The sequence below is a fragment of the Eumetopias jubatus genome, unplaced genomic scaffold (assembly GCF_037043125.1).
Source record: "Eumetopias jubatus isolate StellerSeaLion01/CBP00866 unplaced genomic scaffold, mEumJub1_p1.0 scaffold_9, whole genome shotgun sequence".
In the NCBI taxonomy this organism is placed as follows: Eukaryota; Metazoa; Chordata; class Mammalia; order Carnivora; family Otariidae; genus Eumetopias; species Eumetopias jubatus.
In genome coordinates, this window is record NW_028274815.1 from 35,197,589 (window position 1) to 35,482,708 (window position 285,120).

Consider the following 285,120-nt stretch of genomic DNA (forward strand, 5'->3'; position numbering starts at 1 on the left):
TACTCCTGGACAGAGTCATCGTGTTGTCCCCACCACAGCCCCGATCTGAGGGACCATGTGGGGGTGCAAGGGTGTGTGTGTTGATGGGGAGAGTGGGAGGAGCAGGAAGAGGCAGGAACACTTAGGGCCCAGAGTCTTCCCACTCCACCTTCGAGGTTGCTCCGACCTGGTGGAGAGACTTCAGGGCCACTTAGAACAGGTCCGACCTAGATTCCGTGTGAATGCCAAGCAGAGGATTGGGACACCAAGTATAAGGAGGCAGCTGAGTTCCAGGACAGAGGAAGATGGAGACTCCACAAAATGCTGGAACCTTCTATTCCCCCTCTAGAATTCTGGCTCGTAACATGGGCTCCACCTTCTCATCCAAGAACGCAGTCCAAATTTCACCCCATTACGCCAGAAGCCTGGGGATGAAAGTCAGGGCTTCCGAGGGATGCACACTTTGTCTCCTCTCAAAGAAAGGAACCCATGATGGGATTTGGCTGGACAAGTCCTGGGTATCCTTTGCCAAAATCTCAAAAAGATTAAACTGCCCCAGGTGCCCTATTTTTGGAGCTAGCCCCTCAGCGCTCTGATCTGTGCAATTAGATGGGAAGCATCGTGTTAGTCGCCATTAATGACAGGGTCCTGGCCCGACTTCGTTTTCGTAGAAGGTCCTCGAGGCAGCTCTGTAACACTAATGCTTTTTTCCTCCAAAACTCTGCAGAGATAAAAGGAAACATAAACAACGATTTATTTATCCAGAAGTTCAAAGTATAGCTTTGAGCCCTTCAACATCTTCTGTGCTTTTTTGAAATCAAGAGTGCAAATAAACTTCCCTCGGTCTCTTTTAGAAAGGGCAGCGGCTATAAACCTGCAGATAATGATAAAAGGAGCTGATGAAAAGAACAAACTCTAGCCTCCATCTCGCAGTCTGAGGGGTTCATAAGCCCCCCTCTCCGCCCTTGGAGTCATCCCCTCTGTAGAATATCTAGGGCCAGAATTCTGCTAATTCATTTGGAGCTACCTAAATATTTGGAGAGTCAGGAGCCACCAAAGGAAAGATGGCCTGGGTGGCTCAGTAGTTAAGTGTCCGCCTTCGGCTCAGGTCATGATCCCAGGGTCCTGGGATCATGGGACCCTGGGATCCCCAGGGTCCAGGGGAGTTGGTCCTTGATGGCAGGCACCTTGTCAAATCCAGTGGTCCTCTCTGGCTGTGGTTTGTCACAGTGGAACCCCTCCCTTATTCACTTGGTTTCTGGGACCTGTGGCCTCTGGTTTTTCTCCTACCTCCCTCACTGCTCCCTCAGGTCCCCTCTGTGCCTCTCCTCTTCCTGGTTTACTCCATGAGGAAGTTCTCAGTCTTGACTATATAGTAAAATAACCAAAGGTTTTGTTTTTTTTTTTAACTGGAAATCAGGATCCACTCTGCACTAATTAAATCTGGATTTCTAGGGTGGGGCTCGGTATTGTAGTAGTTCTTCTGGTGCAGCCTGGATATAGAACCTGCTAGCAATGCTGCCTTGCCCCAGGGCTCAGGCTTCTGCCGGCTTCTCCATCTACACTGTCTCTCAGCTGATCTGACCAGTCCCCAGCTTCATGGACTGCCTACACAGATTTGCATTTTTGGCCTGGGTCTCTGTGCTGAGTTCCAGGGCCCATATCCACTTGTCTATTTGACACTTCCAAACAGATAACTACACGCATTTGGAAGTACTAATGTCCATTGGTTTTGTCCTCTTTTTTTTTTTTTAAAGATTTTATTTATTTATTTGAGAGAGAGAGAATGAGAGATAGAGAGCACGAGAGGGAAGAGGGTCAGAGGGAGAAGCAGACTCCCTGCTGAGCAGGGAGCCCGATGTGGGACTCGATCCAGGGACTCCAGGATCATGACCTGAGCCGAAGGCAGTCGCTTAACCAACTGAGCCACCCAGGCGCCCCCAAGTAATCTTTTTAAAAAACATAAATCAGATCTCCATCACGCCTGTGTTTAAAATCATCCAGGAAAAAAAAGAGGGGGGGCGCCTGGGTAGCTCAGTCATTAAGCATCTGCCTTTGGCTCAGGTCATGATCCCGGGGTCCTGGGATTGAGCCCCGCATCGGGCCCTCTGCTTGGCAGGAAGCCTGCTTCTCCCTCTCCCACTCCCCCTGCTTTTGTTCCCTCTCTCGCTAAGTCTCTCTCTGTCAAATAAATAAATAAAATCTTTAAATAAATAAAACAAAATAAAATAAAATAAATTCAAATCAAATCATCCAAGGTCTTTCCATTATATTTAGAATAAAATCCCAACTCTTTACCATGGTCTACCATGCCTTATGTGATCTGGACCCTGCTCACTTCCCTGATCTCATCTACTCACACTGTCCTTCCTGGGTCATGATCAGGTCAAGCTGAGTCTTGATTTGGGGAATTTGTGCTTGCTATTCCCTTTACCTGGAATGTTCTCCACAGATGTCCCATTGGTTCATTCCATTCCATTATTTAGGTCTCTTTTCAGTTCTTACTACATCTGAGAGGTCCTCGCTGATTACCACCATCACTTTTTCTTCCCTTATCCCGATTTACTTTCTCTAGAACATTTATCATTGTATATTAGCATATCTATTGATTTCTTTACTTGCTCATTGTCTGTCTTGTCTGTAGAATACAAGCTCCAGGGGGACAAGTGTTTTGTCTATCTTAGTCTCTGGTATATCTTCAATGTCTTCAACAGTGCTTGATACGTATTGGTTGAATGAAAAGTGCACTTCTGTAGACAAGCCTTATATTTTTGGTAGGCTCCACCACACTACCCACCATAGAAGTATGGATTGGGATCTCAGGGGCCAGAGTGCTTTCTGACAAAGGAACCCAATTAAGAGGTTAATTGGTGCACCACCATGTCGGTAATCGATTACTGCTACTGGGAATGTGTGACATCCTTCAGGTGTGCTGGTGAATAAAAAATGTTGGGATGCCTCCACTGGTTCTTAGCTGGGGGTTATAGCATCCGGATGTTCTTTTCTGTTAGTACTAAGCCAACCATGACAGCTAGGAGGAGAGACAGACAAAGATGGGATAAGCCAAGCTTTGTCTCAAGGGCTTGGACAGGACTTAGATGAAGTGGTATTGGATCCCCTTCTTTCTCTGTGTGTCTCTCTTTTCTTCTCTTATTCTATGTCCCCTAATCTCTGCATATAGTGTTCAGTGTTTTCTGGCTGAATCTATGTTTACTTAAAATTGAGTTGTGGATACCATCTGTATTAGTTTCCTAGGACTGCGGTAACAAATTACCACAAATTGCGTGGCTTCAAACAACAGAAACAGATTTCCACACAGTTCTGGAGGCCAGAACCCAGAAATTAAGGTGTCAGCAGGGTTGGTTCCTTCCGAGTGCTCTAAGGGAGAATCCATTCCGTGCCTCCTCCCCAGTATCTGGCGGTTGCTGGCAATCTGGCATTCCTTGGCTGATGACCGAGTAAATCCAGTCTCTGCCTCTGCCGTCACATGGCCTTTTCCTCTACATGCTGTGTCTTCTGTCTCTCATAAGAACATTTGTCATTGGACTTAGAGCCCATTCTAATCCAGGATGATCTCATCTCTAGATCCTTAACTTAATTTCATCTGAAAATACCCTTTATCTAAATAAGATCCCATTCACAAGTTCTAGGTCATCATATCTTTTGGGAGACCACCATTCAACCCACTACACCATCTTAGAGGCAAGAAGGTAAGGCAGGAAATAGTCAGGTTTGCTTTTTCAGACTGTATCCCTTCCCTTTTCCTGTTCTTTCTGGCTTTCCTCTTTCCTTCTTTCCAACCCTGGCTGCTTTTCCAGAGCTGCGAGCTGAACTCTATCTCAGAATTTTGCTCACTGACCCTTATGAGATGGTCAGCCCTGGGCATTCTTATTTGTCTTCACTGTCTGTCTTGGTCAGTGACTTGTGTGGCTCTCTGCCCATGCCCTGCCTATTTGCACATTTGGACCTGGACTCTGATCTCCTGAACCTGGACCTGTTAAACCTGTTTTTACCGAAGCTGAAGGACTCAGGGAACCTGCTTCTTCCCCTGGGGCCAGGGTTGGGTTTATTTCTTAGACAAGGCAGGCTGGGCTCTGTGCAGATGGTGACACAGAAGAGGGTATTTCCAGCCTGGATCTCTCTCCTAAGCTCCAGGCCTACTCATCCATCTCTGTCTAAAGAGGAAACATCTATCTGGATGTTTCCAAAAGCACCTTGAACGTAATCCATTTAACACTGAACCTGCCAACTATCCTTCCTCCCCCAAAGTGCTTCCCCTACAGTATTTTATTTTATTTTTTTGAAGATTTTATTTTCTTTTTTAAAGTAATCTCTATACCCAATGTGGGGCTTGAGCTCACAACCCCGAGATCAAACATCGCACACTCCTTCAACTGAGCCAGCTGGGCGCCCCAGTATTTTTTTTAATTAATTAATTTATATTTTAAAGTTTATTTATTTTTTAGTAATCTCTACACCCAATGGGGCTTGAACTCACGACTCTCAGATCAAGAGTCTTATGCTCTTCCTACTGAGCCAGCCAGGTACTCCCTCCTCTGTAGTATTTTAAACTCGCTGCATCATACTTCTTCCCACCCAGTTACTTATAACGTGGTGCTACCTTTTCACTCCCCGCCTCCCCAAAGTCACCAGATCCCATAGCCCCTACCTCCAAAGTCTTTCTCAAACCCTCTACTTTCTCACATCCCACTGCCTCTACCCTAGGTCACGCCATCATCCCTTCTTACCAACCTGCCAACTGATCTCCTGTCTAGACTCTCTGCCTTGTCTAATCCTCTTTACTACAGCCTGAGTCATTCCTATAAACACTCCCTGTTATATCCCTTAGACCTTCCCAGGGTCCCTTAGAATTCTTTTGCCTAACTCCACAGCCTGTACTGTCCAGCCATCGAATTAATAGCACTAGGCAGGCTCAAAAAGGGAAGCTCTAAGATCAATTAGTGCAACCTTCCAGGGGTTCATGCTTGTCTCCACTGTGACTTCTGGTCCTTTTTCTGCTACCTGGAAGCAGTGTTGTCACCAGAGTAGATGCCACCCAATAGCTGTGGATGCCACACAATGGCTGAGCCAGTTCCCCCTTGTGGGCATGAGAGAACCATGGAATCCTAAAATGCACACTTCCAAAACCAAGACCTTCTGGGATTGGCCCTGAGTTTCCTGTTTTCAGCACAGGGATGGATGGAAGAAACTCCCTGACTAGAGAACTCCTGACTCTGGTTTTCTTTCCGTTAGGGGCTCCGTTGCTTTGATTTTTGCTGTTACATGCTTACCTTCCTTCTAGGATATACTCATCCACCTTTAAAACCCAGAACCTCCTTAGAATATCTGAGACAAGCTGGCCTTTTTCCAAAAGAATTTTACTACATAAGTTAATGAAAGAAAAGGAAAAAGAGAGAGAGAGAGAAAGACTCATAGAAAACACAAACAGGGATGTCTGGGTGGCTCAGTTGGTTGGGTGTCTGCCTTTAGCTCAAGTCAGGCTCCCAGAGTCCTGGGATTGAGTCTCGTGTTGGGCTCACTGCTCAGCGGGAAGCCTGCTTTTCCCTCTCCCTCTGCCACTCCCCCTGCTTATGTTCACTCTCTCTCTCTCAAATAAATAAAATCTTAAAAAAAGAAAAGAAAGAAAGAAAGAAAGAGAGAGAAAGAAAGAAAGAAGAAAAGAAAGAAAGAAAAAGAAGAAAGAAAGAAAGAAAGAAAAAGAAAGAAAAGAAGAAAGAAAGAAAGAAAGAAAGAAAGAAAGAAAGAAAGAAAGAAAGAAAAGAAGAAAAGAAAAGAAAAGAAAAGAAAAAGAAAGAAAAAGAAAGAAAAAGAAAGAAAAAGAAAGAAAAAGAAAGAAAAAGAAAGAAAGAGAAAGAAAGAACACGAGCAATAAGATACAGTCCTTTATCCAAAGCCAGGGGTCTACTTTCAGATTAATTACATTCTACACCCCACCCCACCCCCCACCCAAGTTCCTTTCCTGAGTTCAATTATTAGGAAGCTTCCAGACTCTGGCCAGGTCCACAGAGCCTGTATGAAAACTCCATCCTTAGGTTGTGACAAAAACCAACTCTGTCTCACCCACTGCTTTCTTGAACATCCATTTCTCTTCAGCTAAGTGGTGAGATGCTAGAAACTGACAAAGGAACGACCTGGGTTTTAGGTAATCCTTTATCATGATTCTTTAATCACAACAGCCATGCCAGGAAATTTTACCCACAGGAGGCTGGATTTGCCCTGGGATTTCTGGCAAGGTCTGAGAGACACCTCTTCCTTAGTAGTGAGGATGAGTGGAATAGAGAGAGGGACCTAATATGTAGGAAGTTCTTGACATGTGCCAAACACTTTATATATTTAAATTTTTAGCATAAGCCTTGGTTATAGGTGTCAATCCCTAATCATATTTTGAAGAATTTGAGGCTCAGAGGGGTTAAGTGTCTTGTTCAAGGTCTTAAAGTTAAACAGTCAAACTAGGAGTGAAGTTTGGGCTGGTTGATGACATGGTTATGATCTGAACCATGCAGCCTATGGAGGGAGAGGTAACTTTGCTGTCTTTGAAGGTTAAGACTTTTCCACCCTTTTTCTGGTTCTAGGGTTTCTTTTAATCTCCAGACATTTGCCAAACTCCCACATAGCAGTATCTCTTTGATATTAGGAGGGATATAAGTTTCATAGACAAAGTACCTTGCATTCAACTCAGTACCTTGTTCTCTAACTATATCGAGCTCGTCATTTGTTGGTATTTACACTTGCAGATACTGAGCATGTACTATGTAGAAGTCACTGGTCCAGGAGCTAGAGGTAGGAGAGGTTGAATATACAGAATCTGGAGGAATGAAAGGCCCTGGGTTCTGGTGCCATCATTACTTCCTGTTCTCCTCCCAAGTCTCTGAGGCCTTTCATGGGGGGCTTCTGGATAAGGCGGTTCCTAAGGGGAGGAGGTGGGTATGGATGGAGGGAGTTTTCTTGGCACAGTCACCACAAACACCTGGTAAGGTGCACAAAGCTGGGGAAATGAGACAGAAATACAGAACTAATAGAAATACAGAAATATTTTGAAGGGGAGAAATTGCTCATTTACTTAAAAATAATGGACAAACCCTTTAAAGCTTGTGATGCATTCCTTTGTATTTTATGGTTGTCAGGAGGCCTTTTCATTTGGAGAGTCTTCCTGGTTTAGAGAATTCTGTGCCAGAGGAAAGGGCAGGATTATAATCCTAATACTGCTACCAGTTTGCTGGATGACTCCAGGTGAGTTATTCAACCTATTTATGTGTCAGCACAGAAATGGAATGAGGTCAGATATGTCACAATATGTTTTCTGTGGGATCGCCAGTAAAAGGATTGTGATAAACAACAGCTATTCAGCGTGCATAACAGAACACTTCTGCTTTTTGTCTCTGGGTCAGAAGAGCTGACACAGGCTCACATTTGTACACATGGCATAAAACCCTTGGGAGTCTGAAACTTTATGGAGTTAATAAAAAGCAACAGACACCTGTTATTTGCATAGTGCTCTATGCTGAATGGTTTATAAAGCATTTTCATATATCATCACAACTGATCCTCACCCCACCTGTGAAACGGAATTAATGTCCCCATTTCATACCTGAAGAAACTTGGGTCACGCAGATCACCAAGGTAATTCAGGCAAAGGTGATTTATTTTAATTTTATTTTTACTTTGCCTCAGCTATGTAGAAAATTATTTTTGTCACCTTAATAATTTGTGATAATGGACCATCACAAATGCCATCACCACACAAACAAAACACAGTCTTCTTTTCTAGGGACACTGCCCATCCCTGCACAGACCCCACACCTAGAGTCACCAACATGTAGCTGTAAACCACCAGAAACTCCAAACAACCCACAACAGTGAGGGATCATCTTCACGTTGATTATACAACAATGCCTGGGAGTATTTTGGAATGGATTGGCTTTTTATTTTTTTATTAAAACAAAAAAAATTTAAAGATTTATTTATTTATTTGAGAGAGAGAGAGCAGGCACATAAGAGCATGCAGGGGGTGGGGGGGGGCAGGGGCTCTCCACTGAGCCTGGAGAGCACCAGGGGGCTGGATCCCAGCCCCCTGAGATCATGACCTGAGCCAAAATCAAGAGTCAGATGCTCAACTGACTGAGCCACCCAGGCGCCTTGGGTTGGCTTTTTAAAAAAGTTGTTTGCGTTCATTTGGGGGATTGCCAGCTAAGATTCAACTCAATTTGGTTGTTTGTTTGCTTCTGTGAGGGAATCCAGGCTGAGAACACAGGGATTGCCTAGAGAATTAGCATGGGAAAATGATGTAAAAGCTTTAGGCACATTAACTACTTAGCAGTCCATCAACAGCAAGGTGACTGAAACTATCTCCCCCTTTGTGTGTGTGTGTGGGGGGGTGGTAATGGTGAACAGGTAGGGTCCTGTTCCCCTATAGGCAAAAAGGGCCTCTTGTCTTGGCAGGGCAGCACTGTATATAGGGCCTGTCCAGAGGCAAGACCTCCACGTGTGGGGGAATGTGTTCTGTTCAGCCCAGTTTTGGGGTGAACGCTGATAGACCTGTCAATGCCGTTGGGGTGAACTTGGGAGGGGGTCAGTTTTTCTAGACTTATCCCCCAGCTGGGACTCTCCCTGGTGAAGCTGGTAGCACCTGGGGTCCTCCTGGCCCTAGGGTATGCAGGTTCCAGGTCCTCTTCATTACCACCACAAGGAAGGTGCTCTGCTGCGTGCAATTATTTGTTTCCAAGTGTTCGCCCCGAGGCAGTCACCCACGTGCTGAAGGTCTCGCATACAAGGGCTCCCCAGGGACAGGGCAGGATGGAAGACCTGTCTGGGGGTGGCCAGGTGACAAGGTTCGCTGGCTGGGGTGGTATGGAAAGCCTGAGCCCCTGCCCCCACCCCAATTCTCCAATAGCTACTGGTCCGCATTTTCCAGTACAGGCCTTCGCTTTGGCCACGACCCTTACCCTAGGGTCCTCCACTTCCAGCAAGGGCCCCCAAGCCGCCACCTTCCCCAGGTCCCTGCGGGCCCCGCAGCGACCTCCCCCGGCCCGGCCCGGCCCACTCGGCCTTGCAGGCCCGTCGCTGGGGGCGGGAACCTGCCCCCACCCCGCGGCGTCCCCTCCCCTTCACTTCCCCCTCCCCTCGGTCCCTCCCTCCCCTCCCCCCCGTGGCGAGGCGGCGGCGGCGGCGGCGGCGGCCGAGGCTGAGGCGGCGGTGGCTGCGGCGGCGGCGGCGGCGGCGGCGGCGGGCGGGGCTCGGCTCGGGCCCCGCGGGCGGGCGGGCGGACATGGCGGCCAACATGTACCGGGTCGGAGGTAGGAAGGCTCGGCCCGACCCGGCCCGTCTGGGAGCGGGCTCCGGGAGTGGGGGATCGGGGCGAGTTCACCCTAACCGCCGGGAGCTGTGGGCGCCCGGGCCGAGGGCGCAGGGGGCGGGGGGCGCCGGGGCCCGCAGAGGGGGCCGGGGCTCCCCACCCCCGCCACCCACCCCTCCCCCGACCGTGGCCCACTGGGGGCCGGCGCCCACCCTCCCCCTCTGCTCCCACCCCCGCTCAGTTTTCTAGGGCCAGGCCTGTACTTGGGGGTGTGAATTCCCAGACGCCCCCCTCCAGGACGCCCCCATTGAGTATCGGCCGTCGAGCCCCTTAATAGGGGGATTTCTCCCCGCGTGGCTTCCAGGCAGTGGGGGTTGGAGAGGATGGGGGGGACATCCCCCCGACTCTATTCCTCCCCTTCAGTGGGAGTGTGGGGTGAGGGGCGTGGGGGCGATGGGGGCAAAGCCAGGGGCACAGCTGGACAGGCCTGTTTGCGGGGACCAGGCCCTGCACCTCGGCTTCCTCAGTCCCCCTCCTGTTTCTTGCCCAGCCCCCCAAGATGGGGCATAGTGGGGCCGGGGCACCGCAGCCAGAGGTGGGGAGTTGAGCTCTGCCTGGACGTTTGCTCTGGTGACTGCCTCCTTCCCAGCCTTGTGCAGAAGAGAGAAATAAGGTCAAACAAACTTTCTCCCTACTCACGACGCCCTCCTCCCTCTTTCTTGGTAAAATAATAATTCAGATAAGTGGCGTGTTTGTGTGTGAGACTTGCTCTTCTCTGCTCATTAGCTGAGCTCCTGATGGATGGTGTTGGGAATGGCCTGGCCAAATGAGGCCACTTTGCAGAAGAGAGACGGGAAAGAGCCACTAAGATAGACAATAACAATGCAGCCCAGCCTTTCAAATAAACACACAGTGGGAAGTTTCCAGTGAGCCTATTACATGAGAGGAAAAGTCACTTGAAAATTTTTATCTTTTTTATTGAAAGCCTGCAGGGATTTCTATTTAACAAGACCCGAAATGGATCTGGATTAAATATGGCAAAGAGCATATCAAAATCCTGATATCTCCAGAGAGCTCTTTCATGCCCTGCCCCCCCATCATCCCAGATAGAGCTGTGGAAAAGTTTGTCAGTGTGTTTCCTCTTACCTACTCTGCTCACCTGATTTTTTTTTTTTTTTAAGTTGGTGATTGAAATGTACTTTGGGCTGCTAAGCTTTTCAAGATGCTCTGAATTTGTCTTAGGTCAGTAGTTTTATGTGAGAAGCATACTCCAGGGTAAATTGGATTGGAGGGAAAGATGTGGAAGCAGTTATAGCTTGAAAGACACATGTTTAGTCAGCCCTGACTACTCGGTAATGAGAAGAGTCTTTTTGTTTATTAGTAAAGAAGTGATGTGTGGCCCGAAAGCCTAGGAGAACTTGATAAAACATTAATTGAAATGAAAATGCCAGGAAAATAAGGGTCTGTGAATAGTAGGCATATGAGAAAATTTATTAAGGTTGTATTGCTAAATATATTAAGGTTGTATTGCTTTTACCCAGGAATGAATTATGTGCTTCATTTTCAATGTGCCTTGCCTAATATAGAAGTCATAGATTGACAAATGTGAAGTTGCTGTTGAAAAGATTAAGCTCTTTACTTCCTTTAATTACAGATTACGTCTACTTTGAGAACTCCTCCAGTAACCCGTACCTAATCAGAAGGATAGAAGAACTCAACAAGGTATAAATACAGAGTGTTCTTGATTTTAATATTAAAAAATAATTGTTTTCCATTGAAGGGTAATTAGGTAAAAGGCATAAGAGGTGATTTTACTTTTATTCCTAGACTTTTTGAAAGTAGAGATTGCAGATTAGAGTTATGCAGGATTCTGAATGTTCTTTTGCTTTGTATAATTACCTGTGATATTAAATGTTACTGAAGTATTTAACATCTGCAGATTTCTTCAGATTGCTCAGAGCTTCTCAGGGCAGGGCACTCCTGTAACTCAATCCTTTTTTATGTTTAGAGTCATAATTGTATTTCTCCCTTTTCAGTGAATTATTATTTTTTTATTTTTTTATTTTTTATTTATTTATTTATTTATTTATTTATTTAAAGATTTTATTTGTTTATTTGAGAGAGAGAGAATGAGAGACAGAGAGCACGAGAGGGAAGAGAGTCAGAGGGAGAAGCAGACTCCCTGCTGAGCAGGGAGCCTGATGCGGGACTCGATCCCCGGACTCCAGGATCATGACCTGAGCCGAAGGCAGTCGCTTAACCAACTGAGCCACCCAGGCGCCCTCAGTGAATTATTTTTTTCCTCTTCCAGCTTTAGAAGGAGGATGCTAGGAAATAAAGTATTGAAGGGAATTTGTAAAATTTTGGACTAGACTGACTAATAAGAATATAGTTTTGGTATAATGTAGATTAATTTACTACTTTAGGCCTTAAGTAAAGAAAACTTTTATATTAAGGTTTGGTCTCTGATCGCTTGTGTCCAGGACATCAGAAGCATTGTGACTGTTTGCAGTAAGTGAGCTTTTATAATGGTGACATATGAAAAGTCATGAACTATATGAACCATGGATTACTAATGGTGCTCTAGTTTCCTCCAAACCACATTTGAAGGTTATTTATATAGCTTATGAGAATTCATAGCATTAAAATTTTGGGGGGCTGTCTAGCTAATGCCTTTCCCCTCAAAGTACCATCTAGAGACTGGGCCAGTTCTGGGTCCCAGGAAGCAAAGTCTGGTTTAGGGCATTTCTGGTTTATGAACCCTGATCTCTTGGTTTGCTTCTGGAGATATCCCCATGGACCTTGCATTTATAAAAATTCTGTTATATTTGAGACCACTGCCACCAAATGAAGAGAATGGCCTCAGGATTAGATCAATCTGTGGGTGGGAACTGTCGGGCGTCATGTTCATCTCTTTTATGTTATTGATGTATAAGAGTGTAGGCGACGTGAAACTGTTTATCAGTTTATTTAGAAAATTAATTAGGATACAAAGAGAAATGTTGACCTATATGAGACATATTCTCTGGCTGCTCCCTGTCCCTCTGAGCTCCACTCTTTTTTATTTATTTATTTTTTAAAGATTTTATTTATTTATTTGAGAGAGAGAATGAGACAGAGAGCACATGAGAGGAGGGAGGGTCAGAGGGAGAAGCAGACTCCCTGCTGAGCAGGGAGCCCGATGTGGGACTCGATCCTGGGACACCAGGATCATAACCTGAGCTGAAGGCAGTCGCTCAACCAACTGAGCCACCCAGGCGCCCTCTCTTAGCTCCACTCTTAACTGCTCTCTGCCTTGCTCCTTTGGCTCCAAGCACAGTAGACTCTTGGCTGTTTTCACATCCATGTACCTTAGGACTACCAGTTGTTTCTAATCCCCTGTACCTTGCTCGGCCTTGCTCTTTTCTTCATATCATTTATCACCTTCCAATATACTTCATTATTGTGTTTATTTTCATTGTCTCTTTTCCCAGACTAGAATGTAAGCTCTGTGTGTAGTGATCTTTTCTGTTCACTAATTCATCCCAAGTGCGTTAGAATAAGTGACTGGCACATAGTTAAGGCATTCAGTAAATATTTATTGAATTAATGAATTTCTCAAATGTCTGACTTTAATGCTTGCACATAGCTTTACTGTTTACAAAGTATTTTGATTCATTCATTTTACAGATACTTCTGAGGACCTGCTACCTGCCAGGCATTTTTAGATATGTGCTTTTAGGGATTCAGGGGTGAACAAAAATAGGTCCAGTAGTGGAGACAAGCATCAGCCAAATAATCCCACAAGTAGAAGGAAAATCGCAGCTGTGCTAAATTTGCAAACATCAGAGCATGGTGTTCTGGAAGCATATGATCTGGGGATTCACATTTTTACTTTGTTGAGCCTCAAAATAACCTTAAAGCTTTAAGGCGGATGCATCATGGAGTTGTTGTGAGGGACACAGTGGTTATGTGACTGGGTTGCACATCTAGCTTGAATCTGGCTCATTTCGTACTCCTTTATCATTATATTACTGTTCACTCCAAAAGTATCCCTTGCTCTTCATCCTTACCTTCCTGGCCCTCTGCTTTCAGCAGAGGGTCCTTAATATAATAATGGTTTTTTTCATTCTGGGGATGACTGAATTGTGAGAGATGAGTCTGTAATTTCAGACAGTGGCAGTTTGAATGGATGGATTATTTTTAAATAAGATTGGCTAAATAGTAAATATATAGGGCCTTTTTCTTTTTTGAAAATATTTAATTTATTTATTCGAGAGCAAGAGAGTGAGAGAGAGAACATGAGGGGGAGGGGAGGGGCAGAGGGAGAAGCAGACTCCCTGCCAAGAAGGGAGCCTGATGCAGGGCTGGATCCCAGGACTCTGGGATCATGACCTGAGCCGGAGGCAGACGTTCAACTGACTGAGCCACCCAGGTGTCTAATAGGGCCTTTATCTCTGAAAGGATGTGGAAAAGATACCTCATTTTATATTTATTTATTTATTTAAAGATTTTTATTTATTTGACAGAGAGAGACACAGTGAGAAAGGGAACACAAGCAGGGGGAGTGGGAGAGGGAGAAGCAGGCTCCCCGCTGAGCAGGGAGCCCGATGCCAGGCTCGATCCCAGCACCTTGGGATCATGACCTGAGCGGAAGGCAGACGCTTAACTGACTAAGCCACCCAGGTGTCCCAAGATACCTCATTTTAAATAATTCATTAAACAAATATTTTTTTTTAGTACCTGTTATGAACCAGGCACTAGGCTAGGCTCAGATATACAACAGTGAACAATATGGATGTGTTTTCTGCCCACACAGGGTCTACATTCTCTTGAGGGGGGCACATGAAAAGGCAAGTTAGTAGGCATAAAGAAAATAGCAAAAATGGTAACTTTTTTTTAAGATTTATTTACTTATTTGAGAGAGAGAGAAAAAATATGAGTGGGGGAGGGGCAGAAGGAGAGGGAGAGAGAAACTCAAGCAGATGCTGCACTGAGCAGGGAGCCTGATGTGGGCTTGATCTCTTGACCTGAACCAAAACCAAGAGTCAGAGGCTTAACAGGCGTCCTGATGTTACCTGTTAAGAAGGAAATAAACAGCCTTGACCTAGGGGGTAACAGAGGTTACTTCTTTTGGTTAGAAAGGGAAAGGATTTTAAGGACATTGAAGTTGAGGCCTAAAGGTTGAGAAAGAGGTAGCCAGGGGAGAGAGGCCACGTGAGTGTTCCAGATAAAAGGCCCTGAGGGGATCAGAGGTCACTTTGGCAAAGTGGGGAAAGTTAACATGATGGAAAATCCAAATAATGAATTTAAGAGCACTTGATATATTCTAATTGATAAGCCAGGATGGGAAAGGTCATTAACCTAGAGGCTCCTGGCTGGGTCAGTCGGTAGAGTATGTGACTCTTGATCTTGAGGTCATGAGTTTGAGTCCTACCTTGGGTATAGGGATTACTTAAATAAAAAAAATTGGGGGGCCCCTGGATGGCTCAGTCGTTAAGCGTCTGCCTTCGGCTCAGGTCATGATCCCAGGGTCCTGGGATCGAGCCCCACATCGGGCTCCCTGTTCCGTGGGAGGCCTGCTTCTCCCTCTCCCACTCCCCCTGCTTGTGTTCCCTCTCTCACTGTGTCTCTCTCTCTCTGTCAAATAAATTAAAAAAAAATTTTTTTTTAAAGAAAGGATATTTTTTTTGAAGATTTTATTTATTTATTTGACACAGAGAGAGACAGCAAGAGAGGGAACACAAACAGGGGGAGTGGGAGAGGGAGAAGCAGGCTTCCCGCCAAGCAGGGAGCCCGATGTGGGGCTCGATACCAGGACCCTGGGATCATGACCTGAGCCGAAGGCAGATGCTTTTTTTTTTTAAAGATTTTATTTATTTATTTGAGAGAGAGAGAGAGAATGAGAGACAGAGAGCATGAGAGGGAAGAGGGTTAGAGGGAGAAGCAGACCCCCTGCTGATCAGGGAGCCCGACGTGGGACTTGATCCCGGGACTCCAGGATCATGACCTGAGCCGAAGGCAGTCGCTTAACCAACTGAGCCACCCAGGCGCCCCCGAAGGCAGATGCTTAACGACTGAGCCACCCAGGCGCCCCGACATTAACCTATTTTATTATCTTCTTGAAGTTTGTTTATTTATTTATTTTTAGAAGTCTCTACACCCAAAGTGGGGCTCCAGCTCACTACTATGATATCAAAAGTCAGGGGGCCACCTGGCTCTGCTTACTGAGCCAGCCAGGAGCCAGGTGGCCCCTATTAATTATATTCTGAATAGAATGTGTTTTTGTATTAAAATTCCTAGGATAAGCTGTCAGTCACCATTGTTATAGACAATTCACTTTTTTTTTAAGATTTTATTTATTCATTTGACAGAGAGAGAACACAAGCAGGGGGAAAGGCAGGCAGAGGGAGAGGGAGAAGCAGGCTCTCCGCTTATCAGGGAACCTGATGATGCACGGGGTTCCGGGGCTCGGGGGCTCCAGGGCTTGATCCCAGGACCCTGGGGACATGACTTACGCTGAAGGCAGACAGTCAACTGACTGAGGCACCCCAAAAATTCACTCTTATAGAATGGATTCTGGTTTTTATTTTTATTTTTTTATTTTTTATTTTTTTTAAAGATTTATTTATTTGAGAGAGAGAGAATGAGAGATAGAGAGCACAAGAGGGAATAGGGTCAGAGGGAGAAGCCGACTCCCTGCTGAGCAGGGAGCCCGATGTGGGACTCGATCCCAGGACTCCAGGATCATGACCTGAGCCGAAGGCAGTCGCTTAACCAACTGAGCCACCCAGGCGCCCTGGATTCTGGTTTTTAAAAATATCCTATTTGAAATGTTACTTGTTTAGTTTGAAAGCTGGACTACAGTATTTCATTTTTTTTAAGTTACAGTAATAGATTTTTTTTTAAAGATACTATTTTTAAGTAATCTCTGCACCCAATACGGGGCTCAGACTCAAAACCCCGAGATCAAGAGTCGCACGCTCCACCAATTGAGTCAGCTAGACGTCCTTGGTAATAGAATTTTGTCTCAATTTTTTTCCCTAAAAGTTTTGGAAACTTTTAGGTGCAAAAGTAATTATCAGTTGATAAACACAGTTCAACATTGATTATCTTATATTCCCTTTTTCCCCTCTCTCCTAATTTGTACTCAGATATCATGAAGATGATCTTTTGGAGGACGAATATAAGATTAAAATTATGAAAACAACTTTTGGTAAATTTTATTTAGTCACTATCTAGGTTGGGTGGTGGTCTAAAGATTGTGTCTGCATGCATGTCAAGAGAAAGCTATGTGCACATAGTAATGGTATAGTCTCAGGAAGTTTTGGAAGTTAAACTTGTGGAAAGATTAGCATGTTACTTGCTATTTTTGTTTTGTTTTTGGTGTGTATGTTGTATAATTTGTGTGTACCTGCATATTCTGTATAATTTATTAGCCATCTGACTTGTTCTGAGATTCATTTTACTGTTTTGTGTCTTCCATCTTTTTGGTGGGGAGAGGGGAGTCACTAATTTCTTTGAGTGCCTGATGATACCCTCTGCCTCCATCTACATTTGCACGTATAGGAATTTGCACATAGTTTCAGGAGATTCCCTCATGAAACCCAAGGTAAGACCCCCTTACTATTTGGGATCTCTTGGGAATAAGGACAGAAATTGGGAAAGGAAAGTGGATTTTCACTTGTTCTTTACTTTAGGCAAACCACAGACTTTCTGAAATGGAAAGTGTGTGTGTGGTGGGTTTTTTTGTTTTGTTTTTGTTTTAATTATGTACTTCCTGGGGCCCCTGGGTGGCTCAGTCGTTGGGCGTCTGCCTTCAGCTCAGGTCATGGTCTCAGGGTCCTGGGATCGAGCCCCGCATTGGGCTCCCTGCTCCTCGGGAAGCCTGCTTTTCCCTCTCCCCCTCCCCCTGCTTGTGTTCCCTCTCTCACTGTCTCTCTCTCTTCAAATAAATAAAAATTAAATAATGTACTTCCCAAGTCTGGGACAGAAACAGACATGAGTATGAGGTTGACTAAAATGATTTTAGAGCTTATGAAAAGCCCCTTATCGTTAGAGGACATTTTAGTAAATGTGCTTGACAGAATAGGGATTTAAGAGGCTGCAACCTAAATGGAGAAAAGAACACAGCAAAGAAATTGATGTCCATTGTGGCTTCTTCTTTTTTAATTTTTTTAAGGATTTATTTATTTATTTGACAGAGAAAGAGCACGCGCCTCCAGTCAGTGGTGGGGAGGGACAAAGGGAGAGGAAAAGAGAATCTCTAGCAGACTCCCCGCTGAGTATGGAGCTTGACACTGGAGCTTGATCTCCCCACCAACCAACCAGCAGATCTCCCCGTCAACGGACCAGCCACTTAACCAACTGCCCCACGCAGGCACTGCTTTAAAAATTTCATTTTTAAGTAATCTTTCCATCCAATGTGGGGCTCGAATTCACAACCCTGAGATGAAGAGTCACATGCTGTACCGATGGAGCCAGCCAGGAAGGAACTCCTAACCTAGGTCTTGAGAGCAGTGCTTGGTAAACTATTTGTGGTGTAAGATTTTTAAGAAGGTTCACTATCTCAGACTGCTTTTGTAACATTGAAGAAAAATAGTAGAAAAATGAAGTTTAAAATAGGCTTATAAAAACACAAGCCTTCGTTTTTCTTTTCTTTTCTTTTTTTTTAATTTTATTTTATTATGGTAGTCACCATACAGTGCATCATTAGTTTTTGATGTGGTGATCCACGATTCATTGTTTTCACATAACACCCAGTGCTCCATGCAGTACGTGCCCTCCTTAATACCTGTCACTGGGCTAACCCATCCCCCCACCCTTCATTTTTCATTATTAGGTTCAATAGATTAAAATTAACTACCAAATGCTCTAACACACACACTCAGTCTCTGTTCTCATTTCATTACACCGCAGGAGTTGTAGACCAGGCCTTGGGCCACAGTTTGAGTAGCTTAACTTTAGAGGCAGGCTTGAAAGTGTGTGTGTGTGTGTCTGTCTGTGTGTATTTGTAGAGGGGAAGAGGAATACTGTAGTTATAAAATACCTAATAGCCAAGTGTGTGCATCATTCAGAAGAAACTGCTTCTTTTGAACTATGTCCCTCTACCCTAATTAAATAAGAATTTAATTAGTTTTGTAGAGTATTCCTAGTTGAGGAACTCACTAGAGAGGCAGAAAAAAATATGCCTTTAAATGCTTGCTTTGGGTTTTGAACATGCTTTTTTCTTAAAACTGATAAAGAGCTTATAATTGTAGTCATTGATAGATTTTATTTACAAGAAATATTGGCCTGTTCATTTATTAGATTGCTGGATCTTTACTTCTGGAGGATGTATTTGATCACAATATTGTGAAATATAGAAGCACTTTAGTTAGGATTTAATATGATTTCTTTTTTTTTTTTTTAAGATTTTATTTATTTATTTGACAGAGAGACACAGTGAGAGAGGGAACACAAGCAGGGGGAGTGGGAGAGGGAGAATTAGGCTTCCCGCTGAACAGGGAACCCGATGCGGGGCTGGATCCCAGGACCCTGGGATCATGACCTAAGCCGAAGGCAGACGCTTAACGACTGAGCCCCACCCAGGTGCCCCAGGATTTAATATGATTTCAATTCAAAGGGTCAAAGTTTTCCACGACTATTTCTCACTCTAAAATACTGCTGCTGAACTTCATCAAATCGACACATTTCCTGCAGCATATAATTCTTATTTCTTTATGTCTGAATATATCTGTAAGCCCAGAGAAATTCTGAAAATTTGTTCTCAAATTTTTTTGAAATTAGAAATCACAGGATTTTACTATAATCTATGTGTTTTTACAAGGAACTTTGTAATGAATGCCTGACCTTGAAAGTTCTCAGAGTTCATAAGGTATAGGAGAGTAGGAGCCTGGGCCCCAGCTGCAGTAAATTACAACCTAAGTGAATATTGGTTATATTCTAGACTGTAGTCAAAAATAAATAAGAGCTTCAGTGTTCATAACTTAGAGTTTTTAATACTTTCATATGTGAAAGTAAACGAAGTACTACTGAGAATATTGACTATTACGGATTCATAGATTTACCTGGGCTTAGAGAATGCTTTTCCAGGTCATCTGCCTCATTTTGAGTGATGGCTGCCCACACTCAGAGAGCTTCACCATCAGTCAAACATGGGTGTTTAGGAGAGGGCTGCATGATTTTACTCTTAGCCTATGCTTCTGGGAGTGGGTTTGGAGGAGGTATGTTTAACTGTCTTAAATAAGTTACGTTGTGGCTTTTAAAATTTGGGGGATTAGTTTCTCAAGACTAATCAGATTTCACTCTCTGGCTCATTAAAGCGATCTGATCACTTTAGTTTAACTGATGCCCCTAAGTTATTGTATGTTTGACATTTCAGTTTCACTTGGAACCTTTGCAAATGCTGCTCATCCTCGTTTGAGTTTTTTAGCTGATTATCCCACAGTTGCGGTTGGCACAGTATAAATGAGAGTGTTCTTATAATTGTATTGTATTTAGTTTTGTTTTATAAACTATTTGAGTCTACTATTCAGTACAGATAACTTTTATTTTTCTTATTTCTTAGACTGCAACTGGCAACGTGGAAGCAAAAGTAGTGTGCTTTTATAGACGACGAGATATTTCCAACACGCTTATAATGCTTGCAGACAAGCATGCTAGTAAGTTGTCTTTTTTTTTAATTAAAAAATGTTTTAAGGTTTTGGTTTCCGTGATAGGAAAAGGAAAAACACTTTTTTTGTTACCTGTAGCTTTTTGCTTTCCCATTTGTGTTCCTCTTAGTTTAGATGGGAGTAATTTTTTGGGTGGTGCTTGGTTTTAGTATATATTTTCTTAGGTTGCATCACATGTATATTAGTCAATACATTGAAATAGAATTCTATGCTTCCGCAGACAAACAGGGTAGTGTTTTACCATCTGCAGTTTTCAGTGGTGGTTTTGAAAGGCTTAAATATGAGGACATTTGTACTTTATTGGTATTTTGGAGGACATTTTTTTCCCTTATAAAGCAACTGGGTAATATTTACATTTTAAAAAATTCTGATTATTTATTATATGTATATAGAATTAAGTATATATGAAAAAAAGTTTCGCCAGGAAAAGAAGTGCAAAGTGATATTTATATATGGTGAACTCCTGTAGATAGCAACTCAGCCCTTCTTTGTAGATTAACCTTTATTGTATGTTCCCCCCAATCAACAGCTTTGACATATTTTAGCTCCTTTTATAATTTTTTATTTTAAAATTTTTTAAATTTATTTTTCATTTTATCTTTTAAAACATTTTATTTTATTTTTTATTTTTTATTTTTTTGTTTTTTATTTTTTTTTAAGACTTTTTATTTATTTATTTGACAGAGAAAGAGAGAGACAGACACAGCAAGAGAGGGAACACAAGCAGGGGGAGTGGGAGAGGGAGAAGCAGGCTTCCCACTGAGCAGGGAGCCCGATGCGGGGCTCGATCCCAGGACCCTGGGATCATGACCTGAACCAAAGGCAGACGCTTAACGCATGAGCCACCCAGGTGCCCCACCCCTTTGATTTTTAAAACAACAAACACAATCACAAAAAAAAGTGATTTAAATTTTTTTTTGCCTACTTTTAAAAAAAATATTTATTTATTTGACAGAGAGAGACCCAGAAAAGTGATTTAAATTTTAAGAAAGAAGAAATATGTGGAATATAATTACTTTATTTTGAAGCCATTTTCATCCTACAAAATAAATAAGACTAGGACCATATGTATGTGTGTTTTTTATTATTTATTTATTTAAAGATTTTTATTTATTTATTTGAGAGAGACAATGAGATAGAGAGAGAGCATGAGAGGGGAGAGGGTCAGAGGGAGAAGCAGACTCCCCGCCGAGCAGGGAGCCCGATGCGGGACTCGATCCCAGGACTCCAGGATCATGACCTGAGCCGAAGGCAGTCGCTTAACCAACTGAGCCACCCAGGCGCCCGTATGTGTGTTTTTTAGTTTGACACTGATCTGTGATGCTCTGGTCTTGGGGATCCTGAAGCTTTTTGAAGTGTTTTGGTAAGGGAGGCTATTGTGTGCACAGGTTTGTTCTGTGTCTCTTTGATAATCATTTCCCCACTGGGTCACTGGTTTGATCAGGCAGATTGGTTGTTGCATAAGTTAAATTCCTACTGTATTTTCTGCTGTGGTTCATAGTGGTTTTGTATGTTTTTTTAAAGATTTTTTTTGTTTATTTTAGAGAGAGATAGTTCGGGGGTGGGGCGGGGGCAGAGGGAGAGAGAGAGAATCCCAAGCCCACTCCGAGCTGAGTGAGGAGTTTGATCCCAGAACCTTGAGATCATGACCTGAGCTGAAATCACGAGTCGGACGCTTAACCGACAACCACACAGGCACCCCTGTAGTTCATAGTATTTTTAAATTTCTTTCTATTTTTTTCTATAGAAAGAATGATATGAGTTCTATAATATTTATAAATTATATATTGACAGATTTAGGGCATTCATATTTGTCCTTCCTGTATGACACCAAAATACTACTTTTTACTTTTTATTTTTTTAAAAGATTTTATTTATTTATTTGACAGAGAGAGAGACAGCTAGAGAGGGAACCCAAGCAGGGGGAGTGGGAGAGGGAGAAGAAGGCTCCCTGCTGAGCAGGGAGCCCGATGTGGGGCTCGATCCCAGGACTCCAGGATCATGACCTGAGCTGAAGGCAGATGTTTAATGACTGAGCCACACAGGCGCCCCCAAAATACTACTTTTTAAAATGACATACTAATCAGTCATTTTAGCTGTAGCTAAAATCTATGAATTCAGTGTGTTATTAGAGTGGCTCTGCAAAATTATTTGGATTTTATTTACCATTTACAATATAAGCTTAAGAAAGGTGAAATGTCTCTAATATTCATATACTTCTGGATTTAATTTAGCTTCTAATGTAGCTTCTAAAGTTGCTGCAGCAAAGGTAGTGTGGTATAAAGATTGTTAGGGGGTCTGCTGACTGTTCACGGAGGATCTCAGCATGGCTGCATTTTGGTGCTGTTGTAGGCTTGTAGATGTAAGAAAATCAGAATTGATTAGGCTCTTGGTTATTAAGTCTTTGAGACCAAATTTAAGAGATTTAAAAGTCAATCAAATTATATAATGGCAATCATGTAGTTTAGAGAAAGACCTGGGTTCATATTCTGCTTTGCTAGTTGCTGCGTGTCTTGGGAAAATTTCTCAATTTCTTATTTCCATTTTCCTCATGTGTAAAATGAGATTGAAAAAAAATCACCTCATTTTGTGTATTATATATATTTTACCACAATTAGAAAAAGGTAAGGGAAAAAATTATGCCAGCATTGATGTGAGGATTAAATGACCTAAGGTCATAAATAAGTGCTTAATAAATGTCAGTTGGTTTTTCTACCTCCTCAGCAATTTGTAGATCACCTCTTTGGGTGGATTACTTTTTTTTTTTTTTAGATTTTATTTATTTGCCTGAGAGAGAGAGAGAGAATGAGAGAGAGCACAAGTGGGGAGGAGGGGGAGAGGTAGGCTCCCTGCAGAGCAAGGACCCCGATGCGGGACTTGATCCCAGGACCCTGGGATCATGACCCGAGCCGAAGGCAGACGCTTAACAACTGAGCCACTCACGCGCACTGGGTAGATTACTTCTATCTACATTTGCCAGTTTCTTCCATCATTTATTGAGTTTACTCTCAAAGGTGGCGTCAGAAGTATCTTACTGTATTTGTTTGGTATTGACCAAAATTTCAGGTGGGGAGAATAAAATTGCCTGGATAGTTCTTGCTATATAAAAAGGTTTTAAAGGAGGATTATTGGAGAAAGAATCATACATTGGAAAGGTTTCAAAACTGGATTCCTGGGTGTGGTTGCCACTTAATTTTCCTGAGCCTGTTTCTCCACTTAAAAACCTTTCCATTATGGACTCCTTTAACCTTTTTTATTATAGAAAATTTCAAACATTCAAAAGTACAGAGAATAGTATAATCCACCTGATGTTTCCATTACTTTGCATTAACAGTTACCAATAAATGACCAATCAATTCATCTGTACCCCTCCTCATCCCCTTATATGGAAGCTCATCAGAGAAATCTTACCATTTCATCTGTAAATATTGCAGTGTGTATTTCTAAAAGATATGGCCTCATTCAAATTTAAAGAAAGTGCCAAGAATATACAGGGAACTCCCATATAAGCTTTACCCAGATTCAGCAATTAACATTTTGTTCTCTTGACTTTATCATTCTTTTTATATGTATAAATTGAGTCATTTGAGAGTAAGTTGGAGACATCGGTCTGTTTTTCTAAATGCAAGGAAATTGTTTTCAATAATCACAGAGTAAACAAGTCAGGAAACCTAATATTCACACAAAACCATTATTCATAGTCCTTAATCAAATTTCATGCACCAGTGGTGTTCGTTATAGCAATATATACTTTCTTAGTTTCGAATAAAATTCAGATTCATTGTATTTTTTTGTCCCTTCTCCTTGTTTTGGAACCAGTTCCTCAGTCTTTGTGTTTTCTGACCTTAACATTTTTGAAGAAAACAGGCCATTTATTTTGTAGAATGTGGCTCAATTTGTGTTCGTGTGATGTTTCCTCATGATTAGAGTCACGATATGTTATGGTTTTTTTTGCAGGTTATTTTTTTTTTGGTAGGGATGCCATGGAAGTCCTATTGTGTTCCTCTCAGTGCATTGTATTAAGAGGCACATAATTGGTTTTGTCCTAATATTGGTTATATTAGGTTTGGTGATTTGGTCAAGGTAGTGTCCCTTTGTATTTAGTAAGTTATTTTGGGGGAGATACTTGGCAACTATGTGAATAGTTTGTTCTTGGCAATCTTTAACCTCATTTTAGCATTCTTTGATCATTTAGGATCTGTAAACAGTATTATCAAATAGCTACTTAGTTTTCATGTTTTTTCTTTTATGAATTTTTTCTTTTTTATAGTTTGTTTAAATCAAGATCCAAATAAGGTTAATAGATTATGATTGGTTGATAGTACTCTTAAGTCTCTTTTTTTTCCTTGTCCGTCCACTTTTTTTTAATTGATATATCATCCAAATAGCATAAAATCTGTTCCTTTGAAGTGCACAGTTGAGTGGTTTTTAGTATACTTACAAAGTTGTATAAGTATTACCACTATCTAATTTCAAAATGTTTTCACCACCCAAAAGGAAACCACTTACTTCTCATTCCCCCTTCCTCTCCGCCTCTGGAAGCCACCAATACACTTTCTGTCTCTATAGATTGGCCTTTTCTGGACATTCACATCAAGGAATCATATAATATGTGTGTGGGGTTTTTTCTTACTGTTTTTTTTTTTTTAATTTTTTTATTGTTATGTTAATCACCATATATTACATCATTAGTTTTTGGTGCAGTGTTCCATGATTCATTGTTTGTTCATAACACCCAGTGCTCCATGCAGAACGTGCCCTCCTCAATACCCATCACCAGGCTAACCCATCCCCCTACCCCCCTCCCCTCTAGAACCCTCAGTTTGTTTTTCAGAGTCCATCATCTCTCATGGTTCGTCTCCCCCTCTGACATACTCCCCTTTTCTTCCTCTCCTGTTATCTTCTTCTTTTTCCTTAAAATATGTTGCGTTATTTGTTTCAGAAGTACAGAACTGTGATTCAACAGTCTTGCACAATTCACAGCGCTCACCATAGCACATACCCTCCCCAATGTCTATCACCCAGCCACCCCATCCCTCCCACCCCCAACCACTCCAGTAACACTCAGTTTCTTTCCTGAGATTAAGAATTCCTCATATCAGTGAGGTCATGTGATACATGTCTTTCTCTGATTGACTTATTTCACTCAGCATAACACCCTCCAGTTCCATCCACGTCGTTGCAAATGGCAAGATCTCATTCCTTTTGATGGCTGCATAATATTCCATTGTGTATATATACCACATCTTCTTTATCCATTCATCTGTCGATGGGCATCTTGGCTCTTTCCACAGTTTGGCTATGGTGGACATTGCTGCTATAAACATTGGGGTACACGTACCCCTTCGGGTCCCTACATTTGTATCTTTGTGGTAAATACCCAGTAGTGCAATTGCTGGATCGAACGGTAGCTCTAATTTCAACTGTTTGAGGAACCTCCATACTGTTTTCCAGAGGGGTTGCACCAGCTTGCATTCCCACCAACAGTGTAGGAGGGTTCCCCTTTCTCCACATCCCCGCCAACATCTGTCATTCCCTGACTTGTTAATTTTAGCCATTCTGACGGGTGTGAGGTGGTATCTCATTGAGGTTTTGATTTGGATTTCCCTGATGCCGAGCGATGTTGAGCACTTTTTCATGTGCCTGTTGGCCATTTGGATGTCTTCTTTGGAGAAATGTCTGTTCATGTCTTCTGCCCATTTCTTGATTGGATTATTTGTTCTTTGGGTGTTGAGTTTGATAAGTTCTTTATAGATTTTGGATACTAGCCCTTTATCTGATATGTCATTTGCAAATATTTTCTCCCATTCTGTCGGTTGTCTTTTGGTTTTGTGGACTGTTTCTTTTGCTGTGCAAAAGCTTTTTATCTTGATGAAATCCCAATAGTTCATTTTTGCCCTGGCTTCCCGTGCCTTTGGCGATGTTTCTAGGAAGAAGTTGCTGCGGCTAAGGTCGAAAAGGTTGCTACCTGTGTTCTCCTTTAGGATTTTGATGGACTCCTGTCTCACGTTTAGGTCTTTCAACCATTTGGAGTCTATTTTTGTGTGTGTTGTAAGGAAATGGTCCAGTTTCATTCTTCTGCACGTGGCTGTCCAATTTTCCCAACACCATTTGTTGAAGAGACTGTCTTTTTTCCATTGGACATTCTTTCCTGCTTTGTCAAAGATAAGTTGACCATAGAGTTGAGGGTCCATTTCTGGGCTCTCGATTCTGTTCCATTGATCTATGTGTCTGTTTTTGTGCCAGTACCATACTGTCTTGATGATGACAGCTTTGTAATAGAGCTGGAAGTCCGGAATTGTGATGCCGCCAGCTTTGCTTTTCTTTTTCAGTATTCCTCTGGCTATTCTGGGTCTCTTCTGGTTCCATACAAATTTTAGGATTATTTGTTCCATTTCTTTGAAAAAAGTGGATGGTATTTTGATGGGGATTGCATTGAATGTGTAGATTGCTCTAGGTAGCATTGACATCTTCACAATGTTGATTCTCCCAATCCATGAGCATGGAACGTTTTTCCATTTCTTTGTGTCTTTTTCAATTTCTTTCATGAGTATTTTATAGTTTTCTGAGTACAGATCCTTTCCTCTTTGGTTAGATTTATTCCTAGGTATCTAATGGTTTTGGGTGCAATTGTAAATGGGATCGACTCCTTGATTTGTCTCTCTTCTGTCTTGTTGTTGGTGTATAGGAATGCCACTGATTTCTGTGCATTGATTTTATATCCTGCTACTTGACTGAATTCCTGTATGAGTTCTAGCAGTTTTGGGGTGGAGTCTTTTGGGTTTTCCACATACAGTATCATATCATCTGCAAAGAGTGAGAGTTTGACTTCCTCTTTGCCGATTTGGATGCCTTTGATTTCTTTTTGTTGTCTGATTGCTGTGGCTAGGACTTCTAATACTATGTTGAATAGCAGTGGTGAGAGTGGACATCCCTGCCGCATTCCTGACCTTAGGGGAAAAGCTCTCAGCCTTTCCCCATTGAGAATGATATTCGCTGTAGGTTTTTCATAGATGGCTTTTATGATATTGAGGTATGTACCCTCTATCCCTATACTCTGAAGAGTTTTGATCAAGAAAGGATGTTGTACTTTGTCAAATGCTTTTTCTGCATCTATTGAGAGGATCATATGATTCTTGCTCTTTCTTTTGTTAATGTATTGTATCACGTTGATTTTTCTTACTGTTTTTTTAAGTAAGTTCTACGCCCTACCGGGGCTTGAACTCAGGAGATCAAGACTTGCATGCTCTACCAACAGAACCAGCCAGGTGCCGCTAATAATAATAATTTGTGTCTGGATTTTTAAAATTTAGCATAATGTTTTCAAGTTTTTTCCATGTTATTATCTGAATTCCTTCATTAGTTTTTATAGCTGAATGATGTTCCATTGGATGGATAAACGTTTATTCTTCAATTGATGGACAATTTGGGTTGTTTCACTTTTTTAGTTATTTTGAAAAACTAGCTATTGTGAACATTCATGTACAAACTTTTGTGTGGATATTGATTCCTGTTCTCTCTCTGTATCCCTAAATATTTTGTTGAAGATAACTGGTTGTTCATCTTATAGTTTCCTTTGGTCTTGAGTTGTTTATTGCATCTCTTGTGTCCTTTACCATGTGTTTTCTGTAGATGGATAGTGAGGTTCAGATTCTAGAGGATTGAAAGCCACATGCTTTTTTGGGGGGAGGTGAGATAGTGGGTGCAAGACTGTTCTGAGGTAGTGTCGTGCACTTCTCCCATGAGGTCCATAAGGTATTGTTGCCTGTCGCTCTCTTTTTTTTTCTTGACATTTAACGTCAAAATAATTCTTATTTTATTTTTATTTATTTATTTTTTAAAGATTTTATTTATTTATTTGAGAGAGAGAGAGAGCACGCGCATGGGGGGAGTGGGAGAGGGAGAAGCAGACTCCCCGCTGAGCAGGGAGCCCGAGGCGGGGCTCGATCCCAGGACCCTGGGACCCTGACCTGAGCCGAAGGCAGACGCTTAACGACTGAGCCACCCAGGCATCCCAGTGTTTATCTTTTTTAAAAAAGCAGTTTCTTATCTAACCAAGGATGATGGTACACTAATCTATAGATTTAGTTAGATTTTGCAAAATTTCCTACTAATGCCTTTAATAGCAAAGAATAAAAACAAGTTTTTTTTTAAAGATTTTATTTTTTAGTAATCTCTACACCCAATGTGGGGCTTGACCTTAGAACACTGAGATCCAGAGTCACATGCTCTACTGACTGTGCCAGGCAGGTGCTCCTAAAAACAGAATTTTTAAGCTATCTTTTTGTAATGTTATTGTTGATTGATGGTTGTCTCGATTAATTCATTAAAGTTGTGAAAATTATGCTTTTAGTTCTCTCATCCCCTCATTTACTGGGTAGACTATCTGTGAAGAGAATATTCCCTATGTCAGCTGTCAGGTTAATCTTCAGGTTCAGGCAGGTTAAATTAAAGGCTTGGACGTGGGGCGCCTGGGCGGCTCAGTTGTTAAGCGTCTGCCTTCGGCTCGGGTCATGGTCCCAGGGTCCTGGGATCGAGCCCCACATCGGGCTCCCTGCTCCTCGGGAAGCCTGCTTCTCCCTCTCCCACTCCCCCTGCTGTGTTCCCTTTCTCACTGTGTCTCTCTCTGTCAAAAAAAAAAAGGCTTGGACATGATTTTTCATTTTTTTAGTCATTACCATTTTTGTTTTTATTTATTTTTTATTTTTTTAAAGATTTTATTTATTTGACAGAGAGAGACACAGCGAGAGAGGGAACACAAGCAGGGGGAGTGGGAGAGGGAGAAGCAGGCTTCCCGCAGAGCAGGACCCTGGGATCGTGACTTGAGCAGAAGGCAGACACTTAACTGAGCCACCCAGGAGCCTCTCGTGGTATATTTTTAAAAATTAAGAAAATCTGATTTTAGTAAGGTAATTTCATGAAAGGCTAGAGTACATACTTTGTTTTTATTTTTTTATTTTATTTATTTATTTTTAAAGATTTTATTTATTTTTTGACAGAGATAGAGACAGAGAGAGACGGAACCAAGCAGGGGGAGTGGGAGAGGGAGAACCAGGCTTCCCGCGGAGCAGGGAGCCCGATGCGGGGCTCGATCCCAGGACCCTGGGATCATGACCTGAGCCGAAGGCAGACGCTTAACGACTGAGCCACCCAGGCGCCCCCATACTTTGTTTTTAAAAGCATCTTGATTCTCTTAATCTATTAGAAATGGAATTTTGGTTTAAAGAAAAGATGGCATGTTCAAATGGACATGGTTCTCAGAGTGATGGAGTTTTAAAAATTAATTTCATCAGTATTCTTTATGGCCTGCTTCACATGTTTTAGATGTTTTTTGACATATTGTATACTTTTATATTGTGATTCCTAAAATGTAAAGCTTTATTTTTAATTTTTAATTTTTAAAAAGATTTCTTAATAAAAGTTTATTGAGGGCACCTGGGTGGCTCAGTCGGTTAAGCATCTGCTTTCAGCTTGGGTCATGGTCCCAGGGTCCTGGGATTGAGTTCTGAATCGGGCTCCCTGCTCTGCGTGGAGTCTGCTTCTCCCTCTTCCTCTGTCTGCTGCTCCCCCTGCTCGTGCTCTCTCTCTGTAAAATAAATAATTAAAATCTTCTAAAAAAGAAAGATTTATTGATTTATATGAGGGAGAGAGAGAACGAGAGAGCCCATGCACACTGAGGGAGAGGGAGAAGCGGACTCCCCACTGACCAAGGAGCTGAATGCCGGGCTCGATGCCAGGACCCCCGGATTATGACCTGAGCTGAAGATAGACGCTCAACTGACTGAGCCACCCAGGCCCCCCAAGTTCTTATTTTTAAGGGGCACCTGGGTGGCTCAGTCATTTAAGCACCCAACTCTTGATTTCAGCTCAGGTCATGATCTCAGGGTCTTGCAATCAAGCCCTGATGAAGCTCAGCATGGAGCTTGCTTAAGATTCTCTCTCTCCCTCTCTCTCTGCCCCTCCTTCCCCACTAGCATGCACATGCTCTCTCTCTTTTTCTCTCTCTCTCACAAAAAAACAAAAAAAGATTTTGGGGCACCTGGGTAACTCAGATGGGTTAAGCGTCTGCTTTTGGCTCAGGTCATGATCCCAGGTCCTAGGGCTCCCTGCTCAGAGGGAGTCTGCCTCTCCCTCTTCCTCTGCCTCTCCCCACTGCTCCTGCTCTCTCTCTCTCTCTCTCTCTCTCTGTCTCGAATGAATAAATAAAAAATTCTTAAAAAAAAAAAGATTTTATTTTTAAGTAGTCTCTGTACCCAGTGTGGGGCTTGAGCTCACAACACCGAGATCAAGAATTGAATGCTTTTTGGACTGAGCCAGGCGCCCCCTGCCTTTTTTCTTTTTTAAGATTTTATTTTATTTATTACTATTTTTTTTAAAGATTTTTTATTTATTTATTTGACAGAGAGAGACACGGCGAGAGAGGGAACACAAGCAGGGGGAGTGGGAGAGGGAGAAGCAGGCTTCCCGTGGAGCAGGGAGCCCGATGCGGGGCTCGATCCCAGGACCCTGGGATCATGACCTGAGCCGAAGGCAGACGCTTAATGACTGAGCCACCCAGGTGCCCCTAAGATTTTATTTTTAAGTAAAACATATAGAGCTTTAGAAAATTAAATTTTGTGTCACCTTCCGCTGTATTTAACCAGTCAGGCAAAAATAAAGTTACATCACTTACTGGGGGCTGAAGCTGGGATGTAGGGAAAATGAGATGAGTAAGAATAGTTATTTTCTGATGAATGTTCATTCTGTTTGCCCCTGTGTTTCCACTATAACATGCACACACTTGGAGTTTTGTTGAAGAAGAAAGGGAAAGAAGATGGGAAGATTTATTTATTCCTATTCAGAATTATAAAACCAGAATTAGCTCTTGGAGAGAATTGGGGAGAGACTGATCTTGACTACCTTAAGTCCTGTTCATATTGTTTATTGATGATTCTGGCATTTTTTTTTTTTAAGATTTATTTATTTATTTATTTGACAGAGACACAGCGAGAGAGGGAACACAAGCAGGGGGAATGGGAGAGAGAGAAGCAGGCCTCCTACAGAGCAGGGTCCCGATGCAGTGCCTGATCCCAGGACCCCGGGATCATGACCTGAGCCGAAGGCAGACGCTTAATGACTGAGCCACCCAGGTGCCCCTGATTCTGGCATTTTTGTGTTATTATTTTAAGTAGAATCAGAAAATACTGTTGACATCTTTTTTAAAAATTAATTAATTAATTAATTATGGTTTTTAGTAATTTCTACACCCAGTGTGGGGCTTGAACTCACACCCTTGACACCAAGAGTCACATGCTCTTCTGACAGAGGCAGCCAGACGTACTTGATCTTAAAATTTTAAATAAGACATTTCAGGATGTGGTCATATTATGAATCAATAAGGTTATGATTTGTTACAGGTAAAAGGTGAAGTGACTTCTATACCCAGTTCTTACCACATCCTGGTCTGAGTCATTATGTTCTTATAAAATGTCTTGGTATGAAAGGGCATATGGGGAACTTTTTTTTTTTAATATTCAGGTAGTACATGATTTATAATTATTAAGAAGATACAGAAAGTTTATTGTATTTTATAGGATTTTTGGACTTAAATGGATTTTAGAAAATAATTCACACCTTTATTTATTTATTTATTTATTTTAAATATTTTATTTATTTGAGGGAGACAGAGAGCACGGGGTGGGGAGGGGCAGAGGGAGAAGCAGCTTGGAGCTCGATCCCAGGACCCTGAGGTGATGACCTGAACCAAAGGCAGAGGCTTAAGCAACTGAGCCATCCAGGTGCCCCTTTTATTTATTTATTTTTAAAGATTGATTTATTTAATTTGGAGAGAGAGCGTGGCAGGGATGGGCAGAGGGAGAGGCAGAGAGGGAATCTGGAGCACATTCCCCACTGAGCATGGAGCCCGATTCCGGGCTCGATCCCATGGCTCAAAGATCATGACCAGAGCTGAAATCAAGAGTAGAAGGCTCAACTGACTGAGCCACCCACATGCCCCTTGGCACCTCTTTTTAAAAAATTCGTAACCAGTAATCACAATTATTACTTTAAAGTACTGAAATAGACTTTTTTTTTTAAAGATTTTATTTATTTTTTTGAGAGAGAGAATGAGAGATAGGAAGCACGAGAGGGAAGAGGGTCAGAGGGAGAAGCAGGCTCCCTGCTGAGCAGGAAGTCCGATGCGGGACTCGATCCCGGGACTCCAGGATCATGACCTGAGCCGAAGGCAGTCGCTTAACCAACTGAGCCACCCAGGCGCCCCAAACTGGTGGTTTTAAAATAAGGTCCCCAAATTCTTTGCCATGCCTTCCATTGTTAGATGGGGTCCATGTTGTTGTGACCAGTACAATATAGTGGAAGGAATGCAATGTGACTCCCAAGGCTAGGTCATAAAGAGCCATGTAGCTACTGCCTGGTTCTCTTGGAATGTTTGCTGTCAGGATGTTCCTGCTGGGAATTTAGCCACCTTACTGTGAGAAGGCCAAGCCACATGGGGAGACCATGTATAGGTGCCATGGTTGACTGCCCTAGCTGAGAGCCCAGGTGCCAGACACGTGGCTGAAGGAACCACCAGCTGATCCAGTCTCAGCCATTTGAGTTCCAGTTCAAGCCCTGTTCATTGTGAAACAAAGGCAGGATTGTTGTGCTGTGTCTGAATTCCTTACCCACTGAACCTGTGAACAAAGTATAATAGTTGTTGTTTGTGCCATTAAGTTTTGGGATGATTCCTAACTCAGCAATAGTTAACTGGAACAGGATCATAATAGATTTTCTGGTTTTGTGTAATTTCAGTGATATTTTAAGATCAATATCAAAGCTTATCGCTGCCTACTAAAAGTATTTAATGAACTCTTCTTTATTTTTTATTTTATTTTTTATGTTTTTAAGATTTTATTTATTTATTTGACACAGAGAGACACAGCGAGAGAGAGAACACAAGCAGGGGGAGTGGGAGAGGGAGAAGAAGCAGGCTTCCTGCTGAGCAGGGAGCCCGATGCGGGGCTCGATCCCAGGACCCTGGGATCATGACCTGAGCTGAAGGCAGATGCTTAACGACTGAGCCACCCAGGCGCCCCTTGAACTCTTCTTTAAATAAACCTCGTTTTCTTTTCTTTTTTTTTAAAGCTTTTAATTTTTTTTAAAGATTTTACTTATTTATTAGAGTGAGAGAGAGTACTAGACGGGGGAGGGTCAGGGAGAAGCAGATTCACCGCCAAGCAGGGAGCCAGACACGGGACTCAGATCCTGGGATTCCAGGATCATGATCTGAGCTGAAGGCAGACGCTTAACCGACTCAGCCACTCAGGTGCCGCTAAACCTCATTTTCTTTTGATAGATTGACTAAATGATCTTGCACTGATGCCTTATGCTGAATATTTTCCTCATACTTAATTTTTGGCCACAGTGAGAACAAGTCAGGAAAAATGCCTTCTTTATTATTCTGAAGTGATATTCATCGATAGTGTAATTTATGTAAAAAACAAAACTAAAACTCGGTATTATGTTCTAACTGAAATATAACATAAAACCATTTATAATAGACTATATACAATACATAATATAATCATATGTACTGTATTTCAATATGTGTAAATTTTGGGGCATGACTATAGTGGAAGACTTAATGAAGTTGTGAAATGTCAACGTGGTTCTGCCTGGGTGGCTCAGTCAGTTAAGCATCTGCCTGTGTCTGAGGTCATGATCTCAGGGTCCTGGGATCGAGCCCCACGTTGGGTTCCCTGATTAGTGGCGAGTCTGCTTCTCCCTCTGCCCCTCCCCCACTCGTGCTTGCTTGCTCTCTGTCAAATAAATAAATAAAATCTTAAAAAAAAAAGATGTCTGTGCGTACGCATGGAATTGCTAGCAATGCATCAGTTACAGATTAGACTGAAATGTTATATTAGGAACACTAATATTTGTCATGACTTTTTGGAGTGGTGCTCTTGGTAAGCTCTGAACAAAACAAAATAATCTTTTCTCTTTTTATATGATGGCTGCATTCTTGGAAAAGTCAGTTATATTAAAACCACATCCAAAGTATTTCTGTTCTCCTACATAAAATGGAATTAATTCTAGTTTCAAGTAACAAAGTCATGTTTTTCACCTATATAAATGTTCAGAGGGACATTGAAAAATCATGTGAATCAAATTTTTCTGGTACCGGACTACCTTCTACTATATATTGTATATCTATACTTTGTCTAGCATTCTTTTTTTTTTTTTAGTTTCTGATGTACAACATAGTGATTTGATTATTCTATACATTATGTAATGCTACCACGATAAGTGTAGTTACCATCTCTCACCATACAGTGTTATTACAGTATTATTGACTATGCTGTACTTTTCAGCTCTGTGGCTTATTTTATTTATTTTTAAAGATTTTATTTATTTGAGAGAGAGAGAGAGAGCATGAGAGGGGGGAGGGTCAGAGGGAGAAGCAGACTCCCCGCTGAGCAGGGAGCCTGATGTGGGACCCGATCCCGGGACTCCAGGATCATGACCTGAGCCGAAGGCAGTCACTTAACCAGCTGAGCCGCCCCGACTTACTTATTTTATAACTGTAAGTTTGCACCTCTTAATCCCCATCACCTGTTTTGCCCATCGTCCTATACTGGCAACCACTAGTTCTCTGTATTTGTGAGTCTGTTTTTTGTCTGTTTGTTCATTCATTTTGTTTTTTAGATTCTACATGAGTGAAATCATATGGTATTTGTCATTTCATTCGTCATTTCACTTAGCAAAATGCCCTCTAGTCTACCCATGTCACAAATGGAAAGATTTCATTCTTTGTTACGGCTTTGTAATATTCCAGTGTGTGTGTGGCGGGGGGGGGGGGGCACGCGCGCACGCGTTGCTGCATCTTTATCCTTTCATCTATCAGTGGGTACTTGGGCTGTTTGCATAATTTTGCTATTATAAATAATGCTGCAGTAAACATAGGGGTGCATATGTCTCTTTAAGGTAGTGCTTTTCTTTTTTGGGGTAGGAAATGCCCAGGAGTGGAATTATTGGATCATATATATTTCTATTTTTAATTTTTTGAAGCGCCTCCGTACTGTTTTCCACAGTGGCTGCACCAATTTACATCCCCACCAATGGTGCACAAGGCTTCCCTTTTCTCCACATCCTTGCCAACACGTGTAATTTGTCTTTTTGATACTAGCTATTCTGACAGGTGTGAGGTGATAAATCATTGTAGTTTTGAATTGTAGTCCCCTGATGATGAGTGATATTGAGCATATTTTCATGTGTCTTGTATGTCTTGTTTGGAAAAATGTGTGTTCAAGTCCTCTGCTCATTTTTTTTTAAAGATTTTATTTATTTGAGAGAGAGAGAATGAGAGATAGCACGAGAGGGAAGAGGATCAGAAGGAGAAGCAGACTCCCCGCTGAGCAAGGGAGCCCGATGTGGGACTCGATCCTGGGACTCCGGGATCATGACCTGAGCCGAAGGCAGTCGCTTAACCAACTACCCAGGCACCCAAGTCCTCTGCTCATTTTTAATTGGATTTTATTTATTTATACATAAGAGAGAGAGAGAGAGGCAGAGGGAGAAGCAGGCTCCCCGCTGAGCAGGGAGCCCAGTGCAGGACTCGATCCCAGGACCCTGGGATCATACCTAAGCCAAAGGCAGACGCTTAACCATCTGAGCCACCCAGGCGCCCGGATTATTTGTTTTTTTGGTGTTGAATTTGATGTCTAACATTCTTTTATATATGAAATAGTAGTACCATTCCCATTGTGGTACCTCCCCCTCACCCCCACAGACCCACTGTTTCAAAGGACTCCTTAGGTTGTAGACTAGAATCCATTGAAAAACCACTGCACTAAACTCAGTATCATAGAACAACAAAAACTGTTTTTCTTGTTGACTTAATGTATGTGCTAACATTCACCATAATGCTGGGAACATGGAAGTTACTTTGTATGTACAAATAAAAATATTCTTGGAGCCTTGCTGGCTTAGTGGGTAGGGCATGTGATTCTTGATATCAGAGTTGTGAGTTCAGGCCTCATGTTGGGCATAGAGCTTACTGAAAAAAATTATTTTTTTTTTAAGATTTTATTTGCAAGAAAGAGAGCAAGCATGAACAAGGGGGAGGAGGGGCAGAGGGAGAAGGAGAAGCTTATTCCCCACTGAGCAGGTACCCCGATGCAGGGCTTGATCCCAGGACCCTGAGATCATGACCTGAGCTGAAGGCAGATGCTTAACCAACTGAGTCACCCAGGTGCCCCTCCTCTAAAAATATACATATATACATATGTATATTTTTAAAAGATTCTATTTATTTATTTGACAGAGAGAGACACAGCAAGAGAGGGAACACAGCAGGGGGAGTGGGAGAGGGAGAAGCAGGCTTCCTGCTGAGCAGGGAGCCCGATGTGGGGCTCGATCCCAGGACCTGGGATCATGACCCGAGCCAAAGGCAGATGCTTAACGACTGGGCCACCCAGGTGTCCCTAAAAAAAAATTCTTAATATTTCCTTAAGTCCCCAAAAATTAGAGATTAAAGTTTCAAGTAATAAAAAAGTTAAAATTATTTATATTCAGCTAAGTTTGATACTGTCTTGACCTGGAGTTTAAAGGAGAATTTTTGAATACCTAGAAAAACTGAGGATGCTTTAAAGTTTTTACAAAGTTACCAATAAAAGAATGAGGATCATATTTCTTATATAGTAGAAGAGCAAATTATTCTAAGTTGAGAGTTCAGTAACTGTGAGCAGTCAAATAAAGGTATTTTTCAATATACAAAGGTCTGATACAAATAATTTAGGAATAAAAGTTCATATTATCAGGGACGCCTGGGTGGCTCAGTCAGCTGAGTGTCTGACTCTTGGTTTTGGGTCAGGTCATGATCTCATGGGTCATGGGATCGAGCCCTGTGTAGGGCTCTGCGCTCAGCAGGTCATCTGCTTGAAGATTCTCTCCATCTGCCCCTCCCCCCACTTGCTCACACTCTCTAAAATAAATAAATCTTTAAAAAAAGTTCATATTATCAGAGCATTAGAAATAGGGCAGGTAAGGGGCGCCTGGGTGGCTCAGATGGTTAAGCATCTGCCTTCAGCTCAGGTCATGATCCTGGGGTCCTGGGATCGAGTCCCATATCGGGCTCCCTGCTCCTTGGGAGCCTTCTTCTCCCTCTGCCTCTCTCTCTCTCTCTGTCTGTCTCTCATGAATAAATAAAATCTTTAAAAAAAAAAAGGGCAGGTAAGTATAAGTCTTAAAAGTCTGATATTTGAGGGAAGGGAAAGGTTATAGGTATTGTTCAATTATGTTTGATAGTTCACCATATTAACTATATCTCAATTTAGGGATAACCAATGGAAGGATACAGATAAATTACTTGATTTTACTTCATTGTGTTATTATATTAATAGATAAATTAAAAATGGTCCCAAATAGACCCCAACTCAAGAGAAGAGGGAAAAAGAACAATAAGGTAAATATAAGATGGCCAGAATGAGGCCAAACATATCAAATGATAAAAAATGTGAGTGGGATAAATTCTCCTTTTAAAGGACAGACTGTTATTCATAACATTCATTTATAAATGAGACACAAAGAAAACCTTTAACAAGTACCAAAAGCAGGAATGCACAAGTAACATTCTGTCTACAAGGCAACAGAGTAAGTAATTAACAATAAAAGAGTAACAAGCCATGTTAGTATCCAATTTAGAAATTTTAAAAATGCTTATAAGCAACTTTTGTGCTAAAAGAGAAGTAAAGTCTTCAGTTGCAGGGTGCCTGGATGGCTCAGTCAGTTAAGTGTCTGACTGTTGATTTTGGCTCAAGTCATGATCTTAGGGTCCTGGGATCGAGTCCCACGTCTGGCTCTGCCCTCAGCAGGGAGTCATCTTGAGATTTTTCTCTCTCCCTCTCTGTCTGCCCCTCTCCCCACTTGCATACTCTTTCACTCTCTCTCTAAAATAAAGAAATCTTAAAATATAATCTTCAATTGCAAATGATTGAAAAATGAATGATGGTGAAAGTTATACGTCTGAAAAACCTGTAGGCTGAGGCCACAGTGACACTCAAAAGAAAATTTAAAGACTTCAAAGCAAACCTTGAAAAAATGACTTCAAGTAATTATTAAAGCCGGGCATTCAAGATAGAAGAGAAAAATAAAATCCAAAAGAAGGAAGGAATTAAAAATGAAAGCAACAGGTACTGAAATAGGGGAAATTGTAAATGAAAGGTAAATGAAATCCCAGTCTAAATCGTAATAAAGTTTTATTTGGACCTTGGCAAAGTGATTCTGATAGATATTCATGTCATAGGAAGAAAAAGAACGAGGAGAAAAAAAGTCGAGTTCATTTGTTTCCTAGTTTCTAGTAAATCCTTTTTTGTTTAAATTGAGATATATACATATATATATTTTAATATTTTATTTATTTGACAGAGAGAGACACAGCGAGAGAGGGAACACAAGCAGGGGGAGTGGGAGAGGGAGAAGCAGGCTTCCCACGGAGCAGGGAGCCCAATGCGGGGCTCGATCCCAGGACCCTGGGATCATGACCTGAGCCGAAGGCAGACGCCTAATGACTGAGCCACCCAGGTGTCCCGAGTTATATAATTTTTTTAAAGTAAACTCTGCCAGGTGTGGGGCTCGAACTCAAGACCCTGAGATCAAGAGTTGCAAACTCTACTGACTGAGCCAGCCAGGTGCCCCTCTAGTAAATGCTCTTAAGGTTACATAGGTTTTGTTTGTTTGTTTGTTTGTTTTAAGATTTTATTTATTTATTTGACAGAGAGATAGCGAGAGCAGGAACATAAGCAGGGGGAGTGGGAGAGGGAGAAGCAGGCTTCCCGCAGAGCAGGGAGCCCGATGCCGGGCTTGATCCCAGGACCCTGGGATCATGACCCAAGCCGAAGGCAGCCGCTTAACGACTGAGCCGCCCAGGCACCCCAAGGTTACATAGTTTTCGTTGAGAACCTGTGATCGTCTCCCACAGGTTTTGCTGTGTATGTGTCATTTCATTTCTGAATAGTCTTGTTTTCGAATAACAGGAATGTAGACGAGCACAGTGACCCCCATTTAACCTTCACCTAGCTTCAACAATTAATCAGCGTAGTCTTACTTCCTTTACACTTGCTTCTTCTTCCCCCACCTCAGACCCTAACTGAAATTTCAGTTCGCACAAACTTTCCTCTGTAAATACATCCTTTTTGTAACCTAATATTTATTTACATGAATAGATTTTGTTTGATCTATCCATTACTAATCTGATTACTTCTGTTAAGTATATCAGTCCATTTTTCCCTTACATTTTAATAGTTTTTGGTTTTAAGTTTGTTTATTTATTTATTTAAAAGTAATCTCTAGGGTGCCTGGGTGGCTCAGTTGTTAAGCATCTGCCTTTGGCTCAGGTTATGATCCCAGGGTCCTGGGATCGAGTCCCGCATTGGGCTCCCTGCTCGGCGGGGGGCCTGCTTCTCCCTCTCCCACTCCCCCTGCTTGTGTTCCCTCTCTCGCTGTGTCTCTCTCTGTCAAATAAATAAAATATTTAAAAAAAAAGAGTCTCATGCTTCACCAGCCAGCTGCCCCCAGATGGATTCTTTTTAAAAATAATAGAAAAGATCTTTCTCTGATGGCTTTTAACTTTGAATTCTTTTTTTTTCCTGATGCTGTTGCTTGGTATTTCCATTTTTGTGGTTAACGTTTGTCTAGTTTATACATTTTTAAAATCATTTTATCTTTAGTCTTTTAGGTTATTTTCTAGAGTACCCTATCTTTAAACTACCCGTATAGCTGGAAATTTTTTTGTTTCTGTTGTTTGGCCTTTTTAAACCCATTTTGAGGATCTTTAACTTCAATAAGAATATTTAATTCTTTTATATTTAATCCTATTTTGTTTTAAGTCCTGGGTGTGTATTTCCTATTTCCTTCCTTTCTTTTTGTTGGTTTTATCAGATTTTCTATTTTTCAGTTAAGTCATTCATCCTATTTGTAGTCTCATAATAGTTATCTTCACATTTTTTGTATATTTTAGTTAATTCTTAAAAATTTTTGGTGTTTGAAAGGTAATTATTTGGGGCGCTTGGGTGGCTTAGTCGTTAAGTGTCTGCCTTCGGCTCAGGTCATGATCCCAGGGTCCTGGGATCGAGCCCCGCATCGGGCTCCCTGCTCCGCGGGAAGCCTGCTTCTCCCTCTCCCACTCCCCCTGCTTGTGTTCCCTCTCTCGCTGTGTCTCTCTGTGTCAAATAAATAAATAAAATCTTAAAAAAAAATAATTATTTGAATATGGGTCAACATTTAAAAGGTACAAAAGTATACTCAGTGTATAAGCTCCCCACATCAGGTCTCTAAAAACCCACTTCTCTCCCACAGATCACCATTGTTACTAGTATCTGGTGTCTTTTCTAGAGAAAAGCAATGTATATAGATCAAATCATACACATGTGTTTACGTGCATTTCCCCAGCTCTTTTTTTTTTTTAACAAAAATGATGGCATAGTATAGTGATTTTTATATTTTGTGCTCTTGAAATTCCCTTAATAATTTAAAAAACATTTACTCTCTTATACATTTAAAGTTGACATCTAACCATGGTACACTGTTGGTGGGAATATAAATTGGTGCAGCCACTGTGGAAAACATTATGGAGGTTCCTCAAAAATTAAAAATAGAAATACCATATTATTTGATAATTGTACTATTGCCTATTTACCCAAACAAAACAAAAACACTAATTGAAAGAGATATATGCACCCCTATGTTTCTTGCAACATTATTTACAGTAGCCAAGATACAGAAGCAACTCAGTGTGCATCAATAAATGAATGGATAAGGAAGATGTAGTATACACACATGCACTGGAATGTTATGCAGCCATTAAAAAGGATGAGGTCATGCAATTTGTGATGACATGGATGGAGCTAGAGAGTAATATGCTAAGTGAAATATCAGAGAAAGACAAATACCATATGTGACTTCACTCATACGGAATCTAAAGAACAAATGAATAAACAAACAAAAGCAGAATCAGACCTATAAATACAGAGAACAAACTGATGGGTGCCAAAAGCAGGTTGGGTGGAGGGATGGGTAAAATGGAGGAGAGTGGGAGATACAGTTATCTAGGTATGGAATGAATATGTCATAGGAATGGATAAGGAATATAGTCAGTGATACTGTAATAGATTATATGGGGATGGATGATAACTACACTTGTGTTGAGCACATCATAATGTATAAACTTGTTGAATCACTCAGTTGTCAACCTGAAACTAATGTATCATTGTGTGTCAACTATACTCAAAAAAGTTTTAAAAAAAGATAAAGTTGACATCTAAAGTTTTTCATCAAAAATTAAAATAGTTGTGGGGGCGCCTGGCTGGCTTAGTCGGTAGAGCATGCAACTCTTGATCTCGACTCTTGATCTCTGGGTTTTGAGTTCAAGCCCCACATTGGGCGTAGAGCTTACTTAACAAAAATTAAAATAGTTGCAAAGATGTAATATCTGGTATGTTGTAAATAGTGACATTTAAAAATAAATTGTTATATCACACTTTAAAGTATTCTGGTAGAAAAGAAATATTGTCACAATTTGCCCACCATCACAGGTTAAAAAAAGGAAGAACAAGTTCTACTCTACAATTTGAAATTTTATAGGATTTTTTTTTCTCCTTGAGCTGCTTTCCATTTTTTCTCCACAGAATTCCAGCCTAATGTATTTTATGCCTGAAAATTTTGTTTTGTTTTGTTTTCTAGAGAGAACATGAATGGCAGAGGGGGCGGCGGGAGGGAAGGTGAAAGAGAGAGTCTTAAGCTGGCTCCATGCCCATCATGGAGCCCAACGCAAGGCTCAGTCTTAGAACCTTGAGATCATGACCTGAGCTGAAATCAAGAGTCGGGCACTTAACTGAGCCACCCAGGTGCCCCATGTCTGCAAGTTTTATTCATCATCATATCATTCTCTGCAAGAAAAATGTATAAATACATTAAAATAAAAACATTTTGTATTTTCTGAGCCCAAAAAGCTCAGTCTTTTTTTTTTTTTTTTTTAAGATTTTATTTATTTAGGGCGCCTGGGTGGCTCAGTTGGTTAAGCGACTGCCTTCAGCTCAGGTCATGGTCCTGGAGTCCTGGGATCGAGTCCCACATCGGGCTCCCTGCTCGGCAGGGGGTCTGCTTCTCCCTCTGACCCTCTTCCCTCTCGTGCTCTCTATCTCTCATTCTCTCTCTCTCAAATAAATAAATAAAATCTTTAAAAAAAAAGATTTTATTTATTTATTTATTTGAGAGAGAGTGCACAAGCAGAGGAAAGGGACAGAGGGAGAATCAGACTCCCTACTGAGCAGGGAGCCCAACTCTGTGCTTGATCCCAGGACCCTGGGATCATGACCTGAGCCGAAGGCAGATGCTTAAGCAACTGAGCCACCCAGGTGCCCCTGAGAGGCTCAGAGTCTTATTACAGTTCAAGTATTATAAAAAAATGGGATAATTATTGGGGCGCCTGAGTGGCTTAGTCGGTTAAGCATTTGACTCTTTTTTTTTTTTTTAAGATTTTATGTATTTATTTGACAGAGAGACACAGCGAGAGAGGGAACACAAGCAGGGGGAGTGGGAGAGGGAGAAGCAGGCTTCCCGCGGAGCAGGGAGCCCGATGCGGGGCTCGATCCCAGGACCCCGGGATCATGACCTGAGCCGAAGGCAGACGCTTAACGACTGAGCCACCCAGGCGCCCCAGCATTTGACTCTTGATTTCGGCTCAGGTCATGCTCTCAGGGTTGTGGGATCCAGCCCCACATTGGGCTCTGCTCAGCAGGGAGTCTGCTTGGGATGCTCTGTTTCCTTCTCCCTCTGCCCCTTCCCACCATGCTTTCTCTCAAATAAATAAATAAATCTTTAAAAATACGGTAATTAGTAAACATAAAAATACATTTTTACTGGAAATCATCTCTTAGATACAGATGAGGCTTCCTCTTACTCCTGATTAGTTAATGAATCCTTGTGTTAGTGTAACTCATTGTAGAATGAGGCAGGGTTTGGCATCTTCTTTTTCTGATTTTTGGGTTTATAGATGAAACTTCTGACAAAATATTTTCATCCATTTAAGTAAATAGATGAGAATGGTGGAGGTTTGCTCATTCATTTATCAAATGTATTTTGATCTCCTACTATGTTCCAGACAATCTTCTAATCTCTGGTGATAAGCAGTGAACAAAGCAACAGAAATCACTGCCCTCAGAACTTACAAGTGTCTCTTTGTTCTTCTGAGTTGTATGTGAAAAATTATATCTTTAAAAAATAATCTTTAAAAAATATTTTTAATATTTTATTTATTAAATTAATTAATTAATAAAATATTAATTTAAATATTTAATATTTAAAATATTAAATATTTTAAAATTTAATAATTAAAAAAATCTTTAAAAAATAAAATAAAGTCCTTCATGGTCTCATTTTTGAGAAGCACAGTTAAAAAGCTTTACTGACACCTAACAAGTGACTGTTAATTATACTTCTTACTCTTTTATTTTATTTTTTAAAGATTTTATTTATTTATTTGACAGAGAGAGACACAGTGAGAGAGGGAACACAAGCAGGGTGAGTGGGAGAGGGAGAAGCAGGCTTCCTGCTGAGCAGGGAGCCTGATGTGGGGCTCGATCCCAGGACCCTGGGATCATGACCTGAGCCGAAGGCAGATGCTTAACAACTGAGCCACCTAGGCGCCCCTACTTCTTACTCTTTTAGCTATGGGGATTGTATCATTTAGTGTTCTACCAGAGAAACAGAAGCAGTTGGGGATTTTAAATATATACATTCATATATATACATAAATATATGCATACATATAGTCTCCTATGTACATGCTCACACATATATAATCCAACTGGTTTATAGAAAAATGTGAAGAGATTTATTGCAGGTAATTGGTTTATATGATTGTGCGGGCTGGTCAGGCAAGCCTGAAATCCTCACTGGTAGGCTGGTTGGTGGAATCTCTTCCTCAGAGCATTACAATTATGTTCATGAGGGCTTTCAACTGATTAGATGAGGCCCACCCAGGTTATTGAGGATAATCTCCTTTACTTAGAGTCAGCTGATGTTAATCACATCTACACAATACTTTCATAGCACCACCTAGATTAGATTTGGAGTAAGAGGAACTGTAGTCTTGCCAACTTGAGACACAAAACTAACCCATCAGAGGGACCTTATTTAACCTGATATACTCAGAAATGTTTGGGGAAGTTGAGATAATGTTCATTTAAATACACCTTTGCATTTTAAATTTATGTTTGAGAAAATGTTTGAATTTTATACTATGTATGTACTTAAAATGTATTTAAATATATGTTATGTAAATATGAACTATATTTAAGTATATTTTCATCAGATTGTTGGAACAACAGATTTCATTTATTCAGTCATGGAAAATGATCACCAGTAAACGTTAATGGTGAAGCCAGTCTTTATTGACAAACCAGGTAGCTAAATCACAGTGACTTTGTTGGAAAGTCTCTTTTTTTCAATTTTAGTAGGTGAGGGGCGCCTGGGTGGCTCAGTTTGTTAAAGGCCTTCCGCTCAGGTCAGGATCCCCGTGTCCTGGGATCGAGCCCCTCATCAGGCTCCGTTCTCAGCAGGGAGCCTGCTTCTCCCTCTCCCTCTGCCTGCCTTTCTGCCTACTTGAGATCTCTCTCTGAAATAAATAAAATCTTTTTTTTTTTGAAGATTTTATTTATTTATTTGACAGAGAGAGACACAGCGAGAGAGGGAACACAAGCAGGGGGAGTGGCAGAGGGAGAAGCAAGCCTCCCGCTGAGCAGGGAGCCCCATGCAGGGCTCGATCCCAGGACTCTGGGATCATGACCTAAGCGGAAGGCAGACGCTTAATGACTGAGCCACCCAGGTGCCCCTGAAATAAATAAAATCTTTAAAAAATTTTTTTTATTAAGTGAGTACTATGCATCCCCAAGGCAACCATCTCCTTCTGAATTTTTTTTTTTTAAGATTTTATTTATTTTCGAGAGAGAGAGAGAGAGCACAAGTTGGGGGAAGGGCAGAGGGGGAGGAAGAAAGATAATTCCCAGCAGACTCCGGGCTGAGCAAGGACCCAGACGCAGGGCTTGATCTCACAACCCTGAGACCATGACCTGAGCTGAAACCAAGAGCGGGACGCTTAACTGACTGAGCCACCCAGGTGCCCCTCCTTCTGAGTTCTGAGACTCGTGGATAATGCTTGGAGCCTTGCTGTAATGGACTAAGGCCTTCAGTAGTTTTTACAGATTCTGCTTTTTTTTCTTTCTTTCTTTCTTTCTTTCTTTCTTTCTTTCTTTCTTTCTTTCTTTCTTTCTTTCTTTCTTTCTTTCTTTTTCTTTCTTTCTTTCTTTCTTTCTTTCTGTCTTTGTAGTTTTTTTGTTTGTTTTGTTTTCTTGGAACTTTTCTCAGGAGTGATTTTTTTAAAAAAATTGTTTAAATTTTTTATTTTTTATTTTTATTAGAGAGGGAGAGAGAGACTCTTAAGCAGGCTCCATGCCCAGCATGGCTTGATCTCACATTACTCAGATCACGATCTGAGCTGAAATCAAGAGTTGGGTGCTTAATCAACTGAGCCACCCAGGCCACCTAAAAAAATTCTTTTTGACGTATAGTGAACATATAATGTTATAAGGAGTGATGGTATTTTTTTGGTCACCATTCACGGGTTGGAAAAAGTGAAATCTTTAAGTGAAAATTGTTCATTATCTGTCAATTTGATAGGTAGACAGCCATCTGATGCCATAGTCTCAAATCTTTTTGAATTCATAACATCCTAATACTGACCAAACACCCCAATTTTAATACCATACTTCTTTGTAGCTGAAGTATATATAAGACACAAAACCCTACTGTGTATGTTTCTAATATTTTGGTTAAACACTCTTCTTAGAGATTATATTGTGCTTCTGTTTTGTCACCAGTGGTCTCTTTGTTTTGTGCCCTGGAGGTTTTTACTCCCCTGGGTTGTGCTTCACTATAAGACTTAGGGGGGTGGAGGGATAAGAAAGGAAGGGTTAGCCAGATACCTCTACCCTGTGCTAGTTCCCAGATGGGTCAGAAACTAGTGTCTGAGGAAGTTCATCTAGACATTGATCTCCTTTGGGGCACCTGGCTGGCTCAGTCGGTAGAGCGTGTGACTCCTGATCTTGGGGTTGTGAGTTCAAGCCCCATGTTGGGTGTAGAGCTTACTAGACAGATCAGTCCATCTCCTTGAACCTGTGTTTCTGTATTCCCTTTGGGTATCTTCATGTACTCACAGAGGGGTTCAAGTTCACCTTTTGAAGACTTCTGATAACTAGGTCACTTTTTCTGGCCCTTGCTTTTTTCTTTTTGTGTTGGAGATCCTTCCATGTTAGTGCTTTCTTTTACTGACTGCATTGTATTCCACAGTTTGATATATTATTATTTAACCGCTCTGTACTGGTGGAGGCCTGGGTTTTTCATCCTTTCCTCTCACACAGTTCTACAGAGTGCATATCATTCTTTTTAAAGGTTTTATTTATTTATTTGAAAGAGCAAGAATGAGAGAGATCACAGAGGGAGAGGGACAAGCAGACTCCTTGCTGGGCAGAGAGCCTGATACGGAGCTCCATCCCAGGACCCTGAGATCATGACCTCAGCCGAAGGGAGACGCTTAACTGACTGAGCCACCCAGGCGCCCCTGCCTGTTTTATATTGAGTTTAACTTTTGCTAAAATAATTTGTAGGGGGAAAATCTTTAGTTAATTCAGTAAAGGGGGAAAAAAGCAGATACCCTTCCATTTAAACAGACATGTTTAACCTTATGTTTTCCCACTATTCTCCCCTTATAATAAGGAAATACATTTAGCTCACATTTTCTTCCTTCCTTGTCCTCTACCTTCCAATGTTGAAACTATACAGCATTTAGTTCTAGAATTTACTAAATAGTAGTGATGGTTTAATAAAATCAAAAGCACATCACAGCAGATGCTGTTCTCAGTATTCTCTGCATGCAAGTCCATCTTACATAGGTGCTTCTTAAAGTTCGTATCTCAGGTGTACTCATTCGATTTGTTCCCTCACTACTGTTTCTTGTATCCAAGTCATCTTTATTGTTGAATTACATTTGTGTTTTGCTTTGCTGAAATATGTCGCTATCAAAGTTTTTTTCAGAAAGCGTCTGTGGGTGGTGAACTTTCTAAATCTTTGCCTGCCTTAAAATATCTCTACCATCACACTTGAGTGCTAGTTTGGCTTTTTATAGACTTCTAGGTTCAAAATAGTTTTCTCTCATAACTTTGGAGCAATTGCCTCTCTGTCTTCTGGAATCCAGTGTTGTTGATAAGAAGTCTGATGTCAGTCTGATTCTTACTCTTTTGTAGTTAACATGTTTTGTCCTTTGGAAGCTTTTCTCTTTTAGAATTGGTGTTCTGAAATTTTACCAGAATATGTCTACATGTTGGACTTACTTCAGTAACCATTTTTTAATAAAGTTTTATTTATTTGAGCAGAGAGTGAGCGAGAAAGAGAGAACGAGTGGGGGAGGAAGAGGGAGAAGCAGACTTCCCAATGATCAGGGAGCCCGACATGGGGCTCAATCCTAGGACCCTGGGATCAGGACCTGAGCTGAAGGCAGACGCTTAACCGACTGAGCCACCCAGGTGCTCCTTAAGATTTTGTTTTTAAGTAATCTCTACATAAAACCTGGGGCTCGAACTCAACAACCCTCAGATCAGGAGTCGCTTGCTCTTCCGACTGAGCCAGCCAGGTGCCCCCCCGCCTCTCCCCCGCACCCTCAGTGTATAACTTTTGACTCTCCAAAAAGTTAACTACTAATAGCCTACTGTTGGCTGGAAACCTTACTGAGAACATACACAGCCAATTAACACATATTTTGTATGCTATGTGATTCATATATTATACTCTTAACAATAAAGTAAGCTAGAGAAAAGAAAATGTTATTAAGAATATCATAAGAGAAAATACACTTCCGTGCTGTTCTTATTGAAAGAAATGCACATATAAATGGACCCTTGCAAGTCAAGCCATGATGTTCAAGAGCCAGCGGTGCTTTGTACCTGCGAGAGGAATACTAAAGACAGAAGGGGAAATACAACAGAAGGTTGGCCTGGCATTTGAAGAACTGTTTCTTCATTCCAGTTTTTGTAGTTTGACCACAAATTTTATCAGCAGGGACAAGACTAAACATACTCGATTTCTAGATGTGTGTTGTAATTTCTTAGAAAGTTTGATATTATGAGAGTATATAGCCCACATGTCTGTTGTCTCTTAGTCTATAGTCTGTTAAGAGATGTCAGCCTGACACTCTCCTTTTCTGGATCCAGGGCCAAATCTGGCTAATCTGAGACTAACTCTGTCCCTAGAGACCATTCTCAGTCCTTTCCAGGCATCTGCTACCAGTTGATTGGAGGTGGCACAATAGTCTATTTTTTGTTGCAGCATTAAAAGTAATAAATGTTCATTTATAAGGATATTTTTCTCTTGCTGCGTTATAATGTTTTTATTTTTTGGGAATGACATTTTATAATTAGCAGTTATGGCAAGTTTGTGTCTCATTAAGCAGATTATTATCAACTGTAAATATTACAGAGGCTTATTATTTGACAAGTTAATTACGTTTTATGATACACATTTTCTTATTGATCCGTTACTTTGAATGTTAATGGTTGTTATTATCTTTTTAAACAAAGCTAGTACTCTATTAATACTTTAAAACTGATGTCACATTGCTTATTGATTATTAAATGAGGCATTCCAATAATTAGATATTTTTAAGTTTCTTTAAAGGTTTTTGTGTTAGCTTTAACTTAATTTGTGGACTCATGTTTTGTATTTTCATATTACTAGTTGAATGAAAATCATTTTTTGTAGTCAGAGTAGCTAATCTAAAATTTTCCACAGATAATCTTTTAAAAAAATTGTTTCATTATAGTACTGTACACACTGAATTCTATAGCTTCCTGCCTGCGAGGACCTTATACATAATCTGTTTAAACCCTCTGTATTTAATTTAATTTAATTTATTTTTTTAAAGGGGGGGGCGGGCAGAGGGAGAGGGAGAGAGAGAATCTTAAGCAGGCTGTACGCCCAACATGGAGCCCTGCATGGGGCTCGATCCCATGACCTGAGCTGAAATCAAGAGTTGGGTACTTAACCAGCTGAGCCACCCAGGCACCCCTAAAACGTCTGTATTTTATAGCTGAGTCCTTGACCCAAGGTTATGTAGCTGGATGAATATTTTATCCTGATTGCTGCTTTTCTGTTTTATTCATCTCTTCAAAATTTATTTTGGAGAAGATAAATATGGCTATACCCTATTTTTGTTTGTCCAGTTTGGCATTGTAGAAAAACAGGTTTTGGAGTCAGACACCATCCTGGTGTTAATGTTGACTCTGTCCTGTGCCTTGGGCAGATTAATTAACCCTTTTTTTTTTAAAGATTTTATTTATTTATTTATTTGACACACAGAGAGAGAGAGAGAGTACAAGTAGGCAGAGTGGCAGGCAGAGGGAGAGGGAGAAGCAGGCTTCCCGCAGAGTCGGGAGCCTGATGTGGGGCTCGATCCCAGGACTCCCAGGACTCCGGGATCATGACCTGAGCTGAAGGCAGCCACTTAACCAACTGGGCCACCCAGGCGCCCCTAATTAACCCTTTTGAGCCTTAGGGTCTTCATCTTAATAGGGGCTTGCTAATACTTTCTACCTTGTTACCCTCCCTGTCTTGAGAGTTGGTGTAGGAATTAAATGAATAAACCGCCTGGCAAATCATGAGGTATGCAGCAAACGATAGCTTTTCGTATCAGTCAGAGTCAGTGAGAGAAACAGAAACCAGCCTGTATATGATCTATTACTGGGAATTAGGTGCTTACGAAATGATGGAACAATTGAAGGTCAGATCCTAGGCTGGGCCCCGGGAGGACTCCCACCACAGCACAGAGAACTGAGCCACATGGGAAGCTGCTCCCTCTGAAGTCTTGTCCAGAGCCAAGCTGGCAGCACTGGAAGGTTGGTAGTGCTCACCTGAAGCCTCAGGCCAAGGTTTTAGAGGTCATATCCAGAAGCTCTTGACGCCCAGTCCTTTCATGACAGCTTGGGAAGTTGGAGAATGGACACTGCTGCATAAAAGCCTCACCTTTTCATCCTTGCTGGCTAATGGCTAAAACCCTCATCAGGCTCATAGCCTCTCAATACCTTTTATGCCACTTCCCATGCAGAACTTGGGGTGCATGGGTGGCTAAGAACTCTTTTTAAGCTTTAAAATCTCAGCAAGGGGAAGGAAGGAGATTAAGAAATCCAAATATTTACTGTAGTGGTATTATGATGGATGGTAGTGATGTTGGTAGATACGGATTATTATTGCTGTGTTTAATATACCTTCTTCAGAATTATACATCACGTGGGTGACATTCTAGAACCAGAACTGGAAATCTCAAATCCATTTCTTTTCAGTGGGTCATGTTCCTTCCAATATCTTGTTCTCATTCATTCAATAAATAATTCATTGAGCATCTCAGTATGAGCAGGTGTCTGTTTTTGGTGCTGGGTATGTTAACCGTGACCAGACACTGTCCCTGCTCTCAGAAAGCCTTTAGTCCTGGGCTCATAGGCACAGGTTGCTTCACTAGGGTATAGTAAGTGCTGTGGGAGAGGTGAAACACCCAGGCAGGACACCTGACCCCTGCCAGGGGGACTTCTAAAGTCACACCAAATGCGTTTAGGAAATGATCATTCACAGGTTTGAATATCCTAGTCGCCTATACGTTTTACAAAAGAGTAAAGAGAATTGTATCATGACAATTTTTGTTAAAAACAGGATGATACAAATGGGAGAGTCTTATTGCAAAGAGATGGAGAGAATACTTAAGAGGAGATCATTCTTTCAGATCTGTCCAGTTCTTTTGCTGAGCTGAGGTGGGAGGCATCTTGGCTGGCAGCTTCTGCTTTCACCCATTTTATCATTTTCACCTGTAAGGCTTCCAGGAGCCATATTCCTTCCCTAAAGAGCAAAGCAGGCATCTTGGCATAACAAACTCTAGACCTAGGGTCCAGATACTCTCTGTCCTTTTCCTTTGCTACCTTGTTTTTTTCATCAGAGATATAAGAAGGGGCTCTTTGTTTTTATTCTATGTGTGTAATAAACAACATTTTAAGGTATTGTAGAGAGCTGGTGGGCTTAAAACATTTTCCCTTTTCATACTTAAGTTCCCCCTTTCAGGGCTGTAGTATGTAGGTCCCGTTATGTCAGAAAAAGTTAAGACAAATAGAAGTATGTGGGAGGGTGTACTGTGAAGGGCAGCAGTGTGCTCCTTGTGGCTTTGGGAAGCACAGTCCCACAAGACTAGTTGTTGGCACTGCCTGCGGCTTCTCCCTTCTATGGGGCAGTGAGTCCTCACCATGTATCTTTCCAGGAGCATGTTGCTATTCCCCCCCCCCCCCACCACCCACCACCGCCACCACCATCACCATCCACCATCCACAGACAGGCAAGGGCAAGGGTAAAGAGCTGTGGGTTGGTTGGAAGAGATATTTTACTTAATATGTACAGCAGGTATTGGCAGAGATTAGTATGTAGCAATATGTGTTAACATTTTTCCTATTGAAGATGCTTATATTTAAGGGAAAGTGGTGGTCATTCAGAAGCCCTCCTAGTGTCCTCTTTCCCTCAGAGAGCTTCCCCATCTACACAGAAAACCTTCTAAACTGATGCCAGGGCTCTCTGCTGCACCCTTTAAAAGGCCCTTGGTAAATTCCCTTGGCATAACTTTATTAGTATTTTTTTTTAAGTTTATTTAAGTTATCTCTATACTCAGCACAGGCCTCAAGCTCACAACCCCAAGATCAAGAGCTGCATGCTTCCAACTGAGCCAGCTAGGCACCCCTATTAGTATTTATTAACTTTTAACATTTCTTAGATGTAAACTTGTTTTGTCGTTTGAGTCTTTTTTGGAGGAGGGAAAGACAGAAGTACCTAAATTCTAAGAATGTGTATTTTCAAGTTGTTTTTAGTGAAAAGACTTTATCCTGCCCTACTTTTGTCCTTTAACTGGTAAAAAGAATGGGGAATAAAATCATTCCTGGTCTCACACTACTTTGGTAGAATAGGAATGTTGTATTATGAGCTCTCATTCTAATACAGAAATAGAATGATGAAAGATCATTACAAGTTCACTCTAATCAGCCATTGTTTTGAATCCACATTGGAATTTGCATTAGTTTTTGAAACTTCCAAAGGATGTATCATATTTTCACTGGTCAAAGACCTTGAACTGTTAAGGGCTAGGTTGGTATATGATGTTGAAGGGAGGCTTACTGTTTATTTTGTGTTTTCTGTGTCTTGCGTTTCATGCTGCATGTCACATTGGCTCTTGCATTTTTTTTTTCAATTCCCTTTAGTGAAAGATAGAATGGAAACTGCATCTTACCCATATAGGTTAAATAAGAATAGTTTGGGGTTCTTGCCTTGATTTCTTGCCTTGATTTCCAGCCATACCACTATGAGCCTGATATCCTCCCCTTTCTGCCCATAATAGTTTAGTGGAATAATTCATTTTCTTCACAGCCAAATTAAACCTTTCTGTTGGCCAGTATTTATAGATCTTGGAATAAAGTGTAGCTTTAGACACCATCTGATACAATATCTTTGTTCTATCTAGCTTCGTTGCATAAGTAAAGATTTTTATAAATTCATTCTTCTTAGCACAATTTTTTTTCCCTTGATCTCTTGCTTTTGTTTTGTGTTTTTTCCCCCCTCCTGACCCAGTATATAAAACTTCCATTAGTCTTTATTTATTTATTAATTTTTTGCAATTGAAATTTTATTTTGAGGGGGGAAAGAAATGTGGTTTTCCAAATCAGAAAGAATGATGAAAACATCTTAAATAATCATCAGCCTAGTTTGTATGAAACCACAATACAGACCCAGTATATTCAACATGAATTAACAGGAAAAGTATAAATGACTCAGGAAATATTCTGCACAGTCTTCCTTTGGCTCAATATTTTTGCCTTATTAACAGGTCTGTCCAACCTGGTAGTATGAAGTAATATGGTAGATAAGAAAATGTAGAAGATAGATTTTCCGGTCAAACCAAAATCAAGTAGTTGTTAATTCAAGAATCTTTAAGGTGCCTCAGAGTAGGGATAATTTGATAAGCATTTATCTTAATCTGTTTCCATGGCTTCATTGTTGTCTGATACGGAGGAAGAGTCTTGAGATATTGCGGCAAGGTGAACCTCTGATAATATTTGTTGTCCAGAAAGTGGTTGCTTTTCTATTCAGAGAGTTGTTGCTATTCTTTTCTTCGATTTCCTGTTGAGTTCGTAGGTGTTCAGAATGGTTTGATCCCTATCCAGCTGAATTCCTGGGACCAGACGAAATCCAGGTCTCCTACTCCTGCGCCATCTTGCTCTCCAAAATTTCCATTAGTCTTTAAAGCTGCATGAATATTTTCATATTGTGGGGACTTCTGAGTCTTTGTGGCAAGGTTATAAAAATAGCTGGTTACATTTAAGAGTTGGTAATTCATATGGGTGAAACTATGAGTCCTGGCAGGATTAATTTCAACCTGGTAGAAAAATTATTAAAGGCTAGGGATTGGAAAGATATCCCTAGAGATAACAAAAATAAAAGATTTTATTTCCTGTATTTTATAATTCTTTTTGCCTTTAAGATGTAATATGGTTGACTCCTTTATTGTGTTTTGGTAGTTTAGGCAGCAAATCCATTTCTTTTGTTGAGGTGGGTTTCGGATTACTCAGTACTCCATACATTTGGGGAAATGTTTTTTATATTTTCACTTACTTGAAAAGACTTCTTAAAAACTTATGATTGTGTATCTTTTCATATAAATAACTATAAATAGGACAGGAAAGGATGACAGGATTATAAGAAATTTTTAGAAATTATGAAGCTCATTAGTGAAAGGCTCCCAGAAGGAAATATACTGCAGAAAATGTCTGTAAGAAATGTTGTAATCCTTTACCCTATGATTGATTCTTGTTTCCATTTTGTCCCTGGTAAACTATAAATTTTCTGAGCTTTGGTTTCCATATTGCTTAAATCTTTGAAAAAGGTTATATTCTATAGTATGAGATGGCTCATATTTCTTATATTGATAATTCCTACATCACGTAATTCACAACTTTAGAGTGTAGCATTGTAGAATTATTTTCGATTATTTAGTAGTTTACAGAGAAAAAGGAATAGAAAAATGTTTCAGTGACTGTCCTAATAAATGCTTTCTCGTGAACTTACCTTTTTTTGGTCTTTTTTGATTGTCCCCCCCCTTTTTTTTTGAATGATTTGATCAGAGAAATGTATATACAGTTTTTTTTTTTTTAAGATTTATTTATTCTAGAGAGAGAGGACAAGTGGGAGGGGCAGAAGGGGAGGGAGAGAGAATCTCAAGCAGACCCCTCGCTGGGCTGCGCGCAGAGTCCGACGTGGGGCTCGATCCCAGTACCCAGATCATGGCCTGAGCTGAAAAACCAAGAAGTGCTTAATTGGCTGCACCACCCAGGAGCCCCTGTATATACAGTTTATAAGGGTTTTTTTTTTTTTTTAAGATTTTATTTATTTATTTGACAGAGAGAGACACAGCGAGAGAGGGAACACAAGCAGGGGGAGTGGGAGAGGGAGAAGCAGGCTTCCTGCGGAGCGGGGAGCCTAGCCTGATGGCGGGACTCGATCCCAGGACCCTGGAACCATGACCTGAGCCGAAGGCAGACGCTTAATGACTGAGCCACCCAGGCGCCCCCAGTTTATAAGGTTTTTAATACATGTTCCTAAAGAGGCTTCCGGAAAGTATGAATCAATTTTACTTTCATGCTTTGCTGTCATTTAGTCTTTTCCTATATTGTAGAAGTTTTACAGTTTTAGATTTAACATTTAAGTTATGACCCACTTTTAGTTAATTTTTATATCTAGGGCAAGGTATGGATCCTAAGTTCCTTTCTTTGTGGGGCCAGAGGGCGTATGCATATCCGATTGCTCCAGCACCAGTGGAAAGGCCGTCCTTTCTCCATTGTGCTGCTCTTGCACCTTGGTCGAAGTGGTTGCTCATATGCTCTATTTCTGGCCCTTCTCTTCTGTTCCATTGATACGTTTATTGCTTTTTGCCTATAACCAGCTTTTGATTATTGTAGCTTTCTAATACTTCTTGAAATCTAGTAATGTTAGCCCTCCAACTTTGATTTCTTTTTTTCAGAATTTTTTTTCAACTCTTGTATATTCTAGATCCTTTGTATTTCCTTCAGAATTTTAGTACAAGCTTGACAACTTGTACAAAAAGAGCCTGCTGGGATTTTGATTGGGATTGTGTTAAAGCCATTGATCATTTTGAGGAGAATTGACATTTTAACAATATTGAATCTTCTAATCTATGAACACAGTATGTCTCTCAGCATTGATGATTTCTTCCTTTTTATTGTTGAGTAGCTTTCCATTGTATGGATGTTCCACCATTTGTTTATTCACTCATCTGTTTGTGGACATTTCACTTGTTTTCAGTTTTTGGCAATTACAGATAAAGTTACTGTGAATATTCGTCAGAAGGTTTTTTGTTTTTTCTTTTTTTAAGATTTTATTTATTTATTTGACAGAGAGACAGCGAGAGAGGGAACACAAGCAGGGGGAGTGGGAGAGGGAGAAGCAGGCTTCCCGCTCAGCAGGGAGCCCGATGTGGGGCTCGATCCCTGGACTCCAGGATCATGACCTGAGCTGAAGGCAGATGCTTAACAACTGAGCCATCCAGGCGCCCCTCGTTACAATTTTTTGTACAGATAAACATTTTCTTTGGTTGGAGTAGAATGGCTTTACCCATATGGTAGGGGTATTTTAGCTTTTTAAGAAACCGTGAACCGTTTGCCATTGTGATTGTACCATTTTACATTCCCTTAGGTAGTGTAAGGGCATTTGGGTTTCTTCACTCTGCCTACAGTTGGTATGGTCAGTCTTTAATTTAGGCCTCCTACTAGGTATGTAGCAGACATGGTAAATTTTACTTTTTTGCATCCTGGATATATATATATATATATATATATATATATTTTTTTTTTTTTTTTTTTAAGATTTTATTTATTTCACAGAGAGAGACGGCGAGAGCAGGAACACAAGCAGGGGGAGTGGGAGAGGGAGAAGCAGGCTTCCCACTGAGCAGGGAGCCTGATGCGGGGCTCGATCCCAGGACCCTGGGATCATGACCTGAGCCGAAGGCAGACGCTTAACGACTGAGCCACCCATGCGCCCCAACATCCTGGATATTTTCATATTCTTATAAATCTTCTTGAGTTGATTTCTGGGATGCCCTCACATTACTTGGAGACAGTTTGATCCTTTTGGTTATTACATTTATGACCTTACATATATTTGTTAAGTGGATATGGAGATCAGTCTAGGGCTTAATTGTTCCCCATCACTTAGGTAAGACCTTTCTGTGTATTCTACCCAATACACCGTGAATTATGAGTTTTTCCAGGGTAGCTATTTGGGAACAAATCTGTTCATGGCCCCATGTAAGCACTGGGTACCATTCCCTCTGATTCTTTTCCAATGATCCTTTTTCTTGGCTTCTGATAGTTTCCTCATGTGCTTTCACTGATGGGTACTGTGCTGGAAGATCACCCCCCTGCAGTCTCTAGTCTCTGGTACTCTGTCTTCTGTACTCTTGTTGCTTTGTTCTTCCTGGTCTTTCAGCTTTGCCTCCCTAACTCTGGGACCATGCCAGGCTTTGCCTCAGTTTCTCCTCCTTGCACCATTGCCTGGAAATTCTCTCCGCAGTATGTATGTAATGTTAGGGCTCATCTCTTGTTTGTGTCCTCTCTCTCAAGACACTGTTCGTCGTTATCTGATGTCCAGTGGTCCAGTGTTAAGAAAACTGATGTTTCATATATTTGGTCTACTGTCCACTTTTTAAATTATTAGTTTTTAATTGTTTTGGTTGTTTCAGGTGGGAGGGTAGATCTGGTCCCTGTTAATTCATTTGTTCGGAAGTAGAAATCCTAGTTCTTTAAAAAAATTTTTAAGTCAAGGTATAAAATACCACGGGTTGGATACAATGTGCAGGTCAGTAAATTTTCTACAGGTGTATGCATTTCTATTACTACCACTCCGATCAAGGTAGAGAAACTTTCTGATACCCTAGCATGTTCTTTATGCCCATTCCTGGTCATTACTGTTCTCTTCCTCCCTGCGTAATCACTGTTCTGATGTCTGTCTACTATCTGTTAGTTTTGCCAAGTTTTTAACCTCATCTAAATGGAGTACCTACAGTATTTGCCCTCTCTGCCTGACTTTTTCCCTCAGCACCCTGTCTCTAGGATCCATTGGTGTTATTGCTTGTTCCTACTTATTTTTTCCTCCGGCCTGGTAGTATTCCTTCTCCTACTGATGGACATCTGAGTGGTTTCCATTTTTTGGCTCCTATGACAAAGCTCCTAGGAACATCTTGTACAAGTCTTCTGGTGTACTTACACTCTAATTCCTCTTGTGGATAAATACCCAGGAGTGGAATTGTTGGTTTATTGGGTGGGTATCATTTTACTTCAGTAGATATTGCCAAAAAAATTTCCCATAGTGGTCGAACCAACTTTCACTTTGTTTGTGAATATATGAGAATTCCAATGGGTGTATGTTCTTGATGAGTTTTGCTATTTTCTGTCTTTTAAATTTTCACCATTATGGGACCATAAATTTTCTTTCAGTAGGCCAGAGCGTCATAGTGAGTTTAGTAATATAAGGGCTGGGGTGACCACCTGTCTTGAGGGGTTCTCTGAGCAGAAGACTTTCAGTTTTAAAACCAGGACAGTTCAGTCACTGGAATGAGGCTCTCTGCTGATATAGTCAGCCCCAATGGTGTGAAGGTAGGAGCAGGAAATTCCCTTGGTCTAGCCAGGCTCAAGTAGAGATAAGGCCTGGGCCAGCCTGTGTTCTCTAGTTTAAAAAGACAGGGACCCACCCACCCCAACCTCCTTTCTCCTTCAGGTTTCAGTTAAGCTTTGTTTCCTCACAGAAGCCTTTGCTGGCCCTTCAGGCTATGTTAGTTAACTCTGTCATATTTCTGGCACACCCTACAGAATTTTAGAATGCTTACCACACTTGAAGTAATGTATTCTTATCTGTAATCCTGGGTCATCTGTAATCTATCAGGGCAGGACTTCTATGTCTTCCTAACAGATATCCCCAGAACACATTGGTAGGCATATCAATAAATTTCCTTTCTTTTCTTTTTTTTCTTTTCTTTTCTTTTTTCTTTTCTTTTCTTTCTTTCTCTCTCTTTCTTTCTTCCCTCCCTCCCTCCGTCCCTCCCTTCCTCCCTTCCTTTCTTCCATCTGTCCTGTGGGGTTGGTAATAGGTGAAACATAGGTCAGGGCTGATCATTACGAGATTTTTCAGCCGTGAAAGTTTAGATTTGATTCTAGTGGTGGTTGCATGCTATTAAGGGTTTTGTTTTTTGTTTTTTTAATCAGAGCACAGGAGAAATGTGAGTTGTATTGTACTGCTGCTGTGTCCATAATGATTTGGAGAGAACGGCGGTCTGGTGGTGCTGGAAAATTTGGTTACTTCTAATCCTTTTATTTTCTTAATTTTAAAAATTGATAGCAAAATATTTTACCATTACCAAAAAAGTAAAAAAATACAATAAAAATAAAATAAAAATTGATAGCAAGTGGAAAAATGCATGGTGGCATGTTAAGGCTGTATAAAATTCCAGATGGACTTTGAATATATTATAAGATTGGGCAGCCTTTGCCAGATGCAGTGTTCTTTGAATAAATAAATGTAAAACAGAAATAGCTTAAATTTCTGATGGGATCCTAACTTGCTGTAGAACAACTTATGAGTCATATCATACAATGAGGATAAAATTTGTGATAGGTTTCTTAAACCCAATAAAGTAAAAAAACTCTTGCTTTGGGCAGTTTTTATTTTTCTTTTCAGGTTAGACTTCAGTTAACATTTCTTTTGCAGAGGTCAGTCATTCCTGAATACCTTTCAGGGAGGTCTGGAAGACAGCACAATTTTTTTTTTAAAGATTTTATTTATTTATTTGAGAGACAGAATGAGAGAGAGATAGCACGAGAAGGAAGAGGGTCAGAGGGAGAAGCAGACTCCCTGCTGAGCAGGGAGCCCGATATGGGACTCGATCCCTAGACTCCAGGGTCATGACCTGAGCCGAAGGCAGTCGCTTAACCAACTGAGCCACCCAGGCGCCTGACAGCACAATTTTCATAATAATACTAAGCTATCATTTAATTGTTCCACTGATTCTCTCATGAGTATATAGCAGAGTTTTTCCAGAGATTATATGACACGTGATGGCACCATCACTCTTATGATAACGGATTGTGTGCTTGTTAATTTGTGTTTTAAAGATTTCTTCATTTTGCGTGGAGCACTGGGTATTATGCACAAACAATGAATCATGGAACACTACATCAAAAACTAATGATGTAATGTATGGTGATTAACATAACAATAAAATTAAACAAAAAAGATTTCTTCATTTTAATTTCTAATACAGTATTGGTAGATACAACCCATATAAACAAAAGCTCTTTGAGGTCTTTGATAGGATTTAAGAGTATAAGGGATCCTGAGACTAGAAAGCTGTCATAGGTGTTCTTTCAGAATAACATTTTCAAATTAGTATTGTATAATAATGATTTTTTTAAAAGAGTTTTATTTATTTATTTGACAGAGAGAGACACAGCGAGAGAGGGAACACAGGCAGAGGGAGTGGGAGAGGGAGAAGCAGGCTTCTCGCCGAGCAGGGAGCCTGATGTGGGGCTCGATCCCAGAACCCTAGGATCATGGCCTGAGCCAAAGGCAGACGCCTAACGACTGAGCCACCCAGGCACCCCTATAATAATGATTCTTAACTGAGGCTCAACTGGCACGACTCACCCCGGTTTCTCAAAGCAGGGTATCCAAGGTGGGGTCTAGATATGTTTTTGTTTGTTTATAAAATAAAAATCGATGCCGGCTGGCTCAGTTGGTGGAGCATATGACTCTTGATTTTGGGGTTATGAGTTTGAGCCCCATGGTTGGGTGTAGAGATGACAAAAAATCCTAAAAAAAAAAGAAAACATTTTTAATTGGTTTTAATTTTGATATGATTTGCCTTCTTAAGTAGGAACCTTTGTTTTAAGAGATAGGAATTGTTTTCCAAATATCAAAGATCATATTAAAATTCATTTAAAAATAGTAATGGCAGTTTTTTATCTAATGCTGTGTTAGGCACTGTGCTAAGCAATTTATGTGCATTATTTTAATGCTAACAGCAAACTTAAGAGGGAAGCTTGTGTACACATTTTACAGATGAAGAAATTGAGGATTACAAAGAGTAAATAATTTGCCCAAGGTCACATAACTCAGAACACGTGTTACTAGAATTTGAATTCAAGTGTGACTCTAAAGCCTGGTCTCCTACCCACCCTGTTAGATCTTGAAAGAATTGTGAAAAGTGGAGCCCCTTGAACAGTAACTTTTTGATTGCTACTCTCTGCAGTCATAACTTTGTGCGTCTATCCTCGCAGCCACTAACTGGCGTGTTACCCAATAATTCTTACCTGGTCTATTACGAACATTTCTTGAAGTCCCATCTTTTTTACTTGACAAGTAAGACAGCGTGGGTACAAGGATAAATGACCCATCTCTGTTCTCCCAGGGCTCTGGGTCAGATGACTGCTGTGTAAGGCGTTCTGTGACAGGTATCGTAAGCTCGTATGGGTGTTGCTTTTTGGCAGTGAGCAGGGGACTCTGCCATGTGGAGGTTGGTGAAAGTCTAAGTGGATCAGGTACCAACATCTTAGAGGCTTCTTCAACTTTACATTTGATCTTCTTCTAACTTTTCATTCACTCCAACATTCACTCTTATTTATCTCATGCATTTCTTTTTTTTTAAGATTTATTTATTTACTTTAGAGAGAGAGCAGCACCACAAGCAGGGGAAGGGCAAAGGAAGAGGGGGAGAATCTCAAGCAGACTCCCCGCTGAGCAGGCGCCTGACATGGGACTTGATCTCAGGACCCTGAGATCATGACCTGAGCCAAAATCAAGAGTTGGCCGCTTAACTGACTGAGCCACCTAGGCTCCCCTCATGCATCTCTCTATAGAAGCATTGGACACTTAGTTCTTGCTTGACTTTGATCTCCCAAGCTGGCCCACTTTTCTGTTTTGCTCTCCTTTTTTAATCTTCAAAACCAAAATTTATTTGTATATTTATACTATGTATATTTATTCTCATATATTTAAGCAATTGATTAATGCTAGAATGCCAGTAGAAATTTATATTTTTGCAAGATGATAGAGGTGAAGACAACAAAGATACAGGTTAAAGAAATGATTATCAACTGTAATGGTTGTTGCCATGAGGGAAAAAAAACAGTTTAACATGGGTTAGTGTTTAGGTACAGGCGAAAGAAAGAAGTGTTTCCCTTCTGTTGGGTCCTATTCACTTTTTATTTTGAAGTATTTTTAGGAGGCAGAAAAGAGGCAATAATGTAGTGTAATTATGAACCTACCAGCCAGCTTTGTCTTCTCTTTATATTTTCACATATTTGCTTCAGATTTTTATAGTGCCATGTATATCCCCATTCCCTTCCTAGTTTCTCCATGGGTGAATTGATGTCTTAACTCTGGTGTGATTTTTCCATTCATGTTTTTATATTTTGTTATACATGTGTTTTTTTTTTATAGAACACTTTTTGCGTTTTAAAAAATATAATTGTACATATGTATCTTTCTACAGATTGCTTTTTTGCTTAACATCAAGTTTTTGAGATCTGTCCATCTTGGTACTTGGATTTACTTATGCATTTTTAGCTACTGAATAGAATTTACATGATCGTAGTGAAATTTATCTATTCTTCTTTTGCATTGTGTGTTTGTTTCTTTTTCTCTTTTCTTTCTTTCTTTCTTTCTTTTTTTTTTTTTTTTACAGCCCAGAGCAAGGTCTTTTATTTGTTGTTGTAACTATCATGCCATGACTTCCTAGGGAATGGGTTCCAGCAGCTCAGCCTCCTTTCCACTGGTTCTCACAAAGCGTGCTTGTCTGGGTGCTTGCTGCAGGCTGGTGCTTCAGTTGAACCCAAGTACGTTTCTCTTTGGCTTCCTTCTTTTCCTGATCATTTTCCTTCATGCGGCTCTTACTATGCTCAAAATGTACTTTAATTCACTTGATAAGAATCTTGCCCTGAACTTGGCTGGTTTCAGTAATGCCGACAGCATGCTGGGCCACACTGTCGACTCTTCCAGTTTTGCTGTGGTTGCATTTGTGTGGCACTGCTTTTGAACAGTGCCCATTCCCTTGATGTCCACAATATCTTTCCTGTCGATGGGCCTAGGTGTGGCAGAAGGAGCAATACCCTGTGTTCTAAAAGGCCTAGAGGACTTACAGCAGGCGCCTCTCTTCTCCCTTTGTGTTGGGCATTTTGGCGCATTACCAGAAGATGGCGGTTCCGCTGACCTTTTGCATTTTGACATTTTTTTTCAGGTTTAGCTTTTTTCTTTCTGATATAGTTCATATACCATATAATTCTTTTTTTTTCCAAAAAAATGTATATAACTTAGTACTTTTTAGTATGTTCACAAATTTGTTTAACCATAACCATTATTTAATTCCAGGACAATTTTATCACTCTGCAAAGAAACCCATACCCATTAGCAGTCACTCCCCTGCGCCCCACTCCACCCATCCTCTAGCAACTACTTAATCCGCTTCCTGTCTCCGTGGGTTTGCTTATTCTGGGCGTTTCATATAAATGGACTCACACAATATATGGCCCTTTTTGTCTTTCACTTTCATAATGTTTCATTTGGTGTAATGCCTCAAGGTTTATCTATATTGTAGAATGAATCATCAGCACTTCATTCCTTTTTAGGGCTGAATAATGCTAGTCTTTGGTAACTATGTTTAGCTATCTGAGGAGCTGCCAAACTGTGTAACAATGCGGCAGCACCATTTTACACCAGCAATGTACAAAGATTCTGACTTTTCCACGTTTTTGCCAATGCTTGTTATGTCTTTTTGATTGTAATCATCCTAGTTGATATGAAATATCTCACTGTAATTTTGATTTGCATTTCCCTAGTGACTAATGATGTGGAACATCTTTTCATATACTTATGGGCCATTTGTATTTCTTCTTGGAGAAATGTCTATTGAAATCCTCTGCCCATTATTTAATTGGGTTTTTTTATTGTTGAATTGTATGAGTTCTTTATATATTCTGGATACTAGACCCTTATCGGATACACAATTTGCAAATATTTTCTCCCATTCTGTGGATTGTCTCTACTTTCTTTTTTTTTCTTTTCTTTTTTTTTTCTGTTTAAGTAAGCTCTGTGCCCAACGGGGGCTTGAACTCACAACCCCAGCACCAAGAGTCACATGCTCCACCGACTGAGCCAGCCAGGTGCCCATCTCTACTTTCTTTCTTTTTTTTTTTTTTAAGATTTTATTTATTTATTTGACAGAGACACAGTGAGAGAGAATGTGAGCAGGGGGAGTGGGAGAGGGAGAAGCAGGCTTCCCGCTTAGCAGGGACCCCAATGTGGGTCTCGATCCCAGGGACCTGGGCCATGACCCGAGGCGAAGGCAGATGCTCAACAACTGAGCCACCCAGGCGCCCCCATCTCTACTTTCTTGTTAATGTCCTTTTAAGTACAAATATTTTAATATTCAAATTTATATACATATACATACATATATGATGTATATATCTATGTGTATATATTTATTTTATGTTTTGGTTGCTTAGGCTTTAGGGTGCCATAGTGAAGAAACCATTACCTTAGTCTAAGGTCATGAAAAGCTACACCTGTGTTTTATCTAAGAGTTTTGTAGTTTTAGCTCTCTCTTTTTTTTGGGAGAGAGAGTGCATGAGCACAGGAGGCGGGGCAGAGAGAGAGGGAGAGAGAATCTTAAGCAGGCTTCATGCCCAGTGCGGAGCGTGGTGCGGGACTTGATCTCACAACCCTGGGATCATGACTTGAACTGAAATCAAGAGTCGGTCACTTAACTGACTGAGCCACCCAGGCACCCCTAGTTTTAGCTCTTGAATTTAGGACTGATTCAGTTTGCGTTAATTTTTATATATGGTGTGAGGGTGAAACTTTATTCTTTGCATGTGGATATCCAGCTGTTCTCAGCACCATTTGTAGAAAAAATTTCATTCCTCCAATGAATTGTCTCTTTTTTAAAAATATTTATTTATTTATTTATTGAGAGAGAGAGAATGATAGCATGAGAAGGGGGAGAGTCAGAGGGAGAAGCAGACTCCCCACTGAGCAGGGAGCCCGATGTGGGACTCGATCCCGGGACTCCAAGATCATGACCTGAGCCGAAGGCAGTCGCTTAACCAGCTGAGCCACCCATGCGCCCCAATGAACTGTCTTGATACCCTTGTCCAAAATCAATTAACCATAAATGTATGGGCTTATTTCTGGATTCATGTATATGTCTATCCTTACGCCAATACCACATAGTTTTGGTTATTTTAGCTTTAAAATCTGGAAGTAGAAAAGTCCTCTTAAATTTGTTTTTTCAAAACGATTTTGGCTGTTCTGGGTCACTTATATGTCCATATGAATTTTAGGGTTAGTTGATTAATATTTGTGAAAAGGCAGTTGGAATTTTTTTTTTAAACACTTTATTTATTTATTCATGAGAGACAGAGAGAGAGAGAGAGAGAGAGAGAGAGAGAGAGAGGCAGAGGGAGAAGCAGGCTCCCAAGGAGCAGGGAGCCTGATGTGGGACTTGATCCCAGGACTCTGGGATCATGACCTGAGCCAAAGGCAGACGCTCAACCATCTGTGCCACCCAGGAGCCCAAGGCAGTTCGAATTTTGATAGAAGTTGCATTGAATCTATAGATAAATTTAGGGAGAATTGCCACGTTAACCATAGTAAGTCATTCACACTGTGAATATAGTTTTTCCATTTATTTAGGTCTTTAATTTCCTTTAACAGTGTTCATAGTTTTTAGTATACAAGATTTGTCCCTTGTTAAATATTTTTCTAAGTATTTTTTTTCCTATTGGTGCCACTGTAAATGAAATTGTTTTCTTAATTTCAGTTTTGGATTATTCATTGCTAATGATGGAAATATAACTGATTTTTCTTTATTATTTGCCTCTAAACTGCCAAACTGTTTCTCTTCATTCAGATAGTTCCCTGAAATCTCCATTGTCATAAAAACCCTTCTAATTTTATTCAACTTCCTTATTCCTTTTTTGAGGATTTTTTTTTTCTTACTAGACAAACTTGAGTTCCATCAATACTGAGCTATTTTCAATCCAATAATATGCCTTCTAACATTTGGGTACTTGTTAAATGCATCTACAGACAAATGTTTAACTGCCTGCTTTTCTGTCTGGTCTGTACCAGCTAACATCATCACGGGCTAATGCTCCATTAAATTACAGACCAAAGGAAGCTTGGGAATAACCTGTGGAGGACTCTCGTCCTCTCTGCTTTCCCCTCCATCCCTCCCAACTAATATGGAAGAATGAGAATGTTGAACTATTCTGAAAAACACCCAGTTTCAAGTCAAGGAACTAGAATCAGGAATGGTTGCTCCTTCTCTTCATTCTGTCCCTTATTGTTCAGGTACCTAAATTCATCAGCCGCTGGCTCTGGTCTTGTACATGTCACATGTTCATTCTCTAAAGCTTTGCCTGAGTCCCTGATTGTAACCTACTGCTGAACACTGATCTCCCATATCCCATGGCTGGATGCTCTGGTGCTCTAGACAGTTCGGCTAGTTTGATTTGTTCTCTGCTGCCCGCTTCTTGGATACTGTTTGTGCTGGCCTTACCTCATCCCCTATCAGCCTGCATGTGCAATTAGCCTTGCTGAGATTTTTAGCCATGGCTTCTTTCTCATCCTGCAGTCGAAAACCTTGAAATTTGCAGGAGCCTTGGTGGGTCATGCATTGTGTGGCACATACTACTAAAAGAGAAGATACCAGTATTTTTTAAATTAAAGATTTTTATTTATTTGTGAGAGAGAGAGAGAGCATGAGAAGGGGGAAGGTCAGAGGAAGAAGGAGGCTCCCTACTGAGCAGGGAGCCTGATGTGGGGCTTGATCTCAGCACCCTGGGATCATGACCTGAGCCAAAGGCAGATGCTTAACTAACTGAGCCACCCAGGCGCCCCAGAAGATATCAGTATTAAATATAGTGACATTTATATTGCCCCTTAAAACTTTATACAATCCTATTGTACAGTTTCTTTCTGCAGTCTTTTTCCCCCTCCATACCCCCAGTGCCTTTTTGCTAATAAACTGTGGTGAAACTTTGCTAGCTACAAAGAAAGTACAATAAATAATTTAGTATCCATCTTTCCTATCACTGTATAGGGTATGGGACTTCTACTTTAATAACTTTTGGAAGGTAGCAAATTTGATGTTCCATCGTGCTTGGTAAGATGGTTTTTAAAAGTTATAAATATATTACCATGTACCCAATTTCTGATGATGATAATCATCTGAAGTCTTTTAAATTTTTCATTGTCTAAATGCCAGCTTTGCCACTGTGGTCATTTAATGTTTTTAGGATGTTAATGGCATGGGAATCATTCCTATTCAGAAGCCAGTGTAAATTTTTTTAAATAATTTTTTATTGTTATGTTAATCACCATACATTACATCATTAGTTTTTGATGTGTTCCATGATTCATTGTTTGTGCATAACACCCAGTGCTCCACGCAGAATGTGCCCTCTTTAAGAAGGCAGTGTAAATTTATGAAAATATGTAAATGAAATTTAACACTAGTAAATTTTGGAAGGTGAGTTTTAGGTGCTGTTTGGTGATCTCTGTGTTTGGCTCTGTTGCACATCAGAGATTCTAGTCCTTTTCACCCTGTACCAAGAGGGTGTATAAGAGAGTAAGTTTTGCTGCTATTATTTGTAGAGCTTGTTGCAGTTTTAGCTCTGTAGGGTACGCATTAGAATTCAGTTAGTTGTGTTTTACAGGACAACAATTTATCAAATCCTCATTAAGTAAAGAGTGTGATTTTGTATGTGATATTTGCTGGTGCTAATAGAGCTAATGCACCAATAACTTCATTGATTTCCACTGGTGAAACGTCTATGGAAGTAACTGTTTTAGTGTTGGATTTCTCTTTGGGTAGTTCATTAAGAGAGCATTCAAAGAACTTTAAGTTGCTTTAGTTTTGTTTTGTTTTGTTTTGTTTTTTACCTACGTCAGTCTTTCTAAATCAGTTTTTCAGGTTCATTTTCAATCAAGAGTTTTAAAAATTTGAAAGTATTGTAGAAAAGATCTGATGGCTTAGCCCCATTCATTGCCCTCATACAGTTCAAAAACACTGCTATAATTAGAAAATTATGTATGTGATAAAATCTCATTTGTGGTTCTGGGCCCATAACTGAGAACTTATAAGAATAGCGAGGAGCAGAAATACACACACATGTATGTCTGTGTGTGTGTTGCCTATCAGTATCCCAAAATTGAGGCCTCCGAGTCCTAAACTTAAGCTCTTCCTACATGAGGAGCACCCCCCCTTCCAGTAGTCTCACCATCTGAGTCCTCAGTGCCCCTGCTGTTCCCACACAGTCTGGCCCAGGTAAGGCTGCAGAGGATCTGTGAACCCTTAGAGGTATTATATTAAGAAATTTTTGTATATAAAATTATTTGGAATTGTATTTGTAAATGACACTATTTTTTTTCTTTTTTTTTTTTTAAAGGTTTTATTTATTTATTTGAGAGAGAGAATGAGAGATAGAGAGCATGAGAGGGAAGAGGGTCAGAGGGAGAAGCAGACTCCCTGCTGAGCAGGGAGCCCGATGTGGGACTCAATCCCGGGACTCCAGGATCATGACCTGAGCCGAAGGCAGTCGCTTAACCAACTGAGCCACCCAGGCGCCCTATTTTTTTTTCTTTAAAAAGATTATTAAATGCAGTGGGTTTTTTTTTTTTCCACTTTCATGCAACGTTGCTATCTCCTCTCCCTTGCTTCCAACCCTGTTTCTCAAAGGCAAATACTTTGAATTGTTTCTTCCTAATAACTTCTGCTCACTGCTTGTCTCCAACACCTCGAACAGTGCCTGTTTGGGCACCTAATAAATCTTGGTTGAATGAATGAAAGATTATTCTTGCTGTGTTTCCAGACTTGATAAATAGTTTACAAGTACAATTCTAGGTTGGCTATCATTTTTCCTCTTGGATAACATTGCTCCACCATCTTAGGATAGAATAGTTGCTATTCGTATAGAATTCCACTCTGATTCCAGTTTCTTTGCATGTGACCTAATTTTTCTTTCTGTAAACTTTTGTGATCTCATGTTAGCACTTTAGAAAAAAATTGAGTATGCCAGAAATTCAGTCTGGACGTCCCTCCCCCTCAGTAGGGGCGAGTTCTTGAGTCCTGCTGTGGTCGGTCTTGCCTCACCCCCACTCCCCACCCAAAGAGAGGAAGAAATGTGTTTTCTCTGTCGTTTCTTTCTGGAACTTTTATTCTTGGGATGTTGGACTTCATGAATTATTTATTTTATTTATTTTAGCTTTTGGTTTTCACTTCTCTCTCTCTCTGTCGTGGTATTGACATTTCTGGGAGATTTCCTTGGCGGCAACTTCCGACCCTTCCATCAGCGTTTTGTTTGTGTTTGTGGAATTGGAGAGTGTTACCCTGTTTCTTGTTCTCCAGTCACTCCCTTTTTTTTAATCTTTAATTTTTTTTTCTGATTTTTCTCTTTTTTCGATAGAGTGTCCAGGGATTTCGTTACAGCGCTGGAGGTAGACTTTCGGCCTCCCCCGCTGTCTTCCTCTCCCGCCCACCCTCTTTCCCACAGCACTGGGTGCCGTGGGGGCCAAGCCGCCGCCGCTCGCTGCCCGCCTTCTCCTCGCGCCCGTGCGCATAGATTGTCGCTTCCTTCTCTCCGCGAAGTTTGTCTTTTGTTCTTTTTTTTGCGTCTGCTTCTTTCCATCTTCTAAAACCTTTTTTTTTGGCTGAGAGTTTTTCTTCTATCCTCGGTTCCACTTCCATTGTCATTGAAATGTGTGTGCATTTTAATTGCCATTTGCTGTAGTTTTATGGGGGAAGAGGAGATAAATGCATATGTTCCATCTGCCATTTTAAAAATTGGAGTTCTTCCTCTTCGTTTGTGGCCCCAATTCATGTCATTTTATGGTTGTAACACAAATGACAAGTTAAATACATGTAAATTTGAAATAAAATAATAAAAGTTGGTTTGAAGAAAATTTTGAATGAAAGGTTGATCTGTCTTAATGTCCAGATAGATAATGTGCCCTGTAATAATGCATTTTTTGAATTTTATTTGTGTAGAAGAAATTGAGGAAGAATCGGAAACAACAATTGAGGCAGACTTGACTGATAAACAGAAGCATCAGCTGAAACATAGGGAGCTCTTTTTGTCGCGCCAGTATGAATCTCTGCCCGCAACTCATATCAGGTAAGAGTATCTTAGAGGCTGATACAAAGTATTCAGTAATATCGTGGCGATTAGAAAAAAGACAAAACAGCCTTCTTTGAGGATTTCCAGACTTGCCTCATGATCTTGCTCAACTTAGTTTACTAAAGGCTTCATAATAGGATTTTATATTGGAGATTTATACTATGATTACCATATCAGAGCTTTGCACATGTACTGCAGTCAAGTAACCACTAATCCAGATTTTCCCAATCGATGTGCATACCTGTTAGCATCCTGCAGAACAGTGTCCCACAAACACTGTTTTAGGAAATGCTGGTCTTCTCCAGATTCCTAGAATGTTACAGAGTCAGACATTAGAACCCTAGAACTAAAACACAAGATCTGTTTCCCAGGCAGGTGATTCTTGACCTTGTAAAATATATGGCCTTTTATTTTCTTTTGAGGAACTCTGGGATGAAAACTTTATATTTTGTATTACTTAACTCGTATCTGCTCTGCACATTGATGGGAAGCCAAAGTGAAAAAATTCTGTCCCCGGTTTGTAGTTTTGGGGCTTGTGGAGGAATGGTGGTGGTCTTTTATGATATGCTAGTGGTAACATTTAAGCATATATATTTTGGAGGTCTAACAAAATGTTTGAACTCAAAAGGTAGGCAGTTACTGACCGTCAAGGTCAGATAAACTTCAGAAAGTACTTGGCATTTACTTAACCTCAGAGAGACGGCGGGGCGTGTTTCACATAGCGGCAGCGAGTGAGCGTGGCTGTGTGAAGGCGGCCGCATCGGTGCAGGGCACTGTGTGCAAGGGAGGGCTGTGTGGTTGTTTGCCTCATGTTACAGCAAGTTTTTCAGCTTTTGTTCACAGTCGTTACCTAATTCACCTCTCTACTAATCATGATTGCCTTAAAAACTGTTTTTCTAAGGGAAATACAGTATATTAATTTTATTTCAAAAATTGGCCCCTCTTCTTTAGCCCCCAGTGTGGGTATTGAATCTGTCTTTTTTGGCCTAAGACAGGTTTGGAGACTTACTTAAGCTGTGGTTTGGTCCTTGTATTACACACACACACACACACACACACACACAGAGACACACCCACCCACCCACCCACCTAGCTCCCAGGACTTTGTACATATTTCTCTTTTCAGAAACGGATCCAGAGTTTCTAAAGCAGAAAATGTATGACAAAGATACTGGAATTCCTCGTGCTCCAAATCTTTTCAGAAATAATTTGAACTCAGTAGTTAACATGATAGCATTGCTTTATTAAGTTTTTAATTTTTTTTAAATTTAAAAACATTTTTAAATTTTTATTTTTTTATTTAAATTAAATTTAGTTAACGTATAGTATATTATTAGTTTCATTGGTAGAATTTAGTGATTCATCAGTTGCATGTAACACCCAATGCTCATTACATCAAGTAGTCCTCCTTAATGCCCATCACCCAGTTACCCCAACCTCTCACCAGCCTCCCCTCCAGCAACCCTCAGTTTGTTTCCTATAGTTAAGAGTCTCTTATGGCTTGTCTCCCTCTCTGTTTTTATCTTATTTTATTTTTCCTTCCCTTCTCCTATGTTCATCTGTTTTGTTTCTTAAATTCCACGTATGAGTGAAATCATATGGTATTGTCTTTCTCTGACTGACTTATTTCACTTAGCTGATACCCTCTAGTTCCAAAAAGATTTCGTTCTTTTTGGTGGCTGAGTAATATTCCATTGTATATGTATATACCACATCTTTACCCATTCATCTGTTGATGGACACTTGGGCTCTTTCCATACTTTGGCTATTGTGGACATTGCTGCTATAAGCATGGGGTGGATGTGCCCCCTTCGAATCACTATGTTTGTATCCTTTGGATAAATACCTAGTACTGCTGTTGCTGGGTTGTAGGGTAGTTCTATTTTTAACTTTTTGAGCAACCTCTGTACTGTTTTCCAAAGTGGCTGCACCAGTTTGCATTCCCACCAACAATGCAAAAGTGTTCCCCTTTCTCTGCATCCTCGCCAACATCTGTCTTTTTCTGAGTTGTTAATTTTAGCCATTCTGACTGGTGTGAGGTGGTATCTCATTGTGATTTCGATTCGTATTAGTCTGATGCTGAGTGATGTTGAACATTTTCTCTCATGTGTCTGTTAGCCATTTGGCTTTATTAGGTTTTTTAGGGGACACTATGTTTAGATTGGCTAGAGATAGTATATTCTGTGTGACTTGGGACCTTTGCTGCTGGAAAAAATAATCACGCAGGTAATGTAGAAACAGTCATTTTATCTACCAGTGGGGGTATTCCAAGAAGTAGGAAAGTAAGCTAATTTTTGTTCAAATAGATGGAACATGAAAACATATTTCATAGTTTTCTTAAAGTTGTATATAACTAATAAATGCTGAAGAGCCATACGCATTTATTACTTAATTGGAAGAAGCTAGAATACAAAGATTCATTTTAAGCTCAAGAAGTAATGTGGCTAGTCGTAAGAATCTTGCCAGAATGAGAATCTGACAAATGGTTTTAAAGAATGTGTCCAAAACATGCAAGTACATTTTTAATTTACCATCCTGATAGCTTAGAATCTGTTTATAAGTAATGTTTCCTTTAACAGATTGCTTGGAATGGAAAAACTAGTAATGTGTTTTTCATTATCCATAAGAACTAAGATAGTATATTGATACATAATTATCAAGACACCCTTGTGCTGAACATAGAAATTACATAGAATACATGATCATTCATTCAGTCACTGTTGAACGTATTTTCTGAGTATATTCTAGATTAAGGCGTATACTAAGTGCTTGATAAATTAAGATGAGGTCCCCATCTTATAAATTTTTTTTTTAAGATTTTATTTATTTATTTGAGAGAGAGAGAATGAGAGACAGAGAGCACGAGAGGGAAGAGGGTCAGAGGGAGAAGCAGACTCCCTGCTGAGCAGGGAGCCCGATGTGGGACTCGATCCCGGGACTCCAGGATCATGACCCGATCTGAAGGCAGTCGCTTAACCAACTGAGCCACCCAGGTGCCCCCCCCCCATCTTATAAATTTAAGGAGTTTACCTGGTGAATTTACTGGCAATTCTTTTGAATTATGATGAAGCATTATAAACATTTGAGGCTTTTAATTTTTGTTGTTTTGTTCTCCAAGTGAGAGGGAGTAGTACAGAGTCACATTTTCTCATCTGTGGCTCTCATTCCCAACAGCTGAATGGGGCTAGGGGCAGTCTCTGGCCAAAGCACAGAGCTGTGCTAGCCAGCCCTCATGCTGATGTAAACAAGTGCACACTGGAGTGATCTTCACATTTTGCTAATGTTGAAGTCATGCCCTATCTATTTCTGCTGTAACAGGAGAAAATTACTGAAGCCCCATTGTTCTTTGGCAGCAAAGAGGGGTAATTTGGTGAATACTGGCTTTTTATTCTCCAGGGACATTATCAAGTGCCCAGAATTTCCTCAGTGCCGTATGGCATGCAGGAGAAAACCTGACTGGGGCATTCCTGAGGTCCTTTGTAGTTTGTGAGCCATAATACTCAGTGGATATTATAAGCTTTTCAAAGTGGCATGGAGGCAACTCTTTGTTCCTTCTGATTCCACCGGCAGAGAGAGAGAGAGTCAACCAGGTCCAGGACAGTTCTGGATAGTTAGTGGTTTACTTTGTGTTCATGAGCTAGGTAGGACTTGAGCAATGAAAATATCTTTGGAACACTTTTGGGGAGGGCAAGGAGAGAGGCAGCTTGCTTCCTGCACAGTGCCTGAAGTCATTAGTAATAGATGATATGCTGCATACACTCTGAAGCACTATAAAATTGTTATGTCAGATGCTAGACCTGTTATGGATTGTATAATGTATAATACTGTATTCAGTCTCATAGACAGACCATGTTTATCAAACTTGGCTTTTAAAAATTCTAACATTCGTTGAACCTTTGTGACAGATGTTATTCCAGTTGCTTTATATGTATTTTATTTGATCCTCACAATGACTTTATAAAGTAGGGCCTGTTATTATCCCCATTTTACAGAAGAGACTGAAGCACAAAAAGGTTAAGTAACTTTTCAGTTTCACGACTTTTACATGGCAGATTGGGAAGTTGAAGCCAGACCACCTGGCTGCAGATAGACAGAATTATGATGTGTACATGACTGGAGGTGTTTAAAAAGTGTCAGAAATAAAAGGAAAGCTATTGAGTTACATTGTTGGATGGGTAGCTTCTTTGATATTTTTATTTTTTCACATAATTTTTCCAGTTAGATGTTCAAGTCAAATGGACAAAACTAAATTAAAAATTGAGTTAAACATATAAACTGTACTATTATACTAAAAGATGATGTTACTGTGCTAGATATATAGTAGCAACTGGGAACTACCTACTTGATTGGGTGCCTAAGTTTATGGATGTGTCTTGTATATGGTCCAATGCCAGTTTTTCTACATCTTGAACACAAAAAGCTTGGCTTTTTAAAAGCTGCTAATTACAGCATTCTGCATGTAATGATTAATGCTTCTTCCCAGCCTCTGGTGCAGGTAGTTTAGTCATTTAAAAAGAGCCAGTCCTTTCCTGTTTGCCAACCTTGGGATCTGGATCACAGCTTTTGAAGTTATGCTTCATTGTGTCTTAAAAGCATTTTCTTAGGTACCTGTTGATTATTGGCCTCAAATATTTCCTGCAGTAAGGGCTTTTGGACCTGATGATTTGTCCTCTTAAGTCTGCCTTGTTATGAAGAGAGAGTGGTGGTAGAGAAACCATTATATCCATGTTGTTAGACCCGACCCTCATTCAGAGCATCACTGGTAAGGATCCTGTCTACTTCATTGCTTAACCTTGTCTGTGTGTTTTAAGAAGTTCAGAGAAGCTGTTCCAGAACCTGAATGTGATGTCAGCAGTAGGATAAGTCTTTTTTTTTTTTTAAAGATTTTATTTATTTATTTGAGAGAGAGAATGAGAGATAGCATGAGAGGGAAGAGGGTCAGAGGGAGAAGCAGACTCCCTGCTGAGCAGGGAGCCCCATGTGGGACTCGATCCCGGGACTCCAGGATCATGATCTGATCCGAAGGCAGTCGCTTAACCAACTGAGCCACACAGGCGCCCAGCAGTAGGATACGTCTTAAAGACATAAGTGCATCTTAGTGTTCAAGCAGTTCCTTCATGGCAGGGTGCCTCAGAGAAATCCTTACATTCTTATCCCTTTAAACAAAGTTTAGGCTAGGATTCCAGAATATGAACATCACCATCTCATCGTAATCACTCTTCTCGCTCTGTAGAAGATGGGCTGCAACCACAGTCAGTAGGGAGCTTTCCTTGGTTTCAGCCATGTCGTGCTGCTTCTGCATGGTCTCCTCACCTCCAAAATGAAGAGCTTTCTTAATTCAATTGAAAAAGTATCTTGAGCAGCTGATAAAACTCATGGGGTTTATGTATAATTTCTCTAGATGGTTCTAGTCAGACATCATCTTAGAGTGTAAGGTTCTTGAAGGTTGGTGTCTTTATTTTTCTTTTTCCTGCCTACCGGGGAACACAGCACAAAATAGCCAGTCAGAGTTTGAAGCTTGCATTGTTTTCATTTAACTTTCTGTTCTTTTTTTTTTTTTAAGATTTTATTTATTTATTTGAGAGAGAGAGAATGAGAGATAGAGAGTAAGAGAGGGAAGAGGGTCAGAGGGAGAAGCAGACTCCCTGCTGAGCAGGGAGCCCGATGTGGGACTCGATCCCAGGACCCTGGGATCATGACCTGAGCCGAAGGCAGTCGCTTAACCAACTGAGCCACCCAGGCGCCCTTAACTTTCTGTTCTTGAAGGAAATAAAAGTCATCAACGGATAATAGAATTATCTCTTCTCAATTATTACTGATCATAAATGAAATTTTAGATTGTGTGCCTCTCTCCTTTCGTGAGAATTAAAGATTGGATGTCTGGAATCACAGGTTACTCAGGACTCTCAGGGGGAGTGAGTTATCAGGGTCAGCGTCAGGCTTGGACCTGGAGGCCTAGGCAGAAGGTAGGACATCGTTTTCATGCACATACTCCCTGTCATTGAATAAAGTGACTTTATGAACAGTATATAGCAATCATGAGAAAGGGAGAGATGGAAGTTTCTAGCAAGCAAGCAGGAGTTACTTGAGGGATGGAGGACCATAGATCTTTTCTTAATCCCCAAGATTAAGGGGATTAAGGGTAAGGAAATAAATAACTCTTCTACACTCAAGTGTTAGTGAATTAGAAACATCAGATTGTAATATGTGCATATCCTTTGATCTAACAGTTCCATTTTTTGGATTTTATTTAACCGAAGTTCTTGATGCAGGTTTGTAGAGAGATATATACTGATTTGTTTGTTGAAGAATTGTTTTATTTTAGCCAGTAATTTTTACTTTGTGAATAAATGAGATCATTTTCATTAGTAAGCATGTGTCTGCACATGAATATAAATATGACTTTGGTATTTGATAGGTTTCAGATTTGTTTTAATATCAAAATGTAAGCACCTTTCTTTCTTTCTTTTTTTTTTTAAGATTTTATTTATTCACTTGAGAGAGAGAGAGAGCACAGAGGGAGAGGGAGAGGGAGATGCCAAATTCCCGCTGAGCAGAGAGCCTGTTGTGGGGCTTATCCCAGGACCCTGGGACCATGACCATACGCTTAACCTGTTGAGCCACCCAGGTGTCCCGCAAGCAACTTTCATCTTTATGGTTTTCTATATTTCAGGTTTTTTTCCTGAAATGAAAACACATTAGACATAGAATGGGAAGAAGTTTATTTTAAGATTTGCAGATTTGGACCTAAGACATAGAGGGAAAATACCATTTTGATTTCATTTTTAACCCTTTCCTTGCTGACAGCATGGCTGGTTCTGACAAAGACAGAATAGATGGAAGCCCACTGAGAACTCCTCTTTATTGCCCTTTCTCCAGTAGCAGTAAGCTAGTGTCATTAACTGTTGTTACCATGTGATAGCAGACCTGTTTCTAATTTAAGGGTACACTTTTCTTGCAAAATGCTGTTTCTTTCAAGAATCATCGTCAGTTCAGAGGTGCCTGGGTGGCACAGTCAGTCAAGTGTCTGACTCTTGGTTTCGGTGTGGGTAGTGATCTCAGGGCATGAGATTGAGCCCCACGTCTGGCTCTGTGCTCAATGCGGAGTCGCTTTGGACTCCCCCGCTCCCCCTCCAGAAGGTTCTCTCTCACTCTCCCTCTGCTCCTCCCCCCTGCAGGCACACACTCCCTCTCTCTCTTTCAAATAAATCTTTTAAAAAGGAATTATTGTCAGTTTATATTCCCACCACAGTATGTTATGACTATGCCCATTTTGTTGTTCCCTCAATTATTATTGCATATTAAAATTTTAAAGATTTTATTTATTTGAGAGAGTGTGCAAGAGAGCACAAGCAGGGGGAGGGGCAGAAGGAGAGGGAGAAGCAGGCTTCCCGCTGAGCAGGGAGCCCCATGCGGAACTTGATCCCAGGACCCTGGGATCATGACCTGAGCCGAAGGCAGACGCTTAATTGACTGAGCCACCCAGGCGCCCCTGCGTATTAAAATTTTAAAATAAACTTATTTTCTGATAATGAAAGAATTATAATTTATTGTTGAAATGTTGAAAATACAGAAACAGGTACACATACAAGCATACACCCTTGTCGTTCCTACATTCAGCACCCCTGACATTTGGGCGTATCGTTCATGCATTTCTCTTTGCTAATCTTATGTGTGTTGTTGCTTTTGGGCTCGTGTGGCAGAGGCTCTGCATTACCCGTGTGTACCTCCCTCTCTCCACAAGTAGTGCTTGTTCTTCTGCGCCACTCGTGTCATCTTTGCTCTTTCTAGTTTGGTTGGTTGGTTTGTTTTTTGTTGTTGTTTTTTTAAATTTTATTTATTTATTTATTTGAGAGAAAGAGAGCATGAGAGGGGGGAGGGTCAGAGGGAGAAGCAGACTCCCCGCTGAGCAGGGAGCCCGATGTGGGACTCGAGCCCGATGTGGGACTCGATCCCAGGACTCCAAGATCATGACCTGAGCCGAAGGCAGTCGCTTAACCAGCTGAGCCACCCAGGCACCCCTGGTTGGTTTGTTTTTAAATATTTGAGAAATGTGGTTGGAAAAGGAACAATGGAACAGCAGGAGGAGGGGAGGACAGTTAAATAAAGGCTGGAAAAATTCCATTCTTGAGAAGCTGACAGACATGCCTGATAAGTTTGATATATGTGAGGGAGCAGAATAAAAGTAGAGTGAGAATACTTTGTCACTCCGAAAGAGTGCTCATTCAGAAACAAATCCAAGTGTCACCGCCCTGGAATAGGCAAGGATTTCCTGTGATCATGAAGGTACTACTCTCCTATGTTTTCTTGAAGTTTTACTGACCTTTTGTATTTTTTAACCTGCCCCCCCTTTTTTAAAGTAAGTTCTGTACCCAAAGTGGGGCTCAAACTCACGACCTGGAGATCAAGAGTCTCATGCTCCACCGACTGAGCCAGCCAGGTGCCCCACCTTTTGTGTTTAAGTCTGTTTTATGTATATGGTGTGAAGAGGGGTCAGTCAGAAAACTAGGGTTAAAAAGATACCTTTGGGCTTCTGGGTGACTCAATCGGTTAAGCCTCCGGCTCTTGATTTAAGCTCAGGTCATGATCTCAGGGTTGTGAGATCAAGCCCCGCAGGGTTCCTTACTGGGCGTGGAGCCTGCTTAAGAGTCTCTCTCTCTCTCTCTCCCCGCTCCCAAAAAAGACATAACATTTACAGTGTCATCAAAAAGCATCAGACACCTAGAATAAATCTAAAGAAAGATGTACGAGAAGAAGGAAAGATGTGTAGAAACTACATAGAAACTACAAAGGATTGCTGAAGGAATTAGACTTAAATAAATACAGGATAAGTAGATGCATGACAGTATGTCAGTTTTCCGAAATTGATTCAAAGATTCAGTGCTGTCCCAAGGAAAAGCTCAGCAGGTTTGTGTGTGTGTAAGTGTGTGTAAATTGGGAAGCTGCCAAAATTTATGAGAATGGAAAAGACCAAGAACATTGAAAGCAAAGTGTTTTCAGAGCATAGTTTGTGGACTCCTGAGTGTCACTTAGACCTTTTCAGGGGCTTTGTGAGATCAAAACTATTTCATAACAACAGTAAGATGCTACTCACCTTTTCCCTGTGTTGATTTTGCAAAAGCAGTTGTGGGTAAACTCAACACGAACCAAGTCAGTGGCACTAAATTGTGCTAGAGTTGTCACTGTATTCCCCTCTGTGCATTTGCAGTAAAACAAAAAACTAAAATAACAAGTTCCACTTAAGAATGTTCTTGACAAAATGGTACAGTTTATTATTTTAATAAATCTCAATCCCTCCTTTCTGTTTTATTTTTATTTTTTGGGGGTGGGGCAGAGGCGGGGAGAGAAACTCAAGCAGACTCTGCACTGAGTGTGGAGCTGGACGCAGGGCTCGATCTCACCACCCTGAGATCGTGACCTGAGCTGAAACCAAGAGTCGGAGGCTTAATTGACTGAGCCACCCAGACACCACTGATTTCTTAATTTTAGTTTTATGTTTTAATGTGTAATACCTTACAGCAGAAGTTCTCAGCTCTATCAGACTCAACCTCTCTTTTACATATTTTGTGATGCTTCCTATATTATTCTGGAATGAAATTTCTAGATAACTTATTACTATACACATGATACATAATTAGTTTGGTATTGAATTTTGGTTGAAAATGATTTTCCATCAAAATTTTGAAGGAATTACCCTATTGGACTCAGATATCTATTGTCGTTGAATAGTAGTTTTATATCACTTAGATTTTCCATACTTTGCATTATTACCAATTTTTCCCCCCTCTCTTAAATCTTCTTAGAATTCTCTTACCAATAAATAAGAGATATAATTCTCTTAATGTATCCTGAAATTTCAGTGATGCCTCGGTGGTGAGGATATTTGGTAGGCCATTTTAATTGGAAGAACCCAGTTTTCTTTTATAGCCAGGAGTTCTTTTTCTAATATTTCTTTCAATTTTTTTTTCTCTTTCCAGTACTTATATTACTTGTATGTTAGCTCTCCTGGATTGTCTTTGTTTCTTGTCTTTTCTCATATTTTCTGGTTTTGGTTCTGAGCTAACTCTTTTGACTTTTATCTCCTACCACGTTGGGTATTTTAATTTTGCCAACTATATTTTAGATTTTCAGAGGCTCTTTTTTTTGGTCTTCTGAATATTCTTTTTCAGTGGATCCTTTTTTTAAGTGTTTGATTCATGAATTATTTAAGTTTATTGGCTAATATCCAGACCTGTGGGAGATTTTCTAGTTCTTTCTGTTACTGATTTCTGGCTTAATTTTACTACTATGACTAGTGAGTCCACTCTATGTAATTTCAGTCTTTAAAGATTTGTTCAGCCATGTTTTCTGGCCCAGCATGTGGCCAATTGTTGTAAATATTCTCTTTATTCCAGAAAACGTTGCATATTGTACAGTTGTTGTGTATAGTGTTCAAGAGTGTTGATGGTAGGGGCATCTGGGTGACTTAATTGATTAAATGTCTGCCTTTGGCTCAGGTCATGATTCCAGGGTCCTGGGATTGAGCCCCTTGCCCCCTCCCCCTGCTCAGTGGGGAGTCTGCTTCTCCCTCAGTTTCTGCTCCTCCCCTTGCTCATGCTCTCTCCATCTTGCTCACTCTCTCAAAGAAATCTTTTTTAAAAAAAGTGTTGATAGTATTGTTTAGTAAAAAAAAATGTGTCATCTACACTTATTGTGGTGAGCATGGCACAGCATATAGAATGTTGAATCACTATGCTGTACTTTTTTTTTTTTTAAGATTTTATTTATTTGAGAGAGAGAGCACGAGCAGGGTGAGGGGAGAGGGAGAAGTAGCCTCCCTGTTGAGCAAGGAGCCAAATATGGGGCTTCATCCTGATACTCCAGGATTATGACCTGAGCCAAAGGGAGACACCCAACCGACTAAGCCACCCAGGTGCCCCTATGCTACTTTTCGAAACCAACACATTATATGGCAACTGCTCAATGAAGGCTATTTTTGTTATGAATGCAGTATTGCACAAATCTTTTTTAAAAATTCTAATTTGTGTCTTCAGAGTTCTCTTTTCTTGCTTAAACCACCTCTTTCTTCCAGATTCAGTTTTTTACTTTTTGTATTCATCTTTTGTGCTGTAGTCTTTCCTCAAGTATTAGGTGATTTATACCTGTCTGTTTTTAAAACTAAGGGAATAACGGCAAAGCCAATCAGGAATTCTGTTCATGTGGTCCGACTTTGTTGGTAAGCTTCCTATTAGGATGTGTAGTTGGTTTTACTAGGACCTTTCCTTAAAGAAGACTAGAATTTTTTTACGGCTCTGCCAGGTAGATCAGCTCCATCTTCCCTAGCATCAGGAAAAAATATGCTTTATTTTTAAGCATATTTTGGGCTTTGTCTGGTTGTATTAGGTAAAACCACCAATGCCATGTTTAATAGTAATGTGTAGGGTGGGCATTTGTGCCTTGTTCCTAATTTTAGTGTTTCCCTGTTAAATGAAATGCTCATCCTGAACTTTGGTTTACACTGCTCAGTCCCTTTTATCTGTCATTGTCTTCCAGAATTTTCATGAAATCTTTGAAACCATCGTGGGTGATGGCTTCTTTTTGAGTGATTTTAGGTTCTTTTATTTCTAACTCTCTTACTTTCATTTTAAAGGCGTCTCAGAAAGGAGGAGATAAACATTTGAGCTTTGCCTGTCATTTAATTCATTATTCTGTTGAGACTCTAAAAATACCACCCTCCTCCCCTCATTAGAATGCTGTTAAACTTCTCTCAATTAGGTCACTAAAAAATACAGTTTACAGTATTGGGACTCGTCTCTTTGTGTCTTTGTCAAGTAGAGTTATCAGACTGTTTGGGAAATGCATTGTGACTCTGGTAAGTTTATTCACCATTGAAAAAACATTTCCATCCATTTTCAAAAGTTGGAATTTGAAAAAATTTTTGATTCATGTTTTACCTAGAGCAAATAATATTTGAAGGTAAAATTTTTGTTTAGGTGGTCATACATATCAGAAACTAATGAATGAACAGAAAATGTGTATCTATAAGCAGAGTTGTTTTTTTAAATAAAAACTGCCCCAGAGACTGCAAAGCTATAGTTAGTAGATGAGAGTTGATGGGAATAGATTGCCACAGTGAGTTTATGAATTGGCATGGTTGGGGATAGTATATCCATATATGGCTTGAAGTAAATTGGTATCCAAAAGCAGTGGATAATATAGCAAATTTTTTTTGTTGTCTAGATCACAGAAAACTGATCTGCCCCCCTCCTTTTAAAAATATAAAACATTTGGTTGGAAGGACAAACATTGTTAAAGTGTCTATACTGCCCAGAATAATCTACAGATATAATGCAGTCCCTATCAAAATACCAACAGTATTTTTCACAGAACAAGAACGAACATCCTCAAATTTGTATGGAACCACCAAAAGACCTCAAATAGCCAAAACAACCTTGAAAAAGAAAAACAAAACTGGAAGTATCACAATTCCAGACTTCAAGTTATATTACAAAGCAGTAGTACTTAAAACAGTATGGTACTGGCATAAAAGTAGACACATAGATCAGTGGAACAGACTAGAAAACCCAGAAATAAACCCCTAATTACATGGTCGATTAATCTTCGACAAAGGAAGAATAAATATGCAGTGGGAAAAAGTCTCTTCAACAAATGGTATTGGGAAAACTGGACCGCTAGCTACGTGCAAAAGAACAAAACTGGACCATGTTCTTTTGCCAGATACAAAAAAATAAAATCAAAATGGATTAAAGACCTAAATGTGAGACCAGAAACCATAAAAATCCTTGAAGAGAGCACAGGCAGTAATTTCTCTGACATCAGTCGTAGCACAGTTTTCCTAGATGTGTCTCCTGAGGCAAGGGTAATAAAAGCAAAAATAAACTATTTAGGAATAAATCAAAAAAGATTTTTGCACAGTGAAGGAAAAAATCAACAAAACTAAAAGGCAGCCTGCTGAATGGGAGAAGATATTTATACATGACATATCCAATAAAGGATTAATATCCAAAATATATGAAGAACTTTTACAGCTCAACACCCCGAAAATAGATAATCTGATTAAAAATGAGTAGAAGACATAAACAGACATTTCTCCAAAGAAGACATGTAGGTGACAACAGACACATGAAAAGATGTTCAGGGGCGCCTGGGTGGCTCAGTCGGCTGGGTGTCTGCCTTTGGCTCAGGTCATGATCCTGGAGTCCTGGGATCGAGTCCTGCATTGGGCTCCTTGCTCAGCGGGGAGGTGGCTTCTCCCTCTGCCTGCCACTCCCCCTGCTTGTGCGCGTGCTCTCTCTCTCACAAATAAATAAAATCTTAAAAAAAAAAGAAAAGATGTTCAACATCAGTTATCAGCAGAGAAATGCAAATTGAAACTGTACCTGTCAGAGTGGCTAAAATTAAAAACTGAAGAAACAAGGGTTGGTGAGGATGTGAATAAAAAAGGAACCCTCTTGGGACACCTGGGCAGCTCAGTTGGCTAGGTGTCTGCCTTCGGCTCAGGTCGTGATTCCAGGGTCCTGGGATTGAGTTCCGTGTTGGGCTCCTTGCTTGGTGGGCAGCCTGCTTCTCCCCCTGCCTCTGCCTCCCCCCTTGCTTGTGTGCTCTTCTCTCTCTGATAAATAAATAAAATCTTAAAAAACAAAAAACAAACAACAACAAAAAACCCCTTCTCTCAAAAAATAAGGGAAAAGAACCCTCTTGCAGTGCTGGTGGGAATGTGCCTGGTGCAGCCACTTTGGAAAACAGTATGGAGGTTCCTCAAACAATTAAAAAGAGAATTACCCTGTGGTCCAGTAATCTCACTACTGGGTATTTACCTAAAAAATAGAAAAACACTAATTCAAAGGGATACATGTACCCCTATGTTTATTGCAGCATTATTCACAATAGCCAAACTATGGAAGCAGCCCAAGATAGATGAATGGATAAAGAAGATGTGATATGCATGTATACATACACGCGCACACACACGCATGCACAGGAATATTACTCGATGAAATCTTGTCATTTGCAACACCATGGAGCTGGAGAATATCATGCTAAATGAAATAAGTCAGAGAAGGACAAATACCATATGATCTCACTCATGTGGAATTTAAGAAACAAAACAAAAGAGCAAAGGAAAAAAAGACAAACCAAGAAATAGACTCTTTATATGGAGAACAAACTGATAGTTACCAGAGTGGGGTGGGGTGGGGGATGGGTGAAATAGGTGAGGGGATTATAGCACATACTTGATCATGATGAAAAAAATAAAATAAAAAAATGTAAACATTTGGGGAGGATATGTAATATATTGACATGGCTCCAAATCAAAATATGGGGTTCAAAATCAAAATATGGGGTACACAGTAAAATTTCTCACTCCTTATACAGTCCCCCAGCCCATCACTGTTTCTAGAATCTTATGTATACTTCCAGAAACATTTCATGCACATAGACGCAATGAGGTGTGTATGTTTGTGTTTGTAGTAAGTCATGTAGTAAATTACAACACTATTAGGTTGTACGTTGTGAACACACTATAAAGGCACTTACATGAGTTGTGTCTTTCCACAGTAAGCCTTATTTAGTCAGAGCAAGGTTAACATACTTGTAAAGCACGTTTGGCATTCCAGACTCAGCGACATTTCACTCTGCATTCAGCTTGCCTTCATACAGGGCACATAAAGCAAAGCACAGTACAAGGTCATACAGCAGACAAGATACAGTAAGGGGTCAGAAGTTAGCGAACCAAACGCCAAGCCAGTCTGTGAGCGCGCAGTTGAGATGAGGCCTTGGTCCCATCCAGGTCAGCTCTTGGTGCTTACTGCTTATTATGTTCAACCAGTGGAGGATCTGTGTAGTGGTCAGGGATCAATTGGGCAGAGCTTTCAGGGGCAGTGGCCTTTTTAATGCGGTCAGACATGGAAGCATTAATATCTGGAGAGTCTGTTTGCTGCAAAAGTCCTTCCTTTTTAAAGGAGTATAGTCAGTCTTGGGCCTTTGCAGGCCTCTTCTAGTTGTACTGATTATCAGCTCTCAGTTCTTCCCGGCTCTCTTGGCTTTGCTGGTTATCAGTTTTGGATGCCATCAGCCCATGCTGGTTTTGGTGATATCTGGTCTTAGCTGTAATGCCCTTGGCTGCTTACGTCATTACTTGACATGAGTCACTGCCTGACATGAGTGACTCCATCTTACTCTTTACATTGTGCTTTTTAAATAAAATTATTTTGGTCATAATTCCATATCTGATAGTAAAGATCTGCTTCCTTCTTTAGCTGTTTTATATGTCTTAATTTATTTAATCGTAATTGATAAATACTTGGCTCATTTTAGCCTTTTGCTGTTAAAACTAATCCTGCAAAGAATAAACTTGTTCATGTGTCACTTCACACATGTGATTGTGAGAGGAGATGTACAAAATAAATTATACCAAGTAAAATAGGTGAAAATGTCCTAATTATGTTTTCTGGATTTTGTATTTATTCATGTTTCTGTGTTGGTCAAAGCAGTGAGATTCAAGTGAAAAAGGATTTGTGATTTGTTTTTTTGTTTTTTGGGTTGTTTTACCCCTTAGGGATTTGTAATTTGTAAATTTAGGTCTATTGAGGCCTTTTTTGTCATCTTCAGGGAAAACAACAACAAAAGATGCTAAGTAAGCTCTATGCCCAATGTGGGGTTTGAACTCACAACCCCGCATGCTTTACTGACTGAGCCAGCCAGGCGACCTGAGAAAAGTTTTTAAAAGACTTAATGTTTATTGAAAAATAGGTAGTGATGCTAACATAGCACTCCACTTAAATTGGCAGACTCTTCAGCTTAGCTATTAATGTTAAAGGAACTTAATTTGGAATCTAAAGATTCTAATAAAGGCAGTTTTCTTCCTGTTCAAATTTTTATTATGCCAATGTTTTTATTTTAAGGTGTTAGATTTTTGCAATTTTATTGCTATTTGTAAACAAAATTTGAATTAGCCAAAAGGGTACTGTTGATGACTACAAGTAGTGCTGCTTAAGAAACTAACATAAGAGGGGTGCCTGGTAGCTCAGTTGCTACCATCTCATCTAGCTCTTGGTTTCAACTCAGGGCATGATCTCATGGGTCATGGGATTGAACCCCACATTGGGTTCCCCTCTCAGTGGGGAGTCTGCTTGAAGATTCTCTCCCTCTGCCCCTCCCCCTGCTCACACTCTTGTCCTCGCTTTCTCTCTAAAATAAAATAAATCTAATAAAAAAGGAAACTAACAAGGCAGTTAATTACTTAGTGTGCTTAAGCTTATAGGATTGCTTAGTAGAAGAATGTGAGGAAAAATACAGTGAGGAGAAAAATCATACACAATTTAACATTTTAAAGTCTACATGTTTAGCACACTTTTTTTTTTTTTTTAAAGATTTTATTTATTTATTTGACAGAGAGAGAGACAGCGAGAGAGGGAACACAAGCAGGGGGAGTGGGAGAGAGAGAAGCAGGCTTCCCGCCGAGCCGGGAGCCCGATGCGGGGCTCGATCCCAGGACCCTGAGGATCATGACCTGAGCCGAAGGTAGTCGCTTAACCAACTTAGCCACCCAGGCGCCCCTAGCACACTTTTTCTTGAATGTTGTCTTTGTATGGTATAATCTTTACTTTGAAATGATTTATCCTCTATGGGTTCCTTCTCTGACTGGAGTCCCAGTGCAGAGAAGCACTGGGCTGGATGAAAGTATATTCTATTCTACATGTTGTCCCAAGCTCTGGTGTTCCACAGAGTTGTGGAAATGCCTGTGAGATTTTTCTGGTAATCGGAATGATTTGTCATACTGTGCTAGGAAAGAGGATCTTCCTAATACCTACTGCCTTCTTTTGGACATCCCACTTTCTCCTAGCTATAAAAGGGAAAAGTGGCACCAAGAGAAGGATTTCTCCCTCCTTGAATTCCTCTTTTACAGTTTGATTCATATTTGTTATCAAATCTCCAGAATTGGATTAAAGTTTTGTTGCTTTGGTTTTCTCCACATGCCACAGACAGAATGAGCTTTTCAGAACACGACTTGTCATTTTTCTTTGCAGAATCCATTGATCTATCACATTAAACCCAGACTTCTCCTCTTGGCTTTTTATTCCTTTACCTTACCTACTCAAACAGCTGTTCCAGGTTTTGTTTTGTTTTTTTCTTCTTTAATTTTTATTTCTTAACATCTGTTAAAGCAGTATTAACAGAAAATATATCTTTGAATAGAAATGTTTAACGTCCAGATTTTTTTCTCTTTTTTGGGTCCTTTTTTTTTTTTTAAAGATTTTATTTATTTATTTGAGAGAGAGAATGAGAGATAGAGAGCATGAGAGGGAAGAGGGTCAGAGGAAGAAGCAGACTCCCCGCTGAGCAGGGAGCCCGATGCGGGACTCGATCCCAGAACTCCAGGATCATGACCTGAGCCGAAGGCAGTCGCTTAACCAACTGAGCCACCCAGGCGCCCTTTTTTGGGTCCTTTTTATAGTCTAAAGATCTGTAAGATCGTATTCTTTAACTTATGTAGAGAGTACTCCAGTGTTTGTTTCTTAAGATATACTTAAGAGGGGTGCCTGGGTGCCTCAGTTGTTAAGCGTCTGCCTTCGGCTCAGGTCATGATCCTGGGGTCCTGGGATTGGGCTCCACATCAGGCTCCCTGCTTGGCGGGAGGCCTGCTTCTCCCTCTCCTACTCCCCCTGCTTGTGTTCCCTCTCTCGCTGTGTATCTCTCTGTCAAATGAATAAATAAAATCTTAAAAAATATATATATATACTTAAAACTGGTTCGGGGGCGCCTGGGTGGCTCAGTTGGTTAAGCGTCTGATTCTTGGTTTCAGCTCAGGTCATGATCTCGGGGTCTTGGGATCGGGCCCCACGTTGGGCTCTGTTCTCAGCACAGGTTCTGCTTCAGAGTCTTTCTCCCTCTCCCTCCCACGCACTCTCTCTCTCTCTCAAATAAATAAAATCTTTAAAAAAGAAAGAAAACTGTGGTTCATCAACTGTAGAGCAGTGGTTCTCAACCAGGGACTGTTTTGTCTCCTGGGGGCCATTCAACAGAGTCTGAACAGTTTTGGCTGTCTCAGCTAGGTGTGGGGGTACTACTGTTGTCCAGTGGGTAGAGGCCAGGGATGCTGTTAAACACTCTGCGTGCATAGGACAGCCCGCCACAGCGAAGAAGTACCTGGCTTCATATGTTAATAATGCCAAGGTTGAGAAAACTTGGTGTAGACTCATGGTAAATCATCTTTGCTTCCTTGGTATATGTATTATTTATACAAATGTATGCACTTTGTTTAATTAGGCTCCATTTTTACTTTAAATTTAAATTATATTATTTTTAAAAGTCAAATATATGTATATACTTATAATATCCAAGGCAGTCATAAGCCTAGTTCCCCCTTCACAGTCATTTTCGACTTTTCTCTGTGACTTCTGTATTAATACCACTTTCACACTGCTACTATTACTTTTTCAATTTTCTAAATCTCTCTTTACTTTCTCTTCTCTTTAACTTTCCTTCGTTTTCCCAATATATCACAACATTTTTTAAACTTAACAATCATTCATTGTATTTTATGAACATGTAAGGTTTTTTTTTTAAGATTTTATTTATTTATTTGAGAGAGAGAATGAGATAGAGAGAGAGCATGGGGGGGGTGTAGGGTCAGAGGGAGAATCAGGGAGCCCGATGCGGGACTCTATCCCGGGACTCCAGGATCATGACCTGAGCCGAAGGCAGTCGCTTAACCAACTGAGCCACCCAGGCGCCCTATGAACATGTAACGTTTGCCCACGTATTCTTTCTTATACAACCTTTTGCTCTCCTTAAACTTAATTGTTTTGCCTTTCTTTTAGATTAGTTGTTTTTTTTTTTTAGATTTTATTTATTTTTTGACGGAAAGAGACAGAGATTGGGAGCACAGGCAGGGGGAGTGGGAGAGGGAGAAGCAGGCTTCCCGCCGAGCAGGGAGCCCGATGCAGGGCTCAATCCCAGGTTAGGACCTGAGCTGAAGGCAGACGCTTAACGACTAAGCCACCCAGCTGCCTCCCAGCATTGTTTTTATATGAGAAAATGTCCAGAATCCAGAGCAACTGTAAGACTCATAAGGCTATTGAGAAAAATGCCTTTTTAAAAACATTTATTTGAGAGAGCACGTGCGCCCGTGTGCGCATGCGCTTATGGGTGAGTGTGTGGGAGGGGCAGAGGGAGAGGGAGAACCTCAAGCCGACTCCCTGCTGAGCCTGGGTTTTTTTTTTTTTTTCCCCCCCTCCCCCCTTGCAGGACTCCCATCTCTCCAGCCAGAGATCATGACCTGAGCCGAAACCAGGAGTCCGAGGCTTAACTGACTGAGCCACCCAAACACCCTGAAAAATACCCTTTTTAATGAAAACATAGTCTTTCATTGAACAAGGAATGTGTTTAGTCAGACCCTGCATCTTTACTAGTGGTTTTCAAGTTCACTGTGCTTAACGATCACCTGGTGATGCTTGTTTTCCATGTAGATTCCTTGATCCCTCCCCGAGATATTTGGATTCAGTAAATCTGACTAAGGATCACCTGGTGATACTTCTCAACCAAATGGATTTCTTGATCCCTCCTGGGGATATTTGGCCTCAGTAAGTCTGGTGTGGCACTAAGAAATTTGCATTTTCCTAAGCAGGGACCCTAGTGGTCCTATACCATTCTACAAGCTGCAGTGGTCTGAAACCCAGAGTCTTCAGGCGCTGGGGAAATGGATACTCATTAAAACTTCCTCTTTCATTTATACAAATAGGTAACATCTTTAAATAAAAGAAATATATAACCTGTGTGCACATTTTTACATGTGGTGTTTGAGTCTGTAGCATGATACTGAACATCCTGTTAAGCAGATAGCAAGCCGATCAGCACCTGGCATTAAACATGGGACTGTGTTATATCATAATTATTTATTCACATCTCTCTCTATCCTAGCACCCTGAGCAATCTCTGAAGCAGACAGAGTATGATCTTTTTCAATTATCAGTGGGAAAGTATGTTGTCTCTATGGAAATTTTGTGTTGCTGTATAGTTCCTTGTAGAAAAGCAGTATGAATAATTATATAGGCCTGCAATGATCTTTCTTTGTGTTAAGATCTTTAATGTATTTTATATTTATATCCTGTTTGGATATCTTTATTCCTTAAGGATTAAAGTGTGGTGGAAGAGAACATTTAGGATCATTACTTGAGATTCAGCATCAAGCAACTGGGTTATCTATATTACAGTTTGATAATAGTTCCTTTGGTTTGGGGTTAGCTTAAAATTTATCATATTTTTTTTTCTGTGAGCCAAGATTGGTTCAACATAAAGGAAACCAGCACTTTAAGTCTTTTTATTTTTTATTTTTTTTAAGATTTTATTTATTTGACAGAGAGAGAGACAGCGAGAGAGGGAACACAAGCAGGGGGAGTGGGAGAGGGAAAAGCAGGCCTCCCGCGGAGCAGAGGGAGCCTGATGTGGGGCTTGATCCCAGGACCCTGAGATCATGACCTGAGCCGAAGGCAGACGCTTAACGACTGAGCCACCCAGGCGCCCCTTAAGTCTCTTTTTAAACTACTTTTATCAACAACTCTTGGCGTGGTAGTACATGTGTTAATTACATATTCATATTTACTTCATAAAATAATTCTGACTCAATCTCCTGCTTTGTTAGCTGTTAGTATATGTATTTAAATATTTTAAGTGTCAGATTTTCATTTTTAATTTGGGAGTAAATTCATAGCTACAGTAAAGGAAATTTAAAAATTAAATCACCTATTATTTTTGCATCTTTGCATAAAAGCTACATTCCCCTAAATAATTTATATTTTAGATTGGCTGGGTATCCTCTTGATTTTGTAATCATGTTGTATCTCTAAAACAGTATATAATCAGCATTTCGTTATCTCCTAATGCAATTATGAAAATAATGGTTTGATGATTCCGTTTAAATCCTCTTGTCATTTCAGACAGTATGGAGGAGACTAATGCTGTATTGTTTGTATGAATTTTCAATGTCTGTTAACCCTTAACATCCAAATGGCTCTTAAAGAAAGTGGTATCTATTAAAATAGCATTCAGCTTTTGCTCCTTTCCATTAAAAAAAAAAGACAAACACACCCAACTTTAGAGAACTTTAAAACCCAAGATTTTATTTCTTCTAGGTGATTAAGTATTAAATGTTAGAAATACTGCTCTGTCAGCTGTTAGGCAAAAAAAGTAACTGAAGCCTATTTTTGGAAAGCCCATTTGGTGCGTAAGCACGCTGCATGTGTGAGGAGCACACATGCACAGGCCACGGAAGCTTTTCCGTGGCAGCTATAGATAGTGCAAGCCTCAGCAGAACAGTTTCCCCACCCATAATTCTGTCCTTCCTAAGAGCCTGTCAGGTAATTGTGGACTGTGAGTGGTGTTATATGCTCTGAGGTAATCATGTTAATTTTTCTGCTTCAGTAATATACACGAATAAAATTAGTAAAACCAAAAACCCTTATAACTCTCACTAAGCAAATTAGAGACTTGACAGGGTAATATGGAAAGAACACATGCTCTCAGAAGTCTTTTGAAGTGATATTAACTAGAGCTGATTACCAGAAAAAGATGTTTTTATGAGGGGAAAATTTTTTTCAAATATAAGGGACGTACATTTGCAAAATGTTTAGTAAAGTGTAATTTTTGACCTATGTGTTAGCATTTTACATTTTGTTTTGCTTTTGGTAATTCTTTCCTTTGAATTGTTTTCCACTCTGATATTCCAACAGCTTGTTCTTTTAGTTTCCCATTCGATGTATATGTGATGTTTTTGGTTTTTTTTTTTGCTTGTCATTTTTGTGGGGAGCAAGCAGTGACCTTTGTTTACAAAATCAAATGACATTATGACATTTAAAAAATATTTTGTGAGTCCTGACCAGTTCTCTATAACTTGAATCATCTATCAAAACTCTCCTGTCAAATTTGTGGCTCTACAGAATTTTTCAAGCTAGTGAGAATAATTATAAATGTGTTTGTAATAAATGCCTCTACCGGGATAACCTTAATTTTTCTCAAGTCTAGACAAGCCTTTATTTTTTTTTTTAAATAGACCGTCATTTTCAAACTCACACCCAGGGCTATGATCAAAGGTAAATGCCATCAGACTGCAGGGTCTGTAAATCTGTAGATCTTTATTTTGCCCTTTACTTTATAGCAGTGTATTTAAATTTTAACTAGGCTTTAGAGCAATGTCAATAAAGGTAAGTCAGTTAATCTTGATATGAATGTGTATTAGTTTTAGGTTCTCGTATGCATTGGCTACTTAAAAAAATCCAAAGATTATTTTAGGTACCGGTTTGCACAGTGAAGTCTATCTAAAGTCTCTTTTTATAAAATCGCCTCGTATTAACTCTTTATAGATTCAGAAACTCACTTCTGATTTGAAGGTTTCATTGTAACCTTTTTTTTTTCCTGTAATAGTTAGGAAATACCTATCAAGTGTTTATGTTTTAAAGATTTACTGCCTAACACAGTTCCTTCCACAGGTTAGCCTCGCAGTAAATATCTACAGACAGCCCTATTTTATTAGGTTATGCAACACCAGGATTGTAAAGCAAGTATAAGTATATACGTTTATGTGTATTCCTAATTGCCATCTAGTTTCTTAATATCAGCTTTACATTCTGCATATTCCTAACTTTGTATGTGTCATCACTGTGACGGTGAGGTGGCCTTTCTTACATTTATTCACTTTTTCCCTCTTTCAACAGGGGAAAATGCAGTGTTGCTCTTCTGAATGAGACAGAGTCAGTATTGTCATATCTTGATAAAGAGGTAATTCACAATTACACTTGTTTTATGTCCCCCCCGTGATCCCCCCCCGATTTCACCTGAAGCCCATACCTTTGAGTTTATTTCTTCTTGCACCAAATTATAGCACCAGGAGAGCAGCATTATATAAAAGTATAATGACTAGAATACATTTAGCTAATTTTATTTTTCTGGTTAACTGAGGTAACATTTGGCAAAAACTTCTGTTTTTTTTCCAGTTGGTAATGAAAGGCTTTATACAGTATGATGATTTAGCTGGTAGTAGAACTATTTTTGGCTTTATGAAACAAGTGACTTTCGTATACTTGGTACTCCCTGTTTTTTTGTTTTTGTTGTTTTTCAAATAAACAGTTTTTCTTTTAGACTTTTTCCAGATGAGATCTTAAATGGTGGTCTGCTTTCTTTCCTAAAATCCCAATAAACGTTGTCAACTAAAAATGTTTCTTTCTGTAAACTTCAACAAGAAACATTTTAAACATTTTTTAACAAGTTGAATGAGAGCATATGCTTCATTGGAGGGAGGAAATTCCTCTAAAGAGAATACTCCACAACGGGAAAATTTCTACTGTTGATGTTTTAGTATTTAACCTTTATAGTTTCAGGGTATTTTTGTTTTCCCACATCTTTATTTTTTGTACATATGTGTGTATATGTACTTTATATATGTGTGTGTATGTTTTTAAAGAATTAAAGGGATATATTTTCTTTGAAAAAAACTTTATTATACTTAAAAGTGTCCCCTCATCTCAAATGAAGAAAGCATAACTACAAAAGATTGATGCAGACAAGTGAAACTATTGTACATTAGAAAATATAATAGAGAAAATTAAGAGGAAGTAAATATTCAAGGCAGAAAAAAATGCTGATAGTCTTTATAACTTACACGTATGAAATTTAGAAAAGAAGGTAGTAGTGTTTGTCAGGCAGCATATGGATAATAATATGCATAAAGATAATGCTCAGAAATTAGCCTTAGTTCACAGAAGCAGAAATAAAAGGAGGAAACATTGAGTATGTTTCAGTGTATTTTACTGGTGTATTTGGCTCTTAAGACAGTGTAATTTTTTAATTTTTAATTTTTTTAAAGATTTTATTTATTTATTTATTTGACAGAGAGACAGGGAGCATAAGCAGGGGGAGTGGCAGGCAGAGGGAGAGGGAGAAGCAGGCTCCCCGCTGAGCAGGGAGCCTGATGCAGGGCTCGATCCCAGGACCCCGGGATCCTGACCTGAGCCAAAGGCAGACGCTTAACAGACCGAGCCACCCAGGCGCCCCTTAATTTTTAATTTAAAAAAAAAAATTATTTTTAAGTAATCTCTGCACCCAACGTGGGGCTCGAACCTACAACCCTAGGATCAAGAGTCACATGCTTTACCGACTGAGCCAGCTAGGTTCCCCAACAGTGTGGTTTTTTAAAAAGTGATATTTTTGCCTTCTAATTTGTTATTAGCAATTTCTATATGCTAAGGATGGTAGGAGATGAAAATTTGCAAAGGTCTTTAGGATTTTTTTCCTGTCCACTGATTTTTAAGCACTTGGTCCTGCATCAGTCTTTGGGAGAGGAACTGACGTCTCTGGCAGTGTATTTGAGGAAACTTTTTTTTATTCAGAGGGAGTTTAGTAAAAATAAAACTGCTTATGTTCTTTTTTCAATTTGAAAAACACTTTTTTTTTAAACTTTTTACTGTTTTATCTGTTATAAGACCATCCTTGAGAAAGTCTGGTTTTTAAAATACTGAGATTGGCATATTTGAAGATGGTAACTCAAAGGACAACTTTCTAATCATGATTTTTTACTTCTTGAAAAATTATATTTACATTTTAAACAATTCCCCATATCAGGCAGCACATATAAATTTAGAGAGAGCGCATGTGAGCGAGTGCAAGCAAGGGGAAGGGCAGAGGAAGAGAGAGGGGAGAGAGAATCTTAAACAGACTCCACGCTTAGCACAGAGCCTGACGTGAGACTCGATCTCACGACCCTGAGATCATGATCTGAGCTGAAATTAGGAGTCAGTCGCTTCATTGACGGAGCCACCCAGGCACCCCAAATTTAAGGAGTGTCTTAAGCAACCTATGTGACCCTAAATAATAATTTCATCTCATTTTACTGTCAAGTATGGCAAAATCCTATTTTTATAGAACACTATGCTAACATTTTTCACAATAAAAGTGACCAGAAGTGTGTCCTCTTTTAAAGCCGTTGGCATGCCAGTGGTAGTAGCTCTAGTTACCTACTAACATGCTTTGTTGCTCCTGTCTTCAGAAACACATAATTCTGATTACATATTGATCACCCCCATCAACCTGTTAAGCAGGTTGATTTATATATTCTGCAGATTTTTCTTTTCCCTAGGTAGCATTTTTTATATGCATGAATTGTCACATTGTTGTGTCTTCTTAGCAGTTTTATTGTTTAAGCTTTTCTTCTGACAGTGACCCATGATTAAAACACAGTGCAGAGTTTCTGATGGGATGGTATTGCCTTGTCCAGTTCTCTCCTTTCCCTTTATCACAGTCTGTAACATCCTGAAAGGAGAAAGCTTTATAGTCTCGCAGGTTATCTCTTATTTGCAGCTTGCTCACCAGGGTCTTGGTAAAGTGCTGATGGCAGAAACAGGCCCCTCCAAGATATAATGCAGAGAGTCACGCAGTAGATGACCCTCAGAGTCATAGCAGGAAGCAGGAACAAGACTTTATAAGACATCCAGTGATTTTGCAGAATTCAGCAAAGGCCTGGTGGCCTGGCCATTTTATCCTTTAGGCTCAGTAACTAGGGCCTTTTTGCATTTTTTTTATTTATTTATTTTTTAAAAAGATTTTATTTATTTATTTGAGAGAGAGAGAATGAGAGATAGAGAGCATGAGAGGGAAGAGGGTCAGAGGGAGAAGCAGACTCCCTGCTGAGCAGGGAGCCTGATGGCGGGACTCGATCCCGGGACTCCAGGATCATGACCTGAGCCGAAGGCAGTCGCTTAACCAACTGAGCCACCCAGGCGCCCCCTTTTTGCATTTTAAAGGACCTTTAAAAGTTAGTGGGTGTACTGGTAGTGGTAGGTTTAATTATGTATATATACCTATTTATATATAAATATGAGTGCTTCAGGATTTAAAAGAGAACTGCAGAATTAGAATTAATAAATGTTTAAATAATACGGTATGACATTTTAATTAGTAAACTGCGTGTAAGCTCAACTCTTCTAAACTTTATTTAATGTGAGATGTGTATTCATTCTATCATTTTGATAAAATGTGGATGGACACTTTAAAAGTAACGGTGCCTGGTGTCCTCATTATTTGTTGTGGTATGGGCTTTAGAGATTGAAGTGATTGCTCGATTTCAGGTGACTTACTTTGACTTAAAGCTTAGCTTTGCTAGCTTTTCAGAATCTTGTTTTAGAGCAATTACATGGTTTTCTTTTAGACTAAAAGGAACAACAAAGCTTTATAGTCTACCTTTGTTGTAAGCTGTTTATTTTTGCTTGATTTAATTTTATGCTGTTTTACATGATGACAGTAACATCGTTTTTTTCTTCAAGATCTATGAATTTATTCACCAAAATGAAATCTTACTCTCTGAAGTTTATGATTTCATTATCATGACATTGGCCTTATTGCTTTATAAAAAGTGGAAGGAATTAAGTTTACCTAAATATTTTCTGTCATTTTTTTTTCAGGACACCTTTTTCTACTCATTGGTCTATGACCCTTCAGTGAAAACACTGTTAGCTGACAAAGGTGAAATCAGAGTGGGGCCTAGATATCAAGCAGACATTCCAGAGATGCTCTTAGAAGGTATGTTTTCCTTTGGGTTTCAAGTCCTGTGAAAACAAATGTGTCTTGAAACTCAAATATTCTTTTCCTCATCTGGGAAAGGAAACTTTTAGGCTGAAGTTTAAAAGTTATAAGTTCTTCCACTTACAGAAATACAACAAATAGCAACAGAAAATAATTTGAGCAGTTGTTTATTTATTTTACATTTTAAGGAGTTTTCTGGCTGTGTTTTCCTTAATTTAATTTAATCTTGTTATATTAATATTTTTTTAAGTAGGCTCCAGGCCCAGCATGGAGCCCAACGTGGGTCTTGAACTCACAACCCCAAGATCAAGAGTCTGATACTTAACCAACTGAGCCACCCGGGTGCCCCCATGTTTTCCTTTTAAATGCAACTTTAAGAATGTTCATATTGTTGAACTTATGTCTTAATGTGACACATACATGCCTTGAGGTCCTGAATGCCCCTAAGTCATCTTTTTGAGGTGGCCTGGAATATAGTGAACAGTTACATTTTGGTGGGGATTTGGGCTAATCTGGGTAGTGTATGTACTGGAGAGATTCAGAGCTTTACATTTTAAAAACATCTTAGCAGGATGTAACTTTCTCCTATTATAACTGTACACTCAAAACCTTTATTTTCTGATTTTAAAAGTAAAACATTCTTTTTTTTTTCTTTAAAGATTTTTATTTATTCATTTAACAGCTATAGAGAGAGAGCACAAGTAGGCAGAGCGGCAGACAGAGGTAGAGGGAGAAGCAGGCTCTCCGCCAAGCAGGGAGCCCAATGTGGGACTCGATCACAGGAACCTGGGATCATGACCTGAGCCGAAGGCAGCCGCTTAACCGACTGAGCCACTCAGGCGCCCCAAAGTAAAACATTCCTAACTATAAAAAATAAAACAGCAATGTAGAATGTAGGAAATGAACACCATCTCCTTTCCTTCATTGCAAACCCCTATTTCATGCCTGTGGTGTTTTGGGTATGTTCACACTGGCCTGCCCCCCACCCAGGACTGGTCCACATGCAGCGCCTGCCATGTTGCACATGATCTTATACAGCTGCTCTTCTCAGTTAACTAACAGTGTCTTTCTTTAGCACCTTTGCACAGGAGTAGAGTGACTTTTACTCTTTTCAGTGACCCTGCAGGTCTTACGAATGTACTATCATTCCCTGTTCCCTGTTGATAAATTGTTAGGTGTTTACAATTTTTGATGCTACAAATTGATGCTGCTAGAAAACTGATACATATATTTGTGCTGCATAAATATCTTCTCAAGTATGACTTCTTGGAAGTGAAATGGTATATACATTTCACATACTGAAAATGCTCCTTTGCTCTTCAAAAAGGCTGTGTTACTGGACATATAAAAGAACCAGGTGCTTTCACCAACACTGATTGTGAGGGACTTTTTTCACCTTCCATTTTTTCCCCACATTTTGATGTGTCATTGTCTTAGGGGTTTTTTGTTTTATTTTGAAGTTGAGATTATTGCTTGCCTTATTTATCTTTAGCCCTCCTTCTTGAAAGTCCTTGTGCTTTTTCTACATGGCTATTTATTTTTTTATGTATTGGCAAGAATTCTTTGACTATTAAAGGTAAACAAACACAAAAGTATTTACCCTTTGTTTATAAATATTACAAACACCCCCCCACACATACACTTAATTAATTTCATTAAAAAATTTTTAATAGTGATTTTATTTTTTATTATTTTTTTTAAAGATTTTATTTATTTGACAGAGAGAGATACAGCGAGAGGGGGAACACAAGCAGGGGGAATGGGAGAGGGAGAAGCAGGCTTCCTGCCGAGCAGGGAGCCCGATGCGGGGCTCGATCCCAGGACCCTGGGATCATGACTTGAGCCGAAGGCAGACGCTTAACGACTGAGCCACCCAGGCACTCCCCACCAAAATGTAATAATAGTGATTTTAAATTTAAATGTTTTATTTATCTTTTTATCATACAGAAATTTAGAATTTTTAGTCTTTTCCTTTAAGGCCTTTCATGATTTGCATTATTTACAGAAAGGCCTCCACTTTTCCTTTTGCCCTCTGATTATTAAAGCATATGAGTTCTGCCAGGAGCGCCTGGCTGGCTCAGTCAGAGGAGCGTGTGACTCTTGATCTCAGGGTGGTGAGTTTGAGCCCCATGTTGGATGTAGAGAGTTCTTCCGTTGGTTCTTCTCTCTTTACCTTGCCAACTTCTAAGAAAATGTGTGCAGAAAAGTCAAATCAACAGATACTCGAGAATGAGTTTGTGAACTGCAGTCCACACTGGTGTTAGTGGTGGCTGTCAGTAACGCCAGGCTACAGACATCTTTGTTTTCATGAACTTAAAGACCAGGAAAGGTCAGTCAGTAAAGATTAAGCTTGAAGAAAAGAACGCTGTGTCTTTGCTCACCTGTGTTTGGAAGTGATTTTGAACAGACTGGCAGTAATGAACCAGTTTTTTTTATGGGTTGAGAAATTACATTTATTGGCATTCTTATCTGTACAAATCAACTTATCTTCCAGGAGTAATTTTTATGTTTTTAGTCCTTAATGTTTGATGTTAGACTTATATCACTGTACCTAAGTGTTCACTAAATATTACTTTATTTTTAAAAAACTTGATTTTTAAATTTTTACAAACAATGCTGTAATGTAAATAATGGATAATTTTGTACTCCAGATATAACTGACAAAGTAGAATTGCTGAGTCATAGGGTATGTGTGTTTGAAATTTTATACAAAATGCCAAATTAATTGTCTTCCAGGTAGTCATTTACAGGTGGGTTTTTTCCTTGTAATAATTAAGGTATAGTTTATATGAAGTACATCCCACCCTTTTTAGTGTGCAGTTCTGTGAGTTTTGAACAGAGGTATATGTTCCTAGTGAGATAGTTCAGCAAGTCCATCTGTGCACCAGCCAAAAGCCAGGAAGGTCCCTTGTGCCCATGTGTGCATAAGGCACCCAGCCCGAGTCCTGCATCCCCTAAGCAGCCTTTGTCACTCCTCCCTGAATTCTCATCCCTCCCATCTTAGAACTGTGCAGATAGGTCGTTCATGTTATCTTTTATACTATTTTTTTCTTTTATACTATTTTTATTATTTGACTTCAGAAATTTAAAAATCAACACCTGAGCTGTTGATTGTGTGGTTCTCCCTTAAGCACTGAGCATAAGCCTTGGTGTATAGAAAGCCTGGAAATTTTTGTGTATTGCTCATGAATAAATGTTGAACCCAAGTAATGAAGTTGGATGTTTCAAGTAACAGTGGGCAGAAGAAATAGATCATAGAATCTCACAAGATCCTGTTATCTGAAAGACTCTTTAAATATGGTATTTACCCCTGAAAGTCATAAAAGCTGGTTAAAGTTATATAATTTGGAAAGCATAGCTACCTAGATTAGTATTTTAAAAAATGATTTTAGGAAACAAAATGATACATAAAATGCAATAATTTATTCTACAGTTCTTCTCAAAATGGACTTGAAGTTCTTCTTCAAGAACTTGAATGTTTGAGAGGAATGTTTCTTTCTTTTTTTTTTGAAGAGAGGAATGATTCTTTTTTTTTTAAATAAAGATTTTATTTATTTATTTGACAGAGAGAGATGCAGCGAGAGAGCGGGAACACAAGCAGGGGGAGGGGGAGAGGGAGAAGCAGGCCCCCCGCTGAGCAGGGAGCCCAGTGCGGGGTTCGATCCCAGAACCCTGGGATCATGACCTGAGCCGAAGGCAGACGCCCAACTACTGAGCCACCCAGGCGCCCCGAGAGGAATGATTCTTAACAGCTTGTGGCATTTGGGGACTTATCTGACAAAGGCATACTTTGTATTTAGAAAATGTGATTAAATGTTCATTAATGTAATAGATCTTTTATAGTTCTTTAACAGGTATTAATTACCTTTAAAATAGTGTTTCTACTGGCAGTCTTCTGGGTGGGTGGTTTATAAACTTTACTTAGGAAATAGAACACTTTCCCCTAATGAAACACTACACAGTATGACCTTAAATAAAATACTAAAAGCCAGGTTGTTGTCAGTGAGGTAGGAGAGAAGGCCCCTTGGATCTCTGGAGATACCCCAGTGAACCTTTAGATTGAGAGAAGGACACACTGAAGTCTGCTGTTCGGTACTCCCCTCCTAGAGTCCTGTCTCTTAACCCAGAATCGCCAGAGAAGCCACACAGTTAGAAGTGCATAGGACAAAGTCCCTTTGCTACATAGCATAACAATGGGGCTCCACCATATTCTTTTTGCTTCTTCCAATTTTTTAGATTTTAAAATTACCTTATTGCAAATAATAGGAATTGTGGTAGAAAGTGCAATTATGCTGAAACCAAGAAGTAGTAGTCCCTCAGATCATCCCTTCTTGCTCACTGTCAAACACTGTTACTAATTTAATATATTCTCCCTGTTTATTATGTAACTATTATATTGAGATCCATGAAGTTATGTTCAGTGTTGTATTGTGTGATAGATCCAAGTTTATCTATCTCTTATATGTTTTATGGTAGGGTAAGTTTCCCCTCATTGTTCTTTAAAATTTCCTGTGTGGTGGGGGGGGCAGGGTGCAGAGATGTGTCATCTCAGAGATTTTTTCTTTTTTTTTTTTAAAGATTTTATTTATTTATTTGACAGAGAGAGACACAGCGAGAGAGGGAACACAAGCAGGGGGAGTGGGAGAGGGAGAAGCAGGCTTCCCGCAGAGCAGGGAGCCCGATGTGGGGCTCGATCCCAGGACCCTGGAATCATGACCTGAGCCGAAGGCAGACGTTTAATGACTGAGCCACCCCGTTGCCCCTCAGAGATTTTTTTCTGACTGTTGAATTTTTTTATCAGTTAGTCAAATTCTTCTTCCCGGATTTCATTAGAATTCTGATTGAAATTGTGTTAATATTTTCTATTACTTCGGGAGGTGACTGGTCATTTCATAATAATGAGTCTATTCCTGTGGGTCTACATGGATCTGTCTTGAGGTTTTTATTCTGTCTCACTGGTTTGTTAATATTCTAGTAACTCACTGTTTTAATTATAGCGACTTTGTAGTGTGTGGTAATAATCTGGTGAGGCTAATCCTCCTATTTTTCCAAATAAACTTTATTATCAGCTTGAATCTTCCTTACTATGTTTATTGGAGTTTCAGTTAATTTTTAAGTTGATTTAGGGAGAACAGACTTTTGATGGTTTTGAAAAATCTTAATTAGAAACAAGGGATGTCTTTTTCTCTGTTCAAGGCTACTTTTGGGGTCTTGTGGTTTTGTTTTGTTTTTCTTAATATAGTCATATAGATTTTATACATTTCTTGTTAAGTTTATTTTTAAGTTTATAATTTGTTAGCTGTAAGTATTCATCTTTAACAAAGAAAAACACCGTATTTTTCATCATAAATGAAGAAGTGACTTTGGATTCTTTTTCAGCCTAAAGCATTTGGCATATCCAGCATGTTTCATTTCACTTGTAATCAGGCATCTCACTAGATGCAAGATTAAAAGAACCCCCTTCTTTTTTGTAATTAATATATTTCCAGAGAAGGGTGTAGGGTGGCAAATAGGTCACCAACAGTTAAACCTGTCTTGGAAAACATGGACATTACTATCATAGAAACTCCTATCATAGCTAGTACCTGTTTGCAGGGAATTTAAATAGTAGAAATACCATACTCAAGAACAGATATTTAGGACTTGCTGCAGTCTGGGTTTACTAACCCTTTTGATACTCTTGAGTGGTTACGGTTTGACCAGTGGCCAGATTCTGATTTGCACTGGCATGGAATATAGAACTTGAATTAATATCCTGAGTAGGTGGCAGCATCAGCACCATGCCAGAATATATTACAGGCTTGCTTTGTTTGTGAATGTGTCTTGATGGATTCTAAGACATTGTTGTGGCATTTGTCTTGCTAGTGAATAAATCTTTTTGTAGCTTCAGAATTTTTAAATTCACTTACGGCTACCCACCATCTAACAAATTCTTGAGATCTAGAAAGATCGGTATGTAGTTTGCAAAGGAAGGTAAAAGTTTCTTTCAGATTTTAAATCTTTTATTGAGTTTGAATAAACCACCTAGCGAACTTTGCATTGAAAAAAGATGTGCTGGTGGGGAGTTTTGATTGATTTCTTCACTGTATTATTTCACTATAATACTGAAATTTTAAGAAAAATCTGTTTACATATTAAATTAAAATTTGTAACTGCTAAAAAGTATTATAACATTAAATTAATAAACTCAAATGACTGGATTTACAGATTTGGGTAAAACCTGGCAGTAATCAGTTCAGCTGAGTAACCTGGGGAAAACTAACCCCTTGGAAATTCCCATTTTCTCCTCTTTTATGTTAGTGTATGTGCACACATAGTACTGTGATGATCCGATGAAGTAATTCCTGTAAAGCATTTCTCAGAGCACCTGACTCTCCTTGTTCGCTGTTGCAGTTGCTTCTCCCTGGCCCCCACTGCCTACTGCTACTAATTAAATAACTCTTGTGGATACTTGGGGATTTCGGGAGGTATCTATCTTTGAGAATTAAAGATTAAATTAGTATAGTCTCTTCTGCTACAATATATGCTTTTGAAACTTGAATTAGTTCATATGTAGTTGATAAATAGGGAAATATGAGAGAGAGCGCCGAATCCTAACCACTAGACCACCAGGGAGCGTTAAATAGGGAAATACGAATGTAGTGTGGAAGTTGGGTCAATTTATTTATTTATTTATTTATAAAGATTTTTATTTATTTATTGAGAGAGAGAGAATGAGAGGAAGGTCAGAGGGAGAAGCAGACTCCCTGCTGAGCAGGGAGCCCGATGCAGGACTCGATCCTGGGACTCCAGGATCATGACCTGAGCTGAAGGCAGTCGCTTAACCAACTGAGCCACCCAGGCACCTGCAAGTTGGGTCAATTTATAGGAGATTTTCCCCAGCAATCAGGGAAGCAAGTATTCTTTTTTTTTTTTTTTTTTAAAGATTTTATTTATTTGACAGAGAGAAACAAAGCGGGAGAAGGAACACAAGCAGGGGGAATGGGAGAGGGAGAAGCAGGCTTCCTGTTGAGCAGGGAGCCCAATGTGGGGCTCGATCCTAGGATCCTGGGATCATGACCTGAGCCAAAGGTAGATGCTTAACGACTGAGCCACCCAGATGCCCTGGGGAAGCAAGTATTCTTACAGATAAAAAGAGAGTTGAAGGGGCACCTGGGTGGCTCAATCAGTTAAGCGGCTGCCTTCGGCACAGGTCATGATCCCAGGATCCTGGGATCGAGTCCCACATCAGGCTCCCTGCTCGGCGGAGAGCCTGCTTCTCCCTCTCCCTCCACCTGCCTCTCTGCCTACTTGTGCTCTCTATCTCTCTGTCGAATAAATAAATAAAATCTTAAAAAAAAAAAGAGTTGAAGAGAAAAAGATGGAAATTCTATAAGAAGGGTTTTCCTCTAGTGCAAGTAGTGGCTGGTTTAGTGGCCTCAAAATCTGTGGCACTTTTCACTATGGTAAAACTATATGGGGAAACTTAAGAGTCCCAGATGAAGGGGGGCTTGCAGATATTTCACACAGTGTTTAAGAAGAAACCCTGTTTTTTTTAAATTTTGTAGAAACTGTATACACTGACCTACATCGCAGTGGAAGAAGTGTGAGTCTGCGGTTTAAGGAGATAAAGGGTCAACCAACCTTTAGTTTTGTTGCAAATGGCGGTGGAGACTTAACTGCGCTAGTATTTTTATTAATGAATATTACTTTTTTTTTAAATACTCTGGTTACCAAGTATAATAGGTTTTCCAAAGTTTTTGTTTTAAAACAGTTTTGTTTTTTTTTCCCATAAACCCTAGTTTTTTAGTGTGTAATTTTGCAGAATGTGCTTTTCAACAATGTTGTGGATGTTAACTAAAAAACACCAGCCTGTAACAGTTAGGTGTAAGCTGGTGTTGATTGCAACCATGTAGAACAGTAATTCTCAACCCAGGGGCAGGAGACATTAGACAGTGTCTGTGGACATTTTTGGCTGTCAGAGCTGGTGGAGGGAGTGGGGCGTGGGGCACGGATGCTAGTGGCATCTAGTGCGTAGAGAGGCCAGCGATGCTGCTGATCATCCTGTAATACACGGGACAGACCCCCCACAAAAAGAGTTACTCATCCCTAAGTATCGATAGTGCTGAGGTTGAGAAACCCTGCAGTAAGGACTCTTGGGAAATAGTAAACAGTAAGTGCTATTTTTGTGTTAATATTTATGTTATTATAATAATACTTAATTCTGAAATATAAATTATTGTGTGATTTAATCTATTTCTATGCTTTTGATTATTTTTGTACCAGGACAACATTGTTTAATTACTGTTGCTATATATTATAATTCCATCCAGTTAATTCTTTTATTATTCTTTTCATAATAATATTCTTTGATTTGCAGATATTAATATTCAAATTATTTTATTGGCTTCCAAAATTAAATTTTGTGAAATTTAACCTATTGGGGTACTTGTACAAAAAAGATAGCCTTAGGATTTTAAATCTTTAGTCTTTTTCCCCTCAAATTATCTTCTTTGAAAGTTTTGTAATTTCTTTATATAAACATAACTCCAGTTTTACTTCTTAGTGTTTTATATTTTTGTTGCTATAATAAAAAATATATTTTTATATTATATTTTCTTTGGAATGGCACTTGAGTTTTTTAATATTCTATTTTTATTGTGCCTTTCTAGTTACTTATTCTTTTTTTTTTTTAAAGGTTTTATTTATTTATTTGAGAGAGAGAGAATGAGAGATAGAGAGTATAAGAGGGAAGAGGGTCAGAGGGAGAAGCAGACTCCCTCCTGCGCAGGGAGCCCGATGTGGAACTCGATCCCGGGACTCCAGGATCATGACCTAAGCCGAAGGCAGTAGCTTAACCAACTGAGCCACCCAGGCGCCCCAACTAGTTACTTATTCTTATATAATTGACATATAACATTGTGTAAGTTTGTGTACAATTTATATATATATTGAATTTATATAATTTTTATATTACTACCATAGCTTAGCTAACACTGCTGTCATATCACGATTATTTCTTTTTTGTTGTGGGAAGAATTAAGTCTCTTATCAACTTTGAAGTTTATAGTATTGTTGACTTATAATCACCATGCTGTGTATTGAATCTCCAGGACTTACCTACTAGTTGGAAGTTTGTACCCCTAAACAACATCTTCCCAATCTCCCCATCCTCTAGCCTCTGGTAACCACCGTTGCACTCTCTGCTTTTTGTTTTTTTAGATCCCACGTATTTGTCTTTTTAACTCATTATTCCTTTGATTCATAACTTTAAACATTGGCCAGAACTTTCAGAACAATATTAAATAAAAATGGTGACAGATGGCATCCTTGTGAGGTTCTGAATTAAATATAACATAAAAAGTATAGTACTCTGATGATTGGTACAAAGGAAGTGAAAATGAATTGTGTTTAGAACAAAGAATATTTCCAGTTCTCTAGGAAAGGTCCTATAGGATGGGTTCCATACAGCTTTAGTTCTTCAGAGTCTTTGAATAACATCATGTGCTCTTAGATGGTTAATACTAAAGAAGTATTTTGTCCATATTTCCTTCCTTCCTTGTCCATATTTTCTAGAAATCTTAAAATATAGCTGGAGGGTTAGGGCTGTCACATTTAAAGTCATTGCTGAATCTCTCTCTCTCTTTTTTAAGATTTTATTTATTTATTTGACAGAGAGAGAGAGACAGCGAGAGAGGAAATACAGCAGGGGGAGTGGGAGTGGGAGAAGCAGGCTTCCCGCCAAACAGGGTGCCCGGTGCGGGGCTCGATCCCAGGACCCTGGGATCATGACCTGAGCCGAAGGCAGACGCTTAACGACTGAGCCACCCAGGCGCCTCTGAATCTCCTTTTTTTTTTTTTTTTCAAAATTATGAAGAATTTATGAAGCAAAAACAAGGTGCTGTATACACTTACGTAAGTAGTTGGTAAATACATTTTTTTTAAGAACTCAGAGATGCGGGAGATCATCATGGGCTGGTGTGGGACTAGATTAGAATTGTGCAGATTATCATAAATGGAGGTGGGAAGTGAGATTATTACATTGACTAGAATGAACATGACCAGATCATGAAATTAATCTTGGTCCTGTCTCTGGCTCATATCGCAGTTACTAAGACCATTCCAAAGATTATTGCTAGCTTGGCTGAGAATTTAGTTTTATAGATTCTAAATAGGTTTATAAAAGAGGTTCTTAAGTTTTTCCCCTGTGAAAAAGTGATCACACTGTGATATAAATGTAATTAATTATATGGTGAACCCCAAATGGGAAATTCTCATTAGCTGAGAGTGACTGTTTGATATGGAACATTTCTATATTTATTCTTTTGTTGTTGTTGCTGCTACTTTTGTTCTCATCCTGTGGTATTGTCTGCATTTTAGGTATTAGTATGAATGCATCCAGGAGTGTTTTATTATTGTTTGCAGCAATTTTATTTAGAATTCTTATACTAAATTATCTTTCTTTTTTTTTTTTAAAGATTTTTATTTATTTATTTGAGAGAGAGAGTGAAAGAGAGCGAGCCTGAGAAGGGGGGGCAGAGGGAGAACCAGACCCCCTGCTGAGCAGGGAGCCCAACAGGGGACTTGATCCTCAGACTCCAGGATCATGACCTGAGCTGAAGGCAGTCGCTTAACCAACTGAGCCACCCAGGCGCCCCCTGAATTATCTTTCTGCTGTATGCTACAGAATATATGGATGGGACTGAAATGTATCAACTTAACTAACTTGAATTTGAAAGTAAACATCAGTTTTACCATGACATTCTGGAGTATATAGTGTAATACGGACTTAATACTGAATAGTATCATCATTTAATCATCTTGATTTCATTTTATCATTATTATCTTTTTTTTTTTTACCATTTTACTGTTAGGATTTATCTTAAGTTTTATTATTCAGAGATTACAGGGAAGTGTAAGTGCGTCATTCTACTTTTTCAGGTTTCATGCAGGTTGCAAATTTTTTGGGTTTTAACTGAGCTAATGTTGAATGTCTTGGCTTAGATTGCTGAGAATTGTAATCAAAAACAATAAAAAATGAAATCCTTTCAAACACTTTAGATCTCTTTGGCCTAGTACTCGCTCTGTTCTGCTTGTGCTTCTTTATGTTGGGGGTGGAGATTGGCTCTGTGGTTGAACAAGGGGCAAGCTGGGCAAGCCCCACCCTGACAGCGGTGGCTCACTTAGGAGACTGCAGGTAGAAAGGCTGGGTCTGCCTCCCTCCCCTGCCCCCTTTCTCCTGCTGAGCCACTGATACCTGCTTGCTCCTTTGCTATGACTGAGCACAGCAGAGCCTCATAGCCAGGCTTTGTCAGTCACCAGGAATGTTTAGCTTTAGAGTGTATCAGTCAGTGCAAAGCACTCTGCCTCACGTTATAGATGCAGTGATCAAAAGTAAAACAAAGCTGGACCCAGCCCCCAGCCTAATGAGAAATCCATGGCTATAAATCAAACTCCCAGTTGCCGCCCAAGTCTCTTTTCCTTTATTATCCTTTCTCTGGACATCAGATCCCGCCTGACGGTTACATTTCCTTGAGAGACGTTCCTAAAACAAAGCATCCTGCATTATTGTCAGTCTTTTCCTCAGCCCTCACCTCCGCTAGCATTCCTGCTTTCTGTTCATGCCTGCAGTACCAGTTCTCAAGATTTGAAATCTACCTGCTACATAATCTCTTCTTTGATCTCTCTCCTCACTGTCAGTACCGTATTTTGTCTTTGTCAGGTAGCTCTGTAAAGCAAATCACATACCATTGCTAACTGTGAGATACGAAGTTTGGTTCTGGTCTTGTCACGCTCCTACTGAAAAGGCTAGTGCTTCTCATTACTTCGCAATAAAATCTGTGTAGAATCTTCAGTAGTATGTTCATAACCCTCTTAGTTATCTCCTCCCATTCCTCTTAATGTGCTCTGGACAAAAAGAGCTGCTTTTCTCTCTATCACATTTTATTTTATTTTATTTTTTTTTTAAAGATTTCATTTATCTTTTGACAGAGTGACAGTGAGAGAGGGAACACAAGCGGGGGGAGTGGGAGAGGGAGAAGCAGGCTTCCCGCTGAGCAGGGAGCATGTGTGGCTCGATCCCAGGACCCTGGGATCGTGACCTGAGCTGAAGGCAGACGCTTGACAACTGAGCCACACAGGCGCCCCTCTCTATCACATTTTAAAGCCACATGATTTTGCTCACGTTCTCATTTCTTTAAGTCCTTCTCCTTGCCAGTGCACTCAGATCCTTCAGTTCTTTTTTTTTTCCCCCAAGATTGATTGATTTATTTGAGAGAGAGAGAAAGTACGAGCAGGGGGAGGAACAGAGGGAGAGAATATCCAAACAGACTCGTGCTGAGTGTGGAGCCCAATGCAGGCTCGGTCTCATGACCCTGAGATCATGACCTGAGCTGAACCAAGAGTCAGATGCTTAACCAACTGAACCACCCAGGTGCCCCTCAGACTCTTCACTTCTTAGCAGAAATGCCACCACCTTTATATCATCATTCCCTAACTAGTCTGAAGTGGTTTCTCTAATCCTCAGAATCTTACAGCCATTTCTTTCTTTTTTCTTTTCTTTTTTCTCTTTCCTTTCCTTTCCCACCCGCCTCCCTCCCTCTCTTCCTTCCTTCCTTCCTTCCTCCCTCCCTCCCTCCCTCCCTCCCTTCCTTCCTTCCTTCTCTCTCTCTCCCTCTCTCTCAGAGAGAGGGAAGGAGAGGAGGGGCAGAGGGAGAGAGAGGGTCTCAAGCAGACTCCCCACTAGTACGGAGCCTGACGTGGGGCTTCATCTCACAATCCTGAGATCAAGACCTGAGCCAAAACCAAGAGTCAGACACTTAACTGACTGAGCCACCCAGGCGCCCCACTTAACAGCCATTCCTGTATGTCCCTTATGACATCTCTTTCTTTTCATTTGTTTGATAGTTACTTATGCATCTGTTTTACCATAGTGAAAGTGTCTCATGGCAGGAGTGCTTTCTTTTTTGTCTTTGTATCCCTCAGCATGAGGCTTCGTGCCTCACATATGCAGCAGGTACTCAGGAAATAAAGGTTACTGATGAAATGAAGACCTCATATGGTTGGTTTGGTTGTATTATGGTCAGTTCACTTTACAAAGTGTTGTCCATCTGCTGTCTGAAAGAACGTACCAGAACCACAAACATTGGCCTTACATTGTGAATTCTGTGGTGACCACAACACCGTAGGTGACAGTTGCCTTGTTAAGTAACAAGACTCCATTTCCTTTTTTCTCGGACAGGAGAATCAGATGAGAGGGAACAGTCCAAATTGGAAGTTAAAGTTTGGGATCCAAATAGCCCACTTACAGATCGACAGATTGACCAGTTTTTAGTTGTAGCACGGTAAGTATGGCACTGTTGACTCAAGAGATAGCTCTTCTTTTTAGAAAAGAATTTATAGGTGTATGTATATTCCTTTCCTTGTATTCTACCTTTTCCACTGGTTGTGTTCTTTTTCTGGTTATATAAGAAGACCTAATTATGTATCATACCACTTCTTAAATATGATTAACCATTAGTTTTTGTTTGAGAATAGATTTATTAATTTACTGATTAAGAAAAATAATAAATGCTTATTGTAAAAATTTCAGCACTAAGGAACAATATAATGAAATTCAACACCTGAAATCCCTTATCTTTAATTAGAGCAGTTCTCTCTTTTACTCTAGACCAGGATTATCAGGTGTCAGTAATAATGTGCACCTCGAATTCCTCTTATGGCACTTACATATGAGTAGGGCCTATTGCTAAGCATATGGCTTTCCTTTGAGAGCTTTAAGCCTGGCTGCCTGACTGGCTTGCTACCACTCCCACCCTCCCACCCCCTTTAAGAAAATGAGTGGGACAAAAATTTATTTTCATTTTTCAATTATAAAAGTTAAAGATGCTCATGGGAGAATTACTGTAAAGCAGAAGGTAAATGAGATTATTATAGCATTGCAAATAGTGAAAAAATTGATAAATGAATTGAGGCATATTCAGTGGTGGAATATTACTTTATAGCAATGAAAATGAATGAATTAGAGGGATATATAGCAAATAGATAAATCTCAAAAATCATGTTGAGTGAGGGTACACACGGTATGATCACTTATAAAAAGTTTTACAATGTACAGACAATGTCTTATTTCATGAACGGGCATATGGATACACATGCTTATATGTATGTATGAGTTCTGGGAATGTATATAGGAGGCTCTAAAATTTCTAATATTTATTTCCTTAAAAAATGAACCAAACATGGCAAAATATTAGAATCAGATAGGTATAGACATGATTAGAAGGGTCTTCATTATGTTCTCTAATTCTCTGTTGAGCTTTTGTCATAACACAAAGGAAAAAAGGGCCTGAGTCCACCTTAGCACTGTCCATAGTGCCTGTCTCCGTGGAAGTCACACATCATATTGGCGGCTGGGCATTCAGACTCCAGCGCCCACACACGTAGCCACTGGTGATTGGATGGGGACGTGAAGTACATTGTTGGGGAAGCCAGTCCAGTGGATAGATGAGATTGAAGATTTGGGAGTGGAAATGAATCATTGGTGGAACCACTGGCCTAGACACTCCAGACAGGTTCCCCAGATCTGGGATTATTTAGTAGACCTTGCAGTTTCAGATTTGATTTTCATTGTTTTCTCCTTTTCCTGATTGCCATGGACCATAACATTTCCTTTTTCCTTGAAGCCAGAATGAGAGACACCAGAGATGCATCTGGTGCCTTTTTCAGTTTTTGTCTTAAAAAAGATCTTCTAAATACAAATTAAGACCATAATCAGATACCATTACACGTCCCACCAGAATGGTTAAAATTTAAAAGGCAGTGCGTGAGCTGTCGTGCCGGTGGGCATGTAAGTTGGTATAGCTGCTTTGCGCTCAGAGACAGACGCATCCTTTACGTTTCGCTCCTGAATGTGTACTCAGCAGACGTGCACACGTACACCTGTGCACCAAAAGATGCATACACAGATGGCATTAACGGCACTACCCAGAGTAGCCCAAACTGGACACAGACGTCCATCGGCGATAGAGTGGGGGTGGGGATGGGGCATCATACAGAGAAATGCTCCATGGCAAGTAAGATGAAGGCACACAGCTCTAAGCAGTAGGATGCATGAGTCCACAAGCGTATTTTGAACAGAAGAAGCTGGATGTGAAAAGAGTACATAGTATGCACTTGTATTAAGTTCTCAAATGAGCAAAACTAACCCGTGGTGTTAGAATCCATTATGATGGTTCTCCTTTGGGAGGAGGAAGGGAGTACAGATAGGGAGGGATGCGAGGAGTCTTCTGGGGTGCTGTTGCATTCCACTCCTCGCCGTGGGTGTCAGTGACATGAACGGGTCCACTTTGCAATCACTGCGGAGCTGTACAGTGTGCGCTTTGACGCCCCTGTGTTATATGTTAATTAGAACATTTAAAAATTTTCTTCCTCAGCTAACATGCTTAAAATGCAGACAAGGGAAGGGGAATAAAATAAAGCAAACAGCAAGTCTTATGTTTATTTCATGCTTTATCTGTGGAAAGGCCTTCTGAATCATTAAGTGAAAAAAAGTGTTGCAATTGTGTTTTGTTTTGTTTTAATGGAAATCTGTTATATCTTGAGCCCTCATAGGAAGAGGTTGCTACAGTTGATGATACCTCATTTCAAGGAAAGAATGTTATTGGGATTTCACAATTTGGGCTATAAAAAGTGGTCAGAGCTTGTTTTGCATTAATTGTCAAACTCTGTAGCTTATTTACTTCTCATTTTTTTGAGCACAGTTCAATACCAAATTGTTTACTCCGTGGCATTTCATAATGGGTCTTTCCCTTCTTTATGGCACACAAATCACTTCTCCATTTCCTTATAATGACCCATATATAGTAAATTGGCTTGTCAATGCTTAAACCTTATAGTAAATACTTTTTATTTTATATTTGATTCTTAAACATCCAAGAACTTGTTTGATTTTTTTTTCTTCTCCCTTTCCTTTATTTTTTCCATAGCACATATCCACCTGACAGCTATGTTTGTTATTTACCTGTGTAAATTTACCTGTCTTCCTGTGTAAAGAAAAGTATTGCCCAAGATGAGCCCTAGCCCTAAAGACCATGGAAAATAATCCTCTGCAGCCTGTTTAAAAGATTACCTCTTGGAGGCTGGTATACTTAGGGATGACAAATTTCTGAGATTGCTAGATGCAGGCAGAGGTTGATTTCATCAGTGTGCCCTCCCCTGTTTCTGAAGTGGCCAAGGCAAATTGCCTCATGTGGTCCACTCAAGATGATCCCTGAATGACTGCACCAAGAGCAAGAAGGAAACGAGTCCACTGCCCCAGAAAGGAGCTGTAGCGGAGACAAATGTAGAGCCCTTCTTGGCCAACACTGTTCTTTGCACAGGAGGAAACTGGGCCATCTCACCCAAGGCCCAGCATGCATTGGAGACAAGGCTGAGACTCACACTCAGACCTCAGCTTCCGGCCCCTGGATCCTCACCGCCGACTTTTCTTTTACAGTTTGCATGCACTACCCAAATGCATGTTTTCTATGTTGTTTTTTTTTAAACATAAACATAACAGAGCCTTAATTTTTCCTCTTTGTTTTTGTGGATTATTCAGTGCTGTGGGGACATTCGCTCGAGCCCTTGATTGCAGCAGCTCAGTGAGGCAGCCGAGTCTACATATGAGTGCAGCTGCAGCGTCTCGGGATATCACCCTGGTAAGATGCTTCTTGAAAGTTAGGGGTTATTATTTCCTCTGCTCCTTCAATTTTAAAGTTAGTATTGCATGTTGTAGATGGGAGAGCTTTCTGGTGAAAGAGCTTTCTGGCTCTTAGCCCTGCTAACTGCTAGGTTGATTTGGCTCACCTGATTGGTTAACTGGGGTTAGGGTGTCCCGTTCCTAAGTCCCCTCTTGTGTTTGTGAGCTGAGACAAATAAGAATGACTGTTGATGGAGTAGCTATGAAATGGAAGAAGAATATTCTGGGGAAAACAGTTTAACATTCTGACCCATCTCTTCTCACTTGTATGATTCTTTTCTTGTAGTCTCTCTATGGACTTAAATCGTTATACATTGTATATAATGCTTTACAGGTTTTTTTTCCTGAACGTGACCATCTCTTATTGCTATAGGAGTTAATTCAGTTATCATGTCATTATTCAGTATCAATATTTAAGTTTTCGTGTCTGTTCATTAGAAAGAGGTTCTGTTTTTGTGCATTTTTCATTCCATTATGGTTGCTTCTTCTAAGACTATTTCCTTTTTTTACTTTCATGATCAAGTGAAACTTCCCATATTCAGTTTATACCACGATGCCTGCTGTGGCCAGGCATTGAACGTGGCTCTCGGCTTCCTTATCTGCACCCTCCAGCAAAATGGACCTGCAGGTTTTTGCCAGTTGAAGTTACTCTGTATTTGACTACCACAACCCTTTGAGACAATAACAGATGAGAAAACTGAGGTTTGGCGAGGTTAAATTATTTGACCAACATCCATTACTATAAGGTTTCCATTTTTTTTTTCTTCACAATACCATGGCGGTTCTTTACAACTAGCTTATTAATGTAGATCTTCTTGCCTCTGCAGTTCCCTGAGACCATTTATTAATGCTGGTTACATCATCACTCATGACACTACATTATCCATCCTGCCTCTTCTGAATACTAGTTTCTGGTGACTCTCTTTAAAGTCATCACTGTGCTCTGTTGATGATGACCACAAATGCAAGTTTTGCCCAGGATATGCAGAAACATGTGAGCAATAATTTGTTTTCTGGTTCTGTTAAATTTATCATTCAGAATTTTATAGTATAAACTTAAATACATCTTCCAATCCTGTCTTCCTTTCAATTCTTCAGACCATAATCACTACCAAATAAAATGCACCAAGAGTCCAAAATATGTCTCCCCTCAAAATATATCCAAAACCTGACCACTCCTCTCTGTCTCAAGGTCTTCAGTGTTAATCCAAACCGTCTCACTTAGGGTACTGATATTCAGTACCCCATAACAGGTTTTCCCAAGTCTACTCCTACAAGTTTCAATTTTGTTTTCTGATGGAATGGAATACAGTGATAGGTTTTACTACTTTCTGGTTCTATTCCAATTTGAAATGCCACAGTAATATAAAAGCAACAGTAATATAAAAACTCATACTGGAATGCACATCAAATTCGTTTCTTACAAGGCTTTCTTATACTATAGATGATGGTGAAAGCATGAATACTCTGTAGCCATTATGGAGCTCCTTTCTTTATGCTTTCTCAGAGACTAGATGTTGTTTATAGAAGCACGTTTTGTTCTCTCCATTGGTACATTAATATTTTATGTAAAAATTTAGGGGTGTCAAAATAGGTTTGTATTTTGTTTTTTAGAACTTGTAGAGTACTTTACTAAAGGAGTGAGAGTACAAGTGTCACATTTGTAAAAACCTTCAAAATCCTGTCACTAGATATTTCTATGAACCAGAACTATATGGAATCTAATCACCACTTGTATTTTTTTTCCTGTTCAAGGAGATTTTTTCCCCAATTCTAAAATCAGTGTATGCTTTTTTGAAAATTTGACAAATTTAAGTACAGCAGCAGCCAAAAAGAAGTCTTATTCTTATTACCCAGAGTAGAATATTCTTACCGTTTTGTAATATTTCCTTTCAGCCACTCTTTGTGCATTATAAACAGTAATACCAGCAAATTACGGAATAGTAGAGGATAACGTAATAAAACTCCACATAATGCCACCTAAAACAAATGTTAGTATTTTAGTTCTTTGGATTAAAGAAAATTTCAACCATTATACTGTTGTCTCTAATGTTCTCTCCCCAGTTCTGTGCTGCACCCTCCCTCCATACCTCTGACGCCCATCACCCCAGCCTGCTGTCAAGAGATCTGCTATGTATCTAGTCTGTGTTTTTCTAGTTTCACTATGTATTTGTGTGTCTGAAAACAACATAAAGATTGTTTTGCGTGTGTTTCAATTTACTCTGTGACATTTTGCTATTTGCCTGTTATTGACATCTAGCTATGTTAATAAACACATACCCAGTTCACTCATTTTAACCACTGGGTAGTATTTGTAGTACTCCTTCCTGGAATACTACACCACATTATTTATGTATTCTCTTAACGATGAACATCTGGAATGCTTTAAAAACATTTTTCATTTGCTACTACCCATAATGCTGCATTGAAAATTCTAACACATATCCTTTGTGAGCATGTATACGAGCTTTCTGCCATAACAAGAATTGTAATAGTTATTCATAGTGATTCATAGGGCTGTGCTCACTTTGAATTTGACCAAATGCAACCAAGTTACTCTGCATACCAAGGTAGAAATTTATAATCCCACAAGCAGTCCGTGAATATTTTCCTTTCCTCATCCATTTTCTTATAGTCTTCAACCTTGTGTATTTTCAGACAAAAATTTTAATTAACCTGATGCTTATCTCGTTTTAATGTGTTTCTTACTTAATGAGGTTAAGCAGGTTTTAATATATTTATTGGCTCTTCAGGGTTTTTTTTCTTTGTGTTTTAGATTTATATCCTTTGTCCGTTCTTCACTTGTATTATTCTATTTTTTTCTAATAGTTTTAAAATGTTACTCATATTCAAGACTATAAATATACCTGGAGTTTATTTTTTAAGACTGGAATGAGGTGTAGGAGTGTCATTGTGTTTTTTTCCCATATGGAAAATAACAACACCTTTTATTGAATTGGTTGTTTCCATATGATTTTGTATTGCTTCCTCTTTCTTATTTCAAGGTTTTAGATATGGTCAGGTCTGCTTCCGGATATGTAACCTATTCTCTTCTGTTTTGTTGATCTGTCCCTGCGCAAGCACCACATTATAAAAAAGCTGCTAAGTCCCACATGAACTTTCTTGTTAACACATAGTGGAAGTCATTTAAATGGGAGCTTTGTACTTTGCCTCCTCCCACCATGTTTTCCCTAACAATATAAAATGAACACTTTTTCATATCGTAAGAATCGGAAAGTTTTTTTTTTAATGTTGCGTGACCACACTTGTATAGATAAACTTGTTACTTACATAGCCAGTCTCTTGTTTAACACTGTTCTTCTGAGAGAATGCTTCCCAGATCATGGCTGCAGATGCTCGCCCTGTCGCCCTGTCGCCCTGTCGTAGTGCTGCAGATTCCCTCCACCCCCTCTGAGGAGTGAGGGGGGAAAGCCTGTTCTTGAGAAGCTACAGAGCCCTGCACCGGTAGGGGCTGATGCTGATTTGCCTGGAGATAGGTGTGACCAGGTGAAGAGCAGGTGTGTGGGCTTTTGAAATCCCCACTTCAACAACTCTCTGCTGCCCACTCGTGGTGCCTGGTGGCACAGCGGCCGAATTTTTTTTTTTTTTTTTTGGAAGAGGGCAGTTTTTCAGATTCAGTATTTGTTTTCTGTCCGTGAAGGCTGTTTGTAAAAGAAGCATTTTAAAGTGAACACAACCGATGTACATTGATTAGTCTACACATCATTTTGTGTGTATCTTTTGCTGTCCTGGCCTGCGTACTCCTAGGCAGGGGCTTTCACACACCTCCGGTGTCTGCATTTCTTCTGTTTTGTTTCCTTTCGTATTTAGCAGTTGGGGAGCCACTTTTGTATTACATCTATTATCTTAAATTGTTTATTACTCTGTTACCTTTTAAAGCAGAAGTGTACTCAGAGGCCCAGGAAATTGTGTTTTGTCATGTTTGTACAGCTGGTTTCAGAGACAGGATTTGATCTGTTCTTGACTCTGACTGAGGAATTCTCTCTCCCAGATTACCTCTTCTCTCTCACTCTCGTTAAAATGGTTTGGGTTTAAAAATCTGTATTGTTGTCTGTCTTGGATTAGGCAGCACTGAAGATCTGCTCTTTTGTCTGCAACATTGAAATGCTTTGGTTTCCTGTTCTAACTACTGTAGGTTCAGCTTTACTTGGACTTTTTCTGTATGTTGTTCTTGGGTTGAGATTATTATTATTATTTTAAGATTTTATTTATTTGAGAGAGAGAGACAGTGATGAGATAGAATGCACAGGTAGGGAGGAGAGGGAGAAGCAAGCTCCCCACTGAGCAGGGAGCCCATTGTGGGGCTCCATCCCAGGACCCCGAGATCATGACCCAAGCTGAAGGCAGACACTTAATTGACTGAGCCACCCAGCTGCCCCTTGGGTTCAGATTATTTTCAGCGCCATAAAATTGACATCTTTCAGAAGTCACAAAAGCAGGAAGAAATCGATGCCCTTTGTTATTTCAGATGCCATGACCTGCACCTTTAATCCTGTTTGGCCAGTGGTATCGTGCCTTCTACTCTGATGTTAACATATAAGATCCTGGGGCATTACTATAGAATTGAGAGGAAGTGGCTAAATATTGATTAATTATATGTTGATAACATGAATTTTACAAATTGCTTTCCCAAAAGGCCATATGAAAAGCTGCTAAGTTGTTTTGTGCCGTTAAATGAAAATTAGATTCATCATTCAGTTGAATTTGGAGAGTCAAGTTCTTATTTTTTCTGTCAGTGTTTTCAGTTCTGTATAGATCAGGTTAGTACCTATCTCCGTCAGGTGACCAGACTGTGTTATCTGAAGACCTCCCACTGCAGAGAGGGCAGTTCTAGAACTGCAGGACCTCAGGGGGCCTGTTCTAGGTGATTTTCTTTGTGGTTTTTCCTGTAAGGACTGCATCTGGCTTTCAGCATTCTTAATCCGAAGCATCTGTTTATCCTAGACTCAGTATGCTACTTGTCGAATCACCAGTAATGTTTTGGGAGCAGGTAATTAAGCTGCCTGCAGATCGCTAGGTCTGACGTCCTTGTTTTGAGATCTGTTAAAATCGTAGCTAGACTGAATTTCAAACACTGCTTTAAGATACTTTAAAAGATTTATAATTGTTAAAAAAATGAAGTTGTCATGGAGGCTTTATAGATTTCACCCTCGTTTCATTAAATTGTAAAGTGTACTTTGTATAATATGCAAAGAAACAAAATCAGTTTACAACCTACATTGACCTCTCTTCTCCCCTTTGTGGAAACAGAATTCCTTAGAACTAAGTAAACCCAGAGGTGGTCAGTAAGTGGTAGTTGGTGGAAGGCCTAGCCTGATACCTCCTGTTTGTTGTCTGCACCCTGTGGGTGGAGGGGCAGAATGCCATGTGCATTGGTAGGGAGCCTCAGTCTCGGGAATTATATAGGTACTAGATTCTCTTTTCCTTGGATCCTGAGGACTAAAGCAAGTTGGAGGACAGGATCTGAGAAAAAGAGTTTTTTGAGTTGTTCAGGGCCTTAGAAATCTTCAAGGATAGATCGTATTAGAGGTAATAGTTAAGTAACTTGTATAAAGATTCATATTTAATTAGTGACAGAATCATTACTAGAGACAGGTTTTGTGGTGCTGAGTCTGGTTGTGAGAAAGGTCAGACTGTGCTGATTTTTATAGGGAGGAGACTGCATCCTGGAACATCTCTAATTCTCTTATCTGATCTTTTTAAAAATGCAGTTCTGATTTTGCTGTCTCCTATCTTACATCCTTTTAGTGGCTTTTAATTGCTTTCAGGGTAAAAACCCAGATCCTTAAAACAGTCAAAAACAACAACAACAACAAAAACCTGTTTTGCCTGGCCCCTCTCTCCAGTCTCTTGCCCTGACACTTTCCTCTGTGTCCTCTGGGACTAGCCAGGCTGTAGCCTTCCTTTGGTCCGTGGTCTGCCTCCTGCCACAGGACCATTGCAGTTTCACTTCCCTTTGCCTGGATGCCCTCACAGCCCCACCTTAACTCTTCATCTTTCTTCCTGTCTTGCCTAATCCGCCCATCTAAGGCCGGTTACTTTGTGATGTGCTCATGTAGAGAACCAACCAGAGTCCTCCATGTTAGTTGTTTGTAATTAAACCCTTGTTTTTGTGATTATTTCATTAATGTGTGTCTCTGGCTCTCTTCTTCCCATTCCTTACATATCAGCTTGTAGCATTCATGAGTACAGTGACTGCATCCTCAACATCCTCACTGGTGAATTCCCAGCACCAAGTAGAGCTCTTGGTATATATCCTAGGTGTTCAGTAACTATCTGAGAATGAATAAATTAGTTTCTATCTCTGGGACATAAGACAATAGGTTTTATTAAAATAGGTCATTGGAGTATGTTATTTCTATTAAAATGTTACTTAGTATTTTAATGAATCTTTTACTGAATGCATCTCATCACTAAGTGATTATATACTTGAATTCTAGCTTCATTGTGTCACTGGAGCTGAACATACACACAGTCTAAAGACCAGGAATTATAGAAAGTTTTAGGCATTGGATATACTGGTTTAAAACCTGTGGTCAAGTAGGCGGAACATAAAATTTGCCACTTTAACCATGTTTAAATGTACTGTTCTCTGGCCTGAAGCATTCACATTGTCGTATGGTCATCACTGGCATCCATCTCCAGAATGTTTTCATCTTCCCCAACCGAAATTCTGTGCTCGTTAAAGAATAGCTCCCTATTCCCCAGCCCTTGGCAACCACCGTTCTACTTTCTGTTGCTGTGATTTTGAGTATTCTAGGTACTTCATTAAAGTGGAACTGTACAGTATTTGCCCTTCGGTAACTTGCTTATTTCACTTAACATAATGTCTTCAGGTTCTTCCAAATTGTAATGTCTGTCATCATTTCCTTCCCTGTTAAGGCTGCAAAATATTTTATCATATTCATTCATCTGTCAGTAGAAACTTGGGTTGCTTCTACCTTTTGGCTATTGTGAATAATACTGCTATGAACATGGGGTACAAACAGATACACTTTTATGATTCTGTGGACTTTTCCCCTGGATCTATAGCTTATGATCCATTTAGCCTTATGCAAATTACTTAACCTACCCATGCCTCTGCAGTGGGAATAATAGTAATATAAAACCTACCTGTCCTGCCTTAGGGGGCTATCTTTTGACAAGAAGAGGGTATACAGACACACCTCTATAAATTGAGATGTATGTGTGCGAGCATAGAGAACTTGATGGATCTGCAGTGGCTCCCCAGAGCATGCCTCGGAGCAGTTTCTCCTGGGCCCCTGGATTCTCTGAGGGGCATAGAATTCTGAAATTGGCTGCCCAGATTGGGTAAAAGATAAGTGATTTATTGCTGTGGTACAAGTCTTTTTGAGCTTCCATCAACATTGCAGAAGAAATTACATTGAACAGTTTATGCACCTTTGTTTAAGGTAATAGTCACAAATACTGGGCTCTTCTGGCTCCTGAGGCTGTGTCCTCACTGGGAGAGAGTATATGATGTTTCGGTGTCCTGAACAAGATATCTGGCAGCCTCTTTCCAGCCTCTGGAAAAGTCTATCTCTGAGTTACCATATGGCATCAATTTGAGAATTAAACGAGGTAATGCTTGTAAATCATTTAGAACAGTGTCTGGCACAGTGAGGGCTCAGTAATATTAGTTGTTTGTTGAGATGATGATAACAATGATACATTCCCCGCCCCCCCCCCCCCCCAGTTTTGTTGAGTCTCATTTACTTTCTTCTGATTATGGCATTATTGATTGTCTAAAAGGGCTTTTGTCATATATTTACTGTCATTGTAGTAGTATCAAGTTTGAATATGGTCATTAGGTTATGATCGATCATACATTTTAATATAATTTTTTTTTCGAGAGAGAGAACGCGCACACATGTGTGCACGACGGCGGGGGTGGAAGGGGCAGAAGGAGAGGTATAAGCAGATTCCTCGCTGAGCAGGAAGCCCAATGCGGGGCTCAGTCCCAGGACCTTAGGATCATGACCTGAGCCGAAGGCAGCCACTCAACCGACCGAGCCACCCAGGCACCCCATTTTAATGTAATTGTTACAAGGAAATTATACGATTTTAAAGATCTTCCCCCTAAAACAAGCTATAATTTTTACAGTAAAAATTTTTCCATCAAGAAAAACATGGAAAAAGTGATTAACTTACTTTTCTGAAAAGAGAACGTTGACTTTAACCAATAGTAATTTTATTCTTCAGATATTAACTCTATAAAAAAATGCTAGCCATTAATCATGTACTTCGTTCTCTTCATTTGTGAGTCCTGTTGTGAAATCACATATTCACTTAGGACCTTGAGGGTGCTGGGAATTTGGGGATGGTTTGCAAATCACAGTCATTACAACATTTAAAGGAACTGTACTCAGCAGAATATATAAATCTTTATTTTAATTTTTTAAAGTTATTTATTTGAGAGAGAGAGAGAGTGGGGGGAGGGGCAGAGCTAGAGGGGGAGAGAGTCCCAAGCAGACTCCATCTCATGATGCTGAGATCACAACCTAACCTGAAACCAAGAGTCAGTTGCTTAACTAACTGAGCCACCCAGGTGCCCCTAGAATGTATAAATCTTAGATTAACATTTTAGGTATTAGTTTACATCAGAAATATAGTCTTCAAAATGAATTTAAAATTGATTAACTGAGAATTCCTATAATTTTATTTTAGACTCAGTTTCCTAAAACTTAAGAGTACTATCCATGTTTCTAAGGCTGTAAATTAGAATTAAAACTAATAAGACTACCAGTGCGGTAAAAAATGTGAAATATGAAATTATTTTTCCTTTTAAATATATCATTAAGGCAGGAAATGAACTTTACTATAGTACTGTTATCTAATCTAGAGGCTTTAGTGAGATTTTCTAGTTGTTCCAGTTATATTCTTTATAACAAAAAAAAAAATTTTCCTGGTCCAAAATCTACTTGAGAATCATTTATTGCTTTTAGTTGTCACATCGCTTTAATTTCCTTCAGTCCTGAAGAGTTCCTCATTCTTTGTCTTTCATGACCATGGCATTTTGAAAGTACAGGCCATTTATTTTGCAGAATGTCCCTTAGTTTGGGTTGTGGTTGTAATTAGATATAATTAGAATAAGTTTTTATTCTACTTAAGTCCGTTTTGATGAGTTAAGTCAGGAGATTTTCTATTTTACCCTAAATTTTCAAATTTATCAATGTAATTTTTCATAGTATTCTTTAATTAGGATAATTTGGTAAGTCTCCAGTTATAACTAGTTTTTCATCCTGTTGTTTATATGTGTCATTTCCCATTTTTTTCTTGATAGTTTTACCAGATTTTTCTTTTTTATTGTCTAAAAGAATGAGATTTCAGTTTAGTTGATTTTTTTATTGTATGTTTTCTATTTAGTTTTTTTTTTCCTGTTTATTATTTTCTTCCTTCTACTTTTCTTTGGGTTTACTCTGATATTCCTATTCCAGCTTAAGACTGACTTTAGCCCATCAACTTTGTCTACTTTTCCATCATCAGTATTTAAGAATGTAAAAGTACCTCTGTATCTCCTATACTTTGATACATAGTATTTTTATTATCATCTGTTTCTAAATATTTCTTAGTTTACTTTATAATTTTGCAATTAATTGTGAGTTAATTTCCAAGGAAATGAGCTTCATAAATTTATCTTAATTGCCTTGAGGGTTGTGGTTGGAGAACACGTATGATACCAATTCTTTTAATATGCTGTGATTTCCTTTAGGGCCTGGAACATAATCCTTCGTAGGATTTTGCTCCCCAGGTCTTACCCAATTTTACCTAAGCCTAGTAAAAAGGAAGCTTTCTGTTTTTGTCCATTCTGCCATGTAGCAGTCTAGAAAATGCCTTCAAGGTAAAAACTCAAGTCAGTGGGAGCTTACCTGTCATACTTCTTCCTGAATTATTTTAGCCTCCCCTTGCCTGTATTGGTTGTTCTTCAGTGTCCTCACACAATTGTTAGATATTTATCTGGTTTGTGTCTAAAATGAGAGCCAGGGAGGGGGAGAATTCCTAGTTCTGCTCATGCAAATGACATTTAGGACCATGGGGTTGCTGTGGCCCTGCCACCTGTAGCTTTCTTGGGATAATATCAAAAGGTACGACTGCACATAAGGACATGACTCAGGGTGTCTTGTAGATTGATTTGAGTGAATGACAACTAAGTCTTAACACATTTGATGATGAATGAGGGATTTTGATTTGAGTACTATGCACTGAAGCAAAAATTGAGAATGGATGGCATACTTCTCTTTTATATATAAAATGTTTTGCCTTGATCATAGCTTACAGTTTATACTCATGAGAGTTTATATTTACCTTCTGCTTAGAAAAAACCATATGCTCATTAATTTTTAAATAGATTTAGTGTTCTGAATGCTAGAATTTGTGCTGGAGGTATACATGTAAAGTTTTTGTAAAATGCTAACTGAGCAAATCAATAGTTAGGATTGAATATATATACGTATCAGTTACCTATTGCCAAAATAATGCTACATGTTACAGGCTGGGTTTCTGAGAAACAGACTCGAAGATGGAGATTTGTATGTAGGAAATTTATTAGGAGTCAACACCTATGGAAGAGAAGGGAAGGAGGCAAGATTGAACAGAGGAAGAAGGTGGGCTATGGTACAGTATGAATGAAGGCCTCAGCCAACTCCCTGGGACACTTGGAAGGGTTGTCCCAAATCAGGGTAACAGGTGGAACCTTTATATTCCTGTATCATTGGGTGAAGGCTGCCACAGGAAGAGGGCATGACTGTGGGTGATGAATCTTTCTTAAATTGAGATCATTCCAAAGGTGACAGCTGAGGGCTGTCTGCTCACAGCACATCTAGCATGGAGTGAATAAGTTCTTTATTCTCAAAAGGGAAAACACAGTATTTATTACACTGCCCAGTATTTCAGTGGCTTATAAAAACAAGCATTAATTCTTATATACTCCTGTGCGGATTGTCTAGGATTCTGCTGAACTAGACTGGGCCACTTTAGGTGCCCAGCTGCAGGGTAAGTCCAGATCTGCTCCATGTAGATCTCATCCTCTGGTGAAAAAAGCCAGTAGCTCAAGAGGGCAAGTCCAGACATGGAAACACATGTCAAGGCTCTGTTATGTCACATATCCTGAGGATCTTACTTGCCAGTCAAGTCACATGGCCAGATGCAGTATCCGTGGAGTAGAAGAATACTCTCCTATGGAGGTCCAGGGGAGGGAGTGAATATTTGCTGAATAATAATCTAGTCTACCATAGTATGAGTCTACTTAATGAACAAAAGATGAGAATTTCACTGCCAAGATTTCATTGTCAGTCTTTCTCCTAAAATACTTCTGTTTGTCATTTCCATCTGTTATGAATGAGATGAAATGTGACAACACCTTCACCACTATTTGGCAGAGAGAACAGCTTGTGCTGAGTTCTTAGGACTTGTTAAATTTAGATTTGAATGGATCTTGTCGTGTGTATCTGTATCTCTATTGAAAACATGGTATCTTTGCAAAGTATTTATCTAAGAGGGAAGACTGCCAGTTTTTTTACATTTAGTCTTTAAATTCTTTGTCTTTAAATTGAGGTATACATAAAGTGTATTAAGTACACTTAGGTGCATAGCTTATAAACTTTTATATATGTGTACATTCACGTAATCACCACCCAGATCTAGATAAAGAACACTGCCAGAATCCCAAAAGGTTCCCTCATGCCTCTCTTCAGTCAGTGATCACCCCCTTACCCCCTGCTTCTGAGGTAATCATTATTTTGACTTGTCTTACCAATAAGTGTTACTTTTGGGATTTTAGGACATACAGACATGTTTAAGGTATAGTAACTAACTGCTTTAACAAGGATTAACATTGTTTAACATTGTTTAACAAGGATTAACATTTGAGATGAACTCAAAATTCATCTAAATGGAATCAGCCAGGGGCCCCTGGGTGGCTCATTCAGTTAAGCGACCCGACTCTTGATTTCTGCTCAGGTCGTGATCTCAGGGTCCGGGAATCAAGTCCCGTGTAGGGCTCCATGTTCAGTGAGGAGTCAACATGAGATTCTCTCCCTCTGCCTCTGCCCCTCCTCCTGCTCACACGCATGTATTCACTCTCTCTCTAAAATAAATAAGTAAATCTTAAAAAAATAAAAGGAATCAGCCAGTGTGTTCTTTTACATGTGTAGCTCTTGGGAGTTTTATTATCTTTACTGATAAACCGTATGTCATATGTAAAACTCCCGTGTCTTAGCCTAATTTTGAGAGTCTTCACTTGATGTCTCAGTCTGTGTTTTACTTACAGCTCTTTAGGGTAAGATCAAACTGTATAAAAGTCCATTCAGAAGGAGTCACCTATGTGTGTCAGAAAGATGGAATTAATATGGACTCCTAGCACATAATGTGATCCTCTGGTTTTCTTTGTGAAGTTGGTCATCACTGTCAATAAAATTATTCCCTAGGAATTCCACAGTGCATACGTCTGATGGGATGTTTATTTTCTACATATACTGATCACCACGACGCTCTCCTCTGAGCTGTGTTTCAAAAGTGGGCTTTGGGGGTTTCATAGCCTCCAGTCAGCTGTAAGTGGACCCATTCTTTCCGTTTGATTTGTGACAGAGCAGGAGTTAGTCTTCTGAATGCAAATGCTTATTACTTCAGTGTTTAGTAACAGTCTGTAAAGAAAAGAACTTTTAAACAATCAAATCAACAATCTTACCACTTCACATTTTGGTCATAATCACTTTTAAAGGCTATGATATTACTTTGGTTCTTTGAAACCTTATTAGATAATAGCCTATCGTTTTTAAAAGGGCCTGTAAGTAAAGCCTTTTCATTCATCTCACATGAAGAAAAGACTGAAAATCCTTTCATGCTTTGAGTGGCTGGAATAATATCAGCTGAGAAAAACTCATTTAATTTTGTGACTTGGTTTCAGAGCACCTGTTAATTATAAAAATTACTTCTCCCTCCTGAGGAACCTCAGCAGCACAGTTAATTTGTGTAATTATTGATTTGGAATACCATTGAATCTTTTTCAGTTTTATTACCCATCGTAAATGTAGTTTCAAAAATAATTGTTTATAGTAATATATTATTAATTGAAGGGATCCCTAAATGCTATTGGACTTTGTTTTCACTTTTATAGATCAGTTATCCAGAAACAATAGTTTCAGGGACGATGTAAACTTATTTAGCATTGTATAGTAGGTACAGTTAAACTTGAATCTGTCAAGTGAGAATGTTAGCTAGAAAAGTGGAGTTCAGTTGATTCTGAAGTTTGCAGAGCACAGGCAAAGAATAAAGGTCAATTCTAACATTTTTGTAACCCTTGCTGCAGAAGGGTGGGAAGAAATTCTCTTGAAAATTGAAGTTATTGTTCCCTGATTGTGACACATACGGCAAAAGACTATACATGGTCAGTGGTCTTAGCTGTGATTATAACTAGGGAATAGATAATGAAATTCCTACTTGCTTTTGTTTTGTGGAATCCAGTGATTTATTTAAGAGAAATGTTAATCCTTGTTAAAGCAGTTAGTTACTATACCTTAAACATGTCTGTATGTCCTAAAATCCCATCTTTAGCTCTGTCAACAAATTCCTATTCTAGACCCTTTTCAATGTCTTAATGTATCAAAGTGTAAATATGTCTTTTTTTTAAAAAGGTTTTATTTATTTGAGAGAGAGAGCCAGCATGAGTCTGGGGGAAGGACAGAGGGAGATGCAGAGGGAGAAGAGGACTCCTCACTGAGCAGGGAACCTGACGCACGGCTCTATCCCAGGACCCTGGGATCATCACCTGAGCGGAAGGCAGACCTCTAACCGACTGAGCCACCCAGGAGCCCTAAATATGTCTTTTTAATGCATACTGTAGCCAATAATTCTTTCTCCTTAGTAGATGTTAGTTGATATTTGAGCTATTTTTATATTCTTGTATGAATAGGGAACTCACAAGCTAAATTTTAAGAGCTATGTTGTAGCATAGATGTGAAGCTATCCCCATTTTGTGAAAATTTCATAAGATACTTTGCGAACAAGGTGCAGTCTTGGCTTTCATGTGTTAGAAAGTTTAAATAGAACTAGGTCTCACTTGGGAAGAATTTGGTCACCTTGCCAACCAAATCTGGGCCACACCTATATGCTTATCCAGATAGGGCAGAGCCAATCATCCCGTTTTGCAGTTTTCCTGCTGCGCATACAAATGTGCATACATGTTATGAATGAATCTCTTTCTCTTTGGTAGAAAAACCATCTGAAGTTTTTCCAAGCTTAAAGTTTTGGAACTGAAGTTTATTCACTGCTTCTGGGAAGCAGTGGGAAGAAGAATGTTTTTTAAGTAAGCTAGACCCAAGGTACTTTTGCAGAAAGCCAGGTATATTATCCTAATCTCCCTTTCTTCCTTTCAAGTTACTTTTCCTATCACCGTCTCTTGAAATATATAGGAAACCCATGCCAGCCTAGTTGATTCAGGCAAGGCTGGTCATCTCTTCTTGGTCTTACAAAATCCTAACCAAGTTACTGTTTTTACATGGATATGTACTTTTGTTTTGCTTAACATGGATGTGTAGTTTTGTTTTGTGTCACCTTCGTTCTCAATTCTGTTTTCTGTATCTCTCGTTCTTAGGACATCATTCTTTTAATCCAACCTGAGAATATTTTTTCTCTGTCTGGTACATAATCTGTTTTTCCTTTGTCAAAGAAGGCTGTGCCAACCCTGTACAATAGCTGAAGTGATTTTGGCACTTTTAACCAAGAGGATGGTGTTACATACACTGTTACACTGGCTTCCCAGTGTAACACCAAGAGGCCCTGGCTCTTCACAGTTAGGCTACTATAACAAATGAATGCGTTTTAAAAAATACACATCTTATAAGTTATGAATCAGCATTTTCTTAAAGCAATAAATGATACTTTATTTTTATTTTATTTTTTTAAAATATTTTATTCATTTATTTGACAGAGAGGGAGAGAGCACAAGCAGGGGGAGCAGCAGACAGAGGGAGAAGCAGACTCCCCGCTGAGCAGGGAGCCCGATGCGGGGCTCGATCCCAAGACCCTGGGATCATTACCTGAACTGAAGGCAGAACCAGCTGAGCCACCCAGGCGCCCCAAAGCAATAAATGATATTTTAAATAAGTAATCTGATGTTTAAATTTTTCTTAATTTTGTTACTTAAAAAATAAACACCTAAGGGGGCGCCTGGGTGGCTCAGTCGTTAAGCGGCTGCCTTGGGCTCAGGTCATAATCCCAGGGTCCTGGGATCGAGTTCCCTGCCCAGCAGGGAGTTTCCCCCACTCCTCCTGCTTGCGTTCCTTCTCTCGCTGTCTCTCTGTCAAATAAATAAATAAAATCTTTAATAAAAAATAAACACCTAAGTATATTAGTGTTAATTTTAAGTGCATCAGGCATTTTATTTATTTATTTTTTTAAAGATTTTATTTGTGAGAGAGAGAACACAATCAGGGAGAGTGGCAGGCAGAGGGAGAAGCAGGCTCCCTGCTGAGCAAGGAGCCCGATAAGGGACTCAGTCCCAGGACCCTGGGATCATGACCTGGGCCGAAGGCAGATGCTTAACCGACTGAGCCACCCAGGCATCCCGCATCATTCATTTTAGTTATTTCTGTTCTTAAATAACCTAGTAAGTTTGAGTTTCTAGCTGATCTTTTTTCTCCATTTTGTTTTCTTTAGTTTCATGCTATGGATACGTTGTATCGGCACAGCTATGATTTGAGCAGTGCAATAAGTGTCTTAGTACCACTTGGAGGACCTGTTTTATGCAGAGATGAAATGGAAGAGTGGTCAGCCTCTGAAGCTAGTTTATTTGAAGAGGCACTGGAAAAATACGGCAAAGACTTCAATGACATACGTCAAGACTTCGTAAGTAGAAAATTGCAAATAAAATGGGGTGGGAATATTTTTGTCTTTATTAGGTATCTGATAAACCGTTTAGCAAGCTCATGACTTAGTAATTTTTTTACCACATAGAATGAAGGCTAGTCTTACAGCCTGAGGGAGAAATTGACATTTGTTTTGGGAAGTAATTATAAGACCCAGGGTCAGGAAGCTATAAATTCCAAGGTTAAAATATGGATAGCTTTTCTGACCTTTTGCACTAAATATTTCTGAGCTCTGCTTTTTAAGTTTGTTGCTCTCCCTTAGACCTTTTACATTTTTCTAGTTATTTTATTAATTGTTGAGCCTGAATTTGATGTGGACCTTTAATATGGAAACAACCTGTACCCAAAGCAGAGTAGGAAAGTATGCTTTATAGGTTTTCAATCCTTGACTCCTCTTAATGATATGTGGTATCTTACTTGGATTTTGAATACTAGATAATCTTATCTACTATTATGTACTTGTCTTTGTATTTATGGAATCGCTCTTTAATGAAGCTTATAATCTCTTTGAAATGGGGAAATTTCTATTTGAGAAGTCCATAGATAGCTTTCTATGGCAGTCATCCTTTCTAGATTATCCAATTTGTTGGTATATAATTGTTCATAGTAGTCTCTTGTGATCTTTGTATTCTTGCAGTATGAGTTGTAATGTCTACTCTAGTTTTCATTTCTGATTTTATTTATTTCAGTCTTCTCACTTTTTTCCTTAGTCTAGTTAAAGTTTGTCAATTTTGTTTATCTTTCCAGAAAAGCAACTCTTAGTTTCGTTGATCTTTTCTGTTGTTTTTCTAGTTCATACTGCATTTATTTCTCCTCTGACCTTTGTTGCTTCCTTCCTTCTGCTAACTGGATACACTCTCTTTCATTGATTTTTCCCTCTAACCAGATAATTTCTAATGACCTGTCTTTGAGTTCACAGATTCTTTTCTCTGCTTGGTCATGTCTGTCATTGATGTTCTGTATTGCATTTTTTTAATTCATTGTATTCTTTAGCTTTAGAATTTTTGTTTTTATGATGTCTTTCTCTTTTGAGCTTATTTTGTTTATTGTTTTCCTGATTTTGGAGTCTATCTCCTGATTTCAGTTCTATCTGTATTTTCTATTTTTTTTTTAATATTTTATTTATTTATTTGACAGAGAAAGAGAGCACAAGTAGGCGGAGCGGCAGGCAGTGGGAGAGGGAGAAGCAGGCTCCCCACTGAGCAAGGAGCCCAATGCGGGTCTCAGTTCCAGGACCCCGGGACCATGACCTGAGCTGGAGGCAGATGCTTAACCGACTGAGCCATCCAGGCACCCCTCTATCTGTATTTTCTTGTACCTCACTGAGCTTCCTTAAAACCCTTATTTTGAAATCATTATCAGGAAATCATAGATTTCTATTTCTTTGGGGTCAGTTACTGGAAAATCACTGTTTCTTTGGTGATGTCATGTTTCCTTAATTTTTCGTATTTCTTGTAGCCTTGTGTTGATGTTTGTGCATTTGATTGATTAGGCACCTCTACCAGACTCTACCGACTGGTTTTAGTGGGGAGAGACCCATCACCTGCAGTGGGTACAAGGGTGTTGGAAGGGTGGGTATGATGGTTCCAGCTCTTGGGAAGGCCCATCAGCTTGATCAGCTGAGGTCAGTGTCAGTTAAATTGCAGGGGTCTTCAACAGCCAGTGCTCCGGGTATCTGCAGTGGCAGTGACGGCTGTTGGGGTCTCTGGTGGCAAAGGCTGCTGGGGACCTCCTGATCTCTTTCTCTCCCATGGGATATATCATTGCCAGAGGGATCCCTGTTGGCATTGGACCTGGCTTTGGAGTACCCTTGCTGTGGCAGTGAGCATGAGGTGTGAGCATGCTTGGACCAGCTACAGGGCCAGGTGTGGAGCATGGAGGCTTGTAGAATGACAGCAGTCTGGGGTCTGATGTGCTGGCTAGCCTGCAGTGTCAGTGCCAGAGATGTGAGCACATGTGGAGTGGCTATGGAATCAAAGTCTGAAGTGTGGGTGCGTGTGGAGCAGCCAGGGTTCTGGGGTCCTGGGTGTGCACAGGGTTGGAAGTTGGGGCTGGCAGCCCTGTTCCTGGGGTGGGGACGCAGCAGTGTCTTCTGGGAGGGGTGCAGCAGCATGCCCCTCTCTAGGAGGTCAGTATCAGCAATGGCTGTTGGTTACCTCGGTGGCAGAAGCTGTCCGCTTCCTCTGCAGAGCAGACTGTTGGAGTCCACACCAACAAACACTGCAGAGTCCTCTGCTGTGAACATGGCAGGGACTCTGCAGCTGTCCTGAGGACTGTTGGGTTCCTCTGCACAGCAGGCTACTGGGGACCACAGTGGCACCCACTACGTGGCTTATACTGATAGCCTTTACCCTTCTTTTTTTGTGCTTAGCCATTTCCAGATGTCTCAGCTAAGCCTACCTCTGCAGTGGTCCTTTCTATGTGGTTATTCCTCGTTTTTTGCTCCACCGTGTTGCCATAACTTCTTACTTGACTCTTAATACATCCATCCTCCCAGAGCTATTTTCATTTGTCCATAGCTGTCAGATACAAAGACAGGTATCTCCTACTCCTGTGTCTTGCTTACCACTTTCTCCTTGTTCATTTTACCTTGAGTTGTCTAGTTTATTGTCATAAAGTGGATCATAATCTCCTATTACCCTTTGAAAGTCTTTGGGATGGAGCTGTAGTGATGCCCCCTCGCACATTCTTCTTTCTCTTTTCCTCATCAGTCCAGCTAGGAGTTTGTCAGTTGTATTGATCTTTGCAAAGAACCAGTTTTTTTGTTTGATTGATTTTTTTGTTTGTTTGTTTCATCAGTTTCTGCTTTTATTGTGTCATTTCCTTTCTTCAGCTTGCTTTAGGCTTAAGTGCTTTGTCTTTCCCTAGTATCTTTTTAAGGTTGAAGCTTAAGGTTGAAACTTCCTTGTAACATAGTCATTTGTTGGGTAGTATATGTTTGGCGGACAGTGATTTTAGCTTTTTCTCAAAATCATCTTACTGTGCTCTTTAACAAAAATGTTATTCTTTATGGAACTCATTTTTTTCTTTTTCAGTACTCTAAAGATATCTCCCTGGCTTACATAGTTTCTGATGAGAAGTTCCTGTGTATGTAAATGTTTCTTTGTGCTCAAGATTTTCTCTTTATTATTATTTTTTTTATTTTTTTGTTTTTTGGCAGTTTTACTACTACAGTGCTCCTGGGTATGTTTTTCTTTGTAATTATTCTACTTAGTTTCCAAGAGCCAGGATCTGCTGTTTGTGTGTTAGTTTGTATGATTTATATATTGATCTATCTTCCAGTACACTAATTCTTTTCTTTGCCATGTCCAGTATACCAATAAACTTGTTAAAGGAATTCTTCAAATATGATAGCATATTTTGCTAACATTTATATTTTATTTTTTATACTTTTAATCTGTTTAAATTCCCCATCTATTCACGTGTGCTGTCTTACCTTTTAAGATCCTTTAATATATTAATCTAATCTGTAGGTGGACCAGGTTTGGATTTGGTTGTTGTTCTATTTACCTTCAGGGTACCACTGTATTGGAAGGCCTGACATTTCATGTACTGCCTTGACATCTTTGAGCCTCACTGGGCCCCAAAAACGTAACTGTGAGTTCCACTGCTCTTGCCAGATATGCTCCCCCCCCGCCCCAGTGGGAAAGGCTCCGCATCTGCTCAGTTCTTCTGGCATCTCCCTCCTTCCACCTTTTGGGTTTCACTTCCCTGCCAGCCCACAGAATTACTCAGAGAAGCCGATCACATCCTCCCCTGGGAACCCTCTTCAGAACCAGGGCATCACACCTCACCCTCTTGTTACACAAAACCTCACTTTCACAGCCTAGTGACTCACTGTGGCCCTACACGGTGTCATCTTCCCCTGGGCTGTGAATAGCTGTGACTAATAAACCACTGTCAGTCTCCTCTCTTTTGTCTTCAGTGTTGTGTGTTGTACATCTGGCCACCTGATACTGTTTTGAGGGGTGGGTCCGTCCCTCTGTGAAGGGGTGAATAGGAGGTGATCTGAACATCCACAGACTTCAAATTCTTACCTGTGCTTGTTGTGGGGCCTGGAATGTGGGAGGGCTTCTTCAGTATTCCTGTCTCAACCTTAGCAGGCCCTGTGCTACAGGGCCTCTCTCCACATTTTGATAAGTTGTGTTTTCATTTTTGTTCCTTCAAAGTATTTTCATTTTTCGTTCTGATTTTCTTTTTGACTCATGGATTATTTAGAGGTAAGTTCCACATATGTGTGATTTTTTTTTTTCCATATATTTTTGTTAGAAGTCTAGTTTAATTCTGTTGTGATCAGAAAACATACTTTGTAAAAAAAATCAAAATTGTACATTTTTGACATGTGATTGATCCTGATCATAGTATATGTTCCATTATGGTGAATGTTCCATGTGCTCTTGAAAAGAAGAGATATTTTGCTATTTGGTGGAATGTGCTATAAATGCTATTAGGTCAAATTTATTGATGGTGTTATTCAAGTCTTCTGGAGCTTTACTGATTTTCTGTCTACCTGTTGTTGAGAGAGCGGTATTAAAAGTCTCTAGCTGTAATTGTGAATTTTTCTGTTTTTCTTTTTCAGTTATAATAAGTTTTTGCTTTAATTATGTTGAATCTGTCTTACTGGGTACATACATTGAGCATTGTTATCTTCTACTAATGAATTGACCCTTTTATCTTTACATCATGCCTCTTTATGGTAATATTTCTTGCGGTGAAATCTACTTTTTCTCCTATTAATATAACCACTCCAGTTTTATTTTATTGATTACATGGTATATCTTGTTTCCATCCCTTTATTTGTATCTTATTTATATCCAGAGTAGGCTTTTGTAGACTGAATATAGTTGGATCTTTTGTTAAAAACCAGTCCAACAATCTCTACCTTTTACTTGGATTGTTAGACCATTTACCTTTAATATCATTATCAGGAATGTAATTTTTGGTTTAAAACCAATCATGTTTCCATTAATTTTCCATTTGTCCTATTGTTCTGTTCTTTCCCCCCTTTCAAAATTATTTAAAAAGATTTTATTTTACTTTAGAGAGAGAGAGAGAGTAGGGGGGAGGGACAGAGGAAGAGAGAGAGGCAGAGAATCCCAAGAAGACTCCATGCTGGGCGCCTGGGTGACTCAGTCGTTAAGTGTCTGCCTTCGGCTCAGGTCATGATCCCAGGGTCCTGGGATCAACCCCCACATCAGCCTCCCTGCTCTGCGGAAAGCCTGCTTCTCTCTCTCCCACTCCCCCTGCTTGTGTTCCCTCTCTCGTTGTGTCTCCCTCTGTCAAATAAATAAATAAAATCTTTAAAAAAAGAAGACTCCAGGCTGAGTGCGGAGCCGGATGAGGGGCTCGATCTCACAACCCTGAGATCACAACCTGAGCCGAAACCAAGAGTTGGACGCTTAACCAACTGAGCCACCGAGGTGCCCCTTTAATTATTTTTTTATTCCAGTTTTATCTCTACTAGTGGCTTACTAATTAAACTTTTATTTGTTCGGTAGTTTACAATATGCATCTTTAATGTTGTACAATCTACCTTCAGTCAAATGCACTTGGATCACATAGATTATAAGAACCATGTGACTGGGGCGCCTGGCTGACTCAGTTGGTAGAGCATGTGACTCTTGATCTCTGGGTCATGAGTTCAAACTCCATGTTGGATGTAGAGCTTACTTAGAGAGAGAGAGAGAAAGAAAGAACAAACGAACCATGTGATAATACACTTCTAGTGCCTCCTTCCCCTTCTTGCACTTTTGTCATACATTTTACTTCTGCCTCTATTCTAAATCCCACAGTGAATTATTACTGTTTTTTTCCTTTAGACAATCAGTGATCTTTTTAAAGAGATTTTTTAAAATATCTTTTTTTCCCCATATTTACTTATGTATTGTTACTTATTTTAAAAAAGGTTTAAATACTTCAAATGTAATTAATTGTTAACCAGTGCAGTTATCAATGCAATTTTACTTCAAATGTAATTAATTGTTAGCCAGTGCATTTATCAATGCAATTTTATGTTTCCTAAAAGAAGGAAGGGTGGGTTTTTATTGTACATGTTGAAAGGAGGAGGGAAGAGTATTATGTATTTAATTTAATTTGGAATAAGCCATAGTCTTAAAAGAGCTGTGGTTTGAATTTGTTATCTTGGGCTGTCCATTGCATGTAAATACAAGATGCTCTTTTGGATGTAAATCTGGGAACTGTAGTATGAATGTTATCATTAATAAAACATTAATCCCCCCCCCCAAAAATGTTACCATTTCTGCCCCTCTTCATTTCTTAGTGTGGATTCGAACTCCCTCACCACCAGCCGGGGCTTTCTCAGGTTTCCTGCTCTGGGCCAGTTCTTTCTGATGAACACCTGTTGCAGATCCATGGCAAATGTGGATGGATTCCCCTGGTGTCTAGAGCTCCCATAGATGCTAAACAGTTGCCCTAGCTCACTGTTGACCTTTAATAATTTGGTATATTTTTGGCTGTTTTCTTCTTTGTTTTAATTTGTTATCTCTCTCTCTTTTTTTTTGTTTTGTTTTGTGCTTTTCCAAAGTAAAAATAGTTTGAGTCTAGTCTTTACTCAGTGACTTTGGAGTTCAGTTCAGTTGATTGTCTTGTAACTTTAGCTCTATGATGGGCTCAAGAATTGGTGTGGTTTTGTAGATTATCTGTTTTTTTTTTTTTCTTCTCACTTTTAGGGTGGGAATGACATTCTTTTGTGGATTTTATATCCTAAGGAGAAGCAGGACCTGAAATATGCAAAGGAACCTGATAAATTCAAAGTGCAGAATAGTAAAGTCTGTGTTCCTTATGCATTTAGGTCTCTTGCTATAGAAACTCCTTTCAGCAGAGGATATTTCCTAGCTGTTTTATCACTTAAGCTTCAATTGCAGATAACTAAATTATATAAGCTATTTTAAACAGAATTGGATTTCATTTGGATAATTACTTTTTATAGTTATAAATATTATATATTTATTATATGTTATATAATTTTGGATAATTGATAGGGTTGGAGAATTAGGCTCCAGGATGGCCATCAGAACATTCCACAGGAATGGTCCAGCAGGGGAGTTCCTACCTCTGCCCCACCTGGGAAGTGGGAAGCTGCTGGGTTAACCTCTGTTCCAAGACTACACTACTTTAAACATGGTCTTGGGACTAGGAATCCTCTAGTGGAGCTGATAGCTCTAGAACAATCTTATGCCTCTTAGCTCTGCTGCAGCTGAACAGAGATACCTGTGCACTGTTCCCTCTATCCTGTTTAATTCACTTCTGAATGTAGGTCCTCTACATCTGTTTGGAAGAAATAAATCACAAGGGAGCCTCAGAAATACAGTATTTCCATTCTGGCCTTCCAGGATAGGAAAGTGAACTTGAAGGTAGTTGGAAAGCCATAATTGGAAACAACAGAATCCATTTGAGTGAGCTAGTTTAAGGAGAGAGAGATTGATTACAGGGTGTGTTACGGGCTAACAGAACCTCCAGGCGGGCCAGGTTCCAAGTTTACATTCTTCACAGCCAAGACTTTTGAAGCCAAGAACTGACTAACTAACCCTGCAATGGCAACATCCTAGCAGAAACTCCATTGCATATATTGCCTCTACCACCAGTCTTGCTTGATTTCTGCTCCAACTTGATTCTCTCAATAAATGCCACACATTGGGACACCTGGCTGGCTCAATCAGAAGAGCATGCAACTCTTGATCTCAGGGTCATGAGTTCGAGCCCCATGTTGGATGTGGAGATTACTTAAATAAATAAAACAAAAGAAAAATAAATGCCACATGTCTAGGGCTATTCTTTGAACACTTCCTACCTTTGTACAAGCTAGAGTGCTTTTGATTATGGATAAGAGAAACTCAACCTCACCCAGTTTAGTATAAAGAGTAAATGTATTAGTTATATTAGTCAGGGTTCTTAGTTGCTAAGTACAAAATTCACTATATCTAATTTAATCAGAAATGAATATAGGATATTAAATTCTCACAGAATCTCTGGGAAGACTAGAGAACCAGGGTTGGACGCTACACTTCCAGGAAGAGTGGAAATACCCATGCCCTCTGCTGCTTGTCATCCATGATGTTAAGTGTGGATGGCAGAAAGGTTAACACAGATGCCTCAGAAGAACATGATATTTCAACCATCATTCCTTTTTTTTTTTTTTTTAAGATTTATTTACTTATTTTAAGAGAAAGAGGGAGAAAGAGAGCAGGGGCAGGGCAGAGGGAGAGGGAGAGAATCCTCAGGCAGACTCCCCACTGAGTATGGAACCCGATGCAGGGCTTGATCCCAGGACCCTGAGATCATGACCTGAACCAAAATCAAGAGTCGGACATTCAACTGACTGAGCCACCCACGTGCCCCTCAACCATCATTCTTGCCAAATAGTTCATTCTCCCTGCATGTAGCCTCATCCTTAACGTTGCTCACTTCTCTATCTGGATGTCATCTTGTCAGCTTGCCTAAACGTGGCCCATATGTCTGTATCCTTGGTCCAGGGTATCTGGGGAAAATGTAGTTTAGAGCTTTTAGGAAGGTAAGCTAGAAGTGGATTGGAAGTGGGTATATAGGATCTGTCATCACCCACCTCTTTGGTAACTCAGCATCATCCTTGCCTTCCATACATGCTTCCTTTCCATAGATCAACTTTTAAACAATTCTAATTATCCTTGAGTCATTAGAAAATGTGGTATCTTTTCCTCAAATTTAATGTCACAGCAACTTTCTCTGGTTTATTCCTCCTCTGGTTTTAGTCACAACCCTGTCTTTATTGCTTGTAACTTCTGCATTCAACTATAAAGGAAAAACTACCTGACAGACCTTATATAAAAATAGAAAGGGAATGGGGCTGCTGAAGGAAAACCATTATACCAAGCAAGGAAGGAAATATAGCTTCTTTAGTCATCTTTTCTCTGTTTCTGAAACTCATCCTGAGGTCTTCATTGGCATTCAAAATCAGATCCCTCCACTGTTCTCCCCTTAGTCCCTTAGATGACCAATGTTCTTAACCTGGTCGGGTGACCCAAACCTTTATTCCTAAGGGTTCTGAGCCCTGGGTTAGAAGCAGTGTTCTGTGAGAACAAGTCATTCATAAGTCTGTGGTTGGTATTGCTGGTCAATGCATTATAGGCAGAAAAGGCTAGTCATATTTAGAATAATTGTCTATTCAACAAGGACAGGATGTCTGTTCATTCCAGGATGCTGAGAGTCTAATGTAACTGACATGTTACCAGGAATGGTGCCATGTTGGAAGCCCAGTGTACTCTGTTCCTTGCAGATTGGACACCTGGAGTAATCAGATCAAATTTGGTGAGAGGACATCCATGTGGTGGTACCCATGTATAATCTCTGTCTGCTTGCCTCTGTGTCCATTTTGTTATGTGTCCTTTGAGCAGTCATTGTTGTGGCTAGGGAAGGAGGCTGGCTGAAAGCCCTAGAGGAGATCATCTTGTCCTCCTGATATTAATGAGAACTTCTTCTACAGAGGGAGCGTTTGATAAGCATGGAGACACAAATATCCTCACACTTGGGCCCATCCAGAGGTATCCGTCCCACAAACCTGTTTCCTAAGCCTTATTGTTACCAACCTTCTAATCTAATTCCTTCCAAGTCCCCGATCATTGTGACAGGTAAATAACCACTCTCTGCGAGTGGGTATGGATGAGTACCTCTGGCCAGCTTTCCTTCAACTCAAAGTAGAAAACCCAATGGTGACTAATGTCCTGCCCTTCCAAAGGATTTCCCTTCTTCTCTGTGCTTCAGAGCCACTCCTGCTTGGGGCTGAGATGCTGCAGCAGTAGAATTCTGGTCAGTGCCAGTATATCATGCAAAGCCATCAGCTACATTCAGATTTTTTCCTCCTCACTTGCCATGTCCTAGGGAACTCCTATGAAACCATGAGGGTTGAGGGAGAAATGATACTGCAACAGGAGTAGGAGTAGACACACTGGGTTGTGTTACTTGTACTTTCAAGATGTGTACTTCTTGAGATCGCGGTGTTCTGAGCACAGCTGAGTAGGACTTTATGGCTTAGATAAAATCTGGCTGATGATGAAGCTCAGGTTCCATAGTCACCTGGTTTCCTTTTCTCAGCCTTCCAGGTAATTGCACGCCGGGGCTGTTTCTCAGAAGACTAGTGGGGGGACGAAGAGGTCTTAGCTTGCTTGAAGCACTGAGGGACTGTGCCGATGACTGTCCTCTGAGGTCTTCCCCTGTGAGGTCTTGCGGTGGGCTCCTTACACCATCCCTCAGACACTTTCAGCTCTGTTAGATTGCCCGTTGGGTCATAGAAAACAATATTTGCCTTAGCTGAAGTGCAGACACCAGGGGCTGTGCGATTTGGTCCTTTAAGGAGGCCACATTTGTAACTGCTGTTGCAGTTTCCACCCCGTTAAGCTGAAAATAATGTCCTTTCTCAAAACTCCATCTGTTTTCTCTTCAGAGCAAACAGGTGAGTGAAACGTGGAAGTGATAAGAATGGTGTGGATATTGTACCCGTGGGTTTCAAGCAGACCCCTTGCTGCAGGGCGGTGTGGGAAGTACTGTTGTGACTCCCCGGTCCCCATGGTGCATTAGGGCAAGCTAGCTAGGAGTCGGAGAGAGCACTGAGTCACCTATCCGTAACATCTGGCGCAACAGCTAAGATTGTGACTATCACATCATTTGTTTGAAGGTTTGATCTGTTCCAATTTACATCTCGGATGACTGACAGATTTCCCTTTACAGAGGGTCTCGTTAGTAGGAGCTCATTTGGCCAGTTTTGAGTCATAGGAAAATAGCAAAGGTAAGCTTCCTATTTCTCAGATACAAGCCACACTCAGCTACGCTGTCTCCCAGAGATTTAGGTTTTTATTTTATTTACAAAATAGGTCAAAATAAAGCAGTTTTGATAGAGATGAGAACCTTTATGCCAGAGACCAAATGACAACCAGGTGTGGCTGCATCTTTGGGAGTGTAAAGTAACAGGCTAAATCTATTTAAATATCATTTCTAAAAATTGTACTTCAGTCCCACCTGCAGCCCAGGAATAACTCTCCTGAATAGGTCATGAAATATTATCAGTCATAATGTTTATAATCTTTAATAAAATGGGAGGTGAGAAATGGAATATGTTGTATTAGAGTCTCTGACTGAATATAACTTGTTTGGGGTATGCTTTGCTAAGAATTAATTTTGGTTTTCTCAAATGAATCTTCCATGTGGATATTTGCCTCATTATTTTTAAAAAGTTATTTTAAAAAGAAAGCAGTTTCTACAGTAGCTTGTTTTCCATTATCATATTAAATATTTTTTCAGCTCCCTTGGAAATCATTGACTAGCATCATTGAATATTATTACATGTGGAAAACTACTGACAGATACGTGCAGCAGGTAATTTTCTTCATATTGCAATCAATACAATTGCATTGAAGTGAGCTTTCTGTTCATATCTTAATATTTCTTAGCAATATACTTAATTTTAAATTTGTTTGCTTTATATTTTCTGTACTATTTTAAACTATGTGATTTCATGTCCTTAAGATATTAAGATTTTAGTCCTAATATTTTCTTTACTTCAGAAGTCATTATGATAAATATTTTCGAAAGACAACAGGGAAAGATACCACTAGAGAGGTCTTATTTTCCTTGCAGGTGCTTGGTGCTTCATCTCTTTATGAGTGTAGTCGAGTGGAATGACCTAAGATGTGAAAAAGTTATTTTTATGGATTATTAGAAATTTAGACCAATGCCATCAACCATACAGTTTGAGATATTTTGAAAGATTTTCTGAAACCTCCTTAGATGACATTTGTGTCATATATATATCCTCTAAGTCTTTGACCTTAACCATAGTAGTTAGTATTACTAATTTGATGTTTTGGTACTGTACATAAATTTTTCTCCAGAATTATTTCTAAAAGCAGGGAATCCTTTAATTTTGAGTCCTTCCTAAATGTTCCAGTTTGAGGTAATTCTCTCACTTACTTTATTTGAGTACTATTACTTTCGGGGAAAGGTACTTTTTCCTTAGTGACTTCAGTCAATACTTGTCTTTATATTCGTCTAGTCACAGTTTAGAGCTGGTAAAGAAAGGAGCACATATATTTAATACAGACATTATTTTCCCTAAGTTATGTGATCGTACAGTGGCAAGTGTTGGGTGCCATAAAAATACATTTTAAGGGTCACTTCTATTTTTTCATTTTTATTTTTTTTTAAAGATTTATTTATTTATTTGAGAGAGAAAGTTGGGGGAGGGGTTGGGCTGCAGAGGGAGAGAGAGTATCCCAAGCAGGCTCCACGCCCTGCACAGAGCCCGACTTGGGGCTCGATCTCACGACCCTGAGATCACAGCCTCAGCCGAAACCAAGAGTCGGGCACTCAACCAACTGAGACACCCAGGCGCTCCAAGGATCAGTTTTAAAATGACCATAGTGAGTTGTCGAGATCATGAATAGTGAACACATACCCATGGCTTATTGAAAAGTTTCTAGTGTCAACATCATGTAGAATTCAAAAGTGCTTATTTCAAACAACATAGAAGTGAAGACCATGTACTCTGGAAACTTGTGTTTTTCAAGGCCAAAAAAGTCCCTAAAGATGGTGGAAACGATGGCATTATGGGTGGTTGAAAAGTAGTTTTTGGATAAAATTATTTCCAAATATTTCAACTCTGTCTCTGAAAGTTTTATTCTTTTCTTTAAAGATTTTCTTTATTTGAGTGAGAGAGTGAGCAAGTGAGAGCAAGAGCCACATGCACGAGCAGAGAGAGAGGGAACAGTAGGCTCCCCACTGAGCACGGAGCCCAATGTGGGACTCAGTCCCAGGACCCTGAGATCATGACCTGAGCCGAACGCAGACGCTTAACCGACTGAGCCACCCAGGCACCCCTCTAAAAGTTTTAAGCTGCCCTCTTAAATGTTTTGTTTTCTCCTCATTGAGAATATGGATGGCTGCCTTATATTCTGGTTTGTCTTCTTTTGGATATCTACCATATATTGTTTTCCTTCCTCGTTTGTATTCATTTACTGTGTTGATCAGTTTCTGGATATGATTATAGGTAATCTTTTCCCATTCCTTTTCCTACATTTGGCTCCTAATTGGCTCCTGAAATCTGATGTGAGTTCAGCTAGGCTTTAAAGTTTATTGCGTATCTCTTAACACTTGAGGGTAAATACATATTTAATTGTACTTAGGGGAGTTGTTATCTCTTTCTTTTTCATGGACCTTGGAAACTCATCGTTTCTGATAAAAATATTTTTTAAAGCAGTGTGTGTGTGTGTGTGTGTGTGTGTGTGTGTGTGTGTGTGTGTGTGTTCCAGAAGAGCAAAAAAGAAAGTAGAAACTAAATTTGCAAAGTAAAAATGGTTATTTCTAAGTCCTGTTTATTCACTGGTGGAGCAGTAGAAAATGGACTTATTCACTACTTTCTTTTTAAAATCTAGGTCTAAAATGGTATTAAAACTTGCAGTTCTGTACCTCAGAATCTAGTGACTTGTCTCACAAGTAAACACAGTTTGAGAATATGTACATGAAAGAAAGGCCTTTGCTAAAAATGACAATTTTTGAATGATGTTTTAATATTTCATTTTCTTACGAATTTTTTAAGACAGTGAAGTGGTAATAATTATTAGGCATTGTATGTAAAATATTTCATCTATCTTTTGAATTAGAAACGTCTAAAAGCAGCGGAAGCCGAGAGTAAACTGAAACAAGTATATATCCCAACTTAGTAAGTAACAGAAATCTTTTTAAATATTTGTCATAGTATGAATTCTATGAAAACACAATATGTCATTTTGGTCAGTTTCAGCCAGATTTGAATTTCTTTCCATATCTTATTTTCTGACACTACAAACCACGACACTTGCTTCCATTATACCACTACAGTGATTTTTTTTTTTAGAAAGAAAAATGGCTGGTGGGAGAAACCCCACGTAGACAGACAAAAGGGTGAGAGGGAAGATGCCACGTGGTACCCTTCTATCAAAGGTGCAGGGAAAGCATCCGGAAACTAGCCTGTGAGACTCTATTATTTGAAGCAAATGTGTTTCAGAAAGCTAGCAGCTTTTGAAAACTTCTATGTTATAGAATGGATTTGGGAGGTGTGGTGCACATTGCCCTTTTGAGGTTATTTGGTTGCAGATTTTACATTGTTTGCTTGGCAGAATGGTTAAAGAGAGTAAGAAGAACCATATACTTTGTAAATGTTGGATAAATAATGAATAGGTATCAATTGTTTCACATGTCTGATGCTCTCTCATCATTATTTGGGGGGCTTAGAAATCGTCATATCAAAATGAATGCCAGTTTGCTTTTCATTTGCTACATTTTAAATGAATTATAATCTTTTTTGAGGCCTTTCAAGATCGTTCATTTGTTCAGGAAAACTTAAGTTTATTGAGCACCATGTGTATAGTGCTATACTAGGTTCTGTGGGGATTAAAATGGAATTTGCTATGAAGTTCTATGTGCTGCTCCAGGATTTTTCTCACTCAGTACAGTTGTTTTATACCTAGGCTTTTGTTCACTGAATTTTGATACAGTAATACATTTATATATAGGAGGCCTCGTAGACAATGAATTGTGATATTTTTAAATCATTTTTTTATCTCAAGGCAGATAACATGTAATTTACAGGATTCAGAATTTTTATTCAGAGCTGTAATGTCCCTTCTGCAGTGGTTTCCAATATTTTAGAACGTTTTCTGTTTTATTGGAGTAATTTATAGAAGAGCAACCCCCCGAAGACGACAGTGTGGCGACTCAGAAGTCAGGTTTTTAGAAGCGAGCACCGCAGCATTCTTGTGCATTGTAGCGCTGTCACATCGAGGGGAGAACGTCTGACCAGTTTGCACCTAGTGACCCAGAGAACTGTTTCCGTTCTGTTTTGCGTTGACTTCACTGGAGTCTTGATCTAAGTCAAAGACCAGCAAACTGTAGTCTGCAGGCCAAATCTGACCTGCTGCCTGTTGTAAATGAAGTGTCATTGGAACACAGCCATCCTCATTCATTTATATATTACTTATGTGTGCTTTCATGCTTCGATGGCAGCATTCAGAGGTTGTGCCAGAAATTGTAATAGCCACAGAGCTGAAAATATTTACGATGCCAACTGACCTAAGTGAATGATGTAAAAGTTACATAAATCTTCTACGTAAATGGAAGGTATGAGGTTACCTTGAGTTGGATAAGAATCTGAGTCCTTTGAAGAATTTCACAATTAACTCTGAAATCAAGTATTTTGAAACAAATAATAGATTAAGAATTATTTTATGCTGTCATTCGTTTGAGCCCAGCAGTCTCCTATATGCAGAGCACTCTGTTCAGTACTAGAGGTAGAAAGGTTAAGAAGACAGACTACATTCTAGCGTGGGAGAGACAGATGCCAAACAGTCACCCAGTGTGACAGGTACTATGATGGGGAAGAACAGAATAGTTTTTATGAGAATTTGTACAGGAAAACCAGACTCAGTTGATGCTGTCAGGAAAGATTCCTTGTGGAAATGAGTCTGAGTGAACTCTGGAGGAGGAAGAGGAATTAACCAGGTGATGGAGGCTTTCCAGGCCAAGGGAATCCTGATATCGGAAGGGGCAGAACAGTAGTTAAGGAGCTGAGACAAAGGCAGGGTAGCTGGTGTCAAGAGAGTGTTGAGCTGCGGGAGGCTGGTATGGGAGGCCAGGGCCAAGAGTGTACCCATCTGATGAACAGTGGAAATGGATTTTAAACAAGGAAGTGTCATGATCAAATTGGTGCTTTAAGATCACTGGCTCTATTTTAGAAAATGGTTTGGGGAAGAGGAGTAATAGTGGATGTAAGGAGACCCAATTATGAAGTTCTTGGAGAAGAAAGGTGACAGTAGCTTGACCTGGAGCTGTGGCCCTGGAAATGGGACACCACTTGGAGGTGATCAACGTGTATGGAGGGGTAGAGGGGAGATGTCAAGCTAGAGTCCCAGATTTCTGGCCAGCACAGCTAGGTGGATTGTTGTGCCCTTCACCAAACTAAGAAACTGGCAGAGAAGCAGGCTAGGTCATTTTGAATTTGCTCTATCCAAAAAGAGGTGTTGAATCTGATGTCGGATGTATTGATCGTAAGTTCAGGGGAAAGTTTTGCTCTAGAAATACAAATTTGAGCTTCATCAGCATATAATATTGTGTTTGAAACCATGGATGAGCTTTCTTAGGAGGAGCAATAAGAGAAAAAGGGTCTTGGGCCAATGTTGAGGAAATCCAGGATTTATGTATCAGAAAAAGTAGGATAGCAAGGTGAGTGCATTATCACAAAAGCTGAGAGAGGAGTGTGCTTCAAGGAGCGGAAGAGATTAATTAATTAATTAGGTCAGATGTTGATGAAAAATAGCCTGAGAATTTAGCAGCATGGCAGTAGGTCATTCATTGGTCATCTTTAATGTAGCGGTCGAGGACTGCATATAAGCCAGGGAACTGCAGAAAGTCAAGATGGGCAGCTCTCAACAAAAGTGGCTGGAAAGGTCAGCCGAAGGAGTTCTTCACTTTGAGGGGTAGGTTGGAAAAGAATAATAGAGTTTTTTAAGTAGGAGAAATATGTTTACATGATAATGAAGAGGGTCCAGGAAAGAGAATCAAATGTACAAAATTCTCAAGAGGGCAGTAAGGGTAGAATCTGGAATACAGATGAGGGAGAAGTTTGGGCATTAGCTAAAAGGACAGTTTCATATAATGCAGCTTTAAAAACTTTTTTTGTATGTTTGTCTTAGAGTAAAAGTTTATTCAGATGGTCACATTGAAATCATTTGTCACCTGAGAATTAACCTGTAGGTACTTAGATTTGCAAAACGGATTTTAAGTGATTCACATGTCTGCATTCATTGAGTCTTTGCACACTTGTTTTCCTTTTATGATTATTATAGTTAAGATCAGTGGTTTATTCAGTCAAATAACATGCAAAATTCAGTTGAACAACGAAGGTTGTGTTTGCTCTCATTCTTTTTTCAGGCAGCTCACCTGTAAATTTGTATTAGCTCTTTTTCAACACATATATTTAGCCCTGGGTTGAATGTCAGAAGTTTTCATATTTTGAGGGAAGCCTTCTGAGATTCAGTCAGTCATTTGATTTAAGGGGGCCATCCTTCCTATCTATATCTAGTAGATTCTTAAAAATCAGAAATATTTATTACATACCTTTGGAAATCTTAGTCATTATAAGTCACCACTTTTAATCACGTACATTTTCAGCTGCAAACTATTAAAAGAAACGCATTCTGTCTTGTGTAAAATGTGTTTTAAAAAATGATTTGTCTTCAAAATACATTTCCGGCACAGGTTAGAAGTGTAAATAATAGCCCTATTACAAAATGGGGACCTCACTGCGCACAGAGGTTAAATGATTTCTTCTGGGGGTGGTGGTGAGGTGTCCCCTAAGAGTTACAGTAACAATGCCAGAAAGAAATCTTAATTTGCTGTCAGGCCAAGTTTACACATTAGGCTTTCACTGGTAAATGGAATTGAAGATCAACAGGGAACAGCAAAGAGGAAACTCCTGAGCCAACTCTGTGTTGAAACTCCAAGTGCCTTGGTAGTTGTGAACTCTCATTACTTCAGTAGCCGTGGGGAGTTATAGTCTGCATTCAGTCATTCAGCATTCATTGCTAACAAATGGTTGACTAGTTTATTTTGCTTGTTTTCTGTCTAGCAAATAGACATGAAAGCTCCTCTAGAATGAAAGCTCCTTGAGGTCAGGCACTGAATAAATATATGTTTAATAAATTCTGAGTTTATTTGAGAACATGTCATGTGCACCTGTGTAGTATTCTAGGGCATGGCTTTATAAGCAGGGGAGTTAGCTTACCCCATGTGGGGAGAAGTTAGCCATGTTTGCACCAAGTAAGTACCAAGGTAATCTAGGCTACCTGTTTCTAAGGAATTATGGCCTCTGGGAAATTAGCATATAAACACTTGATAGATGTCTCCTTCTCATCCTCCTAAAAATTTTTTCTTAAAAAGAAAAACCTCAAAATACATTGGTTGGCTTTTCTAATTTCAAGTGCTGTGTAATCTTTCTCATAAAAATTCAGACGTCATAGAAATCATTATCATAAACGGTTAAATCCCCTGAAATGCCAACTTAGATTCTAGAGGTATGCTCTGTTGACATCCACAGTGTCTTTGTTGAACACGTGGCTTTTGTGCAATTCCCTCAAGAGCCAGTGCCCTGTCAACAGCTTCCACACCAGCGGCAGGAATGGCGCAGTGTTTCTCTCAAACACAACAACACACTGCTGTAACTTAATTTGTTTGATCCTCCCAAAATATCTTTTATTCTCAGGAGAATTCATGGTAAGTAATAGAGCTTAGGAACTTGTATCTTTCAAAAAGCCGCAGAGGGTGTTCTAAGGAAATTGTATTCGGGTGGAGGAGAGCTAATAATGGCTATATTGACTTTGTGCGTATCAGGCATAAGAGATTGGTTTTTACATACCCTTGTTTTGTACAGATGAATGGTTTGAGTTCATTTGAATACCTTACGTTTACCAGCTTATTTCTTCTTTACCAAACATTCAGATGTTTATATGTAGTTAAGATAAAGCAGCAGAGAGATAGACTTTTGCCTTGTTATACAAGTCATTTTTATCACCTCACTTTATATTTCATTGAAAGCAGCAAACCAAATCCCAACCAAATATCTGCCAGCAATGGCAAACCTGGTGCTGTGAATGGAGCCGTGGGGACCACATTCCAGCCACAGAATCCCCTCGTAGGGCGAGCCTGTGAGAGCTGCTATGGTAAGTTGTATGATAAGGCGGCTTTCTCCTCTCCTTTGGGGCCTGTGATGCGGTGCGTGGCCCTGTGTGTGGCCCTGTGCGCCCACTGCGGGGTGGGAGGTGTTGAGCAGCCCTCTCGAGGTGCCTGAGGCGCACCTCTCAGAGAGCAGGACGATGTGAGTAGATGCCCACCCTTCCCTTTGGCCTGGACACTGAATCTTGGTCCTGGGTTTCCTCTGCTTTGCTTCTGTGGGGTCGTCTGTTGAGTATCCCACCGCAGTGTTTGCTAAGCTGCATTCAGAGTTGTTGCTAGCTTTGTGCGAACCATGGTCCCACGGAATATACCAAATCCTATTTTGGAGTTTCTTAGTATACTTTGACAGAGGCTCCAAAAAGTTCTGTCAAGAAGACCTGTGTATGGATGAGGTGCTATTTATAATCCCCAGACCCGGTTCTGTCAGAGCACACTGGTTTGGGAGATGCTGTTTTATGATGTTTGCCTTTGCTTTCAGGGCCCCGGTATATTTATCAGTATCTGTTCATGTCAAAATCCTAGCAGACATGGGCAGTATCACAGCTTATTTGACTTGGATGTTAAATTGGTTTGGTGAGATGAAGTACTTGATAGACTTTTTTTTAAAAAAGATTTTATTTATTTATTTGAGAGAGAGAAAGCAAGCACACATGCACACGGGGGAGGGAGGGGGAGAATCTTAAGCAGATTCCACGCCCAGCGCAGAGCCGGATGTGGGACTCGATTTCACCACCCTGAGATCATGACCTGAACCAAAATTAAGAGTTGGATATTTAACCAACTGAGCCACCCAGATGCCCCGATACACTTGAAAAAAAAAATTCCTGCTATTTTATTGTCTCTCTTAGCCCCCCCCCCCACTTTTTGTATTTTTTTTAAAGATTTTTTTAAGTCATCTCTACACCAGTGTGGGGTTCTAACTCAGACATCCCTGAGATGAAGAGTTGCGTGCTGTACTGACTGAGCCAGCCAAAACCCCACAGTTTTGGTATTTTTATACTTACTTGACATCTCAAACAGCAACATAATCTGCTCATGGATATCAATGACATTATAATCTATGTTTCCTTACAATCAAAGTGGCCTGGGGTGAGAGAGGGAAGGAAACTAGTATTTATTGAAAGTCTTCTTGGTGCCCAGTTTTTTGTCTCAACAGCCCTTTGGAGGGATAGCTGTAGCTTACTGCCCTAAGGGCCCGGAAACGAGGGGCAGTGCAGCCTCTGCTCTGCTTCACACCAAGCTTCAGTGTTAGAAAAGCCTTTTTTTTTTTAATTTAATTTTCATTTTTTTAAGTAATCTGTACACCCAGTGTGGGGCTTAAACTCACAACCCCAAGATCAAGAGCTGCATGCTCTACCAACTGAAGCTAGGCACCCCAAGGAAAGACTTTTAAAACTAGGTAACATAGGGGCGCCTGGGTGACTCAGTCGGTTAAGCATCTGACTTGATTTCAGCTCAGGTCATGATCTCAGGGTCATGAGATCAAGCCCCATGTTGGGCGTGGAGTCTGCTTAAGATTCTCACCCTCTACCCCTCCCCCACTCACTCTCTAAAAGTAAATAAATAAAAATAAAAAACAGGTCATATAATTTCCTTACCTGAAACCAAGGAAAGTATGATCCAGGCAAATTGCTGACTTCATAGAAATGGTACATTTCTAACCATTTTTCTGCACCATGGAAGCACAAAGGGAAATACATGTATATGTATATGTATAACATATGTTATACATATGTATAATGTTATACATAATTATATATGTATTGCATCATGAGTGTCTTTGAATTGGAAACTCTTAGATATTGAAGTTTATTTGTATTTAAATGAAAATAAAAAGAATCCTACAGACAAGTGGTGGCTTAATCTGTCTTATTTTTGACTTATTCCTTTTACACTCATGTAGTCTCACATATTCTTTTAAATAATTATTCTGTCATTTTTATGTGTGCATGACAAATGAGTGAGTTTTATTTTATAATATTTATTTTGGACTCATTGAATAATATAAGATGTATCTCATAACATGCATGTAAGATTTATCTTTATAGAATTTGGTGTTTTCTTTTTGTCACTTTTTTTTTAAAGATTTTCTTTATTTAAAAAAAAGATTTTAAATATTTTAGAGAGAGAGCACACAGAGGGGCTGGGCAGAGGGAGATGGAGAGAGAGAATCTCAAGCAGACTCCTCAGCCTGATACAGGGCTCAGTCTCATGACCCTGAATCATGACCTGAGCCAAAATCAAGAGTCACACTCAAGTGACTTGTGCCACCCAGGAGCCCCTGTCACTTTTTAATTGCATTTGAGTTAATTATGTAGGGGGAAAGATGTTGCTTGACAAATATTAAAATGCCATGTCATGGTTAACTTGGGTAAAGATGTACATTTAAATATGAGTGAAATTTTATATTCAGAATCAAAAGTAGGAGCCTAATATTTAGGATTCTTAAAATGTGTGTTTAAAAAAAAAATCAACTTATTTGACTTATTGTTTCTAAATTATAAGAGGAAAGGTTTTGGGCTGCTGTTTGCAAGGAGTCCCCTAGAAATAACACATGATGGGTGTACAGTATTATTCTCAATAAACTAAGACACAATTTGATTATAATGGTCAGTATATTTTCTCTTTCTGACATTGGCTTGTGAAGTGTTAGTTGACACTTTCATGTACTGTTTGAACATTTTGACCTGACGAAGGTAACTTACAAATCAGGGGGAAGAGTATTCCAAGGCAAATGTAGAGAATTATAATTTTTATGTACCTCGTTAACTTAATGTTTCAGTGCCAGTGTTTCCTATCTTAAACTTCATATCCATTGTGGGAATACTTTAAATGTTATATGGCAGTAATTCAAACTGCAGAACAAAACTGACAATGGCTTGCACTGTTTAGTTAAGTGATATATCAGCCAGGTTATTAGGTCCTAAGCAATGTGTGATCTTGGCTGCATATGCTCACTGGATCTGGATTTAAATAGTCTTTTTTTTTTTTAAGGTTTTATTTATTTGACAGAGAGAGACACAGAGAGAGAGCAAGCACAAGCAGGGGACGAGTGGGTGAGGGAGACACAGGCTTCCCACTGAGCAGGGAGCCTGATGCAGGGCTCGATCTCAGGACCTCGGGATCATGACCTGAGCCAAAGGCAGACGCTTAATGACTGAGCCACCCAGGCATCCCTGGACTTAAATAGTCTTGAAAGGGATTCTGTTTTTAAAGGGAGAAATATTAAAATGATTATTTTGTTCATTTATTAAAATAAGGAAATGGAAAACAGTTATCTATTTCTGACAGATTCCTGCCCTAATCAGTGGGGGCCTCTCTGAGCACCTTAAACTCTGAGGTAGTTTCTGAACCAGCAATTTGGTGACCTAGACTTAGACTTTAAACACTAATCTAACAATAATAATACCTTTCTGATAACTTATTTCCAGAAATGTACACAATAGAGGGTATTTTTAACTAACAAAACTCCCTCAGTAATAGCATAGTTTATTATATAGGATGCTTCATCTATTAGCTTCTTTTAACAGGAGCCACAAGTACTCGATATATATAGAGAGAGAAATAAATGGTTTAATGAATTCTGAATCTTGAAAAATACATGCATGTATTAGACTTCTATGTTTGGTGAACTGGGGAAAGAAAAATAACATTGTAAACTAAAGATGACTTTGGAATATTTTAAAAATATTTAATGGTATGTGTATTGATGTTACAAGTTACATAGCATTCTTTGTTTTTCCATATTTTTCCTCTGTCTTTAGCTACACAATCTCATCAGTGGTATTCTTGGGGTCCACCTAATATGCAGTGTAGATTGTGTGCAACCTGTTGGCTCTATTGGAAAAAATATGGAGGCCTGAAAATGCCCACCCAATCAGAAGAAGAGAAATTATCTCCCAGCCCAACTACAGAGGTATATGAGCAATAATCTTTTATGTTGAAGAATGTCATTTCAATGGCTAGATACTCCTTGGAAACAGAAGTGTAGTACAGGATAACTTAAAAGCAAGCAAAACTGTTGTTTTTGTTTTTGTTTTTTTAAGATTTTATTTATTTATTTGACAGAGAGAGAGAGAGTGAGCGCAAGCAGGGGGAGTGGCAGGCAGAGGCAGAGGGAGAAGCAGGCTCCCCACAGAGAAGGGGGAGCCCGATGTGGGACTCGATCCCAGGACTCCGGGATCATGACCTGAGCCGAACGCAGTCGCTTAACCAACTGAGCCATCCAGGCGCCCAAGGTCAATGTCAATTTAAAAACCAAAATAGAGGAAGGAGTGCACTTGTTGTGATGAGTACAGGATGATGTATGGAAATACTGAGTTACTATATTGTACACCTAAAACTAATATAACATTGTGTGTTAACGAATTGGAAGTAAAAGAAACACTTAAAAAACAAAAATAGAGGATCACACACCCTCCCACCCCTACTCAGTTTCCCTCTCTACGCCCCTACCCTTAATGCATATTCTAAATTTCCTCCTTTAGGGGTAGGGTATTGTTATAGATGCTTCAGTGAAAAACTTAAAAATTGCCTTTTCTTTGAGCCTGATGCCCATAGCATTCTATTCTTTATGTGTCTATTGGTGTCTGATTTTGCAGGACCCCCGTGTTAGGAGTCACATGTCTCGCCAGGCCATGCAAGGGATGCCAGTCCGAAACACGGGGAGCCCAAAGTCTGCAGTGAAGACCCGCCAAGCTTTCTTCCTTCACACTACATATTTCACAAAATTTGCTCGTCAGGTCTGCAAAAATACCCTCCGGCTGCGGCAGGCAGCAAGACGGCCGTTTGTTCCTATTAATTATGCTGCCATTAGGGCAGAATGTAAGATGCTTTTAAATTCTTAACCTTATGTGTTGTGCTTCTGACCATTTTCTCTCCTTCCCTGTCTCTCTTTTTTGTTTGTTTTTTTGTTTTTGTTGGCAATAAACATAAGTTCTTGTGTACAGCCTTTTATTTGGTTTATTTTTTTAACATTGTTTTTGTCTGCTGCCATTTGTATCATGCCAACCTAAAAAGGAAACACTGGAAGTCCCTCTGCAGAGAGGATAGTGCTCAGCAGAGAATCGGTGGGAGGCACCCTTGTCCAGGAAGGCCTTGTGATGGGATTGCCCAAGAACCGTTATGGGAAGGCACTTTTCACCTGTAAGGTCGTGCCACGATGTAACCCCTAAGGACGGTGTCCCGGTGAAGCCCCATAGACGAGACATGCAGCCTGCTCTTACATGGCTTCATTAGGTTTGGATAAAATTTGCCAATTTACATTAATTAGAAATTGCATGTCTTTGTAAATCCCTCATTTTCCTTTTACAGTCGTACAATATTAATGGAAATTCACAGTGCTTCATAACAAACACTATTCTGGAAGTTATTGGAAGATGGAGCAAATTATAAATGGATTTTAGTGTCTTTGGGTGAATTTTCTGAAAACACATAGTTAGTTTTTACAGGCTAGTGACCAAATTTATGTTTGAGCATTCTTTATATTTGTCCAATTTGGTTTCCATTTCATAATCATACATAGATTACTGCATACCATGTACATGACTATTACTCTCATTTTCAACATGCTCAGTCTTGCTTATGTTTTTTTTTTTTTTCATTAGAACAAAGGTCATATGTATCAGTGAATTGTGGGTTGTTCTGTTATTACCATGTACCCCTCAAATGTGTCCATACTTTGTGTGCTAGCTCTGATTCTAGCCTTGCTATGTTTAGTCACAGGCCTGGCTCCACGTTAGAACCATGCAGCTTTCTCCCTTAAAGGATGAGCAGACTTGCTGTCTGGCTTAACAGAAGGGAAATCGTGTAGACATTTAGTAGATGCTTTTTCTGTGTGAGAAAAGAAATTTCTTGTTATGAGATGTTCCATTTTGATTTAAGGAGGGTATCCATATAAGGAGGGATAATTGAAAATCATTTTTTTGTCCCTAAAGGTAATTTTCAGCAGAACAGTTGAAAGGCTTTACAACTTACAGGTAAAAGCTTTATAAGGAGAAGAAAAGTGCTTTGTAAAGAGAGTGGAAAATGGCAGTACTCTCTGAGTCCCATGGAGGGGAATTTAGCTCCATTAGACTCATGTGTATTTGGAACTTAGGCTGATACTGATATTTCATGCTAGCATTTCTGAGTTCATGGATTTATGCTCTTATCCTTTCCTTTCTTTCTTTCTTTTTTTTTTTTTAAGTATTTTATTTATTTGACAGAGAGACACAGCGAGAGAGGAAACACAAGCAGGGGGAGTGGGAGAGGGAGAAGCAGGCTTCCCGCTCCGGGAGCCCGATGTGGGGCTCATGACCTGAGCCGAAGGCAGACGCTCAACGACTGAGCCACCCAGGCGCCCCTCTTATCCTTTTCTTAACCATTTTAAGGAACTGGAAAATATTTGCATTCATCCAAACCGCTTAGCTGATTTAAAACACATTTATATAGTTTCTTAACTAAACAGGATAATAAAACATATGAGAAAGAGAATTGAATGAAATTCTTCCATTAAAATTGGCCAGGATCCAGTATCATATTTGTTCCTATGAATGGAAAAGAAATCACCAACTAAATTGGCAGCTGAGGAAGCTTCTGTTTCCCATGGCTCTTTTGTTAGTTTCTCAGTTAATACGCAAATTGCCTTTATTTTTACTATTCTTCAATGAAGTGTATTTTTCCTGTTACCTCATTTTATATATTATTCCTCAATTGAAAGGCCATGCTACTAAAGAAAGGGGGGGGTCAGTTAAATTACATGTGTTTTATTTCTATAAACATGTAGCTATAATAATAATAGGAATAAAAGAACAGAGTCATTTGGTGTGATGAGATTCAAGGAGCATATTTTGCATTTCGCTCCTTTGGTCAAGTTACATATAGAAGAGATTCTCAAAATAATTTTACCTTGAGATTTAAAATTACAAAGTTTCAACAGCCATCTACTGTTATTTTTTTTTTTCAGACAAGCAACTAATGAACTCTTCTAGCATCTAATTATTCTTACACCATCTCCTGTCTTATATGTACCTTGTTACCACCTCCTCAGCCGATCCCTTGATTTTGGCTTGTTAGGGAGAAGATAAACTGTTAATAACTTGATGTCTGTAGGCAACCGTGTCTGTGGTCCAGTGGGAATGCATAGGTGTATCGTTTTTTAGTAAGCTTTCCTTGGTTTCTCAAGGGCAATCGTGACCCCCATCCCTCCTCAAAAAAGTTAACCCCTGTGATACAGTATGAATGTACGTTCAGATGAGATGAAAGTCTTAATTCCAAAGATAACTGATGGACCAAGAGCTCTAACTGATGCATTTTAGAATAATTCTTCATAATGTTCAGGAAGGTAAGTAGTTTTCCCTGTGAACTTAAGAGTTCTAAGCACTATAGAAGCTGACCCCTTCCATGGCTTCTGGCCTTGGCAGCACCATCACAATCATGTCCTAGCCAGAGTTCACAGGGTGACAGACTACGTGAGAGTGAAGGGAAAAGCTAAGGAGACAAAATCTCAGATTGTGCAGAGCATAATGGTAACTATGAGCGCTTGACTTACAAGTTGATTCTTTTAGAGGAATTTTTTTTATTACAACAGTACTCTCTGGCCTTTTTTTTATTTTCGTTAAGAAAATGGTATTAAAACAGTAGAGTGAAAAGGGGAAATCTTTATATATCCATAAAGTGTCACAGAGAAAACGTAAGAACAAATAATGTCCCTGGGAAGGGAAGCTGGGAGGCTGAGACAAAGGGGTGGGAAGGAGACTCCCCTCTGTTTATCCTTTTAAACTTTTTCAATTTTGAGCCATGGGAATATGTTTCTTATTTTTAAAAAATAATTTTAAAAACTTAAGTATATAGTATGACCAACATGTTGAAAAATCTATACATATAAGAAATACATATATATACACATATATATGTGATTTTTTAAAACCAAATTCCCCAAATTTCTATTTGTTTGAATACTATGCCTTTATATGTAAATATATAAGTCCATTACAAAAATGACTAACATCAGTACAATGCCTGAGCCTGTTCTACCACAGAGATAGTGCTTATTAAACATGGATTGGTAAATCAAAAACCAGAACATCGCAGAAAGAAAGGTATTGTGTCCTTGACACAATTTGCAGACCGGTAGCATGGGTTGTCAAGTTTCAGACAGCCTGTCTCTTCTCCCCCTGCCTTCAGTAAAAAAAGCCACGATGTGATAATGATGTTCTTCTTTTGTTCTGGCCGTCAGACATGACCACTGAGCTTCCCGATGACTTTATCAAACATCTGTAAAATCACCCAACACCTAATGAGCACAGGGTTACTATTTGAGATTCAGGATCCTCAGAAACTGAGCTTAAGTAGAAGTGGGTATGTTTGCAGCACTCCGTAGATGAAGCTAAAGTGTCTGAAGAAGTGGGTCCAAGTGACTCCCCCAAAATATGCTTTGTAGCTTGCATGGGTGACTCCGTGGTTTCTAAGTTGATCACACCAGACTTAAATGACCACCATTCCCTAGTACGCAGTTCCTTGAGAGGCACCTGGAGCCACATTTTTCTGTTTGAAGATGCTGATTCAGCTTTGGAAGTATCCCAAGGGCCTGCATTCAGAAGCTTTAAAATATGAGTTTTTCTAGAGATTTCTCAGCAACAGTTAACTATTAATAATTGTATAAAGTTGTATGAAATTTTAAGCTCTAATATTATGTGAGAACAGTTTGGGTTTGGGTATTTTGGGAAGTTTGTTTTGAATAAAAATTCATTTTTGAATGGATACTTTACATTTTTCTAAAGATAGGAAAGTAGCTAGAAATCCTATTGCCATTCCCATTCATACCATCTTCAGAGGTAACCATTGTCATCCTGTCTAAAGTACCCAGAGATGCTCTGTGTATCTATAATGGTCTAAGTAGGTGTATTCTTTTTTTGTTTTAATACAGATGTTAATGTGCACATTGTCCTGCACCTTGCTTTCTTTAGTTCAGATCTTGGAAGCCATTCCATACCAGTACATTGAGAGCTACCTCCTTTTCTTATCAGCTGCATAATAATGTTTTGTACTTTAATTCCCTATTAAACAGATTTTGGGGTTATTTCCAGTCTTCTTGTTGCAACAAATATCCTTATACAGATAGCATTTCATACTGATGTGTGAAATGTGCGGGTAGGTCACAGGACAGACCCCTAAAGGTAAAATATCTGGATCAAGGAACATGTATTTGGAATTTTAATAGTACCCAGTTATCCTTAGAAAAACCACGATTTGCGTTCCCACCCACAATGTCTAGAGAATGCCTGTTTCTCTAGAACCTTGCCAGCAGTGTTATCCATCTTTGAAACTCTTGACTAGTTGACAGGTGACATGTAAGTTATATTAGTTTGCATTTCACATTTTGAATGAGATAAAAATCTTCTCATATATTTGAAAAACATTTGTTTTTCCCTTTCTGTCAGCCGTTTTTGCCCCTGGCCTGTTTTCTATTAGAAGTCTTACTGACTTGTGAGGACTTTTTTATATTTTAAGGATGTTAGCTCTTGATTTGTGATACATGGTGCAAATATTTCCCCTATTTTGCCTTTGACTTTGTTTATGATGTATTTGTCAAGCAGATTTTTTTTAAAACATAGTTGAATTTATCATTTTTATTTTTTTCCAAAGATTTTATTTATTTATTTGACAGAGACAGAGAGGAAACACGAGCAGGGGGAGTGGCAGAGGGAGAAGCAGGCTTCCCGCTGAGCAGGGAGCCCGATGCGGGGCTCGATCCCAGGACCCTGGGATCATGACCTGAGCCAAAGGCAGATGCTTAACGACTGAGCCACCCAGGTGCCCCGAATTTATCATTTTTAAAAAAGGTTTATTTATTTTAGGGAAGGGGAGAGGGGGAGAGAGAGAATCTCAGACTCCCCACTGAGTGTGGAGCCCAACATGGGGCTGGATCCCACGACCCTGAGGTCATGACCTGAGCAGAAACCAAGAGTCGGATGCTTAACCGACTAAACCACCTAGGCGCCCCTGTGATTTTTTTTTTTTTTTTATAATGGCACCTGGGTTTTGTGTCATCTTTAGAAATGCTTTTGCAATTCCTATAAGAAAATTCTACGGATGATTCTATTTTGACAGCAATCTTGGAAGCCCATGTGAATGTTTTTGTGAATTTTAATTCAGTGTGTACTTTTTGCAGTTTTTCTATTTTATTCCCACACACATATTTCCAAAACATTGTAGAAAAATGGCTGTGAGTTGCAATGAAAGCAACAGTGTTTTTCCAGGTTTACCTCAAGGAGATGTACTCTAGGAAGCCAAAGAAATGAGCCTGTGTGCGGTCAAGTGACTTGGGTGAGATGCTCATGTTCTCCCTCTTTCTGGGCAGATTTTGATTCCTTCTGGGTTCTTTGGGCATCTCTCAGGTTGCTTGCCTTATCTGTGCACTTTTAATGCATACTAATGAATTATCTCTGTTTTAATAGAGTTAGGTGAATAATTTGACTGATAAGTGGCACCACTGGCCTGCTCTTGAGTGCAGACCAAGATTTTTTTTAACCAACTCAAATGTGGACCTGATAATCCTATGTGTATGATCATTCCCCCAGGGCAGAAGGTATTTTTCCCATGCGTATTCAGTGTATGTCATTGAATAAATGCAATTTTTATATTAAACAGTGACTAGGTAGCCTTAGCACTTACTTCCTCATAGCGGAGACTGATCATTCTTGCCACCAACTACTTTAAAATGTAATGGGGATTAGTGATGGTTCTAAAGAGCTTTGATCTCCCACTCAGGTGCTCTGTAAATTGTCACTTGGAACATCACATAAGTAATGCTACTGATTTGATGAGAAATTAAAAGCAGATTAGTGTGGTTTAAAATGAAATATCTTTAGGTATTGTGTTGGTGACCTCTTTGATAGGCTTCCTTTTGTTGATTCTTGTCAAGGTGATAGTCCTAGGAGAGTCCATCAATTGTAACCACATTGACAGTTTTCCTTTGGGCCTTATTAACTGGAATAAAGTGCAAAGTTAATCTTATTACTAGTAATACAATGGTTGCTTTGTCCAGAACATGGAGGACATACAAGCTGATTCATTCAAGCTTTCTTTCATTAATAGAAAGGACAAAGTTTTCTCTTGTCCTCATCCCAAGTAGAACTTGAATTTTAGATGAATTAGTAATAGGAAGGAATTATTTAGTATCCACTCACAGCGATTTGACAGGGATTTGATTTGTGTTGCTTTTTAATGTTTATTTAGATTACTCCCCCAAAATATGCTTGGTATATTTCTTCCTTTATCTTCATTGTTATTCAACAACAAGTGAAAAACTTCATATCTCAGTAATTTTTTTTCCCAAAGGAAATCAGCTGAGTAAGGAGGAAAAGAAATCAGATCATTTATAGTTGTCCATGGTTGTATAATAATTAGCCAGCACTTAGGATACATATTCTGATTCCTATTATCTGAGGCTCTCTGCAGTATGTGCTTTGTTTATTTTAGACGTTTTCTTTTTAAATGCTATTTGCCCACCTCTTTCCGTTTAATAGTTAAAATAGTTTCCTTGGTGAAAGAGAAAGCTAGAGCTTATGAAAAAGTTAATTTTTAATTTTAAATGATTTGTGGTTCCAGAGTGAATTGTATATTTTAACACTAATAGTGCAGAGAGAATTCTTGTGGATGTCAAAGGAAATTTCCTGTATGTATGCCTAGAAATGTGGTCTCAGCCTCAGAAAACCAGTAGGGCATTTTTGTCGAGTACTGGAAGGTGGGAAAAGGCATACATGTAGCAAAATATCTGCTAAAAGTACTCGTTAAGTTTTATGACAATATCTGCAGATTTAAAAAACATTTCAGTACACTTTTTTTTTTCTCCCTTCAAACTCTATTTTTGTAACTTAGCTCCTCGGTCTGAGAGCAGCCCTGTTCCACATCCACTCTTCCATCCTAATGACAACTAATTAAAACACAGAGTGTGTGTGTGTGTGTTATATGCCTTATTTTTCTCTGTCAGAAGTGTCTTATGGTAGGGTATGAGGCGTGTGAGGGGAACTTTATGAACACTAACAGCCATTCCCACAGTATTTTACTGTTCTGACTAATGGATGAGACACTCTCTACATACAGGCAACCTTTTACAGCTCAGCACCATTGACATCATAGTAGGATGTGAAGGATGGAAAACGAGCGCTAAAACCGATGACCCATGTTTACCCTTGTGAGGCTCTCGTCTAATGGAACTGAGTTTAATCAAGATAGATGAAAACTTCTCAGTGGAGACTCACTCCCATTAGGTCAGGGATGGCCAAGTGTATTGCCTTTGTCCGCTTTGTCATTTTTGTCTTCTCCGCCAGATGAATCTTACGTTAGGACTGACTCACCTCATTCTGCATGGAAGTTTTTCTACTATGAGAAAGCAATGCCATGGCTAGGAAGGAAGCATGTTTCCACCGCTTTTCAGATGGGCACACACAGAAAGTGTGGGCAAGATATGTATTAGCTGCACTCATGATGCTTTAAAGTGAGTGTTCTCCAGGTACCTCCTTCATTTAGTAATTTGGAACCAGAACTAGAAACGGTTTTCTCAAACCCCACAGGAAATTGTGCAGGAGTCTGGTGGATATTTTGCACTGTCTTCCACCGGCATCTTTTGTCTCTACAGTGTGTGTAGAATAGGTAGAGAAATCAGCCTCATTGGTTGTCTCCATGTTTCCTTCTCTCCTCAGATGCAGACAGACATGCCGAGCTATCTGGAAGTCCACTGAAAAGCAAAAGCACTAGGAAACCTTTGGCATGTATCATTGGGTATTTAGGTGGGTATTTTCTAATAGGAAAATTTCAAAGAATGATCTTTGTATCTTACAAGTATTTGGCTACTCTAAATTGTCATACTTAAACTAAATCTAACCCTTTCAAGTAGCTGAAATTGGATACTTTCATATGTATAGTCAACTTATTTTGTTTTAGAAGCTTTATACACACAAGATATACACAAGGTTATGGATATACACAAGATATACACAAGGTTATAGATATGTCTGCTTTTTCAAAAAAAATCAATAAAAATGTAATGTATATTTATGGATATAAATACAGATTGAGCAAAAAGAAGAAAGTAAGAATCACTAGATTATTAGAGGATGAATATTCTTAATGTTTTGATTTAGATCCTTCCACTTGGCCTATTTTTTTTTTAATGAGATAAAACTCGTTCTAACCTGTCTTTAAAAGAATATTTATAGTTTTGATGTACCAATTAAGGTTACTGTGAAAGGGGAGCATTTGTATTGCTTTCTGGTTTTTACCGTCTTACTTAACTTGGACTTCGCCAAAGATAATGGCTCCATATATGTGTTGAAATATCACAATTAAGAAGAGTATTTTTAAAAATCACTAGACAATAACACTTTTTTGGGTTTTTGCAAAGTTTTAAGATAATTTACAAAATAATCATTCCTAAAATGGTTCCTACTATACCTGGAAGCTATACACTGGCATGTTGTTAATGCTTCTAATATTCTTGCTTTTTCATTTTCCCAGTAAAAGTGAAAGATGTACTCAAAGTTGCATTGAACCTTATTGCTCTGTCAGAAAGGTAGACAGTTATGAAGTGTTCAGACTGCAGACACACTTAAACATCGAAGTGTAGCCTTGAACTTGGTATATTATTCTCATCAGAGCATCCAAGAGTCAGAAGCTCACAGCTCCCTCTTTGATTTTACTTGGTCACCTGATTTCTTGTTTTATTTCTCAGGGCCTAAAGAATTGCTTTGATAACCCCCAGAATATTACCTCATTATCATAGGCAGGACCTGGGTAGGTCATGGTGATCAAGTCCTTGAAGTTTGCTATCTGTATGCCCTTGCAGGACCTGATCCTCCAAGCCCCTTCCCACCATGCAAGGACAAGTCTCTGATCATAAGAAATAGAATATAACAGTGCATATTAGTCAGTCTTTCCATGGGTAATTGTGTGTTCCTCCTGCGGATAAATAGGTGTCTGTGCCTCCCAGGTAAGCCCAAAGATGTGCTGTTCTTACTAGCTGAACCACATCCCTACCTAACATATTTCTGAGTATTTACTACATACAAGACACTATGCTAAGTGATTTGGAGGAATGCCAAGATGAATAAGACTTTGCCCTCAAAAGTTTTAGTCTAGTGGGGAAAGCACACAGGTAAGGGCAACTAAGCAAAGGATTAGCTCCTATAAGAGGATTACAGGTAATATTCATTGGACACTTGGAGGAAAGAATAGTTATTTCTGATGAGATTTAGGGCAGCCTACATGGAGAAAGCAGTATTTGATCTCAACCTTGAATGATAAGTAGTAGATAGAAAAATAGGAAAACAATATTTTTCCCTTTATGAGGCCAAGAGAACTTGATGAACAAAGGCTTTCATGAGTCCAAAGGCAGGTGGTATGGTTTGGATGGAGCATAGTATGGAGGCTGTAATGAAAAATGGGGTTGGCAAAGTTTCAGTGCCATGTTGGAAAAAGAAAATCAGCACTATATACTGGTTAGCACTTGATCTGTTCCTAAATTTTGGCAAGTGTAGAATTTTGACCAGACTAGGATATAGTAATTCTAACAATCCTAACAGCCTTTCCTAAATTTCGGACAATGAAGCTGATATCCTGGCCCTTCCCTGAGAAGACAGGGTGGCTCATGCACAGATGGTGACTCAGAATCAGGGGGCAGGCTTAGCTTTGGACAAGACATTGCCCAATAATAGTAACGGACTGCAATCCTTAAATCCAGTTGCTACAGACTGCAATTTCTGTCCGTCTGCTTTATCCAAAAAGTGCAAGTAATTCTAGGCTATGTGTTGACAACATACTTCATGTAAACATACATATCCCACGTGCACGGCACCGTTTTGTGATATATCCTCCATCAAAGCTTTTCTTCTACTACATCTTGAGTCTAGAATTTGGCATTTGGTGTCAGGTTTCATCTACATCAAAATGTTCTGTACCTGGGAGAGATTAACCCTGGTCCTGTACCCTCCTTGCAGAGCCAGAGGAAGAATCCTGTTTCCAGAAATCTTTCACACCCGAGACATGCTGCATGCTGTATCTTCTCCAGATAACCTTTAAATTCCGTAAAACCTTGAAGAGTTAGTTGCCTTATTCCCTTAGTAAATCTGTGCTCGAGTGACCTTCTGAAGTGCAAGTGGCGTTTTGTTGTTGTTTTTGTTGCTTGTCCTTCCAACATGAAGCTCAGAGCTCCAGCTAGCAGAGGAAGCAGCAGCTCACTTCTGATAAGTAAAGCCATGGTAACAGCACTTGAAGTTGATTCATTATGCAAGTCGTTGGGAAAACAGGCTGGCTCATAAGGAACTGACTCTCAGCTCATTAAGAAGTAAGATGTGTGCCTATTAGGCAATGTAAGTGCACACAGAGATTTTTAATACCATGTTCTGAGTTGAGAAACCTTTTCTCCCCCTGCCAGAGATCCATCCTTCGAAGAAACCTAATGTAATTCGATCTACACCAAGCCTGCAAACCCCCACTACCAAGCGGATGCTAACCACCCCGAATCACACGTCTCTGAGCATTTTGGGGAAAAGAAACTACAGTCATCACAATGGCCTGGATGGTATGTAAGCCCAGGAATTCTGGGGGCCTGATCCCACAGGCCAGGGCCTCTCTGCCCTTGTCCCCTCTGAGGACGTCCCCTGCCAAATCCAAGACATGTAGCAAACAGGTTCTTCCACCCTCTAATTGAACTGAATGTGTGGTAAGGGGATAAGAGGGAAGGCTGCCGTGTACCACAACGAAGACATTTTGCCAAGTGATACTTCACGATCTCCTCAGAAGGGACCTTTTTGCCCACATTCCCTGTGAGGAGGCTTGTTTGGAGAGGAAGTCTGTATTTATCAAGTTGTCTCTGCTGGGTGATAATGTGCTTGCTGGATGCATGCTCACCGCTCATTTAGTTTTCCTGAGCAGAAGGGATGATTTCACCTTATGTCTGAGGCAACTGTGCTCTCTGGGGGTTCTTCAGTGTTCTGTGGATCATTTTGGATTTGGCATTTGTCCCCGACTTCTTTCACCTTATACAATGTTTTTAATTGCTCAAGAGTGCTACAAGTCATGAAGGGAATTGCCTGGGTGATGTCTTAAATACAGAAATAATAATTTGTTTGAAATGGAAAAGCTGAGAAATATCACCTCTTATCCAAAGTACTTCCCTTGGGGTTTGGGCACATAATGACTCTTCAGGTGGAATTGAATTATCTTCCCATTTGGACTATAAACACAAGGATGATAAATCGTCCAGGCAGTAGATATTACCCATTTCAATAGTCCTAGAATTTGAAGCTGTCTTGATGGTTTAAATGTTGGCATTTATTTACGAGTAAAACTCTCTCCAGGCTTTTCATGTCTTCGGGGCCTCTAAATTCCTTCAGTGACAGTAAATTATTTGTAATGAGGCCCTGGAGCAGGGATGTGAAATAGGCCTTCTAGTAATAGTTTCCCATGGTTGTTTTCCTTCAGTATGACTTTTCATGGTCATAGTGATGTCAAAATGAATAAAAAACTGAGGGTGAAGAGTTTAATTTGCATTTATAGGTTATCAGTGGCTTTCAAGAATTTAGCTACACAGTAGGCTTGCAGAAATACTTATTTGCTAACAAGGACATGGCCATCCTTGCCATAATCTGCCCAATATCTACAAGGCCAGTGCTCTAACCACTGAGCTATGGAGCCTACCCGTTAATCCGCCCAATATCTAGACAGCAGAAGACTAAGGACAGATTGTGTCAAAATGTGGAGATTGGATTTCTTCCCAGCTTTTCGTTGCCCACAGCCGGGGTCTTTTGGATTCAGACTTAAATGGAATCAGGAATCTTTCTTTTATGTCATCACCTCCCTGGCCTCTGGAGGTGTGTGCTGTCCTACCGCAGGAAACAGAAATTAAGTTCTGGTTCATACGTACACATGTACAATATACACTTCAGGGTAAGAAGACTCTTGTGGTGACTACAGTTGGAAGAGCAGCTCTCTACTATCTTTTTCCACTTGTGCCCTATGGTCACAGTCACTCCAGGCCCCAGTCCTAGCCCCACATGACAGCTCGCATTTTATCACAGGTACCTGTCTCCTTAGAGTTTCTAAAAAATGCCACCTCATAGTGTTCCCTCCCTAGGGCTGTTTGTTTCATTTCCTTCTGAAGATTGTTACTGTAAGGTCATTGCTTCTCTGCTCCGAACGGGTCGAGTGGGCAGGGCATACAGTGAATCCATGGGGTTATATTAACCGAGACCTTCCACCTTGTTGAGGAAAAGACCCCCATCTCATTTTCTGAAGAGACTTAGCTGTTGAAACAACTTTTTTCTTCAGACCCTTTTGTCTTTGCCAGCTTGGTATGGAGAGGAAGGCTGATGACATGTACCTTACCTGTGTTATCTCATTTGATTCACATGACAGCAGGTTCTAGGAGGTCAAGGAATTTATTTTGCATAACATTGTATTTCTACTGCCTAGCACAGTGCCTGTAACTTAGTTGGTTCTTAATAAATGTTAATTGAATAAAGGAATGATTGAGGAAAAGAGACCTAGAGAGGTCAATTAAATTTTCCGAAGTTACCAGGTATTAATGGATGGGGATTTCCATTCAGGTGTGGCTGATTTTAGAGTCTGCTCTTTTAACCACGGTTATAAAAGAAGTGGCTCTCAAATACGCCGTATGAGTCAGCAAAGTAGAAAGCACAGAAGTTATTTTTAGCTAATTTAACGTAAGAAGTCAATAGGACAGGTGTTGGAGGACAGAAGAGGTGAACAGGAACATGGTGGGGGGCACAGGAAGCCATCCCCAAAGTTGGGAGAGCCAAATGAAGACCACGTTGGGGTTCCCCCTCTTGCTGGAGGCTCAAGGAGGCCCGCGCAGCGAGAACTGAGGCCTCTGAGGGAAGGCGCTGCTCTGCCGGTGCTCGCTTCTCTCAGGTGTGACGAGGCTGCTTCCGGGAGCGTGAGGGAAGCTGGGAACCGAAGCCACATCGGCCGCCGTGAGGCTGACGGGAACAGGACGCGGCAAGCGCCTTCTCCGACCTCCTGCCTCGCCGGCTCCCTCTAGCACCCCCTGCTGGCGCATCCGGGAGCCGGATGGCAGAGGAACAGTATTCGTAGGGTCCCAGCCCCCCTCCCGCCCCGGCACCGCCCAAGCTGAGTTTAGGTGGATGACTGTGGGGCTGAGAGACAAGTGTGATGGAAACACACATTGCAGAACATGTCCCCACTTCTGTATTCCCAGTGGAGCTTTTCCTTGGGATAAAGGGTCTGTTTCTTATTTCCTCAGGATATAGGATCCAGACTAAACCTGAGTTTCCAAGGTGAACTCAAAGTACTAGGAAAAAAGTATTAGGCTGATAGTGAGTTTTCATGGGATAGTCAATACCGTCATTTACTGGAATTGGTGAATACAAATTAATGGAAAAGCCTCACCCTGTGTGATCCAATCATAAAATCAATTAGCATTGTGACTTAATTATCAGCGGGTCAGACAGGAGCACACCAAACAGGATGTTGACGGACAGAACTGATTTAACTGGAAACAAAACCTGATTGTACAGAAATATCCAGGTCTCTCAGCTTTAGGGCTTCCTGTCCCCTTCTCAGTGGCTCGCCTCCTTCACTCAGCCTCTACCTTCAGTTGGAAGTTCATGATGATGAGAAAAAGGGTCCGGATTCCTGTTGGTAGAAAGGATTTTTACCTGACATTAAAAAAAAAAAAAAAGATGGACAGCTTCTTATCGTCTTCCTGAAAGTCACTGGCTTTCGTCTGGCCCTGGCCACTTAAAGGCCCTGGTGGTTGGGAGTCAGGCCTCTGTGTCTTCTGTTAAGTATAACCCACGGGACCGGGCCACACATACCCCTCTGTGATGCCCCTACTGGAACTTAAGCTCCAAGGGTGAAAACAGAATCTGCATACATAAGAGGCCTCATTATTTGGGGTCAGTAATAACAGGAAAAATGAAATTTCAAAACAGAGATCTACCTGGTCCCTTACCAGTCAGTCCCCTACACCTCATTCTCGTCCGTCAGGCTGTTGGTCCAGTGGTGTGCCACATGCTGTCATGAGCTTTCCAAATCCTGTCTCCTTTTCTGACTCACAGATGCTTTGATGACATTCTTATCGCCAGCAAACCAAGTACCTACCACATTTGGCCCATATGGTTAACTCCATGTGGCTGTGAGTAGCGAAGGCCCTGAGATCAGTGGGGATAGAAAAGCAATTACTGGAAAGCCTTTCCATGTCTGAGAGCCCAAAAGAGAGGGTAGCAAGGGAAATGGAATTTATCCATGCCATGGGGGAAAAAAGTACCTCCGAATGTTTGGAATCAGGTGGGATTAACTGCTGCCTTCTCTGGTTACTTCCTGTGTGGCCTTGGGTAAATCACTTAGTTTCTTTAAACCTGTTTTCTCCTCTGTAAAGTACAAATTTCATTTGCCTTAATGGAGTTGTGATAATGGTTAAAAATATTTCACCTACTTTATACCACTTGATCTCCCAAACTCTCAATGAGGTAGGTGTTACAGCCTGCATTTTAATAATGAAAACACCAAAGCTCAAAGAGGTTAAAAGATTTGCCTAAAGCCACCCTGCTAACAAACAGCAGAGATGAGATTTAAGCTCCTATCCAGGGTTGTTTCCAATGGGTGAATAAGGACCCAGATTTGTGTGCTGAGTGCAGCAAGTACCTGGGAGATGTTTATGTTTTCTGTGTATTGGAGATGGGTGTGTGTTTGGAAATATAGAGAGGAACATAGTAGGCATTTTTCTGTGCTTAGCCTGTGAGTTATAAGCCACCATTGTTTGATTAAAGCTGTCCTTCCATTTCCTGCCTCTGTGAAGCTCTTCTGCCCATATCACAGCCCTACTTTCTCTGGAATGGAGAGCATAAGAACTATATTAGTGTCCGAGAGAGGGGAGAAAAAAGAAATAAGAGAAGATTCGCAGAATCACCTAAAGGTGAAATGTGTTTAAATTAAATTATATGGTATACCCAGCATTGACTCTGACTCATGGTAGGGATTCATTAAGTGCTAAGATTCTATTGCCCCCCACCCTTTAAAGAAGAAGTATTACTAAAGTTTTATTTTGAAAATTGTTAAGATATCAACCAAAGCTTTTGTAGTCATATGTGGACTGTATGTAAATAAAATGTCAACACTTTTCTTAAAACTACATTTATTTCTTACCTAAAAATATGATTTTCAAAAAATGACTCATGGGTTTGCTTGAAAGTAAATGGGTATGTTCCAAAGCATATTTGCACATTAGAAGGGCCCAGTATCTATAAAGAGAGATTGCCTTTGATTAAGTTATTTAAAGGAGTATTGAAGATAGGAAATTAGTTCAATAAAGAGGGCTCATTTAGCTCCCTGGTGGCTCCTGCAATTAGAGACCCTACCGCAGAGGGGATGGAACCTCATCATCCTGAGACAGTGGCCTTTTTTTCAGAGGGAAGGCTGAGTGAGAAAAAATCCAGAGAGGAGAGGGGCAGATGGGCTGTTCAGGCATCTTTCATCATCTCCTTACCCCTAAGAAAATGCCCTCCCCGCCCCAGTCAGTAGGTCTTCCTCTCTGCGGCCCTGGTGCCCAGGGACAGGGTGATCGCCTGCTATGTCTCTGTCTTTATCAAATGAGGACCCTGGAGAGCAACTTCTGTTTTGTAGTCATACGACAAGGGGACATCAGTTGGAGGTGTGCTCTTTTCCTCTTTTTCTGAGATGATAACGGCTTTTGTCCCAGGGGTACCACTGAAGCAGGACTCAGCGTCAGGAAAACCAAAGCAGCAGGCCCAGGGGAGAGGTGGGTTTTCGGTGGAACAGAGTCAGGACACCTGAGCCAAGGAAATTGATGAATTGTACAATAAACTCCTTTTAATCTGCTTTCTTCTGGCTTATTTCCCCTGGGGTGTGTGAATACACTGTAGATCTAAATTTTTTTTCCTTATTTGTTTTCCACATTGAGTAATATCATTTTTCTGAGTCCCCTATGAAGAGGGTATCCAGTGTGGATGCCTCTAAGTAAAATATTATGATCTGGGGTGTGAAGACTGTTCTTTGGATGACTTGTTTCTGAATCAGTGATTCAACAGCTCCAACTGTTTGCATCCCAACTCCGAGAAATGGGTGGTGATGAGGCCCATTGTACCAGTGAGAGAGTTCTGGGAATGCATCTGCTGTCTTCACAAATCCCAATAAAAATAGACTGCCAGCAACAGCTGATGGCATTCCTAGGCATGCTTGGGCCCAGGCCGCCTTCTGTCAACATTTTTATATCCTTTCAAAAGAATACAGTTTTTTTTTTAATCTTCCAAAATATTGTTTGTGGAAGAACATCAAGTGCCCCTGGACTCGCCTCTGATCTCCTTGTCTCAAGACGTAATGTTACAACCTAATTTCATAGATAAAAGTGCCTTTGAATTTTCTTTTTTTTCCCCAGTATTTTCTAATGGATCGTTATGGCCCCAGGGTTTATTGAATATGAAGTAATTATAGCAGAGTACCTAGTATATCTAGAGAGTTTCAGGACTATTGAAGCATTATGTGAGGGCAGTGGATGTTCGCTCATACTGTGAATCCATAGGGGTGGCGTTGTAGAAAAAAACAGACCCAAATGCATTAGGCATGAGTAATTAACAACTTGGTGTTTTGGAATATTCTGGAAGAGTGCCAAATTGGCCACACCTTGGACCTTTCCTGGGTTTACTAATATCAGTTGCTCCCAGAGAATACTTTTATCCTGTTCCTGAGGGATATACTAGTGTGCAAGCCTGTAAGAGGTCTAGACTTCCCATCCTCTGAGCAACAGAAGAGTGACAAAAGTCCATGGTAGTTGCTCAAGGGTCCTCCTCAGTAAAGTGTCTCTGTTTACCTGCAAGGGACATTAGAAGAAACCTTTTTAACCAAACTCTCCCAATGTATTCCCATTCTCAGTGATATGTGGAAGGTGAATCTCTGAGAAAGAAAGTGAACCTCTAACTTGAGAGCTATCCTGTTTTTTTCGGGGAAGTGTAGATGCTTGGGAAAGGAGATTGAGGAAGACAGCAGAGGAAGGGGATTATGTCCCTAAGAACTCTTCCGTAGAAGAAGCATGACCCATCCATCCAAAGAGCTGGCACATATGTCTGAAAAGGCCCTTGAGACATCAGTATTAGATCTTGATGCCCCGGGGAGGTAAAGACCAACTCCAGAAACTAACTGATTTAGGTATCCTCCTGAGCGGTCTCTTTGGATCCCACTATGGAAGTGAGAAGGGTTCTGAATCTGGAGGCCCGCCCCCCAGGGCAATGGAAATGGAAAGATTTGTCACAGTCTAGTTGATTCGAGGACCTCCCACTGGGTTCATTTTAAGCTTCCCAACCTAGCTCATTATTATTTTCTTTTCCTGTTTCCTGTTTTTCCTTCCAGATGACTGAGTACTCTTTAAGCTCAGAAAACATCTGAGTTATAATCTATGCATTTTCCTGCCTCAACCAAATATTTATTTTTATCAACAATTATTTACATATAAATGAATGCAAAAAGTAATTAATGTAAAAAGGAGGAGCAAGCTTGAAGGCAACTTTGTTAAATGGAGGTGTCAGAAGAGGATAACCTGAGAGTTTCCATGACAGTCTGACTGCAGCTTCCCCGAGTGCCTACTGGAGCCCCTCTCCAGGGCAGCCAGGGAGCACAGCCCAGAGTCATGAGGAAACAGGGCTGACCACATTTTAGGCATCTGGAATCAGATAGTCAGCAGAAGAAAGTGTCAAGGGGCGTCTGGGTGGCTCAGTTGTTAAGCCTGGGTCCCTGGGATCGAGCCCCGCGTCAAGCCCCGCATCGGGCTCCCTGCTCAACGGGAAGCCTGCTCTCCCTCTCCCACTCCCTCTGATTGTGTTCTTGCTCTCTCTATCTCTCTCTGTCAAATAAATAAATAAAATCTTTAAAAAAAAGAAGAAGGTAGGGTCAAGATATTGGACATTGGACCTCCTGCACTGGTCCTCCGATTTTCTTTTTTCTCTCCAGTTTTCTGGGAGACTCTCAACTTTATATTCCACCTGATTTGTCTATTTCTCCCTTTATTCTGTCAATTTTTGCCTCAGTATTTTAAAATTCTGTTATTGGTGATATATATAATTATAATTTTTATGTCTTTTTTACCTTTTTATCACTGTGAAATGATTCTTTTTAGCTCTGTTAATACTCCTTGTCTTGAAGTCTATTTTGTATGATATTAACATGATCACACCAGTTTTCTTTTTTCTCCTATCCTTTTTAGAGTTTTTTTTAAATAATTTTTTTCTAGTTTTATTAAACTCAGAATGATTCTTATGCAGTATCTCTAAAGCCAGTACCTGTTAGTCCACCAGATTTTTAAAAAACCCATAAAGCTATTTTCCATTATCATTTCTTTTTTTTTTTTTTCTTTTTTACCGTATCATTATTTTTAATGTCCAGCATTTACAACATGAGGGCCAGAGCTTTCTCCCCAACTCAAGTTTATAAATTCTCAATTGGCTTGTGAGGCCAATAGGGATACTTCTTCTTGTCTAATCTGGTTTCTGGGAAGACTTCATTCAGGTCCTCAATGGTCATCTGATCAAATGGAATTATGTTCCTCATCTTCTCCAGCTCTTTTTCATATTCCTCAATCCTGGCCTTTGAGAGAGACAAAAACTCGGCACAACTTTTCACATCTTCTTTTTCTTCAGCATCCACCTGAACAGTATATTTATCTTCTGGCACAGGAAACTTCAGGGCATTAAACTTCTTCTCAAAGTCATCTACCAAACCAGCCTTTGCCACATTGGCCTTGTAGTAAGCCCAGTCGATAGCAGGTGGTTTCTCAGGGAGAGTAGCCAATCTGGAGGTAAGTGTCTCCTTCCAGGATTTCAGGGAGTTAGCAATGGCCTTCTGGTTTCGGGGTATGATCTCCCCAAAAGCTACCCAGTCAATGGTTTTTAGAGCAAGTTTTCGCGCAGCCATCTTGAGATCCTTCACCGACCCCGGCAGCCTAGAGTCCACAGCCCATTATTATTTCTTTTTTAAACAGCTTTATTGAGGCATAATTGACATTCAACTACATATATTTCTTATTTTAAAGAAGGATTGATTGATTGATTGATTGATTGATTGATTGATTTTAGAGAGAGAGCATGTGTGCACACGAGTAGGGAGAGGAGCAGAGTGAGAGGGAAAGAGAGAATCCCAAGCAGACTCCCCACTGAGTGCGGAGCCTGACATGGGGCTGGATCTCATGACCCATGAGATCATGACCTGAGTCGAAATCATGAGTTGAACACTTAACCAACTGAGCCACCTAGGCACCCCTCAACTACACATATTTAAAATATACAACTTGGGGGCTCCTGGGTGGCTCAGTCGTTAAGTGTCTGCCTTTGGCTCAGGTCGTAATCCCATGATCCCTCAGGTCCTGGGATCGAGTCCCGCATCGGGCTCCCTGCTCCGCAGGAAGCCTGCTTCTCCCTCTCCCAGTCCCCCTGCTTGTGTTCCCTCTCTTGCTGTCTCTCTCTCTGTCAAATAAATAAATAAAATCTTTAAAAAAAAAGATTGTCTCAAAAAAATAAAACAATAAAATAAAATAAAATATACAACTTGATAAGTATAACATATGTATATACCAGGAAACCACCGCAATCACTTATCCATCCATTATCCACTAATAAACTTATCCATCACCCTCAAAAATTTTCTTATAACCCTTTATAATCTACCCTCCCAACCACCCCATCTCCCATACCTCATCTCAGGTGACCAGTGATCTTTTTGTCACCACAGATTAGTTTATATTTTCTAGAATTTTATATAAATGGACTCATATAGTACATATGCTTTATTTGTCAGTCTGAATAACTTTTAGAGATCTTCAAGTTCATTGATTCTTTCTTCTGCAGTATTGAATTTGCTATTAATCCCATCTAACAAATTATTCATTTTAGATTTTGTATTTTTCAGTTTTAGAATTTCCATTTAGTTCTTTTGTATTTCTCCTGAAATATACCATTTTGTTACCCATTGTATTCATCTTTTTTATAGATTCTTTAACAAACTTATAGTGAATATTTTATATCCATATCTGCTAATTCTAACATCGGAATCATCCATTAGTCATTGTCTACTGACTTTTTTCTTTGGATGGGTTGCTCAGTCTGTTATTTATTTATTTATTTTTAAGTAGGCTCCACGCCCAGCCTGGAGCCCAATGTAGGGCTTAAACTCACAACTCTGAGATCAAGACCGGAGCTGAGATCAAGGGTCAGACACTTAACCCACTGAGTCACCCAGGTGCCTTTCAGTCTGTTAATTTTTTTTAAAAGATTTTATTTATTTATTTGACAGAGAGAGACACAGTGAGAGGGGGAACACAAGCAGGGGAAGTGGGAGAGGGAGAAGCAGGCTTCCCGCCGAGCAGGGAGCCCAATGCAGGGCTCGATCCCAGGACTCTGGGATCAGGACCTGAGCCGAAGGCAGATGCCCAATGACTGAGCCACCCAGGCGCCCCTCAGTCTGTTAATTTTTAATGAATACTGGTCAGTGTGGATGCTAAGTTGTAGAGACTCTGGATTCTGTTATTTTCCTTTGCAGAGTGTTGCATTTTGTCCTAGCAAGCAATTAATTTGGCAGGTCACCTTGATTCTTTGGAGGCTTATTTTAAAACTTTAAAAGGTCTGGTTTATTTCAGTTTTGTTCTTAGTCCCATGAGATTTCAATGGAAAGACCAAATTGTTTGCCCAGTCCCTCCAACTTGGTAGAACATAAACTCCAAAATCTGTCTTCCCAGCAGTAGACAGCTGCTGAGGTTGCTGCTCAGCCTTTTTTAGCCTTTCAGCTGATGTTTCCCACTGGACTCCTTGGAGTCCCACCTCATAAATACATAGTTCCAGAACCAGCCCATGATTTGAGGGGAGTATATAAGATTTGGCGGCTTCCCCTTCCCTGTCTTCTTCCTTTCCAGGATCTCCTCCTGTATTTCCAGCTATATTGGCAGCCTCAAACTCTGGACTCTCCCTGATTCCTTAGCCTAGTTAGATTCCAGTTTTCTGCTTGAGCCATATTCCTTTTGTACTGCATGGAAGTGTCCATAAAGGAAAAGCCAGTTAGGGGTGGATCTCATCGAATCTCACCTTTTTTTCAAGGATCATATCCCCTTCATTTTTTGCCTACTTTTTGGTTGCTCTCCAGAACCTTCAGGTTTTTTTTTTTAAATATTTTATCCGGAGTTTATTATTGTTATTGGCTGGAGGGTTAGCCCAAAATAAATTAGCCCACGATTATAGAATGTAGAACTCTTCAATCTTTCTATAGGCTCTCTGCCAACTCCCCTTGGTTCTCTCAATTTAAGAAAAAAAAATTTGTTTTTATTTATTTATTTACATAATTTCTACATCCAACATGGGCTTGTATTCATGACCCTGCAATCAAGAGTCATATGCTCCTCCGACTGAGCCAGCCAGGTGCCCCTCAATTTTTTTTTTCCACTTCCAAGTGAAACCAAACGATTTATTTGTGCTAAATGAGTGGAAATAATGTATTCAGAGTATACTTGTTTGTACGCCACACTTGCTTACGCTGGGCGACACAAGCGCTCATCCAGCTAGTGTGCTACTTCCATCTCACCTCTTGTCTCTTCTGCCAAGCAATAAAGTATCCTGTGGCTGTTATGCCAAGAGATTCCTATAATGTTCATTTCAAATAGTACTTTCTAATAGTATTTTACACCTTTAAAATATTTGTTCAAACTCTATTTTAATGGAAAGGGGAAAATAGCTGTTTCTATTACAATCATGTTGCCTTCTGCAGCAGAAATCAAAGAGTGTGTCTAATCAGCCATCAAAACCACCGGTGGGCAGGACAACATTTATCGACTCATGTTAGAGGGGCCGGTCTGGGTAGGTTAACACTAAAGATAAGGAAAGAATCCCATCTTAATATACAATAATTATCCATCGCACATGTATGTGGAAAAGGTACAGCCATGTGATCCATTACTTTAGCCTATCGTTTCACAAGATACATGGATGTTGACATATACTGAAAATAACCTATAAAAAGTGTATCTGTAGAAAGCTCTATCAAAGAGTATATTGTCTTGGGCAATGATGCATCTAACTTTCCATTCTACACCGAAAGCTAGATTTTCAAAGGTCTGAATTGTAGTGAATTATTGGTATGTTTGGTAAACACCATTATAATGGGGGTGGGGGGAGGGGAGTAACAGCTCAGTAATTTTCTGCAAATTCATGAAAAAAAATGTAACAGATGACTTTTTCCATCAGTGTTTTACTTGAATCTACATGTACATCCATTCCCTGGCTGGAACATTTGCTATTTGATATTTGGTAATTCAGCAGCAGTGTACATTTTTGCTTGGCCCCAGAGCTTCATTTTCCTGGCTTTTAGGTTTGGAAAATAAAAAAGGATATCTTTTTTACATTTTTTTTCATGAATTTTTTTTTAAATAGCATATTGTTGGTGCTTCATGGATACTGTATCTTTTCTTACTCCTCTGAAGATAATGATAGTGTTTCCTGTTTTTTTAAGTTTTCTTCTCTATGAATAGTCTATTTCCTCCAATTTTAATTCTTCTCTTTGTTCTTTGTTTTGGTCTCTGACATTTATGTTGGAGGTTTTTCCCTGGTGACCTGTGGTTGTCTACTGTTTAAGAGTAGGAGACTAAAATCACACTGAAAGCTCTGTGCCCTGCTTGTGGGTAGAGGCTGTGGTGCACTTCATGGTATGGTGATCAGGCTGGGCTGTTTGTTGGGTGGCCCAAATGCCACTGTTTCCAGGTCTGCTCTCATAGACTGGTCACATTTCCCAGAGAAGATTCTTCCCATCTATCATAATCCATTCAGGCTGCTATAACAAAATGCTGCAGATGGATCACTATAAACAACAGAGATTTGGGCGCCTGGGTGGCTCAGATGGTTAAGCGTCTGCCTTCGGCTCAGGTCATGATCCCAGGGTCCTGGGATCGAGTCCCGCATCGGGCTCCCTGCTCCTTGGGAGCCTGCTTCTCCCTCTGCCCCTCTCTCTCTCTCTCTGTCTCTTATGAATAAATAAATAAAATCTTAAAAAAAAACAACCAGAGATTTATTTCTCACAGTTCTAGAGACTGGGAAGTCCAAGATCAGGGTGCTGGCATGGTTGGGTTCTGGTGAAAGCCCTCTTGCAGGTTTCAGACTGCTGACTTCTCTCTGGGTCCTCACATGGTGGAAGGGGCTAGGGAGCTCTGTGGGGTCTCTTTACACTCTCATGACCTACTCACTTCCCAAAGGTCTCCCATCCCAATACCATCACATTGGGCATTAGGATTTCAAGATAGGAATTTTGTGGGGACACAAACACGAGACCATAGAACAGTCTCTTCCCCCAGAGTTTAAGGTTTAGCAGCATGCTTTCTGGGAGCTAAATGGGAAGAACACTGGAGGTCTCATCATCCATTAGGCATATGTTCACTTGATTCCTCAATTTTGGAGTGGCCAGCCCTGCCCTCAAATGGTGTCCCCTGCAACTGAGACCCTCTTTCGTGTCCTCTTCAGAGGACACACATTCAGACTTGTGGCAGGCAGGCAATTGCCTAAGAGTTTGGAGCCAGGAGGGCTTCTAAGGGTCTACCTGCTTCTCAAACAGCCTTCAACTAATCCCCAGGCTTCAGTCTCCCTTCCCCACTGCCAGAGGTTTCTGATGTTAATTCCTGAGCCATTTGAAGACCCTTTGGACAAATTGTGTTCTTGGCTTTCCTCACTGCCAGCCTCAGGTTTGGCTTTCTTGAGTGCATAGTCTGTTATCACTCACGTATCTGCTTTCCAGCCTCCAAAATTCTGATGGTGGTTTCTCCTCTGGGTTTCAGAAGGGAGGGAAATGAACTCAGAATCCAGCAGCTGGATTCAAGAAGGTGGTTTTTGTTGCATTGATTAGCTAGGGTGCAGAATCTCCAAGTCCATGGACATGAAGTACTTCTGAAGAGTGGAACCAAGAGGGAAATTTTTGTAAGAAAACAAGTGCTTATGAATCAGAATTAATATAGACAAAAGTAGCAAGTGTAGATTAATGCTTTTGAGAATTTATTTATAAGCAAAAAAGGGCTACATCGTCTAGTAAGGCGACCTGAGAAAGGGTGTACATCTCCTCCTGGGGTTCTCTGCTGTGCTGGGCCTCTTGCATCTGGACCCTGCATGTGCCACCTGTTTCTTGCTTCAAGGAAATGGAGTGGGGTTGAGGAAGCTCCTAGCAGGGGGCGGTGAAGTCATAGCCTTATAAGGGCAGATGGGATTCTACAGCCAGGAATGCAGAGAGGTGACATGTCTCAACTTAAAACCACAGCCAGCATGAAGTAGGCTGGTGTCAACCTGGATGCTAGTGGGTTGCTTTTGAAACGGAAGCAGGTAAGTTTGGCACAAATAAAAGGAAGCACAATTTACCGAAACAGAACAGAAACTTGGGAAACTATTATAAGTGGCTGTTCTTGCAGATGGCTTAATTCCCCAGGGGTTGGACAAAAACAGAGCATTCCTCCCCCCGCCCCCTGTAAAAAAAAAAAAAAAGAGAGAGAGAGAGAGGGAGAGAGCCTTCTAAGAAATCCTGGAGGTTCTGACAGATACATAACCCTTCACTTAGACACTGACGAGGACAGTATGCTCTTACTGGGATGGATGGAGAATGGGGCAGCTTGGTGTAGCAGGGAAATCTTGACCTGAATTAAGAAGATCTGGGTTCAAATCCTCAACTTACTTGCTGTGTGACCTTGAGCAAGTTCCTAACCTTTCTGATGCTCACAAGGTTCTGGTAAAGTTGTTAAATAATGCAGTTACATAACCGACAGTAGGTTCAGTGAAGCAAAGGTTAGCCTGAGTCCGAAACTGAATTATCTCGGTTTTTATTTAACACGTATTTGCTGAGCCCTATCAGATACCAGGCTGTGTACATATGTCTCCCCTATTCTAGAAAGGCTCATGAAGTGAAGGCCCAGCTCTGTTCCATCCTGCAGACCTTCCTCAGGATGGCGGGAGGCTGTGAAGGTGAGCATCCCTATGTCCTCTCCCTTGGCTGGGGCTCTTGGTTCCATCTCAGCAGACAACCCCCACTTCCCTCTTAGCCACTTTCCTAATAACCAAGCGAAAGGTTTCACAACCTGGTGAGTAATACCAGATGGTAATGATACGCTCTGTAGGCCACTTCTGCTTTTCATTTATTTATTTCTCTTGAGAGTCTCTAGAGGACCAACTCTGAGAAGGAGAGTTGAAGGTTTTGGGCGGGGAGGGGGTGGGAATGAGGGCCACTATGACATGGTGGGTTTGAGATTCATTCCCCTCCTACAGGAAAAAGTGTTCCTAGCCTCTGAGTGCCCACATCACTGTGATTATTTATGGTTACCTCAGATCACATTGTGTCTCCTCCAGGCCAATTGTGCTCCCCATTCCTTAGTATCTGGTCAGAGACAGCCCGTGATATAGGTTTGATAAGCGTATCGGCACCTGCCTGGTATGCTGTATGTCTTGGCAGTAACCACCACACCTGCCCATCCAAAGCCCAGCTTTTAAGATACTTCAATGTCATTCACGTATTTTCTTGGCCTCAATTAGACTTCCCTTTGGTCCAACCTTAAACTATCCTGCGTGAGCTTTTATTTGAATTAATGCCTGACCGCCTTTCCTTGACGTTTGTGATGTTGTGGGTGGGAGGGCTGGCTCTGTCCTTGATCTCACCTTGCCTCCTCTGTCAGAACTGCTTTAACATTGACCCCATCTCTCTCCTTCCCCAGAACTCACATGCTGCGTGTCGGACTGAGCTATCTCTATTTCATACTATAAGCCAAGACTCGCTACACTGTCCTGCTGATGTTCACAGTCGTGCCTGGGAAGGAGGCAGCCCCATTTCCAGCACATTTCAGTGGGAGACCTTCACATGTGCCCCCTGGAGACTCAGTGGGGCAGGGGAAGAAACTGTTAGGAGTGCACGGCGCCAAAGTCGCGTCTCCATGTGTGAATCAGTGTCACCTCGCTTTTCTCTCAGAGACCTCACTGTCCCACAGCGGGACCTGCCTGAAAATTGAGGGGACGAGGGAGCCCCTCAGCCTCCTCCTTCTCCAGCACTCCGCTCCCAGGCACTGCGGCTCTTTCAGCAGCAGAGCTGCTGGGAGCTCAGAGCTGCTGCTGCCCTGCATGTGTCCGCTCAGCCCTGTTGTTGGCGCCCTGATGGTCTGCAGGAGGGACATGGCAGCTTTCTGAATGGATTTTTCTCAAGGAAAGTGCCAGTGTATGCAGTTCATGATATTCCCCTATCCTTGCCATTACTGTCACTTGGCTTTTTCTCAATAGGCTTCATCTTTATTTTTTTCTAATGGGGAAGTTTTGCTCTCACCCCTGCATCCTATATTTGACTCCCCCTCCTCTACCCCTCCTAGATACAGAATTATGAGATTCTGACAAAAAATAAGAAAATCTTCTTCGGTAAGCCTGTGAACTCTTCATATCATCTGTATTTTATTGTTGGAGAGAAGCTGGTGTCCTACTTGGTTCTGCCTGGTCCCAGACAGCTCCAGCAAAAGCAGGTGTTAAAACGGAGCCGAGCGTGTGTATCACCGTGACTAGCCATTCGCGGACTGCCCTATTCCCTGACAGCCAAGCCAGCCACCGAGCAACTGCGGCCAGGTTAGTCCTTCGACAAGTCACAAACCCCCCAGGTTTATTTTAAGCAGACAGAATCTGTTTGGCCTAGGAGGGTGAAATGAGAGAAGTGTGTTTGCAGGTGAGTGTGCATATATGACACCACGAGCCCCCCCCACCCTTCCAGCCCAGACATTTCTATGAACACACGTGCCTAGGCCCCGGGAGATGTGCCTATGACCCAGTTTTCACTGGCTTGGGCTCTTCCTGTCTGCGCTCAGCACCAGCCCTTGCTGGCCCCACGGGCTGGCCATTCTGCAGCTCTATGCACACAGCTGCAGGGGTAGGAATAACTTAGTGTCCCACAGCTCCCCAAGCAGATATGAGTCTGGCCACTCCCCTATCCTCCATTTGCAGGGACAGTCTGCAGGGCACAGGCTCACAGCACCGTGAAAGAAAACTGGAGTCTCTGGCCTTTGAGCTGTCCCTGGGGTCTGCAGCTGGATGGCCAAACAACCAGGTGGTTGCAGGACAGAATGACTACAATTGAGCTGACACTCCCCTGCCCCCCAAGCAGAGTGAGGTATCATTAAAATCACGATGACACCGGAGATGGCCAGATCCTCAGAGGCTGGGTTCAGCTCAGCAAAGAGAACGTGATGGATGATGGCTGACGGCAATGCCCAGAGCTCGAGCTGCCTTTTCTCTCTCCAGTTTGCAGCCAGCGAGGCTTCTCTTCTAAGGCATTGCTTCTCATCTTTGGCTTTTGCCAGGGTGACCTGGGGATGTTCTCACCAATGCCAATTCTTGGAGCTGTTCTGGGTCTTGGCTTGTGTTAGAGGTGCCCAGTGAGTGGGGCAGAGGTGACAGGCATTGCCCTCAGGGTTCCCCAGAGAATAGCCCCCTCTGAAAAGACCTAGGGAGACAAGGCAGCTGGCTCTCTGCATCACATGCCACGTGGTGTGTTCTCTCTAAAGAAAGACACGAGAAAGCTGTCTCAGTGCCCTGCCCTGGACTTACTGTCACTCATGGACACAGGAGGCGCGATGGCTCCCTGGCCCTTTCACGCTCCTCTCCTGACCCATGTGAAATGTGACTGTTGATTGGAGAGCAGTCCACTTCTGTGACTCTGCTGCCAAGCTTCACTCTCTCTGCCTCTTGGGAGAGGCCCTCCTCATCCAGGCCCAGGAGATTCGGAGACTGAGGCCAAGCCCGGTCTGCAGGGAGAACAGGGAGTCTCCCACCCTAGTTGTAGTTCACATTTAGCTTTGGTAAAAGCGCAGCTCGTTTCGAGCCACATGTACCAAGAAAGCCGTTCCTTCACCTTGTGGTAAGAACTCCTGGTTCTGCAGCCTCATCCTCCTACAGAGAGGATGTTGACTAAGATCTTTATGTTCCCACTTCATCTCTGGAAAGTTCCCCAGCATTCTGATTAAACATTCAAGGGAATAGAGAAACGACACCAAGGAGCCTCTGACATTGGCCTTGGCCGTTCTGAGCAGTTGGTCCTGAGAGGGTTTCCCGGCCACCCCCTTCCTGGGGCCACAGTGTCTCCATTGTGTGTGTTGGGGGCATGTCACCACGGTGCAGCGAGCTTGTGGGGTAGACAGGCAGGTCTGTCTGCACGGCCCACGGCAGATGTGCCCGGTGGCACTGTGCTGAGCCTGGTCTGTGCTCCCTTGGATGAGGACATGGAAGCTCACAAGCCATCTTCCCATTCTGCGTCACCACCTGCCCACCCCCAGAGATGGTGCAAAAGAGGAGAGACTGGTTTTTAGCCCACCACTCACAACTCTACTTTGCCCACAGCCCGGTTTCTATCAGTCAGTATCCAACCAGGGACACAGAAGCCACTCCAAATATTTATTTATTTATTTATTTATTTTATTTTATTTATTTATTTATTTTGCCACTCCAAATATTTAAAACAGGGGTTTTAATCCAGAGAATTACTGAACACAGAAACAAGAAGAGGACAAACTCAGAAGTGGGGAACAACAGCAGGAAATAGCCACCCCCCAGAGGCTGGTGGAGGCCACTTTACCAGAGCATGGGGACTCGGGCCACTGGGAGGAACTGGGGACCACAGAAGGCCTATCTGGTGGGAGCTGGGGCCTCGAGGAGGCACGGTCACTGCTGGAAACAAACCCCCAGGCAGGTGTGGGGAGAAATAGCCTGGCTTCTCCTTTTCTCGTGCCCTGCAGGTTCTTCAGGTGCCTCTTGTTAGTTAAACCCAGCTGGAAGCCAGCTGACCTGGGGTCCTGGGACAAGCACGCTGCGGCGGTCAGCCCCCACCACTCAGAGCAGGGTGGGGGAGGTAGAGGAGCGGGTCTGAGGCAGGCAGGCTGCGATGTGCGTGGCCTCGGTCTGCCCTGTGTCATGTCCAGCCTGCTGTTTATGCCCCATGCTATCCTTAGACCCCGGTGAGAGTAGACGCAGGAGCTGACCCCGTGGGGGTTTTGAAGACTCACTCACGTAGAGAGGAAAATGTTTTTGGAAGGGAGGGGTAAAGCCTTTATTCTCCACGGTTGTCCTTGTTTTCCTTTGGGGGAATTCACCCGTTTAGCAACCCCACCTCACCATTCCCCTCAGGAAAGCCATGTCCCAGTTTTCTGCCCATCCTTCCCCTTCGTTCCTCTGCCCCCAATTTCTGACTTGCCCTGCCAGAGAACACTAGCCCAGACCATGCATCAGTGGTCATGAGTGTTTCCCCAGGATGATTCATTCAGAGCGTGATATTAGTGTGGACTGTCTGTCTGTAAGTAGATACCATCTACTAATCAATTTGTATTGTGTTTCCAATAAATTTCTGGAGATCATGTCTGGTTTGATGCTGTCCTTTGCTGGGATGGTGGCTCCGCTATAAGGCTCAGTGCGTGCTCGCCCCAGCCCCCAGCATCAGGTGCTCCTCGTCTTGGGTTCGCTCTCCCCCTGCATAGCTCACAGACCAGGCTGGAGAGGCTGACCTTCCCCAGCCACACTGAGACTCTCAGACCTATCCCCAGGGTCTGCACTTTCTTCTGCGGGGTCCCATCAGCCACATCCTGAGGACATGGAGGTTTCCTGAAGCTAGGTCACTCCAGGAGGGAGGTGGCCTTCCTTGGACCCTCGAGTCCCTTCGGCCCAGAGGTAGGAGGAGCAACCCTTCCCCATCAACCACTCTTGCACTGCTGTGCCCACCGTTGGCCCCCGTGTGAGAGCAAGACTCCCTAGCAGGTGAAGCAGACCCAGGAGCTGCACGTCCCACAGATGGAAGTATGGCACCTTCTTCCCGGGCCTGTAAGTAGAAAAGAAATGTCAGAGTTTTCTTGAAGGGAGAGGGAGTCTGCTCCGAATGCCTGGCATTTTCCACTCTTTCCTGAGTGCCCTAAGTGTTGAAACCTGCTTGGTAGAAATGACTGTTGTGTATTTTACTGCTTTCCACCTGCTTGACTGCAGTGTAGACTCTGCCTCGGGTGCTGTGTTAGAGTCATTGTAGCTTCACTTGGGACCCTTCAGCCCCTGTTTGTGACCCTTGTTTCCTGGGATTTGTGAGAGATGTTTTTCAAAGAGAGGCGGGGGGGCGCCTGCGTGGCTCGCCTGGTTGAGCGTCTGATTCCTGATTTCTGCTCTGATCATGATCTCACAGTCCTGGGATTGAGCCCCACGTCCGGCTCTGTGCTGGGTGTGGAAGCTGCTTGAGATTCTCTCTCCCCCTCTCCCTCTGCTTCTCCCCCTCCCTGCTTGTGTGTGCTCTTTCTCTCTCAAAAAATAAAAATAAAATAAAATAAAATAAAATAAAAATAAGAAGAGAGACACCGAGTTTCCTTCCAGAGTTTCACTAGAGAAGCAAGACACACACACACACAAGGTTACCTACCAGAGACCAGGAGCGTTGTAAATAAGGTGGTGTCTGTTCTTGCAGGAATTCTGGGATAGAGGGCTCAGCAACGCAGGACTCATGGTCAGGGAAGGTTTTGTGGAAGTAGGGGGACCCCTCAAGATGGAACACAGCGGCCCTCACTGAGAATTTTTTTTCCATTTGTCTTAAGTGTGTTCACAATTGCTCACTGAAGCATTTTTATGATGATTGCCTTAAATTCCTTGTTAGACAGTTCTAATCTGTGGGACAGATTAGATGTGGGACATCGAAATGTTGACAATCTGTTGGTTGTCTTTTCTCACTGAACTCTAGATCTTATTTAAATACTATGTTTTAGCAGGCCCTGTGGGGGAGCTGCTTTTGCCCGTCTACTGCTAGATGAGCTGCAGCTCTGGGACCCCCACTGTGCTTGCAGGGACACTGGGGAGGGAGAGAGGCTCCTCCTTACCACTAGGTGTTTTGTTTTCTTTGTTTTTTTTTTCTTTTTTATTGAGACATAATTGATATATAACATTAATTTTAGGTGTACAACATAATCATAGATATATGTACGTATCACAAAATGATTACCACAATAAGTTTAGTTAATAGCCAACACCACACATGGTTACAAGTTTTTTCCATGTTTTTCTCCATGGGAACTTTTAAGACTTACACTCTTTGTAATTTTCCCAAATATACAATATAGTATTTAAGTATAGTCACCAAGCTATAAATAACATCCCGGGGACTTGTTTCTCCTGTGACTGGAAGTTTGTACCTTTTGACCAACTTCACCCTACCTCTCACCTCTGGCAACAACTAATCTGTTCTCTCTATCTATGAGTTTGGTTGGTTTTGGTTTTTTTGTTTGTTTATTTTGTTTTGTTTTTAGATTCCATATGTAAGTGAGATTGTACAGTGTTTGTCTTTGTCTGATTGATTTTGGTTAGCATAATGCCCTCAAGGTCCATCCATGTTCTCACAACTGAGTTTCCTTCTATTTTATGGCTGAATAATATTCCTGTGTGTGTGTGTGTGTACACACCCCATGTTTTCTTTATCCATTCATCTCTCAGTGGACACTTAGGTTGTTTCCATGTCTTGGATATTGTAAATAATGCTGCAGAAAACGTGGGGGTGCAGATATTTTTTTTGAGAGTGATTTTGTTTCCTTTGAATAAATATCCAGAAGTGGAATTGCTGGATCATATGGTAGTTCTATTTTTATTTTTAATGGTTTTCATTTTCATTCATCTCTATTTTCTTATTTATCTTATGATTTCTTTGATCCATTGGTTGTTTAAAACTGTATTGTTTCATTTACACCGTTTTATGAATTTTCCTGTTTTGCTTTTGTAATTGATTTTTTTTTAAGATTTTATTTATTTATTTGAGAGAGAGAAAGAGAGAGTAAGCCTGTGTGAGAGGAGGAGCAGAGGGAGAGAGAGAAGCAGACTCTGTGCTGAGCGTGGAGCCCAACACAGGGCTCAATCCCAGGACCCTGAGATCATGACCTGAGCCAAAATCAAGAGTGGTCACTTAACCCGACTGAGTCACCCAGGCACTTTTGTTATTGATTTCTAACTTCATCCTGTTGTGGATGAAGATACTCTGTACAATATCTATCTTAAATCTATTGAGACTTAATTTATGGCCTAACATATGATCTATCCTGGAAAATGTTCCATGTACACTTGAGAAGAATGTGTGTTCTGTCGTTGTTGGGTAGAGTGTTCGTACATGTAGGCTAGATCTAGTTGGTTTATTGTGTTGTTTAAGTCCTGTTTCCTAACTTGTCTCTGTGTGGTTGTTCTAGCCGTTATTGAGAGTGGAGTATTGAAGTCTTTGCTATTGTAGAACTATCTATTTCTCCCTTCAATTCTGTCAGGTTTTGCTTTATATATTGTGATGGTCTATCATTAAGTGCATGAATGATTATAATTGTTACATCATCTTGTGGTACAGAACCTTTTATCAATATTTAATATCCTTCTTTGTAAACCTTTTTGATTTAAAGGCTATTCTGTCTGATACTAGTATAACCACCCCTGCTCTCTTTTGGTTACTATTTGCATGGAATATCTTTTTCCATCTCTTCACTTTAAACCTGTTTGTGTCTTTGGATCTCAAGTGAATCTCTTGTAGATAGCATAGCGTTGGATCATATGTTTTTATCCATTCTGTCAATCTCTATCTTTTGATTGGTGAGTTTAATCCATTTACATTTAAAGTAATTACTGATAAGGGTGGGGACTTCTGTCATTGTGCTATTTGTTTTCTATATGCACTATAGCTTTTTATGTTTCTCATTCCTGTATTACTGTCTTCTTTTGTGTTTAGTTGATTTTTTTGGTAGTGAAGAGTTTAATTTCTGTTTGTGTATATTCTATAGCTATTTTCTTTGTGGTTACCATGGGGATTATACTGAACATGCTAAAGTTATAACTGTAATTTGAATTTATACCAGCTTAACTTCAATAACATACAAAAAGTCTGTTCCTTTATAGCTCTGTCCCTACCCCTTTTAGTTATTGATGTCACAAAATTACATTTTTATATATTGTGTGCCCTGAAACATAAACTAATGATTCTTTTAAGTGCATTAGTCTCCTAAATTATGTAGAAAAAAGATTTGGAGTTAGAAACCAAAGTTACAGTAATATTAGCTTTTATACTAGTAATTGTTTTTCTTTCAATGTATTAGTCTCTTCAATCATGTAGAAAGCAAACAGAAGTACAGTTACAAGTGATTGTTACAATAATACTACCTTTAATAAGTACCCATGTATTTACCTTTATTGAGATCATTACTTCTACATGTGGTTTCGAGTTACTGTCCCTTTTTTTTTTTTTAAGATTTTATTTATTTATTTATTTTAGAGAGAGAAAGAGTGCACACACAAGCAAGGGAGGAGCAGAGGGAGAGGGAGAAGCAGACTACGCTAAGCACGGAGCTGAGTTACTGTCCTTTGATTTTAACTTGTAGAACTCCCTTCATCATGTCTTGCCAGGCAGGTCACAAACTCCTTCTCAATTTTTGTTTAACTGGGAATATCTTACTTTCTCCCTCACTTTTGAAGGATAGTTGCCATATGCAAAGATCTTGATTGACAGGGTTTTCTTTTAGCACTTTGAATGTCCTGGTCCACTGCCTTCTGGCTTCCAAAGTTTTTGATGAGAAATCTGCTTATTTTCTTATTGAGGATCCCCTGTATGTGACAATGTGCTTCTCTGTTGTGGCTTTTAAGATGCTGTCTTTGTCCTTTGTCTTTTAAAAATTTGCTTCTAATATGTCTCAGTGTAGGTCTCTTTGAGTTTATCTTTTTTGGAGTTCATTGAGCTTTGCCTCATAAAGGACTAGCTGAATTGTTCTGTCCCCACTGATCAATGGCCAAAAAATGCTTTTTAACCAAATTTTGGTTAAGATTCTCTCCTTCCCACAGGCCCCTGGACTTTGGCCCCCCTCAGCCTAAGCCAGCACACAAACCCTCCTGAGAACAGGCTGGCCTCAGGGTAAAACTCCGATTTACTATCCTATCATGCCACTCTTTCATCCCACTTCCTCACACCCATTCTTTTCTATAAAAGAAAACTCTTTCTGCCCAACCCGTGTGACGCATGCCGATCTTCGGTGTTCTTACAGTCGTCTCATATGCTGTCCCCCCCACCTTGCGATCATCCCTCCTCACTGGCGCCCTTGTAGTAATCCTTCAAAGAAAATCTCTCCTTACTAAATCGGGATTTGATCTTTTATTTGACACAAAGAATATGTCAATATCAAGGAAAGAGAGCCTGTAAATTTGGATTAGGTCATAAATGCCTGTGTATTAATAAAATCCCATGAATAAGTGCTGTGAACTCTAATCAAAAACCATTGGCCTCCAAGATGCTAGATTCAAAGAAGAAAAGTTGCAATCAAGTTAACATTATTAAAACAACAAATTATGATTGATAACACTTTCCTGTTTTTGTCTAATATTACACAAAGCAGCACCAGGACTCTGATAAATAGAAACATATTATGGACAGCTAGGGCACTGACAATTCTCTAGAACTTCCTATGCAGCATACAATTTCTGAAAATTTTATGTTAATAACATTTTACCCAAACAAAAGCATCTCTTGATTTAACCAACTTCCTGTGTTGCTCATTAATAGCAACATATCAGATAAACCTAATTATTTGTGGGGCGCCTGGGTGGCTCAGTCATTAAAGCGTCTGCCTTCAGGTCAGGTCATGGTCCCAGGGTCCTGGGATCGAGCCCCGCATCGGGCTCCCTGCTCAGCAGGAGGCCTGCTTCTCCCTCTCCCACTCCCCCTGCTTGTGTTCCCTCTCTCGCTGTGTCTCTCTGTCAAATAAATAAATAAAATCTTAAAAAAAAAACCCTAATTATTTGTAATACCTCTCTTTTTACAAAGTTAAACAACTGTAACTGTACTTCTGTTTGCTTTCTACATGATTGAAGAGACTAATACATTGAAAGAAAAACAAATCCTAAGTGATTTTCTAGAGATCCTCTGGGAAATCTCAAAGATGGTTTTAGGTGTGAAAGATACTCTTTAGGATTTTATTTTTTTATTAAGATTTTATTTATAAAAGAAATGACATGTATCCATTATTATGGGGTATCACACAGAGTATTTTCACTGACCTACAAATCTTCTGTGCTCTGCCTATTTGTTCCTCCACTCTCCACCTCCCGGCACCCCTCCCCCACCATCCTTCTCCCCAGACAACCACTGATCTTTTTACTGTATCCATAGTTTGGCCTTTTCTAGAGTGTCATTTAGTTGGAATCATACAGTATGTAGCCTTTTCAGATTGGTGATTCTTTCACTTAGCAATATGCATTTAAGAGACGATCTGATTTGGGGAAGACAAAATATCAAAAGCTTCTGTCAGTTTTGAGCACTTAAGGTAGAATCACGATTATTGAAAAACAGTACTTGGCTACCACATTTCTTTTTAAGTTTATTTATGTTTTTAGTAAACTCTACACCCAATGTGGGGCTCAAACTCATGACCCTGAGATCAAGAGTCACATGCTTCTCTGATTGAGCCAGCCCCTTGGCTACCACATTTAACTAAAATGATGGTAAAAAGATTGTTAAAGTTAACATAAAAGGAAACATGATTGTAAAGAACTTTAGCTCTTTCAAAAGTGAAAGGACTTTATTCACTTAAATAATGGACGTGATAAAGTCAACCTAAAGCATAAGAAATTATTCTGATAAGACACAGAATCTTGGGGCGCCTGGGTGGCTCAGTTGGTTAAGCGACTGCCTTCGGCTCAGGTCATGATCCTGGAGTCCTGGGATTGAGTCCCGCATCGGGCTCCCTGCTCAGCGGGGAGTCTGTTTCTCCCTCTGACCCTCTTCCCTCTCGTGCTCTCTCTCATTCTTTCTCTCAAATAAATAAATAAAATCTTTAAAAAAAAAAGACAGAATCTTTGCCCTCTAAGCAGATAACTCAGAAGGTAAAGAAAAACCTTTAACCAAACCCTTATTAAGAGAAGACTGATAATCCAGGAAAATTTTGTCATTTTAACAAAGAAAGCCAGATTCTAGTTTGGCATCAGTATAATATTTGACACTAAAACTTTTTTTGAAAATCATGTAAATAAACCCATCAATCCTTAGCTAACTTTGACCACTCAAATAAAATTCCGTTCTGCAAAAGTACGACTTTCTATATCCACACACATCCATTATAACTTTTCACGGTGGCAAAAATGGTCATGTTTATTAATAGACCCGTAAATATATATATAGCCTTCAGTACCATATAAAGAGCTAAAAATTATGCTTGAAATAATGTTTCAGTATTTTATTTTACTAAAAAGGGATTTAGGAATTAAATGAATATCAGTTATTGAACCCAATTTAGAATCAGTCCAAGATTTTAGGTTACCTAAAGGTATTGGACACTATCTTCTAGGTGACACACTACAAAATATAATTACTCTTAAAATTTAAGTTTATCAGAATAACGATTCAATTTGATTAAACACAAATTTTTCATATTCTTAAACATTAAATAGAAGTGGTGCTAGCTAATTTGATCAGTAAATCTGTAGGAGTTTAGGAAGAACATACCCAAATAGAATAAAATGTAAATTTATACTTAACACTGATAACTCATAGAAGACATAGCTATTTTTGTTAAAACAGTATTCAATTAGTCTCATACAAAAAACTTATATAAATTGTGTGGTATTGAATTCTTAAAACATTTGAGTTAGTGTGTAACTAACTTTCCACATTGAAAGTATTAGAGGTTCAATTTCCTTAATGTGGGGGAATTTTAGGAATGTTCCATTTATATAAGCTGCCATCTCTAAGATAAATAAATCTCAATCAGAATAGAGGTCCTGGAAGAGATTTATAATCTAACTAATTTGAACTGAAGGTAAGAAAATACTACATACCCAGACACAAACATATAAACAGGGCTTAGAGTTTCAATTCTAAAATTTCAGCTATAGGTCAAGAATACACAGAGAAAAAACTCAGTTTTTGAACATTCCCTATCAATGAGCTATTGTCTTCTCATTTATGAGAAGTATGAATTCTTAACTGACCTAAGTTCAAAATACATAAACGAAAGAGTAGCAAACTAGATGCTCCATTGTCTTTCACCAACAAGGACAAGAACTCTATAAACCATTATATCATTTTTCATCACCTTCCCTCATCCCTCCTGCAGGTCAGTGGAAGCCTGCTCTCCTAGGGAGGACCCATCTCCTATCTATCTCCTTCCCTCACTCCATCCTTCCCTCTTTCCCTCAGTAGCCCCCTCCATCCCCTTCCCCCACCTCTCTCTCCCCCACCTCTCTCTCCCCCTCCCTCCCTCTCTCTCATTCTCTCTCTGACTTAGAATCCAAATTCCACTGTGTCTGGTTTGGCTTTCCTTTGCTTTCTACACAAGCACAGGTTTGTTTGTTTATTTGTTTGTTTTTAAAGATTTATTTATTTTAGAGTGCCGGGGGGGGGGGGCAGAGAGAGAGTCCTAAGCAGACTCCACACTGAGTGCGGAGTCTGATGTGGGGCTGATCCCAGGACCCTGAGATCACAACCTGAGCTGAAACTAAGAGTGAGATGTTTAACCAACTGCACCACTCAGGCACCCCCAAGCACAGGTTTGACAGGACCCAAGAGTGGGGCAAAGAAGCTTGCAAAGAGGGGTGCCTGGGTGGCTCAGTCGTTAAGCGTCTGCCTTTAGCTCAGGCCGTGATCCCGGGGTCCTGGGATTGAGCCCTGCATCAGGCTCCCTGCTCAGCAGGAGGCCTGCGTCTCCCTCTCCCGCTCCCCCTGCTTGTGTTCCCTTTCTCACTGTCTCTCTCTCAAATAAATAAATAAATAGATAAATAAAATCTTAAAAAAGTAATAGTAATGATGTGATATAAATATATATACTTTTTTTCCTATTCTGCTACATAGTCTTCCTATTCATAATTTCCATGCCACAGATGCAGGCAGTCTTCTTGCCAGAGGCATGACTGTCATTTATGAGCACTTTTTCTATTGCCAAACATTCCCCAATCATCTTCTATAATAAATTCCTAGAAATAAGACCACTAGTCAAATGGTACAAATATTTTTATGACTCTTGATATACCCGGGAAGCCTGTGATAGTTACAGTCACCAGCAATATATATAACACCCGTTGGTTTTTTAAAATCACATCTCACTATATATATATATATATATTTTTTTAATAAATGTTGGTTGTTATTAACTTTTTTTTTAAGATTTTTATTTATTTGAGAGAGAGCACAAGCATGAGCAGGGGGAGGAGGAGGAGGAGGAGGAGGAGGAGCAGGAAACTCCCTGCTGAGTCCCCGGACCCCAGGATCACGACCTGAGCCGAAGGCAGATGCTTAACCGACTGAGCCACCCAGATGCCCCCTCACTATATATTTTTAATTTTAAAAAGATGAAAAAGTGTTTCCTCATTTCATTTTTTCCCACATACCTCAATTCCCAAATTAGAAAATTCCTATCAAATCACATGTCCCAGGTTCTGGTTTGGGAAATATGGGGATGGGGTGAGAAGGGACGCGGGGGGTGGGTCATGTTTCCTCTGCCGTCATAGCTACGCACGCGCACATGCACCTTACACACTGTGCACATTCGTGCACCCGGCGACAGTTTCCTCCTAGGTTCTGTCTGAGTCTGCTCGGGCTCCTTGAACAAAACACCACAAACTAGGTGCCTTGTAAACAACAAAAATTAATTTCTCACAGTCCTGGAGGCTGAGGAATCCAAGATCAGGGTGCCAGCAATTCAGTGTTTGGTGAGTCTGCCTCCCAGGCGGGCTTTCTGCTGTTTCCTCACATGGCGGAAGGGGCAAGGGAGCTTTCTAGGCCTCTTGTATAAGGGCATTAATGCCTTTCACAAGGGCCTGCACACATGACCTCCTCACCTCCCAAAGATCCCATCTCTTAACACCATCGCTCGGGACATTAGGTTTTCAACAGATGAATTTTTCAACATTCAGACCATAGCAGTTCCCTCGTGGATCTCCTCGAGGGGTGATAAGGGAACAGAAGGCAGACAGAAGAGGGCAAATCCTGCCAACAAATGGAAACTGGAGGAACGGAGAAGGCTTCGGTGTGGCCAGGTCAGCCTCAAAGTCTCTCTCTGGCTACTGCTTTTATTCCATTATCCTTGACTCAAAGTCCCCGCTTCCCCCCCCCCCCCCCCCCCCCCAGTTTCAAAAGCTTTAAACTTTGGTCCAGAAACAGAGGTTGATTCTGGCTCTGGTTGAACAGAAGTTGATTCTGGAAATGAGGCTTTAGAGAGAAAAGTCCCAGCAGTGGGTGAAGCCCAACAAAACTTCCTCTTTTCTCCAAGGGGGGGAGTGAGTCTGGCTAAATTCCAAGGTGTGGCGCTGCCTGGGGCTGCTGGAGGTCTGGCTGCGGACACACAGACCCAGGTCAGGAACTTCCTTGGAGCAGAAAGACAGGAGCTGGAATTTTCAAGGAGGGAGATGTTGAGACTCACTGTTATTGTAGATCCCCAGTGGAGGGGGTGGAGGGGAGGAAGTCCCTTTTTGTTGCTAGTAAGTGTGTCTCTAATGGTTGGAGTGTGTATTACAAGCCTAGAGGTAAATGGGATGGTTAGAGTGGGCAAAATGCTGTGGTAATTGAATCATTTTATGGGTGGATCCCTTATGAGATGAAATGTTAAGAGTGATGGATAGATATCCTCATAAGGTTCCTATTAAGGGTGACTTTGGAACTGGGTGTGGCACCATGTGGGTTAGGTTGAGTAGCAACTTCAAAAAGCAGTTATGGGTTGGCCTCCCTCTGTTTTTCCAAAAACTTTAATAAAATCTTGCTACTGTTCCTGCCTAGTCTCGTGTGTGTGTGTGTGTGTGTGTGTGTGTGTGTGTGTGTGTAGCAGGGATGAGAAGGGGTTTGGCCCATATTTCTTCAGGGATGGTTTCTATCCCTTCTCCAAAGCCAGGTAAAGAATTGGCTGAGGTCATTTGGGAAGAGCTGCTCCTCTCCAGGGCCACGAGCATTTTGGGCTGATGAGGTGAGGAATAGTTCTCTAGAAATCACCTGAGGATGGTTCCTGAGCAAGTCCTTTGGGAACCACTCAGAGGCTGCTGAGGAACACTCTGAAGGAGGGGTGTTTCTGATAATAATTGGGGTAAAAAAATAGGGTGAGTCTGGGACACTTGTCCTATGGGCTAGGTAGAACCAGGGATTGGTGGTGAGGAGGAAACACTGACAGGCCTCAGGGAGCCTACAGGGTGGGGGGAAGGTGAAGACTCTAACAGGTCCAGCACTGGCAAGATGGCAGAAGTACTGGGTGCTGTGGGGGCACACAGGATGGGCACCAGAGCCAGTAAGGCTCTGGAAGGAAAACTCCTGGGTGAGGCTCCAGTGGGAGCAGTAGAGAGAATTTTTTCAGGTTGATGTTTTCTGTGCTTCCAGAGCTAAGGGAGGGTCATGCGTGCTGGGAGCTGAGGTAGTACCTCATGGCTTAGCCCGGACAGAGGCTGGGAGGAGCAGGGAGCCAGGAGACTGGGGGAAGGGCCTTCCAAACGAAGACATTTGGGGTTTATCTTGAGGGCAGAGGAGGGCCATGGGCCAAGTTTACGCAAGGGGTGAGCTGACCAGAGTTGGAGTTTGGAATGATTCTTTTCATGGATCATCTACTGATTTCCTCCATACCCAAGGCCACAGGCCCCACCTCCAAAGCATTGCAGTTACTCCACAAATGACACTAGAATTGTTCTACTCTACTCTACTCTTGGAGTTCATCATCAATGATCTCTCGCCTCACAGCCCATGGGGAAAGACCTCTTTTTTTGGAAGGGTGAGGTGGGGTGGGGTAGAGCAACCTATCTGGATTTTTCCCAAGAAGCTGCCTCCCTGTTACTACTCAGGCATTCAACTCAGTAGCTCCTGGGCAAGTGATGTCCAACCCAGGCTTCTAGGTTTGGGCTCCCTGGCCCAAGCCCTTCTGCCCCACAACCGTTGCTCATGTGCAGAGAACCTGCGGCTGAGATGTGGCACTAATGAGCCCATAATCATGCATATATACGTAGAGGGAGAGACAAGATTGGCAACTCTGTGGCAGGTGAGCGTCTTCTTTCTAGGTTCTTGGCAGACATTACTAATCAGTCGCATCACTTTCACACTGAGTCAACCCAAAGCTGCAGGCATCCAGGAACAATGAGAGTTGGTGCCCGAGGTGAAGCTGATTGACCGTTCTTGACCCAGACTCAGACAGGACCCAAAGGTCAGGGTGGCTCTGCGTCAGAAGCCAGGTAAGAGAGCGGCAGTCACACACAAGCCGGAAGTTCAAAAGCCCTGAGGTAGAGGGCAGGGCGGGGGGCTGGTCAGGCTAGCCAAGCAGAACTGCAGAGAAGGAGGTGATGATTCATGTGCATCCAGAACTTTACAGAGCACTTTCACTAAATGCCCACAACTCTTGAGGTAGAAATTACTCACTTCCATATTACAGATGAGGCAAAGGAGGCCCAGGGACGTGTATTCACCTGACGTCGCCGGTGCTGCTGCTCTCTGGTCTACCTGGAGGACACACTTCCTCTGAACTCATAGTTCAGAACCCAGGTAAGCACAGGACACAAGATCAGCTTCTCCTCAAAATTTATCCTTGAGCTGAGGCCTACCAGGAGGACTAGCAGCTGAGGCTGAGCCAGATGGTGCTGGGGAGCCCCCGCGTGATGAGGAAGGGGGCCAGGAGCATTTGCTAGTTCTGGGGGGACGTGAACACTCTCACTCCGGCCTAGTTCAAGCTACCAGAGAGGCATCATTGAATTTGGAGTTGGGAAGAGAGGAGCCCAGAGGAAGCTGCTCCAGCACCCCGATGGCAGTGCCCCAGAGAGGGGGCCGTGTGGCTGTCCTCATGTGTGGTTGTTCAGCTCTCCCTGGGGTCTGTGAGTCCCACAGGCTCTTTCCAGCCTGGGTGGGAGTTTCTTGCTGTTGCTTGCAAGTATAAAGGGCCTAAGAACCCTCATTGAACCTGTGGGGGCATCAGTCTCAGGGCTTGTGTTCTGGCTTCCAGCTCCTCGATCTTTCTTCCCCACCCTGCTGCTCCCTCAAGGGGTAGGAGGGATGACAAAGCTGAGCAGGAACCCTGGAGAGGGCTGGAAGCGTCCTGCAGGGAGGGGTGGGGGTGGGGCTGGTGGTTCAGCCACCCTTCTAAGACCCCTGCCCAGAGCCCCTTCTCCCTGTTCCCTTCAGCGGCCCCTTCCCTCCTTGCGGGTTGGCGGGGGGGGGGCGGGCGGCGGCTCATAACCAGGCTGGGCAGGGGCTGACACTTGCCGTGCACTTTCCAAGAGTAGCCAGGGGCCCTGAGATGCTGGGAAGGTCCTCTCGGAACCAGGAGTGTGTTCAAGGTGGGGCGGTCACTGGCCTTTCATCAGTCCATAGACCCTATCTGCCTCTCATTCTGGGTCACAGAGCAGAACCTGGAAGTGACTGTACTCATTTCACAAATGCACAGATGTGGCCCAGGGAGAGGCAAAGGCTTTGGATAGCTCAGGAGGTGGGCAGGATGGGGTCCCACGCCCTGTCCAGCCCACCAAGGCCTGTCCCTGCTGGCCTGTGCACCAGGGGACATGCACAGCAGACATGGCAACAACCTGACTCTGCCCTGCCGTCTCATCTGGAAGCCCGGCTGAGTTTCCCAGCAGCAACCTTCTTGGAGTCACTGACTTAGGAAACTCATCTTGGGATGACAAAGAACGAGAGCTGCCGCCTAGTGGCCACGCAGCAGCAGGACTTTGGCTTGAATGGTGGGAACAGTGAGCCTGGGATGGACAGCTGGCCTGGCTGGGGCTGGGTCCCTTGGGGTTGAGGACAAGCGGGCCTGGGGGAACTGTAGTGAATGAGCAGGTATACCCTGTCCACCAGGCAGCGGCCACTACCGAGCTCTAGGAAATGGTCTCATGCGGGCAGAAATTCTAGTTTTTTTAAAGAGAAGCCCGATATTCAAAATTTGATGTGAAATCTCTTGATTTTTAAACGCTGGCAACTAGTTACAAAAACATTTATTTAAATTACAGGGGTCAAATAAACTAAACACATCTTCAGGCCACTATCTGCAGGCAGCCCCTGGTCTTCAGCTGAAATGGAAATCTCTTCCCTGGGGGGTTCCCCTGCCAGCCGGGGCCGTGCCCACCCTGAGATGCTCCCCTGCCGCCGCCTCCAGGGTGGGACACTTCACACTGCCCTGAGGGTGCTGAGCGAGCCCCTGCTTCCAGACCCTATGGCTCCCCACTGTGAAGGTCATGCCAGGAGACCCTGATAAGGTCCTTGCTGCAGCCCCTCCTCCCTATCCTCAGTTCTCCATCCAAAGACCCAGAGGTGGGCCTTGCCCCAAACCACTGCTGTGCTCTTGTGCTGATTTCAAAGCTTCCCCCCCCAACCCCCGTGCATGTTCCCCCCAACTCACCCAGCAACACAATAGTTTTAGCCGCCCCAGCATCCTCCCTCTGAAGCCATTAGGATCTATGGTCCATTGGTCCCACCCGTCCCGGGTCCCTCACTCGTCCCCCCAACTTCCACTCGGGCCCCCACATCATGGCAGCTCCCACTCCCGCAGGACCCAGCGCCTCCCACTCCAACCCCCAGCTCTGCAGCCAGGGGCCCCAGGTGGCAGGGAGACCACAGACGCTCCTGCCACTAGCCTCTTTGCATGGGAATTGGGACTTTCCAGAAGCCCCATGGCCCTGCCCCGTGCAACCTTGCCCACTCTCCTGGAGATCTCTAGTTGCCCTTCTCCCTCCTCAGACCTCCCACCCCCAGTGCCCCAGTGCCCAGAGCTCCCTGGGAGAATGACAGCACGCACTAGAAGTGTCCATGCCCGCCCCCACTCCAGACCTGCGCTCAGGCATGCTGCCTGTGTCTCTGTGGATGGGCTCCCCGCCACCCCCATCCCCCAGCACCGAGTCCCCCCCAGAAACCACAGGCCTCTTGTGAGCACCAGAGACCAGGACCCTCCTCTGCTCCAGCTCACTCTGGGACCCAGAAGGCTCCACACATCCAGCCTCAGCACCTGTCGAACCCCATCTCTCCCCCAGCTCCCCCTGCTCCAACCCTGTAGGACTTCTAGTTCCTCAGACACACGTGCCCACTCCCACCCAAGGCCTTTGTCATCCCTGGTCCCTCTGCTCTCCCCGCAGGAGCTGCATGGCTCTCTCTGTCACCTTCTCTAGCCATTGCTCAGATGCCACCTTCTACTGAGACCTCCTGGCCACTCTGTTTAAACTCTGCACCCCGGACATGCATGGTAGTGACGGCAGCCCAACACTGTGAATGCTGTCAATGCTGCTGAATTGTACCCTTAAAAATGGTTCAAATGGTAAATATTATGCTAAGTTATATTTTACCACAAAAACAAACTGTATATTCCACTCCCAGCCCTGTTTTTCTCCCTAGTGCTGCACTCCTCTGTATTTCAGTCATTCTACTCCCCCCGTCGAATGTCAGCAACATGAAGGCAGGGGCGTGGATGTTTTGTCCACTGAGGGGTCCATCCCAACACGTAAAACAGTGCCTGGCACCTGCTAGGAAGAGACGCTCAGTGTCTGTCAAATGCCTGACACATGGCATTCTACTTGAACTGTCACCAGGCAAAGGGGTGGGGATTGTAGGGATGTCCCTTCCAGAGTCGCCCCAGTTACCGACGCCCTCATTCCGATCTTGGTACACGTGCTGCCAAAGCCCGCCCTCACCGCCACCCTCAACAGCTTGAATGCCACGGCCCTGCAATCTGGTTTATGCCCCAAACGTAGGTTCTGGCCAGTCCCCAGGGCAGAGTCAGGACCCAGCAGGAAGGCAAAGGGGTGAGTGTGAAAAGCAAGACGACCTGAAGTGCACCTGTCCATTTAGATGGAAGCAGGTGCACGGTGCCCTTGCAGGGAGTCGGGCACTCCCTGCAGCCGCGGCTGAAGCTAACTGAGCTCTCAGAGCTGTTTCCTCATTTGTAAATCAGGATGGTCCCTTCCCGGCGAGTGAGGAAAATGACGTAAAGCGACACATGGGAAACGCAGGGCACAGAAGTGTTCCAAGAAGCATACCCACATTAAGTTCTAGGGATTTATTGACACCCCACCAAAGGTGGCGGCCTCCTGCCCAAGGACCAGCTTTGGCCAGGGCCGCCTCTCAAGGAAAGGTGTAGTCCCTGGAGTAGCCTCCAGAGGGCACCACCATCACAGCTCTGACCCTTCGGTACCCAAGTTATGCCGCCAGGCGCGCACCTCCCACCTCTGTGCCAGAGCGAGGCCGCTGTGGCTTTGCAGATGGAAGGGACCCCAGCAATCCTGCCCCATCTCAGGCGGGACCCTGCACACAAGTAGCCCTCCCCTCCCCCTTCCCCAGGGGGATCTGACCCCATAGCCTGTGGCCCTGCACCCAGGGCGCTTGCAGGGAGGGTGGCAGAATTCAGCCCTCCCACTCCAATTGTCTGCCACTCCAGAAGCCTGCAGAGATGGGCAGCATGCGAGTGTGTGTGGAAACCGGGGGCTTGAGACTGGGGGTCAGGTAGCTACTCGGGCTGGAATCTGGCATTGCCCAGGAGGGAGTTGGGGAATTGGGAGACCCTCTGCAGAGCCAAGAACGGTGACTGCCACCCTCTGGCTACCCCATCACTGGCCCCAGCCTGTGCCCCATCTGAGCTCCCGCTCCACAGGCAGCTTCCAGAATCGGAGGCTGGAGGCAAGAGGCGGCTCGATGGAATGCCTTTAGCCTGGGTAGCCCACCCCCTGGTGCTAGATATGTTGTGTGTGCCCTGGTCCGGGTTCTGTCCTACTCAGTGGTGGCATTGGGCAAACAGAGCCCATCCCTGGCTCAGCCTACTCACCCGTTAACTGTGTAGGGCGGGGGTGGGGGCTGTCTTCACATAGATTGCCCCTCCCATGGCTTGAGCTCCGGAGTGTCCTAGGAGGCAGGGCAAGTTCCAGCTGGGGAGGTCAAAGGCCACTGCTGACCAATCTGAGGCTGGCAGTTGGGGGCCTGGCCCCACACCTACTACCCCTGCATCATCAGACTGCCTCAGGCTGTGGCACCTAGCAGGGAGAACAGGCAGCCTGGGGAGGGGAGGGAAGCCTCGGAAAGGGGCCCTCCCTTCCTCCTACTGAGACAGATGGCCCCCCTGCTCCCCAAACAGAGCCTTTAGGAAGGAGGGTGTTAGGCTGCAGGGTTTGAGCCCCCAGAGCAACCGTGGCTGAGAACGCAGGTGCCCAGGCCAAGATCCTGGCTGCTTCACTCCCCTTTGCCTCTTGGCGCCTCCCCCCGCTGGGAACCTCCTGGTCCATCTCTGTGCAGCACGCAAGGGGGAGTGGGATGGGGGCTTTGGGAGGAATCAGCAGCAAGCCCTGTGAGTCCATCACCAAGACAGACCAAGTGAGGTTCCCTGCTCACCCCCTCTGCCCCCAGGGGGGCTGCTAACAGCTGCAGGCTCATCCTACAGTTCACCAGGGACCTGTGGCTTTGCTCTGGATACTGGAGTCACACCCAAGAGCCTAACTCTGCTGTCACTTCCTTGCTGGGGGAACAAGGGCAAGTCGCCAGCCCTCTCTGAATGTCAGACCCCCACCTGTATAATGAGGAAGGTAACAGGCAGCTGTGCTGAGACTCTCCTATGAAAGTGGGTAGAAGGCACAGGACAAAGGTCACCACCCGCTGAAGTATGAACAGGAGGCTGAGTTCTGCTTTGGGTCCCTCTCTTCGGTGGGGGTATTTCAGATCTGAGTGGATGCTCGTAGGTCTCTCTCTCTTTGGCTCCCCCAGCCATGAGCACGCCCCAGCCTCCCCTACCCCTGGGAAGGTCCGCACCATGCACACCTCAGGGCCAGGTGGATTCACGTTCGTCTTTTATTGGATTTTCCATGGGCAGCCTGGATACCTCAAGCTGCTACCCAGCGCTTCAGCCCTTCAGCATGTTCCTGGCTTCCACTCTGGGGACCTAGCTGGGGGCTGCCAGCCAAGCACTGTCTTCTCCCGAGGCCCCACAACAACTGAGGCCCCGGGCTTAGGCTGCTTCCTTGAGACAAACCTGGTTTTCCCACGGCCTCCCTCTTTGTGCCAGGCTGCCCAGACAGGGGCACGTTCCTGCATTGCGCACAGCCAAGCTCTCCTGGGGACCAGGCTCCAGCCCAGACCCCGGGCAGTGCCTCCCCAGCGCAGGCCATTTCAGACCCTGCACAGCACAGCACAGCACTGCGGGCTCGGACCTAAAGCTTGGTGTTGAGGTGGAAGAAGTGGGGTGCTGCGTAGGTTGTGGCAGGTGGCACGTGCCATGCAGACGAGGCTGGGCAAAGTCTGTGGCGAAGGGTGCTGTCGAAGGATGCCGGGGGGAAGTGCATCAGACCCGTGGCCACGGGGGAGGGCGCTGTTGTGGCCAGGAAGTGGGCCGGCAAGGCAGGGATGACCAGGGGGCTGAAGGGGAGCGTGGCCTGGCCCTTTAAGTGGTCCGGGGTGCCAGCAAAGTTCAGCGGGCAATGCAGCATGGTTCCCCTATAGGCCTCGGGGAGGGCAGGCCCCAGCGCCGGGCCCAGCAGGCAGGACACGGCCAAGCCAGACCCCATGGATTTGGCCCCACACTCCTTGGTGTCCACCTCCTTAAGAAAGGGAGACACGGCCCGCAGTTTTTTGCCACCATGGGCCAAGCCCTCTTCTTCCAGGCTGCGCTTCTTGCTCAGGCCTGGGCTGCTAGGGAAGGTAGTGAGGGGAGCAGGGCTCTCGGCAGGGACCTTGGCCATGGGGGACACCCAGCAGGCTTTGGGCTTGGGGTAGGGGCTGCCCCTTCTAGAGCTGCCTTTATGGAATGCAGACAGGCGGTTGGCGTCCCCGCCCCACACCAGCTGGGGCTCCTTCACCGCCAGGCCCTCCTCTTTGCCAGGAGGCCCCAAGAGCACCCCATCTTTAAAACTGGGCAAGAAGTCCCGGGGGTGCTGGCTAACAGGCTTCAGCACCTCAGTGGGGTACGCATGGAAACAGCCAGTGAAGATGGGGGCCGGCAGGCGGGGACCCGCTTGAGCCTCCTCCCTGAGGCTGCCACCTGGGGCCTGTAATCCCTCCTGAGGGGTCAGCCGGTGCCTGGAGTTCTCCGCTGGCTTTCCCGGGCTCTGCGGACTTTCTGGGACGAGAACAGCCGGGGATGCCTGGGGGTCCCCATGGGGGCTGCCTGCCCCATGGCGACAGCCCTCCTCCTGGCACTGCAAGGCCTCTGCCTTGCTCACCTGGGCCAGGAGCTTCTTTTTGGCCAGTGGAGACATGATGCCGTGGGCTCCTTTGCAGTAGAAGGTGGCCAGGAGCCGCTTGTAGGCCTCAGGACAGCCTCCAGCACCCACGAAGGGCAGAGAGGGCCCCAGGGCCGGGCCTGGCTGTTCCGGGCCCTCCCGGGGGGGCTCCTGGCTGGGAAGCCGCGCCAGGTCAGGGGCAGCGTCTGTTTTCGTCTTTCCAAGCACCATCTAGAAGGAGAAAAGGCCGTGCCTCAGGGCTGGCTGTGAGCCGTGTGCCCTGACTGGGGGCGGGGGGGGGGGCACGGGACACGACCCCCGTGGCAGCAGTGGTGCAGAGGCATACCCAGGAGCCTCTGTGAGAAGGTCCCCAAAGGCATCCTGGCCTCTGAACAGACACAGCCTGGCATCAGGACACGGGGCCTGGTGACCGAGGTGCAGACTGGAGTTCAGACCCGACGTGGCCCCTCATTTGAACTTGCACAACCATTGCCCCGGAGGCCCCCCTGCCCCCACCCCGGATCTGCCCTCAGAGCAGGTTCTGGGTATCCCTGGGCAGGGAGCTCTGCAGCCATGGCCCGGGCGGGGAGAGGGAGGCCCAGCGTCCGCTGGTGGCCCCAGGCGGGCTCAGGGTTTACCTGGTCCAACCGCTTCTCCTCCTTGGCCTTCTTCGGCTTCTCAGGGGCCCCGTCATCCCCCCGGGGCTCCTTGGCCATCTTGTACTGCTTCCTAGGCTTGGAGGGGGGCAGCGGCTTGTCGTCCTCCCCCTTCAGATGCCGCACATACGGGAGCACCAGCCTGAGGAGGAGGCCAGCGTGTCTACCAGGAGGCCGGCCTGGCAGGCACGCACCACACCTCCCCGCCGTCTGGGCCCACCTGGCCTCCCCGCCCCGGGGACACCCCTGCCGGCGGCCGTGCAGAGCTCTGGCCTGGGATGAGCACAGCGCACACCGCTCAGGCAGCTCCTGGTGTGTGCCCACCGCACCCCGCTCCCGGCCCCACTCGGGGCCAAAGGCCAAGGTGTCCTGGAGCCGGGGTCTCCGCCCAGCCGTACCTCTCGTAGTGGCGGCGTGTGCACGTGGCTGCGCTCGTGCTGCCCGGGCTGCCCCCTAGCTCGTCGTACACGTTCTTCCAGAGGCGGCGGCCCGTCACCTGCAAGGGCACCGCGTGAGGGCACGACCGGTGTGCACTCCCCTGGTGGGGGGGCGTCCTGGCAGCTCCAGGCCCCCACTTGGCAGGGATGGGGGCAAGGACTGCAGTTTTGCAACTGCTTCTCCAGCAGCGGTGGGGGGGGGGGGCGGGGGGCTGCCCTGGCCGCTAGCCAGGTCTCCCTCCCAGGGGCCGCCGCCTGACTGCCCGCGCAGCAGCTTTCCCGGCACGGGGGGCACGGGGGGGGGGGCACAGGGAAGACAGGAGAACTTGCTTTGAGCAGCAAAGTACCAGCGGGCAAGGCAGGCCTTCTCCCCCACAGCATGCAGGAGAGCTGCGGAAGCGGCAGGATTTGGGACCCTGTCTCTTCCTTCCTGTCTGGCTGTGAGGACAGCTCTGTCCCCAGACAAGGCTCTTCCTCCCCGGGTCCCCACAGGACACAGTGGGGATGGGCTGTGGGATGCTACATGCTGAGGACTCAGAGGTACCCTCCTTACCATCTCATAGGCCCCCAGCTTCTCCACTGCTTTGTAGATTTTCCACAGGTTAACTGGAGAAGAGAGAGGGCAGGGCCCCTGTCAGTCTCTGTGGGAGGAAGGGGCAGCCAGCAGCCCATTCCCGTGGACCTGTCAGGCAGGCACGGAACCAGCACATGCCCAGACAGGGCCACCGCAGTGAATGGCTGGGCCAGGCCCTGAGCACTGGGGGCCCGGTGGCCGGTGAGGAGAGAAATCCGGCCCCACCCACTGCAGCCCTGCACCTGGGGGGGGGGGGGCGTCGTTTCTGTGTGCAACCCCTGTGGGCTGGCATCGCCCAGGGCTGCCCAGAGTGGAGGTGCCTGCCCGACACCCTGCCTGGATGGTATCCCCTGCCGGGCTCCCCCTCCCTGCCTGCCCCAGGGACGCACTCTGCTTGAAGCCAAGATGGGGCACCCTCTCGATGGGCGTGTGTCGCTCCTTCATGAACTTGTAGAGGCTGACCAGGAAGGCCTGTTCCTCCTCCCGCTCCTGGTCCTCCTCCCGCTCCCCGCCTGCCTCGGGGGAGTCCTGGGGAAAGAACAGGAGGCGTTGGGATGAGCCCCCAGTTGGTGGGTGGCTGGGGACAGGCGGAATGGCTGGCTGCTGGGGCAGGAGGAGGGGTGTGGCCCCCAACCCCAAGCTCCCATAGGAAGGAGCAGGCCCCCGGCGCCCAGCTTACAGCTCTGGGCTGGAGTGCCTGTTTGTGGCATCAGAAAGGTGCAGCTGTCAGCTGTTAGTGCCCAGAACCCATGGTCAGGGTCTGCAGGGGCCCAGCTCCAGAGACGGCCATAGGAGCAGCCCCGCAGCTTCTCCGGGCTCTCTGCAGGCACAGACCGCCTCTCTACCTTGCTCTAGATTTGTTGTATCTGCATCTCAGCTCCTCTACCAGACTGTGAGTTCCTGGTGGCAGGCTCAGACTGTGGTCAAAGCCTGGTGTTTTCTGGCACTGCGGGGTCGTGTGTCCACAGAGCCTTTGCTGTGGTGGGCTGCCTCTCTGAGCTGCCAGTCTGCATGCTGCATCCAGGGTGGCGAAGCCCCATCCCGGGTTCCTGACACCCCACTGTCAGATGCGCAGGACTTTCGGTTTCTGCTTCCAGAGGGGCATTTTCTGCCAAGGCATTTGGTTGGTGGCTCAGGGCAGAGGGGTATGGTTGGGCTGGGACCGAGGGCTTGGAGAACAGACAGCTCCCAGGTCCTGGATGGGGAGGGCCCAAACACTGGAAGGACGTAAGTCATCGGGGCCGGGAACGATACAGAGAGCCGTGTCTTCCCAAAATATTCAAGTACCACTGCAGTGTTTCTGACCCCTGATAACAAATGGCACACGAACTCATGAGTCACCTAAGAAACCGTAACCTATGGGGGGACCCCGGCAGTTGGTCTGGTGCAGACCTCAGAAGGAAGGCACTCTCACGGCCGCTCTTCCCGTGAATCCACTCTTCCACGCAAGCTGTTAAGAACTGTTACCATGGGGCGCCTGGGTGGCTCAGTCGGTTAAGCGACTGCCTTCGGCTCAGGTCATGATCCTGGAGTCCCGGGATCGAGTCCCGCATCGGGCTCCCTGCTCAGCGGGGAGCCTGCTTCTCCCTCTGACCTTCCCCCCCTCATGTGCTCTCTCTCTCTCATTCTCTCTCTCAAATAAATAAATAAAATCTTTAAAAAAAAAAAAAAAAAGAACTGTTACCATCTGCAACTACTCTTCTACGTGGATCAGGATTCTTACTCCAGACTGTGCCACCAAAGCAAATGGCCAAAAGGGTTGGATGTTGAGGCCAACGCTCCACAACGTCACCCATGGCTCCCTCTCAGACTACACTCACCAAAATGGCCTCAGTGGTCTCGCTCAGTGACTTTGATATTCACGCTGTGAACTTGGAGGGATGCATGGATGTACGTGTGGTTTATCCTAAAAGAGTGCTTTTATCTGTTTTATTTATCAGGGATCCAGGCAAATCGTTTGCTAAAAGGGTTCTGCTAGGAAAACTAGGTCTGAAACCCCTGCCAGGGGTAATGGGCAGGTCCTCCTGTCGGAGGCTCCCAGCTCCCACACCTCCTGATGCAGGCCCGAAACCGCAGGGCTGGGCCCCTCTCCTGGCTCTGCAGGCTGGAGGGCAGGGAACACGCCCTCCTGAGAGCTTGGGGAGTCCCCAAGTTCACCTGGGAGGCTGTGCATGGGGTGGGGGAGGCAGGGAGGAGGCTCCCCAGGGGTCGCCCAACTCACCTCCAGATGGACAGGGCTCTGGCTTCTGCTCTGCTCAGCATCGGGTTGGGGGGACACAGATGGGTCCAGGGGATCACCCTCCTCTGACTGTTTCCTTTTTGCTTTGACAGGAGGTGCTGCAAGGAGAGGAGCAACGGGGAGGGAGATAGAGGAGGGAGAGAGAGAAAGAGCACGTGAGATGCAGGCCTGAAGAACAGGCAGTGAGGAGAGGTCCTCCAGGAGAGGTGAAGGGTCCTCCCGTCCCCCATCAGAACCTGCCAGGTGGGAAGCGACTTCTTCCTTCCGCCCCCTGGTCCCTGACTGCACGCAGGCTGGCCCTCCACACGCACCTACGGGCTCCCGCTAGTGGCCCACTCTGCCCTCCCTCCTCTCTGCGGGGCTCACCCCCAACCGGGCCCCATGCTTGCTGCTGTTCCTTCCTCTGTTCCAGTCAGCTCCCCACGTTGAGGGAGGGAGGGAAACCCTAAACCACCCTGGGGTCAAGTCAGAGGAGGGTGAAGGGTGGGGCTGTGGTGCTCAGGGAAATCCTGTCTCCGAAACCTGCCCCACACTCAGGCAGAACGTTTTCATAGCACCTCAGCCGAACTGGGAAAGCGGCTGAGGTTCCGTGTTTGTGAGTCCAGAGGCACCAGGGCGGGTGCTTGGATCCTCCAGGAATCATCGAGAAGACTGGAAGCTCCTGGTTATGAAACATCAGACCTTTCCAGGGGTGCCTGCAGAGCTCTAACTGCCCCTAAAGAGGCCACTTACTCCTCCCACCTGCAAGGATCTGGTAACCCTTCAGGTCTCACCTGACAAGCCACTTCCTCTGGGCGGCCATTCTCAGCCCCCAGCCGAGCACAGCAGTCCTGCCCACCGCACCGGTTCAGTGAGGCCTCCCAGCACCCCGCACAGTGGTTGCCAGGTTTCAGGGAGAGGGACCGTGTCTCCCAACAACCTGCACGGGGCAGGGCTGGATTTTACTAAGGGCAGCCATGAGCTGATGGCTGCAGAAACCTGCAAAAACCCCCGGAATGGGGAACAGGCATGCTGACAGGCGGGCAGGGCACCTGAGCTCCGGAGCCCATGTCGTCAGATCACCCTTCCTTTCCTTCTAACCTGCCTTTCCTTTTTGTTAGCCTAGTGTGAATGGTCCCATTCTCCTGGTTTGCTCCAGCTCAGGAAATCCTTCCTGCTGGCACCTGTGAGAGTCCCCTCCTGTCCTAGAGAGAAAAAACATCTCCGTAACAGCCATAAACCCAGACCAGCGTGACCCCCCGAGGCCAGAACCTCTGGCCACTGGCTGGCGTGCCCTTCAGTAGCTGCTCACCCAAGGGCTTGTGACGCCTGGATCCTGCCGGGTGGGGCCCTGGCTCTTCCACGTATGCTCTCTTATTTAGTCCCAGGAGGGAGCTCATGTTAAAAGAGGCGGAAACTGAAGCTAGAGAGGCTTCCTAGGAGACCCGGGCTCAAAACGAGGTCTGTCTGACCACCAGGCCAAGTGGCCGGGCCTGGCCACCACTGTGGCTGCCATTGTTACCACCAGGATTTGCGGAGCCTTGATGGAGAGTCCAAATAAGCCTGGAGGAGAAACCCATGCGAAAGCTTGTCAAAAAGAAAGACACTCGGGCCTTCCTCTCAGGCTGGCTTCTGACCAATCAAGACACGGTCAATATCCAGAAATAACTAAGTGTTAACAACTGAACCCGCCCACCCCACCCAGCAGGCTGATGCCTTTCTTCCTGAGTTCTCGTGTGACTCTGTGCCTCAGTCTTCCCTTCCGCGAAATGGGAGAAAGACCCTTGAGTCCTTTGCTCACTGCCCCCGAATTGGTGAAGTCTCCCGGGTCGCTGGCGCACCTGCTTCCCCCAGCTCTTCTCCTTTCCCCCCCGCCCCCTCCCCCTGTTTTCACACCCTCTCTGCCTTCTTTCCCCCTGGCCCAGCTTCAAAGGACTGGCTCCATCCTGAGTCCTCCATGGGGTGTTACAGCAGCTTCTCACTGGAGCCTGCCTGCAAACTTGCTACGTGCCCCTGGCAAGTTGCACCCTTGGCCTCCAAAGAATAAGGTGGTAGGACCAGGGCCCATTAGAATCACCAGGGAGCATTTCAAGGACACTGATGACTGTGTCCCCCACCCCCCGCCCCAGTTTGATTTAAGGTTCTGCAAGGGGCATCAGAGTTTAAAGCTCCCCAGCGGATCTCAAAGGGCAGCCAGTTTGAGAGCCACTGGACCTGAGGACCTCTATCCCTTCTGCCTGGTTCCAGAGTCGGTGAGCTCTGCCTGGGCCACACTGAGGGAAACCTGCTGGAGTCGGGTACTCAGATTACCTGGAAAGGAGGTCACCAATCTGAGCTGTTTAACCCCAGACAGGAAAAAGATTCAGGCTCTTGCCTAGAGCCACAAAGGGAAACGTCTCTTTATCTCTGTGTCCAGCTGAGTCCCCAAATGAACTCAGCCTCCCTCCTCTCCCAACCAAGCTAGCTAGCATGCTCTCTGCCCTGGCAGGGCCTCCTGGCCCCCCCGCTTCCACAGCCTTAGCTGAGGGAGAGCCCCCCCTTTCTCCAGGAAGCCCTCTGTCCCTGGTTCCCCTAAACCCTCCCTTCCCCAGTCATTTGTAGACCAGGGTTCCAGATAATCTTCATTTGGAAAAGGGTTCTGCTAGGAAAACTAAGTCTGAGACGCCTGCCACAAGCAACAGAAGGGCCCCCCTGCCTGCCAGGCTCCCAACTCTCCCACCTTCCAGTGCAGCCAACACAGGGCTGGGCTGCTCTCCTGGCTCTGCAGGGGAGGGAAGCGGCTTAGGGACCAGCGATCCCAGGCTCCCAGCCACATCCAGCCTGCAAGAGGCAGGAGAGTCCCACTTGCTCCGGAGTGAATGCTGCTGCCAGGAGCCACAGAGTTCCTTTCCTGCTCTTGCCCACAAAGCCTCCCATGCCCTACTGTAATGGGGAGGTGGATCCATTTTGCTTTTTCCATCCAAGAAGCAATAATGACAATAATGGTGATGATTATTTCATTGTTTACTTTGAACACATCTGGAATCTATAAGGTGTGAGATAGGGATCTAATCATATTTCCCCCCAATGGTGAGGTGGTCCCAATATAGACTGAGTGATTCCCTTCCCCCAATGATTTGAAATGCTACTCTCCCCATAATCTAAAGGCTGATAAGGAACATATTTGAAACTGTTTCTGGACTTTTCTGTTCTGTTTCATTCACCGTGGCAGGCTGGCACTGGTGCACACTGTTTTAATTGTAAAACAGCTTACTATCCAGAGGACAAGTCCCCCATCATTAGTCTTTTTAAATCATTTTTTTCTGAACTTCAGGATAATTTTATCACATTCCCTTAAAAAAAGAAAACAAACCACTGGGGTTTTGGTTGAATTGCATTTAAATTTAGCAATTACTTTGAAGAAAAGTAACACCTTTCTGATACGGCATCTTCCTTTTTCAGGACTGCACGTCTCCACAGATTCAGATCTCCCCTTGCTGTCCTCAGACGTTCCTTCTTAAAGGCCCTGTGTGTTTCCTGTTGAGCTTATTCCTCAGGTTTTGTGCAGCTAGATAATAGTGTGAGAAAGCTTTGGTAACCTACAGTAGGACTTGGTCCACAGCCCCTGAGGTTTCCTCCTGCCACTGTTAGGGAGAGGGCAGGGGGCTGCTGGTTGGGCCAGGATATGAGCCCCTGGGCCCTGGTGACCCAGTGCCTCACCAGGCAGTGAGGAGGGGCAGCAGAGTGCTGGGCAGGGAGACTGCCCAAGGCCCTTCTGGCATTGGGAACCTGATTTCTGTTTAACTCCATGGCTTGTGTTGAAGTCAAGCTTAACACCCAGGTCCGAAAACCACAGCAGTGAAGAGGTTGGTTTAAGTAACTAACTCCAAAAGAGGCTACTCCCCGAAAGGCTTCTTGTTCTCAAGCCATTCCCTACTTCCCTCTCCGTACTATACACTCCACCACCTCCAATCAGTGCTCCTGGTGAGCCTTGGACTAGGCATTTTTGGACACTGCTTCACAGAATCTAGCCACCCAATGGATACTCTCTCCCCCTTTTTACAGATACAACATATAAGGATCCCAGCTTCCTAGTGGCAAAGCTGGGATTCAGAACCAGTGCAATCGGACTATCCCAAGGCTCTGACCCCTGAGATCTAGGGTTTTTAATGGAAGCAGGGAGTCACCAAGCTCCTTATCTCAAGCCCCTTCCCGGCTCTCCTGCCCCGCTCCTATCTGATTTCAGCTTCTCAGCAGAGGCAGACCCACTGGGGCAAGAAGGGGCTCTGTCTCCAAAGAGGTGCATCTTTCACCAAGTCAGCCACTGCTTTGGTACTGCTTGTTTCCCCATCCACAGGTGGGTGCGCTGGACCCCCATGCGCCTGATGTTCTAAGAACAAAGTGAGAAACAAGGCTTCCCAAACAAACCACAGCCAAGTGTGTGTGTGTGCACACACCCCCCACGGGGAGATCTGAGGTCTGCTTGTCCTGCTCACTCCCCTCTGTGTCTCACTGTCCAGAGCACTGTGGGGGCAGGGAACAGGTGCTCCATGAACAGCCACAGGGGTGCAGTATGAGCTACTTGCTCTCAGATGCTCCCGGTACAGAGACGGGCTTGGGCTGTGACTAGTTCAAGGCCACAGAGCCAGTCAGAGACCTAGTGCCAGACTGCACCCTCCTCGCTCTCTCCCTCCCTCCCTCCCTTTCCTGCTCCCTCCCTCCCCCCTCCTCTCTCGGCCGACCCGCCCCATTTACCCTTGGTGTGATGGGAAGAAGCAACACTTCCTTTCATGAAAAGTCACCCACTGGGAGCACTGCGTCAATTACGACAATAATGGTAACGGCAGTCCCAATAACAACCAGCAGAAACGGCCCCACCTCGCCCGAGGTTGTTGGCTTAAGTTTCTCTTAGTTTGAGCCGGAGCTGAAACAAAGACAGCCTTTGAGGCGGCCCGTCCTCTCTCTGTGGCCCAGGAGCCAGCTGCCTGGCGGAGGAGGCTCGGCGTGGAGCTCTCTCCAGTGGGCAGTTTGGGGAGGGAGGAGCTGCAAGGGGCTGTGCTCCAGCCAGCACTGAGGACAGCCGAGCAGGACATGGGACCCCTGAAGGCACAGGGTCCAGCTTCTGCCCCAGCCTTGCCTCAGTGTCCCAGCCAGGGCAAGGGGGACACAGGGTTTGAGGCAGCAGGGGCCAAGATGACAGTCTTGAGAGGAATATAGAAAGGGAGGGGGCATGGGGTCTCCAAATGTAAGACTACCATCTCCTAATTCCACTGGGATGCCTGTCCCCCTTTTGCCAGCTCTGGTATGTCCTAAAAGACCCTATTCCAGACTAGGCTCCCCACTGTCCTGTCTCTCCAAGTCTGGGAGGTATTAGTAACAGTAACAGTTCACCTATGGATGGTTTCCTATGTCCCCATGAACTATATTCCGTGTTCCCAATCCACCGTGGCTTGTCCAAGACATGGCCCAAGAGTAGAGACACAGCCAAGGAGGGAGGGTGCTGCCTAACTCCTGCCCGGGGCACTCCACCGCCTACTGCTTTTCCCCCCCCCGCCCACCCCCACACCCGGAGACCCCCGGGGCCCACCAGGGAGTGTGGGCAGTACCTGGCCAGTTTACCACCAGGTAACAGGAAAGCAAGAGGGAGGGGAGAGGTGTTGGAGGCCTGCCTCTCTCACTGCCAGACCTCACTCTGAGCCTCAGTTTCTCTGAATGGATATCAGAGAAAGAGGGCCTGATCCTCTGAGGTCCTTCCTACCTCTGCCACTCCGAGTTCTAGCCCCAGGCAGGTGCCCAAGGTTCTGGGTCTGGAACTCCACTCTCTGGGGCCAGACTCTGTAGCCACCAATCTCCCACCCCTCCTTTGCCGCCGCGGGCATGTAGGCGTAGAGACGCTGACACCCCCAACAGTGGTCCTCCGGAGGGCGCGGGAAGCACCTGTTGGCCTCCCCTTGGCCCCGCAGACTCCTCCCGGCCGGCAAACCACCCCGCAAACAAAGGGCCGCTGGGCCCGGCCAGCGCAGTGCCTGCCCCCGGACCCGCACCCTGAGCCCTCGCGGTCCGGCGCTTGGAAAGCCCCGCCACCCTCCCACCCACGTCGGCGGGGCTGGGGGACCTGAATCCCGCCTGAGGGCACCCCCCACCACCTCGGGACACTCTGCGGAGGGACCGAGATGCGGCCACTCCGCCCGCAGCTCCGGCCGGCCGAGCGCGAAGCCAAACATCTCTCCTCGCACACTCGCAACCTGAGCTTCAACTCTCAATCCCCATCACTCCAGGGGCCGCCACCCTGTCCCATCTGGAGACCCGAGGAAAGAGAAGAAAGAAGACGACAGCAAAGAGGGAATCTACTTCTTTCCCGCCAGGGGCAGAAGAGGATGGACAGGAGACAAGAATAAGAGAGAACGGAGAGGAAAAGAAAAAAGGGAAGAGAAAAGAGAAAGAGAAAGGGTAGGGGGCGGGAAGCCGGTAACCGCCGAAGGATCAGAACACCCCTCCGCTGAAAGAGGAACAGTTGATTCTTCAAAGTGCGTTGAGCAAGTTCTTCAAAACCCGCGCAGAGTCACTTTCAGGAAACGGCGGCCGCAGTGGAAAGCGCCCCGCGCGCGCCCAGGGACCCCGGTGCCTCTTCTCGGCGGCGCCGGCGAGTTCTGAGAACCGCGGGGATGTGACGGGGCGGGGCGGGGGGGCAAATGGGGGCGGGGAGGCAGAGAAACTGCTGCGGACAGCCTGTCACAACAAATTAGCTGAGACCAGCTCGAGATTGAAACCACAGCAGGAAGTGGGATGACAGAACCGTACAGGACTTGGTAAATTTCAGCCAAAAGACGACGAAAAGAGTTTCGAGATAAACGTCCGGGAAGCCCCTGGCCGCCAAAACTTTTTGTCTCTCCTTTTTTTCGAAGAGTGTGCGCCGACACCCAGCCTCACCCCTCCCGCGCAGGGCGAAGGGCGCTGGCGCCCCAGGCCGGGCTAGGTCGCCGGCGCCTTCGCCCTGGAGTCCATCCCCGGCCCCGCTCCGCCCCTCCTAGCGGCCCCGACGGCCACGAGGGCCCCGAGGGGATCTGGCAGGGCAACCTTGCCCCCTCTGCGGGGCCCCCAGCCCCATCCCGGGACAGGCCACGGAGCCGCTTACCCATGGCCCGGAGAGGTCCCTCGGCGCCCGCCCGAGGCCCTCCGCACGTCCGGCTCACCGACCCCGCGCTCTCCGCGCAACTGGCCCGCGGCGCCGCAAGCCTGCCGCCTCCCCGCCGTCCCGCCCCGCCCCGCCCCGCCCGGGCACCGCCCCCGCCCCGCTCTGGGCTCCGGTTGGTGGGCCCAATTCTTCCGCGCGGGGGCGGAGGCCGCCCCCTGAGCCCGGAGGCCGCCCCCTGAGCCCGGGGGCCTCTGGGAGTTGTAGTGCGCTTTCCGTCTCCCCGGGCTCTGAGACCCAGGTACCTGAAGTAGGCTCTTCGCCTAGAGGGGCTGAGGCAGGACGCCCAGGAATCACTGCTGCCTGTGCCTCAAGACTAGTTCGAAAACTAGTCTTGGAAAATTCCTCCTTGCTCGTCAGTAGGGCGCTGGGGCAGAGTGGGGTGAGCAAAGTGCTTCTGACTTTGTCTTGAACTGGGTCATGGGTATTTTCCAACTCCCACCCAGACCAACACAGAAGTAGAGGTGGTTGGTGTTAGCTAAACAAGGCCCCCAGCCCAAACTAGCAAGTAAGTTCTTTGGTCAAAGTTCTGTGGGGTCCCAAAAACCCTTGGGGCAGGAAGCCTGCCCACTGTGGCCAATGTCCATAAATGTCGCAAGGACAGAGACTGGCAGCTACAAAGCATTCCAACGAGGGGGCATGACCCCTGCTTGGGGAGCTGAGGGTGAGGTTAGGGTGGGATGGGCACCAGAGGAGCTGCTGAGCTGGCTGCATCAGCTTCCACCAAAGGGAGGAGTTAGTTAGCCAGGTGCACAGCACAGAAGAGGAAACAGGCTCGCCTTTGAGAGCCCAAGGTCTCACAGCATCATTCACAACGGCCAAAAGGTAGGAACAACCATGGACATGGACAGATGAATGGATAAACTGTGGTATGTCCATATAATGGGAGTATCACTCAGCCTCGAAAAGGAAGGAAATTCTGACATGTGCTACATGGATGAACCTCGAAGACACTATGCTCAGTGAAATAAGCCAGACACAAAAGGACAAATGCTGTTATATTCCACTTATATGAGGTACTTAGAGTCCAATTCATAGAGACAAATAGTAGAATGATGGTTGCCCAGGGCTGGGGGAGGGAGGAATGGGGAGTTGTTTAATAAGTACAGAGTTTCAGTTTTGCAAGATGAAAAAGCACCAATGGATGGTGGCCTGAATGTACTTAATGCCACTGAAATGTACACTTAAAAATGGTTACAATGGTAAATTTTATGTTACGTATATTTTACCACAATTTGAAAAAAAAAGAGGCTAAGATCTCAACATTTGACTAGCTAGGACTTGAACCCTGTTCCTAACGCATAGTAGGCCCTCACAATATTTTTTGTTGATTAGTTCTATTATAACAACTCTAGGTATTTCCCGTCATCATTGTCCCCATTTTATAGGGTCAAACTGAGGCTCTAGGAGGTTAATTGGCTCAAGTGATACAAGTGGTAAGTGGCAGAGTCTGAGCTAAATTCAGATGGCTGAGGAGCCCTCATAACCCGGGCACCGACCAAACTTTTTCGTACCCATTACTGTCCACCTGTCACCCCAAACAAATGGACGAGGGTTGCAGGTTGGTGACCCTGGAAGCGAAGCTCTCTACAGGCTCGGTTGAGCTCCCTTATCTCCCCCATAATGGAGTGGTCTGTAAGAGCCAGTGCCTGTAGATTTAGTAACAAACACATCCTTGACCATATTTAGTGACCGCCCGGAACAACTGTTGTCATGGTGATTGTAATACTGTACCCCACGTCCCCGTTTACAAACTCTCCAGGACAGCTGAGGCTGTGGTGGGATGGCAGACACTACAATAGAAGGCCATCAGGAAGCTGAATGGCCTTTCTAGTCCCACTTTCGCCCATTCTATAAGGATTGATTGCCTAAGGTTCGGGATAGAGACCTACGTGCTCCCCTCAGGGTCATAGTCTAGGCAGATCCTCCCTCCCGGATTAGATACCCCCTCTGACAAGGAACTCACTACTTTACAAAGCAGCAGCTCATCCCACCAAGGAATAGGGTTATTCTGCCATCCAGGCAGCCGACCACACTCTTACAGACAGTGGCTGTTGTGCAAAGCCTCAGCAAGTCAACGCCTGCCTCTGCCAACCTGAGAACAATATGATCTAAATTTAATTGCCTCCTGAGGCAACTGTTTGCAATAGAATGTAATTTACAATGGCCAATAAATCTTGCAGAGGAACAACATCTCCATTTGCCTCCCTAAAAGTATAAACACTTCCATTGCTCCAGCCTCTATGTCACACACCTCCAGCTCCTGCCCACAGTCCCCCTCCCACTGCACCCTCTGCCCAGAGGATCCCAGCCCAGGACAGCCTGAGAGGAGTCACCTAGCCCATCAATGTCTTGGTGTCTCTCCGTGTGTCAGTAAAAACAAACAAGCAAACAAATAAACCCCACTAATAAATGCATTCTTCCTGTAAAACATTATAAACAAATCACTCCTCTCTGACACCACTCTAAAATCATTTCTCTCCATGCCCCAGAGATAAGGACTATTATCAGATTGGGTAAAATCTTCCAGAACCTTCCCTATGTATTTTCATAAATATATGCATCCGTGGCGTAGAAAAATATTTAGCTTTGTTTTATGTGTGTTTTTAAACAAATGATACAATTCTAATTATTCCAGTCTTGCCTTTTTTCCAACAATAGATTTTGGAGATCTCTCCATGTCAGAACACAGATCTGCCTGTCTCAAAACTCCTGTGCTGCATGCCTTGGTGTGGATCTACCATGGTGTCTTTATTTAACTCCCTCTTTGATGGTGTTTAATCTTTTTTTTCAATTACATGAACCCTCTGAGAACATTCAGGACCACCTTAGGACACTTTCAGGGCCCAAAGCTCACAAAGTGTTCCCAGAGACTGAGCTAAAGCTAAAAGCTGCCTTCTCCTAACCCCTAACTCACATCACCCCTTGCTGGCCCCGTTCTAGGAAGAAAACCTGGCCCTGGAGGTGCTTCTCATCCTGGAGCTCTCAGAGCTGGAGGACCCATTCAAGATCTGTCCACCTGGCTTCATTTTAGCGAGGAGACCACTAGGCCCAGAGATGTTAAGTGTGTTGCACAAGGTCACACAGCACGTCAATGTTGCTTCTTCTGGGACCCACATGAACCCATCCAGTTCACTCAGGAAACAACGCACAGCCAGTTTTTGCCCTGGGAAGCTCTGTTCCCAGGCTCAGCAGTTGCAAAAGGCCCCCAGGGCTTTGTTTTCAAAGGAGAAATGAAGCGGGAAGTATTTTTAACTGCTGGCCCTGGCCCCGCCTTGCTCCTGCCTCGCTCCCTCGTGCTAGCTGTCCAGGAAAGGCCGGCTTCACAGTGGCATTGCAACTCATGGAAAACAACAAACGCCCGAAATAGATGATACCCAAGCTCAGGAATGGAAAAAATTGGCTCATGCCTTCAAATGCCTCTTTTAGAAAAAGCCAAGAATAGCTTTCAGCCTTTGGGGACCTGCTGGGGGTGAAGGAGTGAGGAGGTGTGGTGCTGGCACAGGGATCCAGCCAAGATTGAGATCGCCAAGGGCCCAACTTCCAGCCGGAAGAGAGTTGGCCACTTTCCCCCAGGGCACGTGAAAACTAGCCTCCCCAGCTCTGCCTACATAGGGAGCCATGTCTACAGTCAGCTACTCGTTTCCTCTGACCCCCCACCATACCCCCACCTCTTAACCCTGCCCTTCAGCTGAATGGGGAGAAACTTCCTGTGTTGGGCCAGGCCTGGGCCGGGAGCTCCTCCACCCCACAAGGGCCTAACAGGGTGGAAACCTGAGATTCTGCCCTTCCTGGGCCTGAAGGGTGAAAGCTGATTCCCCTGTGTTGGGAAGGAGGGGGACAACAAAGAGAAAAAATGAGGGTTTGCATCCCTACACAGACAGCCCAGCTATGTGGCCTTGGGCAAGTCACCTGACCTGTTGGAGCCTCGGCTCCCTCCTCTGGAAAGCACAGGTAATCTTTGATTTACTCATTCATCCAACACTTGGTCCGACTGTATACCAGCCCTGGGCTAGACACTGACGACACAACCACAACCAGAACAGAGTCCTGATCTTTTGGATCAGAAGATGTAGCCTTGTCAATCTCATAGACTGCAGGGAATTAGCCATCCCTTCTTCAGGCTTCTGAGCCCCAGCCTGGAGCTAGGAGGGTGCCATGCTTTGGACCAGTGTTTATGAGACGTTTCGCCAAGCATCTTACCTCGATGATTTCATTTGCCCTGTGATGTGGACACTATATTTATCCCCATATTACAGCCGAGGGCGTCGAGGAGCAGAGTTGGTGCTGGACAATTTCGGAGGCTCATCTGCAAACAGTAAGGGGTAAGGAAAAGCTGACTGCGTGCGAGGACCCTATTAAGCCCCAGGGACAGGAATAACTAAAGCCTGGTTCTCTACGTCACTCTGTAATACAAAGTGGTAAGTAGACTGGAGGTCAGTACATAGGCACAGGACAAAGACTTCTTAAAACGTGGGGTGTGTGCAGCCTCTTTACTTAAAGTAAGATCCCACTTGTCCCTTCAACCCTATGGTGTATGACTGTCTCCCAATTGACAGAGGAGTAAACCAAGGCATGTACGGGTTAAGTGACTTTCCCAATCACCGCACAACAGGAGTTTCTGCTGTAGGGTCCCTTATCACAGGCAGATTCCCAAGCTGGACCCCGCCGCTCGCTGGCACCTGGCGGAGATGCGGGAAGCCAGGGGTGCGGCGCGGCAGGCCGGCGATAGGATAGAACTACGTCTCCCAGGATGCCGTGCGAGGGGCATGTAAGGGCGGGGCCGCCGCGGGCACAAGGCTGTAATTTCTTGGTATTAAAAAAAAAAAAAAAGGTAGCAAGAGAAAGAATCAAAGCCTCAAGCGTCATGTCTAGGAATAGCCTCGGAGCCAGGCCAAGTCATTATAGACGATGAGTAATCCGGTTAAGTCATTTCTCTAAACACCATTCCTTGTAAGAGAATTAAAATATCAGTTTACATCAGAGGGGGAGAGGCAGGCTCCAGAGGCCCAGCCAGGAGCGCAGCCAGGAGGGGGCGCGGCTGGCGCTCCTCCGCCGCTCGGCCCTGCCCTGGGGCGGGGGCTGGATGCCAGGGCCCTGACAGCTGGACCCTGGGCTCGAGCGGGCAGCCAGCTAGTGGCGGGGGGGGGGGGGGGGATGGGGGGGATGGGGGGGGATGGGGGGGGACGTCCGCCAGGCCTCAGTTGCCAGTTGGTAAGTGCTTCGGGGAAAGTTTGGGGCTGCCCCTTGTCGGAAGAATCGGTGTTCCTCGTGGGGGCAGCCCGGCAAGGTGAACGGTGGGGGACTGGGCCAGAGGGGGCTAGGGTACTCTTCTTCAGTGTCCCCCACTTCCTCCTGGATTTTAGAGTTCATATCTCGGCAGCTGCAGGTCTACCGTCGGAGTCAAGGGTTGGGGACTGGCCTGGGGACACGTGGGAGAAGAAAAGGGGGGTCTCCGATCTCATGGGAGGTGCCGAGTTCCCTGAAACTTGCAGGAAAGTCTTTGGGGCCAGGGTGACCACCAGCGCAGATTTTGGCGTCCTGAGGGCAGGATTATGATGAATTGGGAGAGAGAGCTGATCAAGAAGCTGCCTCTTCACCTCTAGAGCCTGTTGTCTGAGGCCCCTCCAGGGCCAATCACAGGAGTTGAGTGCGAGCTGTGAGCCAGACACAGGTAATCCTCCCACTCTGGGTCCTTACCAGGTAAGGCCTCTGGGGCCCAGAGACTTCCCACTGGCTTCCGGCCCTGGTCCCCCAAGGCAGCATAAAGTCATTGAAGCTTAGAGCCACTGAAGTTTAAGGCAGGCCAAGCCCAGCTCTAAGGTCCTTACGCACCTTCACTCTTGCAATTGAGTTAGGCACTTTTTTTTTTAAAGATTTTATTTATTTATTTGACAGAGACACAGCGAGAGAGGGAACACAAGCAGGGGGAGTGGGAGAGGGAGAAGCAGACCTCCCGCTGAGCAGGGAACCCGATGGATGCGGGGGCCCGATCCCAGGACCCTGGGATCACGACCTGAGCCGAAGGCAGACGCTCAACGACTGAGCCACCCAGGCGCCCCTGAGTTAGGCACTTTTTAAATTAATTAGTTAATTTATTTACTAAACGAAAAGACAAGGGGAAGCACAGACAGCTTCCCAAGTTCCCAGGAGGCTGCACTTACAGCCCGGCTACTGGAACAGGAACCACCCAGGCTCTTGAAGCCAGGCAGACTGCTTTCCAATCCTGGTGAGCCTCGCTTGCAGGTGAGCTCGCAGGAGTTAGTCACCGTCTCTAATCTTCAATTTCCCCACGTGTAACACGGGGTTTAGCAATACCGACCTTGCAAAGTTAATGTGAGGTTAGAAATAGCATAGACCCTCAACAAATGATCATTCTGTTGTGTTGGTGGTATTACGTGCAAACAGCCTCTGACCGGGCAAATTCGGTGTGCTTTCTGAGTCTGTGGAAGAAGTAAAGAAGTAAATGTTTAAATAACTACACCCTCCCCACCACCATCCCAGCTATCTCTTAGCACAACAGGCATCTGCACAGCCCTGCCCTGTGTGTCCCCCAGGGGAGACCCAGGCTGAATTGCCCCCCAGGCTCTGGTCTTGGTGATCTGGGCTGGGCCCTGAGGCTCCCCACCTGATCAGGTTTTCTAAGTTTTCAGGCAGTAGCTTCAAAGTCTTGAAGTCTCTGGTGGGGTCTTAGGGTCTAGCCAGGATGCCAGGAGGAATTATGGGCAAGGTAAGTGATTCATCTCCAACCTGAGCAGGCTCCATCAACCCCTTCAATTCTTTAAGCGTGGGCTTTGGGGTGGGGGAGGCTGCCTTAATTCCTGCTACCCCAGATGAATGCTTGGGACCTTGCTAACATCAAAACTAAAGCTTCCAGGCTTGGAGTTGTCTGGCTCCAAGAACTCAACATCCCTTAGAAGCTTCCCGCTCTCCCTGCACCTCTCCCCACACCCCATCTCATACCTGAAGGCCAGGTCTCTGCGGTCATCCTCTTGGTATTACCCACCCCACGACTGCCACAGGCACGGCCTGCCCTCCCTTCTTGACATCCCGACAACGTTTGAACCAGTGCCCGGCAGGAAGAACCCAAGGAGCCTCCAGGTCCCAATGGTCCTGCTTGCTCCTCAGCCCTCCTTTCTTCCAACTCTGCCAACCCAAAGCTCAAACTCTCCCCATACGCACTTCCCCATCCTTTCCGCTTCTGCCTGCCCAGGAGCATGTGTATGAACCTGTGTATACACCCCTGTGCATTTGCACGTGCATCCTGCATGCAGAGAGCCCATAGCTCACACAGGGGAATGCATACGCATGTGTATACACTCAACTGCAGCTCACTAGAGAGATTGCAGCCCCCGAGGCTTCCTTCTCCACATGTGAGGCACCACGCTGGCCTACCTTGGACACCCTGGAGGGGACAGATGGTTGTCCAGCCCTCCTGCCTCTCCCTAGCCGCCCGTCTGTGTCTCGGTTTCTTCAGCTATGGGGCTGACCTGTGGGATTTTGCTGTTGCAACTGACTTCCCTCCCTGCCTCGGCCTCAGCAGGCTCTTCCAGATCTGACTATTGGTCCTAGCCACAGCTGAAGACAGAAGGACTGCATGTAGGTGGCTTCTCTGGGTGTTGCGCCTGGGGTAAAGCCAGCTCTTGGGCATGGTGGCGGCTTGGTGTCCACCCCTCCCCGACAGACCTAGCAATACGGCCGCACTGGGAGGATTGGCTTCCCGGTGCTCTAGGCTCTGTTCCTGACACCGAGTGTTTGTGTGTGCTGTTCCCTCTGTGCCCGAGTGCCTTCCCTGGCTCAGCAGGTTCCGCCATGTCCACCCAGTGAACCTCTGCTCATCCTTCAAGGCTCCACCTGAAGCAGTCATCCACATCCTCTCTGGGTCCCAGTGCTCCCAACATACACCTCTGCGGTGACACTTACGACCCTGGTGCTCTTGTGGTCAGCCCCACGTCATTATGTGACTGTCCAGCATCCACTGAGCCACCGTCCTGCAGTTAGGAATGGTCCTTCCCACGGGCCCGCACCATGCTGCTGGTGGAGCCGCAGCGCCCGGGCCACTGCTCTCCGGAGACACCGGTGTTCAGAGATGGAAGGGACTTGTCTGAGGTCCCACAAGGGTTCAGGAGATCTTGGTGAAAAAAGGAATGGGGAAGGAAGAGGAGCAAGTGAGAGGCCACAGAGGGCGGGCACACAGCAGGAGTGCAATGAAGATCCACAGAAGGGGGGTGAAGGAGTGGAAGGGAGGGAGAGAAAAGGCAGGATAGTCCACCCCCACCTCCTCCCACTGCCTTCCCCCCCCACGGCATCCATACTATCTAGGCCTGCCCCAGGGCAGCCCTTTCTAATTTTTTTTTTAAGCAATCTCTACACTGAACATGGGGCTCGAACGCACAACCCCAAGATCAAGAGTCACATGCTCTACCGACTGAGCCAGCCAGGCACCCCAGCACTTCCTAGTTTTTAGGGGCAGGATAGTCTCTATTTTAGCCTTGAGGTCATACACGTTCCCTTCTTCTTGGAGTTCCAGGGCTGGGTAACTGTGCAGGTCTGGTAGTCGCTCCATCCCTCTGGTCCCAGGGTGGCAGCTTGGATCAAAGCCCCTACTCTGGGTCTCCCTACCCAGTGGACCCTCGGTGGTGGTGGTGAGCAGGATCTGGGGCCCTGAATGCCACTCAAGGCAGCGTATCCTCAATCCCTGCAGGATCTCAGTGTCCCCAAGCTCCGGACCTACTGGTCTCTGCAATAGGGAGGTTCCAGCTCCCAGTAGCCTCACTCTGGTGAGTCTGAGGCCTGCCTGTGGCTGAGCAGGATCTGCCTCAGCAGAGTGGGGAAGTGATGAGCATCTTTCTCCCTAAGACATGTGCCTCAAGTCGGTGAAGTTCTTCATGCTCAGTTTCCCCATCTGTAAAATGGGAATGGCATACTAATAGCTCTCACACCTCCTAGTGCAATTATGTGCACCAGATGAGCTCTTTCTTATAAAGCGCTTAGAACCGTGCGTGGCAGGAAGAAGCTCTCCATATGTGCCAGCTCTTCTCCGCAGCCCAGAGCAAAGCAGAAGGCCCGGCATGAGCCAGGGCTCGGGGAAGGGAGACAGGAAACCTGGATCCCAGGTCCAGCTGTAATGAGCATATAGGCCATTCGGTCCTGGAAGGCCCCTGCCCACCCCACCTTCCCTCCTGCTCCTGTGTGTCATATTTTATTGGCTTTGGGGGCTTTTTAAAAAAATAAAATAAACAAGGGCTGCATGAAACCCCTAATATTCTGGTTAAGTTTTGAAACAGCTCAGAAATCCCCTCCTCCCCTTGTGAGTCAGTGGCAGGACGATAAGCAGAACTGCTAGTGGGCAGCCGCGAGAGAGAAATTCTGCAAAATAACAGCTGGGCGGCTCTGTGGCCCCAGGGATTTGACATACGGGCTCGAACAGACTTGACACGGGGTGCCGCTGGAGGGGCCCGAGGCCCGAGGGCCCTAGGGATGGGTGCCGGGGTGGAGGCTAAACCCTGAAAAAGATCACGGTGCCCACCCCCTGGCGTAATTTTAAATAAAAACAACTGTGAACTGTTAAATGAATGTAAAGAAATCCCACAAGACTGACTTTTCCCGTAAGGCGATTTCGATGCCCGTTTGGAAATATCAAATTCTTTCCAAGCAATTTTTTTTTCTATTTTGGTGCCTTAAGCACGTGCTCCGCGAACCAAGCTCGCGCCGGGTCGTCCAGACCCCGGCGGGCGCCCAGCGCAAGAGGGGCCACCGTAGGGGGCGCGGCCGGCGGCGCGGGGCGGGGTGCGGCGGGGGCGGGGGGGAATGGGGGGGGGGCGCCGCTGAGGGGACCCCAGGCCCACGGCTGCGGCCGGAGCCTCCCTCCGGGCGGCCGCGGTGCACCCCCACCCCTTCGCCCTGGGCTCACAAGACCGGGCGGGGGTTTCGGAAAGCGCTTTCCTTGCCCAGCCGGATCTGACTCAAAAGGGGGAGCTGGTTCAAACCGAAAGAATAATTCGGTTAGCCAAGGCCGCCAATATTTCTCCGGGACCCAAATTACTGCCAGGCAGGGAGCTCCCGAGCCCAAGCGTCGCTGGCCCCTCGGGCCTCGCTGAAAGCCCCTTGTTTCCACATAGTTCTTTTTTACCCCAGAAAAGGAGCCAGGAAGGGCTCGGGGAGAAAGGGCTGACAGAGGGGAGGGTCCTTCCTCCTGCCCCACAGGCTCTGCAGGCCGTCCAGGGCCAGTCAGGGATCCTCCTGGAGACCCAGATGCTTGGGGCGTTCTGGCAGAAGTGAGGGTGAACTCCGTCTACCTGCCCCAGTAGGCCCTGCCCTGGGCCCACCCTTCTCAGGTCACTCAACAAGTCCCTCATGCCTCAGTGTGTTTGCACGCTCCCTTCCCTCTTCCGTTCCCTCTCCACCAGCTTGCAAAGTCCTGTACACCCTCCTGGGGATAGAGGTGTGAAGCTCTTCAGAATTTTTCCTGGAAGTCTCATATTGACACACTCCTCGGGGCCTCTACCCCCTCTTCCAACAGGTCTGGCTTCCCATGGTAGAGACCAGTTTCAACCCAACTTGAAGAGAACCACTCAGGTAGCTTCAGCCTCCCTGACACTGGCCCCCTACCCTCAATGTCACTTCCAGGCCCCTTAGCTCAGCGGAGCTTGCCCTCTGACCAGCATCCTAGTGCACACAGTGAGGCCCAAATTAACAAGGTTTCTTTGAACTGTCATTAACCAGGAGAGAAACATTGATCTATATGTAGTAGTTAATCATTTTTTTCAGGCTGGACTGCCAAGGTGAAGTGGAACAGGTGGGGCCTAGGGGGCTCTCCTCATCCAGCTCGTGGATTCTGACATCTCCAGACCCCCGCTCAACTACCCAGCCTCTGCAGACACAGGAACTCTCTGGCTCAGGGACCCTGCTGGACTCAAGTTCATTCCGACCTTAGGACAGGTGTGGAAAGGAGATGCTGATGGTTCATCTTCCTGGGCCCCCAGAACACCTGGTCTGGGCCTCTTGCACTGCCCCCCCCCCCCCCAGCTCACTGCCTCAGCACAAAATTCGCCCTGTAAGCAGGACCATCGTGAGCTCTGAGGCAGGGCCAGGAACACAGCTGCTCTCACGCAGATGGTCCTGTAGACACAAGCGGCTGTGGCATAGAGGGCCTGGCTGATGCACACCACACACAAGGACAAGCACAGGACATGGCCAAGGTCAGGGACATGCGGGGTCGGCTGAGCATGTGAGGACACAGATGCATAGACACACATACACCCCTTGCAGGGCGGTGCTAGTGGGTGGGGCTGGCAGGACTGGGGCAGCATGGCCACTGATCTGTCAGGACACCAACAGTAGCCCTCTGTAGTTGCTAAATTGCAGGGAGGTCCAGAGAGGGGGGGAAGGCACCAAGGTGGCCCCATAGTGGGGGCCACTCTAGGGGCTTGGATCAGTAGCTAATATTGACTTTGAAGTATGTCTGTATTACAAATGGTTTAGAGGAGGGGGATGACTATTAATCCTGAGGGCTGAAGGGCGACCCTGGCTCCTGGGAGAAAGGTGGGAGCATCTTCATTTTAAGGAGCTGAATGAGAACTTAGGGTTAGGAAGGGGAGCAGAGGCGGTTCTGCCCTATTTTGGTACATTCTTGGAAGCCTCTCTGGCGTGGTTCCATTTTTATAGGGTTTCACATTGTTAAAGAGTTGTTAAAAAAAAAAAAAAGAATATATGGGGTGCCTGGCCAGCTCAGTCAGAAGAGTGTGAAACCCCAGTGATCTCGGGGTCGTGAGTTCGAGCCCCACGTTGGGTGGAGAGATTACTTAAATAAATATTTTTACACTAAAATATATATATATATATATGTGACAGACCTTAAACCTATAATATTCACTATCTGGCCCTTTCCATAAAAAGTTTGCAGACTCCTGATTTTATGGCTGGGAAAACAAAGCTCCAGAGAAGGAAAGCTACTGCCCAACGCCACACGGCGGCGGATTGGTGACTGAGCACTCTCCTGTGCGGGCAGGCTCCTGCTCTTTGTCCAGCATCGCAGCAAGTCCCGGGAGGTGGCCTGTCAACCCAGGGTCTACTGCTTGTGAGAGCCAGGGGGTGGACAGCGGACCCGAATGGATGCTTGTGCCTCAAATGGTGGTGGATGCTTCATCCCACTTCCCTGCCATTGCTCTGAAAGGAATATATTTTGCTACCTTTTATCTGGGAGTCCGGTCCAAGCAAACCACTGAATTCAGAGAATACAGTTGCTGATTTCTGTACATTTCCCCCACTGTGGTCTGGCCTGTTTACCAAGAGCTCTGTTAATCAAAATACCCGAGTGCATGCAGGCACAACCTATAGGCACATGTAGGGACATTCTGGGGAATTGATTTTTCTGGGTAACTGAGGGTTAACTGGAAACCTCTGTCCTTGTGCCTTATCGAAAATTTCTCTACAAATGGTGAGCATTTCCCCAACTTAGTATTTTGAAAAGTTCTACCACTTTCTAAATATGTGAGCTTGGTCGAATTACCTAACCTCAGTAACCTCAGTTTCCTTGTCTGTAAAATAGTGCCGAGCAATACCTCTCTAGGTTGTGACAAGCACTAGAAAGAGGAGCCATCTGTACTCTAGACATGAGGCCAATCTCCCTGCTGCTGTCTCTGCCTGTCAGAGGGACTGCAGGGATTTAGGATTCTGGTTTGGATGCTATTGTACATTCTGTACATGTTGACATGGAGATAGGCCAGAATTGGCATCAATCTGCAGTTTCTGTCCCAATGAAGTCCCCCTAAGGAGATGATTTGCTGCTTCCTCATAAAAGCCTGTACAGTCAAGGGTTGCCTGCAAGGACCCAAGGACTCTTGGTCTGGAGCCTAAACGTTGTCTTGATTTGAATTTGTCATGCCTCCTCTGGGAAAGTGTCAGCTGATGAAGGGTAGGGCTTGGGCTCAGGCTTCCAGGCATTCCATCCCACCCCCACCCTGTCCCATCCTCCCTGGACACAACTCAGGACCTACCTCCATGCCAGAGGGCCAGCAGGGAAAGAGACAGGGAAGGGGGAGCTTCTGGGGCCACTGAGAAGGCAGGAGGGGCATGAAGGTCACCCGGGTCTGGGGAGAAAGCTGGGCAGGCTCTGGATTCCCAGCAAGCGTAGGGAGATGGTGGGGGGCGGGGGGCACTTGCGGTCTCAGTCTTGGCCTGGTGCATTCTGGGGAGCTTTTTCTGATGGCCCCCAGCTGGAGGAGTTGAGGGGGCTGCCCTGAAGTGGGGAGCCCATGGGAGAATTGCTCTTGCTGGCTGTGGAGGGGTAGGAGGCAGCCATAGATAGGAGGGCAGCAGGCAACCAGATGCCTCCCCTTCCCTCTTGTCTGAACCCTGCTGCTTCAGCCACTTGCCCCCTCAGGGATGAGGCCAAAGGGCATGTTTGTGCTTTAAGCTGGAGGCACAGCACCCACCTTCAGTGAAAGAGAACAGACTCAGAGTCAGATCAACTCCCAGTCCAGCCACTTTCTGTGTGTGGCCCCCAGTATGCTACTTAGCCTCTGGGCCTCACTCTCCTTATCTGTAAAATGGAAAGACTTACCTTAGTGTTGATGTGAAGACAGTGGGATTAATGTGTGAAAAATCAGCCTCGTGTGGGTCACCAGCCTTACGACCTGTATCCTGCCCTCTCCTCAGAGCGGGACACCGTTGCTTCGGGCCCAGGGGTGGGCAGGGCCTTACGGACCCAGGGCAGAGCATGGTAGGCTTTGGTTTCTGGGGGACAAAGGCTTTCTCTGGTCCTCATCTGTGCTTGGTCCCGCCTCAGTTCCCCTCCAGCTTAGTCTGTCCCTAGACTCTCCACTTGCCACAGCCCACCTGGCACCCCAGGTCCTCATTCAGAGGCCTACCAGGCTGAGACAGGGCCTGCGGTAGACATCGGGGAGGGCTTGCTGTGGGGCGGGGCAGTCTCACTCCCTTTGGGCTACTTTTCTGCACCTGGAGAGGGCATCCCTGGGTACCCGGAGGCTTGCCATGGTGCCTGAGCTCTCGCACACCCAGCGGATCCAGCAGAAACTGGAGGGGTGGAGGAGGGGGGAGGGGAATTGAGCAATGATGAACACGTAGGTGTGCAAAGACAGAGTCACTGTGGGGAGGGGGAGGGAGATTGTGCAAAACGTATTGATATTAATATTGATAATAAAAAACCCACTTTGTATATGTATGGCACAGAAGAGTTCACAAGTGCTTTCCTACGCGAGCTCGTTTTCATCCTTGCCATAGTCCCTGATTTCAAAAAGCTGACAATTTTGTTTCCAGGGAAAGTTGTGAACAGCTACAATACGATGCTGTGAGGGCAATGTGAGCAGACAAAATTCCTAATCTGGAAGTACATAAAGGCAAGGACTTGAGCCAGGGTCCTAGAAATAGTAGGCAGTTCATGAATGTAGGCTAATTGGTTGTTAGTCGGGTACATGGCAGAGCCCTGATTTTAATGGGGTTGGCAAAAATCAATCAATCAATCAATCAATCCCCAGCATCTCTTGCACCTAGGGGTAGCCTTGAGGCCTACTGCTGGGTCAATGAGATGTGAGGAGTCAGCTGGGGGTTTTTAGGAGGGTTTGACTTTTCTGCCACAGGCCCTGTGTCTTCCTCTTTGTCACTTCCTTTTTTCTTCCTGCTTGGAAGGTGCAGTGGGTTAAAGCAGCTATCTTGAAACCACGAGGAAGAAAGCGACTTGCCAAGGAAGCAGAACAGGAGGCTGCAAGGATGCTGGATCCTGATGATCTGCTTGAGCAGCGGTACCAGCCTGGACTTCCCACTGCAGGATTTCTTGTCCTTTGAACAAAATGAGCCCCCATGTGGTTAAGCCACCATCCCTGGGTTTTTATTACATGAAATTCAATGCAATTGTCAATGAAGTCAGCGGGCAGGTGCTGGTGGCCCTCAGTCACCACACTAGCTAGAGGGCCCTGGAAAACTCATTTGCTCTGTCTCCTTGGCTTCTCTGTAAACCAGAAGTTGGATAAGATAATATTTGAGGTTTTTTAATTTTTATTTTAATTTTATTTTTAAAGATTTTATTTATTTCTTTGACAGAGAGAGAGACAGCGAGAGAGGGAACACAAGCAGGGGGAGTGGGAGAGGGAGAAGCAGGCTTCCCGCTGAGCAGGGAGCCCGATGTGGGGCTCGATCCCAGGACCCTGGGATCATGACCTGAGCTGAAGACAGATGCTTAACGACTCAGCCACCCTGGTGCTTTATTTTTCTTAAAGATTTTATTTATTTATTTGACAGAGAGAGAGCACAAGCAGGGGGAGCAGCAGGCAGAGGGAGAGGGAGAAGCAGGCTCCCCGCTGAGCAGAGAGCCTGATGCAGGGCTCCATCTCAGGATGCTGGGATCATGTCCTGAGCCGAAGGCAGTCGCTTAACCAACTGAAACACCTAGGTGTCCCCCGCCCCCAGAATGACTATTTTAACAAGAACATCTGGCTCTGCACCTTTCTGCTGCCTAACAAGCATACTCGTGCCTTCAGTTTACAGGTGCTGGTGGTTAAAGGAATTACGTCTAGCATTAGATTATGTTGAAGGAAAGATTATAATTTTTTTGGAATATAAATTAAGGGTTTATTACAAAATGCAAAATGTTCTTTTCTCATTGTCAGTGATTCAAGAAAACAAGGCCATGAGCCCTGGATGTGACTGGGGGCAAGAAGCCAGGCTCAGGAGCGGGCTGACGGGCAGAGGTTCACAACCTCCAGCAGGTGGGTATTCTCTAGCGCGGCTGCTACCCGTTCCTTATCTGCAAGCTGCTTGTTCACTGCATGCTCCGAGGCATGGGTCCCCGGTGCAATGTGCACATCCATCTTAAAACGCTGGGGAAGGGATGGAAGAAGCTTGACTTTGATGGACAGGCCAATAAGGGTGGCCCTGCTGCAATGTGGAATGGTGGGTGTGAAGGCCACGGCCACCGTGCTCTCAGGATCGCTCACCTGAACCCGGACTTGCTCTACTACGTTCAGTTCTTCCAGTGTCAGTGGATGCTCCGGGTCATTAATGGAGCGAATCAGATCGAAGATCTCGCGCGCGTCGATGCTGTCTGGAACGTGCTCGTCCTCCTCTCCTGCGGTCACCGGTCGCTCCCCAGAGCGCTCGTAGGCGAGGGGGTTAGCGTTCTCCAGGAGGCCGCTCCCCACCCCCCCGCCGCCCACCATCCCGAAACCCCACCGGGCCGCTGTAGGCGCGCAGGAAAGATTGTAATCTTAAGGCTTCTGGGTCTCTGGCAGGGGAGGCCTGGAATTGATCGCCCTTTGTTTAAAATCTGCCACTGTGATTGTGGTTTGCCGGTTTTTCCTTACAATTCTGTAAATATTTTGCTATGTATATTTTGAAGATATTAGGTACAATCAGGTTCAGGATTGTTTTAGTCTTTTGGTGAATTATTCCCTTTATCATTACATAGTGACTCCTTTTTCCCTAGCAGTGACTTTAAGTGGTCTTAAGGTCTATTTTGCCTGGTATTAATACTGCTATACTATCTTTCTTTTGATTAGTATCTGCTTAGTACAAAAATACTTCCAATATTTCTGTGTCAGTATGTTTTAGGCATAGCTGTGTAAAGAGCATATAGCTAGAGTTGTGAAAACGTAGTCCAAGAATCTTTGCTATATAACTGACCAATGTAGTCTGTTCACATCTATTGTCATTACTGATATATTTCAATTTAATTTGCTCTTTTATTTATCTTATATTTACCCTGCTCTTGCTTTGCTTCTTGTCTCCTTTTGCTACCTTCTGTGAGATTGGTCACATTTTCTTTATGCTCACCCCTTTTCCCTATATTGCTTTGGATATTGCATATTGTATTTTTATTCTTTTAGGGGCTAATTTACAGCTCTCTCATGCCTATCTGACTTAACAAGGGATGAAATTAATCAGTATCTTTACACTCTTCCCAAATAATGCCAAGGATCTTAAAAACTTCAGCTCCAGTTACCCACCTCTCATTTTCCATGCATTGTTATCTGTCTAATTTTATTTCATCTTATTTTTAACATCTCAAATTATTTATTATTGGTTGTGGTGGTATACATTTGTGACCTTTTTGTTCTATTTTTAGGTTTTAAAAATTTAATTCCAGTATAGTCAACATATAGTGTTATATTAGTTTCAGGAACAATACGGTGATACAATTCTATACATTAGTCAGTGCTCATCACGATAAGTGTGCTCTTCATCCCCTTCACCTGGTTCCCCCATCACCCCCCACCCATCTCCCCTCTGGTGACTATCCATTTGTTCTCTACAGGTAAGAGTGTTTTTTGGGAACAGAAGTGTCTGTTTGTTGGGTTGTCTCTTTTTTCCCTTTGTTCATTTGTTTTGTTTCTTAAATTCCACATGTGAGTGAAATCATATGGTATTTGTCTTTCTTGAGTGACATTTCACTTAGCATTATACCCTCTAGATCCATCCATGTGGTTGCAAATGGCAAATTTTAATTCTTTTTATGGCTGAGTAATATTCCATTGTACATATATCCCACATCTTCTTTATCCGTTCATCTATAAAGGGACCCTTGGAATGCATCCATCATTTGGCTATTATAAATAATTCTACAATAAACACAGGGAGGCCAAAATCAATGACTGTTGAGATTTATATACTTATACATAAGATTATCTTATGGTCTCTATTATTGTGGGTAAGCTGTCTTCAATCAATGTAATTATTGCTCCTTTTTAAGTAAGCCATGTTTTCGCTCTGATTCCTTTTAATGTATCTTTGGTGCTCTGCAGTGTCTATATGTGGATTTATTTTTATTTATCCTACCCAGGACTCAGTGTGCCTTTTCAATCTGAAGATTCATATCTTTTTTCCATTCTAGCAAAAATTGCATTCATTCAATCTGTTCTTCTTCAAAGCATCCTAATCCTTTACTATCATTTTTATTCCTTCCTTTATATTTTTAATGATTCTAACATCCTGATTTGATATCTCTTTCAGCTTGTTCTGTCATCCCAAATTCTTAGAGATAGTGATTTTTTTGTTTGTTATACTTGTCAACTCTCCTTCACAGTAGATGGTTTCTTCATGTGATTTGTACTTGGTGTTTGAGCTCATCTTCAGTGAGACTGTTGTATTCTGTGGGAGCCCTGTGTGTCCTGGGTTGTGAAAATGGCCTCAGAGATCTGCTCTGTATTTGTTTTTTGTTTTTAAGATTTTATTTATTTATTTGAGAGAGAGAGCACGAGAAGGGGGGAGGTCCGAGCGAGAAGCAGACTCCCCGCTGAGCAGGGAGCCCGATGTGGGACTCGATCCCAGGACTCCAGGATCATGACCTGAGCCGAAGGCAGTCGCTTAACCAACTGAGCCACCCAGGCGCCCCTGTTCTGTATTTGTTTGTACTTACTGCTCCAAGGACTCATCAAGGGAATATTTTTGTGTTAATTTTTCAGCTTGGGAATTCTTTGCCCCACAGATAGCGTAAATTTAGATGCTACTTCCTTGAATACTTCAGGTTTTAAGTCTTGATTTTTCCCAGGAATCTTTTCTCCCACCCGGAGCCATAAGCCAAGACAAGACTCACAGTCAGCTCTCTAGGTTGGTGGGTCGATCCTTTCCTGAGGGGGCAGCCCTTCCAGGGCTCGAGCTTATATAGGGGTCTCTGTTTCATTGTTCCATGTCTTCTTAAGGCCACATCCCTTGACCCAAGGAGAGTCTGACTCTTCAGCCCCTGTCATTAGGGCCCATATCCAGGGTCCAAGCTCAACTCTGTACACCTGACACGTAGCTGTTTCCCCACCCTTTCTTCAAGGTCCACTGCGGTTCTAATACCTTTCAGTTAATATTTTATTCTCAATTTCTCAGTGTTTTCAAGGGGAGGGGGATCAGTGTTGGTTCAGTCCACATTGTTGCCAGAATCTGACAGCAGTGGTCTCGATGTTTAGCAGAGCACCTCAGGGAGTCTTGCAACCTGTGAAGTTAGGCCCGGAGATAGCATTGGTTGGGGGTGGGGAGCTGAACATCTCAGCATAAGAAATCAACAGGGGTTGGAGGGTGAGGACATGAGAGCTGGCTTTGACACGAGGGAAGAGTAAGGGGCCTGGAGGAATAAAGGAAGGCCCTGGCTCCAAAAGAATGACCAGTGAGAAATCCTGGTAGAGCAAACCTCTCAGGACCCTTGAAAATAGTGGTAGGTTGAGCTTCATTTAACTTTGTTCTCTGTGTTCAGCTGCCCTGTACATACTTCCTCCTCTCACACAGCAGGGGCCTATATCTTAAGTCAGAGTTGCTGCTCACAAAGGCCTATATCAGTGATACTTGAGTAAAACCAAAGAAGAGCCTAACCTCGGAGCGCCTGGGTGGCTCAGTCTGTTAAGCGTCTGACTCTTGGTCTCAGCCAGGGTCAGGATCTCAGGGTTGTGGCATCAAGCCCTGTGTGGAGCACTGCATCGGGCTCTGTGCTCAGTGGGGAGTCTGCTTGAGATTCTCTTCCTTTCCCTCTGCTCTCTCTCTCTCTCTCTCAAATAAATAAATACGTCTTAAAAAAAAAAGAAGAAGAAGAAGAAAGAAGAGCCTATCCTGGGGTGTGCTGGCTGCTGTGAAGAAAACAATGCCAGGAAAGGAGATGGGGGAGGGGGATTCATCAGAAGGAAGAAACAGGGCAAGGAAGAGCCGGGAGAAACGTGGGGGCCTTTGCCGACCTCTCCCAGCCTGGAATCCCTGGGGCCTTTGTGGGGAGGCAGTGGGTTCCTCTCTGGATCTAAAAGGAAGGCTTTGAGGGCACCTGGGTGGCTCAGTCGGTTAAGGTCTGCCTTCAGCTCAGGTCATGATCTCAGGGTCCTGGGATGGAGCCCCACATCTGGTTCCCTGCTTAGTGGGGAGTCTGCTTCTCCCTCTGCCCCTCCTCCCTGCTTGTCATCTCTCTCTCTCTCTCTCTGTCTCTCTCTCTCTCTCAAATAAATAAAATGATTAAAATAAAGAAAGAAAGAAGGCTGAGCTCAGGCTTTGTACTTCAGCTCTAAGCACAGCACCCCCCACTCCGCAAGAGGACCGGAAGCTCACACATGGGCTCTGTACTCAGAGCGGCCCCCACAAACACATGCTCCCTGCACAGCTTCACCCAAAGAGGCAATTGTTCACTGATCCAGAAGCCCCAGGATTAGCCATCTCGTCTATCTGGAACACACCTGAGAACAAGGACATGGGGTTTTAAAAAACATACCCTGCCAACCACATGTCACATACTTTCGCACATCTTTCAAATGCCTTTAGGGCTTTCGCCCAGGAGCCAATGATCTTTGTTTTAGAATTAGTAATGTTATGGAATCTGGACTGGATCTCCCGATGGAAGAGACAAGTGACACCCCGAGATCTTGGAGGAGGTTTATTTAAGGCAGGCGGGCTCAGAGGAGAGTGATCTCCAAAGGTCTGAGCCCTGAGCGCAAAGAGGGCAATGTATACACATCTACTTCTGCATACTTGGCACTTTTGGCGCATGAGCGAGGCGGGGCAGGGAGAAGAACCCAGATTGGTGCACGTGGGAAGAAGAGCAGGGAGAAGAACCCGGAAGAGCCCCGGGGCAAGGACTGGGACTCTCTCACTGGCTCGGTCGGCCATCTTAGGACACAGATTTTCCTTATCATTAAAAGAATGAAGAACTTTGGAATCAATCCTGGTTTAACCTATGCTAGCTACTCAACTTTGAGCCTTAGTTTCCCCATCTGTAACATACCCAAGTCCCACCGCCTGTGGGTGGCAGAGGCCTGACTCCAGACTGCCCACTGCACTAAGCTATTCCGTGGTACTTAGCTCACATGGGCCCCAGGAAATGTTTGCCAACTGTCTGACTGAAAGAATCAATGAGTCGAAGAAGCCCCCAGTGAAGGCACACACCAGGGATGAGATGTGTCCACTCACAAATGGAGACAATGAAGCACACAAGGGCTTACTATTCGTAAGCACACAAATGGTGCCCAAAGCACATGCCTGCATTTTGTTACCAAAAGACCCACGGAGAAATCAACCCTCAGGACAACTTAGTCCCACTGAGACAGAATTCAAGGACCCTGTCTTCCTTCCACACACAACAAGGAGCGGAGGGAGGCAACAGTAACCAACAGGTACACAGCCCAGTGAGGACAGAGACACCCTCATTGTTAACCCCTTCATCTCTAGCGGCTGGGTCTCTTCCTATCCTGCTTCCTAAAGCTTGAGTGGAGAGAAGAGAGGCCCCTAGAGGGACAGAACAGTCTGGAGCCCGCTCTGGCCATATCTAGAGTCCCAGCTCTACCATGGCAGAGGGGCCTGGGGGGCAGTCACTCCTTGCCCAAGGACTGTGCCCATGGCCTAGGCGCTGGACCCGGTGACAATGGCCAAAATGAGCATTGACAATGGCCAAAAGCCCAAAGGCGAGGAAGGAAGATATTTTCTTTCTCTCTGTGCTATTCTGGCTTTGGTGTGGGGCCAGAAGGATCTCCAGGGAATCTTGAAAAATTCTGCTGGAAAGGTCGGTGATTTGTCTTCCTGGCTAGTGGAATTCGTTCTCCGCACCAACAGCTCCCCTCCCCACGTACCTGCAATGCCTCCACAGTGGAGTACAGGTGGCTTGGCACTCAGGCTATGTACCCATGTGGTGCACACACATGTCCCTGCACCCGTGTGATGGGCCTCCCATGCTCAAAGTCTTCCTTCCTTCACCTGGTGCCCTCTGGCTGCCACCTTCTCTCTCTTTCCCTGCACCCTGTGACTGCTTGCTTTTCCTCCAATAACCATTCTCTCCTTCTCTCTCATAGCAGTGGCATGCCCCAACTTCTAGCTGGGCACAGGACTGTCCAGAATAAAGTCTACATTTTCTAGTCCTTCTTGCTGTGTGTAGCCATGTGATTAAGCTTTGGCCAATGGGATGCAAGCTGAAGTGAGGGGCCATGGGAACTTTCCTGGCTGTGCCCTCTGAAGGGAAGTGTTATGCTGGTGCCCTGCCTTGAGCCCCCCCCCCCGACTTCCTGCTGGCTACCATGATGCTGTGGGGAAGCACTCAGGGCCATGTGGAGGGGGGCAGTACCCTAGTGAGGGGAAGCAAAAGTCAGAGTGCCCTGGCCCACGCTGGTTTTGCAGAGTGCAGCCCCCACCCCCAGACTTGTACTTTGAAGGAAACGAACCTCTGTCTTGAACCATTTTGAGCCTCTGTCACTTGCAGCGATACTCACAGCCTGTAGGATCCAGTCATTCACACAACATTCACATCTCCAGGAGCTGCCCCCTGGCTTCTACCTCCCCCCCCCCCTTCTGGCACTGTCTCTCCAACGGTGGACCTCCTCCTGGCTGCTTCCCAGTTGTCATCCTACCCTATACCTGGCTGCCTCCCACTCCTCCCTCTTGGCCCATTCTTAGCTTCTGGGAGGCCACGCTCCTGGCACCTCCCGTGTCTCTGATGCCCCTCTCCAGTGTCCTCGAGAGCCCTTATTCCCATGCTTGTCCCTGCCATGTTGGTTTCTCCCAAATTCTGTCTGGGATCATTCTGAGGATAAGGGTTAGACTGTCCTTCTGGGTGAGAAGTGGATGAGCTGGGTTTCTGGGCTCAGATGGGGGTGTCTTCCCAGACTCCAAGCTGGGCCTTTCCTCCTGGCTAGATGTTGCTTGCCCACGCTGCATGGCCGGGCTCGGGCAGATGAAGTGTCTCTGCTCTGCTCATGATGACTGGCTGGGCTCTCTCCCTCTGCACCAGCAATTGTCTTTCTTGGTTTCCAAAACCGGGCTGAGTCCATTGTGGAGTCTGTAGCTGGCCCTCACCTCCTGGTAGACTGCCTTCTCGCAAATACATAACTCCTCACTCAGTCCACCAGCTTGGGCTGCTGATGTCCCTGCCCAGACATTTGGTTGAGCCAGGGGCTGTCCTGGCCAGACTGGGTCAGAGGTCCTCAGGGCGCTGGAGATGCACGGTGCTCGTGATTCACTCCCCAGTGAGCCCACAAAGGGCTCGAGAGGACCCATCCTCCAGCAGGAAAACTGTAGGGCACTCCCGTGGCCCCAAGAAAGGCACTGACGTCCCCTCCAGTAAGGGGAGGGCGGCCCCTTCAATGGTAAGGGCTGGTGCTTTCTAATGAGTGCAGTCCCCTGTGCTAAACATGTACCCATTCAATCCCATCAGCCCTTGAGGTAGGCCCCTTTGTTCCCATTTTGCGGGGGAGAAAGCTAAGGCTTAGAAAGGGCAATCAGCTGGCCTCGGGGGTTATGGCTGTTTAGTGTGAAGTCAAGACTCGAACCCAGCTCTGTCTGGCTCCAGAGTTTATGCACTTGCCCACTCCATTGTCTTCCCTGCCGAGTAACTCTGGAGGGTCCATCACATTCCTCCAGCTCAACAGCTGGGCACTCCTGCGCCACTGATCTCATCCATCACTATACGACCCACATGCCCAGCCCTGTCCTCTCGCCTAAGCTTCTGCTTGGATTCCCAGGTGCCCTTGAGCCCTCTGACTTGATGGCTTCCAGCCACCTTAGACTCAGGTCTCTTCCCACACTTGTATCCCTCCCAGACTCACTCTCAGCAGGTGTGTGTTCTTCCCCCGGTAGTTGGCATCTCCCCCCTACCCCCACCCTGTCACCGGGGCTTGACTTCGACTCTCCTATTGTGCCCTCTTCAGCCCTGCATTGCTGCCTCCTTGCCGCCCCAACCCATCACTCCTGATGCTCTGCACCTGCACTCAACCCTCTGTTGCTCTGCCTGATGGATCTTTCCCCAAAGCAGATTGTTCTAGGCCCCTGACCCAAGGCTCCTGTTCAGAATCCTGCAGCGATTCCCTATTTTCTACAGAATCAAGTCCAACCCTCCTGAGCATAGCCATTGTGATCAAGCCCCTTGCCGCCAGCTCTGTCCACACTCTGGAGGACCAGTGTTCCACTCTACTGCGGGGCTAGAGAGGGCTTGATGCCTACCTAATGTGCATTTTCTCCTTCTTCCTTCACAAGAGAACCCTGATTTTTAGCGGCTCCCCCAATAAAGACTACATTTCTCAGCTTCCCTTGCAGCTAGTTGTGGTCACATGACAAAATTCAGGCCAATAAGATGTCAATGAAAATGTTACATAAGCCTTCCAGTGAGTTGGCTTATAGGGAGTTGACTTAGCTGAGAGGAATTCCCTTTTGGGTCTCTCTCCTTCTGGCTGCCTGGAATGCTGATGTGCTGGCTGGAGCTCCAGCAGCCCTTTTGATCCATAAAGTAATCTTGAGTATGGAGGCCAGTGCTAGAATGGTGGAGCAGAAAAGTAGAGAGAATCCTGGGCTCCTTATGGCCATAGAGCTGTCATGGTTACCCTGGACTGCCTACTTTCAACTTACTTTAAGTGAAAAACTTTTTCAACTTATTTTATGTGAAAAATAAATGAACAGGCCTCCTTTAAGCCATTATTCTTTTGTATGTTCTGTTATAAGCAGGCAATCCTGATCTTAACTGATACAACCAGATAGCATTGGGCACTATTACATTTCAATGTGCACATATGCGGTTCCTCCTTCCTGGAATGCCTTGCTTTCCTTTCTTGTTGTTGAAGGCCTAATTATGTCGCAGGTATCAATTTTAACATTGTTACTCCACAAAATCTTCACCCATTCCCTGGGCATAACAACCCCCTACAGCACCCAGGCCCTGGGTTTTCCCAGGCCTCGGTTTGGTCTTCTTATAGCACTTACCTAAGTACTGGGGTGTACTTGAATTGACTGACGGACAAGAAGTGGGTTTTCTTCCATCTCTGGTTACCCAGAAATTAGTATAGTGCTTGCCACATAGGAGGTATTCAATAAATTTTTGTTGAACACACACACACACACACACACACACACACACACACACACACACACACATGACACCCCCACAGCAGCTGCCACAAACGTCCAGGACAGACTCCCTGACAGATGTGCATGGGAAAAGGGGGACACAGAGAGAAGAAAAACAGGAAACCAAACCCAGACCTCTCCCCTTCCCCTTTCTCTTACCTCTGAGCAGCCAATTGGCCCCCTAGGGTGCTCCCTCCTCCGGCTGCCCTCTCTGAAAGGCTCCACACTCACACCATGGAGGGTACCCTGGTACTGGTAGGGCAGAAACCAGGGGGCCCAGGGCAGTAGAGGCCCACAGCTGAATCAGCACCCAGGAATATCTGGACAGGGCAGCAGGATGGAGGGAACAGCACAGACCTAACTAGGGGCTGGCTACTTGGCTGGCACACCCTAGCCTCCCTCTTCTGACTTCCGGACCCCAAGGCCCAGGGTGGGGTCTAGCTATTGACCCAGAGGATGCGGTAGCCTCCCAGAGTTGTTGGGTGGCTCATCAGCAGGAATCGAGTGGGCAGGAAGGAAGACAAGTGCCCAAGGATGCAGGTGGGAGCCTGTGTGGTTCCCAACCATTTCCCTCCAGGGTATCAAACCCACAGTCAGTTCCGTTTGTCCCCACCAGGCGGCAGTGCTAGCTGAGCACTCTGGCTTCTAGGGCAGCTCTTTTTCCAAGGAAGTGTGCATACTCCACCATTCATCACACCTTACTCAGAATCAGTGTTTTAGGGCTGGAAGGAAATTTAGCCAATATATAATTAAGGTACAATTAACATGTGATTTGAGGGTCCACCTGGATGAATTTTCCCATATGTCTACATATCACCCAATCAAGATAGAGGACAGTTCCAGCACCCCAGAGGCTCCTTTGTGCCCCTTCCCAGGCATAATTCCCAACAGTGAGCACTGTCCTGATTTCTAACACCACAGATTAATTTAGCCTGTTTTTGAACTTCATGTAAGTGGAGTCATGCCCTGGGTGCTTTTTGGATCTTCTCTCTCTCTCTTTTATTTGTTTGTTTGTTTGTTTGTTTGTTTGACAGAGAGAGACACAGCGAGAGGAACCATGGAGGAACACAAGCAGAGGGAGTGGAAGAGGGAGAAACAGGCTTCCCGCTCAGCAGGGAGCCCGATGTGGAGCTAGATCTGAGGACCCTGGGATCATGACCTGAGTGGAAGGCAGATGCTTAACGACTGAGCCACCCAAGTGCCCCTGGATCTTTTCTTAAGTCCATCACATCAGTGAGGTTTAACCATGTTGTTGTGGATAACAGTACTTTGCTTGTTTTTATTGTGACAATTCTTTCTTTTTTTTTTAAAGATAAGGATTTTTTTTTTTAAGATTTTATTTATTTGACAGAGAAAGACACAGCGAGGGAGGGAACACGAGCATGGGCAGTGGGAGAGGGAGAAGCAGGCTTCCCATGGAGCAGGGAGCCCGATGCGGGGCTCGATCCCAGGACCCTGGGATCACGACCTGAGCAGAAGGCAGACACTTAACGACTGAGCCACCCAGGCGCCCCTGTCACGATTCTTCCATGGTGTGACTACATGGCAATATTTTTCCATTCTCCTGTTGATGGGTGTGGGAGGCTGGGTTCCCCAGGGAGCAGCCCCTGAGACAGAGATTACTGACGGGGCTCATTAGTGAGTGTTCTTGGAGTCAACACCTGTGGAAATAGGACTGGACGGGGGGAGACCTGGACTATGGTACTTACCCAAGAACCTCAGTTGACCACATGAGGGTAGAGCTCCAGCCGCCAGAAGTTCTTCGTTCCTGAAGTGGGATCTGAGCAGCACATCAGAGTGTCCAGCACAATGGACATTTGGGCTGTTTCTAGTCTGGGGCTATTATTAATAACGCTGCTCTGAGCATTCACATACTGGTCTTTGTGGACATATGCACCCGAGTCTTTTGGGCATTCACCTAGGAGTGGCATCTCTGCGTAATTAGGTAGGTGGACCCGCAATTTTAAAAGAAACTGACAAATCCTTGCTGACCACCTACTGTGCACATGGCCCTGATTGTTCTAGGGGCTGGTTCCTAGGCATGGCAGCTTCTTGCCCTCCAAGCCCCTTGCCCTCCCAGTGGGGAACAGCTGAACACAGCAAGTATAATAAGGTAGGGGTCCCAGGACCCTGGTGGCAGGAGAGACAAGGGGCTGGGCTGCCTAGCAGTCCCCAGATTGGGCTGGGCTCCCACTGGCTTCCCATTTCTCCTCCACCACAGTTGGCATGAGCCCTGGGCGAGCGCTCAGCTTCCTCAGCTGTACGGTGGGGACTGAAACAGCTGTCCAGCAGCTAGCTTCTCAGAGCGCTTGAGGCTACTTAGGAAATGCTTCTGTGGAAACCCTTTGAAATGTTGGGGCCCTGGGCAAATGATGAAGGCTGACTGCCAGTGAGGGAACCCTGGGCAGGGATGGAGGGACTATGAGAGGCCTCGGGGTCAGGAGAGGAGGCGCGGAGGCCTCAGAAGCCTCAGCCCTCTGACCTCCTTGCCTGGGGGTGCCTCTCCTAGCTTTGAGGGCCTCAGCACATCCTGCAGTACTGACTATAGCCACCAGGGGACGCGTCAAGAACTGTCTTGGAGCACACGTTCACAACAGCTGTGTAGGTGGCTTGGAGGGGAGGGAAGGTCTCCATTGAGGTAGAAACAATCCATAAAGCTCCTACTGTGGGGTCAGCAGGGAGGACCACTAAATGCTCAGAAGGTTGCAAAGTGGCCTAAGTGAAGAGGGATGGAGGGGGCATGGTGACACAAGGGATGCAAACCCTCAACAGACCCCGAGATTCAGACATCTGACTTCTAGCTGCCTCTGACCAGAGTCCTGTAACCCTTAGTTACTGTTTTATTTTTTTTTTAAGATTTTATTGATTTATTTGAGAGAGAGCGAGCGAGAGAGAGCAGGAGCGGGGTGAGGAGCAGAGGGAGAAGCAGGGTCCCCGCTGAACGAGGAACCCGATGCAGGGCTCGATCCCAGGACCCTGGGATCATGACCTGAGTTGAAGGTAGACGCTCAACCGACTGAGCCACCCAGGTGCCCCATAGTTACTGTTTTAAAAACCTGTAAAAATGCCTCAGGAAATAGATTAAGTTGCATCCAGAAAAGTCCGTGGGATGTTCTTCTGCCTGAGAGAACAAACATAATGTGCTATGTTTGCAAGAAAAACATACTAGTAGCTTGCAGCTTAGCGGTAGTTCCAGGCTGGCAAACTTCTGCCCTTGCACTCTAGAGATGACAGCACTAATGCAATCTGTTGAGAATTATCCCCAGTTCCAGGCCCCTAAAGCGTAATGACCAGGTCCCTGAAGCAGAACCACCAGCTCACCACCGTCAGTCAGGGAGCTGCCGGGTGATCAAGAAAGGAAATATTAGAGCCGACGTAATCCCTCATCAATCAGCATGATCCAAGACCCTAGACCCTTACCCTGGATTCTCATCCTTTAAAAACTCTTGCTTGTAAGTAAGTCATCGGGGAGCTCGGGACTGGGAGCATTAGCCCTCCCCCACCCCGTTCTCTTGGGTGGTGCCACACCAACAAATAACCTCTTTCTTTACTGCAAAAGCTCTGTCAGCTTTTATGGGCTTGGTTCAGTTTCAGTAGCACAGCGGTTAATACGCTGGCTCTTGAGCCCAACAGCCGAGGCCAAGTCCTGATTTGTAGTTTACTGCCTTGTGATTGTGAACAATGTGCTTTACCTCCTTGTGCCTCAGTTTCCAAGTTTGTAAAATGGGAATGATTACAATAAATAGGTAGTTTTAAGAAATTGCCATGAGGATTAGCAAGTTAATACGGTCCTGGACTTAGAACAGTAAGTGTGGGATGCAGGTGCTGCCTGGGCACCCCTGTGCCCCAGATGTCAGGCCTGAGGCAGGATGGCAGCTCCTCAGAACACCTACTCTCACTGAGGTCCTAAAGATGGAGCTAGACCGCATCAGCCTGTTGGCATCATGTAGCCTGATGTCTACAGCTTGCCAGGTAATTTTCCATCAGGGCTGAGGGGACCTGATTTCCCTGATAAGCTTCCATAATCACTTCTTTTATAAGATTGTTGTTTTCTCATCAAGGTGCTCTTGGCTCGAGCCCTCTGGTCACCACCCAAGGCAGCCAGTGATACTGGTGGAGCCAGGGTGGGGGCGGAGGGGGAGGGATCTCTGGGCCCCAGCTCTGCCCAGAGATAAAGCAATGCCCTAAGCCTGTATCCCTCAGGTTGGGCCAGCAGAACCATAAAGCGTGGGGCCCTCGCCTCAGACTGGATCAACTGGAACCACTGACCTTCGACTTGCCGTGATTGCTATTGACTTTTCTCACCAGTTTGCCTTTGGCCTTTGGAAGACTGCTTCTAGAGGGGAAACGGAGGGAGGCTGGCCAGGAGTGTTGGTGTGGAAGAGAAGGTCCGGGGTCCAGGCAACATCTTCTGAGGGCAACTGATGCCAGACTGCTGTTACCTCTCCATTGCCAAGACTAAAATCACAGCATGTCGGGGCTAGAAGGGCCCAGAAACTGGCTCACCTTGGCTTCCTGCTTTACACATGGGGACACCAGGGCCCAGGGAGGACAGGAGAGGGCAAGAAAGCACAGGAGGCAGAACCTGGGTCTCCAGACCCTCCAGCCTTTCCCACCTCAACAGCCTCCCCAGCCCGGGCACCAGCACCGCTGTCCCCAGCTTCTCCGGGGACATGGATGGGGAAATTCCCCCTTTTAGCAGAGTTCAGAGTAGTCACTGACCATGACCTTGATCTGGGGTCTTGGGAAGGGCTTAGCCTGGAAGTGGGGGGCCAGGGTACCCATAAGCCTCCAAACTAACCCAGGGCCTTGCCACCTAAAGTGGGTTCGACAGAACCACCTCGTTAGAAAAGTAAAAATCCCAGCCATAGCCCCAGGCCTTCCGAATCAATCAGCGTTTTAAAAAGATCCCCCAGGAGACTCCCGGGCCTGCTGCAGGGGGGGAAGCACCAGGTTAGAATAAGCCATTTTCCCTCCGCCAGCCTCAGTTCTCCTATAGAAATGGAGGGGGCGGAAGATCTCTGAGTTTCTTTTTCTTTTTGTTTTTAAATAGACTCCACGCCCTACATGGGGCTGGAACGCACAGCTCTGAGATCGAGTCGCTTGCCCTACGGACTGAGCCAGCCAGATGCCCCAGATCTTTGGCTTCTTTGCACAGCTAACACGCCCGGAGGCAGGCATTTGGCATGACCTCCTGTGGGACGATGTGTGTTTTGTATCAGATTTGTGGAAAGTGGAATTCCAACTCCTGCAGGGTGGGGGTAGTAATCAGCACCTCTCCCGTTCTGCCTGATTTACCCCTCTCCTCTCTGCCTGAGATACAGCACTGGGGCAACCTCACAGGTCCTGGGATGCAGCTAATTCAGTTCAGTCCACTCCAGCAACACTGATTAAGCACCTCCTGTGTGCCCCGGGGTCTGGAGCAGTGAATCTCCAACCTGGCTGTGCATTAGAACCATCCAGGGTGCTTTTAAAAACTACTGATGCTGGACCGCACCCCAGGCCACTGGAATTAGAGTCTCTGGGGGCAGGTCTAGGTGTGACTACTCACTAACGTGCCATGGGCAATTACAATGCACAGCCGGGCTGAGAACGACTGGTCAGAAATAAGGGACAAGTCTATTTTAAATCCTACCCAGGCTATCTCCAGAGTCCCTGCTTCCTTTAGGTCAGCCAGCTGCAGCAGGTCTGCTGCAAACCAGGGGCAATCATCAGGAAATTCCCCAGATATCATACATAACCCGTGACAGCAACCTCTAATTAATCATCAACCTTGTAACATGATCCTGGCCCATAACAAGGAGACCCGCTGAATCTTTGGAAACCTGTCCACGGGCCTTCTCCAGACAATTCCTTCCAGACCCAGGGACCCGTGCCCGAGGACCACAGGCTGATGGGGGCCCAGCTCTGCTCCCAGGCTGGTAAGTGGGAGCCCTAAGCTTGGTCCCTAGACCAGGGTTGCAGAAGGAGAGGGGGAGCTGTGGAACCTTGGGTGAGTCACTTTTCCCTAGGTCCTCAATTTCTTCATCTGCCGGCCAGTGCAAGCCCTGCTAGCTTACGGGGCTGCCAGAGGCACAAACCAAAAGGTTACCAGGCACGACAGTTCTCTGAGAGCCTCACCTGAAACCACGGTGTGCCCTTAGTGTGCAGGCAGGAGATGGAGAACCTGGTCTTTTACCACCAGAGGTCTGGACTGCATCTCAGAACTCTACTCCCTCCCAGGCAGAGAGCCTGGAGCCTCAGCCCTTGGCTCCTGAGGGGCACTGGAGGCTAAAACCCGGCAGCAGGTAGCACCCAGACCTAGGTTGGGGGGAGGGACATGATAAGGAGGGTGGGGACCAAGCCACAGTTGGTGCTGCTGCTGTGGCAACTGTGGATTCCAGGTCATAGTGGTGCCATAAAGGAGGCAGCGTGGGAGGGCGGGGCAGGAGCTGGGCCCGGGCTCCTCAGCTCCTGGCTGTGGAGATGTGCAGAACCACCCCGACTCAACTCCCTCTGCATGCCTCCCTGCAGGTTGTGGGAGCAATGAAAGATGCTGTAAGGGTTCATACATGCCTGGCACCTAAGAGGCTTGATGGCTGGAGGGGTGGTGATGGAGTTGATGAAGATCCAGGGAGGTCCTCGCTGAGCAGAGGGCTGACCCTCAGTCACTTAGATTCCAAGAGACTTACTGCAAAGATTCTCTTTGAATCTGCCTGGGGGTGTGGTGAGGGGGAGACATCCAAAAGTCATGGTGCATGCCCAAGTGGGCAGCTAACTCCTCACATTCAGGATCTCCAGGCAGGTACCTGGAGAATCCAGGCCGTGGCTGGCCATTGATATCAATCCCATTGGTGGATAAGGAGACCTATACAAAGAGGGGCAGTGACTTGCGTAGGTGAGCAGCAGAGCTGGGACTAGAATCTGGCTATCAGACACGGCTGCCCTCCACAGAGCCTCCTGGATGCCTCAGTGACTCTGCAGTGGGCCCAAAGAAAATCCATCTGATGTCAGGGCCCTCAACTCCAGCTCCTGGTCACCGTCTGTGCCTACTCGGGGACTCCCCCTTGCTTGTGCATAGCCTCCAGGAAAGGGCATCTGGGCAGACTCTCAGGAAGGAAGGGAGAGACAAGGGTATTCCAGAAGGGGGTGACAGTCGTGCAGGGGGCTTGGGTGAAGGGGGGTGAACTTGGATAGCAGGGTTCAGAGGTCCCCAAGGCCAGAGTGAGTGCTTGTCCCTAAAGCCTCAGGTGAGAGAACCATGGTAGGGTTGCCTTTGGACTGAATCCATCAGGGACAGATTCACTATGACCTCAAGGGTATCCCTTGTACCTGACCAAATTTAGCCTCCCCCGCTTGTGCCCTGCTGGAATCTTGCAGGCTTGTGAGTGGTCAGAGAAGTGTGGCTGGGGAAACTGGTGAGATCTGGGAGGGGGAGGGCCTTGCTTTTTTGGGTTGGGGTCTGGCTCAAGTTCTGATTGAATTCCCTTCTATTTTCAGCTTCCATCTTCCAACCCAGAAAGAGCAGGGCAGGAGGGGAGGGGTGGAGGGGAGAGAGGTGAGGCCTGGGAGCCTACTAAGTGCAGCTGTGGGGCAGGAAGTGAGCTTCCTGCTCAGGCTCAGGCCTGGGGCTGGAGTGGAAGGGCTGCTCAGTAAGGAACTTCCTCTCTTGACTGCCAAGTGGAGCCGGGTTGGGAAGTCCCCCCATTTTAAAGCCCAGCCCTGGGCCTTGGCTGGCCCAGCCCAGGATTCTGAGGGACAGACCCGGGACTCCTTCTCCAGCCTGTGCCCCCTCCCCCCACCTCACCCTGTGGGGGCACTGATGGACCCCTTTCTCTTCCTAGAAAAGGAAGTCACCCTCACTGGGGGCCATGGCCTTCATAAATGGTGCAGGTTCTCTGTGGGACAATGATAAAGTCAGACAAACAGAGAGAGAAACAGCGCGAACACCAGGACCCATCTACCAGAGCTCACCACAATTAGCAAACCCATCTCCTTTCAGGCTGTTTCTAGATACAGATAGAATATATATGTGTATATTAAACATACAAACATGTGTCGAAGAAAACCTGGATCATATTATATCTACTGTTCTAAAACCTGCTCTTTCTATTTAATGCAAATAACCATTACCAGGTATTGAGAGCCGGTACAGGCATGAGTTCGTTTAATTTTTACAACATTCCTCCGGGAGGGGCACTGAGGCTTGGGGAAGTTCACGGCGGAACTCAGATCCCGGGCACGCAAAGCGGGGTCCTCACCAGGCTTTGATCAGGTCTCCGGGAGGGCGGGGGTCCCCTGGATGAGAGCACGGGCAGTGGCCCCGGGGCGGGGGGCGGGGGGAATGGGGGGTGTGGAGATAACTCTGGGGAGCGGGTGGGTCGGGGTCCAGACCGCACTGACACCCCCACCCCCACCCCCACAGACGCCAAGGCGCCGCGAGAGACACTCCGCTTCCACGCTGAGGCCAAGGGCGCGCAGGTGCGTCTGGACGCCCAGCAGTGCACTGCACACAGGCGCGCCACGTTCCACGACGGCATCGTGTTCAGCCAGCGGCCGGTGGCGCCGGGCGAGCGGGTGGCGCTGCGCGTGCTGTGGCACGAGAGCGGCTGGTGCGGCGGGCTCCGCGTGGGCTTCACGCGCCTGGACCCCGCGCGGCTGTCGGCGCCCAGCCTGCCGCCTTTCGTGTGCCCAGACCTGGAGCAGCAGAGCCCGACGTGGGCGGCCGTGCTGCCCGAGGAGGGCGTGCTGCCCGGGGACGTGGTCCGCTTCTGGGTGAACCGCGGCGGCCGGCTCTACGCCAGGGTCAACGCGGGCCCCCGGCTCCTGCTGCGCAAGGGCGTGCTCCTGGGCGCCCCGCTCTGGGCCGTGATGGACTTGTACGGGACCACCAAGGCCATCGAGCTGCTGGGTGAGGCAACCCGCGGGGACCCAGGCACCGCCCCTGGGTGGGAGGTGGAGGCTCGGGTGGTACTGCGCTCCCACTCACAGCCGTGGGAAGATCCGTTCGGTTTTTCATATACAGTTTTTACATCAGCTCCTACCCAGGGTCGGGTAGGAAGATGGGCGCTGGGGACGCCAGATGGACAAGACCCAGTCAAAGGGAGGGCAACCTTGCCCCTAGAGAATACTAAGAAGATATAACTAGCACTTCAAACATTCTGTTAAAGGGCTGTTTCCCAAAGGGAGAGCTTGGAGACTGGGTTTTGCTGTCTAAGTAGGAGTTCACAAGAGTCAAGGGTGGCAAGCAAAGGGAACATAAGTATGAGCGTTACAGGTGCACCGGAAGGCTGCTTGTGGGGGTGCAGTCCGCCGTTCCGTCAACGGGTGGGCAAACCAGAACCATCCCTCTAGCCACCTGAAAGGAGGAGTGTGGATTTCAGGGAGAGTGGATACAGGAAACAGCCTCAAAAAGAAATACCGGTGTTCCTGTGCTGGTCGTCCAGGGGCCTACGCAAGCAATCCATTTTCCCCCCATTTTTAAAATCACTTGTCACAGCTGCTGAAGCCCCAGCCCTGGAACACCTGTTTTGGTAGGTCTGGTGTGGGCGCAAGCACCCATTTTCCTGGCCCTCTAGGGTCTCCAGTCAGGCAGCAACAGTAGGGCAAAGAGGAGATGTCTAAAGGATGGGTGGGGTGGTTTAGGAAAAAGAATCTACAGCCTCACGAATTCTCTGCTGGGTTAAACCAGGGAAGGGATGGCTCGGCGGTAAGATCAGCTGGGAGTTCCAGCATTGCAACCCAGGAGAGAAAGCCCATGGAACTACCTCAGGGGCTGGTGGGGGTGGGGCGGGAACACCCTGGCTTTGCTTTCCCTGGGCCCTGAGTCTCCCTCTCTGCCTCAGATCCCACGGCCAGCGTCTTTCCCTCAACCATGCCATGGGCCTTCAGTGATGAGACTCCGCAGCCTGAAGGTGAGTGGCTCCCCCCAGCCCCAGGGACTCCCCGGGACTCCAGCACCAGAGGCACCAGGGGAGGCCCCAGCTCTGGGGGCTCAACTAAAGTCTTTCCAAGTCCCACCAAGTCTCCTACAGGCTTTAGGCCGAAAGATTTGGTGCTGCCTACGAGAATCCTGAACGCAGTTTAATAGCTCTGTCTTCTAGAACTTTGGCTATCTTTACAAGCTACAAGAGCACATTCATGCACAAATAATGTTATTTTGTCCCTGCTTTAAAAAGCAGTCCATGTTCATAATAAAAGATTTGCCAAACAGAAATAAAATAAACAGCAAAGAATAAATATGGAAGTAAAAAAAAAATCACCCATTACCTCTTAGGTGGATTTTTCTCCTACAATTTTGTAGTTATATATCTGTGGGGAATTGTGCTCTGTTTTCCTTTTTTCTAAGTTGGAATTTTATATATATATGTATGTACGTTATGGTTTTCTTCCCAGTTTTTTTTTTTTTCCACTTGTTTATGTTGTGAGCATTTTCTCATGAGGTAATATTCTTCACAATAGGACTGCGTGGTTCCCTGCCCTGTAGTCATAGCGTGAGTAGGCTGCCCAGCCTTTGCCCCCATGTGCCCCAACCTGTGTTGTCCCCTTTCCCAGCTGCAGCAGGAGAGGAGTGTGCCATCTGTTTCCACCGTGCTGCCAACACCTGCCTTGTCCCCTGCGGCCACACACACTTCTGCAGCTACTGCGCCAGGCGGGTCTTCAGGGACTTGGCCAAGTGTCCTGTATGTCGGTGTGAGATTGAGGCTGTGACCCCCGCGTGGGGCCCCCCTACTCTGAGGACTGGAGAGGGCCTTCCGGGTGCGGGTGGCAGACTGAGTCTAGCTCTGAGCCTGGCCTCTGCAGGGTGGAGAGGTGCAGCGCCCCGCCACCCACATTCTGGAGGAGTCAGAAAAGCTGGTCAGCGGCAGGCCTAGCAGGGCGAGGGAGGCGGGGAGGCAATGGCTCCTCCCTCCTCCCCAACAGATTGGGGCCAGTGGAGAAAGGAGGAGCCCCTCTATCTCCCTGGTGGTTCAGCAGGGAGCCCTCTGCTTAGTCAGGTTCATTTGTGCCCGGGGCTTGCCGAGGCTTTTGGCTGACCGCCTGGTGTGGTCACCGTAGACCTAGCAATCCTGGTACCCATAGGTCATGTCAGGGAGAAGGGCCTTTATTCAGAGACGGGGCAGCCTGTTCCCTGGTTTTATAGCGGAGGAGCGGCAGATAATCAGCCTGTATCTGGTAGAAGCCCGGCCCAACCTGGGGTACTGAGGAGCCTGGAGCATCCGCAGGGAGGCATCTGGGTGGACGGTTTACACTCCTGTGTGAAAGCTGGGTCATCCCTGATAAGCCCTCCATAAAGCGGATGAGCAGTCACCCGCCCTGCCTGCCCTGCAGGGTGACCGTGAGGTCCCAGTGAGACAGCCTATCTGAAGACGTTTCTGCACACGAGACTGCGCTGTTGTGACTGTTCTTATTTCCTTGCCAATTTCGGAGGGGTCTAAATAAAGTTTGTCTCTTGTGAATGATTTTGTAGTGAGTATGTCCCCTTTGCTGCAGTCGGGGCGGGGGTGTGGATGGAGCTGTGGGCTGTTGGGATGCTAGGGCGTTTGGGAACATACCCTCTGTCCTCTGCAGACACACCCCAGGCTTGCGGTGGACTGGGTGGGGCTCGGCCGCTCAGGCCTGTGGACTTTATTCTGCTGAGGACACGAAGGGGACGGTTCCGCGCTCCCAGCCCTGAAGTCACAGCCAGGCTTTGCCCTTGCCACCCTCGATCTGAGGGGACTGCCAGGAGGCTCTGGCTCCTGAAGGAAGGGAGAAGTTGACCCGGGAGACCCCTCAGCAGGTGCTTGGGTTGGGGCAAGCCATACCTATTACTTTGCTGTTGTTCCTTGCTCTGGGACTAGTGGGGCGGTATCTCCCGGGAGAGAGGACTCAAAAGGTGGTTCCAACCTCTTGGGCTCAAAATTGTAGTGACGGGCACCTTCATAAACTGCCTCCCTACCCACACCATTGCCAACGGGTGGGTCGGGACATTGGGTTTCGGGGACATTGGAATAGCTTACACTCTGGAGTGGGATCGCCTCTCCAACACTCATGAATGGTCTGACCTTGGTCTTGTGGCTTGACTCCTGTGAGCCTCAGTTTCTTCATCTGTAAAGTGGAAATAAGATCATTTTCTTTGCTGGTAAGTGTGAGAATCATGAGTATGAAACTTGTAGCTTAGATGAAGTACTCAAAATATGGCATCTCCTTCCCCTGAAAAAGGCATCTCCTGGGGAAGCTGCCAAGAGATCAATGGGCTAGGTGTCAGAGATCTGGGTGTGAGTCCTGGCAGCCCACTGACTTTTACCAAGGGCCCCCATGTCATCTCCAGTCTCTTGGAATGATTTCTATGGATCCCTTCTTCATCCTTTAGGTGTCTTTTTGTTTTTAAATCCAGATGCCTCTAGAACAAGTGCAGTACTTTCATCCTATTTCCGGTGAACACCCTCTTATTAGTTAACACCTGAGCAAGCCTGATCTTAGAAATGATCTCTGACCAGAGCAGGGGGACTTCTGGAATGGTGGAGTAAGGAGTCCTGTAGATCCATTCTTCCATAAAACCGACAAAAATATTGGCAAGATTACAAAAATCAACTTTTCCAGAACTCTAGATATTAACCAAAGGCTAACAACAATCTGAAGAGGGGTTTATCCAAGACAAACTGCTCCAGCCTACTGCCACCCCTCTAGCCCCAGCTCCACAGTAGCCTTTAAAACCAGCAGCCTTGCAGCTGGTAGAGGGGACAGATTGGGTTAGAAGCACCTCAGAAAGTTCTGTCACCCAAACATCATTATTGTTTGACCTGTATGGCAGTTCATTGGAAAAACTTGACTTACAGGGTGTTATTACTTAATCCAAGTTGAAGCTTTCTACTCGGGAAAACCCCTAATCCCAGGGCATTTGTCAAATATAATCAGCTTTAATTGCTTAACCTCATAGCTGCCAAGGACTGCAATACCAGTTGGGGGGCAAACATGAGCCCAGCCAAAAATTTAAAAGGGAGATCTGAGAAATTGGATGTACCTAGGAGAATTTGAAAAGCTCTGGTGGGTTTCAGGGGATCTAAAAGATTGTGTGCATGGTCTGGAAAGGCCTGAAGGGCTTCGATCTCTCGCTTCTGGCTGCCCTTGAGGTCCTGTACACTCAGGAAATAAAGACTAAGACAAAGCTGTAAATTGCTTGAGCATTGAAGGCATGCCTCAACCCCCAGAGCTCCTTGGCAAAAAGTGGAAGATTTTCTAGCTCAGGGCTTTTAAGGAAATCTCTGTCTAATCATGAGCTGACCATTAAGCTAACCCCGTGGGGTCATCAGTGGCTGCACACTACAGGAAATATAGACCTCACAGAACTAGTCTAGGAAAGTCACTGAACAAACAAGTATACAAACAACAGTTGTGGCAAACCCCAGCAGGGATGGTGCTGGTGGTGATGGTGGTGGTGGTGGTTGTGTCTGGTATTCAGAGTTGCCATCTTATGTTATCTAGAGGACCCGGTTTTCAAAGGGGGAATAAAAAAAAAAAAAAAATATATATATATATATATATATAGCCTGAAAAGAAACAGGAAAGTGTGGCCCATTTCAGTCTCTAGAAACTGCCCTTGAGGAAGGCTAGATGTTGAACTTACTAAAGATTTTCTTTTTCTTTTTTTAATTTTAATTTTTAATTAATTTAATTTAATTTTATTTTATTTTTTAAGTTTTTTTTTAAATTTGTTTGTTTTTGAGAGAGAGAGGGAGAGAGCACACATGTGCGTATGAACAGTGAACAGGGGCAGAGGCAGAGGCAGAGGGAGAAGCAGACTTCCTGCTGACCAGAGAGCCCCACACAGGGCTCAATCCCAGGACCCTGGAATCATGACCTGAACTGAAGGCAGACACTTAACTGAGCCACCCAGGCGCCCCAGTTTTTTATTTTAATTACAGTATAGTTCACATACAGTGTTATATTTAGTTTCAGGTGTACAATATAGTGATTCAACAATTCTATACATTATTCAGTGCTCATCACGATAAGTATACTCTTCATCCCATTCACCTATTTCACCCATCTCTCCGCCCCCACAACCCCATCCCCCTGCTCTGGCAACCAGTCTGTTCTCTATAGTTAAGAGTCTGTTTCTTGCTTTGTCTCTCTCTCTCTCTCTTTTCTTCCTTTTTTTGTTTATTAAATTCCACATGAGTGAAATCACGTGATATTTGCTTTCTCTGACTTATCTCACTTAGCATTTTACTCTCCAGCTCTACGCATGTTGTTGCAAATGGCAAGAGTTCATTCTTTTTTATGGCTGAATAATATTCCATTGTGTATATGTACCACATCTTTATCCATTCATCTATGGATGGACACTTGGGCTGCTTCCATAATTTGGCTATTGTAAATAATGCTGCAATAAACGTAGGGATGCATATATCCTTTTGTATTAAGTGTTTTTGTATTCCTTGGGTAAATATCCAGTGGTGTGATTACTGGATCATAGCATAGTTCTATTTTTAATTTTTTGAGGAAACTTCATACTGTTTTTCCAGAGTGGCTGCACCAGAAATGCACTGCATTCCCCCAAACAGTGCACAAGGGTTCCTTTTTCTCCACATCCTCACCAACACTTGTTTTTTTGTGTTTTTGATTTTAGCCATTCTGACAGGTGTGAGGAGATATCTCATTGTAATTTTGATTTGCATTCCCCTGATGATGAGTGATGTTGAGCAATTTGTCATGTGTCTAATGGCCATCTGTATTAGACAGAGACTTTATTTTTTTAAGATTTATTTATTTGAGAGATAGAGAGAGCACGCACATGGGGGAGAGGAGCAGAGGGAGAGAGAAACTCAAGGAGACTGTGCACTGAGCACGGAGCCTGAGGCAGGGCTTGATCCCATGACCCTGAGATCACTACCAGATCTGAAACCAAGAGTTGGACACTCAACTGACCATGCCACCCAGGCACCCCTAGACAGAGACTTTAAATCAGCTATTATAAATATGTTCAAAGTATTAAAGGAAACCATGTCTAAAGAATTAAAGGACAGTATGTTATCAGTCTCACCAAATAGAGAATATCAATAGAGAGATAGAAATTATAAAAACAACCAAATAGAAATTCTGGCGTTGAAAAGCACAATATCTGAAAAAAAAAAAATTCACTAGAGGGGCTTGACAACAGATTTGAGCTGCATGAGAAAGGATCAATGAATTTCAAGATAGATTAATGCAGATCATCTAGTCTGAGGAAAAGGAAAAAGATGGCAAAAAATGAACAAAGCCTTAGAGACCTGTGAGGCACCACCAAGTGCTCCATCATACACATACCAGAAATACCAGAAGAACAGAGAAAAGGAAAGAAAAAAATATACCAAAACGTTTATAAATTTGAGAGCTTGCTCCACCCCCAGGGGGAGGGGATGCTGAGGCTCCACCCACACACCTTGTATGAAGCGGTCTGCTCAGAACCACCCCCACTGGTTAAGGGAGGTGGAGGGGTGGGGCACAGCCTGGGGAACTGGCCAGGAACTCCCCTGCTGTGAGTTCACTGATGGTGAGGCACAGAGAACATCCTGGCAGAGCAGATGGCCCTAAGCTGGGCCCAAGTGTGTGAGATCCTGAGGGAAGAGCTGTACCAGGGCAATGCCTTCCATCACCCTGATACATATATCTTCATCATCATGGGTGCATTTGGCAACTTAACCAAGAAGATCCACCCTACCATCTGGTGGCTGTTCCAGGATGGCCTTCTGCCCAAAGACACCTTCATCATGGGCTACACCCCCTCGCACCTCATGGTGGCAGACATATGAAAACAGAATGAACCTTTCTTCAAAGCCACCCCAGAGGAGAAGCCCAAGCTGGAGTTCTTTGCTTACAACTTCTATGTGGCTGGCCAGTATGAGGACACCGCCTCCTATGAGTGCCTCAACAGCCACATGAATGCCCTCCACCAGGGGCAGCAGGCCAACCACCTCTTCTACCTGGCCTTGCCCCCCATTGTCTATGAGGCGGTCACCAAGAACATCCATGACAGCTGCATGAGCCAGACAGGCTGGAACCATGTCACTGTGGAGAAGCCCTTCCAGAGAGACCTGCAAAGCTCCAGCTGGCTCTCCAACAACATCTCCTCCTTCTTCTGGGAGGACAAGATTTACTGCATCAACCGTTACCTGGACAAGGAGATGGTCCAGAACCTCATGGTGCTGAGGTTTGCCAACAGGATCTTCAGCCCCATCTGGAACCAGGACAACATTGGAGCCCTTTGGCACTGAGGGCTGCAGGAGCTACTTTGAAGAATTTGGGATCATCCAGGATGTAACACAGAACCACCTCCTGCAGATATTGTGTCTGGTGGTGATGGAGAAGCCGGTCTCCACTGATTCCAACAATGTCTGTGATGAGAAGAAGGTGTTAAAACGTATCTCAGAGATGCAGGCAAACAATATACTACACTTATTTATTCTCCAGTGTGGTGCCCAAGGATGCAGATAAGGCCGTGCTTATAGTAGGATAGATTCTAGTGTCTGGTGCTTAATATTTTTTGAGTTAATTTGATAAATGAATGAGGAAATGATTGAGTCAGTGTGGTTAAAATGAGGATTCTAATTCTCATCCTGCCATTTATAAGGGCATTCCTCTTCCTTGGGCCAGAGTTTTCCTATCTATAGGAGAAAAGGCTTAAGATCAATCTTTTCATTTTATAATTTTTTTAAAGATTTATTCATTTATTTGAGAGAGAGAGAGCATGAGAGGGGGGAGGGCCTGAGGGAAAGGGAGAGAGAGAATCCTCAAGCAGACTCCCCACTGAGTGTGGAGCCTGAGGTGGGGCTCGATCCCAGGACCCCGAGATCATAGCCCAAGCTGAAACCACGAGTCAGCCACCCAACCAACCAAGCCACCCAGGCCCCATCAATGATGAGAGAATAATTTTGAAATCTAAAAATTTATAGTCTATTCTCCCACTCAAACATGAAGGCAAAATGAGATTCTCCCATATAAAAAGAATCCCTTTTTCATTTACAGACACTTTATGAAAAAATTATTAAAGGAGTTGTTTCAGAAAGAGGAAAAAACAAGAAAAAATAATGCAATAGTGATTAGTGAAAGAAAAAAGTTTAATCTAAATAAATGTTAATTTTATGAAAAAATTCAATAATAATCTGGAATGAAAACCACAGATGATATCATCATGGATGGAATGGAGAACAGCAAAGCATGCTAAGTTTCCTTTCTCACTAAGAATAGGTAACTATTAACAATAAAAATGAGAAAAAGATAAGTTTAGTTGATATGTCAAAGAACATACAAACAAAACGTAGAAGACTAGAAGCAGAATATATAAATTCCAAACCATTAAAAGAGAAGTAATAGAACTTCAATTCCAGCAATCCAACAAAAGGCAGAAAAGTAAATAAAAGAACAAAAAGTATGTAGGAATAAGTTGTAACCAAGTAGTACTCATAATAAATGTGATGGGTTACATTTACTTATTGATTGATAGGGATTTTCAGTTTGAACAAATAAAAAAAAATAAAAATAACTCCAGGAAATACAATCCAGTTACATCCTGTCTCTAAAAGATGCACTTAAAATCTGAAAAGACTGCAAATAAAGGAAAAGAAAATGATATCAAGCAAATTCAAACAGCAAGAAAACAGATTGTGGCAGGCCATGATCAGACTTGCCTTGGAGATCCCTCAAGATAATGTAAATGGAAAATGCCTAGGCCTTGTAGGGCAGGCGCAGATAGGAGGAGATTGCCCAGTGCTGACTTAGAAAGAACTCAGGTAACAGGTCAGGGACCATGCTCTCTGAATTTCTGCTGTGTATGTAGAATTGGTCATTTTTGGTGCTGGAGTGAGACCACAATTCTACACTTCTCAAACACCTGCATCTTATTCCATGAAGACCACCAAACTTTGAGCATAACCCTATGAGAAATAAGAGGACAATAGGGAGTGCCCAGTTGCCTCAATCAATAGAGGATGTGACTCTGGATCTTGGGGTTGTGAGTTTTGAGCCCCATGTTGGGTGTAGAGATTACTTTAAAAATAAATAAATATTTTATTTTTTAAAGATTTTATTTATTTATTTGACAGAGAGAGAGAGAGAGCGAGAGAGGGAACACAAGCAGGGGGAGTGGGAGAGGGAGAAGCAAGCTTCCCTCGGAGCAGGGGGCCCGATGTGGGGCTCGATCCCAGGATTCTGAGATCATGACCTGAGCCGAAGGCAGGCTCAGCCTAACGACTGAGCCACCCAGGCGCCCCTAAAAATAAATAAATATTGTAAAATTAATAAAATAAAAGGTGTTTTGTTTTGTTTTAAGCAGCAAAGCAAGGTTTATTGAGCGATAGCAAAGTGAAAATACAAAGCTTCAGAGGAGGGAGGGGACCCGAGAGGGTTGCCACTGGAATTTCTAAGTCTAGGGGTTTTTATGAGCTTGTAGCAGGCTGTTTTAATCAGATTAACCCTCCCTGAGCCTGGCATCCAATCAGGTTTTTGTCACACGGTAAAGGGTGGAGGACTCCTTCCAGGGTGGTTTCCTTGGAGAGAGTCCAAGATGGAGGAGGAGTAGGAGACCTAAATCTCGTCTGGTCCCAGGAATTCAGCCAGATGGTTATCAAACCATTCGAAACACCTATGAACTCAACAGGAGATCGAAGAAAAGAATAGCAACAACTCTCTGAACAGAAAAGCGACCACTTTCTGGAAGGTAGGATCTGCGGAGAAGTGAATCCGAGGCGATATTTGGGAGGATAGACGGCGGGGGAGGGGGCCTCCGTCGGCCGCTTCTGGCAAGTGATAGAGCCGCGGAGCACAAAATCGGAACTTTTAGAAGTCGGCTCCGCTGAGGGACGTCGCTCCAGTGGCTAAGCGGGGGTGGGGGGGTGGGGGGGGTGGGGGGGTGGAACACTCGCGGGACAGTGTGGTCTCAGGACCCTCGGGGTCACAGAAAGACCGGGGGTGCCTGAGTGCGGCAGAGCTCCCAGGTATCAGATCGGGGAAGCCGGCTGCAGAGACGGAGCCGAGGCGCGGGCTTTCAGCTTGGGGTTGCCATAAACTGTGATCGGTGACAGTCGGGCCACTGCTCCTCCAGCAGGGACCCAACAAACGGCAGAGCCGGGGAGACTCCCCTTCCTCCCCTGGAAGGAGCGGCACGGGAGCGCACCGCAGGGATCTGATGGGTTTGGAGACTCCACACGGGGTCAGGTGCCAGAGATAGAAACGCTCGGTCACAGGCCGGGTGAGCACGGAGAGCGGCCGGAGACCAGGGAGACGGGAGTGACTGCTTTTCTCTGGGGACGCATTGAGGAGCGGGGCCCCGAGTTCTCGGCTCCTCTGGGGCGGAGATTGGGAGGCCGCCATTTTCACTCTCGTCTTCCAAAGCCCTACGGAAAGCTTGCAGGGAACAAAAGCTCCTGAGAGCAAACCCGAGCAGATTACTTAGCCAGGATCTGGCAAGGGCGGGGCAATTACACCTGGGCCAAAGACACTTGAGAATCACTGCGACAGACCCCTCTGCCAGAAGATCAAAAGAACATCCCGTCAAAACCAAGTTTACCGATCAATGAGAACTGAAAAACTCCAGTGCTAGGGAAATATAGCACAAAGAATTCATGGCTTTTTTTCCAATGATTCTTTAGTCTTTCAAAGTTAATCTTTAAATTTTTCTTTCTTTTTTTCCTTTTTAAATTTTCTTCTTTCCTTTTTCAACCAACTTCTTACCTTATCAATTCCTTTTTTAAAAATCTTTTTTAATGTTCATTTTTACAGTCATATTCTATCCCTTCATTGTATTTAACCTTATTTTTGTGTATATATAAGTTTTTCTTTCTTTGAAATTTTGGGATGTGGTTTCTTCTAACAGACCAAAATACACCCAAAATCTAGTGTATGGCTCTGTTCTATTCATCAGCCTAATCATATTCTCTTCGTTTTATTCCCCCCACCCGCCCCCTGGTTTCAGGTCTCTTCTGATTTGTTTAGTGTATATTTCTCTGGGGTCATTGTTGTCCTTTTAGTATTTTGTTATCTCGTTCATCTATTCTTCTCTGGACAGAATGACAAAACGGAAAAACTCAACTCAAAAAAAAGAACAAGAGGCAGTACCCACTGCCAGGGACCTAATCAATAGGGACATTAGTAAGATGTTGGTACTAGAGTTCAGAATAATGATTATAAAGACACTAGCTGGGCTTGAAAAAAGCATAGAAGACACTAGAAAATCCCTTTCTGGAGAAATAAAAGAACTAAAATCTAACCAAGTCAAAATCAAAAAGGCTATTAATGAGGTGCAATAAAAAAATGGAGGCTCTAACTGCTAGGAGAGATGAAGTAGAAGAGAGAATTAGCGATGTAGAAGACCAAATGATGGAGAATAAAGAAGCTGAGAAAAAGAGATAAACTACTGGATCATGAGGGGAGAATTCCAGAGATAAGTGATACCGTAAAGTGAAACAATATTAGAATAATTGGGATCCCAGAAGAAGAAGAAAGAGAGAGGGGGGCAGAAGGTATATTGGAACAAATTATAGCAGAGAACTTCCCTAATATGGGGAAGGAAACAGGCATCAAAATCCGGGAGGCACAGAGAACCCCCCTCAAAATCAATATAAATAGGTCAAAACCCTGACATCTAATAGTAAGACTTACAAATCTCAGACAAAGAGAAAATTCTGAAAGCAGTTCGGGACAAGAGGTCTGTAACCTACAACAGTAGAAACATTAGATTGGCAGCAGACCTATCCACAGAGACCTGGCAGGCCCGAAAGGACTGGCATGATATATTCAGGGTACTAAATGAGAAAAATATGCAGCCAAGAATACTATATCCAGCTGGGCTGTCATTGAAAATAGAAGGAGTGATAAAAAGCCTCCAGGACAAACAGAAACTAAAAGAATTTGCAATCACCAAGCCAGTCCTACAAGAAATATTAAAAGGGGTCCTCTAAGCAAAGAGAGATCCCAAAAGTAACATAGACCAGAAAGGAACAGAGACAATATACAGTAACAGTCACCTTACAGGCAATACAATGGCACTAAATTCATATCTTTCAATAATTACCCTGAATGTAAATGAGCTAAATGCCCCAATCAAAAGACACAGGGTATCAGTTGGATAAAAAAGCAAGACCCGTCTATATGCTGTCTGCAAGAGACTCGTTTTAGATGCAAAGACACCTCCAGATTTTAAAGTGAGGGGGTGGAAAACCATTTATCATGCTAATGGATATCAAAAGAAAGCTGGGGTGGCATACCTTATATCAGACAAATTAGATTTTATTTATTTAAAAAAAAGTTTTTAAAGATTTTATTTATTTGACAGAGAGAGACACAGCGAGAGAGGGAACACAAACAGGGAGTGGGAGAATGAGAAGCAGGCTTCCTGCTGAGCAGGGAGCCCAGTGTGGGGCAGCTCAATCCCAGGACCCTGGGATCATGGCCTAAGCTGAAGGCAGATGCTTAATGACTGAGCCACCCAGGAGCCCCAGACAAATTAGATTTTAAACCAAAGACTGTAATAAGAGATGAGGAAGGGCACTATATCATACTTAAAGGGTCTGTTCAACAAGAAGTTCTAAGAGTTGTAAATATTTATGTCCCAAACATGGGAGTAGCCAATTATATAAGCCAATTAATAACAAAATCAAAGAAACACATCAACAATAATACAATAATAGTAGGGGACTTTAACACTCCCCTCACTGAAAATGGACAGATCATCTAGGCAAAAAATCAACAAGGAAATAAGTGGGTTTTTAAAAAATATTTTATTTATTTGAGAGAGAGAGATTATGAGAGGGGGGAGGGTTAGAGGGACAAGCAGACTCCTTGCTGAGCAGGGAGCCCGATATGGGACTCGATCCTGGGACTCCAGGATCATGACCTGAGCCGAAGGCAGTGGCTTAACCAACTGAGCCACCCAGGCGCCCCAGGACATAAGGGTTTTAAATGACACACTGGACCAGATGGGTTTCACAGATATATTCAGAACATTCCATCCCAAAGCAACAGAATACACATTCTTCTCTAGTGCACATGGAACATTCTCCAGAATAGATCACATCCTGGGTCACAAATCAGGTCTCAACCGGTACCAAAAGATTGGGATCATGCCCTGCATATTTTTGGACCACAGTGCTTTGAAACTTGAACTCAATCACAAAAGGAAAGTTGGACAGAACTCAAATACGTGGAGGCTAAAGAGCATCCTACTAAAGAATGAATGGGTCAACCAGGAAATTAAAGAAGAATTTTGAAAATCCATGGAAACAAATGAAAATGAAAACATAACTGTTCAAATTCTTTGGAATGCAGCAAAGCCTGTCCTAAGAGGGAAGTATATAAAAATACAAGCCTTTCTCAAGAAACAAGAAAGGTCTCAAATATACAACATAGCCCTACACCTAAAGGAGCTGGAGAAAGAACAGCAAATAAAGCCTAAACCCAGCAGGAGAAGAGAAATAATAAAGATCGGAGCAGAAATCAATGAAATCGAAACCAAAAGAATAGTAGAACAGATCAACAAAACTAGGAGCTGGTTCTTTGGAAGAATTAATAAGACTGATAAACCCCTGGACAGACTTATCAAAAAGAAAAGAGAAAGGACCTAAATAAATAAAATCATGAATGAAAGAGGAGAGATCACAACCAACACCAAAGAAATTCAAAGAATTATAAGAACATATTATGAGCAACTATATGCCAACAATTTAGGCAATCTGGAAGAAATGGATGCATTCCTAGAGACGTATAAACTACTAAAACTGAACCAGGGAAGAAATAGAAAACCTGAACAGACCCATAACCAAAGGAAATTGAGCAGTAATCAAAAATCTCCCAACAAACAAGAGTCCAGGGCCAGATGGCTTCCCAGGGGAATTCTACCAAACTTTTAAAGAAGAATTAATACCTATTCTTCTGAAACTGTTCCAAAAAATAGAAATGGAAGGAAAACTTCCAAAGTCATTTTATGAAGCCAGCATTACCTTGATCCCAAAACCAGACAAAGACCCCACCACAAAGGAGAATTACAGACGAATATCTCTGATGAACATGGATGCAAAAATTCTCACCAAAATACTAGCCAGTAGGATCCAACAGTACATTAAAAGGATTATTCACCATGACCAAGTGGGATTTATTCCTGGGCTGCAAGTTTGGTTCAACATCTGCAAATCAATCAATGTGATACATACATTAATAGAAGAAAGGACAAGAACCATATGATCCTCTCAACAGATGCAGAAAAAGCATTTGACAAAGTACAGCATCCTTTCTGGATTAAAACTCTTCACAGTGTAGGGATAAAGGATACATACCTCAATATCATAAAGGCCATCTATGAAAAACCCACAGCGAATATCATTCTCAATGGGGAAAAACTGAGAGCTTTCCCCCTAAGGTCAGGAATGCGGCAGGGATGTCCACTATCACCACTGCTATTCAACATAGTACTAGAAGTCCTAGCTACAGCAATCAGACAACAAAAAGAAATCAAAGGCATCCAAATCTGCAAAGAAGAAGTCAATCCCTCTTTGCAGATGATATGATACTTTATGTGGAAAAGCCAAAAACTCCCCGCCGAAACTGCTAGAACTCATAGGAATTCAGTAAAGTGGTAGGATATAAAATCAATGCACAGAAATCAGTTGCATTTCTATACAACAACGAGACAGAAGAAAGAGAAATTAAGGAGTTGATCTCATTTACAATTGCACCAAAACCATAAGATACCTAGGAATAAATCTAACCAAAGAGACAAAGAATCTTTACTCAGAAAACTCTAGAATACTCATGAAAGAAATTGAGGAAGACACAAAGAAATGGAAAAACACTCCATGCTCATGGATTGGAAGAACAAGTATTGTTAAAATGTCTCTGCTACCTAGAGCAATCTACACATTCAATCCCTATCAAAATACCATCAACCTTTTTTCACAGAGCTGGAACAAATAATCCTAAAATTTGTATGGAACCAGAAAAGACCCCAAATAGCCAGAAGATTGTTGAAAAAGAAAACCAAAGCTGGTGGCATCACAATTCCAGACTTCAAGCTTTATTACAAAGCTGTAATCATCAAGACAGTATGGTACTGGCACAAAAACAGACACATAGATCAATGGAACAGAATAGAGAACTCAGAAATGGACCCTCAATTCTATGGTCAAGTAATCTTTGACAAAGCAGGAGAGAATATCCAATGAAAAAAAGACAGTCTCTGCAGCAAATGGTGTTGGGAAAATTGGACAGCCACATGCAGAAGAATGAAACTGGACCATTTCCTTACACCTACACAAAAATTTAGACTCAAAATGAATGAAAGACCTAAATGTGAGACAGGAATCCATGAAAATCCTTGAGGGGAACACAGGCAGCAACCTCTTTGACCTTGGCTGCAGCAACTTCTTCCTAGACCCATTGTCAAAGACAGGGGAAACAAAGGCAAAAATGAACTATTGGGACTTCAAGATAAAAAGCTTTTGCACAGCAAAAGAAACAGTCAACAAAACCAAAAGACAACCAACAGAATGGGAGAAGATAGACATACAGATAAAGGGCTAGTATCTAAAATCTATAAAGAACATATCAAACTCAACACCCAAAGAACAAATAATCCAATCAAGAAATGGGCAGAAGACATGAACAGACATTTCTGCAAAGAAGACCTCCATATGGCCAACAGACACATGAAAAAGTGCTCAACATCACTCGGCATCAGGGAAATACAAATCAAAACTACAGAGATACCGCCTCACACCACTCAGAATGGCTAAAATTAACAAGTCGGGAAACAACAGATGTTGGTGAGGATGCGGAGAAAGGGGAACCCTCCTACACTGTTGGTGGGAATGCAAGCTGGTGCAGCCACTCTGGAAAACAGTATGGAGGTTCCTCAAAAAGTTGAAAATAGAGCTTCCCTATGACCCAGCAATTGCACTACTAGGTATTTACCCCAAAGATACAGACGTAGTAATCCAAAGGAGCACCTGCACCCCGATGTTTATAGCAGCAATGTCCACAATAGCCAAACTATGGAAAGAGCCCAGATGTCCATTGACAGATGAATGGATAGAAGATATGGTATATAGATACAAAATAGAATATTACACAGCCATCAAAAAAAAAATGAAGTCTTGCCATTTGCAACCACATGGATGGAACTAGAGGGTTATTATGCTAAGTGAAATAAGTCAATCAGAGAAAGACAATTATCATATGATCTCACTGATATGTGGAATTTGAGAAACTAAGGCAGAGGATCATGGGGAAAGGGAGGGAAAAATGAAACAAGACAAAACCAGAGAGGGAGACAAACCATAAGAGACTCTTAAACCCAGGAAACAAACAGGGTTGCTGGAGGGGAGGGGGGTGGAGGGGTGGGATGGCTGGGTGGTGGACACTGGGGAGGGTATGCATTGTGGTGAACACTGTGTATTGTGTAAGACTGATGAATCACAGACCTGTACCCCTGAAACAAATAATACATTATATGTTAATGAAGGAGGGCATATGATGTAATGAGCACTGGGTGTTATATGCAACTGATGAGGCACTAAATTCTACCCCTGAAAGTAATAATACACTATATGTTGACTAAATTGAATTTAAATTAAAAAAAAATTTTTATGGGGCGCCTGGGTGGCTCAGTCATTGAGCGTCTGCCTTTGGCTCAGGTCATGGTCCCAGGGTCCTGGGATCACCCTGCATCGGGCTCCCTGCTCCACGGGAGGCCTGCTTCTCCCTCTCCCACTCCCCCTGCTTGTGTTCCCTCTCTCGCTGTCTCTCTCTCTGTCAAAAAATAAATAAAATATTTTTAAAAAGATATATAAATAAATAAAATAAAAATTTTTAAAGAGTGATAAACGGGGGGGGGGAGGGCAGTTTCCTCTTAGGCCTGGGTGGGGCAGTGCTTGTCCCTGCCTACTTGCCTTCCAACTATCCTTCATCATTCCCCCCTCTGTAGAGGTAACCCTAACTGCTGTTAGGGAAGAAGGGCGATGACGGATCGATCATAGCTACTTCTTGCTGGCCAGGGGCGTTGGGTGGGGCGGCAGGCAAGGTTCCTCTCATACCCACTTCTCAAGGGGTCCCCTGTAGATGTCTGGTTTGACCTCCACGTGAGGTTCCAACTGAACCACCATTTGGAGTTTGATGACCTTTATTTTGGAAGATATAAAGGTTAGGGCATTTAGGAGACAAGGCCCAAAACACAATGGAAGACCGAGAACAGCCAGGGGTCTGGTGAGAGGTAGAGGCTGTTTTAGTGAACTCCCCACCTACTGCGAGGAGAGGGCAGGGGAAAGGAATGCAATAAGGATTATGATTTTGATGAGATTTAAGGAAAATAACATTTAAGAAGACTGATCTCTGTCTTGTGGCTTCAAGACTAGTTTGAGGTCCTCTCTGGGTTCACAGAGGGATTTCAGTTCCTTGCTTTTAGGCCCCATTGGGGACCAGGGTTTGACCCTGGAATGGTGGATCCAGACTTCAAATTTAGAGGGGGGCGTGCATATCCTGGTATCCACAAGCGAAAGTGTCCTGTTATGCCCAAAACACCTTTGCGACAAGGGAAAGTTGTGGGGTCCTTAAGGTGGACCCCACTTAGGGGTCCTGCTGTTAAGGCCCAAACCACTTCAGCCTGAGTTTCCCAGACCTGGGAATTAATATCAGCCTCTATTAAAGGGAGGCAATTGCTAGTTTGCCCAGGAGCTATCAATATGAGAGTTAATATCTCTACCTAAGGGAAGTGTGGGGCGCTCAGGCATTAAGAACGAGTGAGAGAAAATTAGATCTCCCCAGGTGCATCCCAGAAGGTGAGAAAAAAATTTGGCTTATGGGTCGCCCAGTGACGCTCTTAAGGACAACACTGTGGTTGGACAGTTGGCTCAGGGCAGAGAGTAGAACGGAAAAGGTGGCTCCAGTAACAAGAAGGAAATCGACTGGTTTTCAGAATAAAAGTTTCTTGTTTAAAAAAGAAAAAAGAAAGAAAGGGCAACCAAAATCTGAGCCACTTTCTGTATCCTTATCTTATGTAAATCCTTTGATCTGGTTATTTATAAATCAAAAGTAAAAGTTTCCTTATACCAGGTCCAAGTCATTATTCTTGCTCATCATAAAAGCCAAATTAGACTCCTTTGTATTAACTGATACTCAGGTGCAGCTGTGTTAACAATAGATAAAATAGAATTTAAGGGGGAAAAAAAGGATTGTAAGGGATAATGAGAGAACTCATTGATAGGAGGAATAATCTGCTAAGAAGACACATAGCTTCAAATGCTGATGCACCTAACAAAATATCTTCCTTAAAAAAAGCAAAAAGTGATATGATTTGGAGGCAAAATTTCAAAAAGGCCCAATGATAGTGGGACACTTTAACACATCTCAGAAACTGAGATATCAAGAAGACAAAAAATTAGTAAGGTTAGAAATGATTTGAAGAGTGCAGTTAGTTTTTATCTAATAGATGTATACACTATTTTAATCCCCCAAACTGAAGAACATATATTCTTCTCAAATATATCAAACATAAAAATGTTCTGTGTTAGACCACAGATTTCAAAAAGAAAAATAAAATCACATAAGTTACATTCACGGAACACAACGCAATATAAAATTAGAATTAACATACCAACAGGGGGCCCTGGGTGGCTCAGTTGGTTAAGCATCTGCCTTCGGCTCAGGTCATGATCTCAGGGTCCTGGGATCAAGCCCCAACATCAGGCTCCCTGCTCAGCAGAGAGTCTGCTTCTCCCTCTCCCTCTGCTTGCTGCTCCCCCTGCTTGTACTCTCTCTTTCTGTGTCAAATAAATAAAATCTTAAAAAAAAAAAAAGAATTAACATACCATCAAAAAGGGACTATGCCTAACAATATAGAGATTTAACAAGAGAATATAAGGTGCACCAATAAATTTACACCACTATGAAAACCTGAGATGAGATGGATGATTTGCTTAGAAAATGTAAATTATCCAAATTGGCTCAACAAGTAGAAAACCATAATATTTCAATAGCTTAAGAAGATATTGCAAAGGTATAGTCAATTCCCTAGCAATGTTTACTAGATTAACATCCAAAAATTAATACGTTGGTTAATAATAGCAGTAACAAATAAATAGATAAATAAAAATAGTCAAAAAGACTAAATTAGCAATGACAGCAAACCTTGTAAAATACCTGGGAATAAATGTACTAAGTTATTCAAGTCACTATTGACTAACACAAAAAGACTGAAAATAAAAGAGCCATATCATGTTGATGGGCAAAAGTCTCAGTATGGTAAAGATATCACTTCAATCCAAAATACCATAAATCCATGAATTCAGCGCAATTTCAATCTAAAGCTCTGTGAGATTTTTCAAGGACCTTGGGAGGCTGTTTCTAAAATTAAAATAGATGTTTAAATGTACACAATAAGATAATTTCGAAATGAGAATAAGATACTATAAAGCAATAGTAATTTAAACAATATTTTATGTGGGGTTTTCCCAGAAAAAGCCAAATCAACAGATTATAATACAAATCCTGATGCAGCTCCAAGTGTAAAAGAAAATTTTGCTTTGTATGTGATAAAGCATTTCAAATCAGTGAGAAAAAGAACAGAATATTGAATGAATCCTTTTGGAAAAATTGACTACCCATGAAGAAAACAAATTGAAGTCATATCATTCACAAAAATGTGTAGAAGATGGATTAAAGATCTTAAAATTTTTTTTATCTTCCAGATAAAGATGATAGATTGAACACACTCATTTACTTTTCCTCCTTGCTGAAAACCAACTGACAAGACAACAAGGGGATTTCTTTTTTTTTTTTTAAGATTTTATTTATTTATTTGAGAGAGAGAGAGACAGCGAGAGAGCATGAGCAGGGGGAAGGGGCAGAAGGAGAGGGAGAAACAGACTCCCCACTGAGCAGGGAGCTTGATCCCTGCTTGACCCCAGGAGCTTAATCTCAGGACCCTGAGATCATTACCTAAGCGGAAGGCAGACACTTAACCAACTGAGCCACCCAGGCGCCCTGGGGATTTCTTTTTTTAAGGCAAAACCCCACAAAGGCAAAGAAAATGAAAGAGGAGGCAACACAATAGAATTTGCGAAGCTGGAAAGGAACTGGACTAACTTAGCCCCAGACACATTGATTTTGACACCAGCAAGGGGGAAAGCTAAGAAACAACCTAGTTTCCACCCAGAACCTCCAGGAATTGGGACATCAAGTATCTCTGAAGTGAGCATGGAGGAAGGGCTGGAAACAGGAATTTGTTGGAAGTAGAGTTAAGAAACAGCAAGACCCTCAGATCTCCTGGAATCCCTGGGAAGCAGTGCCTTTACCTGATATGTCGGAAGATTAGAGGTTGATTCTTGGGGAGACAAAGAAAAAATAAGACAGGGATGCCTGGGATCGAGCCCCGCATCGGGCTCCGTGCTCAGTGGGGAGCCTGCTTCTCCCTCTGCCTGCCGCTCCCCCTGCTTGTGCTCTCTCTCTCTCTCTCTGACAAATAGATGAATGAAGATCTTAAAAAAAGAAAAAGAAAAAAATAAGACAATTATTAATTTATTTTTAAGTAGGCTCCACACCCAGAATGGAGCCCAACGTTGGGCTTTAACTCACGACCCTGAGATCAAGACCTGAGCTGAGAGCAAGAGTTGGATACTTAACCAACTGAGCCACCCGGGTGCCCCAAGACAATGATTAATTTTAAAGAAAATAAAAAGATAATGGATTGTGGTATACGTATGTCTCAGCTTAGTTGTAACAAGATTTTATATAGTATTAACCTCAGCCAGAGAGAGAGCACCTTACGTTTAGGGAAAAAGCAATTGGAATGACAGCAGATTTCTCTTAAGAAACCATGAAGGCCAGAAGGAAGTGTCACACTTTTCAAGGGCAGGGAAAAAAACAAAAAACTATCTGTTCAGAATTCTATGTCCAGAGAACTGATCCTTCAGGAATAAAGAGGAAATCAAGATCTTCTCAGATGAAGGAAAATTAAAAGAATTTGTCACCAGCAGACCTAAAGGAATGATGAAAGGAGCTTCCTCAGACAGAAAAATCAGTGATTATAGAAGAAGGAATCTTGAACAAGGGAAGAATACAAATGTGGTGAGGTCTAAGAGAACAATGGAGCATGCAGTGAGCAGAGGAGATACACATAATATGCCAGGTGGCCATTCCCAGCTGCTCCATTTATATGTAGCTTTCCTGATGCCCACGAGCACAGAGCTTCCTTGGACCCACTATACATGGGTTTTCAGCAAGACTCAAAGCGAGTACAAGTATAGGGTTGTTGCTGGGAAGCAGCTGCCCAGCCTGGGACTACATTCTGAACATTCACCAAAGGAATGTGAGAGAAAGCAATATGTGCTATATCTGGTCTGAGGCTCCTCTCTTCCCCAATGTACTTTCTGGGTGCAGAGGACACTGAGATTCTAGGGGATGGTTGAAACATAAGACAGAAGGTGAGCTAACCAGAAATCACAGCATTGGACCATAATGTGGGTAAAAAAATGAACCTTTGTTGTTCCAAGCCCCTGAAATTGTGGGCTTTATTTGTTACTGCAGTTTGTGTTTCCTTTGAGTTTATATCTTTGCAGAATCATAGCACATGATTTTCCATTTAATAGATAATATTTAAATTGAAATTTATAAATTTCAATCTGAATCTGAAATAATTTATTTTTATATAATAATTTATTTTATATAATTTATTTTTATATAATTTCCTGAACAAATGTCTGACGTCACTTTTGATACAATTTCTTGTATTTAACCGGTAGCATGATTTTTTTTTTGCAATTATGTTATGTGTTTGCACATATATACCACATTTGATGTGTTCAAAATATTTTAGAAAACAATATAAGAAAATATTTGACCTCAGAGTAGTGGTAGCCTTTTAAAACAAGATACAAAAAACAAAGGCAACGAAGGGGAGACTGACAAGTTTGATGATGTGCAAATTTTTAAAAAGCTTTTGTATGCCAAAAGATACCATAAATAAAACTAAAAGGCAAGTTAATAGACAGGAAGTAGAGTATTTCAAAATATATAACAGAATGGATGGATGTCCAAATATATAAAGCATTCACTCGTACAGTCAATAAGAAAAACACAGATAGCTCCCCATGCAAGTGGCTAAGGTCACATACAGGGAAATCAACCCAAGCAGCCAATAAACATATGATAGATGATCTTGTTCACCAGAGCCTGGGAAATGCAAATAAGGGCAGCAACGAGATACCGACAGAATAGAAATTGATTGGACAAAAACATTTGTAGACATTATCTACCAAAATTTAAAGTATTCATAACCTATTGCTCCAGCTTCATCTACTTTAAAAAGTCACTCATAGGGTGAGATGGGAGGTCACTGGATTAAAACAAAGGGAGGGAGTGTGTCAGTGAGCTTATATCAACTAGGGTTTATCCACATAGGGAACACTGTGTCATGGTTACAAAGGATACATTCTCACAATATTTGTGACATACAGAATGTGACATACAGGAAATTCAATGAATGTAAAAATATATAAAGTGTGTGTGTTGGTAAACTCATAGTAAAAGTAGTTCCTCAAAAAAGTTAAACATAGAGTTATGATATGACCCAGCAATTTCACTCTGAGTTATGCACCCAAGAGAATTAAAATCAGATGTCCACACAAAAATTTGTGCATGAATGTTCATAGCAGTATTATTCATAATAGCCCCAAAGTGAAAACAAACCCAAATGTCATCAACTGATGACAGATAAACAAAATGTGGTCTATCTATACAATGGGACAGTCTTTGACCATAAAAAAGAAATGAAGGGCTGATGCATGCTACAACATGGATGAACCTTGAAAGCGTGCTAACAGCTCTAAACCAGTCACAAAAGGCCACATACTGTGTGACAGAATAGGCAAATCCGTGGAGACAGGAAGTAAATTAGCAGGGAGAGGGGAAAAGAGAGGGAGGAATTGGGAATGACCACTAAGGCTGAGGCTTAGAAACAAGGTTTCTTTTTGGGGTGAGAAAAATATTCTAAAATTGATGGTACGGGTGGTTGCACAACTTTGCAAACATACTAACCACCAAGCTACACACTTTAAAGGTGTGGATATTCTGGTATATGGACTATACCTCAATGTAAAAATTATGCAAAAAAACCCACCCAAAATAGATGAATAATGAAGTGCTAGTGGGAGAAAAAGAGGAAGGCAGTATTAGCCCCGGGAGCAGGAAACACTTTGAAGAGGAAGTGACATTTGAATTGGACTTACAGGGCAAATGGCTATTTTGGAAGAGGAGGGGAAATTCAGGTAGCTCACATAGTGAGCACTACCCTTGGCCAGGTGGACAAGTGCAGGATGTGTCAGGGGAACGAGGAGGAGATCGCACTGGCCCCAAGCAGGGGGAACAGGAAGGGGAATATGGCTGGAGCCGGCCGTGGAGGCCTCCGACGGCCATGCTGTCCCAGCGGACCCCAGGGAGGCTAACATGTAGAAGCCACAGGTTAGTTGGCTCGTCCCATTGCAGCCAAGCATGCTCTGCTTATTAGGTACTTAGAAGAGCAGATGGTTTCTAAGTTTCACTTTCCTGGAAGTTTGAGATTTATAGCTTTTGGTAATGGGAGGTCACTGGATCAAAGCAGAGAATGAGTATGTCATGAATCACCATCTTGAGGGTAATATATAGCATAAAAGGAAAGTAAAAGTGCAACCAAGGATTATCAGTGTTTGCTATAAACAGAAAAACAGCTTGGTCTGGGTCCAGGAATGTGCAGTGGGACTTGCCTGAAGACTGGAGAGAAATTCCCTGGTTCAGGTGACTTCCAGATAAGGCTCCTGACTGGGGTGTGTGACCTCAGTCTAGGGAATAACAAAGCCTTCCCTCAGGGACCAGGTCCACCGTGTCCCCTGTCCAACTCCCCTGACACTCACACTCACACATACTCACACACACTCACACACACACACACACACACTCACACACACACACACACACACACACACACGCCCCAATGCTGTTTCAGTAGGAGCCCCCACCAGCATTATTTCCTACTTAAAACCCCCTCAACCCCCTACGCCCTGCTCTGCGTGCAGAGGCCTCCTGCCTGCTGATAAGCTATTCAGGAAATTCCACTTGGAAGAAGTCCACAAGCGTGGGCCGGGGAGGTGGGGGGAGGAGATAATTCTTGAGCCTGGTGGCAGGGTGGAGGGAACAAGGCTCTGTCCTATCCCGGCATGGACTTGCACCCGATCAGTGTCCTGTCAGCCAGCTGTCCGGTTCCCCCTCACACCTTCCTTTGAAGGGGGAGGAGGTGGGGTTCCCTTCATGAACCTGGGTGACTCTTGTGATCCTCTGGTCTGCATGAAGTAGGTGGGCCAAAGCAGATGGTAATATTTCCATTTTACAGCTAGGAAAACTGAGGCCTAGAAACTGTGTCCAACTTGCCCAAGGCCACTCAGCAGTCCATAGTGTTGTTAGGACTAGATCCCAAATCCCTGGATCCCAGCCAAGGGACTTTTATGCCTCGTGCTGTGCCATTTATGGTTGGACATGGGTGCCGGTTGCCTGGTAGATCCCACCTCTCCCCATCCCCCTCCCCCCAAGTTCCTGACACAGAAAGGGTCAATTTGGACGTAAGCAGTGATTGAGATGGAAGGGCTGACGGCAAGAGCCCTTACCAATCTCCCTCCCAGGCCCAAACCATCTTTCTGGCTTCCTCTCCACGACTCTCCCAACTCCCTCTGCTCCTCTTGGGTCCTGTTGGCTGAAAAGAGGATCAAATGCATTTGGTTCTTCACTTGTCCTCTCAAAGTGTCTATGGTCCTAGGGCTGACTACCCCAAGAGCCCTGAGCCTCCAAAAAGGAAGAACCTAAGTATTGGAGAAAATACACTGTCCCTTTCCTTCCCCAAATGGAGACTGAAGAGACATGACTCTTGGCTGAAAGGGCACAGAGGCCTTTGAGTTACCCTCAGGTAGAATCCCTTTTTAATTTTTGTGAGGAAAGGGACCCAAGGGTCCCACACCTGTGTAGCAAATAGGTTTTCTCCCAGCCAAAAGGACATGACAGACAGTATCTGTCCTCTTAGGGGGACGGATTGGGGACTGACCCCTGAGAGGTTTGAGGCCAGCCTTTTCACCTCAGTGAGTTTATGAGGCCCAGAAATCTAATTCTGTCAGTACCCAGTGTTTGTAGTCACCTCAGCACGGTGGGCTCACAGTCACTGCTAGGCCTCGGGTAAACCCAATTGAGGGGCGCCTGAGTGGCTCCGTCGGTTAAGCGTCTGCCTTCGACTCAGGTCATGATCCCAGGGTCCTGGGATCCAGCCCCGCATCGGGCTCTGTGTTCAGCAGGGAGCCTGCTTCTCCCTCTCCCTCTGCCTGCTTGTTATCTCTCTGTCTCTCTGTCAAATAAATAAATAAAATCTTAAAAAAAAAAAAAAAACAATTGAGATAAATGTGAACTGACCCAAATGCCTATGGCTGCCACAGAAACGCCTTGCTCAGACCTCTGCTATGGGGACTGTGAGTGACTGGGAGCCCAGCTCCCCATGGCTACTCCCGGCCTTTGACTGACACAGTGAGGCACCATGGCAGGCCCACCCCTGTGGCGTGGGGGATTCCTGTGATGGTGCCTTCAGCTTGACAATGCCTCATCAGCCCAGACAAACCTTTCTTAGAGCAGTCCCACAGACCCAGCTCTTCTGCCCAGCCTCCCTTCTTTCCCTTCTCCCTTCACAGGTGTCAGGCCTGCATCCCGTCTGAGGCACCTGCTGGCTCATTCAGTAAAGTTGTTTTCAGGCCATTGGCGTGTGTCAGCAGCTGGGCAGCAAAGATGCCTGGGACTGGAGCTCTGCGGAGGGGGGAGGCTAGCTGGGGAGCAGAGGTAGGGAGGCGGGTCCCTGGGCAGAAGCTGCTCTGGAAAGGCAGGCCAAGACTGTCAGGCCCAAGAGCAAGGGACTCAGATGATAGGCGAGCAGCATGGGGTGGGTTTTGGGCTAGGGATGGGTGATACGTGGCATCCAGGGGAAGGGTGGCTTGCTCAAAGTTGCAAGGTTCAGCAGGACTCCTTAAAAGAGTCCAAATACTCCCTCAGTCCAAGAGTCCACCTAGTGGGCTTGATCCTGCAGCCACATGCAGTAATAAAATAACTACCATCTCCTCAAACTCTGAACCAGACTCTGACCTCAAACTCTGAACCAGACTCTGAATTAGCGGTGTCCTCATAGTTCTGTGATATATGCATCATTGTTATGCCCCGATTGCAGCTGAGGGCAGTGAGGCCAGTGAGAAGCATGCCCAAGGTTACACAGCTTGGACGTGGCAGATCTAGGATTGTTAACCTTGCAGTCTTGGCCATGTTACCTAGCCTCTCTGAGGCTCAGTGCTGTCAAATTATAGCAGTACCTACATCTCAGCGGTGTTATGAGGGTTTGTAAGTTAATACATGTGAAAACTCTAACAACAGGCATGGAATCAAGCCAAACCAGTGTTAGCTACTGTTAACTATTATGCAGTTTTATTTTTGGAAGTGCGTATCTTTTGCCCACCTTCACCCACTCCCCACCCCCTGCTTCTGGCAACCACCAATCTGTTCTCTGAATCTATGAATTTGGGGGTTTGTTTAGGTTTTTTTTACTTTTATTTTTAGTCTTTTTAAGGATTTCATTTATTTGAGAGAGAGTAAGAGAGAGAGAACATGAGAGGGGGGAGGATCAGAGGGAGAAGCAGACTCCCCACTGAGCAGGGAGCCTGATGTGGGACTCGATTCTGGGACCCTGGGATCATGACCTGAGTCAAAGGCAGACGCTTAACCAACTGAGCCACCCAGGCCCTCCCAGTTTTGTTTTTTTTAGATTCCACATATAAGTGAGATCATATGGTATTTGTCTCTGTCTGATTTATTTCACTTAGCACGATGCCCTCAAGGTCTGTCCGTGTCATCACAAATGCCAGGATTTCTTTCTTTTTCATGGTTGAATAATATTCCGTCGTGCACAGACATCACATTTCTTTATCCATCATCCATTGGCGGACACTGAGGTTGTTTCTCTGTCTTGGCTGTTGTAAGTAATGCTGCAGTGAACATGGGGGCGTAGATATCTTCTCAAGTTCGCAGGTTCAGAACTATTTCTCCATTTGTTATAGTCCTGGGGGCCCCGGGACCTTGAGCTCTGCTGGCCCCCTGAGCCAGGTGATCAAAAGGTGTCTGCCGGGGCCGCACCCACAGGAGCTGATTTGTTCCCAGGCTCCTTATCAGGAGACACTGGCCACGTGGAAGGAGGCAGAGGGAGAACACAGAGAGCACAGAGCTAGCAGCGCTCCTCTGGTCTCGGGAGGGGATTACCGGAGGCGGTAGACGAGTCTTTCATTAGAAGCCCACCCTCAGGCTGCGGCTGTGAGGAGGCGCTAATGGGCACCTCGGGCTGTGCCTCCCTGCTGCGTCCTGGGAGCGGTGGCTGGTTAAGAACTCTTGCCGCATTGGTGACAGCCCTGTGGGACCCAGGAGCCCAGACCCCCTGGCCACCAGATACAAGCGGTCAAGGGTGGTAGCTGCAAAAACCAGGGTGCTAGGCCAGGGGACAAGCTCCTTTTCGGGAGAGACTGGTGACCTGGAGTGAGGCAGAGGGAGACCACGCAGATGACACTCGCTGGACTTCATCTTTGGGGCTTATTTCAGGAGGCCCTAGATGTGTGTTGAATTAGATGCCTGTCCCTCAGGCCAAAGCGTTAGGTCTTTTTCACAGAAAGACTGGGTGCCTCTCTGGGGGACCCCGGAAGGTGGCCAGGTGAGTCTGCACGAGCCCTGCAAGAGCTGGTGCTTTTCTGCCGTGGCTGTGTGCATCTCACGGACATCAGTCCCATTGGTTTTCAAAGGTAGATGTTTTGGAGGCTTATCTCTCAGGGATAGGTCTTAAAAGTTGGGGTGCCAGATGTGGGGCTCAAACCCTTCTCTCCTCAGGGAGAAGCTATGGATTTCGAGTTCCCTCTTGCTTATGGGTCGCTGCCCTGGGGGTGGGGTTTATAGCAAGACTGTGTCTCAGTCTCTCCTACCCACAACGGTTTTAAGGGTTTTCTCTTGTTCTTTTTTTTTTTTTTAAGATTTTATGTTAATTTTCTTAAGTGATCTCTACACCCAACATGGGGCTCAAACTCACAAGCCCAAGATCAAGAGTCACAAGCCCTACCGACTGAGCCAGCCAGGCGCCCCCTCGTTCTTTGGATGTATGGGAATCACTTATCTAGTTTGGGGTTTCTTTCAGAGGAAACTATTCCATATGTAGCTGTAGATTCAGCGGGAGGGGATGAGCTCAGGATGTTCCTACATCATCCCCTTGAACTAGAATCACTTTGGCATGTTCTTAAAAAGTTAGACATATACCTACCATAACATCCTGCCCAGCTATTTACTCAAGAAAGGGAGAATAGATGCCCGCCCCCACCAAAGACTTGTACAGGAATGTTCATAACAGTTTTATTTGTCATTGCCCCAAACTGAAAATAGTCCAAATGCCCATCAACAAGTGAACAGGTAGACAAATTACAATATATCCATACACGGGAGTGTACAAGGTAATGAAAGCTGAATGCACTATTATAAAAGCAACATGGGGCGCCTGGGTGGCTCAGTTGGTTAAGCGACTGCCTTCGGCTCAGGTCATGATCCTGGAGTCCCGGGATCGAGTCCCGCATCGGGCTCCCTGCTCAGCAGGGAGTCTCCTTCTCCCTCTGACCCTCCTCTGTCTCATGCTCTCTCTCTATCTCATTCTCTCTCTCAAATAAATAAATAAAATCTTTAAAAAAAAAGCAACATGGATGAATCTCAAAATAATTATGGTGAGTGAAAGAAGACAGACAAAAATTTCTGGAAAATTCAAATGAATCTGTGAGGGGTGAGGAGGGGCAGGAGGAAACTTTTGGGAGTAATTGCTGTGTTTATGATCTTGATTGCAGTGAGTTTCACATGTATATATGTATATCAAAATTTGTCAGGTTGTACAATTTAAATATATGCAGTGAGTTGCATGTCAAGTATACCTCAAAGCTCTTTTTAAAAATCCAGCAATGGGGGTACCTGGGTGGCTCAGTCGTTAAGCGTCTGCCTTCAGCTCAAGTCATGATCTCAGGGTGCTGGGATCGAGCCCTGCATGGGGCCCCCTCCTCATCGGGGAGCCTGCTTCTCCGCCTGCCGCTCCCACTGCTTGTGCTCTCTTGCTCTCCTCTCTGACAAATAAATAAATAAATCTTTTTAAAAAATTTAAAAAAAACCCAGCAATGAATATTCCTCACCCGAGGGGAAGCAGCAGCCTGGGCGAGAATAGGCCTGACCAGGGTCACTCCTGGGCGGGCACGGAGGCCGAGAACCACCAGTCTTGTGCCTCAGGCCAGAATGCTTTTCCGCACGCTACACTGCCACCCTGTGGCCAGGGCTGGGCATCAGTGCTGGGCAGGTTGGGCGGCCGGACAGGGCCGCCATGGGGCTCTGGAAGCCCTGCCAGGGGGTCGCCTCCTCAAGGATCTTGGATGCTGCTGCCCCAACCAGGACCCCAGCTGTGGCAGCAGACCCAGATACCACAAGGACCAAGTGGGCGACGCATCTGACTAAGGATGGCCGTGATGCCAGGTGGGTAGCCCGGCTTGATGGCGACGGTGGGGAGACTGGGAACAGCCATGACTCAACTCCTCACACTTGTTGCCAGAATCAAGGCCCAATGTTGCCAAGTCTTTTTTTTTTTTTTTTTAAGTTATTTATTTATTTATTTATTTTTAGTTTTTTAATGGCAAACTTATTTACTGCTCGGGCTAGTGCAGACCTATTAAACCATGCCCGTGGGCCAGAATCTAGGGGTTGCCAGTTGGCAACCTCTGAGCAAACACCTTGGATTCTCTTCCCAGGAGGCGGGAGGCCATGCTTACTGTCCTTGCCCAACATGAAGGAAGAGCCCAGGGCCAAGAGAGCAAGATAGCCTTGTGTCTGTCCAAAGTGAGAAGACAAGAGGTCCAAGTTTATTCCCCGAGGCTGTGCCATTCATCAATGCTTAACTGTCCTCCCCTGCATTGGAATTTAAGGCCTCTAGCTTAGAGTTGGAACAGGTTTCCTCTCCTGTTGTCTGCACTGGGGAGAACTGAGGGAAGGATTAACGAAGGATAACGAAGGGAAAGTTCTGAACACCCAGCAGGTACCAAGACCACAAGCATGTCCCCCAAAGAGAATAGACTCCTGGTTTTTCCCTCTGCCTTCCAGCCAGACAAGGAATGCAGAGTGTTCCAGTAGCAGGAACAGAGCATCTTGAAAGCTAGGACACTTCCTTTACAAGATGCCAAGAGAGGGCCTTTGGTCACCAAGATGGAAGAAAGTGAATGTTGAGTCCATCTCCCAGGGCCAGAGACTGGGAAAGCCAGAGACTTCTGTAGAGTGTCTACCGACCTGCCGAGGCTGGTATGGAGGGCAGTCCTGGTGTCCCGTTGCCTGACCTCAGGGCTGGGACTGGCAGCCAGCACTCAGCAGACAGAGGCCAGAAGCCATTCTGTTGTAGGCTGCCAGGCCTCTACCTTCCTAGAATAGATGAGGTGGCCATCTGTCCCAGTGAGCTGGGCCTCTTGATGGCCATGAGGTCATGAGGATGTACCCAAAGGGGCCCTGCAACATCTAGAGGCTGCAGAAGCACGGGTCTTTCTCTGAGGACCAGTGGGTCAGTGTCCATCAACTTTGCAGGGTGAGGAAGATCACACGCATGAGCCTCCTGCTTTCTGCCCCAGGCCTGTTCAGACTCTTGGAGCAGTGCCAGCCCAAGCCCCAAGCTTGGGCATTTGGCCATGGGGGCAAAGAACAGGAGATGTGAAGTCAGATGCCTCTCCCCTGCCCCAGGGAACCCGCCTCCCTACCCACCAGCCCTGTTTCCCTAGGCAGACAGGATGTACACATGGCCCCTGGGAGGGGACTTCTTCCTTCACTGCTACTGCTGTCAGTGAGGGGAAGGCATACCTACTACTCTTACGCTCCAGAAGGCCTCAGCCCACACCCAGGGCAGCGTCTCAGGACATACAGGAGAAGCCCCCAGGGCAAGTGCTCCAGGAGACGCAGAGCAATGATATGGACCTAGCAGCCGGAAAGAACTCCAGGGGCAGGAGACCAGGACTTGGGGATGTGGACATCTGTTGGGCCAGGCCAGTGTCTCCGAGTCCCTGGGCTCTGGTCTGCTCAGTCCTGCCAGGCTCTCAGCCAGTGCTGGGCAACAGCCTCTGGCAGGGGCTGCACACGGGGGATGGCAGACAGAGGGCCCCGGTGCCTGAAGAAACATGGCCAGGGCACAGAGAGACACGATGTCCTAGGCCTGGAGCCCAAGCACTGGGTGTGTCTCTAGAAGAAGCCCCGGGGACCCACCCTGGATATAAGGTAGCAGATGGGGGAGCCCTCAGTGGGAGGGGATCAAGAGTCATCCTCCTCAGGCAGGGGCACCTAGGTCCTCCCCCGGAACAGAGGGGAAAGAGTCATAGGGGCTCCCTCCCTCGGAGGAATGGCGGAGCGTGTTAGAAGATTCTTCATGACACTTGTTAAAGAACAGTAAGGCCGACTTTATTCAAGGGGGACCAGGGCAGTGGGTATCACAACCACTGTAATGGGGTCTTGCGGTGGGGAAGAGAGAATGGACTCAACTCTGAATGCAGCATGGGCAAGTGGGAATTTATAGCCAAGGAACAGGGTGGGGGTCAGGGGATGGAACATGGCTAAGAGGGAGCAGCAGGGGTCAGGGGCATTCTGGCTAGCCTACCTAACAGGACTCTTGCTGAAGGTGGCAGACAGGGTGATCAGATATCTGTAGGTGGTGGTGGCTGAGAAACCTGATCAGATGTTGAGAGTGAACACTCATGGAGGCTGGGGGATTCTGGCTAACCCAACTGAGCAGAGTGCTTATAAAACTGGACAACGTGACAATGAACACGGAAGTCCAAAAGTCAAGGCCTCGTTGGAAAGAGCACAGAGGAGCCTGATTCAAATTTGGTCAGGGAGAGACTTTGTCAGCCCCTTCTTGTCCAAGGAAAGGAGCGACATTCTTCTTTGAGCAGAAGTCCATTTTCTCACATAGTTGCCTTTTGCTCATTAAGGGTCAGCTGCACCAGCTACTTGGACTGAGCAGTAGTGGATATGTGGTGGATGGTGTGAGCTTTCAGGCATTTAATGAGAGGAATTTCTATAAAAATAAAAGGAAAGAAGGTTAATGGTTGAAAACCCAGTCTCTCGGGGCGCCTGGGTGGCTCAGTCGGTTAAGCGACTGCCTTCGGCTCAGGTCATGATCCCAGGGTCCTGGGATCGAGCCCCGCATCGGGCTCCCTGCTCCGCGGGAAGCCTGCTTCTCCCTCTCCCACTCCCCCTGCTTGTGTTCCCTCTCTCGCTATCTCTCTCTCTGTCAAATAAATAAATAAAATCTTAAAAAAAAAAAAAAGAAAGAAAACCCAGTCTCTCAGTCCAGAGATCAGCCAGCTGAGATTTCCAGATGTTGGGCTTGAGGATGGGACTGGCAATGCAACGAATTCCTCAGTCTTCCGTTTGAAGACCATGTCCTTGGTGATAGTCCTGAGTGATCTGGTGACTTTTCTGAGTGGCAGGCATGAAGGTGATTTCTTTGAAGTTTACGTCAAGTCCTCAGCTTTAGCTTGCAGGGCTTCGGGAAGAGGGCGGTTTTAGTTTTCAGCGATGCCAAGTCAGGAGGGTGGGAGAAAAACTAGAAGCCTCAGTTTGGAGACTTGTAGCTAGATATAGGGGGGATCTTAGAAGAACTGAGAATTTGGTAAGGAGTGGCAAAACGTGAGCGATGGAGCCCACAAGGGTGCGCTGTAGTTTTCCATGCAAATGGTCACCTGCTTTGGGTTGTTTGCGAAATAGACCAGGATTTGGCCTGGTTATCCACATAAGTGCAGCAAGAATGGTAATTGACCACATAGGCAGTTTTGAGTTCGCTTTGCTGGAACTTTTCATAAGAAATGTCAGATTAGATTTTTAAAATCCCCTCCAAGGCGAGGAAGCAAGCCAGAAATTCTCCAGAAGACTTCACTTGCGGTACCTATCAATTTGCATGAATTTCTCTCTTCTGGAATCCCCCAAATAACCCGAGTTTCCTGGTCCTGCCAAGAAGTGACCTTCCTTAGTCACCTATAAGACTGGGAACCCTGTAAGCCAAGTCCAGGCTGATTTTTCCAAGAAGACTTTGTAAGCATTGGCTTCATAAAGTTAAGCCTAATTCTTAGAACAGTCTGGTCCTATCTGACTCTCTGCATCATTCTGAAATATTGGGGTGACATTCACCCCAAGCCTTGGTTACTTAACTAATGTTGTCCAAATTTAACCAGTTATGTCCTGTTAAAAGAACAGATTCTTATTGAACTTAGGCAAGTAATTATATTGCCACAGAAATAAGAATATTCAATAAGAGTCTCCAAATTCTCAAGAGATCGGATAGGGAGAAAAGATAAACGTTTGATTTCTGTTTACAAAACTATCATCTACCAAACTGTTATAAGTTATAGACAGTTTAAGTGCAATGTCTGGAAAAACTCTAAAGAACTGGCAATGTTCCAGAACAGTGGCCATAATCATGCTTTGTCAGTTAACTCAGTCCCGTGTAATCAGTTCTTGTTCTACTTGAGCCTGGGTTAGCAGTTCAATGAACTTGTCAGCTTCTAAAGATCTGATAAGAGTTCATTTGACAAGAAAATTTCGTTGTTGCTGTGACACATAACAAAAATAATAACCAGGATTTTGACTGATGGCGTTAGATCAGGATATACCATGGAGAGCAAAGGTATTGACAAATTTGTATAAATGTTACACAATTTGTGAAATATTTTACATTAATAATATTTACCGATACAAATATAACCTAGGAAGGTTAAAAGTTCTGTTTGACAACGCCTTGTTATTATGCAATTTAACAAATCAAATAAACCTAATTACTTGAACATCTGTTTGTCTACAAGGTGAAAGAACAAAGCCTTTGAGATTTTCCAGGAACTCTCTAGGAAGTCCCAAAGTTAATCTGAGGTAAAAAAAACTTCATTTGGGATTTGATTTGGGGAAGAAAAAATTATCAAAAATGTAAAAAACCTTAGCTCTTTTCAATGTGAAAAGTCTTGGTTCTGTTAAGTAATTGAAGACATGATAAAGGTTAGCATAAAGCACAGGAAATTATTCTGATAAAATCCTGGTGTCCTAGGCAGATTACCAAAAAGTAAAGAAGAAACCTTTTACAATCTCGTATAAAGAGCAGACCAATAATCTCAGGAAACTTTGTCATTCTAACAGAAAGAAGACCATATTCTAGTTTTGCACCAGTGTTCTTTTGTTATTAAGGCTCTTTTTTTAAAAGACCTTAAAATAAATCCATTCAGGTCTCACTCAGCTTGACTACATGGGATAAGGTCTATTTTCTGCAAAACTTTTACCATTTTCTTATATTCATTCAGGTGTTTGTCTATTTTTCTATAATTTCCTCCTTTCATTCTGGAACTACCAGTCATTCTTTTTCTAAAAATAAAATAACTCTCTTCTTCCCCACAGCAAAAACACAGCCTTCCTACCTTTCCTTATGAATAAGAACATCCTACTTTTCTTGCATACTCTTTGTATGCAGTTATTTTTTCTTCACCCTTATTATTTCTAGTAGCTTTAGCTACATATATTGATTATAATTTTTAATTGTTTGTAATCTTTCTTTTTCAAAGAAAACTAGTTAGTAGACATACCAGCAGTTCTGTATGAGCAAATTTTATGAATAGAAACATGTTTCTTTATAGGACAGTTTTTCATGTTTATTAACAAACCCAAATATGTTTAGCTTCTCTATACCCTATAAAAACAAGGTGCCAAAAGTATGTAGGTTTGCAATGATCTGTTCAGTTAACACAGTTGAAGGGGTCCAGAATATGCCACCCCAAAATAGGCATATTTTGGCATAAGCATTATTATGAGCTGAAGGCATTTGAGAAACAGCAGGCACAGGTAGAACTCTCTGCTCTAACCCTTTCTGCCAAAAAGCAGGACATAAATTTCCATTTGTAAAACTGTTCCCTCTCCCATAACAAGACTGGAGACTGCAGAGATGAGTCCGCATAACAAACCTTCCTAAACAACCCTAATTTACCATACATTTCCTGGTCACCTCCCCACAATTTACAGCCCCTAGGAGCGCAAATCCCCTTTCCTTTGTCTAGTCACTTCTCCATAATTTATCATCCTTTATTAAAATAGTATATACAATGCCAGAGTCGAACAGCTTCTTTGGGTTTTTCACTTCTTTTCTGTGAAGCCCCCGTGAACATAAAATAAAACTTATTTACCTTTTCTCCTACTAATCTGTCTTTTGTTAGTTTAATTTGCAGGACTTGGGTACAGAATCTAAGAGTATAAGAGGAAAAGTTTCTCCTCCCCTATATAGCAAAGTAATAATTCTATCCCAAAGGGGCCATTTTAATCAAAATTAATAGAACAAGTCCTGCCTTATCCCTTCACCTACTGAGACAAACTCAAGTTGCCCACAGTAAGGCCTGCCTAATATAACAGTGCATGCACATGGCCCTAAGGGCTGTGTGGCCGGGTGCCACGTTAGGTTCCCACAGGCCTCTCCCCCATTGTCCTAAAATTGGCTGTGTCCAGGTTCTGGGCTCTGTCATGCTAGGTAGTCCCAGGCTGTCAGGCACCCTCCTAGTCACCCTTCTGGTCACTTTCCCGGTCTGGCCATCCCCACCAGGGCAGGCAAAAAGAGCTGAGAGATTTGGGGAGCCCCCAGGAGGGAGCCTGTGGCCCTGAGGCATAATCCCCCCCCATTTGTCCCTCTGTGCCTCCATCTGTCTATCCATCCTTTCCCCATGTGAGCCAAGAAGCAGCTCTGCATCTGACAGGCAGTGAGCCGAGTGTGCTGGATGCGAAACACACGGATCAGCTCCAGGACACAGCCATGCCCCTGCTGCTCATCAGGTGGGCCTCACTGCACACTGCTGGCCCTGAGAGAGGACCAGGTGTGGGGGACAGCCCTGGATGAGGGAGGCCGTGGTCACCCATCTGCCCATCATTTACTCATTCAGCTCTAATTGGTACCTCCTGAAGCACTAGAGATGAAAAGAAAGGGCCTTTCCTTCAGGGGGTTATGAGAGGGATAGCACATGAAGGGGGCACCTAACCCAGTCCTGGGAGAGTCAGGGAAGGCCCCCAGAGGCAGTGCCCTTCCAGCTGCACCTGGTGGGTAAGCAGGATTTCACCAGAGGGGATAGCCTGGTGCTCTCAAGGAACCAAAGGGAGCTCCAAGTGGCCCAGGGGTCAGGATGGACTCAGATACATCCCTGGGGCCTGAGTCAGTGTGGGCACCTGGACTTGAGCCAGAAAGCAGTGGGAACCACGGAAGGTGTTAGGCAGGGCTTCTGACCAAGGTATGACTGACGGGTGTATGTCAGGGACAGGAATGTGACTGCCACATGCCGTGCTGTGCCCTCCAGCTACAGTGTCAGAGCAAAGGCAGGTGTGCATTGGCCTCCCTGAGAGGTGGCTCCTATACCTCTTCCTAGTCGGAAGCCATGTGCTTTTTGTGAGAATTAAACCTCATTACCTTTAAATGCTTTCAATGGTGTACAGCAGGAATTCAGATATGTGAAAATAAAATCCACTTAAAAAAAAATCTCCACTGAATTGAATTCCTGGCTTAAGTTTCCATTCTATTATATGGCAGAAATTACCCTGGTCAATTCAGGACAAGCCCAGACAAGTGTAGGTTGGCTCAGTCGGGTCCCCATAAGGTCAGCACAAATTACAAATAAGAGGCTTAATTCTCCTTGTTGAAAATAAGGGAAGAGACTTCTCCCACTCCCTTTCTTTTCAGAATGCCTTTCTCTGTCCTTTTCAATGTACATAAATCTTTATAATGACTAAATAAGCCATTAGTACTCTGGCCAGTCTCACAGCTCAGGAATGTTTCCTCAGGGACCTGGAAGCTGTCTTTTTGAAATGCAAGAGGCACCTGGGTGCCTCAGTCAGTTAAGTGTCCAGCTCTTGATTTCAGCTCAGGTCATGATCTCAGGGTCATGGGATCAAGCCCAGTGTTGGGCACCATGCTCAGAGTGGAGTCTGCTTGAGATGCTCTTTCCCTCTCTCCCTCTGCCCCTCCCCCACTTGCACTCTAAATAAATAAATAAATAAAATCTTAAAAAAAAAGAAATGATAATATTGAGGCACTTGACTGGCCACTCTTGATCTCAGGTTTGTGAGTTTGAGTCCCACTTTGGGCATGGAGACTACTTTAAAAAAATGCAAACATCAAGGGAGTTATGCAAGCATCAAATTCTGGGGTAGGGCAGGCAAAACTTTACTTCTACCCATCTGGGATTTTCAGCTAGGACTCTAACAAAACAAAAACAAACAGTTTCTTAACCTGTACAGTGAGAGAAATCTTAACAAAGAGTAACTCAAAGTGGTGAGCTTAGAACTCTGGCTTATGAAGCAGCTTCAGTAAAGAACTATCAGTTTGTAGGGGTGCCTGGGTGGCTCAGTCAGTTGAGTGTCCAACTCTTGATTTCCGCTCAAGTCATGATCTTGGGGTTGTTGGGATCCAGCCCTGCCTTGGGTTCTGTACTCAGTGTGGAGTCTGCTTGAGATTCTCTCTCCCTCTGCCCCTCTCCCCACTTGAGCTCTCTCTCTCTAAATAGATCTTAAAAAAGAAAAGAAAAGAACAATCAATTTGTGGAGAAATAACAGGACAAAGGAAAAGCAGTTTTAAGCTTCCAAGGGCAGCAAACTGTGGGAAGGTAAATGTACAGGGGGAAGCTAATGGAGTGAGATGTGCTTGCAGATTCTTCTGGTGCTGTCTCTGGGCTGATAAAGAGTCTGTCCCCAGTAAAGGGAGAATTTATGTCCCGCCTTTAGGCATAAAGGGGGAAGGGTAGAGATAGATTTTCCTGCATTCGTTGCTTCTTAATTGCCTTCAGCTCAACGTAATTTTTATGTCAAAAGGCATATTTTGGGGTGACATTCTGATTTCCTTCAATGATTTAATACTTATTCAGTAATAAAACTGTTTTTCTTTTTCTACTACCTTTGTGGAGAGATTTTCTGGGTTGGAAGAAGATTTTGTTTATTATAATTCCCACACACACACACCCTTCACCAAGGTGCCCCTAGGTTCTCAGAAGGAGTTCACCCCTTGGCCCTCTGTCCCCATTCACTGGCTCATGCAGGCCCTGAGTATGGCCCTGGGCTCCAGAGGTCTACCCTCTTGCATGCTTGATGCCACTTACACTCTCCTGAGGGCTCAGGGAAGCTTGCTGGAGGGCTCTCCATGCCTCTCTACCCACCTCAGAGATTCTGTGCAGTTCTCTCTGCAGCTGTCTAATCCTCAAACTATCAGGGTCCCCTTCACACGGTATGAGACCAGAAAGTACCACCCCCAAAATATGCTTCTTTGGCATTAGGATATATTTTTTTAAGATTTTATTTATTTATTTGACAGAGAGAGAGACAGCAAGAGCAGGAGCACAAGAAGGGGGAGTGGGAGAGGGAGAGCAGGTTTCCCGCTGAGCAGGGAGCCTGATGTGGGGCTTGATCCCAGGACCCTGGGATCATGACCCGAGCCGAAGGCAGACACCCATTGACTGAGCCACCCAGGCGCCCCTAGGATATTTTTTTTTTTTTAAGATTTATTTATCTGAGAGAGAGAGAATGAATTTCAACCAGACTCTCCACAGAGCACAGAGCCCAACTTAGGTGTCTATCCTGGGACTCTGAGCTCCTGACCTGAGCCGAAATCAAGAGCTGGACACTCAACCGACTGAGCCACCCAGGTGCCTGGCATTAGGCGCCTCCTCCTTCTTTCCCAACTCAGATGATTTGTGTCTCCTTCATGGCAAGAATAAGCTTCTTTTATTTCTCTTTGCATTCTGCTATTACAATGCACTTTGAGGACAAGAGCCAAAGGCCTAGTCTGGGCAGAGTGTCTGATTGGGGTAAAAAAAACAAGAAAGGGACGGTGACTGGATTGGGGTGGATGATAGGCCCAAGCCCATCAATTCATTTCCTAAAATCTGATGCCTGCTTGTTCCAAGGGCTGGGTGCTGGGACTCATGGTGGGATGGGGGGCATACTTAGGCTCAGAAGACAGGAGATGGAGATTTAGGGAAGTAAGTGATATAGGGGATAGGGCAAAATCCAGGGCTTAGGGATGAACAAGGAATTCCACTATTGAGACATAGTCCCGTTGACTGTTCACCTGGATTTGCCAGGGCAGCCCAACCTTAGTATTCACTTCCTGTGGTCCCATAAAGATTCATATAATTGCTATAACATGTGTGTTACAATTTTAGAGTCTGAGAAAATGTCACCAACCAGAAATATACTCAAGGAAATAACCCAAGATGGGAAAAAGTTCTTTTTGCTGATACCTTTTGGAAAAAGAAATTAGAATCCATCTAGTGACTACGTCTATGGGACTGTCCTTTCAAGTGCCATGTGTTAACATTCAGGAGCAAGTCAGGCAGCAATCCAAAGTCCAGAGCAGAGTGGCAGATTGGAAACTGGGGAGAGCACAGCTCTGACAAGTGGGGTCATCCTTGAGAACACAAGGAGAAGACAAAGCAGGAGATGGCCAGACTCTGGGAGGCCAAGTTGAGGCCAGTGCCAGCCTAGCTGGGAGCCCTGTGGACTCTCAGTGTCTGGCAAGAGGATTAGTCTCGGTCAGCTGAATGGGGAGGAATACATGTGCCCTAGGAGGCTGATGGGGTAAGGGCAGGGCCTGCTTGGTCGATGCCAGACACAAAGTTGATTGCATCATAGGTAAGAAAGCAGGATGGGACCCTCATCTCAGCCTCTTGTGTCTTTTCAGGTAATCATTTAGTGACAACTTGAGAGAGACTGGGGGCTTGGGTCC

General features: G+C 43.6%; 3 protein-coding genes and 3 pseudogenes across 9 annotated transcripts; 3 read left to right on the forward strand and 3 right to left on the reverse strand.

Annotated features, from left to right (window-relative positions):
- The first annotated feature begins 9,252 nt into the window (after nt 1-9,252).
- On the forward strand, nt 9,253-178,043 carry MTA3 (metastasis associated 1 family member 3). Of its 6 annotated transcripts, XM_088026410.1 has the most exons (20): nt 9,253-9,293; nt 10,947-11,014; nt 19,842-19,935; nt 69,224-69,350; nt 92,066-92,129; nt 95,804-95,921; nt 109,144-109,246; nt 112,501-112,600; nt 128,317-128,505; nt 139,815-139,889; nt 142,172-142,230; nt 147,138-147,262; nt 151,040-151,191; nt 151,877-152,099; nt 159,962-160,048; nt 162,691-162,841; nt 164,937-164,959; nt 172,632-172,713; nt 177,201-177,274; nt 178,018-178,043. In XM_088026410.1, exons 1-20 carry the CDS (start codon nt 9,266-9,268, stop codon nt 178,041-178,043), a joined length of 1,968 nt encoding a protein of 655 aa, XP_087882536.1. In that variant the 5' UTR covers nt 9,253-9,265. The 6 variants fall into 6 exon arrangements, with proteins under 6 accessions (XP_087882536.1, XP_027973066.1, XP_087882533.1 ...); XM_028117265.2 differs by lacking the exons at nt 164,937-164,959; nt 172,632-172,713; nt 178,018-178,043 and having other exon boundaries at nt 162,691-162,837; nt 177,201-177,431; XM_088026407.1 differs by lacking the exons at nt 164,937-164,959; nt 172,632-172,713; nt 178,018-178,043 and having other exon boundaries at nt 147,141-147,262; nt 162,691-162,837; nt 177,201-177,431.
- LOC114219698 (ATP synthase peripheral stalk subunit d, mitochondrial pseudogene) lies at nt 170,665-171,236 on the reverse strand (annotated as a pseudogene).
- A 21,006-nt stretch (nt 178,044-199,049) lies between the features above and the next one.
- On the reverse strand, nt 199,050-211,539 carry ARID5A (AT-rich interaction domain 5A). 2 transcript variants are annotated; one of them, XM_028117138.2, is made up of 7 exons: nt 211,434-211,539; nt 204,323-204,438; nt 202,491-202,629; nt 202,081-202,133; nt 201,489-201,586; nt 201,073-201,232; nt 199,050-200,665 (listed from the first exon to the last, which is right to left on the reverse strand). In XM_028117138.2, exons 1-7 carry the CDS (start codon nt 211,435-211,437, stop codon nt 199,427-199,429), a joined length of 1,809 nt encoding a protein of 602 aa, XP_027972939.1. In that variant the 5' UTR covers nt 211,438-211,539; the 3' UTR covers nt 199,050-199,426. The 2 variants fall into 2 exon arrangements, with proteins under 2 accessions (XP_027972939.1, XP_027972940.1); XM_028117139.2 differs by lacking the exons at nt 202,491-202,629; nt 211,434-211,539 and adding an exon at nt 205,114-206,008.
- Nucleotides 211,540-227,154: 15,615 nt separating this feature from the next.
- LOC114219668 (cytosolic iron-sulfur assembly component 2B pseudogene) lies at nt 227,155-227,665 on the reverse strand (annotated as a pseudogene).
- A 14,510-nt stretch (nt 227,666-242,175) lies between these two features.
- NEURL3 (neuralized E3 ubiquitin protein ligase 3) lies at nt 242,176-247,614 on the forward strand. The gene is made up of 6 exons (XM_028117146.1): nt 242,176-242,203; nt 244,687-245,172; nt 246,107-246,175; nt 246,816-247,019; nt 247,405-247,459; nt 247,593-247,614. Exons 1-6 carry the CDS (start codon nt 242,176-242,178, stop codon nt 247,612-247,614), a joined length of 864 nt encoding a protein of 287 aa, XP_027972947.1.
- Nucleotides 247,615-251,791: 4,177 nt separating this feature from the next.
- Nucleotides 251,792-252,719, forward strand: LOC114219616 (glucose-6-phosphate 1-dehydrogenase-like; annotated as a pseudogene).
- The last annotated feature ends 32,401 nt before the right edge of the window (nt 252,720-285,120 follow it).

What these genes read in the sequence shown, in the direction of transcription:
- MTA3 (XM_088026410.1), top strand. Translation starts at nt 9,266, where the DNA reads ATGGCGGCCAACATGTACCGGGTCGGAG. An exon ending in GGATAGAAGAACTCAACAAG is followed by an intron (nt 11,015 to 19,841) that starts GTATAAATACAG and finishes CTTATTTCTTAG; the next exon opens with ACTGCAACTGGCAACGTGGA. An exon ending in ATGACATACGTCAAGACTTC is followed by an intron (nt 128,506 to 139,814) that starts GTAAGTAGAAAA and finishes ATATTTTTTCAG; the next exon opens with CTCCCTTGGAAATCATTGAC.
- NEURL3 (XM_028117146.1), top strand. Translation starts at nt 242,176, where the DNA reads ATGGGGGCCCAGCTCTGCTCCCAGGCTG. An exon ending in CCAGCTCTGCTCCCAGGCTG is followed by an intron (nt 242,204 to 244,686) that starts GTAAGTGGGAGC and finishes CCACCCCCACAG; the next exon opens with ACGCCAAGGCGCCGCGAGAG. An exon ending in GACTGGAGAGGGCCTTCCGG is followed by an intron (nt 247,020 to 247,404) that starts GTGCGGGTGGCA and finishes CTGGTTTTATAG; the next exon opens with CGGAGGAGCGGCAGATAATC.
- ARID5A (XM_028117138.2), bottom strand. An exon ending in AGAGCCCTGTCCATCTGGAG is followed by an intron (nt 202,630 to 204,322) that starts GTGAGTTGGGCG and finishes TTCTTTCCCCAG; the next exon opens with GACTCCCCCGAGGCAGGCGG. An exon ending in AGCTGGGGGCCTATGAGATG is followed by an intron (nt 201,587 to 202,080) that starts GTAAGGAGGGTA and finishes GTGCCCTTGCAG; the next exon opens with GTGACGGGCCGCCGCCTCTG.